We start from the raw sequence: 288358 nt of genomic DNA, 5'->3' as shown, positions 1-288358 counted from the left end.
ACTAAAAGCTGCCACTGCAGCTTCAATCAGGGCTTCCTGCCAAACCCTGGGACACAGCTCGTGGAAACTCCTTTCTCATTAACTGCTCTTCCCGTGGGAAAGGAAGAAAACTTCCATTTTAAATTGGAAACGGCTTCAGGAGATTGTAAGGTTGTTCCTGTTCTTGGAACGTGTTATAAACAAAACTCCTGTCTTGAAAATAAGAAGTGGTAAACGTTTTAGGCAGGAAGAACAAAGAAAATGTTGATTGTGAGGACTCTGTCTCGTCAGCAGATGGGAAATTCCCAATACTGTAAACAGAAATGATTGGGTTTCCTCAGGTAATTTTCCGACTGACTTACTGTCGGCCAGAGTGACTGGAAATCACTTGGTATGAAATTATTCGGGTTGAATCTTAAATGCCGGGACAAGTGTTAAATAGATTGTAATGTTTTGAAGAAATAACAAAAGTGAAAGATGTGAATTATGTTCTTTGTGATTGGGAGGAATGAGCTGGAACTTTGCAAATTGCTGTGCCAGGTGAATTGTGCTCAGAATGAAATAGCAAACTAATTCGTCGTGTGCCAAGCCTGGATATCTCAGTTCGATTAAATGTGAGGTGTTTAATCAGAGAGTCGTGCATCCAAACCCCATAATAGTCGTTTTCACTGTTTAATAGAGTTCCAGCTTTTCGTTCCACATGCAGAATTGCAAACCAACGCTGGTGGAGCATTCTTGTTGCTTTCGTTGACACATATGTCCTCCTGCTTTGATCATATGCCGGATTCTGAGTGAAAACTGTCTGCACTTCACTGGAAGCGCCAGAGACAACTTTATCAGTGCACCTGAAAATACTATGAATGATGCCCATTTCAAAACGTGAGATTCCACTACATACGTGCACCAACCAAAGTGTTCAAAGACACAGAACGCGAATGGCCATTTGTTAGTGGTCTGACAGAGACGGCTTAATGTCTCATGGGTCCTGAACAACAATTAACTGATTCAGAATGTGCTGATGGAACTGAACGGAGCTCTCCCTGAACGTTTTGCAATTGTTCTTGTTGTGTGCTCATATAAGTTTATGTAATGAACAGTTTATTGCCAGTAACGAGGGTTGGGGTAGGGAAGGATTCTGAGGTTTCAGTGTGGGACAAACGTGATCTGATCGAACGGGTAAGTCAAATATTCCTAGAACGTGGGAGAGCTGATTGGTCCAGGATCACTCCCATCTTCTGTTTCAGAATCAACAAATAAAATTTCTGGAAATTCTCAGCAGGTCCGGTCGCATCTTGAAAATGAAAACCGAATGAGATTTCGGGACTGGTGACACTTCTTCTTCCATCTCCATGTCCCTCTGCCTTTCTACAAACTTCCTCTTTATTGAATTTGTCCTGACTTCAAACTTCATATTCAGCTTCACATTTATTGCTTCTCTCCAAACATTTTCCCAGTCTCTAAAATTGTATCATGCTTGTTCTATCTCTCACTTTGCCCAGGACTTCCAACTGAACAAATAACTCTGTTTCTATTTCCTTGGATACCAGATTGCCAGAGATTGGAAGACACAGGAGGGTGGTTAGCGCTTTCCGAATATCTAGTCTGCTCCACCATTCGACCTTGGCTAATATCGTTCTTAACCCCATTCTCCAGTCCTCTCCCTGAACACTTAATCCCCAGTCTTAGGATCCAGTCTTTTTCCCAGAGTGGGTCCTAATCCGTCCCCAAACCCTCCACATGTGTTGGCAGCTGTTACACCGTGTCTACGTGTCATCAATCTCAGTTTCAGTGATTCTCGGCAAAGACGAACTGTTCTGAGCAGCTCGATCGTGTCTCTGGCCCCACTGTGATCCTGTGGTAGAGTAGTAATCATCTTCATCTCCTACGGAAAGGATCGGCGCTTCAAAAAAAAACGGACAGAAAGAAAGATAGGCTTGTGAGTCAAGATATGTGGAGGTAATTGCTTTCTGACCTGGTCAGTAAACCTTACTCTGTATATCCCCGCACATTCTAGCTGTTGTGGTGAAAGGGAATACAAGTCCAATTAATTGCCATCTACGCTTTTATTCGATATGTATTCTTCCTTGTTCTGAATATGCAGGGATGTTTCCAGCACTGATGGTCACCATTTCTAAGAGTGCATGCCGCGAGCCCTGATATTTTCTGGAGAGTAGCCGTATCAGTTTGTGCGAAAGTGACCCAGTACAAAGCTTAGAAGAAACATTGTTGTTCCCTCTTTACGGAAAACAGTCTTTCATATCATGATCGATGGGGCTTTATTGCATACTCATCAGCAAGCCTTGTTTTGAATTTACTCGCTCAATACTACTGTAGCGGTGGAATGAATATAATTCCGAATACCTGCTGCGTGAATTTCATTCTCAAAGTTCTATTCGCAGTGGTCCTTCATATGTGGCCATGTTTATATCACTGCTGGCCATCCTGTTTAAGAGTGCAGTTACATATGTTCCTCTGTCTTGGCGCTGCAGGGAAAATTGTCTGCGCCTTTTCAGCCAATATTTCCTGGATATTTCAACATGGTATTCTTTATTTTTTCATTCATGTCCATGGACACAGTTACCGGGCACTGATCCTTTCTGTAACAACAGTACCGCATTTACTTTACATGCGAATTTGGCCTGGATCAGTAACAAGGAGAGTATTCATTTTCTTCTGTCACAGCGAACACTGGATTCATGATGTTAGTCTCTGTCAAATGCATCCGAAAATGTGCTCTGAAAGCTTCATTTGAACGCTGTCTGGCGTTTCTCAACGTGTGTCAAACAAAACCAGAAATCCTCAATCATAGTTTGGAGCAGTTCACATATTCGATTTTCGAAGCAGCAGACACGGATACAGTTCATTCAGAATGAAAAGATTTACAGGCACAGATGAACTATCGACTCTTGTTATCTTACTGTTACTAATATTACCGTGTGGCCTGAAGTCTAAGCCATGTTGTAACTGAAAATGAGGAAATCACAGACAGGCTGCCGAATGACAGTATGTATTTTGTTTTCTTGTTCTCACAGAGTTCCAGGAAAGTATGACAGCGAGGCAGAGGAATGCAAGTCACGTGCAGCTCTTGTGAAACACCTTCAGTCTGATTCAGTCATCAACAAGAAACGTGAATGTGACTAAAGCGGGAAACCTTTTCACAATCGAACAAAGCGCAATCACGAACAGCGACCACATCTTTGACATCTCAGATCGCCTTTGACCTTCCCTGAATAGGTATAGGAACTAATTTTTGCACACCTCAAAGTGAGAACTGTTTGATATACTGACAATAAGTGAGTCACATGTCCTTGATTCCCACATAGGTTTCCAACTCAGCTTGCAGCCAGGTGGCAGTTGCTCATGGCTCTGCAGGATAATGCACTATTATGGAGTAATAACATGAAAGTTGGAACTCTTATTGGCTCTGGGTTTCGAATACTCTTGCTACGTGTTCTGCCATTCTCGGATTCCAGTGCTAAACCAGTTTTTCAGTTCATCTGAGCAGCAGGAGAGTCGGCGTTTCTGGCAGGAGCAGAATTCATCATCTCCAGTGATCACTTTATCTGAGGGGAGAAAATGAGTAAAGTTTTATACAGCGAGTAATCGGAATTGCATTCCGTTTCAGCATGGCAGCAGATATGGGCTAGCAAATTCAACACCATATGTTCTGATAAGAACAACAAGCACGACCGCTCAGATAGAGCAATTCCTCCCCACCACTTATTGTGCAGACCTGGTGCAGTTGTGTGAGTATGCTGCAGGGTATCATCAGGTACATGCTCTTGGGTTTCTGGTTTTGGCCTGTGTGCTCGCGTGGCTGAGCAACCTGAGACTCTGATTTCAGATTCCACTTCTTAACAAGGCTTGTGTTTGTATCCCTGCGCGGTCACGTGTGCTAATGGATTAATCTGGCAACGTTTTGCAGGGATGAGTTTTGTTAAAGTTGAACAGAAAAAGTAGTCATTTCTTCTAACCCGGCTGTGATGTGGCACAGCAGAAAACAACCAACATGTCAGTGCCCACGCTGGCTTCCCCTTCTGCTGTAGTTGTCACGTTCCACTCCAGCTCGAAAGGCCACCAGCATAATATGCAACTCAAAAACAGGCTGCGCCAATCTTTCGTATTCCAGACAATTTGCATTTTTCACAGTTTCTCTGAAAGTGAATGCAGATATTTATTTCCCTGTTGATGTGAAATTAGGTTCTACTTTGAGTCTGCTCGAAGTTTTCTGTTGTTGTTGCGAAAAGGAGGGAAATTGCGATAAAAAAAACTTGGTTACTTTTCCCTAATTTCCTTAATTTCTGTCCTGATGAGAGAGGCTGGTGATTGGTCTTCTCGATCCGGTGGAGATATCAGCCCAATTGGTAACCTCATCAAATCGAGACTGTAATTGATAATCTTCACTTTTCATGGTTCATTGTTAGTCAGATCTGATTCATGTTACTTGAGCACTTTCCAGGAAGTATTGGTGCTCTAAGGCACCAGTACGTTGAAAGCAACATTTGGAATTGCCTCGCTGCAATTTGTGTGAGCAGCTCATGACCCAGACGACTCGCTCTGCCTCACAGACAGCATTCATGAGTCCGTGTGTCTGAAAATATGTTCTCTTTGTCAGTTCTCCTTCTGTTCATGAGTTGTCAGTTCTTGGTTTCGCTGGAGACACACCCACACAGACAAAAACCCACATGCACACATATTTTGTGTGGTGAATTTTTTTGGAACTTTCAGAGTTACATTGAACTTTGCTCAGAAACTGCTGACATTCATGTAGAACTCTGAGCTCAAAAACTGCATGAAATTCTGTAAAACTCTGTTATCTCACTTTTTAGATTGGAATCAATCTAAACATCAGGTCAGAGACAGAGAACTCAGGGGGCTTACACCTTCAACATATTGTCTAGCTATTACCATTGTTAACAGCTAACCCGAGAATGCAACTTTTTAAAAAACGGGTTTTGTGATTTACACATAGAATACAGTGATAGTTTCACTTCTTGCAACAGATGAAAGGTTTAACAGACAATCAATTCTTCAGTGTGTAATTTCAGTTACATCTCACTGCAAATTTTTGCTATAAATTCTGTGTTACTATCGAGCCCTCCACAAACACCTGATGAAGGAGTATCGCTCCGAAAGCTAGTGTGCTCCCAATTAAACCTGTTGGACGATAACCTGGTGTTGTGTGATTTTTGACTTGGTACACTCCAGTCCAACACCAGCATCTCCAAATCACAACTTATTCCTGACAACTTGCAAGTGTTCCCTTAGAAACTGCAGCTTTTTGGAAACATATTACTGGGACAAAGTCATTGCTCAATGTTGTGGGATGCACCGTCAATCCCTCATTACCCGAGAGATTGAGATTTTGAGTTACTCCGCAGAACCCTGGATGTCCTCAGTCGCGGGGTACAGGCATGATGCCATGACGCAAGGATTTAGATGTAGTGACATTGAAGGAACAGCGAGATATTTTCAACTGGGACACGCGAGAACCTTGGAGGGGTAATTGCGGTGATTGCTTTCGCTTGTATTTGCTGCCATTGTCCTTCCAGACAGATGCTGATCGATCATGAATTATTCTGGCAGGATCCGTGTGCGTGTTCTGGGTGCAACCAGGATTTAGTTTTCATTCGGATAATTCACAAGAAGAGAATTAAATCTTCATTTCCTGATTGGGAATGAAAGCCTGTTCTGGGCAATGCAATCTCAGACTCGTATGGAGGGATGTCCATTGATACTGCAGGAGCCTTTGGGACCTGAACAAACTCTAGTGCCTCCTCTTCACGTCATAATCGTCTTCGTCAGCAGTGTTTCTCTCTCCAAGTTTCCAAGTCGGTTCATATTATCACCCTTGGTTTCAATGTGAAGAAGGCAATGCTGTGATAATCTGATGTTGTTCAGCAGATATACTGCAGCAAGTTGAGTAAAGACTGATGCTAACACGAGCTCGTTTTGAGCTGCGCTGATGTGTTGGCAGCAAGAAAGGCACCGTTCAACTCGCCTCATTCCGGATGACGGGCTCGAAATGACCAGTGGGTTCTCGCTGAATTAGTTCAGGCTCTGGAATGTAAAAAACTTCAAGTATGAAAGTACAGTGAAAGGAAATGTTTCACAGAGTGGGGAATTCCAAGTGAAACAGTGACGGTGATAATGTTTGCTGATTTTTCACCTTGTGAATGCTGTTTCCCTGATGTGGACGTTTACATTACCTATCGACAAACTGTCACAGTCAGACCTGGTCTTTGGGTCAGTGACAGAATTGGTAACACGCCTGATGTCGAATTAGGGGATTGTCGGTTCGCATTTAAAATCACGAGGAAGCAGCGTGCTCGTCCATTCCTGTTGTCTGTCAGGAACGGAACGGTTTGGGTTTTCGAATTTACAGTTTCTTTCGTCCAATTCAAATTCTAGCTCAGATCAACGTCTCTCATTGTCTGTAGAACTGGCTTTGGTTTAACCAAAAGCTGCCTTTTGGAGGTTGAACTTGCATGTTGGAGCGGACATCTGAAGTGAAGCACAAGGTGCTGGTCAAATCCTGAGAACTCTGCCACTCTCGGGGAATGTGTCTGTGTGTCTCTTTCTGTGGGAGACACAACGTGGGGAATAACACAGTGAGACTATGTCAAACTTCAACCCCATTGTTGTGTCATCTAAGATCAAAGCGAGAACCTCACTGCTATTTGCACTGGAAACATCAGAACACATAAGGTTATGGACTAAATCTGGAAACTGGGAATAGAATCGATGAATGTCTTTAAACCAGACTGCGCCATGAGCCAAATGTGATTTTCCATTCTGCAAAACTTGAAGACGAGTAGAAACCAATCTGCAGTGAAACTGGTCAGAAATGAAATGGCAAATCCATTTCATTGAGAATAAGTGCAAGAGCGTCTGTCTTCATTCCGGGTAATCTCGTAGTTAGGATTTGGAACTCTAACCGCAATAGTGTTGGTTCTATTCTCGGACAGGGAAAGCATGTTTTATTGTGCAAATATTTCGTGGTACCAGTATTTATTACCACTGGTCCGAACCTGGTAATGCTTGGTTTGGTGCCAGGTTATCAAAAATTAAAAAGATACAGGTTTTGGAAATATGAACTAAAAACGAGAATTGATAGAGGAACCCGCTTCAACTGGCAACATCTGTGGAGAGAAACAGGCTTTGTTTCTTAAGATGGACAGGAAACAGGTTAGTTATAGATTTCTAGATTATACTTTTGGGAAAATGATAATCTTGCCTGTCGAATCAGGATATTTATCAAAATCACTCTTGATCTTACAAACATCGAATTTACAATCTTAAAAGGACTTAATCAGCTGTCATGCTACTTTCATTTTCTTGAGCTGGTGGAAGGCTATTTTTTAATGGCTACATTTCCTTTTAGCTTCCGTTATTTAGCAGTCACGCCGAATGGAGAATTGTTTCTTTCAGTGTCTGCTTCAATATGGGTCTTTGTTTTTTCTATATTTGTCTCTGTATCCTCCTGGGCCTTTTTCACATCCTCCGACTGTCTGGCTGTCGATATCCCTTATTTCCCATTTCTGCTCTTGAAAAGCCTGACATTCAGAAACAGTTTGAGATTCGAACTGCTGAGAGGCTTTCTGATGCCTGGCTGGAGTCGGACGAAGTAGTCTCACATTCTCTGGAGTATTCTCTGGATACGTCGACCTGAGGCAAGAGACATTTCTTCCTCAAAATCTAAAGACCCTTTCGAAGTTAAAGTTGATTTCCTTATCCAAAAGAAAAAGAAAGTAATTACATGATAGCTGAAGAAGAACAACGATGCATTTACTGTTGGTGTACAACGAATGAATGGTGACAGCAGAGAATGAGGGTGATCATGTCGTGGTGTCAGTGCCATTACCACAACATTTCCCGGGAATGCTGCAGTGTCTCCTGCCTCATCACTTAATTTCCACAAAACAGGGAATGAAGGAATGAGAATAAGAGGATGGGAAGCAGAAGTGCTTGTGGAACTGCGGGAAGAATCTCCAGGTTAAAATAGTAGTTAAAAAGAGCAACCTACACTACTGGATTTAAACCAGGAAAATGAAGCCGGAACGCGAAATCAGAATGTACAGCAATTCAAACAGGACACTGAGTTCCTCGATCAGCAACACAATACTTGAGAGAAATAATGAGCTTTCAATACAATGAGCAGGCACCAGTGTGATGGGAGCTGCTTTCACCAGCTAAGCCATGGCGCCACGTTAAAAGCCAGATTTCTCGTCCATATGTGCAATGCCTGAACCACTTGATCACAGGAATTCGAAAACGCGTTTTCTGTATTAATGTTGCTCAGTATGAATGGCAATCAAACTCTGCTTGTGCAAAAACAGACGTTTCAATGCTGAGTATGCCCACTAAAAAGGCACAGAAAAAGACAGTATCCTCTTTCATTGGCATCCAACAGATATTTTCGTCTGTTTAAACTGACAGAATAAAGAGGATGTACTCATCTCCTCTCACGTCCCATTAACCACGTTAATACACACGCAGGGATTTTCAAACCAAGACGAACAGGCTCATTGTTGTGAATTGACAGCAGTGGTGTGTGAGTCATTGTGAACAGCGAGCAATAAATGCTGAACCAATAGCACTGACACTGAGCCTTGCACTATCAGCTCCACACTCACATCTTGTGTTATGTCTCTTGGCATCAGTGTATTTGACTTTAATTATTCTACCCTGCACCTCTCCTCAAGTTATTCCCGACCACTTGCAGTGTCGACTTAGAACATGCAATTATTAGAAATGCATTTCTTGGACACAGTTGTATTTCAATGAGATAAGATTCACTGCCCATCCCTAATTATCCCAAAGATGTAGGGGACGAGTTACTTTTGTTAACTCCTCAAATCCTTAGTATGGAGGTCCTGACAAGAAACCGCTAGAGATGGAGTTCTTGGATTGCGGAAAGCAGACCGACCCGAAACTGCTAACGTAACTCACCCAGGGAAGAGCAGATGGACCCCACTCTGTCAATATAACTCAACCAGGGGACAGAAGTCTGACATCACACGATCAATGCAACTCAACGAGGAAATTATGGCCTGACCGCACACTGTTAATGTAACTCACCCAGGGAAGAGTAGACTGACGCCACTCTGTCAATGTTAGTCATCCAGGGAAGAGCAGACTGACCCAACACTTAAAAAGTAACTCACCCAGCAAATGGCAGACTGATACCACTCAGTCAGAAAAATTTACCCAAGAAAGAGCAGACTGATGCCACTCTGTCAACGTAACTCACTCAGAGTAGAGCAGGCTGTACCCATTCTGTCTCTGTGACTCATCCAGGAAAGAGCCGGCGGATCTGAATCTGTCAATGAAACACAAGCAGGGAGACGAGCCTGACCCCACTCTGTCAAATAACTCACTCAGAGAAGAGAAGACTTATTCCATTCCGTCTATGTGAATCATCCAGCAAAGACAGTAATGAAACCATACTTGCTGTTAAACTCAGACAGAGAAGAGCAGACTGTCACGACTCTGAGAAAGTAACACGCCCGTGGAGGAACAGACTGACACCAATCTCTTAACGTAGCTCACCCAGGCAAGAGCAGACTGAGTGCACTATATGATATTACTCACTCAGAAAGGAGCAGACTGACCCCATTCTGTTAATATGACTCTCCCAGGGAAGAGCAGATGAAACCCAATCTGTCAATGAGACTCAATCAGGGAAGAGCACTCTGACCTCACGCGATCACTTTAAAACAACTAGGAAATTGCAGACTGACCCCATTCTGTCAATGCAACTCACCAAAGAAAGAGCAGACTGACGCCACTCTTTCAATGCAACTCATCCAGGGAAGAGCAGACTGATCCCACACTGTCCAAATAACTCACTCCGTGAAAAGCAGACTGACGCCACTCTTTCAACGTAACTCGCACAGGAAAGAGTAGACTGATGCCACTCTGTCAATGTAACTCACTGAGGGAAGAGCAAACTGACGCCACTCAGTCAGTGTTACTCACCGAGGGAAGGGCAGACTGACCCCACACTCTCAGTGTAACTCAGCAGACTGATCCCACACGGTCAATATAAGTCATTCACTGAAGATTAGTCTGACCCCACTCTATAAATGTAATTCACTCAGGGAAAAGCAGACTGATCCCATTCTGTCTATGGCACTCACCCAATGAATGAACACTAACCCCACTCTACCAATGTAACTCGCCAGAGAAGAGCAGACGGAAGCCAGACTGTCAACATAAATTATCGAGGGAAGAGAATACTGACCCCGCTCTTTCTGTTTAACTCAGGCAGGGAAGAGCAGACTGTCACCACTCTGAGAAAGAAATTCGCCCAGCGAAGGACAGACTGACCCTACTGTATCTGCGTGACTGACACAGGTAAGAGCAACTAATCCAACTCTGTCAATGTATCTCCCTCAGGGAAGAATACCCTGAGCCCTCTCTGTCCATGTAGCTTACCCAGGAAACAGCAGACTAACCCCACTCTGTCTATTTAAGTTCACAAAAATCCTCTGAAGTACGTCCTATCCAGACACTCTCCACATCCCTGTCTCTGTAACCGTGTGCGTTCAATGGCGAATCCGAATAACCTGCAAATGTTTAGAATGTGGTAGCAAACCAGAGCTACCACACAGAAATTGGGCGAATGTGCAAACTTCCATCAGGCAGTCACCTAAGCCTGGAATGGAAACCAAACCCTACAGCAGTCGTGATTATAAAATAGCAGAACAGAAACCCAGCAAAAAGAATTGCGTCCCTGTGTGTTGCAACGATTCTGAGTATTCATTAAGCCCCCCTCAATGTAGTTAATTTCCATTTTCATCACTGCCAACCTTCTTCAAAGCAAAGCACGCACTTGCTTTTTTCAGACTTCTGATATCCTGCTTTCAGCCCGCTTTTTATCTAATCATATTTCTCACTTTACAAACTACGTCATAACAGGTTGACAACTGCAGAATGAGCTTTGTTCCGTTCTCCACTGATGTTGAGAGTAGTAATGCAGCATATTCGAGTAGGACTTGATGCGCTTGCGGGTGGTGTATTCGCGGCATTATGGCTTTTTTTTCGTTTTCGGTCTACTATTTCGAGTTCATTGCGCAGACTTCTGAAGAAGACTTTTTGGAGTCGAAATGGTAACTCTATAATTCGACGAAGAATCATTCCCACAACTTCAGCTGTGTCAGAATTTAGTTTGCGGTGAAAGCCTGTCAATCTGCTAAGGTAACATTCGTCTGGGTTTCTGCAAAGGATTTGGCGAAATCTTTGGGTCTTGATAATTTCTTCTTTAAACAAATTACGTATTTCTTGAATTCAGTTCTTTTACTATGAAAATGGGCACTTGGGATGCAGCTGTGATGGCCGAGAGGTGAAGGCATTGGATTTGAAATCCAGTGGGGTCTTCCTGCGCACAGCGTTGACTCGGAAATGGTAACTGTCTCGGAAGACAGACGTAGCTTTATTTCTGTTCTCTTATAAATTGATCTTCTTCTGATCTTTGCAAGTGAAATAGTGTGCATTACTATTGCTCGGTTTTAGTTTCAAAATCAAGAGAAACATGAAGGAGACAATATCAATGAACACAAAGTTCTGAGTTGTGAAGATAATTTTTGCAGCAACGGTGGACATGAAGGTCAAATTAAGATAACGGTTCAAGAACATTTAGTCTGGGAGTGGTACGTGACTGTAGTTCCAAATATATGTTTCCGTTCTTCCAATACAGCTTTTTGACTCCCAGAAAACATTGATTGTTTTCTGTATTCACTTTGTTTCGCGATATCTGTCTTCTGGTCGACCAGGGACAACTTTAATTTGCGTCTGCATTGAATAAGATTTCGCTCTTTCTTTCGAGAAGCAAACCTATGCATAATGTAACATTTATCATGCTGATGGCTAAGAAGTTCAAAATGAATTACGGTTTATGGATCGTGAGCAAGAATGAAGTGATCCACTTGCGAACAGATGTCACCACGCCCTATTCCTACATCGGGCCTGAACGCCCATTGGCAGAGTCTGCAGAAAGGAAATATCTAAGTGAACTTGACCATTTTTCAGTTTGGTTCGATACCAATGGTAGTGCTGTTTTGGTGCAGAAATGTGTCAACATCTCTGATGTTGGAGTCAAAATTTAAGTCGCATCTACTTCATGGAGTATCTTCTCATATCGGAACATGCTGACATGAAAACATCTAGCACTGATAGCAAAGGTTTTTTCATTAAACTGGGAGTCTGTTTAACTGAGCAACTCAGACAGCCAAGATGAATAATTGGCACTTGGTTCTTCAAGCTGAGCTCTCCACACCAACTGCTCCAACGGAGGTCGTGGATAAGATCCCAATCGATTATTTTGGTCAATTTTAGTCTCAGCAACAACCTATTCTTCTGAACAATGCTACCCCACAAGCAGAGGGCTAAGTCTGATTTTCATCGTTAATTTTCAATTTCAGTTCTTAATGCACAGTTTCTTACGAATGTGGACAGCAGAAGACTGTTAACATTCCATTTCTCATATTTCCAGAAAATTCTACTCCGCTGATATCGCCTTGCCTTATCACGCCTCAAGCCAGGAACCTGGACCAGTCGAGTTCCTTTCCACACATGGAGTTGTTTTTTCTCATTCATTGACTGCTAATATAATAGATAATTGGCCTTGAGAGTCAGCTGTAAATTAGGTTGAACTTTCTCAGCTTGACTTTCAACTGATCCTAAAAAAATCTCATCACCTGCAGGTAAATGTATTGCATTGCTCCTTGTTTTGCTTAATTCCACCTACACCCCCCCCCCCCCCCCCCGCCGCCTCACTCCCGAACATCCAAATTTCACAATAGTTCGACAAATGTTTGGAAACTGATTCGTGTTGGAAGTTGGTGGCTTTTTGTTTCTTGACATATAATTTATTCAATTAGACGTCTTGAAATGACTTCAGATTCTTCACAGTTGAAAATTTCCTTTCGATTGAATGCAAAGCTCAAGCTCCATGAAATCCAAATTCTGCAAAGGAATTAATGACTTTTAAAAGAATCAACGCTGTGAGCGGGATTCGAACGTGTGCAGGAAGAGCCCATTGGATTTCAAATCCAACGTCTTCACCTCTCGGCCATCACAGCTGCATCGTGATTGCCCATTTTCATAGTAAAAGAACTGAATTCATGAAATACGTAATTTGTTTAAAGAAAAAATTGTCAAAACCCAAAGATTTCGCCAAATCCTTTGCAGATAACCAGACGAACGTTACCTTAGCAGATTGACAGGCTTTCACCGCAAACTAGATTCTGACACAGCTGAAGTTGTGGGAATGATTCTTCGTCGAATTTTAGAGTCACGGATGTACATCACACGAAGAGAGGATCATTGTCTCACTGCGTCCGATCGATTTTGACTCAATTGCTCATCATCTGGTGCCAAAGTAGATATGCTGTTGTGTTTTAATATTCATCAGAATATGGTATTTGAAATATTGATGCCAAGTCCATAAACACTAGCTACATTCGTAAAAAAAAAATTCGGAATTAGAAAGAATGCAGAACCAATTTACAGAAATGGATCCAGCAACTAATCCGTAAGTTCTGACATCAGGTAATGAACTTGTGAGCACAAGAGAGGAAGATTGACCCAAGATTTGGAACTTGAAATCGTCTTGACGGAATTATTTGCAAAGTTTTTGCGGTTGTTCTAGAGTCATCAAGTCCTTGAACAATACAACACGGAAAGTGGCCCTTCTTTCCAACTTGACCATGGTGGACAGTTATCCTAAATTAATAGGTCCCATTTGCCAACATTTGGCCCACATCCCTCTAAACCTTGTTACTCATATTTCCATCCAGATGCCATTAAATGTTACAGTTGTACCAGTCTCCAACAATTTCTCTGGCAGCTCATTCTGGACACGACTGAAAAAGTTGCCTCTGACGTCCCTTTTAAATCCTTACCCACTAATTTTAAAACAAATTTTGACTTCCTCACCAGCAGGGAAACACCTTGATGAGTCAACCTATCCATGTCCCTCATGATTTAATAAATAGCAACGATTTGACTTTATCACACTTATCAGGAGGGAAATGTGTGGAGATTATTATCTAAGGTTTGAAGTAGAAAGTCTGATGTACAGATTTTTTAGAATTGCATCTTGGAGAAGTTTTTAATAAGTCATTGAAGTCTAGTAGCAGTTGTAGAAGTCTGTTGTGAAAGCTGCAGAAGGATTTCAGGGCACGAGAACAAAGCATTATTTCCAATGCATTGTGGCTCAGTTCGACCGCACTTGGACTACAGTATGAGGAATTATAATCTTCAATTTAGGAAAGATACTAATGCCATACGAGGAATACCACGAATACTGATTAGTCTTGATGTCATGGATGAACGTTTCTCCTGTGAATTGAAATTGGGCAAGTTCGTTCTTTTTTTTAACAGTTTCAAAACAAGAGAGGCAATCTCATTGAGAGTTGCAAAATATTTGAAGAGATAAACAGGGTAGTGAAATTAAATTTTGTTCCCTCATTGGTGAATCTAGAAGCAGGAGAGGACAATTTTAAAATGAAGCATAGTGATTTATGAGCAGGATGAGAACTATTAATTTTTGTTTTAGCCTTGAGAAGTCTCGCTATTCAGCACTACAGTGAGCCTTGGATATTTGGTCTTTGAATGCATCACTATCAGCCTGACCCGCCGACACTTACTGCATCACTACAGACCTGACCCCTCACACTTACCCCCTTAATATCAGCGTAAACCCCTCAAACTTACTGCATCACTATCCATCTAGTGCCCTCATATTTACTGCGCCACTTTCACTTCGAGACCCTCATTTTGACTGCGTCATTATCAGCCTGACTGCCAAACACTTACTTTGTCACTATCAGTCACGCCCTTACACTTCCTATGTTACTATTAACCTTACTCCTTACACTTACTGTGTCACTATCAGCCTGCCTCCATCACACTTATTAGGAAAGTCCCAGACTGACGCCTCACACTTACCGTGTCACGACAACACTGCTTCCTCAAACTTACTATGTCACTATCACCTTGACCCTCTCACATTTACTGCGCCACAATCACACTGACCACCTCACACCTACTGATTCACTCGGAGCTTCAACACTCACACTGACAGAGTCACTAACAGCCTGACCCCCTCATGCTTACTGCATTGGTATCTCTCTGATCGCCTCAGAATTACTGTGTCGCAATCACTCTGACCCCCTCATACTTCCTGCATCACTCACACCCTGATACATGTGCACCTACTGCATCCCTATCAGCCAAACCCCACTCACTAACGGCGTCACTCTCTCACTAACCTGCTCACACCTAATGCATCACCATCACCTTGACACTCTCTCACTTAGTGCATCAATATCAGCCTGACCCCCTCATGCTTACTGCATCAATACCAGCCTGATCCCTTCAAATGTACTGTGTAACTATCAGACTGACCCACTCATACTTACAGCATCACTATCACCTTGACCCCCCAAACTTAGTGAGTCCAGATCACACTGAACCTTTCACTCTTCTTGCATCACCTTCAGCCAGACCCTGCACACTATCACTCTGACCTCCTCATACTTGCTGCATCACTACAACTCTATCCCACTCACACCGTGTGTCACTATCACCCTGACAATTCATACTCACTGCACCACTATTATCCTGACTCCATCACAATTAGTATATCATTATCAGCCTGACCTCTTACACTTACTGTGTCACTCTCAACCTGTCCCCTCACATTTCCTGTGTCACTCTCAATCTGACACCCTCAAAGTGTCTGCGTCACTATCACCCGAACACGTCACACTTACTGCATGGGTGTCTACCTGAAACCTCACGCTTATTGCGTCACTATCATCCTGAGTGGTTCACACTTACTGCGTCACTAGCACACCAACACTCTTACATTTAATGCGTCACTATCGGCCTAACACCTCACACGTACTGCCTCACTATTAGCCTGACCCGCTCACACGTTTTGCGTCACTACTACCCTGACCCCCTCACAATTGCTGTGTCGCTATTAGCCTGAGCCCCTCACTATCACGCTGATCAAGCTCACAATTACAGCATCACTATCAACCTGAACCCCTCACAGTTTCTCTGTCATTATCACCCTGACCCTCTCACACGTAATGCGTCACTGTCACACTGAGGCACTCACATTTTCTGCGTCGTTGTCAGTCGGACCCGCCAGCACACAGCGTAACTATCAACCCGGCCCCTCACACTTGCATGCCTCAATATCAGCGTGAACCCCTCACACTTACTGCATCATTGTCCATCTGCCATCCTCACACTTACTGCACCAGTTTCACCTTGACATCCTCATTTTTACTGCGTGACTATCAGCCTGACAGCCACACACATATTGCATCATTATCAGTGACACCCTCACACTTCCTATGTTAATATCACCCTCACTCCTAAAACCTACTGCGTCACTATCAGCCTGACTCCATCACACTTTTTGTGTCAGCATCAGACTGACGCCTCATGCTTACCATGTTACTAAAACTCTGCCCCATCACACTGATTGCGTCACTATCAGCCTGACCCCTCAGACGTACTGCGTCAATATCACCCTGACCCACTCACTTTTTGTATCACTTTCAGTCTGACGCCTCTCACTTACTATATGACTAAAACTCTCCCCCTCACACTAACTGTCACTCTCAGCCTGACCCCTTCATACTTACTGCGTCAATATCAGTCTGACCCCTCAGACTTACTGTGTCACTCTCACTCTGATCGTCTCTCTCATTTACTGCGTCACTCTCACCCTGACCTCCTCACATTTACTGCGTCGCTATCACCCTGACCCACTCACACAGTCTTTGCCATTTCCACCTAGCCGGCCTTATTTTTATTGTGTCCCCATCAGCCTCACCGCCACACACTTATTGCGTCACTTTCAGTCATGCCCTCACACTTCCCATGTTACTTTCACCCTGAATCCTTACACTTATTGTGTCACTATCAGGATGACCCCTCACACTTACTGTGTCACTATCAGCCTGACTCCATCACATTTATTGTGTCAGTATCAGACTGATGCCTCACACATATCTTGTCACTAAAACACTGCCCCGTCACATTGACTGTGTCATTATCAGCCTGACGCCCTCACACTTACTGCTTCACTATCGCAATGCCCCTCTCTCACTTACGACGTCATTTACACCGTGACACCCCACACTTGCTGTGGCACTATCACACTGAGGGCCGTACACTTAGTGTCACTGTCATCTTGACCCCTTACACTTACTGCATCACTATCACACTGATATCTCACATCCACTGTGTCACGATCATCCTGAGCCGCTTACACCTATTGTGTCACTATCACTTTGACCCCAACACACTAACTGCATCAATATCAGGCTGACCATTTCACACATACTGCACCACTACCAGGCTGACTCCCTCACATATACTGCATCACGATCAGGCTTACCCATCATGCTTACTGCGTCACTATTCCCTGACTCCCCACTCTTACTGCGGCAAGATCATTGTGCCGCCATACACTTACAGCGTAACTATCATCCTGACAACGTCACACTTACTGTGTCAAGATCAGCCTGATCCCTCAAACTTAATGCATCACTATCAGCTTTAACCCTCACATTTACTGCGTCACTTCTAGCACTACCCCTGCACACTTGCTGCAACCCTAACCACCTTACCCCCACGCATTTACTTCATCACTATCAGCCTGTGACACTCACACTTACAGCTTTATTACAACCTGGCCCTGTGAGTGCATCCTCATCAATGTCACCCTGACCCCTTGCCCATACTGCGTCACTTTGAACCGAGCACCTCAAATGTTCTGCGTCACTATCAGACTGACATCTCACACTCACTGCGTCACTATCACACTGACCCCGCACAATTACTGCATCACTACAACCTGACCCCCTGAAAGCATCTGCGTCACTGTCACCCTGACCCCATCACACTTGCCATGTCACCATCACAATGACACATTCACACAGTCTGCTTCACTGTCATCCTGACACTTCACACTCACTGGATCACTACCATCCTCCCCCTCATACTGACCTGTCACTATCATCCAAAGCCGCTCACACTTATTGCGGTCCTATCACTCTGCTCCCAACACACTTACTGTGTCACTATCAGCCTGACACTCGCACACTTCCCGCATCACTATCAGCCTGACCCCTCACAATTTCACCGTGTCTATCAGTCTGACTCCTCACATTTCCTGCATCACTATCACCCTGTTAGTTAACACTTACTGGCCAGTATTAGCCTGACGCCCTTTACATACTGCGTCAAGATCAGCCTGATCCCTCAAACTTAATGCGTCACTATCAGCTTTAACCCTCACATTTACTGCGTCACTTCTAGCACTACCCCTGCACACTTGCTGCAACCCTAACCACCTTACCCCCACGCATTTACTTCATCACTATCAGCCTGTGACACTCACACTTACAGCTTTATTACAACCTGGCCCTGTGAGTGCATCCTCATCAATGTCACCCTGACCCCTTGCCCATACTGCGTCACTTTGAACCGAGCACCTCAAATGTTCTGCGTCACTATCAGACTGACATCTCACACTCACTGCGTCACTATCACACTGACCCCGCACAATTACTGCATCACTACAACCTGACCCCCTGAAAGCATCTGCGTCACTGTCACCCTGACCCCATCACACTTGCCATGTCACCATCACAATGACACATTCACACAGTCTGCTTCACTGTCATCCTGACACTTCACACTCACTGGATCACTACCATCCTCCCCTCATACTGACCTGTCACTATCATCCAAAGCCGCTCACACTTATTGCGGTCCTATCACTCTGCTCCCAACACACTTACTGTGTTACTATCAGCCTGACACTCGCACACTTCCCGCATCACTATCAGCCTGACCCCTCACAATTTCACCGTGCCTATCAGTCTGACTCCTCACATTTCCTGCATCACTATCACCCTGTTAGTTAACACTTACTGGCCAGTATTAGCCTGACGCCCTTTACATACTGCATCAATATCAGCCTGAACACTCACACTGACTCTGTCACCATCACGCTGGCACCCTCACACTCACTGCGTCACTACCACCCTGTCTCCTCTCACTTCCTGCATTAGGATCACTCTGACTCACAGACCCTTACTTCACCACTATCAGCCTGACCCCTCACAAATACTGTGACACTATCAGCCTGACCACACCACACTTGCTGCGTCTCTATCAGCATGACTCCCTCACACTTACTGCTTCACTATCAAACTGACCCCTCACACTTACCGCATCACTAACAGCCTGACCCGTCACACTTACTGCGTCACTATTCCCCTAACACCTCACTTTTATTGGCCACTATCAGCCTGACGCCCTCAACTTACTGTGTCACTACCAGCCTGAACGCACACACTTCCTCCCTCACTATCACCCTGACTGTCTCACACTCACTGCGTCAGTCTCTGCCTGACCCCATCACACTTACTACGTCACTATCACCCTGTCCCCTCACACTTTATGCGTCAGGATCAGCCTGACACAGGAACACTTACTGCATCACAATCAGCCTGATCTCCTTCCAATTACTGCGTCACTATCAGCCTGACCACTCACTCTTACTGCGTCAGTGTCACACTGACCCCTCACATGAAGTGCTTCCCTATCACCCTGACCACCTCACATTTACTGCGTCACTATTGATCTGATCCCTCAGACTTACTGCATCACTATTACTCTGACCCCCCTCACTGCGTAACTATCGGCCTGATCCACTCACACAGTCTGCGTCACTACCACGCTGACACCTCGCCCTCATTTTGTCACTATCATCCTCACTCCATCACACTTATTGAGTCACTGTCAGCCTGATCCCCTGTAATGGAAAATTATCATTTTTTGTGAAATCTGTGAAAGCATGGTTGAAACAAAGAAGTATGGACCTAACTTTGCAAAAAGACAGAAAAAATGTAAAATTCAACCTAATTTTCAGCTGACTCTCAAGGCCAATAATCTATTATATCAGCAGTCAATGAATTAGAAAAAGCAACTCCATGTGTGGAAAGGAACTCGACTGATCCAGGTTCCTGGCTTGAGGTGTGATGAGGCAAGATGATATATAGTATAAAGGGAATATGTGAAAACCGTCAGGCGTCCATTTTATGAGGCGTCTTGAAAATGTGTCGGGTCCATTCTGCAAATTTCAAAAATAAACTTTTTCTTTGCTCTTGGTAGCATTTGCGTTGAGTCGATTGAAATTCCACGTCAGTAAACTCGGGGGCTCGCCTGGGACCCTGAGACTGGGTAAGATTTTGAAGATTCCCAGGAGGTGTACGCGCCACTGCCTTGAAGGTCTTTCACTTCATCTCGAGCGCTGAATTGGCCCCTTTGAGTGAGAGGACTGGGGATAAGTGGATCGCCCCAGAGTCGCATTCCGAATCGAATAGGGTCAGGGTAAGAGTTGTGGCTAAAGTAATCTGACATAGAGACTCGTTCGAAGAGAATAGACGAACCAGGAAGAGGGGCCAGTAAACTCTCGTGCGGTATTCGAATAAAACTCAAGGGAAAGGATTGCCGTCTCTAGAGAGTTTAAGAGACAGCAAGATTAACGGTGGTTTGAGACTTGGAGCCACCATGGGCAGCGTTGGATGCGCCAAAGCTGAACTGGTTACGTGGGTACTTGGTTTGTGAAAATCAAGGCAATGAGGCGGTCGCGCCCAATGAGAGGGGACCTCCGGAGGTAAAAGCAAGTTATATTGGCAAAGAGAAGATTATGGTATCATGAGAGAGAGAGAGAGAGATAGACAGATAGACAGACAGAGAAAGAGACAGAGAGAGATGAACACTTTTCCAATATCCATGAAAATCGGTTCCAGCAAGAGCAAACAAAAAGAGGGTCGACAGACAACTCGGTATGGTCAAGAAAAAATACAATATATGCTAAATAATTATGGCCCAGTTTCTGTAAAGCAGTTAAAAATATAAATCAAGGAATGTGTTTTTTTGGAGGAAGGAAGTTTTAGTAATATTCAGTTGCAAATACTGAGGTAACCGTTGGAGGAGAGAGAGAAAAGGAGAAACGGAAGGGTAAAATAGAACCTGTGAATTGGAGTGCTTATCACATGTTGAAGGCTGAGCCTGATTTCAGGGAAAGATAATCTCGAAATAAAGATAGATCAAGTACACGTACAAACACCAGCGCACATGCACACACACACACGGAAAACAACCTAATGAAGCTGGACAGTGTCTTAAGACTGGATCAGATCCTGACCTTAATGGGTGTCCTCGAAGAGCTACAGCCCCCCTACGAGATTCACTTCACGAAGATTCCAAGTCAACGGTCGCTGCCTCAGGGTCTGCTGAATCACCAATAGCATATCGTACCCACAATCAATTGAAGCAAGAATCCCTAAAGAAGTCGAGACAATGTCCCAGTACCTTTAGCGCCTCATGAAAGTCGATAACGTCTATTGTGGCCTGATACCACCCAAGGACATAACGACGGCAGAGATCACACCGTCTGAGGCACACCTGAGGAGCAGCTTCATCAATGGAATGAAGTACGAAACAACAAAATAGGTAATAATATACATGTGTTACCTGGGACACGGGAAAGTTGAATTAGATAGAACAATACGTGATACATGCTGAAAAACTACTGGCTCAAGAGAACCATAACCGGAAATTAAAGATGGAACAGCAATCACATGAACCTCAGCTTATTATGATGCAAATGGTCGTTCAGCCATTGGAAGGAGGGACTGCGGGAAAAGAGAGAGGCACAGGTGGAGTTCACAAAAGAGGAAGGGATCGCAAAAGTGCGCTTGCAGAGATAGATCTGGCTGGTGCTTTTTTTGCGGAGCAATGGACCACTGGTCAAGACAGTGCCCGCACAGACAGCCTCAATCGGTCCTGGAGGCTGGACAGCATGGTGACTGACAGGGGACGACTGAGGTTGAGGTGGGCAGGCCACAAGTTACAGGTAAACCTCTTTCCTTTATACTTGGCAACGAAGAATCCCTAATGCTTATCACTTCCACTAACCTAACGGGCACTGAGATGTATCCCAACTCTATATTGAACATTGAGATTGCGAAGTGTGGACAATATGTTCAATAAAACAATGATGCGTATATGTTGATGCCTACCTCTATGTTATATGTGGAAGGGACACCAGTTACCTTTTTGGTAGATACATGGCCAGCATATTGACTCCTCAAATCAAGACAGTTCAGAGAGTTGACGCCAATAAAGATGAGTAGAATGTTCCTGAACTCAATGGAGGCATCAGGCGTCGTGATATGAGAGAATTTTACCGCACCCATATTGTGTGAAATCAGTAATGTGTATCCATTCTAATTCTCAATTCTGTTAGCGGAATTCTGTCCTTTACATTTGATGGCTCGGGATCTCATAGAGAGACTGGGGTTGTATTTGCTCAGTACTCTGACGGGCTTTCAGGTAATTCAAAGGGAGAATTCACAAGTGTAAACTGTAAAATACAACCCAAGACCCCTGGTGTATGTCTATGAGTGGCGATTAAGCCAGAGAGCAATGAGTTCAGTGAGCAATTCACTTGCCCTGGAAGGAAGTAACCATGTTAATCCTATTAACACCGATTTTTTTTGCGGAAATATGCTGTACTGCACAGCACACATACACCACGATAGCCCTGAGGAACCATAAGAGAAGTGTTGGTTCAGGAGATTGGCTGAACCAGGTCAGTTGTTATTGTGCGAATTTTATTGAAGAGATGACAGATGTGTAGTCAGTGTGAACTTATGTAAAGTACCTGCGACTGCAAGTAAACTCTATATTTTTGATGTGGAAGGTTATGCTCCTGGCGTGTCACTGGCAAAGGTGTCCAGTGACTGGTGGCAAGATTTGGGGCCATGGGTACTACAGGCATAAAGAACGAAATGTTGGCTGTTCTGGGACGATGTGGGTATGTGGTTCAATGCATATAGGAAGAAATTAATTTGTCTAACTCAGGCAATAGAACAGTCGAGGTAACACCCTCTAGCCCTGAAGATCCGAGAAGGCTGGCCTGGCGTTTCCCTAAGATAAACTTCTCAGACCCAAGATTAATAACGGTCCCTACTGAACTATGGGTAAAAGGCAAACATGATGTGGGGCATATACAAGGTTGTGAACCAATACGAGTGACCACGAAGTCGGAGTATTGTCCTTGCAGAGCACAATACTCGTTAAAACCCGAGGCCATGGATGTAATTACTCCAGTCTTTCAATCCTTCCCAAAGGCTAGAAAGATAATCCCCTGTGTAAACTCACCAGTGAGAACTCTCATTTTTCGGATCAAAAAGGCAAAAATTCCAAGTGAACCGGAGGAATGGAGGTTTGTTCAAGACCTGCAGGCAGTCAATAACAGTGTTGTCCCGCGCGCATCAAATGTTCCCAACCCCTGTACTGTATTAGTTCAATTTCCACCGGACAGTAAATGGTTACCTGCTGTGGATTAACCAAAGACATTCTTCAGTGTAATGGTGCATCCAGATAGTAAATTCTGGTTCGCTTTTTCATTCAAAGGGAAATCTTACGAGTTCACACGACTTTGTCAATGTTACTGTGAGTCACCCACCATATATAATGAGGCCCTATGCAGGAGTCTGGAGACTCTTGTTTTAACCCCTGGGTCTGAGCTTCTGCAATCTGTAGACGATTGCTTAATAGTAGCACTGACAGAGGAACAATGTGAGAAGGATTCCCTTGCATTGCACGAGGGAAGGGCACAAAGCCAGTCTCGCAAAGCTTCGGTTTATGCAACAACAGGTGAAGTTCTTCGGTCACTTAATATCTGAAAAAGGGAAGACCATTGGTCAAGACAGAGTGCAAGTAATTCAGCAAATTCCAAGGCCTCATATGAGGAAACAATTGCTATCCTTTCTGGGCATACGCTCCTACTGAAGAACATTTATCCCACATTACACAAATCTTGAGGTGCCCTGAAGTGACATGGCCCGTTGAAAAGGGTCGCAGGAACAAGGTCCGTTGCAATGGATCCCAGCGGCCGAGTTGAATTGAAAAAGACGTTTCAAAGTACACCTACACTGGGGATTCCGAATCCAAACAAGCCTTCTGTCAAATGGTAGATGAAAAACATGACTGCATGACATCTGTGTTGTTGCAGGATCATGGGGGATAATTCCGGCGGGCAGCTTATTTTTCGGCTAAGCTTGACCTCGTAGCGGCAGGATTGCGTAAATGCCTGCGAGCTGTGGTTGCGAGATAATCGGCTATGGCGACTTAACCAAACTGATCGCACATGCAGTATCCTTACTGCTTTCCGAGCAAAAGACAGCACATACGTCGACAGCACGTTGACTCAGATACAATACTGTGTTCTTGGAGAAGCCTAACATTGCAATAAAAAGATGTAACATCCTTAGTACTGCTAATCCCCTCATTAGAGAAGGAGACGGAGACCCACATGATTGTATCGCTGTAATTAATGAATTGTGCTGCCTAGACAAGACTTGCAGAATTCACCACTTCAGAATCCAAATATGGCGGTATTTTTTGTGGATGAGTCAGCATTCAGGAGCAAGGAGATAGGCCAGAATTGTATTGGGGATGCTGTAGTAACTACCCATGAGGTATTCAAAGCGGGATCACTCCCTTCTCAACTGTCAGCGCAAGCAGCGGAGCTGGTTGCCTTGACTGAGTCATGTAAATTGGCTAATGGAAAGACAGCGAATATTTAACCGATTTCAGATACGCATTCAGAGTTCCACATGGTGTTGGAACCCTGTTGAAATACAGGGACTTCTTGACCTTCACCCGAAAGCCCATCACACACCGTGATCAGATTTCTGACCTCTTGGAAGCGGTCCTATTGCCTAAATCAATCTCTGTGTGTACATATGCCCACACGAAAAATAACGATTATGTTTCTCAAGGAAATGCAAGGGCAGACTCAGCGGCAAGGACGGCAGGCCAGCAGCCGGTAAATTATCAGTTTGACATGGGAATGACAAAAATCCTTACCCCAACAGCAGACGTACGGGAGTCACAGTCGAAGTCCAGGCTTGAAGACACGTTTGAGTAGGAAAAAACAGAGTGCAGTTTGAGGTAAGGGGTATGGTGTGGCCCCAATGTTAAACCTTTTCTATCACGATCATTATTTCCATTCTATGCCAAACTGACACACGGTAAGGTACATGTGTCAAAAGAGGGGAGATATGACAGCATTTCAGCACAGTGGTACACTGAGGGATTTACTCATTACTTCCAGAAATATTGTGAATGATGCGTTATCTGTGCCACAATAATGTGGGGAGGCGAATACAGATGAGTTATGTAGCACTTCCGAAACCCCCCCAAAAATTTGAACATTTGCAACTGGATTTTACCGAACTAACACCATGTGAAGGAAAAAGGTATTGTCTGGTAATAGTTGATATGTTTTCCAAATGGGTGCAAGCATTCCCCATGGCAAAACAGAATGCCAGTGCCATAACCAAAGCTTTCCTAACTGAAATAATTCCGAGATGGAGAATCCATGAGAGGCTTGGTAGTCCCAAGTTTTGTGAAGGTTTATAGCTCCGTTTGAGGTTTAGGGTGTAGGCTTGCTCGCTGAGCTGTCGGTTTGAAATCCAGACGTTTCACTACCTGGCTACGTAACATCATCAGTGGCGATCTCCAAGTGAAGTGAAGTGAAGATGTTGTCTCCTGCTTTCTATTTATATGTTTGTTATGGATGTGGTTCCTGGGGTTTGTGGTGATATCATTTCCTATTCATTTTGTGAGGGGTTAACAGATGGTCAATCGATCTATGTGTTTGTTTATGGCGTTGTGATTGGAGTGCGAGGCCTCTCGGAATTCTCTGGTGTGTCTGCATTTACAGCAAACCGACAAACACTGACCAAATACTTAACTATACCAGCAACCATCCCAACACGCAAAAAGGAAGCTGTATCAGAACACTATTCCAACGAACCACCACACATTTCAGCTCAGACGAACTTCGGAAAACAGAGGAGAACCACCTATAAAACATATTCAAGAAGAACGGATACTTAAAAAATACAGTCCACAGATTCCTCAGGAACAAACCACGACAAGTAGACCTAACACAGCCAGAAACCCTATCTGCCTTTTCATACATCAATGAAGTCTCAGAAGTGGCAGCCAGACTATTAAGACCCCTCGGAATCCCACCAACAGTCTCAAACAAAACTAACTAATTTAAAAGACCCAGTACAACCCATGGACAAAACCAACGTCATACACAAAATTCCATGCAAGGACTGCCACAAACAATACGTAGGACAAACAGGAAGAAAGTTAGCCAGCAGGATACAGAACACTAGCTAGCCACAAAAAGACATGACCCTCTCTCCCTCGCAGCCCTTCACGCGGATGAAATTAAAGCACCATTTCGACTGGGACAACACATCTATCCTGGGACAGGCTAAGCAAAGTCATGCCAGAGAATTGCTTGAGGCCTAGCACTCCAACCACACCGCCATAAAAAAAGACATATATCTAGATAGCATCTATAAACCCCTCAGAAAACGAACAGGAAATGGCATCACCACAAACCCCAGGAACCTCATACTGGTCAAACATATAACTAGAATGCAGGAGACAACAGTTTCTCTTCACTTGGCGTTCGTCACTGATGATGTTACGTGGGAACATAGAACATAGAAAAATACAGCGCAGTACAGGCCCTTTGGCCCTCGATGTTGCGCCGATCCAAGCCCACTTAACCTACACTAGCCCACTAACCTCCATATGCCAGCTAATGAAACGTCTAGATATCAAACCTACAGCTCAGCAAGCAAACCTACACGCTAGGCTTAGTAGTTACAGTGGGACACCATTTGTCCATAATGCCCTACAGCAGATTAGTGAGTATTTGGAAATAAACATGGGATAACACTGTGCCTACCACCAAACGAGCGGTAGGGCAGCGGAAAGAGAAAATTCTACCTGAAAAAATATATTGAGAAAATGCTGTGAGAAACTAGGGATGACATGGTCAAAGGCACTTCCAATTGTGCTAATGTGTATGAGATCTAGGAGGAGAGGGAGAGCTAACCTTAGCCCGTTTGAAATTTTGTTTGGTAGGCCGCCAAACACAGGAATTGTCCCGAGACGTAAGGGAAGATAGATAACAGGCTACTGTGAGGATGAGATGTTGTGTTACTGCATGAAACTTTCTACACTTCTGTCCCAAATACAGAATCAATTGAAGACAGCACTACCCCAGTCAGCAGAAGGGAAGATGTACGATCTATAACCTGGAGCCTGAATAATGGCAAAAGACTTCAGGAGGGAAAACAGGATAGCGAAGAGGTGGCTGGGACCGTTTCAAGTACGCCTTGCAGCACAGATAGCTGTTAAGGTCGCCGGAACAGCCACGTGGATACACGCCCGCCATTACAAACTTGCAGCTGGGACTGAGGAGACATCGCACAACACCAAAACCAATTTAGAGCAAGTATTTAGTAGAAGACTTCAGCAAGTGTGGGGCTGCCCCAGTTCACACTGTTGGCAAGCGCCCTGATAGGACTATTCATAAGGGCAGTGGCGTCTGGAATGCAGCAGCTGACGGTAATCTTAACTGATAGGACGAAGTGGATCTTTACATGCGGCCCACAGCCGTTCAGTAACAAGGACGACTATAAATTGGATAATTAAGATTTATGCAGGGATCCATGCCGCGCCGGTGACTGGCATTTAGTCGTAGCCACCACGACAAAAGGGGCACCTGACATGGGAAATAGATATTCTATGATCAAAGTAAGACTCAGAAGAGCAATGAGGGAGTCTCGTGGTGTGGAATAGATAGATCCTTCTCTGACATCTGTAGACAGGTGAATATAGTGGTGCAGTCGCCCCACCCCCGCCCTCTGAGATGCAGTGCAAAATGAACTGCAGACGATAGGAGCAGTGGGGCATGGCAACCAATCAAACCAGATCATGCACCTAACTCCAAGCCGGGCAAAGGGCATTAATGACACACCCGAACGAAGGGAGACGGCCGTGACGAGAAAGTGAATTTAAAGCAGGAGGGGAAGCGGCCTGCTGGATATAAATGGCATAAATGTGACGCCAGTAGGTTGGGAGCTGCGAAGGGCCATTGCTAGATGTGAAGGGAACAGAGCATGTGCTTTGGTCATAAGACAAAACGAGAGATTAGACGTTGGCTACACTTGTTGGATATATTTGCACACAGCCCAAAGGTAGACTGCCCAGCAAATTACTGAGAGCCTGGCGAGAAATGCCAGCTGTCTGCTTCCACGGGAGGCGACTAGCCTGACCATGATAGTGGGGGGCAATTTGGGCAGATCTCGTGTCACATCCGAACTCAAAGCTAACTACAGCCCCAAGCCTGACACGCTACCGTCCACAGCATTCCAGATAGTGGAATGCAGGAGAGAAACGTGTATTTGCACCAATCGGGGGAGACTACTTTTGGGTATCTCCCAGTGTACCTTGATGCTGTACTTGAACAATGACTCTTGTACAGCAACATACACAAATGATACGACCATAAACATTGCTTGTTCCTTTATCAATGGTCAGACCATGAGCGGCATGGTGGCACAGTGGTTAGCATTGCTGCCTCACAGCGCCAGAGACCCCGGTTTAATTCCCGCCTCAGGCGACTGACAGCATGTGGATTGTACATTCTCCCTGTGTCTGCGTGAGTTTCCTCCCACAGTCACCAGATGTGCAGGTCGATTGAATGGGCCATGGTAAAATGCCCGTAGTGTTAGGGGTTAGCTAAATGTATGGGTGGGTTGCACTTCGGCTGGTGTGTGTGGACTTGTTGGGCGGAAAAGCCTGTTTCCACACTGTAAGTAATCTAATCTAATCAGGATGGCAGGCATAATATGGGCAGGTGGCGAGAAAGGGTACCACCACTCACCCGGGGAGAAAGGGGTGCTGCTACACCGCGATACTGTCCACCAACACAACAGTGTTCGCCCTAAAAGGCAGCAATTGCCGAACTCGAAGGGGCTTCCCTCTGCATTGGAATGGGTATACAGTCGCAGAACATCCTCGCATATGGTGTATTCGCAAATGAGACGGAGGAAGGCCTAGCACTCATTAACACTGAGTTAATGGCGGTTAGGAAGCAGTGACACAAAATCGATTAGTACTAGACATCCTGACAGCCAAGAGAGGGGGCGTCTGCAAAACGTCGTGCTGTATTAATGTTCCTGTTGAGTCCCAAAATTTTACTGGTTTAATAAATGGTATGAAGGCCGCTAAATGACCGCCTCCACGAGCAGATGACTCCTCCTCCCGATGGCTCTCGTCCCTTATGGAGGATGGGGGTAATGGACCCTTATCGTTCCACTAGTTGTAGGACTGGTCTTACTCATACTGCTTTGAATAAGACCCTAGTTGTGTACCAGCCTACACCACTTGCTTATGAATGCAGTAGGATCCGAAATGTTAAACTATCAGTGGCCCCAAAGAAGGAAGATCCGATTGCTTGTCCACACCCTACAGCGACGTTGACGAATGTGATGTGTGAAGATGGGCTGTGTATCGGCCAAACCAGGGAAATGGAAAAACCACCACAAAGCTTTGATAGAGTTAGTTGGTGTCTGAGGAAATGCCTGGTTTTTATAAAGTATGTTTGATATATAGCTATCTGGCTTTTTATTTGGTTGTTGTCCTTGTTGTAAAATGACAAAAATTTGTAAAATGTAATGTAAAATTAACAAAGTTAACATTTACTGTGAAATCTGTCAGAGAATGTTTTGCAAAGTTTAATACTTCGCTGAAATATGCAAATACTTTGCTGAATTCTGCGTCGAGGAGTCAGCTTGTCTTTGTGGAACTTTGCAAACATTTCACCTGGCCTTGCAAGCAGCTGAGTTCAGAAAAAAAGCTTCGGAAAACATAAAGACAATTATGTCCAAGTCATGGGAATGAGAAAATATGAGCTCGAATGTTTCCCAACACCTGTCCTTGAGCATGTCATAAGAATAGTAGAACACGAATATGTGAATTTTGTTCACAGCCCTTACATAAGGCACTTTTGCCAAGTGTATTGGCCGCTCTTCATACAGGGATTGAAAAATTAAGCCTTTCCTTTGCTCTTGCTAGCAGTTGATTCGAGTCGATTAAATTTCCACGACAGGTGTCAGGGTGTCAGGCAGTGGGAGAATTCTTGGGTATCAGTAAATGGGAGAATTGATGCACAGTGCCATTACATTGGAAAATTAGTACAAATTGCCTATTCATTAAAGAATTTTAGCAGAACACCTCTAAATGGAAGAATAGCGGCAGGGAATCATTGAGAAGGAACAATTTTGAAAGCAACAGTAAGGTCGAGATTCGAGTCCGCACATCAAGAATTGAAAAAAAAACTTTGGAGCAGGGAAGCCAATACGTGGAGGAAGTGTATCAGGAAACAACGCAATGGGACAATTGACGCAGGGCATCAATAATGGGAGAGTTGGTGCCGATGTCATGAATGTAGAGAATTGGTGGAAGACGTGGGAGAACTGGTGCTGAATAATATTAAATGTGGTGGAGGTGCAGTTTCTGATGAAAAGAAGATTCTTGCAGGACTCGAAAATGGGAGAATGGTGCACGGAAGTGAAGCTGTATTTGGGACAATTGTTGCACGAACCACAAAATGGAAAAATTGCACAGTGGAAATTTAACAGCGAATTGGGGGTATGACACCACTATCTCAGAGAGTCAGAGTGGTGTTCCCCACTATGGGAGAAGTTGGTTTGGTCATCAATGAACATGAGAATTGTTTCAGGGCAATATTGAATTCGAGAATTGGTGTGGGGTGCTTAAAGCATGCAGAGTTGGAACAGAGCATAGTTAAATGGGAGAACACGGGCAGGAATCAGTAAGTCGGAGAAATGTTGTAAAGTGCAGGAAAGTGGCCATTCGATGCAGGGCGCCAATAATGAAATAAACTTTGAGCAGTGCACCATTATGTGGAAGATGTTTGCCAGGAAACAGCAAAACAGGAGAGTTGGGGCAAGGCAATACTCAGTGGGAGAGTTTCTTCAGTTCATGACGAAAGGGTGGATTAGTGCAGAATTGGCAATTTGAGAATTTGATGCAGTAAACGCCTAAATTGGAGAATTACAGCAGTGGACCACGACATGGGAGAATCATTGCAGCTACATAGTTAATGGAAGAAGTGGTGCAGAGTGGACCTCAATGAGATATTTGGTTCAAGTCACCATTAAAATGTAGAATTCGAGTAGGGCACTCCTAAATGCGAGATTTCAACTTGGGCATCAGAAAATGAGACAATCATACAGGGATATGAGGAAATGGCAGAATTAGTATCGTTATATGAAAAAGCAGGAGAATTCAGTGTCGGAGTATGAGGAAATGGGAGAATAAGTATAGGGGTATGAGTAAATGGAGCTGCAACAAGATCTCACGGCTCTTAAACTCAATCCCCCTGTTCATGAAAGCCAATAACACCATAGGCTTTCTTAACAACCCTGTCCACCTGCGTGGAAATTTTAAGGGATCTATGTACCTGCACACCAAGATCCCGCTGTTCCTCCCCATGGCCAAGAATGCTGCCTTTGGTGCTCTACTCAACTTTCAAGTTCGATCTTCCAAAATGCATCACCTCGCATTTATCCAGTTTGAATTCCATCGACAACCTCTCAGCCCATCTCTGCATCTGGCAATGTCGTGCTGCAGCCTGCAACAGTCCTGTATACTGTCAATGATACCTACAATCTTTGTGTCCTCTGCAAACCTGCTAATCCATCCTTCAATCTCCTCATCCAAGTCATAAATAAAAATTACAACGAGCAGAGGGCCAAGAACAGAGCCCGTGGAACACAATTCACCACTGACTTCCAGGCAGAATATTTTCCTTCCACAACCATTCGCTGTCTTCTGTCGACCAGCCAATTCTATATCCAGACAGCTAAATTTCCCTGTATCCCATTCCTCCTGACATTCTGAACGAGCCTACCATGGGGAATCTTATCAAATGCCTTGCTGAAGTCCAGATACACAACATCCACTGCTCGACCCTCATCAACTTTTGTAGTATCATCCTCAAAGAACTCAATAAGATTCGTGATGCATGACCTGCCCCTCACAAAGCCGTGCTGACTACATTTAATCAAGCCACACTCTTCCAGATGGTCATAAATCCTATCCCGCAGAATCCTTTCTAACACCTTGCAGATGACAGACGTGAGACTGACTGGTCTGTAATTTCCGGGGATTTCCGTATTTCCTTTCTTGAAGAGAGGAATTACATTTGCCTCCCTCCAGTCCTCAAGTACGAATCCGGTGGAGAGCGAGGATGCAAAGATCTTCGCAAGCTGCGAAGCAATCACATTTCTCGCTTCCCATAGCAGCCGAGGACAAATCTGGTCTGGCCCTGGCGACTTGTTAATATTAATGTTTGACAAAATTTTCAACACATCAGCTTCCTCAATCTATCTGTTGCAGCAGGATTACCTGCTCCTCAATGGTTTCAGTCACTACAAAGTCCTTTTCTTTTGTAAAGACAGAAGCAAAAAAATCATTTAGGACTTCCCCTACCTCCTCAGACTCTATCCACCAGTTCCCTATGCTTTCCCTGATCGGCCATACTCGTTCTTTGATCATTCTCTTATTCCTCATATATGTGCAAAATGCCTTTAGATTCTCCCGAATCATTCCTGCCGAGCCTTTTTCCTGCTCCCTCCTGGCTCTCCTCAGAGCATTTTTGAGCTCCTTCCTCGCCTGCCTGTAATCCTCTCGAGCTGAGCAAGACCCTTGCTTCCTTCACCTTACATAAGTTGCCTTCTTTCTTTTGAAAAGAAGCTTCTCCGCTCTCATCACCCAAGGTTCCTTTATCTTACCCCTTCTTGCCTGTCTCAGAGGAACACATTTATGCATCACTCGCAACAACTGTTCCTTAAACAGTCTCCACATGTCTATAGTGCCCTTTCCATGGAACAATTGCCCCCAGTCCATGCTTCGCAACACAGTATGATAGTATCATAGTTTCATTTTCCCCAACAATATATCCTTCCATTGTGCCTGCTTCTCTCCTTCTCCATGGCTATGTAGAAGATGAGGCATTTGTGGTCACTATCACCAAAATGCTCTCCCACCGCAAGATCTGACACCTGCCCCAGCTCATTGCCGAGCACTAAATCCAAAATGGTCTCTCCCCTCATCGGCCTGTCAACGTACTGATTTAGGAAACCCTCCTGAACGCACCTTACAAAAACAGCTCCTTCCAAACCATCTGCTGGAAGGAGGTTCCAATCAATATTGGGAAAGTTAGTCACCCATTACAACTACCCTATTCCATTCACACTTTTCCAAAATCTGCCGACTTATGCTTTCTTCAATCTCCCTGCTTCTATTGGGGGACCTGTATTTAACCCCTACTGAGGTGATTGCTGCCTTACTGTTCCTAATTTCCACCCATACTGACAGAGTAGGCAGACCTTCCTCGATAATGTTAACTTCTGTAGCTGTGATGCCCTCTCTGATTAGCAGTGCTACACCCCTTCCTCTTTTTACCTTCTCCCTATTCTTTTTAATTGTTCTAAACGCTGGAACATCCAGCAACCATTCCTGCCCTGAGAAACCCGTGTCTCTGTTATGGCCACAACATCATAGCTCTAAGCTCATCACTTTTATTTACATTTCCCCAGTATTACCAAGGACAGTGACTCCGTTTTGGGGGAGAGGGCGGGGATGGGGAATTGTGTCTCAGTGGTTAGCATGGTTGTTTCACAGTACCTGGGGTCCGGATTGGGGGACAGGAGGAGGGGGAGGGTGCATGGTGTCACAATGGTTAGAACGACTGCCTCTCAGTACAAGGGACGCAGTTTGTGGGGGAGGGGGAGGGGGGCATGGTGTTTCAGTGTTTAGCACGGCTGTCTCACAGTACCTGGGACCCGGAGTGGGGGAGAGGGGGAGGGTGTAATGGTGTCTCAGCGGTTAACACGGCTGTCTCACAGTATCAGGGACCTGGTTTGGGGGGAGGGGGAAGGGGGCTTTGTGTCTCAGTGCATAGCACGGCTGTCTCACAATACCAGGGACCTGGTTTATGGGGGATGGGGAGGGGCCATGTTGTCTCAGTGGTTAGCATGGCTGTCTCACAGTACCTGGGACCCGGAGTGGGGGAGAGGTGGAGGGTGTCATGGTGTCTCAGCGGTTAACACGGCTGTCTCACAGTACCAGGGAACCGTTTTGGGCGGATGGGGAGGGGGGCATGGTGTCTCAGTGGCTAGCACGGCTGTCTCACAGTACCAGGGACCCGGTTTGGGGGAGCGGGAGGAGGACATGGTGTCTCAGTGGTTAGCATAGCTGCCTCACAGTACCAGGGACCTGGTTTTGGGGGGGAGGGGAGAGGGACATGATATTTCAGTGGTAAGCACTGCTGTCTCACTGTACCTGGGACCCGGTTTGAGGGGAGAGGGAGGGGGGCTGCTGTCTTACTGCCTTTGACATCTTCCAAAACCTTTCTCCAAACACCTTAAAATTATGCTCACCTCGTGACAATCATTCGTGGGAGGAAGTCTCTGGCTATTTACTCTGTTTGTAACTCTCACTATCTTGTTCAGCTCTATCAAGTTGCCTCTCATCCTTCTTTACTCCAATGAGAAAAGCCATAGCTCCCTCAACCTTTCTTCATAAGACAAGCCTTCTAGTCCAGGCAGCATTCTAGTAAATCTCCTCTGCACCTGCTTTAAAGCTTCCATATCCTTTCTTGACTGAGGTGACCAGAACATTTCAAATGTGGTCTCACCAGAACTTTATAGACCTGCAGCATAATCTTGCGGCTCTTCAACTCAGTCCACCTGCTAATGAAAACCAACACATCATATGCCTTCTTAACAACCCTATCAACTTAGGTGGCAACTGAGACACCTACAGACATGGAGCCCAAGATCCGTTTGTTCCTCCACACTGCTACGAATCCTACATTTGACCCAGTTATCTGCATTCAAATTCGACTTCCAAAATGAATCCCTTTACAAAATAGGAAATTGGAACAGAATTAGTTCATTTAGCCCCTTGGATCTGCTGTGCCGTTTGATCACGGTTAATATGTTTCTCAGCCACATTCTCCTGCCTTAAACAACTGACCATTGATTCCCTCATTCATGAAAAACATACTTATCTCTATCTTAAAGAAAACACGTTGTCTGTGTGCGGGCGTGTGCATGTGTTTGTGTGTAAGTGTCCATATCGGTATGTATGTGTTGTGTGTTTAATGTGTCTATGTATGTTTGTGTGCATCTCTGTGAAATGAAGGCTCCGTGATTTTGGGGGTAAGTCCATTGAAATTCAGACAAACCCTAACTGCCCTCTTCCACCTCTACGTCTGTCCCTGTTAAATTTATAGTCATACAATGCCACCTTCTGCTGGTCTCCCCATGCCACTGCACAAGTGTCAGTTTTTTTTCTATCAGAGGACATCAAATACTGTGAATCTCTCACATTGCACGGCTGTTTGGTTTTGCAAATATCTTTGGATGCACAGAACAATTTTGTCTGATACCTAGATATATTAACATCACCACTGGGTCAGTTCCAGGACTTTTCAAACATTTCTCACTTACACCTTGTTGAGGTGAATTATAAAATATTTCAATTTAAAGAACGGAATAAATTCATCACATCACCTTACATATGACTTGGTCAGAGTTGCTTGAATGCAGTTGCAGTGGATAAATTCTTTAAGGTGTACACTCTGTGCAACGAATAATCTTCAACGACAAATCACTTTCACATTGCAGAGACAGCACAGATATTACTCAGGAACATTCGCCACACTGAGTGTCCTCAGTACAAATATGATCCTCCCTTTTCCCAAATGTGTGTGTGTGCGCAAGTGCAGATGCTGCAGTCAGTTTGGATGGTGCTATGATCTACCTCCCCCTCCCAACTTCCTAGACTGAATCTCTTATGGTTTTCTCCCTCCACTGCCATCAATGCAGTAGAGTGTGAAGGCCAGCAGAGGCGGACATTGCATAACTTTAAAAACCACAGAGGCTGGCAGATCCACTGTGCACACGGATATGCACAGAGACACGCAGATACAGAAACATATGCATATAGTTACACAGGCACACATAGAGACTGGTGCAGTCACACAAATACTAAAGCACACAGAGAGAAATGCCAATACACTGATTCACATGCACATGCAGATAGACAGACATCAGTAGAGACACACCACAAACACTGACACACTGACGTTTATACAGACATGCAGAATCTGCCAGTATTTATTTTTCGCGTGGTGATTTCCTCAATATTTCACTCGATCATGTGGTGTGTGCCAATATTTCTCTTGATCCCTAGGGATTCCTCTGCACCCTCACTATAGCTTCTACATCTTTCCTATAACAAGGCGTCCAGAACTGAACACAATGTTCTACGTGTGCTGTTACGACACAGCAATGAACCCGTTTGTGAATTAAACCAAACACCCAGAAAAGCTTACCTTGCCTTAAAATCTGTTAAAGCACCCATCCTCCTCCTCGAACCAAAAACAAAGCACCTCGCCACAGCTTGGAAAGTTGACTAGTTTTTTTATTCCTTATTTTTTTTCAACAACTCTTTGGGAATTAGACTAGTGGGAATGGAGGTTAGGACAGTTGAATGTTCCTCCTTCAGAATGTGGGAGGTAAGGGTCACCACCAGTGTCCCTGCTGACTACATCTGCTGGAAGTGCACCTGACTGCAGCTCGTTGAAAACCGTGTTAGGGAATTGGAGCTGGAGCTGCGAGAACTTCGGATCATTCGGGAGGCAGAGCGGGTTATTGAGAGGTGTTACAGGGAGGTAGTCACTCCTCAGGTACTAGAAAAAGGTTAATGAGTTACAATCAGGGGTCAGAAAGGGAACCGGCAGGAAGTGCAGGGATTCGCTGTTGCCATTCAACTCAACAATAAATATACCATTTTGGATAATATGGGGGGGGACTTACCAGGGGAAAGCAGTGGGGTAGAGGGCTCTGGCACAGCGTCTGTCCCTACTGCTCAGAAGGGAAAGGGGGAGAGGAGCAGATCAGTAGTCATTGGGGACTCCATAGTTTGGGGGACAGATTGGAGGTTCTGTGGGGACGAGAGAGACTCACGGTTGGTGTGTTGCCTCCCAGGTACCAGAGTTGGTGATGTCACTGATCGTGTTTTTGGGATCCTTAAGGGGGAGAGGGAGCAGCCCCAAGTCGTGGTCCACATAGACAACAATGACATCGGTAGGAAGAGAGATGGGGATTAAAGGCAGAAATTCAGGGAGCTAGGATGGAAGCTTAGAGCGAGGACGAACAGAGTTGTTGGCTTTGTCTTCTTGCCCGTGCCACGTGCTAGTGAGGCAAGGAATAGGGAGAGAGAGAAGGTGAACACGTGGCTGCAGGGATGGGGCAGGAGGGAGGGTTTTGTATTCTTGGATAAATTGGGCTCTTTCTGGGGTACGTGGGACCTCTACAAGCAGGATGGGCTTCATCTGAACTAGAGGGGTACCAATCTCCTGGGGGGAGGGGGGGGTGGAATTTGCTAAGGCTGTTGGGGTGGGTTTAAACTAATCCAGCAGGGGGATGGGAACCAAAATTGTGGTTCAAGTATAGAAAGGGTTGAGAGTGGGGAGGTCTAAAATTATGTTTCAGGGATGCAAGATGGCACCAGCAAGCAATAGGTTGTTTTGAAGTGTTTCTACCTCAACGCCAAGAGCATCCGGAATAAGGTGGGTGAACTTGCAGCATGTGTTCGTACCTGGGACTTCAATGTTGTGGCCATTTTGGAGACATGGTTCGAGCAGTGACAGGAATATTTGTTGCAGGTTCCAGGATTTAGATGTTTCAGTGAGAACAGAGAAGATGCTAAAAGAGGGGTGGTGTTACATTGTTGGTCAAGGACAGTATTGCAGTTGCAGAAAGAATATTTGAGGACTCGTCAACTAAGGTGGTATGGGCTGAAGTTAGAAACTGGAAAGGAGAGGTCACCCTGTTGGGAGTTTTCTATAGGCCTCCGAATAGTTCCAGAGATGTAGAGGAAAGGATAGCAAAGATGATTCTCCATAGGAGTGACAGCAACAGGGTAGATGTAATGGGGAACTTCAAATTTTGAAATATTGAACGGGAACACTATAGCACGAGTACTATAGAGTTGTCAGATTTTGTCCAGTGTGTGCAGGAGGACTTCCTGACACAGTATATAGACAGGCCACATTAGTTTTGATATTGGGAAATGAGCCCGGCCAGGTGTTAGACTTGGAAGTAGTTGAGCACTTTGGTGATAGCAATCACAATTCTGTTACGTTTACTTTAGTGATAGAAAGGGATAGGTTTATACCACTGGGTAAGAGTTACAGATGGGGGAAAGGCAATTACAGTGCCATTAGGCAAGATTTAGGAAGCATATGATGGGGAAGGATACTGTTGGGGATGGGCACATTAGAATTGTGGAGCTCATTCAAGGAAATGCTACTGTGTGTCCTTGATATGTATATACCTGTCAGGCAGGGAGGAAGCTGTAGAGCGCGGGAACCGTGGTTTACGAATGAAGTGGAATCTCTGGTCAAGAGGAAGACGGTGACTTATGTTAGGATGGGATGTGAAGGCTCATTTAGGGCACTTGAGGGTTACAAGATAGCCAGGAAAGACCTATAAAGAGAGGGCGTTGGAATGCTTTGCCTGCAACAGTAGTATTTTCGCCAACTTTAAGCACATTTAAGTCGTCATTGGACAATGTTATGGACGTACATGGAATAGTGTAAGTTAGATAGGCTTCAGATTGGTATGACAGGTTGGCACAACATCGAGGGCCGAAGGGCCTGTACTGCGCTGTAGTGTTCTATGTTCTATGTTCCCCTATCTCCTCCGACTCCTGGCGCAAGTTCCCTCCACTATCCTGATGAGCCCTACCCTCACTAAAGTAATCATCTTGTTCCTCACAAAAGTATAGAACATCTTAAGTTTTACTTTAATCCTATTCAACAAGTCTTTTTCATGCCCGCTTCTCGCTGTTCTGAGATTGTTCTTCACTTCCTTCCTGACTACCTTGTAACCCTCTAGAGCCTTGTCTGATCCTTGCCTACTTAACCCTAAGTCCCATTTTCCTCCTTCCTCTTGAGATATTCTACATCCATTGATACAATGGAGATATGGAGCTGCAAATGGATTGGAGCTGCACATCCTGTCACTTCCAACATGGGCTGCAGGGTTCCCCACGCTGGGCAGTGATCTAACACAGTGTTACTGAACAATGCACTGGGGCAGTGTACACAGCTCTACATGCTGGTAGGGTAACTATTCCTGGTTTACAGGTTCATGCCCTGGGGTGGCGTACACTGCTCTACATGCTGGGAGGGTAAATGCTCCTGGTTTACATAACAATTCACTGCTGTTCAATGCACAGCTCCCAGTGCTGGAGAGGCAGTTCATGGACTGGTGTGGTCTGCACAGATTGCTGGGTTGTATTGAGCAGTACACTAGCCTGGTCTGAACACTGCTACATGCTGCACAGATATATCATCTGGATTATGGTGTCTGATTCTGTGATGAGGATTTCAGCTGACTTGTCACCACATTTACTTTATATTCTTATTTTTGTTATTGGACCTGAGAAAGTACTATTCATCCAGTTAATCCCATTTGTCTGAGAAGAGCCACGTTGTCGATCTTGCCGATCAAGTAATCATCCAATTATCACATGAATATCCGTCCTTCTGTACCTTAACCTGGCCGTTGGTGCTCATATACCTGGAATACCGGGGAAATCATTATGAAGCTCAGAAACAATATGCAAAACGTATGGCTCGTGGTCTCCTGTACGTCCCGGCTGTGGGTCCCATTTGGATCCCCAGTGTATCGAGACCTGGCATTGCAAAACTCTGAAACAATGAAATGGTATGTGTCAGACTGCTGTTCACTACACAATGTGTTCCATGTGGTGCTCCATAGACAGGGGTGTGTGTGCTGGGCTGTTGTTCACTTCCAGGTGTGTTCCATGTGGTAGTCCATAGACAGGGAGGTGAGTGCTGGGCTGTTGTTCACTTCGTGGTGTATCTCATGTGGTACAGCATGGACAGGGGTGTGTGTTTCACTGTGGCTCACTTCACGGTGTGTCACATGTCATACTCCATAGACAGGGAGGTGTGTGCTGGGCTGTTGTTCACTTCCCGGTGTACCCCATGTGGTGATCCATGGACAGTGTTGTGTGTGTCCTGGGCTATTGTTCACTTCCCGGTGTGCCCCATGTTGTGATCCATGGACAGTTGTGTGTGTGTGTGTGTGCTAGTCTATTGATCACTTCCCGGTGTGCCCCATGTGGTGATCCATGGACAGTTGTGTGTGTGTGTGTGTGCTAGTCTATTGATCACTTCCCGGTGTGCCCCATGTGGTGATCCATGGACAGGGATGTGCGTGTCCTGTGTTATTGTTCACTTCCCAGTGTACCCCATGTGGTGATCCATGGACAGGGAGGTGTCTGTGTTTTGTGTTATTGCTCACTTCCCAATGTGCCCCATGTGGTGATCCATGGACAGGGAGGGGTGTGTGTGCTGGGTTATTGTTCACTTTCCAGTGTGTCCCATGTGGTGATCCAAGGACAGTGGTGCGTGTGTGCTGGGTTAGTGTTCATTTCCCGGTGTTCCCCATGTGGTGATCCATGGACAGGGAAGTGTGTGGTGGATTATTGTTCACTTCCCGGTGTGCCCCATGTGGTGATCCATGGACAGGGGTGTGTGTGGTGGATTATTGTTCACTTCCCGGTGTGCCCCATGTGGTGATCAAGAACTGGGGTGTGTGCTGGGCTATTGTTCACTTCCCGGTGTGCTCCATGTGGTGATCCATGGACAGGGGTGCGTGTGTGCTGGGTTATTGTTCACTTCCCGGTGTGCCCCATGTGGAGATCCATGAACAGGGGTGTGTGCTGGGCTATTGTTCACTTCCCAGTGTGCCCTATCTGGTGATCTATGGACAGGGGTGTGTGTGTGCTGGGCTATTGTTCACTTCCCGGTGTGTCCCATGTGTTGATCCAGGGACAGGGAAGTTTGTGCTGGGTATTGTTAACTTCCCGGTGCGCCCCATGTGGTGATCCATGGACAGGGAAGTGTGTGCTGGATTATTGTTCACTTCCCGGTGTGCCCCATGTGGTGATCCATGGACAGGGAGGTGTGTGTGTGCTGGGCTATAGCTCACTTCCCGGTGTGCCCAATGTGGTGGTCCATGGACAGTTTTGTGGTGTGTATGCTGGTCTATTGTTCACTTCCCGTTGTGTCCCATGTGGTGATCTAGGGACAGGGATGTGTGTGTGTGCTGGGCTATTGTTCACTTCCCGGTGTGCCCCATGTGGTGATCCACGGACAGAGTGGTGTGTGTGTGCTGTGTTATTGTTCACTTCCCGGTGTGCCCCATGTGGTGATCCATGGACAGGGAGGTGTGTGCGTGATGGGCTGTTGTTCACTTCCCGGTGTGTCCCATGTTGTGATCCGTGGACAGGGGTGTTTGTGTGCTGTGTTATAGTTCACTTTCCGGTGTGTCCCATATGGTGATCCTTGGACAGTGGTGTGTCTGTGCTGGGCTGTTGTTCACTTCCCGGTATGCCCCATGTTTTGATACATGGACAGGGGTGTGTGTGTGCTGGGCTATTGCTCACTTCCCGTTGTATCCAATGTTTTGATCCATGGACAGGGGCGTGTGTGTGCTGGTGTATTGTTCAATTCCCGGTGTGTCTCATGTGGTGATCCATGGGCAGTGATGTGTGTGTGCTGGGCTGCTGTTCACTTCCCGGAGTGCCCAATCTGGTGATCCATTCACAGGGAGTTATGTGTGTGCAGGGCTATTGTTCACTTGCCAGTGTGCCCCATGTGCTGATTCATGGACAGGGTTATCTGTGCTGTGTTATTGTTCACTTCCCGGTGTGCCCCATGTGGTGATCCATGGACAGGGAGGTGTTTGTGCTGGACTATTGTTCACTTCCCGGTGTGCCCCATGTGGTGATCCATGGACAGAAGTGTGTGTGTGCTGGGCTATTGTTCACTTCTCGGCGTGCCCCATATGGTCATCCATGGACAGTGGTGTGTCTGTGCTGGGCTGTTGTTCACTTGCCGGTGTGTCCGATGTGGTGATCCATGGACAGGGGTGAGTGTGAGCTGGATTATTGTTCACTTCCCGGTGTGCCCCATGTGGTGATCCATGGACAGGGGTGTGTCTGTGCTGTGTTATTGTTCACTTCCCGGTGTGCCTCATATGGTGATCCATGGACAGTGGTGTGTCTGTGCTGTGTTATTGTTCACTTCCCGGTCTGCCCCATGTGGAGATCCATGAACAGGGGTGTGTGTCTGCTGTGCTATTGTTCACTTCCCGATGTGCCCCATGTGGTGATCCATGGACAGGGAGGTGTGTGCTAAGCTATAGCTCACTTCCCGAAGTGCCCCATGTGATGATCCATGGACAGTGTTGTGTGTGTGCTGGTCTATTGTTCACTTCCCAGTGTGTCCCATGTGGTGATCCATGGACAGAGTGGTGTGTGTGCTGTGTTATTGTTCACTTCCCGCTGTGCCCCATGTGGTGATCCATGGACAGGGAGGTGTGTGCGTGCTGGGCTGTTGTTCGCTTCCCGGTGTGTCGCATGTTGTGATCCATGGACAGGGAGGTTGTGTGTGTGCTGGGCTGTTGTTCACTTCCTGGTGTGCCCCATGTGGTGATCCATGGACAGGGAGGTGTCTGTGTGTTGTGTTATTGCTCACTCCCCAATGTGCCCCATGTGGTGATCCATGGACAGGGAGGGGTGTGTGTGCTTGGCTATTGTTCACTTCCCAGTTTGTCCCATGTGGTGATCCAAAGACAGTGGTGCGTGTGTGCTGGGTTACTGTTCATTTCCCGGTTTGCCCCAGGTGGTGATCCATGGACAGGGAAGTGTGTGGTGGATTATTGTTCACTTCCCGGTGTGCCCCATGTGGTGATCAAGAACAGGGGTGTGTGCTGGGCTATTGTTCACTTCCCGGTGTGCTCCATGTGGTGATCCATGGACAGGGGTGCGTGTGTGCTGGATTATTGTTCACTTCCCGGTGTGCCCCATGTGGAGATCCATGAACAGGGGTGTGTGTGTGCTGGGCTATTGTTCACTTGCCATTGTGCCCTATCTGGTGATTCATGGACAGGGTTATCTGTGCTGTGTTATTGTTCACTTCCCGGTGTGCCCCATGTGGTGATCCATGGACAGGGAGGTGTTTGTGCTGGGCTATTGTTCACTTCCCGGTGTGCCCCATGTGGTGATCCATGGACAGAAGTGTGTGTGTGTGCTGGACTATTTTTCACTTCCCGGCTGCCCCATATGGTCATCCATGGACAGCGGTGAGTCTGTGCTAGGCTGTTGTTCACTTCCCGGTGTGCCCCATATGGTGATCCATGGACAATGGTGTGTCTGTTCTGGGCTGTTGTTCACTTGCAGGTGTGTCTCATGTGGTGGTCCATGGACAGGGTGTCTGTGCTGTGTTATTGTTCACTTCCCGGTGTGCCCCATGTGGTGATCCACGGACAGGGAGGTGTTTGTGCTGGGCTATTGTTCACTTCCCAGTGTGCGCCATTTGGAAATCCATGGACAGAAGTGTGTGTGTGCTGGGCTATTGTTCACTTCCTGGTGTGCCCCGTATGGTCTTCCATGGACAGTGGTGAGTCTGTGCTGGGCTGTTGTTCACTTCCTGGTGTGCCCAACATGGTGATCCATGGACAGGGGTGTGTGCGTGCTGGGTTATTGTTCACTTCCCGGTGTGCCCCATTTGGTTATTCATGGACAGTGGTATCTGTGCTGTGTTATTGTTCACTGCCCGGTGTGCCCCATGTGGTGATCCATGGACAGGGAGGTGTGTGCTAAGCTATAGCTCACTTCCCGAAGTGCCCCTTGTGATGATCCATGGACAGTGTTGTGTATGTGCTGGTCTATTGTTCACTTCCCAGTGTGTCCCATGTGGTAATCCATGGGCAGGGGTGTCTGTGCTGTGTTATCGTTCACTTCCCGGTGTGCCCCATGTGATGATCCATGGACAGAGTGGTGTGTGTGCTGTGTTATTGTTCACTTCCCCCTGTGCCCCATGTGTTGATCCATGGACAGGGAGGTGTGTGCGTGCTGGGCTGTTGTTCGCTTCCCGGTGTGTCCCATGTTGTGATCCATGGACAGGGAGTTTGTGTGTGTGCTGGGCTGTTGTTCACTTCCTGGTGTGCCCCATGTGGTGATCCATGGACAGGGAGGTGTCCGTGCTGAGCTATTGTTCACTTCCCGGTGTGTCCCATATGGTGATCCTTGGACAGTGGTGTGTCTGTGCTGGGCTGTTGTTCACTTCCCGGTGTGTCCCATGTTGTGATTCATGGACAGTGGCGTGTGTGTGCTGGGCTGCTGTTCCCTTCCTGGTATGCCCCATGTTTTGATACATGGACAGGGGTGTGTGTGTGCTGGGCTATTGTTCACTTGCCAGTGTGCCCTATGTGGTGATTCATGGACAGGGTTAACTGTGCTGTGTTATGTTCACTTCCCGTTGTGCCCCATGTGGTGATCCATGGACAGGGAGGTGATTGTGCTGGACTATTGTTCACTTCCCGGTGTTCCCCATATGGTGATCCATGGACAGAAGTGTGTGTGTGCTGGGCTATTGTTCACTTCCCGGTGTGCCCCATATGGTGATCCATGGACAGGGAGGTATGTGTGTGCAGGGCTATTGTTAACTTCCCGGTGTGCCCCATGTGGTGATTCATGGACAGGGCTATCTGTGCTGTGTTATTGTTCACTTCCCGGTGTGCCCCATGTGGTGGTCCATGGACAGGGAGGTGGTTGTGCTGGGCTATTGTTCACTTCCCGGTGTGCCGCATGTGGTGATCCATGGACAGAGGTGTGTGTGTGCTGGGCTATTGTTCACTTCCTGGTGTGCCCCATATGGTCATCCATGGACAGTAGTGAGTCTGTGCTGGGCTGTCGTTGACTTCCCGGTGTGCCCCATATGGTGATCCATTGACAGTGGTGTGTCTGTGCTGGTCTGCTGTTCACTCGCCGATGTGTCCCATGTTGTGATCCATGGACAGGGGTATCTGTGCTGTGTTATTGTTCACTTCCCGGTGTGCCCCATGTGGTGATCCACGGACAGGGAGGTGTTTGTGCTGGACTATTGTTCACTTCCCGGTGTGCCCCATATGGTGATCCATGGACAGTGTTGTGTGTGTGCTGGTCTATTGTTCACTTCCCGGGGTGCCCCATATGGTCATCCATGGACAGGGATATGTGTGTGTGCTGGTCTATTGTTCACTTCCCGTTGTGTCCCATGTGGTGATCTAGGGACAGGGAAGTGTGTGTGTGCTGTGTTATTGTTCACTTCCCGGTGTGCCCCATGTGGTGATCCATGGGCAGGGTTGTTTGTGCTGTGTTATTGTTCACTACCTGGTGTGCCCCATGTGGTGATCCATGGACAGGGAGGCGTGTGTGTGCTGGGCTGTTGTTCACTTCCTGGTGTGCCCCATGTGGTGATCCATGGACAGGGAGGTATCCGTGCTGAGCTATTGTTCACTTCCCGGTGTGTCCCATGTTGTGATCCATGGACAGTGGTGTGTGTGTGCTGTGTTATTGTTCACTTCGTGGTGTGTCCCATGTTGTGCTCCATGGACAGGGGTGTTTGTGTGCTGGGCTATTGTTCACTTCCCGGTGTGCCCCATATGGTGACCAATGGACAGTGGTGAGTCTGTAATGGGCTGTTGGTCACTTCCCGGTGTGCCCCATATGGTGATCCTTGGACAGTGGTGTGTCTGTGCTGGGCTGTTGTTCACTTCCTGGTGTGTCCCATGTTGTGATCCATGGACAGGGGCGTGTGTGTGCTGGGCTGCTGTTCACTTCCCGGTATGCCCCATGTTTTGATACATGGACAGGGGTGTGTGTGTACTGGGCTATTGTTCACTTCCCGGTGTGCCCCATGTGGTGATTCATGGACAGGGTTATCTGTGCTGGTTTATTGTTCACTTCCCGGTGTGCCCCATGTGGTGTTCCATGGACAGAAGTGTTTGTGTGCTGTTTTATTGTTCACTTCCCGGTGTGCCCCATGTGGTGTTCCATGGACAGAAGTGTGTGTGTGCTGGGCTATTGTTCACTTCCCGGTGTGCCCCATATGGTCATCCATGGACAGTGGTGAGTCTGTGCTGTGCTGTTGTTCACTTGCCGGTGTGTCCCATGTTGTGATCCATGGACAGGTGTATCTGTGCTGTGTTATTGTTCACTTCCCGGTGTGCCTCATGTGGTGATCCATGGACAGTGGTGAGTCTGTGCTGGGCTGTTGTTCACTTCCCGGTGTGCCCCATATGGTGATCCGTGGACAGGGGTGCGTGTGTGCTGGGTTATTGTTCACTTCCCGGTGTGCCCCATGTGGTGATCCGTGGACCGGGGTGTTTGTGTGCTGGGTTATTGTTTACTTCCCGGTGTGCCCCATTTAGTGATTCATGGACAGGGGTATCTGTGCTGTGTTGTTGTTCACTTCCCGGTGTGCCCCGTGTGGTGATCCATGGACAGGGAGGTGCGTGTGCTGGGCTATTGTTCACTTCCCGGTGTGTCCCATGTGGTGAACCATGGGCAGGGGTGTGTGTGTGCAGGGCTATTGCTTACTTCCTGGTGTGCCCCATTTGGTGATTCATGGACAGGGGTATCTGTGTTGTGTTATTTTTCACTTCCCAGTGTGCCCCTTGTGGTGATCCATGGACAGAGGTAACTGTGCTGTGTTATGGTTCACTTCCCGGTGTGCCCCTTCTGGTGATCCATGGACAGATTGGTGTGTGTGTGCTGTGTTATTGTTCATTCCCGGTGTGCCCCATGTGGTGATCCATGGACAGGGAGGTGTGTGCGTGCTGGGCTGTTGTTCGCTTCCCGGTGTGTCCCATGTTGTGATCCATGGACAGGGGCGTGTGTGTGCTGGATATTTTTCACTACCCGGTGTGTCACATGTGGTGATCCATGGACAGTGGTGTGTGTGTGCTGTGTTATTGTTCACTTCCCGGTGTGCCCAATGTGGTGATCCATGGACAGGGAGGTATGTGTGTGCTGTGCTATTGTTCACTTCCCGGTGTGCTCCGTGTGGTGACCCATGGACAGGGGTGTCTGTGCTGTTTTTGTTCACGTCCCGGTGTGCCCCATGTGGTGATCCATGGACAGGGAGGTGTGTGTGCTGGGCTATTGTTCACTTCCCGGTGTGCCCCATGTGGTGATCCATGGACACGGGTGTGTGTGTGCTGGGCTATTGTTCACTTCCCGTTGTGTCCCATATGGTGATCATTGGACAGTGGTGTGTGTGTGCTGGGCTGTTGTTCACTTCCCTGTCTGTCCCTTGTGGTGATCCATGGACAGAGGTGTCTGTGTGCTGGATTATTGTTCACTTCCCGGTGTGCCCCATGTGGTGATCCATGGACAGAGGTGTCTGTGTGCTGGGTTATTGTTCACCTCCCGGTATGCCCCATGTGGTGATGTATTGACAGGGAGTTTTGTGCTGGTGTATTGTTAACTTCCTGGTGTGCCCCATGTGGAGATTCTTGAATTGGGATATGTGTGTGCTGGGCTATTGTTCACTTCCCGGTATGCCCAATGTGGTGATCCATTGACAGGGAGTTGTGTGCTGGGGTATTGTTAACTTCCTGGTGTGCCCCATGTGGATATCCTTGGAATGGGATATGTGTGTGCTGGGCTATAGTTCACTTCCCGGACTGCCCCATGTGATGACCCATGGAGAGGGGATGTGTGTCCTGTGTTATTGTTCACTTCCCAGTTTGCCCCACGGCGGCACGGTGGCACAGTGGTCAGCACAGGGTTCAATTCCCGCCTCAGGCGACTCTCTGTGTGCAGTTTGCACATTCTCCCCGTGTCGGCGTGGGTTTCCTCCGGGTGCTCCAGTTTCCCGGTGTGCCGCATGTGGTGATCCATGGACAGAGGTGTGTGTGTGCTGGGCTGTTGTACACTTCCCAGTGTGCCCCATGTGGTGATCCATGGACAGGGGTGTCTGTGCTGGGTTATTGCTCACTTCCCAGTGTGCCCCATGTGGTGATCCATGGACAGGGAGGGGTGTGCTGGATTATTGTTCACTTCCCGGTGTGCCCCATTTGGTGAACCATGGACAGGGTGGTGTGTGTGTGCTGGGCTATTGTTCACTTCCCGGTGTGCCCCATGTGGTGATCCATGGACGGAGTGGTTTGTGTGTGCTGCGCTATTGTTCACTTCCCGATGTGCCCCATGTGGTGATCCATGGACAGGGATGTGTGTGTGCTGATCTATTGTTCACTTCCCGGTGAGCCCTATGTGGTGATCCATGGACAGGTGTGTGTGTGTGCTGGGCTATTGTTCACTTCCCGGTATGCCCTATGTGGTGATCCATGGACGGAGTGGTTTGTGTGTGCTGCGCTATTGTTCACTTCCCGATGTGCCCCATGTGGTGATCCATGGACAGGGATGTGTGTGTGTGCTGCGCTATTGTTCACTTCCCGATGTGCCCCATGTGGTGATCCATGGACAGGGATGTGTGTGTGCTGATCTATTGTTCACTTCCCGGTGAGCCCTATGTGGTGATCCATGGACAGGTGTGTGTGTGTGCTGGTTTATTGTTCACTTCCCGGTGTGCCCCATGTGATGATCCATGGAGAGGCATGTGTCTGTCCTGTGTTATTGTTCACTTCCCAGTGTGCCCCATGTGGTGATCCATGGACAGGGAGGTGTGTGTGTGCTGGGCTATTGTTCACTTCCCGGTGTGTCCCATTAGGAGATCCATGGACACGGCTGTGTGTGTGCAGGGCTATTGTTCACTTCCCGGTGTGCCCCATGTGGTGATCCATGGGCAGGGCTGTGTGTGTGCTGGGCTGCTGTTCATTTCCCGGTGTGCCCCATGTGATGATCCATGGAGAGGCGTGTGAGTGTCCTGTGTTATTGTTCACTTCCCAGTGATCCATGGACAGGGAGGTATGTGTGTTATGGGCTATTGTTCACTTCTCGGTGTGTCCCATGTGGTGATCCATGGACAGGAGTGTCTGTGCTGTTTTATTGTTAACTTCCCGGTGTGCCCCATGTGGTGATCCATGGACAGGGAGTTTTGTATGCTGGGCTAGTTTTCACTTCCCGGTGTTCCCCATGTGGTGATCCACGGACAGGGGTGTCTGAGCTGTGTTATTTTTCACTTCCCGGTTTGCCCCATGTGGTGATCCATGGACAGGGGCGTGTGTATCCTGTGTTATTGTTTACTTTCTGGTTTGCCCCATGTGGTGATCCATGGACAGGGAGATGTGTGTGTGCGGGGCTATTGTTCACTTCCCGGTGTGCCCCATGTAGTGATCCAGTATGCCGACGTCAACATCACCATTTGGAGATGGAGTATATATATGGTGGTTGAGAGCAATGGGGTCCCTGGGAACATCAGGAAGATGGAGAAACACTTCCCGTGTCTGATCGGGCCAGATGAACCCTCCATGCATCACTAAGTCCTGTAGTATTTTTCCGTTTCAGTAACATACCACCTACCATTCTTCTGAAAGAAAATGACAGATTATATATTATCTTTAATCCCCTTTGCTAAACTTTTATCCATTGACTTTACCAGTCCATATCCAATTGCAGACTCTCCACCTTCCCTTGATAATTTAGTTTCCTGTTTATCTTAGTTTAATCGGCATACATAGTTACAGTACATTTGTTGCACTCCTCTTGATCATTCATACAGATTGTCAAGAGCTGTGGACCCTGCACTGGTCACTGTGTGACTCCACTCGTGACGTTCTGTCAAACTGACTAAGGTTGATTTTTCTAGAGTGCCTGCTTCCTGTCTGATAACCAGTCCTCCCCCATTTATGTGTAACACATTCGAAGCGCTGAATAAGGACGAGGAGCATCAGTTCGGCAATCCAGCCCCTCAGGCCTCTTCCGACATTGAATACAATCATTGCTGATGTCATTGCGGCTTCAGTTCCACGTTCCTGTCCGATCTCCATATTCCTTCACTTACTCAATATCCCAGCACCTACTGCACTCTGGGGCAGTGAATTACACTGATTCCCAAAGTATGTTCTCCTCACCCCTGTTTCACTTCTCCCCCACCTCATCCTAAAACTATGGTTTTAGGATCGTTCGAGATTGTCCCACATGAGGAAATATCCACTTCACATCTACATTGTCAATCACCTTTAACATCGTCCAGACCTCTGACATCTCCTCTCATTTTTCTATACTCCAGGCAGTATTGGCCTGAACTGCTCAGTCTTTCTTCAGAGGACAAACTCCACATCTCTGGAGTAAATCGAGTAAACTACTTCTGAACTGCCTCCATGGCAAATACACCCCTCCTACAGTCAGGACACCAAGACTGCACACAGTACTCAGTTGCGATCTCACACTTCCCTCCCTTTATAATCCACGTTTTTAGAAATAAATGCCAAAGTTGCACTTGCCATTCTCATTATCTGCTGTACCTACATCGGAGTATTCTGTAGTATGGACGCGGACAGCCAGATCCCTCTGTACCTAATCACTTAGAAGTCTCTCTCCATTTGGATAATAATTTGCCTTTCTGCGACACTGATCCAAATGAATACACTCACACTTTTTGTTGTTCAGTTTCTTCTGTCAAGTGTTGCCCCAACCTATCCATATACATTTTCTAACTTCTTACATCTTCGTTGCAATTTCACACCTGAGTTAGTGTCATCTGCTAATTGGTTATAACATGTTCTATCTTCTCAACTACTTAAAACTATAGATTGTAAATAGTTGGGGCATGGGGACCAAGACATATGGTTTCCTAAAAGTTGAATTTTGCCAACACAAAATGACCCATATTTTTTCCAGCTCACTGCATTTTGTAGCTTCACTAAGCCTGTACCAAGTTGATAAATTACTTTTACCCATAAACGATCTTATTCTGCAGATTAATCATTTGTGCAGAGCTATTCAATGCCTTCTGGAAGTCCAAATATTTCATCTCTCAGATCCTCATGATCGAAATCATGTTGATTCTGATGGATTGTGGTTGGACTTTGCAAATTTCTTGCCATTAATTCCTGAATAATGGACCTTACCAATATTTCTTAAATTTGAACAGTTTTCTCACTACTATATTCCATCGTGAAGGTGATAATTCTAAATTCTTACTGCTCTATAATCTCTTTGTTTGCTCTAATCCTGTGTAATTGGCACATGGCGTGAAATGACCTGCTCTGATTGCTCTGTAAGAGGTCGGAGTCGCTGAATGGACTCATTCTCTTCCTTGTGCACAAACCCGGTGGGCTGATGTCTTTCTGGTGTTCCACATCACAGACTCGATGGTCTGCCTTTCCTCCTCCTGTTGATGCGTAAGAGCCGTGAGGGCCTATGCAACCTTCTTGTTGCTGTGTCACAGTTTGAGGGGCTGAAAACACCTTATCATATTCCTCCAACACAGGCTGGAGAGACTGAATGGTCTCTCCTGCATCCCTGATATAGGACTGAGGGAATTATTGGACTTCTTCTGTTCCCATACACGAGACATGTGAGGTAAGCTTCTTTCTCCTTTCCCATAAGAAATCTTATAGATTGCATCCTTCTCCAATTCCCGTGCAACAGGCTCGATGGGACTGAATATCCTCCTGGTATCCCAGTGCACCAATCACCAGTCCCTCTTCCAGTTCCTATGTTACATACTTGAGGAGGCTGAATAGACTGATCCTATTGCTGCATAACAGGGTTCTGGTGCTGCATGGCCGACTCTGGGCCCAGTGTTATCGACTCGAGGAGCTGACTGGCCTCCTCCCGTAACTGTATATCAGGCTCCAGGGTCTGAATAGCCTCTTCCTGTGCTGTTGTAACAGGGTCAATGTCCTTTGAGACACTACCTCCTAATAAATGGCAGAAGACGCTGAACGAGAGAGTGCCCGTACTCTGAAGCACTCTCGTCTCCATATCTGACTTACAGAGACAAACCATTAATATAGACTTTTTTCTGTATCAAGTCCTGAAGCTGAAAGTAGCAAAAGAGGTCCCTCCCAGATATCTCATATTCCTGGCTCAGCTGCTCAAAATTCATCATGACCTCCCTGTCAAAAAATGTTCCCAAACAGGAAACTCATCTGGACTCCCAGAGCCTAAAGCCAAAATCCATAAATCTCGCTGGAATCCTACCAATCCTACAATGGGAGTGAAAGCCGAAGTTTTTGTTTTGTAAAGTGCCTTCAACTTGTCCCACCATTCTCCATGCTTTCACTGTGTTAGGGACAATCGGTTTCTGCAATTCTCCACAACAGTCCTCATCTTGTCCATGAACAACAGATTAATGAGGGGACAATTTGCCTAGAAGGCCTCGATGTCCAGCTAAAGTGACCATGGGTCCTGACAAGTACAATCAGCCACATCGGAAAGCAAGGAACTTGGTTGGTATTTCTTTAACTATGGAAAATCGACCCGCCCCCATTCACTGCGGAAGCTGCAATTTGTCCAGGTTAATAGGAGGCCATCTGTGACGCCAGATGACAGATCAAAGCCAACTGTTAATCATCCGTAGCGCCTGCCTAGGCAGCGTCAAAGGGAGAATTGGCATGGGGTATCATAAACAAGGAAGGACATTCATTTTAACCAGAGCTAACCCAAACAGAATATTGGATGATTCTGTCTTATATTCTCTAGCAACTGCACGAAGTTAGCTTTATATAATTAATCGAAGGCTTGGATGATAAAAAATACCCAAACCTCCTTGTGACCATCTGAACGGGAATCAGATTCCACCACAAGGTCGGGTACTCCAATAAGACCCCCAACAGGGATGGCCTCCGATTTCATAAAATTGATGTTGTACCCTGAGAAAGATCCAAATAAATTAATCATTCGTATTAAACAGAACACAGATATCATTGGGTTAGTTATAAAGAGAGGAACGCCATCTGCTCTTATTCCTTCCTGGTCCTCCCTCCTTGCGAGCGGTATTGGCGTCCCCCGGGATGCCAACGGCTCAATCATTAATGTAATTGATAACAGTGAAAGGGGGCAACTTTGCTGGCTGCCACTGTCAATACTAAAATTGTCAGATCTTATACCATTCGTGAAATCCGCTGCTTTCAGCGGATATAACACTGCCACCCACCTGGCGAAGACCCCTCCAAGACCAAACCATTCAAGGACATAAAAGATGCACATCTACTCCATCCGGTCAAATGCTTTCTCTGCATCCAGGGAGATTACTGAACCTGGAATCAAATCTTGCTGGCAGACTGGAACCATATTTAGCACTCTTCTAATATTATCAGAGGACCTATGGCTCCTAATAAAAATGGTCCTCTTTCACAATGGACCTTCAAAGCCAGCATTTTCAACAAAGTTTTGAAGTACACGTTTACTAATGATTAGCCACATACAAAGTGCAATCCTCTGTGACTTTCCCTCTCTTGAGAAGAAGATGAATATTTCCTTCTCGAAAAGAGGATGGGAGGCAGTCCTGACTGTATGAATAATTGTACATATCCAACACTGGCCCAGCCAGCATGTCAATGAACTCCTTCTAAATCTCACTCTGAAAGTCCATCTGGGCCGGGGGCTTTACCACTCTGGAGCTGCCTCATTGTCTCCTGTATCTCTCTGATTATGAGAGGGGCATTCTAAAGAGATGCCTGCTTTGAACTTACACCTGGGAGGTCCAAGGTCTTAATAAAGGACTCCATCGTCGCCAATCTGTCCTCCCAGCCCGCTGAATGGAACAACCCAGAGTAGAGCTTCCTGAATGCTGCATTAATCGTTTTGGGATCGCGGGTGATAATAGCAGCAATCTTCTTTCTGGCCAAGTACGCCTCATATCTACCTGGTTATCACCATGCTCAAATAACTTCTGTTTCGCAAAGGAAATCTCTCTCTTTGCTCTCTGGGCGAATGCAGCATTCAGAGTAGTCCGGACGGCTGTAACCTGCTGCAATTCAGTTATAGACGGTCTGACAAAATATGGTGTGTCAGCTCTCTTCAGCCGAGCCTCAAACATACGCTACTGTTCTCCCTCCTGCCGCTTCTGAGTCAGCAAGTAACAAGTAATCAAATCCCTTGTATAGGCTTTGGCAGTCTCCCAGAGCACAGTCGGATTACTGGTCGTGCACAAGTTCATGTAACAAAACAAATTAAATTTCCCCAAAAAATACTCAATGAATTTGCTATCCTTCAGGAGGAAAGGATCCCCGTGCCAGTGCCGTGAGCCTGTCCCATCGCCACCATCCTTGACCTCCATGTACACTGCCACATGATCAGAAATCGTTCCCAATTCTAAAGGACAACATCGAATTTCTAAAGACCAATGGGCAAAAAAACATGCCAATCCTAGTATAGCATTTATGTGGGTTAGAAAAAAAGGTGAAGTTCCTATCGTCAGGGTGAAGACATCTCACACATCCACCAACCCAGCTACCTGTTCAGGTCCACCAGCTGCCTGGGTGGCGGGGACAAACCTCCGATAACCCTCGACATCCTATCCACCTCGGGGTCCATACGTCAGTTAAATTCTCCCCTTAATTATACGACGTGCCCCACGGCTCAAGGAGTTTCCAGCACCTGTTGTTCTCTATCGTGCTGGAGTTGCACAAAGACCGGACAGGGATACTGGTCCGATCCGGGCCTGCACACTGCGACCAGGTGGGCCTGCTCAACGCTCACCCAGTCTGCCCTGACTTCTAGTTTCAAAACTTGTGTGAGCCATTGTTCCAAGAAGCTGACGAGCTGGCATGCTTGTTCCCGTTCCAGCAGCCTGACCAAGCTGATGTTCTTCTGACAGCTCCAATTTTCGAGGTCCTCGACCTTCTCTACTAAGGCCTGGATCTACCATTCTAGGGCTTCGACCCGAACAACTGAGGATTCCGCCATGGTTTCCTAAGCCGCATTCCACTCTTACACCTCCACGACATGTGGCCCGAGGTGCTGGATCTCCTGGTCATGCTTCTCCAGCTTGGCTGAGATCAATTCCAGCATGTTTCAGGTCTCCTCCATAACCAGGGTAAAATTCGGATCCATTTCGAAACCAAGGGGATAATCAGTATGTGAAACTGGGGATCATTGATAGACTGTAACACGAGAGCTTCACATCTGTTTTAGTTGGGATAAGGAAGATGCAGGTACAGAATTCAAGAAGATGGACTGGGAAACTCTCGAACAGTTTGATATAAGATGCAAGTTGGGATTGATGGTTTTGGATAATATAAAGCCCAGATGAGTTGTATCGCAGGATGCTGTTGGAGACAGGAGTGGAAATGCCCTGACCTAAATGTTTTAGTCGAATCTGATCACACAAGGGAGATGCTAGAGGACTAGAGAACAGCTATGTGGTCCCAAGTTGCTGGAAAGGTGGTAGAGATAGACCAGTGTCTGGTGGTGTACCACAGCGAGCAGTGCAGGGTATCAAATTATTTGTGGTATTCATAAATGATATAAATGTGAATTTGGAGGGGGTGGTGGGGGGTGGGGGCTAAGCATAATAAGTAATTTTGTGTTTGACACAAAGATTGGCCGGGTGGTTGGCAGTGAGGAGGAAGGCCTTATGTTAAAGGAAAATACAGGTGGAATGGTCAGATGGTCAGGTCAATGACAGATGGAATGGAACTCTGATAAATATGAGGTGATGCACTTTGTAAGAAGTAACCAGACAGGGAAGAATTCAATGAATAGCAGAACACTAGGGACGTAAGAGGGTGTTTCTCCACACATCCTTGAACGTGACCGGACAGTATAATAGCCAGTTAAGAAATCACACGGGACTATAGGCATAGTGTTTATTCATCGAGGCGACAAAATATGAGTTAAACATGCCATTGGTTAGGCCATAGACAGAATACTGTGTGCAGTTCTGGCAGCCACATTACAGGAAGTGTTTTGGTTTCTCAGTAACACCAGAAACTATTGAGGTCTCCACAGAGTTGGAAGCTTCAGTGGAAGTCTCCTGGCTGCAACATTCTCTAAATTTTCACTTCATTTGTTTTCCCTCCTCGATTGGAGAACTGCATCTGAGAACCTGTGTCTGATCTTTCCTTTTTGTCAAGTACATGTATCAGAACACTTAATTATTAATAGAGACGAGGCCAACGCCTTCAAATATTTTTGAGGAGCTCTGCTGTCGTCCATAACACGTGACTCCTTCACTTCCTGTCGAATTTGTTGGAAGCACTAAGTAGGCTATCTCTACACTTCTCCAATAATTTCATTGAGCTGAAAGACTTCCTCATATTCCTGTGAAGCTAGCGTAAGGAGCTGTATAATCTCCTCATTTTATCTGTGGAAATGTGCAGTGTCCAACAGAACTGATGCATGAATGTTACCGATACTTCCAACAGCACACGCCTGAATGTTGTCCAGGTCTTGCTGCATATGGACACAGCCTAGTTCAGGAGCTGAAGAGGGACATTTTTTTCCCGAATATTGTGTGATCTTCTGTGAACACTCCCACTTCTAATCTTATGGTGGGGGCAAGACAGTTATAAAGCAGCTGAAGATGTTTGTGCTGAGGAAGCTACCTTGAGGAACGTTTGCAGATTTGTCCAGGACTGTATGGATTTTTGTACCCAAACCACAATCGTTGTGCGTTATGCTTAAAATCACTCTAACCAGGGAATTTTGCAACTCATTCCCATTAAGTGCAATCCTGGTCAGGCTCTTTGAGACCGTCCTTAGTTAAATGATGCCTTGATGTCAGGGCTGGTCACTCTTCCCTGAGCCCTTGTGTTCACGTCTTTTGCTCATATCAACAGGTCACAGTGTGAGGGCAGGGAATGCTTTTTCACCAATCAGAGTTGAGGGCTCAGACACGAATTGGACACGAAAGAGGATATTAGACCTTATGATCTTATTGTGGGAGAAGATCTGCTTGTGGGTTGGGGGGGGAGGCGAGGGGGGTGGGTGGCCCGTGGATGAATGACATATCCCTGTTTGTGGCCTTCTCACTTTCTATTATTGGAAAGTAGAGGCTGTTATTTTCCTGGAAGTTCTGTTATTGAATGCTGTCAGACTGTCTGGGCCATCTCTGGGTGAGGAATGGGGGCTGTATTCACAGTGAAACTGGATCTACAACTTGACCAACAAACGAAACACAGGTTGCAGAAAGGGGAAGCTCAGTTAGGAGTGATGAGGACCCTCTTTCATAGCCCTGCCTGCGTTTTCCTACTACATTTTAAAACCAGACCAAACTGGGTTTGACAGTTTTGAGGGGCTGAGTGGACTCCTCTGTTTCTGTGAAAGGAGTAAATAGCCTCTAATTGCTCCTGTCTAGCAGGTTTGATGGGCTGAATGGAACACGGAAACATGGCACTGAGGAGCAGGAGTGGGTCATTGGACACTTCGAGCCTTCTCTATCAGGGACTAAGATTGTGGCTGATCAAGTTGTGGTCTCAGCTCCACTTTCCTGTCTGTATGCTATTATCCAAGAATCACTTCTCTGTCCAATATTTAACTAACTCAGCATTGAATAAATATAAACAAAGAGGCATCTCAAACTTGTGGGGAAGAGAATTCCCACTTGAAATGCCTGATAAGAATTTCTGCTCATTCCTCTGATACAGTCATAAAGCATGTAAATGTATAAGTGCTGACCAGATATCCCATTATGATCGAGTCTGATTTGAGAGTATTTTGCTCATATTCATGTCAACCTCCTTGTACAGATATGCATCAAGATGCCAGACTCCAACACTTCCTCTGGGAGATAATTCCATATTGACACCTCTCTCTGTATGAAAACATTGTATCTAAGTTCACTCTAAATTATTTCCGCTCGGACCTTAAAACAGGCCTCCAGTCTGAAACGCAATCCTCTACCAACCTCTGTCTCCTCCCTTCAATCTAATTTTGTATTCAATTGGCTTTGTTGCGCTGGTTCCCATGTGACCTAATCTTACTAACTTACGTAATATGCAGAATCTTTTTTAAAAAATTGTTCCAATCTGTATGGAAAACATCTTCAACACTGCCTTTATCAATCTGCTTTGTCAGCTCTTTAACAAACTCAGTCAAATTCGTACAACGCGATTTCTCATGCAAAAAGCCATGGTGACTATCCCCAATCAATCCTTGCCTTTGAAAATGCATGCAATTGGCTATCCCTCAGAATCCCCTCCAACAACTCACCCACCACTGATGTCGGGCTCACTGGTCCAGGGTTCCTTGGGTTGTTGGGTAGCTGTTTTATTTTCTACTGCCACTGCTCCATTGGTCACAGCAAATTATCAGTGCAACCATTTTAATGATATGGCCAATGTTATAGGTCTCACGTTGGATCAGGGTCATCCTCAGAAGAGGTCAGGTTGAATTTCTTCATTTGTTAAAACAACAAATTCATGACGAAAACAAAGTTCCTCAAACTATGATGGCAAGGTGAATGTCAAACAGAATAGAAAATTTTTAAAATGTACATTGACATTTCCATTTCTGAAAATACAGAGGAGCACAAATATACACAGACACACACACAGATACATACACAGAGAAGCACACTCAGACACACATACAGATATGCATACACAGCCACACTCAAACACACAAAAACACAGTCACTCACTCAGACACACGCACATACAAGTATGCGCACAAACACAGACAAATGCATGTACTGTAGACCATAAATAATTAGAGCAGAATAAAAGCCCATTGGCCCATATCGTCTACTGAGCTATTGATCATGGCTGACATGCATTTCAAGCCAATTCTCCTGCCTTCTCACAACAAGCCTTGATCCCATCATTAAGCATAACCTATCTAGTTATATCTTAAAGACGCTAATGTGTCTGTGTGTCCGTGTGGGTCTGTGTGTATGTGTTGTCTCTGTGTGTGTCCCAGTGTCCTGCACTGTGCTCCATGTTGGAGAGTGGGGTTTTAGCAGTTTTAAGGCACATCTTTGTAACTTGCTCTGTGCCTATCATTGAACGCCTGTGTTTATCATTCTCTGCTGCTCATGTGCTCAGTAACATGAGGAATCCCCACAACTGTTAGTGATTCAGACCTGGCTTCTCACTTGCATTTCACTGACATTTGACTTAACTCTAATTTTTGTATATTCGTTGAAGTGCTGGGGATGGTTTCCGGGACTCTATGTTTTAAACTGCTGTGGAAATTCAGGAAGACCAGAGGCTTTGGTGACCCAACTCTGGATGAAACATGGTGACTGTAGTTATGGTATCTGGATCTGCAACATGACCAACAAATGGAGCAGAGACTGCAGAGAGGGGAATCTCTGTAAAGTGGAATGAGGGAATTGCAATCAGATCAGTCATGGTTTTGAAGAATGTTGGAGCAGGATTGACTGGGTCGCTCATGCAACTTTTTCAGATTTTTCTGTTAGTAACAAGCCGATTTCCCTTTTCTCCCAGTGTCCCAGACTGGTGGGTAGTGAGTCACCGCCTCCTGTTCCTGGCGAACAGAAATCTGGGGCCTCACTAGCCTCCATGTTTCGCTGTATCCCAGTCGCGAGCAGTTGAGTGACTGCCTCCTGTTCCTGTGTCCCAGTATTGAGCAGTTGAGTGACTAACTCCTGTTTTCCTGTGTCCCAATCTCGAACAGTTGAAAGACTGTCTCCTGTCCCTATGTCCCAGAATCGAGCAGTTGAGTGTTACCTCCTGTTTCTCCCTATTCCTGAGCAGCAGTTTGAATGCTCTGAATGATGTCACTAGCTTAAGAAAGGACTTGATAACAGGGAATTTCAAACTTGGAGCAGCATTAGACAAAGGTATCTAGAAACTTCTCCACCAAACATTTTATGCATCCCGTCTGTTATTTTATTCCTGCCTCCTTTTTGTAATGAGGGTGAAACATATGCAACAGTGCAGTGTTCCGACAATACTCACATATAGAGGGAAGACAGATTAAAAAGATTAAAAGATTTATAGTCTCTCCCTCAGTAACCCTCATCCATTCCATCCAAACCGAGGCTGCATAAATCTTTAAACCGTATATTGTAATGAATTAGTGCAGTAAATGTCACACTTTAACACTACAGTCATTGACGACAGCCCTGCACCTTTCACCAAGATCTTCTTCAGAAAGTGGGCGACTGACTGACCACGTGATGCCGATGCGGAATTCAAGCTCTCTCCAAGATATCCCCTCCCGGTTTGAAATTAATTTCCTTCTAAATGTAGACTACAAATCCCATATCCAGGCTCAGTTTCAAGGTTTGCAGAACGGATTACATTCCTGCTTTAGCTGAGTACACTGAGGGTGCATTTGGCAGACAGAGGGATCCTGAGGCTGGGATTTACAGTTCAGCTGGAGCCAGAGACGGAACACCCATAACAGTGAACGGGAGCTCGCTTTAAACAGAAAGGGGCCCAATTCACTAATTGTGTTGCAGGGAAATTGTGTTTAATAAACACACCTTTATTGGATAACTGCCGGTATATTAAATAGAGGATCAAAATTGATGGAGCAAAGTGAATACAGCAGTTCCTATTTTATATGTTCCGATGTTTAAACATACTAAAGGATATGAACACTGTTTGGGGGAAACTGAATTGAGGAGATTTTCACCATGCCGAAGAGCCTGTTCTGTGCTGTATTGTTCTATGTTCTATGTTCTATGGAGTCACGTTTAGGCCAGACCAGGAAAGCACGGGAGATTCACTTCATGAAAGTACATTGAGGAACGAAATTGGTGTTTACAATCGACATTGGTTGTTAATGAGTCCAGGTTTTACATCTCAATATTTTACTAATTATAACGTCCACAAGCTGCCACAGCATTAGCGTGGTCTGGATTAGTAATCCAGTGACTTTTCCACAACAGCACCATCTCCACATGGGGACCTATCTGAAACCACACTGAGCTGGTTATTTCTGTGCTGCTTGACAGCTCTGTCATAAAGAACTCCCACAAATGTGACTATCGCGATGGGACTCAGGGCATCGTAAATAGTTAGACTGTAGTTATTCCCTTGTTATGGGATTGGACATAGCTGAGCAAATTTCGACATTGCAAGAGTGATGTCAGAGTTGGAGCTGGAATGAAACAGCTTCCCCAGGGAGACAGCTTGTTGTGCAGCACAAGTATTCAGTCCCATTGCAGGAATGGGATCAGGGCCCATTGCCTTTGTCGTATTTACTGTGTTCAGGTGTTTTTTCATGTCACATACAGCAAATCAGATCGATTAAAGACTGGAATCTGCTATTCTGCGGGCAGCATGGTGAGGGTGAGGTGGATTATATACTCAGCACTTCTGGCTGAGGACTATGCAGATAATACAACCATGCCTTTTACACTGATGTACAGGGCTGTCCCGTTATTTAAGTTGGCGATATTTATGGAGTCCTCTCCTCCAGTGAGTTGTTTAATAGTCCATCAACATTTATGTCTGGATGTGGCAGCACTGCAGAACTTCAATCTGATCTGTTAGTGTTGGGATCATTTCGCCCTCTGTATCAGATGTTAGTCCTGCTGTTGCGAATATAAACAGTCAAGTGCGGTAGCTTTAATGGATTGTCATCAGGGTTAGGTACACATGGTTCCGACCATATCATGTTCACCCACACTCGTCACTGAACCATAGATCAGCTTGATGGTAATGGTAGGCTAAGGGATTAACCTGGGGAAAATGTTACAGATTGCAGTTGAATACAATTCTGCTGCTGCTGTGATTCTACCGCACCACATTAATGCCCACTTTGAGCTCCAAGATGTTCAATTCAATTCTACTGACTGTCCCCCAGTTCACACCAAAACCACTTCATCCATCAGCCATGTACTCAGTGACTTAAACTAGTTTCTGATGTGGTAACACTTCCATTTTCCTATTCTCATTCTGCTCTCCCTGGTGTCACGCCTCCAATTTGTTATTTTACTCAAACCCCTTCACATACTCATCTGAATCTCTTCCATTACCCCCAATGCCATCTCCTGTGTTTTATGAGAATGTGTTCCCCTCTGTTTCTCACCCTGAGCATGATGAAGTGCTCTGCAGGGTCAGCGATGCCAGCCTTATGTAGTTTCAGATCAAGAAATTTGTGCACCTTGCATTATTGGTCACTTCCCAGTACACGGTGTTCCGTGTTAGGCAAGACGTTTGAGCAGCTTTAACACATGTCTGTGGAACTTGTTCAAAAACAGAAATTGCTGACGAAACTCAGCAGGTCTGGCAGCATCTCGCGCAGTGAAAGCAGAGTTAATCTTTCAGTGCCAGTGAACCTTCTACAAAGCTCCCATTTTCTCCAGCAATTTTTGCATTTTCATTTCCAGTATACATAGTTATTGTTTAACTGAAAATTTGTTCTGAGCCTATTCATTTCTAGAGATGCTCAACAGGTCTCGTATCAGCTGCAGAGACAGAGAAACAGAGTTAGCGTTTCAAGTCCAGTATGACACTTCTTCAGAACTGAGAAGGATTGGAATATGAGCTTTATAATCCATTGACAGATGTGGGGAGTGGGTTGACGGGTAAAACAGGGTGTGGCAAAAGTCAAACATGCTTTTAGTAGTGAAGAACGAGAAGATCATGTGAAATAGCCTAATAATTAAAATGTGAATGGGGAAAAGGGGTTCTCTCTATTGAGTGAACGATAAAGAAGTTACAACCACACAAGGTCATAGGGAGGCCAGGAGGGAGAATGTACGGAAACTGCAGAACAGTTATAATGGGGTCAGACTGTAAAGTTGTGAAATTGTACATTAACTCCTACAGGATGTAACGTACGAAAGTGTAAAGGGAGTTGTTACTCGAGCTTGGGCTGTGCTTCCTTGGAACATTGCAGCAGCCCAGGGCCGAAATATTAGCATGAGGTTATTGAAATGGGAAGCAATGAGATGGTGAATGTTATTTCCATAGACAGAGTGGGACTGTTCCTCAAAGCAATTTCTGTTTGGTCTCGCCGATATAGAGTGACTGCATTGTGAGCAGCAATGATAGGAGACCAGATTGAAAGGTTACAAATGAAATGCTGCTTCACCTGGAAGGTACGTTTGGTTCCTTGGACAGTGAGGAAGGAAGAGGTGAATAAGCAAGTGTTGCAGCTTCTGCAATTGCATGGAAGGTGCCATCTGGGAGTTTGGAAGTGTTCGGTGTAATGGAGGGGACTGAGAGAGAACGGTTCCTGCGAAATACTGACAGTGGACGGGAGGGGAAGATGTATTTGATGGTACTGTCCTGTTGGAGATAGTATAAATGGCGTAAGATGATTATGTGAATGTGGATTCTAATGCAGGAGGAAGTGTGGACAAGGAGGAATCTATCATTGTTCTGGGATAGAGGGGACGGATTGAGGGCAACACCGTGGGGGATGGGACAGTGACAGATGAAGGCCCTGTCCACCAGATTTAGGGGATTTCTGGTTTGAAGGAATATGAGGTCACGTTAGATGCAGCTCACAGGAATGTGGCATCATCAAACAGAAATGAAGAAACTTGGAGGATGGAGTCAGCCTCCACTGATCATGTGTTCAGCCACATGCAGAAGTTCCTCCTGAATGATTGAAAAGAACCAGGCATCTAAATTGAGCATTTCTGCCTCAGATCTCGTCTGAAGCGGAATGTGAAAGTAGACCCAGAGGAAGGTCAGTGACTATACGTGAGTAGACATTCAAGCAGATATCCCAAACCGCTCAGTAATTATTGTTTCTGTTCAAAACGAAGAACTCGGGAAGCAGATGAACCACCCATGGTTGACAAAAGCTCTCAAGGATACTATTGATGAGCATGAGTGGAGGTCCAGATTTATAATGTTTATTTCAGGGACCATAAGCTGATGTTAGGCATGAATTTCAGCTGTGCTTCCTGATTTACCTGGCAGAAAACACTGCCATTGCTGTACCATCCTCTTCCCTGTTCCTCTCCCCTTCCTGATTCCAGGTTCTTTCTCTCAAATTACAGAATACATTCTCTCACATTATGGTCCCTAACCACTTCACCTGAAACTCTTTAATCAAGTCTACCTAATCTGTTGTAGCATCAAAATGCGTTTTGTGCTGACACTTTGCCTCTGGTCTCAATGTGGCTCGGCCTCTCCATTCATGCTGTTTTACACCCTCCCACTCACATCTCACTCTGGAAAGTTTCCATCTTGGAGTGAACCTTAATGAAAACACCTCTCCCCCTTTGCACTGAATTCACACTGTGATCCAAATTTGAAAACGTATACTCAGCCTTCATCTCACTCTGATAAAGGTCGACGCTGACCGTGTGGTACAAGAATTCTCCTTCTTATATGGTTCAGGCCAGAGATGCGCTTTTTCTGTAGAGATCATCACACGATTTGGACAAAGCAATTCAGGTGTTTGACCTCTTATTGGTACTCGTAAGAGTTTCCTGCTGCCTTAGTTACTGTAAAATGGAGAAAAACAAATCACAGTAGGAAGCTTGGGCTGAATGTTATTTACCTGTCATTTGAATACTGTATCAAATTTGCAGTACTTATCTTTAAATGCTTGTTCGTGAAGTTAGTGTCAGACAGCGTGTAGGATTTTGAGGGATAACATTGCAGAAGTTTATTCAATCATTAGAGGTTTGAATAGAGTGAATCGCCAAGGTCTTTTCCACGGATTGGGGGAGTTCAACCATAGAAGGCATTGGTTTAAGGTGAAAGAGGGAAGATTTGAAATGGACGAAGGCTCAATATTTTCACACAGAGGTTGATGTGTGTATATGGAATGAGCTGTTAGAGGAAGAGTGGGAGGTGCAGGTACAGCTACAACATTTGAAACTCATTAGGACAAACATATGAATGGGAAAAGCTTAGAGGCATATGGACAAAATGCAATCAGATGGGACTAGTTTAGTTTGGAAAACCTGGTCAGCATGGACAAGTTGGTCCAAAGGGTCTGTTTGTGCGCGATATGACTGTATGAATCTAGAAAGCGAGGAAAAGGGGAGAAAAGACATGATGCAACAAATTGGCAAGAAATACAAAAACAAGCAGCATGAGCTTTTCCGAGCATATAAAAAAAGTCTAAGATGAGTGTATGACCTTAGGTGAAACTAAGTAGGAAAGTATACTGAGGATAATTGGAGGGTGTGACTGAAGAATTAGCTACATGGAACAGACAGATAATTTACACCCATGTTTTACATCTTTCCTCACAGGGAAAGGCACAGTAAGTATTTCAATGATATAAACCTAATGATAATAGGAGGGAAGTTCTTGAAACGTCTCGAACAAAAGGAACAAGTATTTTTCTAACAGATAAGACTAAGAGTAGGCAGGTTAGCAGTAATTCATAGCTGGTTTTAAAAGAAATGGTCACAGTCTTGGGATCATGGTGTCCTCTCTAACAGATGTTAGTTCTGCTGTTTGTTAATGTAAGCAGTAAGTGCGGTAGCTTGAATGGGTTGTCATCAGGTTTGGATACACATGGTTCTGACCGTGGCATGTTCACCCACACTCATCACTGAACCGGAGATCAGCTTTATGGTAATGGTAGACTGAGTGATTATATTGTGGTTGAATACAATTCTACTGCTGCTGATGCTACTTCAGCTGCTATGATTTGCAGCATCACATGAATGCCCAGTTTGAGCTGCAATATCTGCAATACAATTCTGCTGCCTGTCCTCATTCGCACGGGGACCCAGTCACCCTTCTCCCCTGTACACAGTACCCTATCCCGGTTTCTGATGTGGGAACGCTTCCATTTTTAAAAATTATCATCCTTTTGGGGCATCTTCATGATGCCATGCCTCCAATTTGTCGCATTCCTCAAAAGCATTTAACATTTTCACCTGAATCTCTTCCCCACTGGTAATGCCATCTTCTGTTTAAAGTGAATGTGTTTCCTTCTGTTTCTCTCCATGACCATGATTAAGAGCTCTGTTGTGTCGGTGATGACAGCTGTATGTAGTTTCAGAACAAATGAATTTGTCTACCTTGCATTATCATTCACTTCCTGGTGTATGGCGCTCCATGTTGGGCAGGACGTGTGAGCAGATTTGACACACGTTTGAAACTTGTTCAAAAACAGAAAGTGCTGAAGACACTGACAAATCTGGACAGCATCTGTGGAGTGAAAGCAGCGTTAATATTTCGGGTCCTGTGACTGTTCCTCAAAGCACCCAGTCAGTCCAACAATTTTTGTTTTTGTTTCAGATTTCCTGTATCCAATGATCTTTGCTGTATTGAAAATATATTCTGTAACTTTTCATTTTTAAAGGAACTCAGGGGTCTGGCAACATCTGCAGAGAAAGAGAAACATATTTAATGTTTCAAGTCCAGTGTAAATCTTCTTCAGAAGTGTAAAGGATGGGAAAGTGAGCGCTTTAGTATCTTTGCAGAGGTTGGAAAGAGTGTTTGGAGGCCGAGTGTGAAAGACAAATGGGCTTGAAATTGTGGTGAAAGAGGCACAGATATATAATGGGTGTAAATTAATGTGCAAATATTAGAAATCGATTTTCTCTGTTGAATGCAACATAAACAAGACACGAACTTAGGGAGCCCAGGAGGGAGAGTGTACGGAAAGTGGAGAACAACCACAATGGGTTCAGGCTGTGAATTTATGGAATTGAGTATTGACTCCTACAGACTGTAACGAACCAATGTGTAAAGTGAGGTGTTACTTGAGCTTAGTTGTGCTTCATTGGAACATTGCAGCAACCTGCATTTTCTTAGAATCCCTACAGTGTGAAAACAGGTCCTTTAGCCCAACAGGTTTATACTGACCCTCCAAAGAGTATGCGAACCTATCCCATTCTCTACCATAATACTATACATAGACCCTTGACTATTGCACCTAACATCAACTTCGGCAATTCAACATGGCCAGTTCAACTAACCTGCACAACTTTGAACTGTGGCAGGAAACTAGAACACCCAGAGGAAATCGAACCCAGTTCCCTGATGCTATGAGGCACCAGTGCAAACCACTGAGCCACCGTGCCATCCTGGACCGAAATATTATAAGGTCACAACTCTATACGAGCAGAAATGAAGCCATTCGGACCATCACGTCTGCTCCGCCATTCGATCACGACTGTCAGATTTTCAACCCCATTTTCCTGCTTCCTCTCAGTAATCTTTGATCCCCTTGACAATCAAAACTTATCTGTGTCTGTTTTAAATATACTAAATAGAACATAGAACAGTACAGCACAGAATAGGCCTCTTGGGCCACGATGTTGTCCCAAGACTTTATCCAAATATAAAAAATAGTAATTTAACCTACACACCCCTCAACTCACTGCTATCCATGTGCATGTTCAACAGTCGCTTAAATTTCCCCAATGACTCTGCTTCCACCAACAGAGCTGGCAATGCATTCCATGCTTTCACAACTCTCTGCGTAAAGAACCTACCTCTGACGTCTCCCTTTTACCTTCCTCCTAATATCTTCAAACTATGATTTCCCAGACTAGTCAATCCTGCCCTGGGGAAATGTCTCTGGGTATTGACACTATCTATTCCTCTCATTATTTTGTACACCTTGATCAGCTCTCCTCTCTCCTCCTTGTCTCCAGAGAGAAAGATCTAAGCTCGCTCAACCTTTCTTCATAAAGCAAGCCCTCCAATCCAGGCAGCATCCTGGTAAACTTTCTTTGCACCCTCTCCAAAGCCTCTGAGCTTTCCAATAGTAGGAAAGCTGGACACAATAACTGGACACAATATTACAAGTGTGGTCTCACCAGGACTTGTAGTTCTGCAGCAAAACCTCACGGCTCTTAAACTCGATCCCCCTATTAATGAAAGCCAAAATACCATATGCTTTCTTGACATCCTATCCACTTGGGTGGCAACTTTGAGGGATCTATGCACTTGCGCACTCAGGTCCCTCTGTTCCTCCACACTGCCAAGAATCCTGTCTTTAATGTCATATTCAGGATTCGAATTTGACCTTCCAAAATGCATTACTTTGCTTTTATCTAGGTTGAACTCCATCTGCCATTTCTCAGCCCAGCTCTGCATCCTGTCTATGTCGCGCTGCAGCCTACAGTAGCTCTCTATACTACCGACGTCACCTCCAACCTTTGTGTCATCAGCAATGTTACTAACCCACACCATAACCTCCTCGTCCGAGTCATTTATAAAAACTACAAAGAGCAGAGGCCCAAGAACACAGCCCTGTGTGATCCCTCTCAACACTGTCCTCCAAGCAGAATACTTTCCATCTAAAACCACTGTCTGCCTTCTGCCAACCAGCCAATTCTGAATCCAGATAACCAAATCTCTCTGTATCCCATACTTCCTGACTTTATGAATGAGCCTTCCATGGGGAACCCTATCAAATGCCTTGCTGAAGTCCACATGCACCACATCCACTGCTCGACTGTCATCGACCTGTCTTGTCACCTCCTCAAAGAAATCAATAAGATTTGTGAGGCATTACCTGCCCCTCATGAAGACATGCTGACTGCCTTTAATCACACAATGCTTTGCCAAATAGTCATAAATCCTATACCTCAGAAGTTTTTCCAAACTTTGCTGCCCGCAGACGTAAGACTGACTGGTCTCTAATTGCCAGGGATTTCCTTATTAACTTTCTTGAAATAAGGAACAACATTTGCGTCCTTTGAATCCTCTTGTCCGACTCCTGTGAAGAGTGAGGAGGGAAATATCCTCACCAGCGGCTTAGCAACCTCCTTTCTTGCTTCCTGGAGCAGTCTATGATAAATCTGCTCTGGCCCTGGGGACATATCTATCTTAATGTTTTCCAAAATAGCGAGCACATCAACTTCATCAATCTTTATCTGGTCAAGACTGATCTGGCCCAGCTCCTCTACGTTTCATTTACAAGTTCACTTTCCTTGGTGAAAATCGAAGCAATAAACTCATTTAGGGCTACCCGTATCTGCTCAGACTCCACGCATAAGTTCCTACGCAATCCCTGATCGGCCCTACCTTCTCTCTGATTAATCTCTTTAATCCTCACATATGAGAAACATGCCTTTGGATTCTCCCTAATCCTTCTTGCCAAGCCTTTTTCGTGCCCCATCATGGCTTGCCTCAGTCCTTTTCTGATCTCCTTTCTAGCAAGCCTGCAATCCTATAAAGCTGTGCTAGATCCATCTTACGTTAGCTGCCTGCTACCTTTTTACGAGACGTTCCTCTGTTCTTGTCATCCAAGGTTCCTTAATCTTACCCCTTCTTACATGTCTCAGAGGAGCAATTTGTGTATTACCCGCAACAACTGCTCCCTAAATAGTCTCCACATATCTGCTGTGCCCTTTCTGTGGAACAATTGCTCCCAGTCTGTACTTCCCAACTCCTGTCTGATTGCAGCATAATTTCCTTTTCCACAATTAAATATCTTCCCTGGGAAACTGCTCCTTTCACTCTCACAGGCTATGCTACATGTGAGGCAGTTGTGATCACTTTCACCAAAATGGTCTCCCACCGTGAGTTCCGACACTTGTCCTGGCTCGTTGCCGAACACCAAATCCAAAATAGCCTCTCCCCTTGTTGGTCTGTCTCCATACTGAGCAAGGAAACCCGCTTGAACACACCCGACAAAACCGGCTTCATCCACACCATCTGCACTTAGAAGGTTCCAGTCGATATTGAAAAAATTGAAATCACCCATAACAATAACCCTGCTATGTTTGCATTTTTCCAGAATCTGCCCGCCTATGGGATCTTCAGTCTCTCTACTGTTATTAGGTTGTCTGTCGAAAATCCCCAAATGCGGTGACTGTTCTTGCTGTACCTAACTTCCACCCATGCTGACTCAGTAGACAAACCTTCCTCAACAACCTTCATTTCTGTCACTGTGATGCACTCTCTGATTAGCAATTCTACATCCCCTTCTCATTTTCCAACCACCCTATTCTTTTTTAGATTAGATTAGATTAATTACAGTGTGGCCCAACAAGTCCACACCAACACTCCATAGAGCAACCCACCCAAAACCATTCCCCTACATTTACCCCTTCAACTAACACTACGGGCAATTTAGAATGGCCAGTTCACCTAATCTGCACATCTTTGGATCATGGGAGGAAACCGGAGCACCCGGAGGAAATCCACATGGAAAGTTTGCAAAATCCATACTGACAGTTCCCTGACGTGGGAATTGAACCCGGGTCTCTGGCGCTGTGAGGCAGCAGTGCTAGCCAATGTACCACCGTGCTGCCCCAAAACATTTTTAAACTTTCTAAACACTGGAAAATCAAGCAGCCATCCCGGTCCCTGTGAAACCTACGTCTCCGTTATGGCTACAACATCATTGCTCCAAGTACTGATCCATGCTTTAAGTTCGTCACTCTTATTTTAGACATTCCTTGCATTAAAGCAGATGCACTTTAGCCGATCCCTTTGTTCCATCGCGTGAGAAACCTTCCTGATAGATTCAATATACTCTGTCACTGTCCCGTCTGTACCTAACCCCCTCTCAGGCATGTGGTCTTATTCCTACCCCCCTGCCAAACTAGTTTAAACCCGCCAGAATCACACGAGCAAACCTCCCAAACAGGCCATTTGTGCCCCTCCAGTTTAGGTGCAACCCGTCCTTCATTTACAGGTCCCACCTTACCCAGAAAGTAGCCCGATGGTCTAGTTATCTGAAGCCCTCCCTCCTGCACCAGCCTCGCAGCCACGTGTAAAGCTGCATTCGCTGAATGTTCCTCATCCCACTAGCTCGTGGCACTGGTAGCAAACCTGAGATCACTACTCTACTCGTCCTTCTCTTCAGCTTCCAAACTAACTCTCTGTAGTCAATTTTCAGATCCTCGGTCTCTTTCCTGGGTATATCGTTGGTACCAAATGATCTGGTTTCCACAGACTTCTGTGGTAAGGAATTCCACAATTTCACCACTCTCTGGATAAAGACGTTTCACCTTATCTCCGTTCTAATGGGTTTTCCCATTGCTCGAAGCCTGTGTCCTCCTGCCAGTGCAAACGTCCTCCCAGTTTTGTCTGTATCCAGGTCATTCAGTATTCTGTAAGTTTCAATTGGATCACCCCTGATCCTTCTAATCTCTATCGAGTATAAACCCAGGGTCCTCCAACGTTCCTCATGTGTTAAGTTTTTCAATTCTCGTGAACCTTCTCTTGACACACACCAAGGCTAATACATCCTTCCTGATGTATGAGGCACAAAATACTGGAAATGTGGTCTGACCAGAGCCTTAGAAAGCCTCAGAATCCCCACCAGTATATCCTACTCCTCTCGAGATGAATGACAACATTGTATCTGCCTTCTTAACTACTGACTCAACCTGCATGTTTATCGAAGGTGAATCCGGCACTTGGAATCCCAGTCACTTTGTTACTCAGATTTATGATTTTTTCCCCATTTAGTAAATAGCCCACGCCTGTATTCTTCATACCAAAGTGCATGACCTCACACTCTCCCACATGGTATTCCATCTGCTACTCTTTCTTTTATTCTGCTAAACTGTCGAAATATTTCTGCAGGCTCCCTGCCTCCTCAATGCTATGTGCCCTTCCAACTATCTTTGCATCATCTGCAAATGTAGTCAGAGTGCCTTCTGTCCCACCAATCAGAGCATTAACCGAGAAACTGTAATGTTGTGGTTACAACACTGACTCTTGTGGAACACTGCTAATCACCGGCTGCTATCCTGAGAGGGACAATTTTATCCTCACTATGCCTCCTGCCGAAAGCCAACCCTTTATCCATGCTAGTACTTGGCCTCTGACACCATGGGTCCTTGTCGTACTCTGCAGACTGCTGTGCGATACCATATCAGAGGCCTTTTGGAAGTTCAGATAGATAACTTTCTCTGGTTCAACTCGTCGTTACCTGCTAAAAAAATTCTCATTACCCTGACAGCAATGTAGGTTATTGAAATGGGGAGCAATCAGAAGGAAAGGGTCATAGAACATAGAACATAGAACAATACAGCACAGAACAGGCCCTTCGGCCCACGATGTTGTGCCAAACTTCTATCCTAGATTAAGCACCTATCCATGTACCTATCCAAATGCCGCTTAAAGGTCGCCAATGATTCTGACTCTACCACTCCCACGGGCAGCCCATTCCATGCCCCCACCACTCTCTGTGTAAAGAACCCACCCCTGACATCTCCCCTATACCTTCCACCCTTAACGTAAAATTTATGTCCCCTTGTAACACTCTGTTGTACCCGTGGAAAAAGTTTCTGACTGTCTGCTCTATCTATTCCCCTGATCATCTTATAAACCTCTATCAAGTCACCCCTCATCCTTCGCCGTTCCAATGAGAAAAGGCCGAGAACTCTCAACCTATCCTCGTACGACCTACTCTCCATTCCAGGCAACATCCTGGTAAATCTTCTCTGCACCCTCTCCAAAGCTTCCACATCTTTCCTAAAGTGAGGCGACCAGAACTGCACACAGTACTCCAACTGTGGCCTAACCAAAGTCCTGTACAGCTGCAACATCACTTCATGACTCTTGAATTCAATCCCTCTGCTAATGAATGCAAATACACCATAGGCCTTCTTACAAACTCTATCCACCTGAGTGGCAACCTTCAAAGATCTATGTACATAGACCCCAAGATCCCTCTGTTCCTCAACCTGACTAAGAACCCTACCATTAACCCTGTATTCTGCATTCTGATTTGTTCTTCCAAAATGGACAGCCTCACGCTTGGCAGGGTTGAACTCCATCTGCCACTCCTCAGCCCAGCTCTGCATCATATCTAAGTCCCTCTGCAGCCGACAACAGCCCTCCTCACTGTCCACAACTCCACCTATCTTCGTATCATCTTCAAATTTACTGAACCACCATTCGACTCCCTCATCCAAGTCATTAATAGAAATTACAAACAGCAGAGGACCCAGAACTGATCCCTGCGGAACTCCACTTGTAACTGGGCTCCAGGCTGTATATTTATCATCTACCACCACTCTCTGACTTCGACCGGTTAGCCATTTTTCTATCCAATTGGCCAAATTACCCTCTATCCCATGCCTCCTGACTTTCCGCATAAGCCTACCATGGGGAACATTATCAAATGCCTTACTATAATCCATGTACACTACATCCACTGCTCTACCCTCATCCACATGCTTGGTCACCTCCTCGAAGAATTCAATAAGACTTGTAAGGCAAGACCTTCCCTTCACAAATCTATGCTGGCTGTCCCTAATCAAGCAGTGTCTTTCCAGATACTCATAAATCCTATCCCTCAGTACCCTTTCCATTTCTTTGCCTACTACAGAAGTAAGACTAACTGGCCTGTAATTCCCGGGGTTATCCCTATTCCCTTTTTTGAACAGGGGCACAACATTCGCTACTCTCCAGTCCCCTGGTACCACCCCCGTTGACAGTGAAGACGAGAAGATCATTGTCAACGGTACTGCAATTTCCTCTCTTTCTTCCCTCATAATCCTAGGATATATCCCGTCAGGCCCGGGGGACTTGTCTATCCTCAAGTTGTTCAAAATGTCCAACACATCTTCCTTCCTAACAAGTATCTCTTCTAGCTTACCAGTCCGTTTCACACTCTCCTCTTCAACAATACGGTCCCTCTCGTTCGTAAATATTGAAGAGAAGTACTTGTTCAAGACCTCTCCTATCTCTTCCGACTCAATACACAATCTCCCACTTCTGTCCTTGATCGGACCTACCCTCGTTCTCGTCATTCTCATGTTCCCACATACGCATAAAATGCCTTGGGTTTATCCTTGATCCTATCCGCCAAAGATTTTTCATGCCCTCTCTTAGCTCTCCTAATCCCTTTCTTCAGGTCATCCCTACAGACAAAGTGGAGATGTTCCTCAAAGCACTTTCTGTTTGGCTCACTAATGTAAAGGAGACTGCACTGTGAGCAACAATGGCAGGAGACTGGATTGAAAGTGTGCAAGTGAAATGCTGCTTTACCTGGAAGGTGTGTTTAGGCCCTTGGACAGTGAGGAGGGAAGAGGTGAAGGGGCAAATGTTGCAGCTTCTGCATTTACATGGGAAGGTGCCATGGGGTTGTGGGGAAACGTTCAGGGTGATGGAGCGTGACACAGAAGGAATAGTCCCTGTGAAATACAGACAGTGGATGGGAGGGGAAGATGTGTTTGATGGAGCTGTCCTGCAGGAGGTAGTGGGAGTGGCGGAGGATGATTTTGTGAATGTGGATTATAGTGCAGTAGTTAATTAGGGAAAGGGGGTTTATCATTGTTCTGGGAAGGAGGGGATGGCGTGAGGGCTGAATTGAGGGTGATGGGACAGTCACACCTGACGGCTCAGTACATCAGAGTGAGGGGATTTCTCGTTTGAGAGAAAAGGATATCATGGAGGGAGCTCCCCACTGGAATGTGGTATCATTGAACAGAAATCACAGAGACAGAAAAACTGAGAGAATGAGTCACTCTCCATGTGTTCAGCCACATATGTAGGTTCCCCCTGAATGAATGAAAGGAATCAGGTATTTCAAATGCAGATTTATGTAATATATCTGGTCAAATACTGAGTGTGAAAATAGACACAGGTGAAGGTCAGCAGATGTGTGGGGGGTGCGGGGCACATTTAAGCAGGTACCGCTTAATAATGTTCAGCTATTATTGACTCTGGTCAAAAAGAAGATGATATAAAGATGTGAAGATGAACCACCCATGATACACAAAGGCTGTGAAGGATACTAATCAATCACAAACTAAAGAATTCAAATTGGTGAATTCTAGCGTCGGCCACATTTGGGAAGTTTACTTTTGGAACAAGAAGCAGATTGTATAAAACAAAATACAAAGAAAAATATTCCAAAATTGGCAAGAAATATTTTTAAAAAACTAACCACAAGAGTTTTCCCATATCGAATAAATAACGTTCATGATGTATGTGTGACCCTTGGAAGAAAGGCAGGAATGAATATGTGGGACACCTGGAGGATGTGACTGGAGAACTGGTTTCAGGGAACATGCAGAGAATTTAAAACAGTATTTTACATCTTTTCTCTCAGGGGAAGGCACAAAGAGTTTAAATATTGTAAACAAATTTGTCGTCAGATGAAAGTTTTGCATTGTCTCTAACAAAACGAACAAGACTTTTCTCAAACAGAAAAGACCAAGCGTTTACAGCTCATCAGCAATTCATAGCTTGTTTTTATAGAAGTGCTTACAGAGTGACTGGTGGCACTGCGTGAAATATTAGATAACTCTCAGGATTACAGGAGTGTTCCAGTGAAACTGGCGGAACACCAAACTGGCGCCTGTCTTCAAGAAGAGAGTGAGTCTTCATGTGTTTAGGTTCTCCCTTTGTCTGAATAGTGGAGCATATGTGAGAGGATGAATGGCCTCATGATGCACTATCATCCTGAGTGAAAAGTTAAAAATCTGCTACTTCCTCTGACGCGTTACATGCTGGGGGATGAACATTTTGCTAAAGTTGAATTAGTTTGAAAATTATGTGGAACATTGTACAAACGACATCATCCAGAGAATTCTAGAAACTGTACTCATAAGAACGGTTTATAACCATGTGGTGGTATTGCGTAGGTGAGAGAGAGAGAGAGAGAGAGAGAGAGAGAGAGAGAGAGAATGTGCTGCATTGCAGTGGTGAGAGTGATGGAGCCTTATTCTGGGGAAGGCTCTAACAGATATACAGTGAGTGTGAGAGAGTAGAAACAATACGGTGACTCTTATCCTGACAGAGCAGGGAAGGTGCTTTTCCGGTATTACTAGATTTTTTGGTCTGCAGATACTCCACTGAGCTGGGTGGTGTGCTCTGACCATGCTCGGTGCTTCTGGTTGTGCGTCTCTCTCTGGGAAGAGAATGGTCCCTCTCTGTACTGGACTATTCACCAGGACTTCCGTACCCCTGTCAACAAGCTGTGGTGTAATTTTCCCTTATCTGCCATGCTCGGTAAACTATGCAGGGCAGCTCCAAATTGAGAAAGCTCAGCCGCGTGCCCATTGGCCTTTAAATGATGTCAGCAGTACCAGGAATCACTGAATATCCAGGGGCATCCGGGACATGGTGTGTTCCTCCAGCCATGACGCGTGGGAGAATCGGGCTGGTATTGAATGAGAGAGACACCATGGAGTGAGGTAGATAGTTAATGAGGTGAGTTCGATAAGATAACACCAGGAAACTAGCTCAGCCTCGTGCAGACAATGACTACGTCACACTCAAGGAAAATGGCACTGAGACAAATTATTGTTCGATTCACGCCAATGAGTCGAAGACTCTTCTGACCCTACTCCCAGTTACAAAGTTGCAGGACAAATGCTTATCCAAAACTCTCCATCATCTTAAGTTATACCAATATCCTGCTCACCCATCATTCCTGGAAACAGTGGCCTATATTGCAAGATGCTATCGAAATGTTTTCATTTCACAATTTTTAAACCTACCATCAGATCTTTCTCTGAAATTCTCTCTCAATCTCCCCCTCTCTTTTAACCAACCTCCGCCCATTTGTTGGTACTTAAACTGATTCCCCCGCCATCTCTCTCTGGCAGTGTCTTGCCACAATGGAGATATGGAACAGTAAATGGATGGGAGCTACACATCCTGTCACTTCCAGCATGAGCTGCAAGTTTCTCCACGCTGAGCAGTGATCTAACACAGTATTACTCAGCAATGCAGTGATTGGTGTACACTGCTGTGTATGCTGGGAAGGTAACTGCTCCAGATTAATGGATAAATTCACTGCTATTCACTGCATAGCTTCCCCATACTGCACAGATATCCAGTCCGTGTGTATAGAACAATGCCTTTGTTTGTTTTGCACAGCGCACTGTTTATAGATCAGTGCACTGTTGGACACATAAGTAGTGAATTGGTGAGCTCTAAACAGTGTTCGACCCTGGATGGATTGGTGAGCAGTACACTAGCCTGGTCTACGCAGTACTTCATGCTGAGCAGGTATCTCATCTGGGCTTATACGTGTCCGGGCTGGATCTGAGAGGTGGATTGAGTATCCGATATAATTCCTGACATGATTATCACTCCTCCAGGTCGGCCAATTCCGCTGGTAAATGTGAGGTGATGTGTTTGAGATAGAATTTACTTTGTCAAAATATTCGACATAAAGCAAAACACAATTTATTCGAAGACTGTCGACAAAAGACAACAAAAGGAAGAGGAACTTGAAATAATTTAATTCTGTTGGAAAACTTAGCAGAATAATAGTTTATTTAACTACTATACAGTAACTGTTCCAATATGGTATCATCGAATAAGCAGACAAATGTCAAAAAACAAATGCAGGAAACAGATTGTCTGACATGCAGTTCTCCAATCCAGGAGGAAAGAACATCAAAAGACAGTTCCGAGAGAAATCACAGAGACAATGTGTAGCACCTGGGAGAGATTTCCTACCTTCCAATCCTGCTGAGACACCAGCAATAACTGGTGAAAGGTAAAACTAAGAATCCTGGTTCTGCAAGAATTTGACTGTCACTCCATATGACCAGGCCGTGGCTGCAAGAATACACGGAATGGACTGTATTTACATCGTCTATGGCTCTCAAAAATGTCTAAACCCACCTAAACCGTATAATGCTGAACAGACAAAAGTCAAAGTTAAACATAAATAAATAAAGCAAAAAGATGCAGCAGGCCTGGTGATCAGACACAGACGGCGTCGGGAGCCCAGCAATTCCTATTCTGCCAAAACACAGCATAAGCATCGAGCTTGTGAAGAGAAAGAATTATGTCTCTCCCTCACCTCGATGTTTACAACTGGAGATGTGCAATTAGACCAATAATCATCGATATAAAAATCCCACACACACCAAGTATTATTGTGATATATTTCAGAGTTGCTGTGAAATGGGTTAACTGGAGCTGTTGGTTCAGTGACTGTGATTAATATCAGTCTTTCTGGACCTAACTGGGTCACTGGAGGATTTCCCTCTTCCATAATTAGTACCTTCTTTCAACTTGTTTTGCCATAGTATTCGGCGCCGAGTCAACCTCAACAAGATTGGGATCAGCCGCTGCAGAGAAAGAGAGAGAGATCAGATTCTGAGAACATTAGAATGGCCCAACAATGGATTTTAATTTGAGAATATTAGACAGGAATGTTCCAACAATGGATCCGAATCTGAGAACATTAGACTTGAACGTTATAACAGTGGACAGGAGTTTATCCTTGGGTCTTTACTATCTTTCTCGGGATTGGGCATGGTTCGAGTTGCGGATACAAGCAGTACTGATGATAATTCAAGCTGGGTACTATCCCATCCTCGCTATTATTGGTGTTCCTGGTAAGTCTATCTCTATCAATTCTATGAATGATGCTGAATGTTATTGCTATTCTGGCTGATTATATTTAACATATACATAATCTTTCAGTCACAAACGCTACTTCATTCTCATGAATTTCCAAACTACTTACTCATAAACATCTGAGAAGGTAAAAGACTGTTCGGAACCTTCGAGTCCACTTACCGTGAACTGTTTTATGTATCCATATTCTCTCTGTCATCAAACATGCCGACGCCCACCTTTATAATATCCCCAATCTCCAGATTTGCCTGCGTTCTGTTGCTGACTTCTCCATCACCTCCCCCTTCGGTAACGACAGATTTTATGGCTCCAGTTCTCTTCTGACCTCTCCTCCAATCAAAAATAGTTTGACCACAAACTTGTTCTTGTCTCTACAGTTACTTCACAACAGGGACTCTTAAACAGAGTAATAATGTCACTGACTGTGTAATTCAGAGGCACAGGTTATGACTCTAAACGCATTGTCTGAAATCCTATCACAGCCGATGACTAAATTTAAATTCCAATATCAAAAATAGGAATGAAGCCTAATTTCACTCATGGCAAGCATAAACCATCAGGATATTTTTTCTTCGTTTTTTAATAACCTTTGGAAAAGAAACCTACCATGTTTCCCCTGTCTGAACTATGTGTCACCTCAGATCCACAACAGTATGGTTGCCTCCATATTGCCTTGACAAATGGCTGCGTGGTTAAGGGCAGTTGGGATGGACAACAAATGCTGTCCTTGCCAGTGATGCTGGCATCCCGCGAAACAACAACATTAAAGGTGACATAACCAAGAAAATGCGGATGCTGGCGATCTGAAATAAAATTCTCCACCGTCTGAAAGAACGTTGGGGAATCTAAGCAGGTATGGCAGTATGTCGGGAAAAAAAACACAAATAGTGTTTCGAGTTCAGTGAACCTATCAAAACTGAATGCAACTGAGAAATAATATCATTATATCAGGGATGGTTGGAAGGGTGAGCGGGAGGTTTGTGTTGAGTGGATGATATCCAGCAAGAGAGAGAAAGTGAGAGTGTAAGAGAGACAGATGGAGAGAGAGAGAAAGGAAAAACAAGCAAAAGGATTGCTGATGATGGACTGGAAGGAAAACAGAATGGGAAGTTATTCTACCATTTCCCCTTTTCACATATTCCTGAGTATCATATTTATTATGGGATGTCTTTGCTTACCATGAGTTATGTTCCCTCTATATCTCGTCTCTGAGTGTGGTGATCAATTCCATTAGCAATAATTATAGTCGCTGAGATATAGAGAAACGTAATGTTCAATTGTCAACTGCTTATTTGGAGAGAGGAACTGTTACTGTGCGACTGTGTGGAGATATAAGAGCTTTCTCAGCCAGGAAAAGAAATTGAGGAGCTGAAAAATGTATTGCTGGAAAAGCACAGCAGGTCAGGCAGCATCCAAAGATCAGGAGAATCGTCGTTTCGGGCATGAGCCCTTCTTCTGGAATGAGGGAAGTGTGCCAAGCAGGCTAAGGTAAAAGGTAGGGAGGAGGGACTTGGGGGAGGGGCATTGGAAATACGATAGGTGGAAAGAAGTTAAAGTGAGGCTGACAGGCTGTAGAGAGGGTGGGGCGGAGAGGTCAGGAAGAAGATTGCAGGTTAGGAAGGCGGTGCTGATTTCGAGGGTTGGGATTGAGACAAGGTACGGGGGAGGGGAAATGAGGAAGCTGGAGAAATCTGAATTCATCCCTTGTGGTTGGAAGGTTCCCAGGCGGAAGATGAGGCACTCTTTCGCTCATGCCTGAAACGTCGATTCTCCTGATCTTTGGATGCTGCCTGACCTGCTGTGCTTTTTCAGCAACACATTTCTCAGCTCTGATCTCCAGCGTCTGCAGTCCCCACTGTCTCCTAGAGAAACTGAGGAGACCGAGGCATTTTCAGTACTGAATGGATGCATTGTAGGTGTGGGGAATTCACTTGCTGCTGCCATCTGGAAAGTCAGTGGAGGCTCTGTGGATGGTGTTCTCAGGATTGTGATGTTAGCTACTGGGTTCATTCAGGGAGCCCCGGTGGTCTGGGGACCCCACTCTGAATACTGCATTTACAGTGTGTCTGGGTCCATGATAAACAAATGGAGCTGAGAGTACAAAGAAGGGAAGCTGTACAAACAGGGAGGAGTGAGGCACTATATTTTCCTCTCTGGGATTTCCAGGAACATTTGTCTAAGCTGCACCCATTCAGGTGTAAGGTGTAAAACCAGCTTGTCTCAAAACTGAGGTGGTCACTGAGCTGTATTCCCTCCTTCAGTATAACCTGTGTTCTCACACCAGTAGCAGGACTGCGCTGACACTCACGATAAATTAAACTGGATTGATTCTGGAACTTTTCAGGCAGCAGTGGGTAATATATCCACCATCTCTGAAGTGCAGTCCTCCAATGTATTCATGAGTTGACTGAAACCGTCTGCCTGCTGAGAGGAATGCATTGGTTCAATCTCCGCAGGGGAAGGTACAGAAACTACTTTCCACAAATATTAGGGAACAGAGGGACTGGTAAAAATTGGAAACTGCAGGAAATCAGAATTAGTGAAGTGGATGTTACTGAAAATCTAATTGAATTGAAGTTTCATAAGTTGCTGCATCTGATGAGTTACATCTCAGAGTTATTGAGATGAGAACAATGCTTGTGAAATAATTACTGATTATTCTTCAAAGCTAGATAGATTCTGGAAAGGATCCTGCAGACTGGACAGCAGCTATTGTCAACCTAAATATTTCAAACAGGATGGAGAGGGAAAACAGAAAACTAAATCATTTGATGTCAGCTTTGAGAGTAAAAATATATTGGAACCTTTTATAAGGAACGTGACGACTAGACACTTGGAGAATAATGATATGATTTGGTACATTCGACCTAGATTCAGGAAAGGGAAATGATCTTTGATAAACCTGTTTGTGGAGATTGTCCGTTGTGACATCGACAGTTGAGAACCAATGGGATTGGAGTATTTGTATTTTTAGAAGACGCTTGACATGTCTGAATACAGGTGAATGGGGAATGTTAGAGTCCATGGGTAGATGGGGGTGGAATCTACACCACATGGATTAATATTTGAGAAACGGAGATACGACAAGCGTAGTGTTTTTCTCTGGACTAAAGGATTGATGGGTGGCAGCAGGATCAGTGTTTGAGCAATAGCTGTTCACAAGGTATAACAATTATTCGGATGTGAACAACAAATGTACATTTATATTTATTAAATGGTAGAGAGGTTGGCGAGTGCTTTTGTTGAAAAGGACCTGGATGTCCTTGGTAATAAGTCACTGACAGAATTCATATAGGGGCAGGAAGTAAATGATATGTGGCTCTTCAGACAAAATGATTGAAGTACAAAAGTTAGAATATCTTTCCCACTGATCGTGTTTTGTTGAGATAGTATTTGGTGCTTTGTGTAAAGGTTTGGTCTGCTTTATAATCAATGATCTCTTTGTCACCGAGACAGTGCAAAGGAGTTTGACCAGACTAAACACTAGCATGATGTTACCATGAGGAGAGAGTGCAGTAACGATGTGCTTAATCTGTAGCGCTGTGAGAGAATAAAAAGTTGAAGCTTGATGGGTATGGACAGCAACTCATTATGTCCCAAACAGCTGAATGGGGTGACAATGTCATACTTTTCATTGAATGTTTAATTCACGACAGTTTACATGTATCTGCTGAACCATCATGTCAATTGACAGCGAGGTGCAGGCTCTGAATGAACTCTGAGCACTTTAATGTGTTACTGTGTGACACTGCATTGAGTGTCATTTTGTACACAATCCTGTCAGCAGCCAAAATAGCATCATTCTGAAACAGTTAGTTATTGCCCGCCGGTTTCCGACCTCCACGGAGACTCTTGGACTGCCTTCTTGGAGATGGAAGATAACTTGGAGAATGGCGAAAAAATGTTGGCTTCATTCCGACTGCCAGAAAACCCATGTTAAAGTAACACATATGTACCATGAGTAATTAAGCAATGTGGATCAATTTGGAACAGTCTGTCTGTGCAGCCCCTGCTCCATTTGTTTGTGATGTTGGAGCATCTCTGACACTTTCCTGTTCCTGTGTTAGTGGCTTGACAAGCTGAATAGCCTCTTCCTGATACTGTGTAAGTGCCTCCAGGTGTGAAATGGTTCTTTCTGATCCCATGTACGTGACATGTGGGAGAGAGCAGATTCGCACCTTGCTGTGCAACAGGCAGGAGGAACTGAAAGGGCTATCCTTCTTTTGCCCAGTAGGTTTGATGGGATGAATGACCTCCCCACATTCTCGTGAAACCAGATTGAGCTGCTGAATGAACCTGTCCTTTTACCAGGAAATGTACTGTGATGTTACATATATGTTACCCAGACTTAACAACACGGTCATGAAAGTTGTCCGAGTCTTGCTATACATGGTCACAGATTGTTTCAAGAGCTGAAGAGGAACAACCTGTCCTGAAAATTTTGTAGTCTTCAGTGAATGCCCCCTCTTCTGCTGGCACAGTGAAGCAGTAGCTAACACTGCTGCCTCATAGCACAAGAGTCCCAGGTTCGATTCCAGCCTTGGGCAACTGTCTGTGTGGAGTTTGCACATTCCCCACTTGTCTGCAGGAGTTTCCTTCGGGTGCTCCGGTTTCCTCTCACAGTCCGAAGATGTGCACGCAGGGTGAATTGGCCATACAAAATTGTCCATCATGTTAGGTGCATTAGTCAGACGGAAATGTGTTTTGGTGGGTTACTCTTTGGAGGGTCGGTGTGGACTGGTTGGGCCGAAGTGCCTGTTTCCAGATTGTAGGGAATCTAATCTGCTCAGTTTGGACTCAATGGGCTAAATAGCCTTCTTCCACACTGTAGGGATTCTATGATGACAAACTGGAGATGCCTGGGCTGAGGAAGCTACGCTGAGGATCTCCTGCAGATGTGCCCCACGGCTGAGATGATTGATGCCCACCAATGATAATCATCTTCCCTTGTGCCGTGAATGACACCAAGTGGTGTAGAGGTCATAATTAATTCTCAGTAAGTGTGATTTTGTTCAGGTTCCTTGATGTCATCCTCAGTCAAATACTGCCTTGAATTCAGGGTCAGTCTCTCTTACCTGAGCCCCTGCGTTACCTCTTTTGTTCATATCAATAGGTCATGGTGCAGAAGCAGAGAAGGTCTTCTTCAAACAGAGGGTACTGAATGTCAGGAATTCTCTTACACAGAGAGTTAGGGGAGCTAGATCACTGAAAGGGACCAGTGGTGTCCCGCTGGGATCAGTTCAGTGACCTCTGCTCTCTGTTATTTTCAAAAATGACTTGGATGTGGGTGTTGAAGAGTTGACTAGTAAGTTTGCCAATGACAGAAAGGTGGTTGGAGTGGTACAGAATGTGGAGGGCTATTGTAGGTTGCAATGGGACATCGACAGGATGCAGAGCTGGGCTGAGAAATGCCACATGGAGTTCAAACTGAAGTAATTCACTTTGCAAGCTGGAATGTGAACACAGAATACATGGTTAAAGGCAGGATTCTTGGCAGTGTGGAGAAACAGAGGGATCCTGGCGTCCGTGTCCACAGATCCCTCAAAGCTGCCACCCAAGTTGATCGGGTTGTTAAGAAGGCGTATGGTATGTTGGCTTTCAGTTGCAGAGGGATTGAGTTTAAGAGCCGCGAGATTTTGCTACAGCTCGATAGAGCCCTGCTCAGACCTCACCGGGAATATTGTGTTCAGTTCTGGTCTCCTCATTATAGGAAGGATAATGAAGCTTTTGAGAGTGTAAAGAGGAGATTTACCAGGATGCTGCCTGGACTAGAAGTCTTACAAAGAAACCGTGAGGGAGTGAGGGCTTTTCTCATTGGAGGAAATATTTCGATGAGAGGTGACTTGATAGAGGTGTGCAAGATGATGAGAGGCAGATAGAGAGTGAATAGCCAGAGACATTTCCCCATGGCAGAAATGTCTATCACTATCTGCCATAATTTTAAGGTAATTGGAGGACGTTTTAGGGGAGATGCCAGAGGTAGATACTTTACACAGAGAGTTTTGGGTGTGTTGAATGCACGACCATTGGTGGTAGGAGAGTCAAATACGTGAGGGAAACTTAAGAGACTCTTGGATAGGCACATGGAACAAAGTGAACAGAAGCATGTAGGTTAGAGTAGGACAAACAACACAATGTCGAGGGCTGAAGGTCCTAACTGCATGCATTCATGTTGAACCTTGAGCTCAAAATCTGCATGAATTCATGTAAAACTCCGTTATCTCACTTTTTAGCTTAGAATCAATCTAAATATCATGGCATAGTCAGAGAACACAGGGGGCCAACACCTTGTTATCACCATTGTTCACAGCTCATCTGAGAATGCAACATTTTTGTTAAAAATGGTTTTGTGATTTACACATGAAAGAAGTGAAACTGTCACGGTATTCTAACAGATGAAAGGCTTAATAGACAATCAATTTTTCAATGTATAATTTCAGTTACATCACACTGTAAATTTTTACTATAAATTCTGTGTTACGATCAAGCTGTCCACTATCACCTGATGAAGGAGCGTCGCTCCGAAAGCTAGTGAGCTTTCAATTAAACCTGTTGGACTATAACCTGGTGCTATGTGATTTCTAACTTTGTACACCCCAGTCGAACACCGACATCTCCAAATCAGTACTGTTCTTTGTTCTGTGTTCTATGGAAGTGCTCAAGAAGACTTGGACATTAAGACGATTTGAGACTTGGAGCAGGTCAGCCTTGATCTTAAAGAAGGGCAAGGCAGGCTTGGAATGTGAATGACCTGCCCCTGTTTCTGATGCTCTCCCATTCTGTTATTGGAAAGTTCATATGTGTTATTTTCCTGGAAGGTCTTTTATGGAATATTGCAATCAGGGAGACCCGTGGATTTTGTGAGCCATCACTGGGTGAGATTTGGGGGCTGTATTCACAGTGAATCTGGGTCTACAACATGATCAACAAATGAAGCACAAGATACAGAGAAGGGAGGTTTTGTAAAGAGAAATGAGCAACATCTTCCATATCCAGCCTGGTTCTTCCAATTACATTTTCCAAATCTCCCAAACCGAGTGGGACAGTCTCGAGGGACCGAACTGTTTCCTCTATTTCTGTGCACCATACTATAACAATAAGTGGACTCTAACTGCTCCTGTCTAGCAGGTTAGAGGGGTTGAATGGAACACAGAAACATGGGAGTGAGGAGCAGGAGTGGGTCATTAGAGAATTTGAGCCTTCTCCACCAGGCATTAAGATTGCGGCTGATCAGATTGGGGTCTCAGCCTCATCGTCCTGTCTGTGTCCCATTATCCGTGACTCACTTCTCTGTCAAATCTTTAACTAACTCAGCTGTAAATACTTGTAATCAGAGAGGCACCACAAACTTCCGGGGAAGAGAATTCCCATTCGAATGGCCCTTTTAGAATTCTTCCTTATCCCGCTGTGAGAATAAGAGAATCATATAGCGTGGAAAAAGATCCTTTTGTCCAATTTGTCCATGCCGATCAGGCATCTTAATCAGATCTCGTCCCACTTGGCAGCATTTGGCCCACATCACATGATCCATTCCCATTTATGTACCTGTCCAGTTACATTTTAAACGTGCAATTGTACCCGCTTTCACTACTTTCTCTGGCAGTACACCCACCAGCCTCTGTTTGAAAAGGGTTCCCCTCAGGTCCCTTCTAAGACATTTCCCTGTCACCTTCACCCTATGCCGTCTAGTTCTGGACGCCCCTACTCTGGGAAAAAGATCTTGTCCAATCAGACTATTCATGTCCTTCAGGACTTTTTTAAACCTCTGTCATGTTACCATTCAGTCTCTGACAGTCCAGGGGAAAAAGCCTCATTCTGTTCATCAACTCCCTGTAGCTCAAACCCTCAGGTTCCAGAAAATCTTTTCAAATCTTTTCTGCACCCTTTCAAGCTTAACAACATCCATCCTTTAAAAGAGTCAACTGATATGTACGCAGTTTTATTAAAGTGGCCTCACCTCCGTCCTGTCCAAGCCCCTCACGCTACACCTACTCCAATTCTCAATGTTCTGACCGATTAAAACAAGCATGTCAACCACGTTCCTCACTACTCTACCGACCGAAACTCCACTTTCAAGGAACTATGAATCTTCACCCATAGTTCTCTTTGTTAAGCAACATTTCCAAGGGCACTACCCCGCTTTAACTTATCGAAATGTCAAACCTCACCAATATCAAAATTAAACTCCATCTGCCAGTCCTTGGCTCATTGTTGGTCAAGGATCCCGCTATATTCTGAGATAATCTTCTTCACTGTCCACTGAACCAATTTGGTGATGTTATCTGTAAACTTACTAACCATGCCTCTGATAATCACATCAAAGTTGTTGATAGCCATGATAAAAAGCAGTGAGCTCAGCACTGTTTCTTTCAGAACACCGCTGGCCACAGGTCTTCAGTTTGGAAAACAATCCATTATCTTCAATCCAAATTTGTATCCAATTGGTTAGCTTTTACTAGATTACATATAATCTAATTTTAGTAATCTGTCTACGATGGGAAACCTTATTATATGCCTTGCTGAAGTTTGTGTAAAAATTGTACACCACAGTGTATTCTTCAATCTTCTTTGTCATCTCTTCATAATACTCAATCACATTAATTAGACATGATTTCACAAATCCATATTGACTATCCCAAATCATTCCTTGTCTTTCTAAATAAATGCAAATTCTATCCCTCAGAATCCCCTCCAAGGAACTCCTCGTCTCTGACCTTGGCTGATTGAGTCGATAACTCCCTGTGTTGTTTTGGCTCCCTTCTCCCTTTTCTAGCCCCACTCCTCCACTGCCCACAAAAAATAATTATAACTATGTTGGTGATATGGCCAATGATATAGTTCTCAGAGTGTGTCAGGGTCAGTGTTCGGAACAAGTCAGGCAGATTTCTTTAATCTACTAAAACAACATGTCTATGACCAAAACAAACTATGATGGAAAGTGGAATGACGAGAGGATATTGCAAATATGTACAGTGATATTTCCCGTTGAAAAATACTGAGAAACACACACACACACACACACACACACACACAAAGACACACACGCACACACATACACACACACACACATACACACACACACACACACACACACACACACACACACACACACACACACACACACACACACATATTGTCGATAACAAAACTGAAAAGCAAAATATCTGCAAAGTTAACTTGAAAGAACATTGTCCAAATATGATTCGAACTTATGACCTTAGGAAAAATGAGAGTTTGACCCAAATACTGTTCTATGTGTAGAGTCATCAAGTCCTAGAGCATGGAGAGAGGCAGAGAGGCCCTTTGGCCCAAACTCGTCCAAGCTGACCCAAATATCCAACCACACTAACCTCATTTCCCAGCACTTGGCCCATAGCATTCTCGTCCTTTCCTGTCCATGTACTTGCCCAAATGCCATTTACGTATCCTTAATATAAATGCTTCAACCACTTCTGTTGGCAGCTCATTCCCTTTGTGTACCATTCTCTGTGTAAAACAGTTTCCATCAGTTTCCCTTTTATTGTTTCCCCTCTCACCTTAAACTGATGCTCTCCCCTCCTTGATTCCCCAACTCTAGGAAAAAAAGGTTGGGTCCATTCACCCTATCCATGTAAACTTCTATAGACACCTCTCCTGTGCTCTAAAGAAAAAAAGTCCTCGCTTGTCCAACCTCTCCCATTAATTCATACTGTTGAGTCCTGGCAACATTTTTGTAAATTCCGTCTGCATACATTCCAAATTAAAAACATTCTTCCGATCGCAATGTGACTAAAACTGAACACAGCACTACAAGTGCAGCCTCACCAACATCCTGTATAACTACAACATAACTTCCCAACTGCTCTCCTCCATGTCCTGACCGATGCTTGCTAGTGTGGCAAAAGCCTACTTCACTACCATATCTAACTATGACCCCACTTTCAGAGAACGGTGGACCTAAACTCCATGGTCCCTCTGCTCAACTACACTCCTTAAGGTCCTACCAATCAACATGAAACTCCTACCTTGATCTAACGTTGCCAAAATATTCCTCGGCCCACTTCTCCAGTTTGATCAAGGTCCTGCTGCAATTTCTGATATATTTCCTCATTGTCCACGATACCACCTATCTTAGTGTCATCTTCAAGTTTCCTAGCCATGCCTTGTACATTCGCAAGAATATCATTGATACAGATAACAAACAGCAATGGGCCAAGCAGCGACCCCTGAGGCACTTCATTTGTCACAGGCCTCCAGTCCGAGAGAACCCTTCCACTATTACCCTCTGCTTCCTACCATGAAGCCAATTGTGTATCTAATTTGCCAGGTCCCTCTGGATTCCTTGCGATTCTAACCTTCCAGACCAGCCTATCAATGGTAACCTTGTCAAAGGCCTTACTGAAAACCACACACTCTACCGCCCTACCCTCATCAACATTCCTGGTCACTTCATGAATGAACTCAAACAAATTTGAGAGGCATGATCTCCCACTCACAAAGCCATGTGATCTTTCCAGTATAAAAACAACTATTAATAATAATTATTAAAATTAATAACATCAAACTAATAAGATATAAAACTAATATCAAACTAATAATAAGATGACACTTTCAGTGGAGAATAAATTAACCATGGTATGTGATATTGGAACGTGCATCATAGGTGAAGGGAAGAATAGATTTTGTACCTGTGTCATTGAACTGTGTTGAAAAAAAGCAAGGGTGACATGGTAGTTCAGTGGCTAGTACTGCTGCCTCATAATGTCATGGATCCGGGTTTGGTTCCAGCTCGGGTGACGCTCTGTATGGAGTTTGCACATTCTCACTGTGTTTGTGTGTGTTTCCTCTGGGTGCTCCATTTTCCTTCCACAATCCAAAGATCTATAGGTCAGGTGAATTGGCCATGCTAAGTTACCTATAGTGTTATGTGCACTCGTCAGGGGTAAATATAGGGTAGAGGAATGGAACTGGGTGGGTGACTGTTTGGAGGGTCAGTGTGGTCTTGTTGTGCCAGACGGCCTGTTTCCATACTGTCGGGAATCTGTCAAAAAAATTATTTCTAAACAAACCTTATATTTCCAAATGCATGCATATCGCACCCCTCAGAGTCTTCTCAAACAACCTACGTACCACAGATATTAGACTTCCTGGTCTATCGATCCCAGATTGTTCTTTGCTTCTCTTTTTGAATAATTGCACAACATTTGCTAATCTCCAATATTCTGGAACCTAACCTGTTGCTAACGATGATGCAAAAATATCAACCAGGGTTCCCGTAGTTTCTTCTGTAGCCTCTTGCAGTGTTCTTGGATGCATCTGTTTACAACCAGGAGATTAATCCACCTTCATACAGTCTAATGCATCTAACACACCTTCTCCTGTGATATTGACTCACCCCAAGATAACACTACGACCTTTGTCAGCCTCCCAAGGTTCATGTATTACTCCACGGTAAAGACAGAGGAGAAATATTCATTGAGAATCTCGCAAATCTTCAGGACATGCACGTCCATTTTGGACTTTGAGGGGTCATATTCTCATTTAGCTATTCTTTTGACTTTAATATACTTAATGAACCTATTTGGATTCACCCTAATCTTCTCAGCCAAAGCTATCTTGTGCCCCCTTTTCACCCTCCTGATTTCCTTCTTCAGTAAACTCCTGTATCCCCTGTATACCTCCAGGTGTTCCCTCGATCCCAGCTGCCTGGACCTGAGCCACGCCTCCTTTTTGCTGGTCAAAGCCTCAATATCTCCTGACATCCGAGGTTCCCTCTTCCTACCAACCTTGCCTTTTACCCTCACAGTAACATATAGACCTTGAACTGTCGACATTTCACTTTTAAAGTCCTCCCACTTGCAGGAGGTCCCTTCGCCTGCAAACAAACTCCTCCAACCAACCCCTACAACCTCCTGTCTCATTCCATCAAAATTCGCCTTGCCCCAAGTTTGAACTTGAACATGTGGACCAATTTTATCCTTCTGCATAACTATTTAAAAATTAATAGAACTATTTTCGCGGGTCCCAGAGGGCTCCCCCACTATCACCTCAGACACCTGTCCTGCCCTAGATCTTAGAGTAGGTCACGCTTCGTCCCTTCCCGATTTGCACTCTCTACTTACTGCTTGAGGAAACTATTCTGAACACACTTAATAAATTCACCCCATCTCAGTCCTTAATTCTATGTCATTCCCAGTCTATGTTAGGAAAATTAAAATCTCCTACTAATGCAATCGTCTCCCCAGTCTGTCTACATATTTTTGTTCCACTAATTCCTCGTTTATTATTTGGGGGCCTATAGTACAATCTAAATCCTATCACCATTCCCTTCTTATTTATTAGCTCCCCAGACAAATCCTCACAGGATGATCCATCAGTTATTTTATCTCTGTTTACTGCTGTGTTACTCGCCTTAATCAAAAATGAAACTCCCCGTCCCCTCTTTCCACCATCTCTGTCCCGCATAAAGCACCTGTACCCTGGTACTTTAAGCTGCCGGTGCTGTCCCTCCCTTATCCATGTTTCAGTAATGGCTATAATATCCCAGTCCCACGCAGCGATCCATGTCCACAGTTCATCAGTCTTACCTGTCAGCCATCTTGCATTGAAACAGTTACGATTTAATCCAACAGACATTCCTTGCTGCCTGTCGTTGTCTAGCCTGACCTGTCTCTTCATTTTACTGTTTCTGATTACTGTATCTCCTTCCAGCCTCACACTTGCCTTCCTGCTGTTGAGGATCTCACCACTCCCCAACCCCAGCCAATCTCGTTGAAACCCTCCCTTGCAGCAGTTGCAAACCTGCCTGCTTGGATACTGGTCCCCTTCCAGCTCAGGTACAACTTGTCCTTCCTGAACACGCCACCTTGCCCCACAAAAGATCCCAGTGATCCAAAAATCTTTGCCCCCTGCACCAATTCTTTAGCCACTCCTTCATCTGCCATATCCTCCTATTCTTACCCTCACTAGCATGGAGAACTGGAAGTAAACTGGATGTTACTGTGCATTTTATCCTTTTCCGTAGCTCTCCACAATCACTCTGTAGGATGTCATCACTATTTCTACCTGTGTCATTCTGTCCTTTGTACCAATGTGCACAATGACTTCTGGCTGCTTCCCGCTCCCACCACCCTCCCCCTACTCCCGGTGAGAACGTTCTGCAGCCACTCTGAGACATCCTGGACCCTGGGCATGTGGGAGGCTACACACCATTCCGGATTCCCATTTGCTGCCACAGAATCTCCTGTCTGTTCACTATCGAGTCGAATAATTACTTCTGTTGTTATTCTACTTGCACAGCCTTCTGACAATGGGAAATCTTCATGAAACAGTTGAATTTGGCTGAATTGTTTTGCTTCAGGTAATGGGGAGATTCCAATGAATCCTCATCAGGACTCCTCCATTGGTGGGAAAGACGACTGGGCTTTTTTTCACTCCCACACATTGCTGTGATGAGCGATTGGGAAGCAGAAAGGGAGCAATAGAATGTTTCTCCACAGATAGGCTATATTTTCCATCTGTAAGTTAAATCAGTAACGTTTCCAGTCCCACACTGGACTCTGTGAGCTCTTCTTGAACATTGTCCGAACTATATGACTCCATAACATTCTCGACTCCAGGTCAGTGTGTTATTGCAGAATCAATTCATTCACAATAAATGGTCCTACTTGTTTTGAAGATGTATTACTATGTGCTTGTATAATGTAAAAATAAGCGTTTCATGTCTTCACAAAGTCTGAGTTAAAATGAATATTCTTAAACATGTACAGTAATTGCTGGAAAAGCTCAGCTTGTCTGTCAGAATATGTGGGAAGAGAATTAACAGTTCAATTTTACTGTCTAATGACCTTTCCTTTGAAACTGACTTATTCTTAAATTATTTCCCCAGTTTTATTCTCCCACACCCTAAGAAATATCCATCCAGTATTCACCAACTACACTCTTCTCCAGATCTTATATGGTCAATAAACCATCCCTCATTCTCAGGCCTAACTGTTAATTCTTCACAACGTAATGTCTTCATCCCAAGAATGCATAAAGAGAAACATCTTTGAGACATTGCGAAAGCAATTTTTTTTTCAGTTTAGGCAGTTATAACTACACATAATACAACAGATGTAATCTCAGCAATGCCCTGTACTGATGCAAAAAACATCACTAAGATCATACCCAACACCCCTTGCACGAAACAGGATCATGACATTTACCTTCCAAATCACTTGCTACATCTTCAGGTTAATTTGATATGATTCATGTACTACGACCCACAAATCTCTCTGTACCACTGAGTTCTGCATTCTCCTTGCATTTAAATAAATTTCTGCTGTTTCGTCTTTTCCACAAAACAGAAAATTTCCATCACATATATATTGTACTGTTTTTGTTTTCTGCTGAAGCTTTGCTCACAGCCATCCTCTGTCTTTATGCCATTGCTTGTTCTGCCTTCCCCTGTCCATATCCCATTGCAGATGCTCGGCCCTCCCCCTGTCTGTATCCCATTGCAGATGCTCTGCCTCCCCCCGTCTGTATCCCATTGCAGATGCTCTGCCCTCCCCCTGTCTGTATCCCATTGCAGATGCTCTGCCTCCCCCCGTCTGTATCCCATTGCAGATGCTCTGCCCTCCCCTGTCTGTATCCCATTGCTGATGCTCTGCCTCCCCCCGTCTGTATCCCATTGCTGATGCTTTGCCCTCCCCCTGTCTGTATCCCATTGCAGACGCTCGGCCCTCCCCCTGTCAGTATCACATTGCAGATGCTCTGCCCTCCCCCTGTCTGTATCCCATTGCAGACGATCTACCCTTCCCCGTCTGTATCCCATTACAGACGCACTGCCTTCAGCTGTCTGTATCGCATTGTAGATGCTGTCCCCTCCCCTGTCTGTATCCCATTGTAGACACTCTGCTCTTCCCCTATCTGGATCCCAATGCAGGTGCTCTGCCCACCCCATCTGTATCCCACTGCAGACGTTATGCCACCCCTGCCTATATCCCACTGCAGAAGCTCTGACCTCACCCATCAGTATCCCATTACAGGCACTCTTCCCTCCCCCTGTCTGTATCCCATTGCAGACGCTCTTCCCTCCCCCGACTGTATCCCATTTCAGACGCTCTGCCCCTGCCCTGTCTCTATCCCATTGCAGACGGTCCGACCTCCCCTGTCTGTATCCCATTGCAGACGCTCTCCCCTCCCCCTGTCTGTATCCCATTGCAGACGCTCTCCCCTCCCCTGTCTGTATCCCATTGCAGACACTCTACCCTTCCCCTGTCTGTATCCCACTGCAGACGCTCTCCCCTCCCCCTGTCTGTATCCCATTGCAGACGCTCTTCCCTCCCCTGTCTGTATCCCATTGCAGACACTCTACCCTTCCCCTGTCTGTATCCCATTGCAGACGGTCCGACCTCCCCTGTCTGTATCCCATTGCAGACGCTCTCCTTTCCCCTGTCTGTCTCCCATCGCAGACACTCTACCCTTCCCCTGTCTGTATCCCATTGCAGACGCTCTCCCTTCCCCTGTCTGTATCCCATTGCAGACGCTCTACCCTTCCCCAGTCTGTCTCCCATCGCACACGCTCTTCCCTCCCCCTGTCTGTATCCCATTGCAGAGGTGCATCCCTCCCCCAGTCCGTCTCCCATTGCAGACACACTGCCCTTCCTTGTCTGTATCCCATTGTAGACGCACTGCCCTCACTCTGCCCTCCGCTGTCTGTATCCCATTGCAGACAATCTTCCCTCCACTGTCTGTATCCCATTGCAGACGCTCTGCCCTCTCCCCGTCTGTCTCCAATTGCAGGTGATCTGTCCTTCCACTGTCTGCATTCCCTTGCAGACGCTCTACCCTCCCCCTGTCTGTATCCCATTGCAGACGCTCTGTCTCCATTTGACATCTTATTGAATGACTAGCCTGGTGCATGAGCAAATTGAGCTCCATCTCCTTCATCCGGTTCATTAGAATAGATTGTAATTTGTTGATGACCTCACACAGATCCCTGAAGAATTCCACTCGTTACAGCTTTCCAAACACAAAATGAGTAATGATCTATACTCTGCATTTCCTGACAGCTACCTAGGGCTCACCCTCTTCTGCATAACAGCCTGGGATGGTTATAGGGCGTCACCCTGTGCGGTAATTTACTGAATACTTCATTCTGTTTGGTGGGGTCTGTTTGGTGCAGCCCATTTTGCCGCAGACGCATTTAGGCACAGAACTATTTCAGCGCAGCTCATATTTATTCCTTTTCAGGCTTAGGTAAAAGCATTAATCAAAGCAATAAAAATAAAAATAATGTTTATTGCCTTTAGTAAAAATGTTAAAGAGACACCTGAGTAAGTATAACACTGACTCAGAGTTTTATTTCAGAGCAAAAATGATAATCGGTCTTGCATTTATTCACATTGAAAACATTCATGAAGCGATTGAACATTTGACTGATGCGCTTCCAGATGAACTGCAACCGCTGCTGGACTGGTTCGAGGATAACTATGGAGGTAGAAGATTACGCAGTAGAAATGGTCGGCGTTCACCGCTTTTTCCAGTTGGAATGTGGAATTTATATGAAAGAACTTTAAACAATGACGACAAAACAGACAATAATGCAAAAGCTGCCCCACAGGAGATGACAATGCGAACTTGATGTGGAACATCCAGTTATTTGGAAATATATTGACAGTTTACCAAAGGTTCAGAGAGGAAGGGACCTTTACTATTAGCATCTGATAGCAGGGCACGATAGTCCGTTGAAATTAAAGAAGCAGATGCTAGAATACAAACACTCGTAAGAAGATTTAGTGAGAGAAATGATGTCGAGTATTTACGAGGATTGCCCATAATTTTGAATGAACGTCATGTTTTAGATTTTTCGTAATGAACTTATATCATTTACTTTTTTTCTTTTTAACATTTTTACTGAAGAGAAGAAACATTATTTTTATTTTTAGTCTTTCATTAATGCTGTTAACTAAGCCTGAAAAGTGAGAGAGATTAGATTGGAACTGCCAGCGAGTTTCAATTGAGAATTGCTCTTTACTGAACATTGATACTTACTTGGTTGGTGGGACGTCGATGTTTCAGAATCTCCACACAAGGTGTCCTGGTCCTCTCTGGCTTTTTGAAGGATCCTCCCCATATGTCGAGGCAGACAGTGAGGGAACGGATATCGGGCACTCAACTTCGTTACAGCATCTGTAAGCCGCCCTCTCTCTCTCTCTCGCCTCCCTATCCCTCTCTTTCACCCCTCCCTCTCTCTCTCACCCACTCTCTCTCTCGCCCCCTTCACTCTCTCGTCCCCCTCCCTCTCTCTCTCGTCCCCCTCCCTCTCTCACTCGTCCCCCTCCCTCTCTCTCTCGTCACCTCCCTCTCTCTCTTCCGCCCCCTCCCTCTCTCTCTCCCGCCCCCTCCCTCTCTCGTTCCCGCCCCCTCTCTCTCCCGCCCCCTCCCTCTCTCTCTCGCCCCCTCCCTCTCTCTCTCGCTCCTCCCTCTCTCTCTCGCCACCTCCCGCTCTCTCTCGCCCTCTCACACTCTCTCTCGCACCCTCCCTCTCTCCCCCCTCCCTATCTCTTTTTTCCCCTTCCTCTCTCTCTCTTTCCCTTCACTCTTTCTCTCACCCCCACCCTCTCTCTCTCACCCCCTCCCTCTCTCTCTCTTGCCCCCCCTCTCTCTCGTCCCTCTCTCTCTCTTGCCACCTTCCAACTCTCTCTCGACCACCTTTCTAACTCGCCGCCCTCTCTTTCTCTCGCCCCCCCTCTTTCGCCCACGCCCTCTCTCTCTCTCGCCCGCCGCCCCTCTCACACCCCCTTCCTCTCTCTCTCTCGCCCCCTTCCCTCTCTCTCTCGCCCCGTCTCTCACTTGCCCCCTCCCTCCCTCTCTCGCTCCCCTCCCTCTTTCTCGCCCCCCTCTCTCTCTCGCCCCCTCCCTCTCTCTCTCACCCCATCCCTCTCTCTCACACCCTCTCCCTCTCTCTCACCCCCCTCTCCCCCTCCCTCTCTCTCCCGCCCACCTCTCTCTCTCGCCCCCTGCCTCTCTCTGTATCACCCCACCCTCTCTCGTCCCGCACCCCCCTCTCTCTCGCCGCTCCCTCTCTCTCTACCCACACACCTGTCTCTCATGCCCGCCGCCTCTCTCTCTCACCCTTCTCCCTTTCTCTCTCGCACGTCCCTCTCTACCTCGCTCCCCTCCCTCTCTCTTACCTCCTCCTTCTCTCGCTCCCCCCTCTCTGTCGCCCACCCTCCCTCTCGCTCTCGCTGCTCCCTTTCTCTCTCAACCACCCACCTCTCTCTCTCTTGCCCATCCCCTCTCTCTCTCTCTCTCATGCCTCTTGCTTTCTCTCTCGCCCCTCTCTCTCACCTCCACTTAGTCGAGCTGCTGGGGATGGTTTGCAGAAGGTTGTGCTGTGAGCTGCCTCAGATATTCCGGAAAACCTGATGATTTGGTGACGCAACTCTGAATGGAACATGGGGACTGTAGTTACAGCATCTGGGTCTGCAACATGAACAACAAATGGAGCAGAGGCTCCAGAGAGGGGAAGCTCTGAAACCACAGACTGAGTATATGTGGGGAAAGGGACATGCCGTATTTGACTGTGCCTTAGTCTGGACAAGTACACATTCTCACTCTCCCCGTTACATTCACTGGTGCACACTCTCCCTATCTGCCCCTCACACAAATTCACACTGCCCCTCTCTCACGATCCACACATGCACTCCACTCTGTCACACACACGGATGAACACAGACCCTCTCTCTCTCTCCCTCCCGCACACACACGCACAATCCACCTCACTCTCTCTCACATACAGAATGGGTGTCTCTCACTCCCCTTCACGCAGACACGCCCTCTCTCTCACACATACACATGCGCGCTACTCCTACTTTGTAAATAAAACCAGTCTGACTCCAGGGCAAGACACAGACAGAGTCCAAACAAGGCCTCAAGCTTAGAATACATTATCTGACCGCAACTGTTACTTCATTTACATCGATAGTACCTGAAGGTGTCTCCAGGCAGTGACTTGAAATAAATTCTGTGATTTGCATTTTAATCAATCAAACCCGCCTCTCCATTCTGACTGATTAAGTACTTAAGAGCCATCTTAGGTGTGTACAATTCATGTGCATGACTTGTACAACCCTTTGATCTTGGATAAAGATGGCTGGAAGTGAAGACTTTACGGTGGAACCGTTGATGAAGAACAGTGGAAGGCTTTCAAAACAATTTTTCAACGTTCCCAGCAACAGCATATAATGGTGAAATGGAAGGACTGTAGGAAAAGGGTAATCTACCATGAACGACCCAGGTAATAAGGGAGGCTATCAAATTAAAATAAATGGCATAAATAATGGCAACGACCAGTGGGAAAGTAGAAGATTGCGAAAACTTTAAATGTCAAAAAAATGTCAAAACCGTTAACTTTTTTGTTGCTTTATTTTGACATTTATCAAGACACATCCGATAGGTTACAAGAGTAAACTACCTCAGAATATAAAGACAGATAGCAAAATATTCTATAAATATACAAAACGAAATGAATGGCTAAGGTAAGCAATTGTCCTTTAGAATGTGAGAAGTCGGATCCAGTAATGAGATATGAGGAAATGGACAAGGAATTGAAGAGTTATTTAGTTGGTCTACACAATCAAGAACACTAATAACATGTCAGTAATTGTCAAAGGCAGGAAGGTATGTGAGTACCTGGAAACAACCACTCCCAAGAGAGAGATAGTGTTGGGCAAGCTCATGGAGCCAAAGGTAGATAAGTCTCCTGGCCCTGATGGAATGTATCCCAAGGTACTAACAGAGGTGATGAGAGAAATAACAAATGCACTTTTGGAAATTTTTCTGATTTCACTGGACTCTGATACAATTCCAGCAAATTGGAAAACAGGAGTACAGACACCACTGTTTAAAAAGGGAGATAGACAACATGAGGGGAATTATAGAGTGGTTAGCCGAACATCTGTAGGAGAAAATATTTCAATCTGTAATCAAGGAATAAATGGCAATGCATCTTGATAGAAATTGTCCCGTTGGGGAGACACAGTGTTGGTTAATGAAAGGCAGGCCACGTGTAACTAACCTACTGGAATTCTATGAAGACATTACAACTACAGAAGCCCAGTAGGTGTGGTGTACTGAGATTTCCAAAAGACATTCAATATAGTGACGCCAAAAAGGTTGCTGCGTAAGGTGTGGCATTACGGGCAATGTATTAACATGGATAGAGGCTTGGTTAACTAACATGAAGCAACGAATGGGAATACATGATTGTTTTTCTGGTTGATGATCAGTGACTAGTGGAGTGCCTCAGGGATCGGTGCTGGGACTGCAATTATTCACAGCTTACATAGATAATTTGGTGTAGGGGAGCACGTGTAGTGTCTCAAAGGTTGCAGATGATACTAACATGACTGGCAGAGTAAAATGTGGAGAAGATGGTTAAACTTTACAAAGGGACATAAAGAGTTGAAGTGAGTGGGTCAAGGTCTGGCAGATGGAGTACAATTATAATAAATGTTAAATCATCCATTTTGGTAGGACAAATACTAAAGAGGACTCTTATTTGATTTGTTTAAAAAATGCAGCATGCTCTTGTGCAGAGGGACCTGGGTGTCCTTGTGCATGAATCACAGAAGCTGGTCTGTAGGGGCAACAGGTAATTAACAAGGCAAATTGAATTTTGCGAAAGGGATTGAGTGTAAAAGTAGGGAGTTATGTTGCAGATTTAAAGGGTACTGAGGAGACCACACCTGTAGTATGTGCAGTTTTGGTCTCCCCGTCTGAGAAAGGAAATACTAGCACTACAATGTATGCAGAGGAGGCTCGTTAGGTTGGTTTCAGAGGAGAGGGGTTTGGTTATGAGGAGAGACTGAATACATTGGAATTATACATTGATTGGAATTTGAAAGAATGAGGGAGGAAGGAATAGAAACATTTATAATTGTGAAGGGAGTAGGTACGATAGAAATATAAAGGATTATTCCAGAAGCATGTGAAATTAGATAACAGGGCAAAGCCTCAAAACTATATGGAGCAGATTTAGGACTGAATTGAGAAGGAACGTCTTGACCAAGAAGCTTGTGAACCTGAAGAATTCTTGAGGATTTGTCATTGAATGTGTTTGAACTCTTATAGATAATTGTTTGAAGATTAAAGGAATGATGGATTATGGTGAGTGGGCGGTTAAGTGGAGCTGAGGCTATGAAATGATCAGCCATTATCTTATTGAATGGTGGCGCAGGCTTGAAGGGCCCGATGGCCTACTCCTGCTCCTAGTTTGTACGTTCTTATGTCATGGGTCAACATGAAATGGGAATTATATTTGACAAACTGACTGGTCGATGCATCCAGAAAAGAAATTGATGCAATGCATTTAGATTTTCAGAAAGATCTTGATAAAGACTATGGCTGAGTGTGCAAATTCAAATGTTACGGCATTGGGACTAAAATATGAACATGATTTTAGAATAGGACAACTGACACGAAACAGTGAACAGGAATAATACAATCTGTTTTGAAGTTGAAGGATCATGGCGTGTCGTAGGGATTAGTGATTGTGACACAGCTATTCTCAATGCATACCATCATTTAGATGAGGGAATCAAATGCAATATTTCTCAGTCTGCTGACAGCACTAAATGATGTCGGATTGTTAGTGGGTGAGGAGGATTTTTTAAAAAAAGCTCCAAAGTGATTGAGACAAGTGGAGTGAATGGGCAAATATGTGGCAGATGAAGATCAATGGGGGTGGATGTGATGGTGTGTACTTTGATCGGTACAATAGAACAGCAAACTATCATTTCAAAAGGGATTGTATGAAACATGTTGGGCTTTGAAGGGATTTATGTTCTTTCTTTTTTTTCCTGTTGCGCAGCCCTCCGAAGTCAGTGCAGGGCAGTGAGTTCTGAACCCAGAAGTCAATAGTGGGAATGGTATTGACACGCTGACCAGTGTACGTAAACCCACCAAGTGGGGAGCTGTAACATTTTAAAGGATCTGTATTTCCTTGTACACCAGTCACTGAAAGCAATATTGCAAGAGCAGAAAGCAGGCAGGAAGATAAATGGTGTGTTGACCTTAATTTCTAGGGGATTGACTGACAGAAGTAAGGGTGTCTTACTGCAGCTGTACAGGGCCTCGGTGAGAGCCCATCTCGAACATTGTGCAGTATGGTGTGCAGTACTGGTCTCCTTACCTAATAAGTGACAAACCTGACATTGAGGGAGTGCAGTGAAGGATGACCAGACTGATCTCTGGAATGACAGGCTTGTTGTGAGAGCAGAGTTTGGGGCGTTTAGGCCTGTGTTCAATGGGCTTCAGGAAAATGAGTGGAGATCTCAGTGAAACATATAAAACTATAACAGTGTGAGACATATTGGAAGATGATAATTCCCCGGCCTGGGACGTCTAGAACAAGAGGCCACCGTATTAGGTACAGACAGGCCACTCTGCATTGAGATGAGAATAAATGTCTGCACTCAGTGACTGGTGACTCTGGGAATTTCTCTCCCACATAAGCAGTGGAACACAAGGCACTGAATATGAGTAAGGATTTCTCGACACGAAAGGGAGCGGGAGGCATCTGGAGTATGGCGGTCACAAGCTCTCAGACGTTAGGAAGGAGGCCTCTGCAGGGTCAACAGAAATGTGTTTCCCATTCCCTTTTCCGATACTGAGGCTGGTGCCGGGAATTCTGTCAGTTTTATCCTTACAAACTTCAGAGCAGTTTGATACAATTTTGTTTCCTACTTTGCCGTTTTCGAGACCATTGAAAAGTTTATCACATGCATGTGTGTACAGAGTATCGTTTAGGCCAGACCAGGAATGCATGGAATTCACCAGGCCAGAATTCACTTCCTGAATGTACATTGATGAAGCAAATTGGAGTTTACAATCGGCATTGATTTCAGCATCATCATTACTGATACCAGATTTTAGATCTCGATATGTTGTTAATTGCTTTTCAATTCCATCAGCTATCCAGGGCATTAGCCTGGACCGGATTAGTAACCCAGTGATATTTCCACAACTGCACCATCTCCACGTAGGGACCTATTGGAAACCACACTGAGCTGGTTATTTCTGTGCGGATTGACAGATCTGTCCAAAAGAATTTCTACCAGTTTAACTATCGTGATGGGACTGAGGGGGTGGCAAATGGTCAGATTGTAATTATTCTCCGCTTCGCGGACTGGACATAGTTGAGTAATTTTCCACATTGCCAAGAAGATGTCAGAGTTGGAGCTGGAATGAAACAGCTTCTCCCAGGGACACGGTTGTTGTGCAGCACAAGACTTCAGTCCTGTTGCAGGAATCGTGTCAGGGGCCTTTGCCCTTGTCGTATCTACTCTGTTCAGCTGTTTCTTCATTTCACTTGAAGCAAATCGAATTGATTGAAGACTGGCATCTGTGATTCTGTGGGCATCATGGCGAGGGTGAGGTGGATCATCCACTCAACACGTCTGGCGGAGTATCTTGCCAAAAATACATCATTATCTTTTACACTGATGTACAGGACTGTTCCATTATTTAGGATGGGGATAATAGTGAGCCCTCTCCTCCATGAAATTGTTTAACCGTCCATCACCATTTATGGCTGGATGTGACAGAACTGTTGGTTTGTTGGTGTTGTGATCATTACACCCTCTCTATCACATGTTATTGCTGCAGTTTGGAATGCAGACAGTTAGTTATGGTAGCTTTAACGGGTTGTCATCAGGTTTAGGTATACACGATTGGGACACTGGCACGTTCACCTATACATCACTGAACCATAGATCAACTTGGTTGGCATGGTAGACTGAGGGATTATCCCAGGAAAAACGTTAATTTAAACAGAATTTAATTCTGTTTCTGCTGCTGCTGTGGTCTGCAGAACCACATCAATATCAGGAATTCTCTATTTCAGAAGGTTTGGAGAGTTAGATCATTTAAAATATCTACAGATGAGCTTTGACCTGGAAATGAATTGAATGCAATTAAAGACTAGTGATGAAGGAGGCGTGAAAAAGTCATAGACTCTTAGAATAATACAATATTCAAACAGACATTTTGGCTCAACTCGTCCATACTCACCTGGTTTCCTAAACTGAATGATTACTATTTTTCTTCTTTAGACGCACACCCCTCCAAACCTTTGGTATTCATGTACACATCCAATTGTCTTTCAAATGTTGTAACTGTACTACCCAATGCTACTTCCTCTGAAAGCTCGCTACATATACACGCCACCCTCTGTGAGAAACAACTGTCCCTTAGATCTCTTTTAAATGTCTTCACTCTCACCTTAAACCTATCCTGTCTGGTTCTGGACACACCCACCTGGAGGAAATGATCTTGTCTATTTATCCTATCCATGCATCTCATGATATAATAAAGGTCACCTCTAAGCCTCCAACGCAAAAGGAACAAAATCCCAGCCTATCCTTATATCTTAAAACTTCCCGTCTCTGTCACATAATTTTAAATACTTTTGTCCCCTTCTCAGTTTATAACATTCTTCCAATAACAGGACAACAAGAATTGCTTCAAATGTGGCCTTACCATTCTCTTGTAGAGCCACAACATGATGTGCCAATTCCTATAATCAATCCTCTGACCATTGGAAGTCAGCTTGCCTTACACCTTATTCACTGTCCTGTCAATCTGCGACTCAACTTTCACGGAACTATGTACCTGGACCCGAGGTTTCCCTGTTTGGCAACACTCCCCCCAGCGCGCTACCATTTTCTGAATAAATCCTACACACTTTTGTCTAACAAAATGCAAAATCTCGCATTTATCTGCATGAAGATCCATCAACCAATCCTCAGCCCACTTGTCAAGTAGATCAAGATATCTTTGTTCTCTAAGACAGCCTTCTTCACTGTCCAACATAACTCCAATTTTGGGGGTTTCACCTCCAAATTCCTATCCACCGTTCCAATATGCTCATCCAAACCATTTACAAAAACCATGAACAACAGCAGCCTGGTCCTTGTGGCACAACGCTGGACACAGGCCTCCAATTGGAACAGCAGATCTCTCCCAGCACCCTCTGTCTACTACAGTCAAGTCTGTTTGTATCTAAGTGGATCGCTCTCCCTGATCTCCTGCGATCTAACCTTATTAAACAAACTACCATGTGGAACCTTGTTGGGCCTTAATAAGGTCCACATAGACAACGTATGTTGCTTTACCTTCATCTATCTTCCTGATCACTTCTTCAAAAACTCCAATCTAGTTTGTGAGACATGGATTCCCAGACAAAAAGACGTGCTGAATATCCCTAATCAGTCCTTGCCTTTCCAAATGCATGTAAATCCTGCCTCCCAGAATCTCCTACAAACAATTATTCACCCTTGACATCAAACTCACTGGTCTGTAGTTCCCTGGGTTTTCTTTGCAGCCAAATTACAAATAATGTAACAACATTAGCTGTCTTCCTGTCCTCCAGGACCTCAACCGTGGCTGTCAATGATACACATAAGAAAGTCAAGAGAACTTCAAATTTCGTAAACCAGAAACTAAGACAGAAATGTGCTGGAAAAGCTCTGCAGGTCTGGCAGCATCTGTGCAGAGAAATCCGATTTAATATGTTACAACACGGGGGAAACCTTCCCCCCCTCCCACCATCTCCACCACGCCACGCTAATTTAAACTTGCAACACAGAAAAGATTTAACCCATGCTGTAATTTGTAAAAATTCGGAAGGCCAATAACCATCCGAAAGGTCACTATTTAAAGCAAGAATTAACATTTTTTTTAAAAATGTCTAACAGGGAATAATTACCTAACAACTTTTTGCAACTCCTTTCTCTGACCAATCTTTTACTTACTCTTCTATAATACTGGTCCGATAATCCCCCCACCCCACCCCTCCCCCAATTAAATATACCAAAACATTCAAATTTCAGAACCAGCCAGCTGTCGAATCTTCTCTTTGTATCGTCCTCTGTCTTCGCTTCTTCTCCTTAGAGCTTCTGTTTCACAGGTCATTGATAAATAATGGTACATTTTGGTGACCTATTCTCCGGTCAGTCTGCCGATGTTGGTGCCGTGGCAGTTCTCCCCGAACTGGTCAAATTCCTTTTCAGCTTTCTATCCCAAATCATCGGGTAATTTCCATTTTTTTATAATATTGCCAAATGCCAAATGTAAACTCGATTGTAGTTTAGCTTCTTGGGACATAATTTAAATGAATTGATCAAATTTGATTTTATTTTTTGTCTCATAGTAACCCAGGTACTGCAAGCTGCTGGACCACATGTTACATTGTAAATTTTCCAGAACTCACTGTGCTTGGAAATCCTTCAACTCTCTTAAAGGTACAATACCCTTTACACATTCATAACCCCTTCTCTCTCAAAAAAGAACAATCATAATGAAAACACGGTCTCATTTGTTTTTCTATTCTTTCAACACATTACCATAACACACCGATAACCTAAATCTAAGTTCACCTTAACTTCTTCCCCTTATCCTATATGTAACATTGGATAATTTCAAATCTCGTCTAATCTTTATCAGTTAAATCTGTGAGAACGCATCTGAGATTACATACTTACGACACGCTACGTGTACGATTTTTAAATTAAAAGTCTGTAACATAAGACTCCAATGAAATAGCCTTTAAAGCGTTCAAAAAATGTCAGCAGATTGGGGTCCGTGTACACAACCATCTCCAACACTCTGTTTGTGAGTACACATTAAAATGTTATAACTGTAATACCAAACTCAACAGTCCTTTCTCAACCGTGGAATATTTTCTCTGGTGAATGTTGAGCTTCTTTGAAAAGGACGATCCCATCTCATCACAGTGCAGCTCCAACTCCTATGCCACTCACATTGACGGCAACTTTGAAATGTTTTCAAGCATTTGGTGTTGCTGAAACTGATTTGGTGCTCAATATTTCTTTTTAATGGTCGATAGTCTCCTGGCATTGTTCTGTCATCCAATACTTTGTGTTTTTCTTCAGCAAGTCGGTTAACGGTGCTACTACACTGCTGACATTTGGAACAAACTTCCGATAGAATCCGCTGACGCCGAAGGAGCGAAGCACCTTTTTTCTTCGAGGTTGGCCGTGGAAATTCCTCGGTTGCTTTTGTCTTTGCGTTCCATGGTATCAACCTTCCATGACAGATATTTTGTCCCTAGAACATCATGTCTGCTTTCACAAATTGTGTTTTGTTTAATTTTATCAGCAGTTTTGTTTCTCGTATTCGTTCAAAAAGCTCTGCCAACTGTACCAAGTGATCTTTCCAGGACTTAGTGAAGATCACGACATCGCCTAAACGGACTGCACAGTTTATTAATCAGGCTACAACTCTGTTCATGAGTCTTTGGAATGTGTTGGGTGTGTTTGTCATTCCAAAGGGCATCACTTTGAATTGATACAGACCATTTGCTGTTACAATTCAGAAATTTATTTCACTGTCTCTGATAAAGGTACCTGCCAGAAACCACGCATTTAATCCAACTTCGTGATGTAACTGACTTGTCCAACTTTCTCGATACAGTCCTCCAATGTCGGTATTGGATGTCAGTCTGATTTTGTAACAGTCTTGATCTTCCAATAATCCAAGCAAAATCATTGAGTCCCATCCAGTTTGGGAACTAAGATGATCGGCGAGCTCCACTCGCTCGGGCTTGGTTCGATGATGTCCTCATTGAGCATAACCTCCACCTCCTTCTGGACCTGTCTGGCTTTGAGGGATAAAGCCGATATGGATTGTTTTATCGGAACAGTACTCTCTACAACAACTTCATATACAATAGTGCCCACCATATGATTCTAACATATGTCCTCATATTGCAATAACAAACCTTTCAACTGTGTTCTATGCTCCTGAGACAGATAGTTTACTAATCTACCCCACTGCTCAAGGACTTCTACGTTTTTGACATATTTTGAGGCACATCAAAATCCACGACATTTGGAATTGATTCTTCACTCTGTGGGGGAGTAAATAACACCTGTTTCTCCAATTCTTTCTCTCCTCTACTTTTCAGGAGGGGACCTGCACATTCATTTATAAGTCACATGAAGTGGTCTTCAAATGTGGGAATTGGCAACAGAGGTGCTAGTTTCATTACTGTCCGTGTCCTACCTACCATCTGGCATGAATGACATGTATGCAAAACGTTAACCACATCTTTGTGCATTTCAGGTCAATAAAAATATTTTTGTCCCTTAGCCTGAGTCTTTCGTACCCCTCAGTGACCTCCTTCAGGTAGTTCATATCCTACCTGTAAAACCTCCTGTCTCTATGCTATCAGCAACACAATCTGCTGTTCCTCAGCACATTTCTCCTCTGCACTAACCTGATGTGGTCTCTATTTCTGTCTTAAGGTCTATCTTTCAGATAATAACCCTCATGAATATCCTCTGCCTCCTTTTCAGAGTACACATCCACATATATATCTTTTATCGTCTTGTCTGTCTGTTTCAAGTCCTTTAGCCTTTCAGGACAAAACACCTCTGTCTGACCCACTGCCTGTTCAGGTTTTCCCTGCACCATTACGGCAAACAGGGTGTCCGTTAACTGAATCTCAACTCCTTCATCTTTGTCTATAGTTTGTCCTTCGTGCTGTGACTTATAATAGTGGAATATGGTTACTGCACAGCCTGGGAAAATACCAGGATATTTCCGATTTAACACTTCCGTTTCTTTGTCTTCCTTGGGCTTCTCCACAACAAGCGATGTCACTCCCAACATGGACCCTGCTAAACCGTTCCCAAGAACAAACTGCATTCCTGGATGTGACAGTCTGTCAAACTTTCCCGCTATAACTTCCCCAGTCTTGATTAGGCACTCCAACCTGATCTTACATTGGGAAATGCTAAATTTCTGTCCATCCTTCCCATAAATTAATGCATTCCCGGGTAACAGATCAGAAAGTCTGCAAATTCATTCATCTCTTCCTATTATCGTCTGGTTAGATCATGTATCTCTCAAAATGGTAACTTCTTGCTCTTCTACCCCCGTTAGTTCTGAGTAAACTTTACTCACAGACGCAAATTCTTTATAGAGATCAGGTACCAACTCCATACCCAGCCCCTGCCGAGGCTGTGCACTTTCCTGCAGCTCTTCGGTCTTGTTGGGGTTTCCTTGAAATCTTTCACTAATGCCACTGGCTTAGCTTCTTTTACCACATCTTTTCCCACAGTCCTTTTCTTAACAATCAGCACTGTGACCATACATTAACCTCCTTATGTCGGTGAAAACACCTTTTCCCAATGCCCTTAGGAAACCACCGGCACTGTAATTTTCTGTGTTCCACTCCATTACAGTGAAAACACCTGAGGCCTTTCACCTCCTTTTCACTCTCTTGGGCAGCTTCTTTAACCTGTGGTAAACTCATATGTTCTACTCTTTCTTTTATAGTGTAGCATCTCCCCTTCTCCTAAACTCTATCCCTCACAGGACAAAATTCTGGCTGGAAGCTTGTCTTATGCAGCAGCATGTATTCATCTATTAATTCTCCTGCCCTTCTCAATTTCTGAACTTTCTTTTCCTCCACATGAATTATTATCATCTCTGGAAGTGAGGTTTTAAACTCCTCCAGCAGAATAATCTCCCTTAGAGCTTCATAGGTCTTATTTTTAGATTAGATTAGATTACTTACAGTGTGGAAACAGGCCCTTCGGCCCAACAAGTACACACCGCCCCGCCGAAGCGCAACCCACCCATACCCCTACATTTACCCCTTATCTAACACTACGGGCAATTTAGCATGGCCAATTCACCTGACCTGCACATTTTTGGACTGTGGGAGGAAACCGGAGCACCCGGAGAAAACCCACGCAGACACGGGGAGAACGTGCAAACTCCACACAGTTAGTCGCCTGAGGCGGGATTTGAACCAGGATCTCAACATAAGGCTGATCTTGTTCCTTCTTTATGTTTCTGAATTGCTATCTGTATGCTTCCAGTACCAATTCGTAAGCACATAAAATACCTTGTTTCACGTCTTCATAATCTCTTGACCCCTCAACTGGCAGGGCAGCAAATACCTCACTAACTGTGCCGACCAGCTTAGCCTGAACTACCATTACCCATACATCCTCTCACCACTCTACCTGCCTAGCCATTTTTAAAAAAGAAATAAAGAAGGCTTCAACATCTTTCTCATCAAAATGTGGCAGAATTTTGACATAGTTGTATACATCACTAATGTCCCTTTTACTCTCCAGCCTGTTCACTTGACTTTGCTTACTAAATCACAACTTATCAAGTTTAAATTCACTCTCCCTTTGCTCAGCTGAGAACCTTCTCCTCTCTTTTTAATCCCCTATCTCAAAAGCTTCTGACCTCCATGCAGAAGACTAGACTGTCTTCTCAGAGATGGAAGATGCCTCCTTGAGACATGGCACAAAACATCCGCTGTGCCTCCTTACCATCAGCAAACCACGTTAATGCAACACGCATGAAACATTAGCAATGGAGCCAGAAGGCACAGCATGGAACAGTCTGTTTGTGCATTCTCTGCTTCATTGGTTTGTAAGGTTACAGCATCGATGACAACCTCCTATTTCCGTGGAACAGTTTGGAGGGGCTGAATGGCCTCTTCTGTTCGTGTGTCAGTGTCTCGGGTGGCTGAATGTCCTCTTCCTCGTTCCAGGGAAGAGGCTTATTATTGGGTGACCCGTGGTAGCTGCTTACCTGCGTGCTGTGCTGACTAGATTCCTTATATTCCTGTGTAACATTAGACAAACAGGAGGTTGGAAGAAACAGCAAGTCAGGTAGCATCAGGAGGTGAAGAAGTCAACAGTTCAAGTATACCCATTCTTCAGGATTGCAGGTGGGGGTAGGGGGAACTGCAGATAAAGAGGGAAAGGAGTGGTTGGGGTGTGGAGAGCAGAAGGATGGTGAGGTAGGGGATAGGTGGATACAAGTGGTGGGTGCAACGTGGTTGGTCGATGGGACGGATGAATACAGTTAGGAACTAGAAGGTGGGGTCATTTGGTGGAATGGAAGGGAGGAGGCGGGGCTGGAATGGTTATTTAAAATTGGAGAACTCAATGTGGAGTCCTCCAGGCTGTAGGCTAACCATGCAGAAGGTAAGATGTTGTTCGTCCAATTTGCGGTCTGACTCACTGTGGCAACAGAGGAAGCCAAGGAGGTCATGTTGGAAAGGAATTGGGAAGGGGAATTGAAATGGGTGGTGACTGGGAGCTCAGGCCAGCCCCTTTGGACCGGGCTGTGATGCTCGGTGAAATGTGCACTTAGTTTACGTTGCTCTCCCCGATGTAGACAAGACCACATCAGGAGAACCTACTGCAGTAAACTACGTTGAAGGAGAGGCAGGTGAACCTCTGTTTCACCTGGAAGGACTGTTTGGGGCGCTGGATAGAGGTGAGGGAGGTGTGTGCCAGCAGGTGATGTATTTTATTTTTCATCTGCAAGTGTCAGTTGCCCATGGGGATTGACAGGTTTGGTGGGGAGTATGGCACGAAACAAAATTTGTGAAGGGATCAGTCCTTGTGGAAGATGTGCCAGGTAATGGGATCCAACCTAGTTTACTGTGTCTGCCATTCCTGATGTGGTCTTTTCTATATCGGGGAGACCAAATGCAAACTAAGAGGAATGGTTTGCTGATCATCTCAGCTGGGCCTGTAAGGGCTGACCTGACCTCCCAGTCACTGCCTATTTCAATTACACCTACCAATCCCATTCCGACATGACATCATTGACCTCATCCATTGCCACAAAGAACCAAAGCACAAATTGGAGGAACAACGATTCATATTCCACCTGTGTAGCCTACAGCCGGGGGTCTCAACACTGAGTTCTCCAATTTCTAGTAACTCCCTTCCAATCCCCAGATCTCCTGCTTAGCCCCTCCCCTTTCCATTCCTCTGATCAACCCATCTTCCAACTGTCAACTGGATTCATTCTTCCCATTGGCCAACCCGGTGGTACCCTTTACCTGTGTTCGCCACCACAACACGCCGTCTCCTCCTATTTCCCCACCTCGCCTCATTATCAGTACACACCCTTGCCCCCACCCCCAGACATGAAGGAAGGTTATACCCAAGATGTGGACTTTTTCTCCTGATGCTGCCTGGCTTGTTGTGGTCTTCCAGTTTCCTGAATTCCAACATTTGTAGTTTTTTTAAAAAAATCTCTTCTTGTGTAATAGGTAAGAGAGAGTGAATGCGCTGTGCCTCTACTTATCCAATAGCTTCTATGGGCTGAATGGCATTCTCATGTTTCTGTGAAACCAGCTTGAGATGCTGAATGAGCTCCTCATTTTTAGTCCTGTGGAAATGTTCAGGGTCCAGCAGTGCTGTTACATGAATGTTGCCTACACAGTAACAGCATGAGCTTGAATGTTGTCCAGGTTTTGCTGTTTTATGCGATCTTTTCTGAGCATCCTCACTTTTGATCGAATGACGGAGAGTAAGACGTTGCTGAAGCAGCTGAAGATGTTTGTGCCGAGGAAGCTACCCTGAGGACCGCCAACAGAGATATCCAGGGACTGAGAGGATTGATCTCCATCAGCCACATGGTGCTCCAAATGGCCCAACAGCTTGGGATATTTACAACTGATTCCAATTAGGTGCAATTTTATTCAGCCTCCTTGACATCTTGTTCAGTCATGTCTTTTCAGGGCCAGTCATTCTGACGCTGTGTTCATATCTTTTGATTTGAAGATGGGTGTTGGACTGGGGTGTACAAAATTAAATATCATGGTATTCAAACAGATGAAAGACTCAACAGACTATCAATTTTTCAATGTTATAATTTCATTTACATCACACTAAAGTTTTGCTCTAAATTCTGTGTGTTACGATTGAGCCCTCCACCATCAACTAATGAAGGAGCGATGCTCCGAAAGCTAGTGTGCTTCCAATTAACCCTGTTGGACTATAACCTGGTGTTGTGAGATTTTTAACTTCATAGCTTTTGTTCATGTCAACGGCCAAGGTAAATGTGTGGGGACTGTTTCCTTCTCTCAGAGGGTAGTGACTGTTGGGACCTCTCTATCCCAGACAACTACAGCTCTGAATGTTTGAGGGAGCAGGGTGGTGTTAATGAATGTTGACACATCAGGGAGTTAAGGCTACAAAGAATTGGGCATGAAAGAGAAATTGCGGCCAAGAGAGATCAGCCCTGACCTTACTGAAGGAAGGACAGGCTTGACGGGCTATATAGCCTGGTATTATTACAATAAACCCTATAGCCCAGTCACTTTATTGCCTCTTCCATATCCTGTGGTACTTCAAGTAGCTGAATAGGTTGACATTGTTGCTGCATGATCTAAACTGGGTCTAGTTCTATAGATTGGAGGGGCTGATTGGTCTCTTCCTGTAAATGTATATCATGGTCCAGGGGCTGAGAAGCCACATCCTGTTCTGGTGTAACTGAAATCCATATACACCAGATCGACCACCCTTGGAGAATGTCATCACTGCAGATGCCGGTGATCAGAATTGAGAAGTGTGGCGCTGGAAAAGCTCAGCTGGTCAGCCAGCATCCGAGAACCAGGAATATCGATGTCTTGAACATTCCTGATGATAGAGTTGTGCCCAAAACGTCGATTCTCTGGCCCCTCGAATGCTACCTGACCTGCTGTGCTTTTCCACCACCACACGTTTAGATGTCAACCGGCCCGCCCTACTCAACCTTCCTGGTCACATCATCAAAGAACAGGCATGAACTTCCACTGACAAAGCCATTCTTACTATTACTAATGAAACCCTGTTTTCCCAATGCATATACATTTTATCCCTCAGAATCTTCTCAATTAATTTACCTAACACAGGTATTAAGCTTACTGGTCTATATTTCCCAGACTTTATTTTTCAGTCCTTCTTGCTTTCCTCCAGTCTTCTGGGATCTCACTTGTGGTAACTGATGATCAAAATTATCAGCCAGGGCCCCCGTAAGTTCTTCTCTAGCCCCTGCTCTGAGAAATATTTGTTGAGGACATCGCTCATCTCTTATGGTTCCCAGCATACATATCCATTGAGGGGTCCTATTCTCTCTCTAGCTACTGCTTTTCCTTTAATATACTTAAAGCATCTCTTTGGATTCACCCTGATCTTCTCAGGCAAAGTTATCTCATACGCCCTTTTCTCCCTTCTGTTTTCCTTCTTCAGTAAACTCCTGTATCCCCTGTACACCTTCAGGGATTCGCTTGATCCCAGCTGCCTCTACCTGAGCCACGCCTCCACATATCTTTTGGTAAAAGCCTAAACATCTCTTGTAATTCAGGGTACCTCATTCCTGTAAACTTTACATTCACACTCACAGGAACATATAGATCGTAAGCTCCCACTTGCTGGAGGTCCCTTTGCTTGCAAACATACTACTCCAATCAACCCCTGCAAACTCCTGCCTGAGTCCATCAAAATTAACCTTGCCCCGATTTAGAACTAGAATCTGTGGACCAATTTCTTCCCTCTCCATAACTATTTTAAAATTAATAGATCTATGGTCACTGGTCCCAAAGTGCACATCTACTGTCACCTCACTCACCTGTCCTGACCTATTTCTTAAGAGTAGGACAAATATTGCTCCTTCCCGATTAGGACCCTCGACATTCTGCTTGGGGAAATTTTCCTGACGCACTTAATTGATTCCATCCCATCAAATCCCTTAATGCTCTGGCAGTGCAAGTCTGTGTTATAAAAAATATTAAAGCCCCCATTATGACAACCAAAATATTCCTGAAAGTCTCCGCAATATCTCTACATATTTTTGTTCCTGCAATTTCTGTTTACAATTTGGGGGCCTACCGTACAACCCCAATAATGTCACCATCCCCTTCTTATTTCTTAGTTCCACCCACAAAGCCTCATTGGATGATCCATCAGTTATTTTATCTCTGATCACTGCTGCGATACACCCTTTATTCAGAAATGCAACTCACCTCCTCCCGTTCCACAATCTCTGTTCCTTCGAATGCATTTGACCCTGGTACATTAAACTGTCAGTCCTATCCATCCCTCAGCCATGTTTCTGTAATAGCTAAACTATCGAGCACCTATAACCTATCCACACCCTGAATTCATCGGCCTTAACTGTCAGCTCTTTTGCTCTGAAATAAACACAATTTAATCCATGGGCATTTCTTGTTCCCTATCGTGGTCCAGCCTGATATGGCTCCTCAACGTACTATGTTTGATTACTGTATCTCCATCCAGCCTCTCACTTGCCTCCCTGCTGCTGAGGATTCCACCTCCTGCCAATCTTGTTTAAACACTCCCCTGTTGTACTAGCAAAACTGACTGCGAAGATATTGATTCCCCCTCAAGTGGATCTGTCACCAGTCCCTCTTGAACAGGTCAACTCTGTCACAGAAAAGCTCCTAATGGTCTAAAAATATGAATCCCTCCCACCAATTCTTTAGTCATATATTTATCTTGATATCCTCCTATTCTTACCTTCACTAGCTCATGACACTGGAAGTAATCTGGAAATTATCACTACCGAGGTCCTGGTTTTTAACTTTTCTCCTAGTTCTCAGTTAATCATTCTATAGAAACACATTCCTATATCTAACCGTGTCATTTGTACCATCGTGCACAATGACTTCTGGCTGCTCACCCGCCCTCTTGAGAACATTCAGCAGCCACTCAGAAACATCCTGGATCCTGAAATCTGAGAGCCAACACAACATCCTAGTTTCCCGTTTGAGGCCACAGAATCTCCGATCTGTGCCCCCTAACAATCAAATCTCCTATCTCTAAGACCCTGTTTACCTTTATCCTTTCCTGCTGCCCCCCAGATCCAGCGCATCCATCTTGGCTACTGCTGCTTTCCCCTGAACAGTCATTCCCTGACACCTATCTCCCATCTCCCAACATACACAAAATCAGTATCCAGAATGGTATACTTGGTTTCGAGAGGAATAGCCACAGGGGATTCCTGCACTTTCTGCCTACTCCCTTCGCCATTCCTGGTGGTCGCCCAGATACTCTCTGCTTGGAACACGACAGGAAGCAAGGAAAGCCTGTTGGATTAAATTGCTTTTAATTAAATGGAACTGGGCTGACAGGTAACGCAGATGAACTCAGGGCGTGGATCTTTACATGAGACTGGAATATTATAGTCCTTACAGAAACATGGCTAAGGGAGGGACTTGGGTGTGATCACCTCACTAAAGCTTTTATCTATGAAGTGTTCCATATCTCGGATGATCCAGAATGCTCCTGAACACGGTCTCCCAGGAGCTGCAGCAGGGTGCACTGCCCACACGTGTAGTCATTGGGGATAATGGAAATCTCCCTGAGCTCCCACAAACCGCAGGAGGAACATACAACTGCCCTAACTGCCATCTCCACTGCTGTCAGACTAGCGTTAAAAAAGAGTTTATCTGAGCTTACCTTTACCTTTTGCTGAACTGCTGCTCACCGATTTCTCTGGAACCAAAGCATTACTACCTATTCTTCCACTCACAGTACGTTAATAGACCACTCCACATTTAGGTTTGGTTAGGGTAGGATGGAGACACTACAGTGATGTATTGTTTGGGCCTTAAGCACTCCTAAACACCAGGCCCATGCTTGGACATGGGGGGTGGGGGTGGGGTTGTCTTGCTGAGGTCTTCCTCCTAGTCGTGGTGACTGCGCTGATGCAAATATTCACCCTGACAGCCCATCCGCGTTGGCGCAGACCTCTGTTTTTTTCGGTCTCCTAGTACTGCATTTATGAATTCCTTGTAACTACTGATTGTATTCGAAACTGTGTCTCACTCCGGAGTGAGAGATGTTGATATTCCAGTAAGTACAGCCTATTAAAAAAGGTTTGCCAATGGACATACGAGCGACAGTATGTCCATCCGCTCTCTAACTCTGCGTTTACTTTCAATTAGGGTACATTTATTCTGATAACATTCCATTCCATTTTCCTGCGTTTCCCCTGTAACCCTTTTTTAAAAATCTGTGGATCTCAGCCTTGAAGATATTTAGTGATCATTTCTTAACAGCCTTCACAATTTTCTGCAATTGTTTCCCTCCCACTGATGTGAGACATAGTGGTCTTTCATCCCATGGCTTTCTTTTTTCTAGCACTCTGTGTGGAAGTTGAACCTACATTAGATGTTGTTCTGATTGATCACACCACCTCGCTGGCCAAAGGCAAAACAAAATAAAGCACAAAATGTAAGAGCCTGTAATCTCCTCCCTCATCTTCCACATCAGTCTAAGAGACAGTTCATCCAGATCTAGAGATTTTCCCACTTTTTATCCTGCATCAACTTCCAATTATTCCTCAGCTTCTATCAGGAACTGCTTCTCCAAAGTGAAGACCAATATGCAGTACGTGTTTGACATTCTCAGGTTCTATGCACAGTTTGCCTCCTCGGTCCCTAATACTCCCTATTCTTTCTCTTGTTACCCTCTTACCCTTAATAAACCGATAGAATGTCTTTGAATTCTTGATAATATTGCCCATTAATGTTTTTATCACCCCGCTTTTTGCTCTTCTACTTACTTCCTTGAATTTAGCCCAACACGTTCTCTACTCTTCTGGGACCTCCATTGACCTGCTCACTTTATGCGTGCTTTAAGCTTCTCTTTCATTTTTAATTCTGTTCTGAATATTTGTAGACATTCCATACTCTCTGGGCTTGTTTTCCTCATTTTTATCTTTATTGTAACATGTTGTGGTGACACCTTCATCAATTCCATTTTGAGCATGTGATCCCCACCACACCCACGCTGTTCTGCTAAAGTTTCACCCAGAAGTAATTATACGGTGGCCAGATCCTGTCTTTCTTTTGATAAGATCTGCCTCTATCATCCAAATTATTTTTATTTTTCAAGCCTTTTTTCTTTTGGTCTTTTCCTTAATAAGCTAAAAATGCTTGAGTCATGATCACTGATCCTGAAATGCTCAGCCAATCCTGCCTGCAACACCTGACTGGCTTCATTCCACAGTGAGGCTCGGCATAGCCCCACCCATTGTTGTATCTGCTACATATTTATATGAGGAGCTCTCTGGAATAAATGTCAAGACATTTTTGCCCTCTTAAAAATAATTATCGCTGCCCTAATCAATGTTTGTAATTGAAATGCCTGAATATAATGATCCTATTATTGCATTGACACACCTCAGTGAATTGGTTATGAACCTGCCCCTGTATTTTATTTTATCTGGGGGCCTATTATATGTGCCCAGTAGTGTGTCTGTCATTGATGTGAACCAAATTCCAACCCACAAACCGTCATTTGAATGCCCTTCCAAGATATCATCCGTCCTTACTGCAGTCTTTGACTCCATAATTAATAAGGCAACACCACCTTGTCTTTTACCCCTCTCCTCTGCTGCCCATAGTTCTTGTAACACAGAATATTGAGTTGTCAGCTCTGACCTCCCTCAAATGCATCTATGTGATGGCAAAAATATCCACTTCCCCATGTCACCTCGTTCCCTTATCAAATCTGAAGATCTGATAATATTACCAGCATTATGGCAAAGGACATCCAGCCTGGAAAATAGCACCTGGAATACTCTGTATCTCGGAGTTCTTCAGCCAATTACTTTTTGTAATCAAGCTGCCCTTCCATGAACTAAAACTGTAACTCTGGGACTGTATGAATAATCGTTGAATTGTAATTTATTTTTAATACTGAACAGTCAGCTTCAAATACAATGAATTCCTGCTGATTAATTCCCTGCTCAGTGTGCAGCGGGATCAGCCCTTAGTAATGGAGAAAGTGAGGACTGCAGATGCTGGAGATCAGAGTCGAAAAGTGTGGTGCTGGTAAAACACAACGAGTCAAGATGTAGCCAAGGAGCAGGAGAGTGAAAGCTTTGGGCATAAGCCCTTCATCAGGATGGCATTGGTATGTTCAATTTTTTTCCATTCCATGATTCATAGAATATTTGGAATTTAACTTGCTCAGGAGGGGAGCACTGTATATAGCCCTGAAATGGAAAGCAGTCAATCAGTTGGTTGGACAGGGAGCAGATAAAGTGAGGTGAAGTACAGAATGAGTGAAGTCCAAACAGAAGGATAGATAAGTCCCCTGGGCCATACAGGAAGCAATAGAGGTTGTCAGTGGAACTGAGGGAAGAGATTGCTGCGCCTTTGGCGATGATCTTTGTGTCCGCACTGTCTAGTGAAATACTGCCTGATGATTGGAGGGTGACAAAAGTTATTCTCTTATTCAGGAAAGGCAATAGGAATAATCCTGTGAAATACAGGCCAGTCAGTCTAACTTCTGTATTGGGCAAAGTATTGGAAAGGATTCTGAGAGACAGAATTTATGATTACTTGGAAAATCATAGTTTGATTAGAGATAGTCAGCATGGCTTTTTGAGGGACAAGTCATGCCTCACACAACTTATTGAATTCTTTCAGGATGGGATCAAGCACATTGAAGGTAGAGCAGTGGATGTGATGGAAATGAATTTTAGCCATATGGTTGATAAGTTACCATAAGGTCGGCTCATTCTGAAAGTAAGGAGGCATGGGATGCAGGGAAACCGGGAAATCTGTCTGTATGGATACAAAATTGTCTGGCCTGTCGAAGACTGATGGTGGTAGAACATGGACAGTATTCAGCCTGGAGCTTGGTGACCAGTGGCGTTCTTCAGGAATCAGTTATGGGACTGCTGTTGTTTGTGATTTTTACAAATGACTTGGATGATAAAGTGAATTGTAATTTAGTAAGTTTTATGATGTAACAAAGATGTTGGAGTTATGGATCGGGCGGAGGGCTGTTGTAGGTTGCAATTGGACATTGACAGGATGCAGAACTGGGCTGGTAAATGACAGATGGAGTTCACCCCTAATAAGTGTGAAGTGATTCATTTTGGAAGGTTGAATGTGAATGCAGAATACAGGGTTAAAGGCAGGATTATTGGCAGTGTGGAGGACCATAGGGATCGTGTGTTCCATATCATAGGACGATCAAAGGTGTGACCAAGTTGATAAGATTATTAAGATGTAATATGTTTTCATTAGTCTGGGATTACGTTTAAGAGCCACAAGGTTATGTTGCAGCGCCAAAAGGCTCTGGTGAGACTACACTTAGAATATTGTGTTCAGTTCTACTTGCCTCATTACTGGAAAGACATTGAGGCTTCGGAGAGGGTGCTGGGGAGATTTACCGGGATGCTGCCTGGACTGGAGGGCATATCTTACATAGAAAAGTTGAGGGAGCTAGAGCTTTTCACCTTGGAGCAATGAAGGATGGGAGGTGACTTGATAGAGGTGTATAAGATGATGAGAGGCATAGGTAGAATGGGTAGCCAGAGTCGTTCTCACAGAGTGGCTATCGCGAGCGGGCATAATTTTAAGGTGATTACAAGAAGATTTCAGGAGATGTCAGAGGTAGGATCTTTACACAGAGAGTGGTGGGTGCTTGGAATGCACTGCCAGCAGCGTTGGTAGAGTCAGCTGCATTAGGGATATATAAGTGACTATTGGATAGGCACATGAAGGATATGTCAGTTAGTCTGACCTTCGAGTAGGATAAAGGTTCGGCAGGATGTCAAGGGTCTAAGGGTCTATATTGTGGTGTACTGTTCTGTGTTTTATGTTTCACGCAGCCTGTCGTCTCTTATCAATTGTTGAATGTGTGCGGGAGAGATGTGTATGAAATTAGGAAGTTGGGGAGGGGCGTTAGCCCAAAACATCCAGTTATGTTGTTCATTGTTACATTCACCTGAATGCCATTAGAGTATGTTTGGTGTTCTACATCACGCACGTTCCGCCAATTTCACTTATTAACGCGATTCTTGACTTGTCATTTGCTGCTGCTTTCTTCAGATACAATCAGTTGGGTGACCCATGTATTAATCAGATGTTTGCTATGTTTCGTGAATTAGGCAAAAATAAGATGCCAGCTATGATTATTCGACTGAACTATAATCTCTGAAAAGCATTATGTTGATTCTATATTTATGGAACAAAAACATAAACTCCTGTCAAGATTTTCTAACACAGAAATAAAGAATGTACATTTGATTTTCTATCGAACAAACAACATGGATGTAACTCTTTTGGCGATCAGAATTACACATACAATGTCAGGATTCAAAACAATGCATTGTCACTCCAACATTTTGAAAGTGGTTGGCTTCTGAATGATTGCATGTTCAGGGTGAGCAAACGATCGAACAATCAAATAGAATTAGCGTTCTTATATATGTATATATAAACAATCAGTTTAATTTCTCACCGACATGTACAAGCTTCAGTTATTTGCCAGCGAATTAGAAACAGCTATACTTCAACGTGGACTGCGAATATTCAACTAAAAAAATGATTTGTGCTCTCAAATTTTAGAATATTGCTATCAAATTTTAGTGAACAATAATTTGAAATCTTTTAATTTTTAGAAAGAATCTTGTTTAATATGAAATGTGGACAGTGAACAAAAACGATGCACATATTATGAACATATTATCGTGTGAGTGAAAAGTCAGACCTTTTCAAAGAGATTTGAGCCAAAGCAATGACAGATTTGTTTGAGTAATTGGAATACAAGCAATTAGTTCACATATTTGTTTGTTATGCTCAAGTAAGAATAAGCCTTGCAAGAACTGTTACAAGCACTACATCGGAAAAAGAGTCAGAAAACTAGCCACCTGGATACATGAACAACTGGCCAGAAAAAAAGACATGACCCACTATCACTAGTATCCTTACATACAGATGAGGAAGTACACGATTTAGACTGTGTCTGAATATCCATCTCGGACAAGCCAAACAGAGACACGCACGATAATTACTGGAAAAATAGCATTCCAACCTGAACTCTATCAACAAACACATCGATTTTGATCCCATCGAACACTCTCTGACAAAAAGAACTGGACATAAGATCACGAATACTGGAAATTACATCACTGACTCAAGGAAACCTAAACACATAAATAGCAAGTGGGACATAACACCAGCACTTCACCAGACGCTCACTGATAATGTTCCCTAGTACAGTGATGAACCATCTGAAAATGAACTCTCCAACTCAGCGAGCAAACTGACATCCAGAAGAAGCACAATTTCTCTCATCTTCCCTTAAACTAAATACTTCATTCCACTTATAATGCCGGTTATTTTAAGGTTATTTGTATTCTTCTGCAAAGTAATATAGTTTCTTTCTGCGTGTGTTTGAATGTGTGTGTGTGTATGTGTGTGAGAGAGAGAGAGAGAATAATCCTCTGTAATCTCTGGATTACTCCCCGTGCCATGTGGAAAAGAGGGAAGGATGAGGAAGACAGTAGAGCTTAACATGTTGTTAAAAATCTAGTTCAGGGATGAGAGTTCCAGATTGTTGTATCATTGGGATCTCTTCCAGGACAGGTAGGGACCTGTACAAAAAAGACAGATTGTATCTTAACTGGACGAGCACCAACATCCTTCTGGGGAGGTTTGCTAGTGCAAGTCAGATGGATTTGAATAAACCAGTAGAGTGAGAACCAAAGCAGAAGATCAGGAACTGAGCAGAAGGTAGAGGTGAATAGGACATCAGGCACGGCCAGTCTAATGACTATGACGAGAGATGGAATCAAAATAGTGAGTTGGGAGTTGGTCTAAATTATAGAGATGAGGTGCAGGTTTTTCAGAGATTAACAAGTAAGGATAGAGAGTGTGGGGGATGTGAGGGAGTGAGGTGTGTGAGATCAGGGAGACAGTGCACAAGAAAATGTTAAAGGGGAAAGATTTTGGGGTGGGGAATTCCGTGATAAACAACTAGTAGAAAAACACTGGAAAACTTGCTGCTTGTCAAAGTGAATTCCTGGGAAAGAATTTATTATGCTTCAGATAAATAACACCCTTATTGCTAGAGGTCTGTATTATAATGGAGGAAAAGCTGTCTTCATATTATGGCTGTAGCTTTAATAATTTTTGCAAACAACTAGAATAGTGTCAGTGTTGTTGTTGGACAGCATCCACTGAGCATATGAATTACACTGGATGGTCCCAGAGATGGCTGGGCTGCCTTTGATGGAGTGAGTGCTGAAGTTGCATGAGATGATGCTGGTTTGTAATATAGCCACTTACTGAGTACAGTCAAAGGAACAAAGCAGCAATTGCCATTGTTTATTGTTTCAGGATACACCAGAATATTCATGGCTGCCACTGCAAAGAATCATGCAATGAAAAACAGGCCTCTCACGTCTGTGCCAACAAGTGCATATCCAAAGACATTTTAAACGTTTGTGAGGTTACTTGCCTCAACCACTCATCGAGACAAAGCATTCCAGATTCATACCATCCTCTCAGTTCGAAACACATTCCACAAATCCTCTCTCAATCCCCTGACATTCACTTTAAAAGTGTGTCTCTTTGTTTTTGATCATTTGAAGAAGGAACACAGCTGCTGTCTGTTCATCCCCTCAATACCCCATTTGCTCTTGTAAACCTGTACCATATTCCCTCCTCAACTTTCCCTGCTGCAAAGAAAAAAGGAGCAAATTTAGTCCTCCTCTTTCATACTCACTATTGAGTACTCACTTGTCTTGTTACTTCTGACTTGCATCTTCCCAAATTATCGGTGTTAAATTTCATCAGACCATTGACTATCTGAATAATCTGTTTCTATCCTTCTGTAGCCTAACACTTTCCTCCTGACTGTGATCCACCCCGCCCATCTTTGTGTCATTCACAACATTGGTCATCATTCCACTGCGCCCCACCTTCCACATTCTCACAATCGTCATTTCTGAATATCACAAACAAACCAAGTTTTCCTTCCTGTTCTCCAGATGTTATTCAGAGGATGAGTTGACATTTACAGTCTCTTGCTTTTCCTATTTTGGTGAATTTATGAGTGATGTAGTTAACACATTTTATAAGTGAGCCACAAATAGCATTTTCGACACAGAGTTGAATTCATCTTTTACACTCTGCCCCTCTGCATGTTTTATTTATAAATATTTTAAATGATTTAGGATAAACAAGGGTTTGGAACATTAGCATTTTGTATGGCACTGTTCTTTGTAACATTCCCTGCAATAGCCAGAGCTGAAGAAATTTTTCATCTGCAGGATGGACATGGACTCATTCAGTGTTTTTTAAAATCAGTGAGTGTGATGGGGATAAATATTCAAATAAATTCTATATTATGGGCAAACTGCAGAAGATCAAATCATATTCTCATATCCAACTTGAATTGGAAGCAAATACATACTGTAAAAAAATCAAAAATGTTGAAACACCACGTAGGGGAGAAAGAAACATGTCGTCTGCACTTTATGGCGATATAGAAATATATAGCACATGTACGACTTGAACAAGAATCAAGTGATAGAAGCGACAGTACAAGAAATCCTTTCTACATTTTTAATGGAATCCAGATCCCGATTTTCTTGTACAGTGACTTTTTTTCATCCAATTTCACTTCCTCATAAACAAGCTTTTCCCTGTCACTAAAACTTCATCTGCCATTCTTCCTGTTCCGTCCTACTCTTTTCTTACACTCTTACTCCCCTTGCACTACCCCTTGTACTGCTACATACTCTTCCACTGATGATCCATTACTCAAACCCTATTGTTAGCTCCTAACAGTCTCCATTAAGATCTATCCAGTCTCTTCTGCATATAAACCAACATTTTCCGTGTTACTATCAGTTTTGCGAAAGGGGAACTGGACCTGAAACGTTAACTCTGATTTCTTTGCACAGATGCTGCTAGACCTGCTGAGCATTTACAACAATTTCTGTTTTGTTTCCACATTTTCATCGCAAGTTCTCACAATGCAATACGTCATTGATATTTAGAGCCCTGTCAAACAGAGGAACTTTGTAATTTCTTATTTAATAACCATAACAAATTACTCGAGATTCAACTGAGGTAGCAGCTTTAACGCTACCATTCAGATCAGACACTTTGTCACAGTTCAGAAAGAAGAAAGAAATCAAAAGAGCTGGACCGAAACTCAGTAGATCTGGCAACATCTGAGCAGAGATGCAAAAACTTAACCTTTGATTCTAATAGGACTTTTCCGAACAGTGTCACATCATATGACGTATGTTAATTATGTTGCTTTCTGCAGACACTTCCTCACCTTTTTCGTTTCTCCCGCATTTTCTGTTTGTATTTCATGTTTGCATTATCACTATATTTCATATTGCTTGACAGGTCAACATGTTGACCTTGGTAATATTTGGACAATGTGGTCCTTTCTTGTTTCTGTGACACCTGAATTACAGCCGAAATCTGTTTCTTCTTTAAGATAGAAAGTTAAAAAAAATCTAGACATCTTCTAAATCTCAGGAAATCTATTTTGATTGAAAATACAATCTAGAGGCAGTTGAACTTCATGAAATAATAGGGATAGATTATTGATGATGGAACACTCTGTGTCCTTCATTGAACAAGCTTGTCTCCCCAATCTCCAAAAGCTTTCAATGCATAACATAGAATTATTACAGCAAAGATGGTGAAAACTCAACCCATTGTCTCTTCCAGTTTGGAATGAGCGATATTTCTACTTTTATTTTCCTGTATTGACCCCATATCCCTGTACATTTTGTTAATAGCATCTGCTTTTATTTATAAGCATCCTGCCAGATTTGAACAATATGATCAATCTCAAACAAAAACAGACGTTGGTGGGAAAGCTCACAGGTCTGGCTGTATCTGTGAAGAGACATCAAAGTTAATGCTTCAGGTGCGGTGACCCTATTCAATGGTGTGTATATAAAATATAGTTCACTTTATCACATTTAAAATTATCCGGTTCAGTTCACATTGTCATTGAGCATTACATATCCCAAACGTTGGCTCGTTCCTTGTTGTGAACTATATTTAATTCTATCTGACGTTAAGAGTGATGATGACTGGGGAATATCATTGTACTCCCCATGCAGTCTCCACAGCCACTATCCCCATTCCGCCCTATCCACTAGCTAAAACTGACTCATTAATTCACAAGTCATAATGAATAAGTTCACTTTTGGTTTTGGGCTGAGGGGACAAAAGTGTAAACATTACTGTTTTACAGCAAATAAAACTGCGTTAAGATGTTTGTCAATTTGCATAAATTAATTACTGATACATATTACATATGGAAGGTCCAACATTTCTTTATTAGAGCAGTGAGAGGACCATTCAGAGAAGTCCACACTTCCTGTCTATGTTCAAGGCAATTGTGCCCAGTGGCGTTTGTTCCCGTGGAGGAGAGATCAGCACAGTAACAACATCCTGATTGTGTTCCTTTTTTTGTGGAGGGGCGGAGATTCGGGATAAGATGGTGACAGCATTGCAAACGTACAACAGGGCAGAGTCATCGAGGCTGCGATAAGAAAACATCCATCATTCTCCCTCACAATTGACTTCACTAGAGCAATTAGTGATGGGAGATGTGACCAATAGCCAGCGATGTGAGCATCCAGTCCAGTCCAGATATATTGTGAACTGAATGTGCTGTATTGAAAGCTAGACCTGTTTGCTCAGTGACTGTGATTGATGTCAGTCTCCATGCATTGTAACTGTGTCCTATTGGTGAGGGGCTTCACTCAGTGTGCTATCCCAGTGCAGGTGCAGATGCATCAGCTCCAACAGTAACAGAGATCAGCAGCTGCACAGACGTGGAGAGGACAGATATGAATCTGAGAACAATGGACTGGATAATTACTCAAATGGAGAGGTAACTTTCCTTGGGTCTTTTCAACATTTTCCTCTGTTGGAAATTTCTACCATATCGGATATTTGTGGTGCTGATTATTATTTTGGGCTGGGTGGAGGGTATGTGTTACTAACCAATGGTGGAGGTGTGACTCTCCGAAAGCGAGCGTGCTTCCAATTAAACCTGTTGGACTATAACCTGCTGCTGTGTGATTTTTAAATTTGTACACCCCGATCCAACACCGGCATCTCTAAATCATTACCTATTCTCGCTATTGTTGGTGTTCTCTACTTCTGTCCATTCATTAATCCCATAAACAATTTTGAATTCATTGCAATTTCTGTTATCTATAGTTGCCAATGAAAGAATCTTTTATCTTCAATTTCAATTGTAGTCTCCATTCATCTGAATTGCAGACCACTCCCTTACAAACATCTAAGAACAAATCTGTGCACAACGTCGATACCGCTTTTTGCCCTGAACTGATTTATATCTCTTGTTCTCTATGTCACCAACCCTGTCCACTTCCAGCTCACAATATCTCCATTCTCCATCTCTGCGTCAGTGCTGTGGCTGAACAATCCATTGTCTGCACGTTGGTAAAATTCAGACCTTACATTTCAAGCTCTCTTCTGGCCACATTTCCAGTTACATGTATTTCAATCACAAAATTGTTCATGTCTCGGACATTACTTCTTGATTAGGACAATGTATCAGAGTAGGAATGTCGCTGGATGTAATTCAGGAGCAAAGCTTATTAAACGAAAGACATGGTTTCAAGTGATTTGTTTCAAGTCCTACTACAGCTGATGGTGTAACTTAAATAAAAATGATAAGAATTGGAATAAAAGTGAATTTCACGAAAAACAACCATAAAACCCACATTTTGTCTGAAAACCTTCCTGTTTCACTGATGACCTTCGGTAAAGAAGTCCAATACTACTACCCGGTCTGGGTTATGTGTGACTTCAGACCAATATCATTGAGCTTGACTTTATATTGGCTTGTGGAATGGCGTTAGAGTCAGGGCAATTAGTGATGATTAGCAAATGCTGCCGTTGGCAGAGATGCCGACTTCCCATGGGATAACAAATTTGAAGGATAAACCAAATAAAGATAGATGCTGGAGATCCGAAATTGCATAAAAAATGCAAAGAAAAGATCAGAAAGTGCTGGGGAGTTTTTCTGAACTGAAAGCAGCTGGAAAATAGTGTGAACAATGCTGGTAACAGGGAAGTCTGCTTTGAAGGGCAGGAGGAGTGAGTTGAATCGATAGAGAAAGAGAGAGATAGAAGACAAAGAGCAAACAAAGGGAATGATGATCAGCTGGGGTGGAAATAAAATGTGAGATCCACCTCATTTCTTTTAACTTTTCCCATCTTCCTGAATATCTTGCCCATGTCGGTACATGTATACCCCGCTTTTCAAAAATTCGCGTTTTGCCACTTCCCTTTCCGAAAATCCTCCATTACGTCCTGTTTTCACTAACCATAACAAATCCGAAGAGGATTTTCACTTTTAACAAGGAAGGTAAATTTTTCGCGCATAAATTAATGCTTCTTCGCTTTATGCTGAATCAGTTTATGAAAGGCTTTGTAGGAACGCTCTACTTTCAGATACCGAGGGAAAATCTCTATCTATCTAAGATCATGTTTAAAGCGATTTGATCCCAACTGTGTTCCCTGAGTGTCGTCGTGTTCTTATATTTATTAATGGGATATAGGAATCGCTGGGTGGGCCAGCATTAGTTCACTTTGTTGATTGCCCTTGAGAAGACCTTGAGCCTCACAGGGCACTTAGACAGGGGGAGTGAGGCACACAAGGTGACAGCTGCACAGGAGGTGTGCAAAGCAAGATCGTCTTTCACAAGATTAATGTTATTTGAAAAGTTAGAGACTTCAATTCGTCAGTCTAATTACAGTAGGGAAGAAGGTGTTCCTGAGCATGTAGGCCCATGTTTCCATGCCTCTGTATCTCCTCCCTTTTGGAAGAGGTTGTAGGAGATAATGACAGGTTTTGGAGAGATATTTGATGTTGCCAGCCTTTCGCTGACAACGAGAAGTATAAATGGTTGGAAGGTTGTCTTCCATGATAGTCTGGTCTGTGCACACAACCGTCTGTAATTTCTTATGGTCCTGGGAAGAGCAGTTACTGTCACACTATTATGCACATGAACAGAATGCTTTCAGTTGTCAGAATGCAGAGCACTGGGAGAAGACAGTTCCAAAATATTTAGATGCAACCAATGGTTGTTAAATGGATATCGATGTTCTGCTTGCTGTTTTGACAACAATTGAAATTTAACCAATAAATTTAAATTATGTCCAAGATACCAAAACACAATTGAGTTTATTGAATTGCCAACATCTAACCAAAGAGCCATCACATGCTTCAAAATTTTAGAGAAGCCATCACCATCACAACGAGGGAAAAAGAGACAGACACGTATAAGGAGAGAGAGAACACAGCGAGGGAAACAGAAGGACAGAGAGTTAAACTGAGAAAGGAAACAAAACAAGAATCAAACAGTCATATGGACAGGGAGAAGGGGAGATAGTAAGTTCAGGGAAAGAAACAGAAGACAGAGAAAAAGAAAACACAGGGAACCAGACAGTGTGAGAGAAACAGTGAGAGACAAAGCACACAGGGAGCTGGGGATGGGGTCACAATGAGCTGGGGGATGGGGAATGGGAGAAGCTGGGGGTGACGACCGGAGAGACCTTGGAGCGAGCACTGGAGGGAGCTGGGGGAAGGGAGGTGAGAATTTACATTGGCATGTACCAAGTTGTACAGGCAACTCATATTAAGCAAGGATGTACAGAACAATGGTTGTAAAACATGTCTGAGAGGCATGCAGGTTACGCTGCACAGGGCGTGCGCGAGGCGAGATTAACACGAACAAGATCAGCGTTATCTGAGATAAGAGAGTACATTCATCAGTCTCATAACAGCCGGGAATAAGCTGTTGCTGAACCAGCTGCTCTGTGTTTTCAAGCTTCTGTATCTGTTAGCCTGATCGAAGAGGTCAGGCTAACAGATACAGGTATCTGTTAGGAATAACATATCTATAGGTATGTTAGGAATAAAAGAATGACTAGGGTAGGAATAGGTCCAATCAAGGATAGTAATGGGAAGTTGCGTGTGGAGGCTGAAGAGATTGGGGAGGCACTGAATGAATACTTTTCGTCAGTATTCACTCAGGAACAGGACATTGTTGTCGATATGAATACTGAGGCACGAATAAGTAGAATGGATGGCTTTGAGATATGTAGAGAAGAGGTGTTGGAAATTCTGGCAAGGGTGAAAATAGATAAGTCCCCTGGGCCTGATGGCATTTATCCTAGGATTCTCTGGGAAGCAAGGGAGGAGATTGCAGAGCCATTGGCCTTGATTTTTGTGTCCTCTTTGTCGACAGGAGTAATGCCAGAGGACTGGAGGCTAGCAAACGTGGTTCCCTTGTTCAAGAAGGGGAGTAGGGATAATCCTAGTAACTATAGGCCAGTGAGTCTCACTTCTGTTGTGGGCAAAGTCTTAGAGAGAATTGTAAGGGATAGGATTTATGCACATCTGGATAAGAATGATGTGATCAAGGATAGTCAGCATGGTTTTGTGAAGGGCAGGTCGTGCCTCACAAACCTTATTGAATTCTTTGAGAAGGTGACTAAGGAGGTAGATGAGGGGAAAGTGGTAGATGTGGTATATATGGATTTTAGTAAGGCGTTTGATAAGGTCCCCTATGGTAGGCTACTGCAGAAAATACAGAGATATGGCATTGAGGGTGAGTTGGAGGTTTGGATTAGGAATTGGCTGGCTGGAAGAAGACAGAGGGTAGTAGTTGATGGCAAAGGTTCATCTTGGAGTGTCGTCACTAGCGGTGTTCCGCAAGGATCTGTTTTGGGGCCATTGCTGTTTGTCATTTTTATAAATGACCTGGAGGAAGGGTTAGAAGGTTGGGTGAGCAAGTTTGCGGATGATACGAAAGTCGGAGGAGTTGTAGACAGTGAGGAAGGATGTGGCAGGTTACAGCGGGATATAGAGAAGCTGCAGAGCTGGGCAGAAAGGTGGCAAATGGAGTTCAATGTAGCTAAGTGTGAGGTGATTCACTTTGGTAAGAGTAACAAAAAGATGGGGTACTGGGCTAATGGTCGGATACTTGGTAGTGTGGAAGAGCAGAGGGATCTTGGTGTCCATGTACACAGATCTCTGAAAGTTGCCACCCAGGTAAATAGTGCAGTGAAGAAGGCATATGGCGTACTGGCTTTTATTGGTAGAGGAATTGAGTTCCGGAGTCCTGAGGTCATGCTGCAGTTGTATAAGACTCTGGTGCGGCCGCATCTGGAATATTGTGTGCAGTTTTGGTCGCCATACTATCGGAAGGATGTGGAGGCACTGGAACGGGTGCAGAGGAAGTTTACCAGGATGTTGCCTGGTATGGTAGAAAGATCCTATGAGGAAAGGCTGAGGCACTTGGGGTTGTTTTCATTGGAGAAAAGAAGGTTTAGGGGTGACTTGATAGAGGTGTACAAGATGATTAGGGGGTTAGATAGGGTTGACAGTGAGAACCTTTTTCCATGTATGGAGTCAGCTCTTACAAGGGGGCATAGCTTTAAATTAAGGGGGGGGGGGTAGATATAGGACTGATGTTAGGGGTAGGTTCTTCACTCAGCGAGTCGTAAGTTCATGAAATGCCCTGCCAGTAGCAGTGGTGGACTCTCCCTCTTTATGGGTATTTAAGCGGGCATTGGATAGGTATATGGAGGATAGTGGGTTAGTGTAGGTTAGGTGGGCTTTGATCGGCGCAACATCGAAGGCCGAAGGGCCTGTACTGCGCTGTGTTCTTCTATGTTCTATGTTCTATGTTCTAAGAGGTGTGGGAGACCATTACTGGGGTGTGATGGTTCTTTGATAATGTTAGAACAAAACATTCCAGCACAGAAACAGGCCATTCTGTGGTCCAAGCCTGTGCCGATCTCCAGCCCTCCGGGACCTCAGCCGTGTTCAAGGATGCTACAAAGATATCTATTAATGCCCCAGCTCTTTCCTCTCTCCCTTCCCTCAGTAATCTGGTGTAGATGTTGGCTGCCTTTCTGCGGCAACGAGCCATGTAAATGGAATCAATGGTTGGGATGTTAGAGTCCGTGTTGGTCAGAGCTGTGCACCCAACCTTCTGTAGTGTCTCACGGTCCTGAGTCGAGCAGTTGCCGTACCTGGCTGTTATGCACCTGGACAGTACGCCCTCACTGGTGCATCTGTAGAAGTAGCGCATGCTGAATTTCCTGAACCAACTGAGGAAGGAGAGGCATTGTTGAACCTTCCCGACTGTCGGACCTATGTGAGAAGTTCAGGACAGGTTGTCAGTTATCATCAATCCGAGGGACTTGATGCTCTGCACTCCCTCAAACGGTTGATGTAGATGGAGTGTGTTCCCTTTCTTTCTTCCTAAAGTCAATGATCACTCCTTTACGTTTACAGGATTAGAGAGAGGTCATTATCAATATACCATGCTACCAAGCCCTATATCTCCTTTCTACATTCTGACGCGTTGTTTGATATCCGTACTGCTATAGTGATGTCATCAGCGAACTTGTAGCTGGCGTTGTTTGGAATTTGGAAATTCAGCCGTGGGTGTACAGGGAGGACATTAGTGGGCTGAGGACACAACCTTGGGAGTACAGGGAAAACTGTAGGGGGCTGCAGAAACAACCGTGTGTGTGCATGGAGGACAGTGGGGGCTGAGGACACAACTGTGGGTGTTCAGGGAGTTCAGTAGTTGGCCTGGGCACAGCCTTGAGTGTATAGGGAGTACACTAAGGGGCTGAGGGCACAGCCGTGGGTGTACAGGGAGGACATTAGGGGGCTGAGGAAACAACCGTGGGTGTACAGGGAATACAGTAGGGGGCTGAGGACACAGCTGTGGGTGTACAGGGAGGGAGTACGTTAAGTGGCTGAGGGCACTGCCATGGGTGTATAGGTAGTACAGTCGGGAGCTGAGGGTACTGCCGTGGGTTTACTGGGAGTATTGTCGAGTGTTGCGAACATATCCTTCAGCAGCTTGAGTGTTGAATGTTATTGTGGAGGAAGTGATTTTACCGATCTTCATGATTGTGGTCTGTGGGTCAGAAACCTGAGGATCCAGTTGCAGAGAGTCGAACCGAGACCAAAGTCGCGGAGTTTTGTGATTAGTCTGTCAGGGAAAATGATTTTGAAGGTGGAGCTTTTGTCAATGAGCAGGAGCCTGGTGTAGGTGTCCTTGATGTCCAAATATTCCAGGGATGCGTGCAGGGCTCGGGTATAATATCCGTTGAGAACCCGTTATATTAGTCGGGCAGCAGGTCAGGCTGGGAGACTGGAGTGGGTGTAGGCAAGGACCAGCCTCTCAAAGCACTTTATGATTATTGAGGTGGGAGCCACAGGGTGGCAGTCTATAAGGGCACGGTCCATGTGTTTTCTCATTTACCAGGATAATGTTGACCTTCTTGAATCAGGTTGGGACCTCGGCTTCAGAAGGAAGGGTTTTACTAGGTTTGCAGATGATACAATGATGATTGGATGGGCAGGTGATATTGTGGAAGTGGGGAGGCTGCAGAAAGGCTTGGACAGGTTAGGACACTGGGAAAACACATGGCTGATGGAACACAACATGGGAACGTATGAGATTATGCACTTCAGTAGGCGGAATACAGGCAGACACTATGTTCTAAAAGGCTTCATGAAATCTGAAGCACAAACAAAGTTTGGAGTCCTCGTCCTCTCTTACGGTTAATGTGCAGGTTCAGTTGGCAGATCAGAAAACAAATATAATGTTAACATTCATTTCAAGAGATTGAGAATACCAGAGCGGAGACATTCTGCTGAGAATGCAATGGGCTATGATCAGACGGCTTTTGGATTATTATGAGCTGTTCTGGGGAAGGATCTACGGGTGTTGGACATGATCTATCCTGGGAATGATGCCTTGTTATATGAGCGGCAGTTGAGGGCTCTGTGTCTGTACTCAATGGAAATTAGAAGAATGGGGGGGGGGCGCATCTGATTGAAATTGATCAATTACCGCAAAAATTGATACAGTTAGAGTACAGAAGATTTTTCCACTAATCTTAGAGACTATGACAAAATGGCACAGTTTCAGAGTGAAGAGATAGGCATAATGGCCCAACAAATTGATATATCTCATGCCCTTATGGTCATACAGTATATTATTCAATGCAGAATTGTAAGTCTCTGACGTGCTCTTGTAACCCTTGTATCTGTACGTTGATTTGACTTCTGGTCAGTGGTAACCCCTGTAAAATGGACGGTGGTAGGATACAGTGTTAACCAGTAGCGCAGTAATATGTTGAATATAAGCGGCTATCTGTGAGTCTCATCTACCGGGAGTACATTGTCTCTACGATTATTGTTATTTTCAGTCTGGCACTTTTGAAGGATCGATCCTGTTACGCTAATATTGTTGCATTTAACAGAACAGGTGCAATTTATCACAGCACTCAGCAACAATATGTCATTGAAGACTGAACACCTATCTAATAACAGAAAGGTCTAAAATGTTAGTATCAGAAACACTGCTTTCCTGTTCGTGTTCAAATCAGACAACCTGTCCCATCGAGGTGCCCCACTTGGAACTTTTTAAACTTATTTTTTGGTTATGAGAATCACTGGATGGGCCCATAATTTCTTGTCCGTCCCTAGTTGCCCCCTTGAGAAGGTGGTGCTGAGTTGCCTTCTTGTACCGCTGCAGTTCATCTGCTGTGCGTTGAACCACAATGCTATAAGGTATGGAATTCCAGCGTTTTGACCCAGCAACAGTGAAAAAAATGGTGATATATTTTCAAATCAGGATGTTGACTGGTTTGGAGCGGAGCTTGAAGGTGGTGGCGTTCACAAAAGCCTGCTGCATTATCATTCTACATGGAAGTGCTCGAAGGAGTGGAAGGTGCTTTCTGAGGATCTTTGGAGAATTTGTGCAGCGCATCTTGTCGATAGTATACACTGCTCCGACTGACCGTTGCTGGTGAGTGGAGTGAAAGCTTGTGGAAGTGGTGCCAAGCAATTGGACTGATTTGTCCTTGATGGTGTCAAGCTTCTTCAGTGTCGTTGTGGCTTCACTCATTCAGGCAATTGGGGAGTATTCCATCTCACTCCTGACTTGTGCCTTGCAAATGGTGAACATGCTTTGGGAAGACAGGAGGTGAGTTACTTGCGCAGTATTCCTAGCCTCTGATATGCTCTTATGTTTACGTGGCGATTCCAGCTAAGTTTCTGGTCAATGGTAACCCCAAGTGGATTGATGGGGGGGGCGGGAGTTTAATGACAAATATGCTGCTGAATACCAAGTGGTTATCTTGCTTCTTACCGGTGATGGTAATTGTCAGGCATCTGTGTGGTGCGAGTGTTGCTTGTCACTTGTCAGCCCAAGCCTGGATATTGTCCAAATCTTGTTGCATTTTGGCAAGGACTGCTTCCATACCTGAGCATTTGCGAATGGTGATGAACATTGTGCAGTCATTGTCGGATATTCCCACTTCTGAACTTATGATGGAGAGATGGCCATTGATGAAGAAGCAGAATATGTTTGGACCATCCGGAGGGCCACTGAAGATTTTAAATAATATGGTGAGGAAACGTCTGAAAATGAACATTCCAGTTCATGGAGCAAACCTTTATTCGCATTATCCTGAGGGACTACTGCAGAGATATTCTGAAACTGAGATGACTGACCTCCAACAACAATGACCTTTTTCCGATGTGTCAGGTATGACTCCAGTAATGAAGTACTTGCTCGCAATATCCTTTTTGCTTGGGTTCCTTGATGCGAAATTTAAAAGTATGCAGCCTTGATTTCAAGTGCTGGAATTCAGTTCATTTTTCTATGTTTGAACAAAAGCTGTGCTGAGGTCAGGAGCTGAGTGGCCCCGGTGGAACCCAAAATGGGCGTCACTGAGCAGGTTATTGCTGAGCAGGTGCTGCTAGATAGCACTGTTGATGAGTCCTTCCATCACTTTATTGATGATGGAGATTAGAATGATGAGGCGGTATTTCTGGGTTGAATTGCCCTGTGTTTTATGTACAGAACATATTTGAGCAGTTTTTTTTCCCATTGTTGCACTCTCTTTTGCACCAGGGTTAATCCTCTGGCTTGATGGGATTTTTGAGTGGTTTATATGCTGGGCCATGACATTACAGATTTTGCTGGAGTATAGTTCTTCTGCTATTGATGATCACAGCATCTTATGGATGCTCAGTCTTGAGTTGCTAGATCTGTTGGAAGTCTGTGCCATTTAGCATGGGAATAGTGCCACACAACACAATAGAGTTTATTCTCAATGTGACCGTGAGACTTTGCCTGCTCAACAACAGTGCGGTGGTCAGTTTTACCGATGCTGTCATGGACAGATGCACCTGCAGTTGGTAGGTCAGGTATGTTTTTTCCCTCTCGTTCATTCCCTCACGAACTTCTGCAGGCCCAATCTAGTAGGACCCGACCAGCGTGATCAGTAGTACTCCTGCCAAACCATTCTTGGTGGTTGACTTTGAAATTCCTCAGCCAGAATACACTTTGTGCCCCTTTTCACAGTGAGTGCTTTCTCCAAGTTCTGTTCAACGTGGAAGAGTACTGATTCAACTGAGGAATGACGTTACATGATAATCAGTAAGGCTGCTTTGCCCACGTTTAATTTAAAGTCATGGGGCTTCTTTGGGTCCGGAGTTAATTTTGGGGACTCGCAGAGCAACTACCTCCAGAATGTATCGCACTGAGCTGCTCTTTCTGATGGATCGGTCTTCACCTTGGGCCAGAACATATCCAGTGATGGTGATGGTGGTGTCTGGAGTATTTCTGAAAGGTATAATTTCGTGAGCATGACTATGTCAGGCTGTTGCTTGACTAATCTGTAAGCCGGTTATCGCAATATTGGCACTAAGCCCTCAGATGTAAGAACATAGAACATAGAACTGTACAACACAGAACTGGCCCTTCAGCCCACGATGTTGTGCCGACCATTGATCCTCATGTGAGGTAAACCTAATGTACGAACCCTCAAATGTCTGTGACCACATGCATGTCCAGCAGTCTCTTAAATGTCCCCAATGACCCTGCTTCCACAACTGCTGCTGGCAATGCATTCCATGCTCTCTCAACTCTCCGTGTAAAGAACCCGCCTCTGACATCCACTCTATAATTTCCGCCAAGCGGCTTTAAACTGTGACCCCTTGTCTTAGCCATTTCTACCCTGGGAAAAAGTCTCTGGCTATTGACTCTATCTATGCCTCTCATTATCTTGTTCACATCAATTAGGCCCCCTCTCTTCCTTCTTTTTTTCGAAAGAAAAGTGTCCAAGCTCAGTCAACATCTCTTCATTAGATAAGCGCTCCATTCCAGGCAGCATCCTAGTAAACCTCCACTGAACCCTCTCCAAAGCATCCACATTTTTCCTATAATAGGGCGACCAGAACTGTATACAGTATTCCAAGTGCGGTCTAACCAAAGTTTTATAGAGCTGCAACAAGCTCTCACGGCTTTTAAACTCAACCCCCCTGTTAATGAAAGCCAAAACACCATATGCTTTCTTAACAACTCTGTCCACTTGGGCGGCAATTTTAAGGTATCTATGTACCTGCACACCAAGATCTCGCTGTTCATCCACACTACCAAGAATCCTGTCTTTAATCCTGTACTGAACTTTCATGTTCGACCTTCCAAAATGCATCACTTCGCATTTATCCAGGTTGAACTCCATCTGCCACCTCTCAGCCCATCTCTGCATCCTGTCAATATCATGCTGCAGCCTACAACAGCCCTCTATACTGTCAACGACACCTCCAACCTTTGTGTCGTCTGCAAACTTGCTAAGCCATCCTTCAATCTCCTCATACAAGTTATTATTAAAAATTACAAATGGTAGAGTCCCAAGAACAGAGCCCTGTGGAACACCACTCAACACTGACTTCCAGGAAGAATACTTTATTTCCGCTACCACTCGCTGTCTTCTGTCGACCAGCTAATTCTGTATCCAGACAGCTAAATTCCCCTTTATCGCATTCCTCCTGACTTTCTGAACGAGCCTACCATGTGGAATCTTATCAAATGCCTTGCTGAAGTCCACATACAACAAATCCACCGCTCGAACCTCATCAACTTGTCTAGTAACATCCTCAAAGAACTCAATAAGAATTGTGAGGCATGACCTGCCCCTCACAAAGCTGTGTTGACTGCATTTAATCAAGCCATGCTCTTCCAGATGGTCATAAATCCTATCCCTCAGAATCCTTTCTAACACCTTGCAGACGACAGATGTGAGACTTACTGGTCTGTAATTGCCGGGGACTTCCCTATTTCCTTTCTTGAAGAGAGGAATTACATTTGCCTCCCTCCAGTCCTCAGGTACGGATCCAGTGGAGAGCGAGGATGGAAAGATCTTTGCAAGCGGCGAAGCAATCACATTTCTCGCTTCCCAAAGCAGCCGGGGCCAAATCTTGTCTGGCCCTGGCGACTTGTCAATCTTAATGGTTGTCAAACTTTTCAGCACATCAGCTTCCTCAACCTCTATCCGTTCCAGCATGTTTACCTGCTCCTCAATGGTTTCATTCACTACAAGGTCCTTTTCTTTAGTTAAACAGAAGCAAACAACTCATTTATGGCTTCCCCTACCTCCTCAGACTCTTTACACAAGTTCCCTATGATTTCCCTGATCAGCCCTACTGTTTGTTTGATTATTCTCTAATTCCTCACATACGTGTAAAACGCTTTTAGATTCTCCCTAATCCTTCCTGCCAAGCCTTTTTCCTTCCCCCTCCTGGCTCTCCTCAGGCCATTTTTGATCTCCTTCCTCGCCTGCCTGTAATCCTCTTGAGCTGAGCAAGACCCTTGCTTCCTCCACTTTACGTAAGCTGCCTTCTTTCTTTTGACGAGAAGCTCCTCCGCTCTCATCATTCAAGGTTCCTTTATCTTACCCTTTCTTGCCTGTCTCAGAGGAACACATTTATGCATCACTCGCAACAACTGTTCCTTAAACAGTCTCCACATGTCTATAGTGCCCTTTCCATGGAACAATTGCTCCCAGTCCAAGCTTCCCAACTCACGTCTGAAAGCATCATGTTAGTAAGGAGGACTTTGCAATTTCGACAGTGATGTTTCCAAATGACTTTTTCGGTGGTCAGATCGATACCTGTTGGTCCACCCGGTTTTATTTCTTTGAGATTTTGAATAGATTGATATAACTGAATGATACGCTGGACCATTTCAGAGGGCGAGTGAGAGTCATCACATTACTTTGTGTCTGGAGTGAGGATAAACGATTACTTTATTGGAGGATATTAGTGAACCAAATGGATTTTTTTTCTGACAATCGGCAATGATTTCATTCTCATCAGTGTATTCTTAATTCCAGCTTTATAAAAATTATTGAACTGAAGTTCCACCATCTGCAGTGGCGGGATTCGAACCTGGGTCCAGAGAATAAGAGCTGAATTTCTGGATTGATAATCTAGCGATTATACCATGAGGCCTATTTGGAACCAAATGTAGTACTCAGCTGCTATTTCTTGTGTTGCCCTGTTTTTCTTTCATTGCTTGTGTTTATCTGGATCCTCAACCTTCATTAAATCCTGATTGAAATCCACCGTCATGAATGTCTTCTGGACTGCTCGAATTTCATTCAGTCTATTTTGTTTGCAAGACATTTCAAGGCAGCTGCACATCAGAGAAGAAAAGGAAGAGATAGTGGGTGATTGTGCACTGTACCTGTCACCGCACCAGCTTATCTGACCAGGCACCTAAAGTATTTATTGTGGATCAGAGAACTGCCGAATTATTATAACACCGATGGAGGTCTGTCAACCCATTGTGGGGTCACAAGCACTTCAACTGCACAATTGGAGATACAATATATGGAGATAGCTGGTGTGAGAGAGAAATCAACAGATGTGGTGATTCTGTTCGCCGAGCTGGGAATTTATGTTGCAGACGTTGCGTCCCCTGTCTAGGTGACATCCTCAGTGCGTGGGAGCGTCCTGTGAAGCGCTTCTGTGATGTTTCCTCAGGCATTTATAGTGATTTGTCTCTGCCGCTTCCGGTTGTCAGTTCCAGCTGTCCGCTGCAGTGGCTGGTATATTGGATCAATGTGTGCTTATTGATTGAATCTGTGGATGAGTGACAAGCATCTAAGAATTCCCTGGCTGTTCTCACAAATCTTCTCACAAACTTTGAAGAAATAAACAGAGAAAAAGAAAGTGAAGTGAGATAAACTGAGAGAGGATAGAAAGGGGAGCGATTGACTGAGTGGGAGAGGAAGAGGTGTTAGATGAGGGTGAAGTCAGATAAATCAGAAGACAGCATGAGTGTAGATAAATACGGACAGAAAGAAGTTGGAAGTTTTACTTAGAGATTCCTCTGAACTGCAAGCCCTTTGTCTGGGTTCCATACTCTGTGACCGCTGGCTGTCATCCCAGATCATTTCTTTCCAATAATATCACAGAGCTGGGTTACTGACATCTAAGCAGAACCCAATAGATCAGTAGATTAGTTCCATGGCGAAGGTGGATTTTTTAAATAAACCATGCCATGAGCAGCAGGAAATGATAACCGCACCCAAAACTCCCACCCCATCTCCAGATACTGTGTGAGAGACTGGGCCCGAGAATCTAGTGAGGGGTATCACTGACAGAGAGGAAATCAGCAGCTCCGCTGTGGATCAAATAATGATTGATAAAGTTTACACACCACTATCCTAGTTTTCTAATCCACATTTCAGTTTATATATCTCAATATCAGGAGTGCATTTTAACAATCTTATCTCTTTGTACTTTGCATATTTTGGTCTGTATAGAAAATCATTTTGTCCCTGTATTTTGTATTGCATAAATACATTTCATTAATATTGTCTCTGCTAATTTCTCATTGTAGACGTATCCTTGACTCTGTTTTCATATGAGTTATAAAGAGTAACGTTCCAATAGTGAAAACTGGGGAACATCAATGTACCTCTTCCCATTTTGAACAGCCATGTCCCCCAGTCCACTCCATCTTCTGTCTTTTCCCCAATGTCAAAATTACAATGTAATTGAAGTCAGTAGATGATACTTCATCACAGTTCCTTAACATTGATAACGTCAACATCCACGCTTGCCCTCTCTGATACTTGAATAACAATCTGAATTTTATTTGTCACGTACAATTCTCTGTTAACATATGCATGCCGTTTGATTGTTATAAACATATTGCCATCAGATCATGGACAGATGTTCTCTCAATGTTTTAGTGATTTTGCGATGACTGATCAGTAATTATAGGATTTATTTCCCCATTTATGAGCAGTGAAACATATTTATGTTCAGTTAAACCTCTGGAATTACCTCTATATCCAAGGCAGACTGAATGATTACACACAATCAATCTGCCACCTCCGACATTCCTTCCTTCAGTCACACTCACATATCACATCCTGAATGTATCAATGTTCAAAGTTATTTTGAATTTTAGTAAAACATTATCAAATTGAAAAGGGTTAGCTGGAGCTATTTGTTCAGCGATTGTGATTATATGAGTCTCCATGGATCCTATGGGTCCGCAGAGAGTTTCCCTCTTCTATCAATAAGGGAACGCGTTCCATGTGTTATCCCATATTCTGAGCGGGAGCATCACCCACACCAGTAACAGGGATCAGCAGCTTCAGAGAGAGAAGGAGGAGAGATCAAAATCTGGAAACATTAGACTGGATGTTTCAACAATGGATCAGGATCTGAGAACATTCGAATGGAAATTTCCAGCAATGGACAGGAGTTTATCCTGGGGTCTTTTCTGGCTTTTCCAGCCTTGGATATCATTAACATCGCGTGTTGAAGATGCACTGATGGTTATTCAAGCTGGTTACTATCCTATCCTTGCTATAGTTGGTGTTCCTGGTATGTCACTCAATCTGTCTAGTGAAACGGTCTGAACTGAATTGATGGTTATGATATGGAAATTTTGGAAAGGTGCAAGTCAATGTTTTCAGTTCCAATCAAAGAGTCCATTCTTTACAAATTATAACTAGCAAATGGTTATTTAAATATTATGCACCAATATGCGGGGATGAAACAGACTGTTCTCCATGATTCATTTTCTCCTGCACAAGTTTACATTTCCATATCCACCCACTCACCAATCCAGTTCAGTCCCGCCACCATGACATCCCAGTCTCCTCCTCAGCCGGAGTACAACTCCTGAATAAACCATTGTTTGTGCCTTTGTTAATCTCCGTAAATAGCTGTTTCAAGTCCCTTCTTACCACGTGTCCATTGCAAAATAATTGCACTTGAGATGTTTACGTTGTTCCCTGCACAGAATTAGAAAGATGGAAAGACAGTGTATGGTGGTTACTTCACTGGCTCATAATCTAGAGCCACAAAATTATAATCTGTTGATATCGGCTTGCCTCATGCCCATTAGAGAAGGCAATGGGTCATTCTTCTCTGGTCAGGTCTCTGTGTGACTGCAAACCCACAGCACTGTGTTTTACTCTTTACTGTCCTGTGGAACAGCTGAACCAGCCACTGAGTTCAAGGCTGGCATAACATGCTGGCCTGACCAGGGCTGCACACATCCCGTGAGGGAAGACCAAAATGAAAGATAACTCCCTTCCTCTGCCTGTACCCCACATTCCTGCAGGTGAATTCCATTCAGGTAGGTGGCCATTCACTATTTTATATGTATTCTTTGTGATTGGGTCTCTCCCCAAGAGTGATGTCCATCTCTATAGGCATCTCTGGTGCTGGCTTTATTGATGTTGACCTACAGATGTAAGGATGTTTTAAATTCCAACTCAGTGACAGTGCATCGTAAATGAATGGCTTCCTGTGTCACATGAAGGAAATGGAGCCAGCTAAGTGAGGGACAGGAATTATTGTGTTCAACTCTGAGAGTGTTGTTGAGGCAGTGTTTGGGGTATTGTGGACAGATTTTATCTCCTTTATAAGGAGTGATCTCCTTATCACAGAAAGAATAAACAGGAGTTCCACCGGATTAATCCCTGGGATGATGGCACCATGAGGAGTGAGTGAAGGTTGATCTGTCACGCTGTGAGATAATAAGAGGTGATTGCAGTGAACCTTGAGAGGAATGGACAATCACTCCTTCTATTCTAAACAGACAATGGGAAGGTGATAAATTCCATCACTTTTGTTTCACTCAGGATGCATGAATCTGGATAGTTTAAGTGCCTCTGAGGACGTTACGCCTACCCACCACAACCCCCAATCCCCACAGTGATTGAGAGAGACAGAGAGGTTCATGTTTTGAATAAACTCTCCCCACATTTATACAGTACAGTTGGTGTGTGATCCTGCACTGAATGTCATATTATCCACCACCCCGACAGCAGCCACAATACTGTCATTCTAAAACAGTTCACTATTCCCACCAGCTACTGACATTCATGAAGGACATTAATCCATATTCTCAGAGATGCAAGGTGCCTCCTTAAGGTTTAGACCATAAGACTATAAGATATAGGAGCAGAAATTAGGCCAGTTTGCTGATCAAGTCTACGCCACCATTCAATCATCACTGCTACGTTTCTCAAGCCCATTCTCCGACGTTCTCCCCATAACTCTTGATGCCCTGGATAATGAAAAAACTATCACCACCTCAAATATACTCAATGACATGGCCCCACAGCCTTCTCTGGCAATAAATTGCAAAGAATCACCATTCCCTGGTTAAAGAAGTCTCCTTATCAACGTTCTAGAAGGTATTCGTTTTAAACTAAGGCTGTGTCCTTGGTTCCTAGTCTCTCCTACCAATGGAAACATCGTGTGAACATCCACACTGTTCAGGTCATTCAGTATTCTGTGTGTTTCAATTACATTTCCCCTCTTCCTTCTAAACTATATCAAGTATAGACTCAAACATTCCTCACACAATAAACTTTTCACTCCTACGACTGTTCCCCTGAAAATCTTCTGAACACGCTCCAGGGACAATACATCCTTCCTGAGATATGGGGCTCAACAGTGCGCGCAACACTCCAAATGTAGTCTGACCAAAGCTGTATACTGCCTGTTCTTATATTCAATTTCTCTCGTAATAAATGCCATCAATAATAACTGAAACTGCCCTCCTAACTACTACCTCAATCTACAAGCTAACCTTAAGAGAACCCTGCACCTTAACTCCCAAGTCCCTTTGCACTTCAGATTTCTGAATCTTCTCCCCATTGAGGAAATAGACCATTTCCAACGTCACACTTTCCGACATTGGAATGCATCTGCCAACCCCTTTAACTGGCCAACTCCTTCTTCAGCCCCTCCGCCTCCACTCTCCGACCTGACTCTCGACTTATCTTTGTTTCGTCTGCAAACTTAGCCAGAGTGCCCTCAGTCCATCATCTAGACTGTTAACGAATAAGGTAAAAAGTTATGGTCCCAACACTGTGCCTTGCAGACCACCACTTGTCACCTGCTGCCATCCTGAGAAGGACCATTTTATCCCCACTCTCTGCTTTCTGTCGGACAGACAAGCTTCTGTTCATGCCTCTAACTTGCCTCTAACACCACGGAACCTTATCATACTCAATCATCTCCTTTGTGACACCTTGTCAAAGGCCTTCTTGACGTCCAGGTGGATAACATCCATTGGCTGTACTTTATCGAGCCTGTTCATTTCTTCTTCAAAGATTTCCAACAAATTTGATGGAAATCATGCTGACTTATCCTTGATGGAAATCATGCTGACTTATCCTTGATGGAATCATGCTGACTTTGCCCTATTTTACCAAACTCTTCCATGTATTCATTCTTTCATTCTTCACAATGGATTCCAGGATCTTACCCATGTCAAAAGTTAAGCGTTTTATTTTCTCTTTTCTTCCTTACTCCCTGGGTAAAAACAGATGTCACGTTAGTGGGTTTCCAATGCTCTGGGATCGTTCCTTTCTCGAGTGATTCCTGAAAAATCGCCATCATCACGTCAACGAACTCTTCAGCTATCTCCCTTATAACACAGGGATTTAATCCCTCTGGTTCAGGTTATTTAACCAACTTTAAGCCATTCAGCTTTTTTCTAGCATGTTCTCAATGGTGGTGGTGGCCACCATACTAAGCTCTAGCCCCTCACTCTCCTGAATGTTTGAGACATTATTCGTGTCTTCCACCATGAAACTGATGCAAAGTAATTATTCAATTCCTCGGCCATTTTCTTGGCCCCCACTACTATCTCTCAAGTGTCATTTTCTATCAATCCAATGCCCTCTTTTGCCTTTCTGTTATATTTTATATATCGAAAGAAACTCTTACAGACTTCTTTATCTTACTGACTAGCTTACCCCCATATTTAATAATCTCCCTCTATATTTTACTTTGTTTGCCCTCTGTTTTGTATTTGGAAGTTTCCCAACTTTCTGGTTTCCCACTGCACTTTGCCACATTATATCCTTTCTCTTTTGCTTTTATGCTATACATGACTTCCTTCGTCAGACATACTTACCTCATTCTCCATGTACCATGCCACTTTTTCCTCGGGGTATATCTCTGCTGCATCATGAATAACACCAAAAATCTCCTGCCATTGCTGCTTCACTGTCTTTCCTGCTGGGCCCTTCTATCAGTCAATTCTACCCAACTCCTCTCTCATGCCTCTATCATTGCCTTTATTCAGCTTTAATACCGTTACCTCTGATTCTAAATTCTCCATCTGAAATTGCAGAGTAAATTAAATCATATTATGATTCACTGCCTCCTATGATTTCCTTCACCTTAAGCTCCCTCATCTAGTCTGCCTGCACAAGCTGCTCCAAAAAGCTATCTCATAGACATTCTACAAATTCCTTTTCATCCAAACCACCATCAACCTGAATTCCCAGCCCACCTCCGTAATGAAAACCCACATGATTACTATAACTTTGTATTTCCTACACATCTTTCTAGCTCCTGTGTATCTTGCACCCCAGCTCCTGACTACTGTTTGGTGGCCTGAACTGAACTCTAACTACTTTTTTTTAACCATTGTGATTTCTCAATTCTACCGACACAAACTCTATAACATTTGACCTTACTTCATTTCTTATTATTGATTTAATTTCATTTCTTAATAATAAGTCAAACCCATCCCCTCTGTCCAACTCCCTATCTTTTTGATAGGATGCATATCCTTGAATATTCAGCTCTCAGTCCTGATCCTCTTGCAGCGACGTCTCCCATGATGGCGACCTGCCAATTTGTGTATGAGTCACAAGTTTATTTACCTTATTCGTTATACTGCATGCTTTCCGATATAACAGTTCAGCCCTGTATTAGCCTTTCCTCTTCTCATTGTTATTTGTTTTTCCTGTGTGTTTGAAGTTTGATTACTAACACTTTCCATGCTCTCTGCGTCTCTGTCGGAGATTTGAATAACTTAGTGTCATAGAGTCATAGAGATTTACAGCATGGAAACAGACTCTTCGGTCCAGCCCGTCCATGCCGAACAGATATCTCAACCCAATCTAGTCCCACCTGCCAGCACCCGGCCCATATCCCTCCAAACCCTTCCTATTCATATACCCACCCATATGTCTCTTAAATGTTGTAATTGTACCAGCCTCCACCACTTCCTCTGGCAGCTCATTCCATACACGTACCACACTGTGTGAAAATGTTGCCCCTTACGTCTCTTTTATTTCTTTCCCCTCTCACCCTAAAACTATGCCTTCTAGTTCTGGACTCCCCGACCCCAGGGAAAAGACTTTGTCTATTTGTCCTATCCATGCCCAACATAATTTTGTAAACCTCTATAAGGTCACCCCTCAGCCTCCGACGCTCCAGGGAAAGCAGCCCCAGCCTGTTCAGCCTCTCCCTGTAGCTCAAATCCTCCAACCCTGGCAACATCCTTGTGAATCTTTTCTGAACCCTTTCAAGTTTCACAACATCTTTCCGATAGGAAGGAGACCAGAATTGCATGCAATATTCCAACAGTGGCCTAACCAATGTCCTGTATAGCCGCAACATGACCTCCCAACACCTGTACTCAATGCTCTGACCAATAAAGGAAAACATGCAAAACGCCTTCTTTTTGAGTTCTGCAGTCTTACCCCTCCTTTAATTCGGTTTTTCTAATTTTCCCTAAACTGACACCACCCCACCCCCATTTAACTTAAAGTCCAGTCTGCAGCCCTAGTTATGCGGTTTGCTCGGACTCTAGTCCCAACACGGTTAAGATGAAGACCGTCGGATCGGAACAGTGCCCTCCTTCCCCAGTACTGGTGTCAATGTGCCATGATACAAATTCATTTCTCTCACATCAAACTTTGAGCCACGCATTTTCCTGCGGACCCTGTGCTAATTAGCTCATGGCTCAGGCCGTAATCCAGAGATGATTTCCTTTTTGATTCAGTTTTCTAATTTAGCTCCGAGCTCTTCGTATCCCTTAGCAGAACCTCTGCCCTAGTTTTATCTCTTTCGTTAGTACCTACAAAGACCACGACCAATGGATCTTTACCCTCCCACTCCAAGTTCCTCTGCAGCCCAGATGAGGTATCCCTTACCCAAACACCAGTAGGTAATGCAACTTTCAGGACTCTCAATCCCGATCACAGAGAACAGTCACTATGCCGCTAACTATACTATCCCCAATTACAATTACATTTCTCTTCGCTTGCCCCACTTGAAAGCTTCCCTCAACTCGGTGTGTGGCCAATATGCTCATCCTCCCTGCAGTCCCTATTTCTATCCACACAGGGAAGAAAACTCTTGAACCTGTTAGACACGGACAGGGGCTGAGGTTTCCTGCAACTCTACCTCCTGGATCCCTCTATCTGCCTCACTCACAGCCAAACCCTACGTTTTCTAACCACTGGCTGAATTTGAGTCAGTTGATCTAAGGAGTGTAACTCTCCTGAATCACAGCATCGCGGGAACTCTCCCCCTCCCTGATGCCTCGCAATGTTTGAAGCTCAAACTCTAGCTCATCAACTCAGAGCCAGAGTTCTTCTAGCTTGCAACGTTTACTCCAGACATGGTCACTGGGATCCACAGTAGGGTCCACCACTCCGACATCATAGAGAAACAACACATCACCCGACCCTCCATCCTTATTTTAATTAACCAGTATTGAATTGTTCCTTTACAATTTTTAATTGTTTTTGTACATCTGCTTATGCAAGTTGTAACCAATAAATTAACATGATTCAATTTAACACAGATTCAAATTTAACCCACTCCCTATTAGCAAATCGGATCACATTCTCCCTTTTGTCAAACCTGCTCATTATCTTCTGAAAGAATTCTGACAGACTTGTCAGTGGGACCACTCCTTGATGAAGCCATGCTGACTCAGCCCTATTTTACCATGCACCTCCAGGTACTCTGCAATCTCATTACTAGCAATGCACTCTAAATCCCGATTAACGACCGATGCCAGGCTAAACTGACCTATTATTTACTGTATTTTGCCTTTCTTCCTTCTTACACAGAGATTTTACATTATCCATTTTCCAGTTCTCTGGGACTCTGTCTGATGATAGTTTTTCCTGAACAGTCATGACCAATGGTTTCACAATCTCCTGCGCTAATTCCTTCAAAACTTTGGTTGTTATCTGTCCAGTCTGTGTGATTTATCAATTTTCAAACATTGCAGCTTCCCAGTACCTTCTACTCAGCGCCGATCATTACATCCATCCCTCACCCTTGACTCGCTTGAAGTTCTGGAATGTTCGTAGTGTCCACCATTGTGAGGATTGATGGAAAGTACCTTTTCAGTTCATTCTCCAATTCTTTGTTCTCCATTTCTCTGCAGTCAGCTTCAATTTCTGGTTGCCCAATGTTCACTCTCCCCTTTTATATATCTTAACAAAACTCATGCAATCTCCTTTTCTTAAGCGAGCTAGTTTACATGTTTCTTGTTCACCGCTTTCTTGCTTCTTAAATTGTAATCTGCTGCTGTATAAAGGCTTCCCAATCTTAGACAGGCTGAGTGAGAGCATTCCAGTTAACTGACTGTTGAAAATATATTAATGGAACTAGACTAATCCTCTTGCCCATCATTGTATAGCGTGGTGGCACAACACTGCTGCCTCACAGGGTCAGGGACTCGGGTTCAATTCCAATCTCTGGACCCTTTCTTTGTGGAGTTTTTGCAATCTCCCCGTGTCTGCATTGGGAGGATTAACTACTTTCTCTCTTCACAATATGTTTCTGTGTTTGTTTCAGGTTTCTGCCATCTACAGTATATTTGCTTGTGTTTGATAGAGAATTGCTGCAAGTATGACGGCTTTATTGTAAAAGTGGCTCTGGTGCTCGGGCTCCCCGAGTGCTTGGGAATCTTGCCCACCTACTTAGGTGAGTGCATGTCCCTGATTACCTACTCTGTCTCTCTCAATCCCTGAGTCCATCCGTCACTGCATGCAGCCTTTCATCAAGCCACCCCTAGATTCCCCACACTCCATCGCCTGGCACTGGATGCTCCCTATGCAGGGAGCGCACAAAGACACTGGCCACTTTCTGAACTGCTAGGGATGCGGGGTAAAGACCCTGACATTTAAAAGAACAGAATAGCTAAAATCAGGGTACACCTGATTCCCATTAAGCTCAAATAAGTAGGTGGTCCTGATGCCATCCTCATTCAAATACTGCCTTGTTATCAAGGCCATTCACTCTTTCCTGAGCCCCTGTGTTCACCTCTTGTTCATATCAATAGACAACAGAGTATGTGTAGGGAGTATTTTCCTCTCATAGAGGGTAATCAATGCCAGGAATTATCTGGGCTATATAGTGAGGTGAGTTACATCACGGAAAGTATTCAAAGAGGTGGTACATGAATTTTTTGACCTGTCAGAGAGCTAAGGTGTGTGAAGAATTGGATATTAAAGATGAGTTAATGCCAACAGTAGATTAGCCATGATGGTATACAATGGCTTGATCGTCCGAGTTACCTAATCTTGCGCCTTATGTTCGCATGTTCTCTAATTAAAAAGTTAATGATTGTAATTTTCCTGAACGTTCTGTTATTGAATGTTGCAGTCAGAGAGAGTAAAGTATTTTGTGAATCATCTCTGGGTGAGGTATGGGGGCTGTATTCACAGTGAATCTGGGTCTCCAACATGACCAACAAATGAAGCACAAGTTGCAGAGAGGAGACACTCTGTAAAGAGACCAGAGGTGTCTTTCGAAACCAACCTGGTTTTCCAAATAACATTTTCCAACCCACAAAAAACCGTGTGTGACAGTCTTGAGTGATTGAATGATATCCTGTGTTACTGTGGAACCGGCATTTGGAGCATGTGGCCTCCATCTGGTACTTTAAGGAGCTGTGAGGAGCTGAATGGAACATAGGAACATCGGAATGAGCAGCAGGAGTGGGCTATTAGACACTTTGTCACCGCTCCACCACTCAAAAAGTGATGTGATTGTGGTCTCAGCACCACTTTTCTGCCTGTACACCATTTTCCTACATTCACGTGTTTGTCAAATGTTTGAATACAACACAACTTTGAATAAATGTAATCATCCAGGCACCACAAACTTCTGGGGAAGGGAATTTCCATTTGAACAATCCTTTGAGAATTTCTCATTTGTGCTCCAATCAATGTTGGAGGCTCATTGTTTCCTTATCCAGAGCCACTACCCCACTGGTTACAACAAATTTTAAATGCAACCAGTTTAGTTAGGTGGCCAATGACATAGACATCAGGGTAGCTCATTTTCTAGAAAAAAAAGTGAGACACAGTACTTTGAACTCATAGCAAATGGTAAATTGGCAGAGTGTCCTAAACGTTATTCTGCCTTTGAAGTTATTTTGCTCACACAAGATGCTGGTAATGGGATTTCTTTCTGCAATAGTTGGATTTAGCTGAAATCCGTTTGTATCAGGCAGTGGAGAGATTCCCATGAATCCTCACCAGGAATCCTTCACAACTGGCAAAGATAACTCAGGGATTTTATGGTCTCACGCTTTGCTATTGGGCGGAACAAAGTAAGAGAGAGGGATCAATCGGCTGCTGCTTCTCAGGCAGGGAACATTTTTCTCCATCTCTGTGTTGGCACATACAATAACATCAACTGATCACCAAACTGGACCATGTGCGATCTCGTGGAACATTCTCTTGAAAGCCTGATTATGGACCATATGCAGGTGAATCATTGCTTTTGTTGTACACAGCGTCTTCCGATCGCAAACAAATGTTCCCACTTTATGAATTATTGACATGCTTTCATGTATCTGTGTAATTTGTAAATATTGGTAGGTGTCTTCATAGCACATATGTCCATATCAATACACCTTTTTCTTAAAATGCATTCCCTAGCTTTAGTCTCCCTGACAAGAGAAAATATGTGTCAAGCTGATGCATTTTTCAGAAAGTCATGGATGGTTCAATAATATTTCCCAGGGAAGTTCGAAACTGATAACTCCCCCATAATAACAGGCCCTCATTCCAGGAATGAGTAATGGAAAACCTCTGTGAAAATCTTCGAAAAGAATTATATCCTGTTTTTAGTTTCTGGGATCAAAAACGCATGCAGTGTATCAGATATGGTTTCAGCAATGCCCTGTACAGATGCAGTAAAGCATTCCTGATATTAAACCTGATACCCTTTGTTGATAACTGTATCATTGCACTTACTTCCAAATCACTTGCAGCATCTGCAGACTGACTTCATGTGATTCATGTCCCAGGAACATGGAAACCTTCCGAATCAGAGTTCTGCAATCGCTCTCCATTTAAATTGTTTACCATTGTTTTATCCTTCATGTCAAAATAGACAATTCACCCAATGTTCTTGGCGCTGCAGGTTAGCTCACTAACAAGTTACAGCTTTGCAACCTGAAAATAAACATTTATTTCTTTTCTCTATTTCCTGTTAACAACAGCTTCCCTATTCCTGTGTAGCAGTTCGGGCAGGTTGATTGGCCTCCTCCTGGGCTGTGTAATGTACTGAATGAGCTGAATTACTTCATTCTATATTCCTGTGTAGATCCTTCTAATGGCAGAATGGTCTCCTTATGTTTCACTGTAACGATTCTGTTTGACAGAATGGGGTGGTCCCCTACCCTGTAATGGCATCAAGGGTTGGATTGAGAGAACAGCACATGGAGTAGGGGCAGCAGTATATCACTGTAACAACCTCGAAGGGTGGATTGAGAGAGCAAAACATGGGGTGGGGGAGTAGTGTATCTCTGTATATCTCTGTATCAGCCTCGAGAGGTGGATTGACGGAGCAACAAATGGGCTAGGGGCAGCAGTATGTCACTGTAATAGCTTTGCTGTCCTATTCCAGGCTGCTTCTCCTGCATTGGGAGAAAGGGAGGGAGGGTGGAGGGTGAGTGGCAGAGGGTGACCCTGCTCTCTGTGCCCGTGTAGGTGGGGGGAATTGTGAGGTATCTGGGAGGAGTCAGTCGACAGTTTGAACCAATATAGTATTATTAGTGTGGAGCTACTGAGTAGGCGACAGAGAAAGAGAGGAAGAAAGTTGCTGAGTTCAATAGTGAGGGTGGTCGTGCCTGAGCCTTATTTGGAGATAGGGTGTGAACCTTGTTCGGGGGTAGGTTCTATAACAGATGGACAGTGAGTGTGAGGGAGCAAATCGATGCGGTTGCATTTATCCAGACAGAGCGTGGAGCATATTGTTGCTTGTCTTGAATTGATAGACATTTTTTCAGATCATCTCAGAGTCGAGGTGAGCCTCCCCAAATATCTTGTTCAAGTCTATCACTGATAACGCCACTGACCCTGTTCCTCAGATTCCACAGAATCAGTTCAAGTGGAGCTTACAAATAGCAAGGAGAAGCAAATATTGGTGTGTCATATATCTAAACCAAAACAGTTGTGAAAAATCTGAGTATCATATGCTCTGGAAATTAGATATGCAATTATTGTGGATACTGCAGTCTTATTGGATGGTTTCAAGTTGCATCTAAACTGTATTAACTAAGTGACTGCTCATGTTCAAAAATAATTGTATATGAGGTGGGTTGAAGAGTATGTTGTGAAGCAAACTGGAGAGCAGGTTATTTGGGATTTGGTGTCATGTGGTCAGGCGAGCTAATTTATAACCTTGCTCTGAAGCAGCATTTAAGGAATAGTGGCATTAATAAGGTGGACTTTACACGGTGCCTGTATACAATATACATTCTGGTTATACCTCATGGAAGACTGGAAGCTAGAGGGTCAAGTTAGCTTCAGTGAATTGGGAAAATACAACATAACATTCAGTGGGAGACAAGCAATGATTGTTAGAGTCATAGAGTCCTACAGCAAGGAGACAGGCCCTTCGGCTCAAACTAGTCTATTCTGACCAAAAAGTCCATCCACGCTAACCCCATTTCCCTGTCATTGCTCCATATCCTTCTAATCCTTCCCTAACCGTGTTTTGTCCAAATGCCTTTTAAATGTTGTTAATGTTCACGCCTCTACCACTTCCGCTGGCAGCTCATTCCATATGTGTCCCAGCCTGTGTGTAAAACAGTTGTTCCTCAGGCTCTCTTATAGTCTTTCCCCTCTTTCCCCTCTGTCCTTAAACTGATGCACTCTAGTCTGTGATTGCCCAACCCTGGGAAAAAAAGACTGAGTACATTCATTCGGTCCATGCCTGTCATGATCTTATACACTTCTGTCAGATCCCCCTCAACCTCATACAGGCTAAAGTAAAATATCCCAGCTTGTCCAAACTCTCCCTATAACTCAGATCATTGAGACGGTAACATCCTTGTAAATGTCTTCAGCAGTCTTTCCAATTTAATAACACACTTACTATAGCAAATTGAAAAAGAAAACTGAACATTACGCTACCAGTATGGCCTCACCAGCATCCAATTAACTGCAACGTAATTCCCTGATTTCGATACTCAGTGATATACACTCATGAAGGCCAGTGTGTCAAAAGCTTTCGTCATTGTCCTGTCTACCTGTGAATCAACTTTCGGAGAGCCATGCACTTGAATTCCAAGATCCCTCTGTTCGACGACACTCCTTAGGACCCAACCATTCACCATGAAACTCCAAACTTGATTTGACTTTCTAAAATGCAGTAACTTATATTGATCTATATTAAAATCCATTTGCCATTTCTCAGCCAACTTCTCCAGCTGATCAAGATACAACTGTAATTTCTGAAATTTCTGATATTCTTCCTCACTCTCCGTGATGCCGCCTGTTTTAGTGCCGTCTTCAAACTTACAAATCATGCCTGTACATTCTCATCTAAATCATAGATATATGTAATATGTAATGGTCCCAGTACCAACGTCTGAGGCATTTCCACTAGTCACAGGCCTCCAGTCTGACCAGCATTTTTAGAGTATTACACTCTGCTACCTACCATCAAGGTAATTTTGTACCTAATTTGCCAGTTCCCCTTCAATTCCATGCGATCTAACCTTCCAGAGCAGGGTACCATGTGGAACCTTATTGAAGGCTTTACTGGAGTCCACCTAGATTACGTATACCACTCGGACCTCCTCAATGTTGCTGGTCACTTCATTAAAGAACTCCAACAAAATTGTGAATCATGATCTCCCTAGCACAAACTCCCGTGCTGAATTTGATGAAGGGCTTTTGCCCGAAACATCAATTTTGATGCTCCTCGTATACTGCCTGACCTGCTCTGCTTTTCCAGCACCATTCTAATCTTACTCCGAACCACACCGTCTTTCCAAATGCATATATATCCAATCTCTCTGAATCTTCTCAAGTAACATATCCATTAGATTACTCGGTTCACTCGGTTCACTGGTCTTTAGTTCCCAGGTTTATCTTTGTAGCCTTTCTTGAATACAGCTCAGTATTCGCTACCCTCCAGTCGTCCAGGACCTCACTCGTCCGTCAGCAATGATAGAAAAGAGCCAACCAGTGCTCCCGAAATTTCTTCTCTATCCTCCTATCCTCCTGTGGTGTTCCTGAATATAACTGGTCAGGACCAGGAGTTTTTAGAAATGCTGCAAAGTCTGAAAAATACATCTATTTATTTCAGGTACAAACACCAAAGAGTGAGAAAGTGACTCAATGATGGTTAAAATAACAGATTAGAAAATATGTTAATCATAGGAAGTGACTTCAGAAGAATTCCAGATATTGTGGAAACCTGAGAATTCTCAGAAATTAACGATCCAAAAAAGGAAAGCCATGAAACTGATAAGGAAATCAAAAACCGAACATACATGCTAGCACACAGGAACACAAAGACTGCATCAATCTGCGATCTATATTTCAAAGGAACAAAATGAAAGCAAGGTCAAATGTGGAAATTTGGAATCGGGAGAGGAGAGGTCATTGTGGGGAACAGGGAAATGGCCAAGAAAACAACCAATTTCATTGCATCTGTCTTCATGGAGGAATATCCAGAAAATCCCCCAGTAATACCAAGTGATCATATCGGACTCCTGGAGCTAAAGACATAAAGTCAATTCAAATCAGGAACAAGGTAGTGCAGCTGGAAAGAGCATTGCTAAGTCAGATGTACTTCCTATCAAAATGTCAGAAATAAATCACCAATAGAAGTATAAATTGCACTGTCAATGACTGTGTTTTATTTTCCTGTATATTCTGCACAGGGCAGAAACTATTGTAGATAAATTGAAGTTAGTAAATGCGATCCAAGCACAATAGATGAATGGAAGCGATCTAAACAGCTGCAAAGGGAAAAAGAGAAAGTGGGGAGAACTGCAGACCAATTAACTTGACATCTGTAGGGAAACATTTGAAATCTATTACACAGGCTGAGATTTTTGATATTTAGAAATTTACAGCAACAATGGAGAGAATCAGCATGCATTTCTGATAGAGAAATCATATTTGATAAACTTCGGAATTGTTTGAAATTGTTTCTTATAGCAGAGATAATGGGGAACCACGAGAAGTGGCATATGTTGGATTTTCGGAAGGATTTCTATAAGAACTCAAATAATGAGTTCGTAAATGCAATGAATGTGAAGGGGATTTGGAGGAATATATGAAAGTGGAAAGTTAAAGTTTGGTTTGCCTTCATTTAAGAGAGTCAGAACATTAATGTTAACACATGTTGAAGCAGTTTCACAGCGTGTTGATGGGACTGTACCTGGAGTATTGTGTACAGTTTTGCTGAACGAATCTCAGAAAGAATATACTGACAACAGAGGATGTGCAATGGGCATTTTCCAGATTAATCCCTCAGATAGCGAGATTGCCTGATGAGGAAACTCGGCCTATTTTCTCCAGCGCTTCAAAGAATGAGAGCTGGCTCACCGTGAAATGTAGAACATTCACAAAACCTGTGACAAGTTGGAAATTAACAGAATACTTCCCTGGCTCTCTAATCCACATTCAAGGCAAATAATGTCATGAGCTGGGACAGACCAGTTACGACTGCAATAAGGAGGACGTTCTTCTCTTGGAGGGGACTAACAAACACAGGGGCATTGAAACCTGCTGCTGGCAGGGCAAGATTAGGGAGTATCCCCAGATAATCTGCAAGTGTGTCAAGCGAAACAGAATATCCAGGTAGCAGTTAGGACACGTTAGGACTTGCCAAGTTGCATCCAAATCAACTTCAGTTGGAGGAGACAGGAGGTAGAGGTAAAAGGCTGTTTGTGTGACTGAAGGCCAGTGTCAAATGGTGTACCCCGGGGATCAGTGCTGTGCCCCTTAATATTTGTGATTCGGAGGTGTTGGTGTTGGACTGGACTGGAAAATTCTAAACATCGCATAACACCATCTACATTCTAACAGGTTTATTCAGATGCACGAGTATTCAAAGCACTGCTTCTTCATCAAAATGCACAAACACCTGATGAAGAAACCTCGCTTCGAATGCTCGTGCCTCTGAATAAACCTGTTAGACTATAAGCCGATGTTGTGTGATTTTTAACCTTATTACTTGTGGTAATCATAAATGATGCAGCTGCGAATATGGACGAGGGGTGGGGCGGGGTGATAAGTAAGTTTGTGTTTCATCCAATGATTGTTCGGGTGGTTGGCAGTGAGAACGAAAGTCTTATATTTCAGCGAGATACAGATGGAATGGTCAGATGGGTGGATCAATGGCAGATGGAATGTAACCCTGATAAATATGAGGTGATATACTTTGGAAGAAGGAACCAGACGGGGGAGGACTCAATGAATGGCAGCACACTAGGAAGGTCAGAGGGTGCTTCTCCACACATCCCTGAATGTGATGCACAAGTTAATACACAATTTGAGAAAACATAGTGGACCGTTAACACAGCCTTTATTCATCAAAGCATAGATTATCAGAGCTATGCGGAAATTTGTTTTGGCCAAGATGGGATACGGTGTGTAGTTCTGGGAACCACATTACAGGATGGATGTGATTGCACTCGAGGGGGTACAGAGGGGACTCAACAGGATGTTCCTTGGGATGGGTCATATCAGCAATGGAGAGAGGCTGGATAAGCTCGGGTTTGTTTAGTTTGGAGCAAAGAAGGCTGAGGGGGCCGTGTTTCAGAAGGAGAAGATTACGAGGGGCATGGACAGGGTGGATAAACAGCAGCTGTTCCTTTTAGTCAAAGGCCCACAATTTTAAAGTGAAAGGTTTGAGGTTTCGTGCGGATTTGATGACTGTTTTTCACACAGAGTTGTTGGGGTCTGGAATGCGCTTCTTGAGATGGGGGTTGTTATGATAACTTCACAACCATTAGAAAATACACGGTTGTGCACTTGAAATGTCATAAGACTCACGGCTAAACGCCTTGTGTCGGAAAGTAGGGCTAATCTAGACCGTGCTGTATTTCTGATGGTACAGAGTCTGTGCTTGTGTGATTGTATGGTTGTGGAAGGTCAATCATTGCGTAGTTTAAGATATGAATTGATGGGTTTCTGAAGAATATCTTATCAAACCTTATATGAGTGAACTTCTAATATATTCTGAAAATATATCATTGGCAAAATTAAAAGAAAAAGGTGCAGCTTTCTTACAGTCTGTTACCGGATAATTGAGGACAGGGAAATAGCAGAACAATGAAAAAAAACTTCAGTTATGCCTTCGCAGAAGAAAGCAAAACAAAAACAAAACTTCCGAGCAATACTATGGAACTTTAGTCTGGTGAGAAAAAGGGAATAGAATGAAATTAGCAACTAACAGTTTTAGAGAAAGTATTGGATTGAAAGTAATGGGTATAGACAAAGTGAACAGAGATTTATGAAATGGGCATCATATTTGAGAAAGTGGCTTTTAGCAAAAGGTACCTCTTATGGAGAAGGTATCAATGCAATACGAGTGGAATCTCAGAAAGATTTTTGATAAAGCCCCAAGCCTTTCGTGCAAATTCGAATCCTGTGGGACTGGGGCTAATATGTGGTCATGGTTTTAGATTGGGAGAGCTGGCAGGAAACACTGATAAGGAACAAAACCATGATTTTTGAACGGAATGCGTGGATGATATAACAAGGATCAGGATTTGGAATCCAGCTATTCCCAGTACAAATCATATCTTTGGTTGAGGGGCTCAAATGCAATATTCCTAAGTCCACTGACAGCACTAAATGGTGTCAGCTTGTGAGTTGGTGAGGAAGATGTAAATAAAGCTCCAAGGTGATTGAGACAAGTGGAGTGACTGGCAAATACCTGGCAGATGGAGATCATTGGGAGAGATGTGATGTTGTGTACATTGATGGGAAAAATAGACTGGCAGCCTATCATTTGAAAAGAGATTGTTTGAAAAAGTGTTGCTCTATAAAGGAAATTAAGCTGCATTTTTATTTATTTCTGTGCAGCCCTCTGAGTCCATGTAGGACAGTCAGTTCTGAACACGGAAGTCAATACTGGGAATGGCTTTGGCACGATGACCAGTGCATATAGACCCAGCAAGTGGGGAGCTGTAAAATTGAACATAAACTTGATCTTCCTGTAGGCCAGTCAATGAAAGCAATGTTGCAGGAGCAGCAAGCAGTTAGGAAAATAAATAATGTATTGACATTCATTTCAGGGAGATTTGGATGCAGGAGTAAGGGTCATTTACTGCAGCTGTACAGGGCCTTGGTGAGACCTCACCTCGAACATTGTGCAGTATTGTGTGCAGTTTTCGTCTCCTTACCTAATAAAGGACAAAACTGACATTGAGGGAGTGCAGTGAAACACGACCAGACTGATCTCTGGGATGACGGGTTTGTTGTAGGAGCAGGGTTTGGGGCAACTGTGCCTGTATTCCATGGGTTTTAGGAAAATGAGTGGAGATCTCAGTGAGATATATAAAACTCTGACAGGGCGAGACAGATTGGAAGCAGGGATGACAGTTCTCCGGGCTAGCATGCCTAAAACATGGGGGCACAGCCATATTTAATAAATGCGTGTTATCGGAGAACTGCCTGTATATTGAATGGTGCCACAAAATTGATGGACCGAAGGGATTACAGCAGTTCCAACTTTATATTTCACAATGTTTAAACATATTCAGTGAAATGAACAGTGTTTGGGGAAAACTCCATTGAGGAGACCTTTGGTCATGCATTAGCATGGGGAAAGCTCAATATGTTGAATGACCTCCTCCTTTCCCAATGTTTCTGTGCAATCCGTGGGAAAGCTCTGTAAATGTTGTCACAAGCTCTCAGATGTTAGGAAGGAGGCCTCTGCAGGGTCAACAGAACTGTTTTTCCCATTCCCTTTTCCGATACTGAGGCTGGGGCCGGGTGTTCTGTCCGATTATATCCTTTCAGACCTTGGAGCAGTTTCATACAATAGTGTGTCTTGCTTAGCAGATTTAGAGACCATTGAAAAAGTGATCACATGTCTGTGTGGCTGGAGCCAATTTTAGGCCACACCAGGAAAGCAAGGGAGATTCACTTCCTGGAAGTATATTGGTGAAGATCAATGTTTACAATCAACATTGGACACAAGATCACGATTACTGACACCAGATTTTAATTAATTTTATTAATTACTTTTAACTTCCACCAGCTGCCAGGCCATTAGCCTGGTCTTGATTAGTAATCTATTGACATTTCCACAACAGCACCATCTGCACATGGGGACTGTCTGAAACCACACTGGCCTGGTTAGTTTTGTGCTGCTTAAAAGCTCTGTCAAAAAGAATTCCCACTAATTTGACTTTCGTGATGGGACTAAAGGGGAGGTAAATGGTCAGATTGTAGTTATTCCCCTCTTAGGGGAGTGGACATAGTTGAGTAATGTTCCAGTTTGCCAGGGAGATGTCAGAGTTGGAGCTGGAATGAAACAGCTTCCCCAGGGACACGGCTTGTTGTTCAGCACAAGTCTTCAGTCTTATTGCAGGAATGGTGTCAGGGCCCATTGTCTTTGTCATATCTACTGTGTTCAGCTGTTTCTTCATGTCATGTGCTGCGAAGCGAATTGATTGAAAACTGGCATTTGTGATTCTGTGGTATCATGATGAGGTTGAGGGGTTTCATCCACTCAACAACGTTTCATCCGCAATGCCATCTTCTGTGTTCGAAGTGAATATGCTTCCCTCTGTTTTTCGCCCTGACCATGATTAAGATGTCCGTTGTGTCAATGATGTCAGTCTTATGCAGTTTCAGAATCAAGGAACTTGTCACCATGCATTATCGTTCAGTCTCCATGGTACAGCGCTCCAATTTGGATGGAATGTTTGAGCATCTTTGACATACTTCTTTGGAAATTGTTCAAAAACAGAAATTGCTGAAGAAACTGCAGACGATGTTGCAGCATCTTCTGGAGTGAATGCAGAGTGAAACTTTCAGGTCCAGTGACCCTCTACAAAGCTGTCAGTTTCTCCAGCAATTTTTGTACTTTTATTTGCAGTATCCATAGTTATTTGTTTAATTGAAAATTTATTCTGTAACTATTCATTTCTGGAGAAACTCAGCAGATCTGTCTGCATCTGCAGAGACAGAAACAGAGTGAGCATTTCATGCCCAGTGTGACACTTCTTCAGAACTGAAAAGGATTGGAAACTGGGATTTTTAATCGCTTGCCAGAGGTGGGGGATGGGTGACAGTGAAAAGAGGGTGTGGCAAAGATAAGCAGGCTTTTAACAGTGGTGAGCAAGAAGATAACGAACGGGTTGAAATTAAGACTTGGCTGGGGAAAGGGATTCTCTCTACTGAGTGCAAGATAAATAAGACACAATCACACAAGGGAGGCCAGGAGGGAGAATGTTGACAATGTGACATTATATAGATATGGCCATAATTACGTTTTCACTGTCAGGATCATCACCCCATTTAATTTAACACGATATTATACATGGCAATAAAACAATACTCAGCCCAAACTTCATATTGTTATTTGTTTTTCTCCATATTACAAAATACTAAGAAAGCAAGAAACGTTTACTAGTGACAATAAGAAGTCAAACATATGAATTCATGTGTTTGACTTCTTATTGTCACGAGTAAACGTTTCTTGCTGTCTTAGTATTTTGTAATATGGAGAAAAACAAATAACAATATGAAGTTTGGGCTGTGTATTGTTTTACTGCCATATTTAATATTGTGTCAAATTTGCAGTGCGTATCTTTAAATGTTTGTTCTTGAAGTTAGTACTGGAATATAGAAGGTTGAGGGGTGACATTGTAGAAGTTTATAAAATCATGAGAGGTATGGATAGGGTGAATAGCCACGGTCTTTTCAACGGGATGGGGGAGTTCAAACATACAAGGCACAGCTTAAGGTGAAAGACGGAAGATTTAAAAGGAACTAAGGAGCAACAGTTTTACACAGTGGGTGGTGTGTGTATGGAATGAGCTGCCAGAGGAAGTGTGGTAAATGCATGTACAGCTGCAACATTTGAAACTCATTTGGACAAACATATGAATGGGAAACAGTTCGAGGCATATGGGCCAAATGAAAGCAGATGGGCTGAGCTTAATTTGGAAGACCTGGCCAGCAAGGACATTTAGAAAAGCTTCACACAGGGTCAGTGTAGTTTTGTGAAAGGGAAATTATACTTTGCCCTGTAAAATCATGCAAAGTACTTCTGGAGATGCCAGAGAATGTAACAAGCGGACTTGATAAAGTGGATCTGGTAAAAACCAGGCTTTCCAGAGCTTTTCCATAAAGTATTACAAAATAAAAGTTCTTACACAAAACTGAAGTTCGTAGGATGACGGCGAATGTGGTAACATGGGATGATGATTGGTTAACACATAGAAATCGGACAGTCAGGATTAATGGATCTTCATGCTCAAGGTCTTTCTGCTGGAGTATCACAAATATCAGTCGAATGGCATCAGTTATTTACAAGGTAAAAACAATGACTGCAGATGCTGGAAAGCAGATTCTGGATTAGTGGTGATGGAAGAGCACAGCAGTTCAGGCAGCATAAGGAACAGCGAAATTGACGTTTCGGGCAAAAGCCCTTCATGAAGGACTTTTGCCTGAAATGTCGATTTTGCTGCTCCTTGGATGCTACCTGATCTAAAGTGCTCTTCCAGCACCACTAATCCAGAATCAGTTATTTACATTCTATATTGATCGCCTGATGGCGGAAGCTAAATGCAATGCACATTCAAGGTTGTGGATGACTCTGAGAATCAAAAGGCCGGTTGTTATTTAATGGAGGGGACTTCCAGAAAAGGAGTGTCCCTATGTATGAAACATAAAGTCAGCATGTTGGTGCAGCAAGTAACTAGGTTGGTTCATTCGGCAACTTCCTGGGCTGAAAGGGTTGAGTTGTTGAGAATCTCTAAAATGGTGAGGCGATTATTCATTGGGGTTTAAATGAATGAGGAGTGATACCGCTGAAAAATAGAAGACACAGAAGGGGCTTGAGAAGGTAGGTATTGGCAAGTTGTTTCCACTCCTGGGTGGAGTCTCAAACTCGAGAATATAGATACCGAATATGGAACATCGATTTCAATCTGAGACACAGAGTGATGTCTTCTCTCAGAAGGTAGTAAATGTCCAGAACTCCATAACCCAGAGAGGTATAGAGGGATACACGGAGTAGGCAAGAAAGTGGAGTTGAGCCCAGGAGTAGATCAGCCATGTTCGTATTAAATGACAGGGCAAATCTGAGGGGCCGAATAGCCTACTCTATTTATTCATTTCACATGTTATGCTCTTGGAAAGTAACTGGTTGTTTTCCTGGAAGTTGTGTTGTGAAATGTTGCATTCAGGGAGAGCAGAGGATTTGCTTGGATTAACCCGGGTGGGGTATGTGGGCTGTATCCCAGCGTATCTGGTTCTGTAACATGACGCAAATTTGGAAACAGGGATTGGCGGTGGGGTCGCTTCCCAACCCAGCCTGCATTTTCCAAATACCTTTCCAAAACTACACCTAACCATCCGAGTGACCTCGATCTGTCCCTATATAGCAGGTCTGAAGGGCTGAATGGAACATCAGAACACAGGGCTGAGGGACACAAATGGGCCATTCGGCCCTTTGAAACTACTCCACTAGTAAATAAAAGAGGAAATGCTGGAAAATCTCAGCAGGTCTGGTAGCATCCGTAAGGAGAGAAAGCTAAAAATAAAGGGGAGAAATATCGAGGCATTTTTCCTCATATAAATACCTCTTTATAACTCCCTTTCTATTAGGTTTGACAAAGGGTCAGTTAGATTCGAAACGTCAGCTCTTTTCTCTCCTTACAGATGCTTCCAGACCTACTCAGATTTTCCAGCATTTTCTCTTTTGGTTTCAGATTCCAGAATCCACAGTAATTTGTTTTTTTTTCCACCACTAAATAAGGTCGTGGCTCATCTCATTGTGGTCCCAGCTACACTTTTATCTCCATGTACTATTATCCCTGATTCACCGTCTATGGACAACCAGACGAAACTAGCCTCAATATAAAATAAAGAGTCATATATCACAAAGAGAATTCCCACTTGAATGAATTTTCCTAATTTCTATTCTGACTGAGGTTGGAGGGTGTCACTGTTTCCTTTTCTAGTCCCACTCCTCCACTGCTCACAACAAATTTTAAATGTAACCAGGTTCGTGATATGGCCAATGATAAAGGTCTCAGACTGGATCAGGTTCAGTGATAGGAACAAGTCAGGCAGATTTCTTTAGTCAGCCACAAGTAATTAATAGGACTAATGGATGTGCATGGTGGATCTGTGGTTAGCACTGCTGCCTCCCGTTACCAAGAAGCTGGGTTAACTACCAACCTTGGGCTATGCTCTGCGTGGAATTTGAGTATTCTCTGTGCAGGAATCTGTGTGGGTTTCCTCACGATACTCCAATTCCCTCCCACAGTCCAAAGATATGCAGCTTAGAGTGGATTGGCCATGCTAAATTGTCCATAGTGCCCAGGCATGTGTAGGTTAGGTAGGTTAGTAATGGAAAATGCAAGGTTACATGGATAGAGAAGGGGTGGGGAAGGTTCGGGGGGATGCTGTTCAGAGGTTCACTGTGGACTTGATGGATGGGATGGCCTGCTTCCACACTGTAGAGATTCTACAAAAATTACAAGAAATTTGGACTATACCCAGTGGGTATATATCTGATCCACTCTCCTCTCGGTCCTGTATGTTTCAATAAGATCGCCTCTCATTCCACGTGTAACCTGTTAAAGCCTTCATAATATAAGGCCCTCATCCCTGGAATCCAAGAAGTGAAACATCTACGAACTGCTTCCAATGTAATTATATCCTTTCTCAGATAAGGAGACAAAGAAAAACTAATCTCAAACTCAGGTCTTGCGGTTTATGTTTTGTTCTTTCAGCATTGTAGGTCTTTCGAACACTCTTCCCCGCAGAGCAATGGAGGCAGAGATATTGAATATTTTTGAGGCACAGACAGAAGTTTCATAAGTAACAACGGAGTCGAGGATTATCGGGGATTGGCAAGAATGTGCAGTGTGGCGGGAAATGTAGACAATGGTACCAAATGACACAGCTCCAGAAAATTCATTAATAAAGTGCAAAACGAATTTAAAATGTTGATAAAATTTTAAGGGGGAGTCCAAGATGGCCACGATCCAAAAGGTCCACTTTGCTGGGCTTTGCATCACAGAACGGGCAAAGTGGTACTCTAACCCACTCCATCCCAGCCATTTACTTAAAATTCAACAATAAAAGAGCTATAGAATCTTTATTAATCCCGTTTTGTCGAGTGGAAATGATAAAACACGGGAAAGAATCGAGTAAGTCCCAACACACGGTGCACCCGTCAGGAGCATCGAGCAGGCCTGAGGCTGTAGCTGCAACCCACTCTGCTCGTTCCATGGACCCAGTTACTCACCAGGCCTTGGTTACTGAGTTCACCAACTTATGTGAAATGATTGAAGGCATGACTGAACAGAAGTCCAGCTGTGGCTAGAACCGCTGTCAGACTTTGTCCAAAAACATGAGCAGCAACTCGACAGCCTTGGAAACAGAACATACAATGTCAAGTGACGAACTGCATTGACAGAGACTGTGATCAATTCCTCTCGGGAAAGGATCCTTCCCCTTGAAATACAGGTCCCGACCTTAACTGAACAAGATGACCACCTCGAGAACAGGGACAGGACGATGAATGTTTACATCGTCGATCTGCTGGGCCAGACGGCAGGTGGTCAGCTTTGATCTGGCTGCTGTGATTCCTTCACTTCGAAGCCGAAGTTCATTGGGTTACGGCACGGTGGTTATACTCAGACCAACACCTTTGCCCTGTCCTTGTGTGGTTACATAGTTACAGGGATAAACAAAGACTGATGGAAGCTCAGTGTGGTTTCCGATGGTTTTAATTCACGAGAGATCCAGCATTATGTTCTTTTATGACTTTTCAGCATCGGTGATTCAGGAAATAAAATCTTTTGATGATATCAAGAGAAGAGTAAGGGAACTCAGGATTCAGTATTCCTTAAGGTTCCCAGCAGTGCTCTGTATTGCTTTGAATGGATCAATGAACTCGTCTGATTCTCCAGAGAAAGCGAAAACTTTGTGGATATTTTAAGGAAAGCTGGATGTTTAGATAATCATGTTTCTCCCTTAAAGAAATTTTGTTGGATTTTCTGGTATTAACCAGTGTTAAATTATAGTCGGGGATGGGTAGAGTTCACACTTTTAACTTCTTCATTAGTATTACTACTCGTTTTCTCTTTCTTTGCTTGTGTCGGAGGTGTGGCTCAAGCTGGAGGGAGTTACAAAGGTAGTTGTGATGACAGACTGCCGACCTAAGGACAGTTGAAGCCTGTTTTTTGTTATTAATTGCCCTGAATGCCATATTGGTAGCGGGCAGAAGATAAAACTTTGGGATATGTTGGCGCCCCCAATGGGCGGGGTAAATTTCCATATAAAATGTCATTGGCACTTGGGATTTTGTTTCGTTCGTTGTTTTTTTTTAATGTGTTTAGCTTTGGAAAGTTTTGCGAGCTGGTTAGTTGTAGTAGTAATAGTTTGTATCGTTTTTAGGGTCGCTGAGTGTTTTATCATTAATGCTCAGCGATGTGTAATTCGATGTGAAACTCTCTCGAATTCAAATGTTGCTGCAATGTGTCATGGATTATTATGTGGTTAAATGGTGTACCTGAAACATTAAGGGTAGTGATCTGCCAGTCAAGAGGAAAAATGTAATTGCTCGTCTTAAAATCAAAGAGGGTGGATGTTGCTCTATTGCAGGAGATGCACCGTGATGAAAAGGAACATTTGATGTTACAGCAGGGCGGCTACGATCGGGTTTATTTCGCGTCTTTTAATACTAGGAGTAGGGGAAAGGTCAGAATGGATAGTAAGAATCTTCCATTTAAATTACTAGATTGTATTAAACACTCATGGAAGGATCATGATCCTCAAAGTCTTGAACTGTGGGAATTAATACAGTATTTTGAATTGCCACCCAGTGCACCCGCTTAAAATCCTGGTACATGCATTTCCCAAATTAAGTTATCTTGCATCATGGCACATTATTGTAGAGGATATTTCAACTCTCTTATGCACCCCACGGTGGACAGAATGTCCAAAGGTCCCAATACCCTCGTCATAATGTACGCAGTTAGTGGATTTGTGTGCAGAACCAGAGCTGGTGGATGTCTGGAGGCAGTTCTACTTCACAAGTAGAGATTTTATTTTCTTCTTGAACTCGCATAAATAGCACAAGAGGGTTGATCTCTTCCCCATCCCTGAAACAATCTTAGGTTCGCTGGCACCCTGCACAACTGGGAATATTACCCCAACATACCTGCCCCAGAAATGGGATAGAAGTCACGTAAGATTATGTTGTTGGTAGATGAAGGTCTTATATTTTTGTCAAATCCCGCAATTTCGGCAGCTCACGTGATGCAATGCATTAATTCGTTCATCGCCTTTTTGGGCTTTAAGATTAATTTTACAAAGTTGGAGGCCATGCCTATGGGAGGCCTTAGGAAAATACCAGATTTTGAGGGTAAATCCTCTTTTTCTTTTAAATGGATGGGGGTGGGTGGGGGGGTGGGGAGGTTTCTCTATTTCAGTATATTCATTGCATCCATTTTTGATCATTTATTTAACGTGAACTATGTCTATTTGTTTGAAAAATTAAACAAGACCTTCAAAGAAGGGAGGCACCTCCAATATCCTGGATAGGTCGGATAGCTGTTCTTAAAATGAATGTCCTTCCTCATTTACTATAACCCGTGTGAAAGCTTCTTTTGATGTTTCCCAGACAGACATTTAGGAAATTTTATGGCTGGTTAACTCTTTCATTTGGCACCATAAGCGACTCTCTATCAAGCTAACCAAATTTTAACTACCCCACATTGTGGGGAGTAGATCTCCCAGATTAAAAGCTATGAATTCAGGTCTTTTTTATCCTATGTTAGTGCCTGGGCCGCTGAGGACTCGGCGTCAATAGGATTAGATATTGAACCCTCTCAGACAAAGTGAACCCTTATTGGTCTGCTGGTCTTAGACAAAATGAGAACATTTATGGAGTATTGTCATAACCCAATAATTATCAATACTGTTAAAGCATGAATGACAATGCTTCAGATTGAGGGCAATACCATAGTTTCTTACTCCTATAATTGGTATACCGGGTTGTCATCCTGGGATAATGGATTCCAGGTTTAAACTGTGGGCAGCAAGGGGTGTGTCTTACTTGAGTGATTTAGAATTAGTAGAATCCTTACAGTGTCAATAAAAGCCCTTGGGCCCAGCAAGTCCACTTTGACCCTTTGAAGAGTAGCCCACCCAGACCCATTACCGTACCATCCTATATTTCCCCTGACTAATGACCCAACCTACTCATCACTGAACACTATGGGTGATTTATCAATAATCAATTCATCTAACCAACATATCTTTGGACTGTGGGAGGAAACCCACACAGACAGGCCTCGAATATGTTAACTCCACACAGCCAGGCACCCAATGCCGGAACCAAATTCGGAACCCTGGTGCTGTGAGGCAGCAATGCTCACTACTGAGGCACCTCGTGCTATTTGAGGGAGAAACAATGATGTCATTTGATCAAATAACTCATATGTATGGACTGGCTAGTCGAGACCTCTTCTCTTTCTTTTCCAGATCAGAGATTTGATTGAAAAAAACATTTCTACCAGACTCTTACAGATCCGATAGAGAGAAGAGGCTGCTTATTGCTTAGAATACACTCTCCCACAGTACCCTTTATCATTAGTTGGAGAGTGTCCTCTTAGACAAGACTGTGCAGCTTTGTGATGTCTGCGAGAGAGAGTTGGGGGTTCAGAACACTTCGGAGCCGTGGGAGGATATTTGTGAAAATGCTCGAAGAATTTCATCTGTAATAGAACCCTTTCCATGCAGTTGGAAATTCTTCATATGGCCTATCTGACACTAGATTATCTCCCAACATTCAAAATGGGATTATCTTCAGCATGTCCGAAATGCAGAATGACTACAGGCACTCTTACTCATTGCATGTGGTCCTGCTGCAGGCTTCATATATATTGGAGCACTGTATCAGGTGTGATAGAGTGAGTCGAGGGGACTGAATTGGAGATGGACCTGGTTTCTCTTTTCCTGGGCCTGCCCAGGGTACTTTACACAGATGCACAAGTGAAAAAATATCCTTAGTTTCTGTGCTTGGAAAAGCATTCTGTTGTGTCTGAATCACCACCCCCCCCCAAAAAAAAACCCAACACCCTCCCCCACCCCCCGCCCGGGTCTGTTGGGTCGTCGTAAGCTCTTCATGGAGAATATCCATTTGGCCATTCTCACCAGCATGGTGCACCAAAAACAGAGATTTATATAAGACCATGGCAGACCTTTTTGAATTACCGTGATACACGCTTATCTGCCACTCTCGGAAGGGCTTTTATACAGCCATGACGATATTATCTAATGAATCTTATATCCAAAGAGGAAGAATAATGAACATAAAAAGGGATATCAGCTAATGCTCTTGAAGAACGAGAGCTATCATTTTGTTACAATGAGCAGTATTATTTATTAATTATTTACTCTTAATTTTTGTTTTTCTTCTGTCCGTTTCGTGTTTTTAACTTGTTTTGTATGAACATGCACATGGGTGCAATTTTGATCAGTTAATTGAGTTGTGTTGTTATTGGTTTATTATAATATTAAAATTCTCTTTTTCAATAAAGATATTTTTAAAAGTATTAAAATGCTAGCATTGATAGAATAGAGTCCCAAAGAACTCTCATTAGACAGTCCACTCATGGTGGTTTATCCTGAGGGTCACCACATCTCGGGTGATGGGGTGAGGTTGAGACAGCGTCCCCTTCTTGGTAACCTCTGTCAGTGTGAGGAACTGAACCTGCGCTGTTGAACTCCCTCTACATCACAAACATGCCGTCCAGGCAACTGAGTGGGAGACTGTGTAACTGTTACACACAGAAACAGTCACAGACAAAGGGCAAGAGAAACACTCATAACAAGGAAAGTGGTACAGTTCAGATAACGGATATAACATTTATGGAGTATTGTCATAACCCAATAATTATCAATACTGTTAAAGCATGAATGACAATGCGTCACATTGAGGGCAATACAGTCAAAACCATGTTTCTTACCCGTATAATTGGCATACTGGGTTGTCATCCTGGGATAATGGATTCCAGGTTTAAACTGTGGGCAGCAAGGGGTGTGTCTTACTTGAGTGATTTAGAATTAGTAGAATCCTTACAGTGTGGAAAAAAGCCCTTGGGCCCAGCAAGGGTAAAAACATTCTCTGCTCGAAATTGTATTTTATAACAAGACGTATTTCGAAGTTGTTTTTGGTTTAATATCATTATGGTGAGTCAACTGAAATAACCAGAATTACACAGTGTGATTGGATATCTATAACCATAAAATGAAAGTATATTTTTGTTTGGTCTGTGTAAAGCATGCTGACTGTTGCATGAAAGTATACAGTTGATGGAATATACTGTTAGGAGAGTGCGTTCCATCGGAAATGCCCTCAAACAGGCGCTTGAACAAAATTGGGGTAAAAGTGCCTGAGTGCCGTCTGGACAGTGACAGGAATGCAGAGGGTTGAATGACTGAAAGCTCCAGTATCTGAGAAAAGCACCAGATCAGCTGGGAACTTATTAAATGCTAGAGCACATTTGAAGGGCTGAATGGCCTCAACATGGTTTGAAATATGTGTGATTTGGAAAAGTGCATCTCTACTCCTTCCTCTTATGTGGTTATACACTGGGGCACTGCCATTTTCCTGAAAGTGGGCATTATTTGGAACACTATCTGGAACATTCCATATTCGGTGTTCTCCAGAATATTCTCTAACTGTGTTGGGGGGTATTGCAAAGGCGAGAGAGAGAGAGAGCGAAGCTGTTGCATGCGGCAGTGAGAGTGGTGGAGCATGAGCCTTGGTCATGCTATAACAGATATGCAGTGAGTGTGAGGGAGCAGAGAGAATACAGTGACCAATTACCCTGACAGACTGGGGAAGGTTATTGATGCTTGTCCTGTTTTGCTGGACATTTCTTCAGGCCGCAGATGCTACACTGAATTTGGTGGTGAGCACAGACCATGCTCGGTGGGTCTGGTGGTATGGCCTCCTCTGGGCAGGCAATGGCCCCGCTCTGCACTAGCCCATCCACTATGCACACCATGCACCGTCAACAAACTATCTGCCATGCTCGGGGTAAACTGTACAGGGCAGCTCCAAACTGAGAAAGCTCAGCCGTATGCCCCTTGGCCTTTTAAAGATGGCACCAGTGACAAGGAACACGGAAAATCTCGGGAAACCCTGGCGACTATGAGTACCTCCAATCATGATGGATGGGAGAATCGAGCTGGCATTCAATGAGAGCTGGGTGGGGTGGGTGGTATTTAATGAGGTGAGTTCGATAAGATAGCACCAGGAAACTAGCTCAGCTTCGCACAGACAATCCCTCTGTCACACTCAATGAAAATGACACTGAGACAAATTCCTGTTTTATACAGTTCAATGAGCCGAAGACTCTGCTGTCCTCACTCCCAATTACAAAGTTGCAGAACAAATGCTCATTCAAAACTCCCCATCGCCTGAACTCACAGCATTATTCCATTCACTCATAATTCTTCATAAGACTGACCCGTGTTGCATGATACTATCGAAATGTCTTCATATCAGCATTCTAAAACCTGTGAACATATCTTTCCATGACACTTTTTCTCAGTCTGTCCCTCTCTGTCTCTATCCTGAATCACACGTAATTACAGTCATACATTTCTACTGCATGGAAACAGGCCCTTCGGCCCAGCTGGTAGATGCCGACCAAAATGTGCATCCACACTCACCCCATTTCCCTGCCCTTGCTCCTTTCCTATCCATGTATTTATCCAAATACCTTTTTAATGTTGTTATTTTACCCATCTCAAACACTTCCACTGGCAGCTCATACCAAAGGCTAAACACAGTCTATGTAAAAACGTTGACCCTCAGGTTCCTTTTTATTTTTGTCCTCTCCAAACATTAACAGATGTCCTCTAGTCCTTGGTTTCCAACCTTGCAAAAAAAAATTGAAATATTCACCCTATGCATGGTTCTCATGATTTGATAAGAGGTACACTTCTATATAATCCCCCTCAGTTTTCTACGCTGGAAAGAAATATGTTCTAACCTGTCCAACTTCTCCCTATAACGCAGACCCTTTAGCCCAGGAAACATCTTTGTAAATTTCTTGTACATTCTTTCTCGTTAATAATATCCTTTCTAGGTCAAGGAGAACAAACCTGAACACAATACTCCAACTGCAGCCTCACCAACATCCTGTACAACTGCAATATAATGTCCCAACTTCTATATTCAATGCCCTGATGTAGGCCAGTGTGCCAACAGCCTTCTTCACTGTCCTGTATATCTGCGACTCAAATTCAGACAACCATGCACCTGATTTCCAACATCCTTTTGTTCCACTACACTCCTTAAGGCCCTCTCATTCACCATTAAACTCCCACCTGAATTTGACTTTCCAAGATGAAACATGTTGCATTTATCTATATTAAACTCCATTTGCTATTTCTCAGCCCACTTCCCCAGCTGATCAAGGTAGTGCTGCAATTTCTGATAATGTTCCTCACTGTAAATAATACCTCCTATTTTAGTGCCATCTGCAAACTTACTAACCTGCATTGTGCACTCTCGTCTAAATCATTGATCTAGATAACACACAGCAATGGAGACAGTACCGACCCCTGAGGCACTCCACTTGTCACAGGCCTCCAATCCGACAAGCATACCTCCACCATAGCCATTTGCTTTATAATGTCAAACCAACTGCGTCACCAAGTTGCCAGCTTACCTGAGAGTCTGTGCAATCTAACCTTCTAGAGCGGCCTTTCATGTGGAATCTTACGAAAGGCCTTACTGAAATCCATATAGATTATGTTGACCGCCCTGCCCTCGACAATTTTCCTGGTCACTTCCTCAAAAAACCCTAATAAAATTTGTAAGGCATGATCTTCCACGCACAAAGCTATGCTGACTGCTCCAAGTCAAATTCTGTCTTTCCAAATGCATGCATATCTTGTACCTCAGAACCTTCTCAAGTAGTTTACTGCAAACAGATGTGAAGCTTACTGGTCTGTATTTCCCAGGCAATTATTTGCAGCCCTTCTTGAAGAAGGGCACTATATTTGTTACCGCCCAGTCTTCCGGGACCTTGGCCCCTGTCTTCTCTCACCTCTTGCAGTCCTCTTGGATATATCTGTTCAGGACCGAGAGATTTATCTGACTTTGTGCATTCTAATATGTCCAGCAGCACCTCTACTGTGATTTCGACAGTACCAAGATATGACAATTAACCTCCCAAAGGTCACAGGACTTCATGTCTTTCTTCATGGTAAACACAGAGGGGAAATTGAGGACCTCAACCATCTCTTGTAGTTTTACACATGCGTGCCTATTTTGGTTTTTAAGGCGTCCTATTCTGTCTCTAGTTGTTCTTTTTCTTTACTATAGTGAATTTGGGTTCACTCTAATCGTCTCAGCCAAGGCTATCTCATACTCCCTTTTCGCCTTCCTGATTTCCTTCTTCAGTAAACTCCTGTATCCCCTGTGTACCTCCAGGGATGCCCTTGATCCCAGCTGCCTGTACCTGAACCACGCCTCCTTTTTGCTGGCTAGAGCCTGAATATCTCTTGTCATCCAGGGTTTTCTCTTCAAGCCTCACTTTCTCTTCACCCTCACAGGAATATATAAACCTTGAACTCGAGCTATCTCACTTTTACAGCCCTCCCTCGTGCCCGACATCCTTTTACCTGAAAACAAACTACTCCAATTAACACTGCAATCCTCTGTCTAATTCCAACAAAATATGCCTTGCCCCAATTTAGAACTTGAATCTGTGGACCAATTTTGTCCCTCCCATAACTATTTTAAAATTAATACAACGCCAGTCACTTTTCCCAAAATACTCCCCCACTTTACCACCGTCACCTATTTCCCAACAGTAGGTCGAGTGTGTCCCTTCCCTTGTCGGACCCTTTATATACTGTTTGGGAAACTTTCTTGAACAAACTTAAGAAATTACGTTCCATCGAAGTTCTTAACTATCTGGATGTCCCAGTCTATGTTAGGAAAATTTAAATCACCTATTATGACAATCCTAATACTCCTGCTACTCTCACCAGTTTCCCTGCATATTTGTTCCTCTAATTCCCATTGATGATTTGGAGGCAACTAACCCCCTCTTCCTTCCTTGTACCATTCACAGAACCTCATCGGATAATATCTCAGTTATTTCATCTTTAAATACTTGTGGGATACTCGCCTTAATCAGAACTATTGGTGTTTCAACTGTTTTCATTTACATCTCTCCCTTACAATGATGTTCACATCAAAACTTTTCAAGGTACAGTGGTGATCTGGCGCTGTAACTGGATGGGAGCTGCACATCCTGTCACTTCCAGCAAGTTTCCCCACACTGGGCAGTGATCTAACACAGTGTTACCGAAAACTAGAACAACCTGTGTTTATATATGAATAAACCAGTGGGGTCTGCACATCTCCCCACGCTGGACATTTATCCCAGGAATATAGATCAAGTATTGGTGTGGGCTGCACAGAGTTCCATTCTGGATATTGTTGGGTTGCATTCAGCAGTACACGAGCCATATCTACACAGTGCTCCATCCCTAATGTATTATGGATGGGCTGTTTATGTGAGTTTGATTGCGAATGTGAGAGAACTAAACATCTGACTATACCTTTATTTTATGTTTTCATTCTTGTTATTGGACCCTTCAAATCCTGACTCATCCTTAGAATGAGTGATGGTGACTATTGTTAAAGCATCTGGGTCTGCAACATGACCAACAAATAGAGCAGAGGCTGCAGAGAGTACAGTCTCCGTAAAATGGAATGAGGAAATCACAGTCTGATCAGCCGTGGTCTTAGTGAATGGTGGGGCAGGATTAAATGGACCACTAATGCAACTTGTTCATGTATTTATGTTTGTTCCAAGCAAACTCCTCTTCTCTCCAAATGTCCCATACTAGTGGGAAGTGAGGCACCTCCTTCTGTTCCTGTGTAACAGGATCCTGGGGCCTCACTAGCCTACAGATTTCCCTGTGGCCCAGTTTCGAACAGTTGAGTGACGGCCTCCTGTTCCTTTTCCTGTTCCCCTGTCCCAGTCTCAAGCAGTTGAGTGACTCCCTCCTGTTCCCATGTCCCAGTCTCGAGCAGTTGAGTGACTCCCTCCTGTTCCTGTGTCCCAGCCTCGAGCAGTTGAATGACTGCCTCCTGTTCCTGTGTCCCAGTCTCAAGCAGTTGAATGACTGCTTCCTGATCCCAAGTCTGTGAAAATGGATGTCCTCCTCCTGTTCCTGTGTAACATGCTCCAATAGCTCTGTGCTCACCTCCTGCTCCTGTGGAATGGAACTGCGGGACTGAATAGCCTCTTCACATTCCTTACAGCTTCTGTTGACTAAAAGCCATTCTCCTGATTCTGTAAATCACCATCAAAATCTGAATGATGTATTTTTATATTTTGCTCTCAGTAATTGAGCAAACAATCTGACTGACAGAATTCAGAAGCTGAGTAGCCTCCTCCTGTTCCTGTGTTATACACTCAAAAGGCAATAGAGTCTCAGAGATGTACAGTACAGAAAATGATCCTTCAGTCCGGTCGTCTATGCCAAACCAAATATCCTAAATAAATCTCGTTCCCCTTGCCAGCACTTGGCCCATTTCCGTCTGAACATCTCTCCTGCATGTATCCATCCAAATGCCTTTTAAATGGTGAAACTGTACCTGCCTCCACCACTTCTTTTGGCTGTTCAATCCATACACGCAGCAGTCTCTGTGTGAAAATGTTGCCCCTCATGTCCCTACTTAAATCTTTCCCCTCTCACCTTAAACCTTTGTCTTCTAATTTTGGACTCGCCTATCTGGGAAAAGACATTGACTGTTTACCTTATCTTTGCCCCTCATGATTTTATAAACCCCTTTAAGGATCCCCCCCAGCCTCAACACTTGAAAATAGCCCCAGCCTATCCAAACGCTCCCTGTAACTCTAACCCTCCAACACCTGCAACATTCTTTTAAATCTCTTCTGTACCCTTTCAAGTTTGACAACATCTTTCCGACGGCAGGGAAACTGGAATTAAAGGCAATATTACACAAGTGGCCAAACCAATGTCCTGTACAGATGCAACGCGTCGTGAAAATGTTTAGACACAAAGCACGGACCAATAAAGGGAAGATCACCAAGTGCCTTCTTCACTACACTGTTTACCTGTGACAGCACTTTCAAGGAACGGAGAACCTGAACCACAAGGTGACACAGTAGCTCAGTGACTAGCATTGCTGCTTCAGAGCACAACGATCTGGGTTTAACTCCATCCTTGAATGACTGCCAGTGTGGAGTTTGCACATTCTCCCCGTCTCTGAACGAGTTTCCTCCGGATGTTATGTTTTCCTCCGACAATATAAAGATATACAGATAAGGGTAGATCGGCCATGCTAAATTGAGTAAAGTACCCAAGGATGTGCAGGCGAGGTGGATTAGCTATGGAAAATGCAGGCTCAGAGGGATAGGGTAGGGGTTTGTCTAGAGGGATACTGTTTAGAGGGTCGGTGTGGCCTCGATGGGCCGAAAAGCCAGTTTCCTCACTGTAGGGATTCGATAACTTCTATGGAATTCTCCTTGATTGGCAGCTTTCGACAGGACCCTACCTACATGTCTTGCCTTGATATTTTTTGCCAAAATGCTACACCTCACATTTAACTAAAATAAACTCTATCTGCCACTCCTTGGTTCACCTAAACAAAGTCCCATTATAGTCTGAGAGATCGTTCATCACTGTCAACGACACCAACAAATTTGTTATTATCTACAACCTTACTGACCATACTTCATATACTCAAATGTAAATGATTTGTATAAGTGACAAAAGGCAGTGGACCCACTATTGATCTTTGCGGCACGCCACTGGTCACAGGTCTCCAAGTTTAATGAACAAATGTCACTGTCAAGCCCTGTCTCCAATATTCAAGAAAAGTTTGGACCTAAATGGCGAGTTCTCCCTGGATCCGAGGAAGTCTAACCTTGCTAACCAGTCTACCATGTAGACCATTTTGGTTTTCTTACTGAATTCCATAAAGACAACATCCACTGTCCTGTCTTCATCAATCATCTTCATCACTTCCTCAAAAGATTACACCGAGTCAGTGAGACGTGATCTCCAATGTACAAAGCCCTCTTCAGTCCTTGTCTTTCCAAATACATATCGATCTTTTTCCTCGAAATCCCCTCCAACAATTTAATCACCATTGACGTCATGCTCACCGATCTATAGTTACCTGTTTTTTTCTTTACTTTCTTAAATAATTGCACTATGTTAGCAGCCCTCCAGTCTTTTGACACCTCACCTGTGAAAATCAATGTTACAAATATATCAGCAAAATGCATAAGCAATCTATTTCCTAGCTTCCCGCAAACATCTGGGATACAACTGATCAGGTCCCAGGGATTAGTTCACCTTTATGTGTTTTAAAATGTCTAACACCTCCTTGTAATATAGACACTTTTCAAGGTATCATTGCATATTTCTTCATTCTCTCGCTCTTGTAACCTCCTCCACATTAAATACTGAGGAGAAATACTTGTTTTGTATCCCTCAAATTTGTTGTGGTTCCATAAATAGGTAGCCTTACTGATCTTTAAGGGGCCCTATTGTCTCCCTAGTTAATCTTTTGCCATTGAAGGATTGGTAGAATTTGTTCAATGCCTCATTAACCCAATTTCTAAAGCAATCTCTTGTCCACATTTTCCTGGCCCGATTTCCCGATTGATGATACACTTGCTGCCCTTATACACCTCTCGGGATTCACTTGATCTCAGCTCTGTTTACCTGACATATACCTCCTTCCTTACCTTGACCATAACATCAATATATCTAGCCATCCAGCACTCCCTGCACCCACCAGCCTTGCCCCTCTCACTAATAGGAACACGTTTGCTCTGGACTCTCTGAAACCAAGTTTTGATGAACTTGCATTTTCCAACCATCCCTTAACCTGTGAATAGGATATCCCAATCTACCTTTCACAGGGCTCACCTAACACTTTCAAAATTGGCCTTGTTCAAAGTTAGAACTTTAATGTTGACATCAGGTATTTCCGATTCCATAATTAATTTAAAACTAATATTTATGCATAACAAACTTGAAAGTTAAATAAACACTTCCTGTGCCTCTATAACGTGCTCGAGAGACTGAATAGGCTCCTCCTGTCCCTCTGTATTACAGTGGAAATGCTGTCCCTCTGTAATAGACCCAAGAGGCTTAATGGCCTCCTCCAGTTCTTCTAAACACACTCGAGAGGCTGCACGGCCTCCTCCTATCCCTGTGTAACAGATCCGAGACACAGCAACCTGTGGATTACGAGCAGCCGGTAAACTGTATCTAATGGAGACCCATTCCTTTTCAGTTACAGAATCACAAAGTACTCCAGGTGCCCTCTCAGTGATACCTCATACAGCTGCAGTGACAAATCTCTTTGTTTTGAATGATTCTGTTGGCAAAATGTGCCAATATTCCAACTTTCCACCTCTTCAAGTAGCAACAGGTTAATATGGGCTGAATGGCCTTCTCCTATCCCTCTGTAAGGGGCCCATAGGGACAGAATTGCTTTGGCCTGTTACGGAGCAGCAGTCTCAATGGTCTGACTCAAGGTTATGAAAGGATTTGAAAACAGGGCATTAAAACCAGGAGTAGCCTCACACTGGTCAATAAGTACCGTACTTTGTTTCAGGTATCTAGAAACTTGCCCACCTGACATTTTTTTTTCTGCAGCAGATCTGTCATTTTATAACTGCCTATTTTCATAAACAGAGTGGAACATATATCGACCGCTGCAGTGTTCTGTTAATACTCTCATATACAAGGGGAAAAAACATTAAAAATATTGAAAGATTTATGGTCCATCCCTCAGCAACCTTATCCATTCCATCCAAAACCAGTAAATGAAAAGTGATGTCTTGAATTGGTTAACTGGGCCTGTTTGTTCAGTGACTGTGATTAATGCCAATCTCCATGGATTCTAATTATCTCAGTGGAAGCTTTCCATCTTTTAATGATAAATGGGCTCCGTTCAATGTGTCAACCCATAACATGAGCGGGAGCATCACTGACAGCACTGACAGGGATCAGCAGATCCAGAGAGAGGGGAGGAGAGATCAGAATCTGAGAACATTAGACTGGAATGTTCCAACAATGGATCAGAATCAGAGAACATTAGACTGAAATATTCCAACAATGGATCAGAATCTGAGAACATTAGACAGGAATATTCCAACAATGGATCAGAATCTGAGAACATTAGACAGGAATATTCCAACAATGGATCAGAATCTGAGAACATTAGACAGGAATATTCCAACAATATACAGGAGCTTCTCCGATTATGTTTGTTTTCTTTCTGAATTTGATTGGATGTCATTATCATTGCGGATCTATTTCGCTCTTTTCATTATTCAATACTTTTATTATCCATTCCTGGCTATCGTTGGTGTTCCTGGTGAGTGTCACTATCCAGATTTTGTTTTCTATCAACAAGTTATGAGTGCATTATTGTTATTTCATATTGTCTACACTTCCTGCCACTGTTATTGTTCCTGTTGAATCTCACAATCCAGATATTCACTCTACAGACCACTACTAACTGCATCAATGAAGGTGTTCAATTACTGTCTCGCTCTCTGCTCTGGCAGTGTTACTCACGGGTCTCTATGTTGAACTATTCAGTTTCAGGGGAGAACCACAATGCATTGTCTCATTGCCTTTACTGTTAAGAGCATGGAGGTCACTTTCTACTCTTCTGGTTACAAACTCCACTTCCTTCCACTGTCTCCATCCCATTCCTGGCCAATATCTGCAGGTCACAACTGTGGGAGATCCTTTTGACAATGAGCTGATTCTTGACACCATACCCTGAACATTTCGAACTTGAAATACTCACCACTCCAGAATATATCTCACTGGTTTAGTCCATCTGCTGTTTGAACCTTGAGCTATGAAATACAATCTTAATGAAGCCAATAATCTGCTGCTGACACTCCCGGCTTCAAACCTGCCGAAGCAAATCTGATTCGAACTCACACCAAACTCCCATCCATCTGTCATTCATGTGCACGCCGATGTATATTGCTGTTGTGTCTGGCAATGCCTTTATTTTAACATTCTCAAACACTTTATCTCATCTGTCCATGAAACTTCCCTCGTTCTCTCTATTGATAAACAAAAAGCCTGTTGTTCGTATTTAAAATTTTTTTCTCCATGTGCGTTCCTTCTCAAACAATGAGTTTCGCATTCAAACACGCCTATCGCGCACACTCTCTCAGTCTCTGATGAACACACAGAGAGAGCAAACCTTCCAATTATCGGCAGTTATCTGTTGCGAGGATCGTTAGCATATCTTAGTAAAGTTTGCAATACTCTCTATGCTGTGCAGATAGTGCAGTTTACTGAGCAACACACGAGCATGCTCTGCACAGCTCTCCATGCTGGGCTGTCATCTTGTCCCAGTTTATGTTGTTTGTGGTGTTCTGTGAAGCAGATTGAGAACTTGATGTAACAAACCATTTCAGCTAATCTGACAATGTCTTTATTCAATGTTCTCATTCTTGTAATTTTACTCTCGAAGATCTCACTTCGCCAGTTAGTCCCACTGCCCTGACGTTTTCCCCATATTTCCACAACATCTTTTCAGTTAATTAACTGTCTGTTTCTGTCTTTAATGTGAATCTCTTGTCCCTTTCTTTCTTTCCCTGGCCTTGGGTTTTGGCCTCCCTATTGAATCGAGTGCTGGCATTGTGTAGCTCAGAAATAATGAAATGGGGTGTGTCAGGCTGTTGTTCACTTCCTGGTATGTCCCATGTGATGGTCCATTGACAGGCGTGTTTCAGAAGTTATGAGAAACATCTGTGTAACTTGGTCTGTACCTGTGGCTATCGCTCTCAGGTGACCATGCGATCAGTAACAAAAGGAAGCCCACTGAGTAAAGGACCACGCATATAAATTGCCTGACAATGCTGCCACTTTTTAAATAAAAGGTTATTTTCTCCTTTTTTTAGTAAGAGGGCTTAAAGGCAAAACTTCCTACTGAAAACGGCTCAAGTAAATAACTTTTGGGGCTTTTAGAGTTTTCAAATAAATAGCAGTAACAATGGCCAGCTGGCACAGACCAGGATTTCTGGTTTTTTTATATATTGTAGCTATAACAATCACCAGGTGCTTGGGGTCCCAGAAGGGTTGTAAGTTTCAGTAAATTATCCACAGCTGCTATTCTCTCTGGAACCTCACTTGATGGTGTTTCCTCCTGGATTGGAGAACTGTATGCAAGAATGCATGTCTGAAAGTTCCTTTTTGCCAAGGGATGTGTTTATGGGATGTTGATATATTGGAACAGTTCATTAGTAGAAGGTACTGTATCCATTACTCGGTTAAGATTGCCAATAGAAAAATTATTCTAAATTCATCTTCATTTCTAATTGGATTTTCATTAGAGTGTTTACATATATTGTATTTTGCTTAATGGTGAGTGGTTTGAATAGTTAGACATCTGGAACACCCAACTCACATCTACCTTTAAAATAAGGAAAGGTTGGCATCCAACCTACCTTCTTTAAACAGTTTGAGACAGTCTGGTTCGACGATAGCAAACTGTGGACTCTTGTCCGGTTCTAAATCGATAATACCAAATTGGGTTTAGAATTTGCAAACAGGCCATTCTCCCCAACAAATCCATACCGATCCTCCGAGGAGTAACCTACCCAGACCCATTCCTCTATCCTATTATTACACATTTACCCCGACGAAGGCAACTAACCCACACATCCCTGAAAAATATGAACAATTTATCATGGCCAATGCACCTGACATGCACATCTTTGGATTATGGGAGGAAACCAAATCATCCAGAATAAGCTCATGCAGACATTGGAGAGTATGCACCAGGAGGCTATTGGGTTCAAAGGTCGCGTATGGTAGTTGATAGTCTCTTTTTTCTGGATGTTGATTTCGGTTGGTTTAAACAGTATTTTGTATCTAAAGATTCAGTCATTAAGAGTTCTCTGGGTGTTGAAAAGTGAAGTTGGCGGTTTTACAAAAGGGAATGACGGTAAAGCTTTAGGAATTGACCAACAACCTGGAGTTGGGGTTGCGATTATCTGTGAGAAAATGAGAGATAATTACAGCTATAGATCGGCAATTACGTTTCGTGGAACCGCCATCAAACTCTTTGGAAATGATGGTCTTTGAACCTGAGAAGGAATTGAAAGAGGTTGAATTATGATGAAAAGTAGAAATAAAAGAAAAGGAAACGAAGAAGAAAGAAAGAAAAGGACAGAAGAAAAGCAGAGAGTTTCAACTTAAAGAGTTAGCAATTAGAGGGGAAAGTTGATACAGAAGGCGGAGATGAAGGTAGAATGTCGGTGGGATGAGGAGGATAGTGCGGTTGAGCAACCCTATTGTAACCAATGGCCTAAAGAGGTTCTGTTTAAATGCATCCAGGCATTCTCTAAATTTGATGAGAAGGATGGGGAAGCCTTTTGAATTTCATTTGAGAAAGTGGCTAAACAAATGCAGACACCAGTGACCATGTGGATTGATTTGATCCAAAGCTGATAGGTATTTGCATCCCTAATGGAGGAGGTATCTGGCCAGTATGGAGTGGTAAAGAAAGCCATCTGAAGTGCATATGAGCTTAGGCCAGACATTGACAGACAGCGTTACAGGAATCTAAAAGAGGGTCCCTGGTTAAACGCACATTGAGTTTGAAAAGATCAAACAAAGTAATTTTGAAAGGTGGTAAGGGTATTAAAAACAGAACAAACCTATGACACTCTTAGAAAGATTCTTATTTTGGAGAAGTTCAACAATTCACTTCCTGCAGCCGTGAAAACTCGTGTGGAAGAGCAGAGTTAAAACAGCAAGATTAGAAGCTGAAATGGCTGATGATGATTGAGTTCAGAAATCAAAGTTTGGTTTCTGTGAGAGATGGAGAAGAATGTGCGAGGACTTGTAAAGGTTTACTGGCATAGGCCAGGAGAAGCAGGTAAAGAGGTTAGAGCATTAAGAGATACAGAAGCATGTAATTCTTTTATGCTGAGACATTAGGAGCTGTGTCATTCAAAAGGACGATTGGAAAGATTAGAAGCACTCCATTATGTAACGTGTGATTGGCGTGTCCAGTGGAAACATCAACAGATTTATTCCACAATGGGGAAGGAGGCCTTGAGCTTGGAGTTGGCGTTGCAACATTTCAGATTTACATTGCCAATAACATACCTGAGACAAATCTTTATCACTGATCATAACCCCTTAAAATTTTTGGTGAAGTTTAGGGAGAAAAATACCAGTCTGTTTCGATTGAGCTTATTATTGCAGCCATTCAGTTTGCAACTATACAGGCGACAGGGCGATAAAACCTAAGTGTGGAGACTTGGATGAAGAAAGACAAAGGCATTCTGTGGCAGGAGTAAAATGACTGAAATCGAAATAGATGTGAATATTTGTATGCTCAGAGTCAATGTAATATAAATGCATTTCAGTCTACTAATAGAGGAAGATTAGGAGGTCGAAAATGAATCCACCTTTGTGTATTGATGGATTATTTTATTAAAGATGGAGTTGTGAGGATACTATCACTGTAAAAAGGTTATTTCTCTTGGGTTTTATTTTGAAGAGAGGTGTTAAAGGCAGAGGTGCAGAACTGCTGTCTGAAAACAGTTTAAATAAATAACTGAGATTTTAGGTTTCATTAAAACTTTGGTAACAATGGAAGGACAGTGGCCAGCTCTCCCAGACTAGATTTCCTCATTTTACTTTTAGCTGCAGCATCCAGAAGCTGCTGGGGATCCCAGAAGGGTTGGAAGTTTCAATACATGATCCCCAGCTGCTTTTCTCTCTGAGAGCTCTGTTGATGTTGTTTCCCCCTGGATTGGAAAACTGCTGTTAGGATCTGTATTTGAATATATCTTTGTGCCAAGCGGTGTAAACCAAGAAGGTAAAGTATCTATTGTTTGTGTAAGTGTTCCAACATATAAGCTATCCCAAAACATTATTTCCTTTGATTGTATTTTAACTAAAGCATTTGAATAGATTATATTTTGCTCAATGTCAAGTGGTTTGACTAGTCACAACATAACTGGAACACGCACTTCACATCTATATTTAAAGTAAGGGAAGGTTTGGGTCTAAACGACCTTCTGGAAATATTTTGAGGGAATCTGGTCTTGTCCAAAACACTTGTAGCGAGGGGCTTCTGACTGGCTTCTGCAAATGAAAATTTAGTGGAAGGGCAGGGGGTGCTTTGCTGGAGGTTGTGCTGTAAGTTGCCTCAGACATTCAGTGAGATCTGAGGATTTGGTGACCCAACTCTGGATGGAGTATGGGGACTGTGGATACAGCATCTGAGCCTGCAAAATGAACAACAAATGGAGCAGAGGCTGCAGAGAGGGGAAGCTCTGAAACCACAGAGTGAGTGTGTGTGGGAAGAGGGTCTGCTGTATCCACCCCGGATTTTCCAGGAACAATTTCCCAAACTCCACTTAACCTAGGATCAAAGTGTGAGGGGACCATGACTGAACAAGGAGCTGGTCACAGAGCGGTGTCACCTCCTTCAACACGACCTGCAGCTTCACACTAGGGGGAGGACAGTGCTGCCAGGGGCTGTTAGGGTCACAGTTTCATTCAGTTTCTATGATCCAGAACTTTCCACGCAGGACTAGGTGACATATCCATCATTTCCCAGTATCTCAACAACAATGTCATCATTCGGTGATGGAGGATATATATGGTGGATGAGGTAAATAGATTGTTTCTCCCTCAGCAGAGAGCTGCCGGTTGTATCCAGTTTGGTAGGATTCCCGATGGTGTCCATGGCATCTGCAGAGTATCCATGTCAATGCGGAGAGGTAGAGGAACTGAAGGAGCTCTCTCTCTCTCCCTATTAATGTTACAGTATGCCCATGCACACTACATCATGTTGATGAATACCCACTGTCCTAGCAGAAGTCATGGTCTCTTCATTCAGAAGCAGTCAGCCATTCCCATCGTCATCGGGTCTCCACGTAGAAAGAAATGAATATATCTTGGATAAAGGCCGTTCCCTTGATGCACGTTTCAAAACACCATCCCCACCACCAATCAACCAGATCAAAGTATTCCATGTGTATGGAGAGCAAGCGGGTCACTTTGAGTGTCTGGGAGCAGACGATCAGGGATGGAGCAAAACCTCCCATGTCTGAACGGGGCTGAGTGAACCCCCCAGTACACAGTATCATTAAGTCCTGTAATCCCTCTCCATTTCAGTAACATATTGCTTTCCGTTATTCCTGGAAATGAAATGACAGGTTAAATCATGTTAAATTCCACCTGCTAAACTATTATCTATTGCCTTTATCTCTCTGAATCTATTTGCAGACTCTTCACCCTCTCTTGATAATTTAATCTCTTGCTTACCACATCGACATCACCAAACTCAGCATCTGTATATCTGTTCCATCCTCCTGATCATTGATATCGATTGTAAATAGTTGAGAACCCAGCACTGGTTTACTGTGTGACCCTACTGGTTACGTTCTGTCTAACTGATTGAGACGGATTTATCCTGAGTACCTGCTTTGTGTATGATACCCAGTCCTCCCCCATTCCAGTGAAACACTGTCGAAGGGTTGAAGAAGAACAAGGAGCATCTGTGAGGAATCCAACCCCTCGATGACGCTGATGTCAATACGACCTCTGTTCCACTTTCCTGCCATCCCTTCATCCTAAAACTCTAGTCTCTTGTTGTAGATTGCGCCACATGAAAAAACATCCACTCCATATCTACACATTCAATTACTTTTGGAATGTTACAGACCTCAATGAGATCTCCTTTCATTCTTATAAACTCGAGAGTATATGCCTAAACTGCTCAATTACTCTTCATAAGACAAACACTTCAAATATGGAATCAATCTAATGAAGCTCTTCTGAATTGCCTCCAATGGAAATACCTCATTCTGCAGGACACCCAAACTGTACTCCAGTTGCAACCTCACTAATGCCTTGCATAGCTACACGAACACTCCCTACATTTCTACTCTATCCTTTTACAAATAAACACTGAAATTATGCTTGCGTTTCTCATTACTTGAAGTACCCACAGGTAAGTTTTCTGTGATATGCAAGCAGACACCCAGATCCCTCTGCACCTAAACACTTTGAACTTGCTCTCCGCTTAGATAATAATTTGTCTTTCTATTATACTGGCCAACTTGAATAGCCCCATATTTATTCCCTTTAATTTTCCTTGCTAAATGTTGGCCTATTCACGCAACCTATCCATATAGTTTTAAAATCTCTTGCATCATCTTTCCGAAGTAATTTCCCACCGATGTGAGAGTCATCTGAAAATGTGGCATTGTATTTTCTCTCCCGTCAATCGAGTACAGTAATACCATCAATGCAACTGGTTGAAGCATGCGTACTGAAATCAATGGCACCCCACAAATTGCATTTGCCAAAATAAAATGACACATTTAATCCATCTGACTCCATTTTGTTGGTTAACCAATCCTCCATCCAAGCTAATAAATTACTCCTAAACCCATGTTGTCTGATCTTACCACTTACTCTTTGGAGAAGCGACACATCCAATGCCTTCAGGAAGACCAGATATGTTCCATCTCCCACGATCCAACTTTTTTGTGACATCTTCAAATAAGTCAAGCAAACACTTCAAACTTGATTGTCCTTTGTAAAACCATGTTGACTATGCTGGATTGTGGTTTAACTTTGCAAATGTCCTGAACAATGGACTCTAACAATTAGCCTTAAATTATAATGGTTTATTGTTACACTTTAGTCCCGAATGTATACCATTATTATAAGTTCCTCCCTTTCGACACCCTTTACGTTTTCTTTGAATTCCTATTTAATGGGCAAACGTTTTTAAGAGATCTGCTCCAGTTGCTGTGTAAGGGCCATGTGTGGCTGAATGGACTCACCATCCTGTTGGTGTACAAACTCGATGGGCTGACGTCTTTCTGGTGTTCCCATGTTGTCGTCTCCAAGGCCAGAATGACCTCCTCCTATTGATCCTTTAGAGGATTGGGAGATTATGGAATCTTACTGTTGCTCTCTAACATTTTGATGGGCTGATGGGTCTTCTCATACTTCTCCATCGAAATATTGAACGGTCTCCTCATGTATCCGGGAGATGGTTCCGAGGGATTGATTGGTCTTCTCTTGTTCCCATACAACAGACACCTGTCGAAATTACTTGAACTTTCTCATTAAAGAAGTCTCAGATAGTTTTTATCCTTATCCAATTCCCTTGCAATAGGCTCGGTGGGTCTGAATGGCCTCCTGTTATCTCAGTGTAACAATCTCCAGTCACTGTGTGACCTCTTCCAGTTCCTATGTTACAGACTTGAGGAGGCTGAATGGACTGATCCTGTTGCTGTTTAACAGGATACTGGTGCAGCATGTCCTACTGTTATAGGCTCAAGTGGCTAATTGGCCTCCTTCTGTAAATGTATATCAGGCTCCAGGGGCTGAATAGCCTCATCCTGTTTTGGTGTAACAGGGTCGAAGGCTTGAATATCCTCCTGTTGTTCCTGTGTAACACACTGGAGAACGGAATGGTTCCTCCACTATCTGTGTAATTCGCTTCACTCGTTGAATACATCTGTCATCGATGTTGAAGTAAGTTCATCTTTATTTTTTGTAAACTCCAATGGCTACTGGGTCAACGTGATCATCCTTTCGTTATAAGCTAGCACCTTCATTGCAGGAATCAGTTGAGGGAACCATCTCTGAGCTGCTTCCAATATAACAACATCATTTCTTCACTGAAGAGATTAAATCTGTACACACTACTCCAGATCTCACTAAGACCCTGTACAGCAGCAGCAACATTTTACCAGCCTGTTGTAAGGATCCCACCCAGGTTAGAGTTGTCTCAGCTCTCTGGGGGAATATAGAGCATTGTTGGAAAATCATTGTCCTTCTCTCCTCCATCAGCATAACGGGAGATCTGGAGAAATTAAAGTTTGAGAAGTTCATAAATGATGTGGCGAAATGATCTCTACCATTAATCTCTCCAGAGCCCACATCGCTCAGAATCCACAGAATCAAGTAAGATGGAGCAAACATTGATGGGAGTTATATATCAAAGTGAAAGCTGCAATACAAATGCTGGACATGTTATAAAACAGGAAATGAGATATACACATTTGTGGGTACTGCGGTAATAATATACTGCTTACATTATATCTAAACTGTGTTAACCCAACTGAATGCTAATGCTGGGAAAATGGATCTCATGACCACGTGTGAGATGGTTTACATGAACATTATGTCAAGCACTGAGCTCGAGATCAGGTTATTGAGGAATTGGTGTTGAGTGATCAGAAGAGCTAATTGAAAATTTTGCTGGAAAGGACATTTTGGGAACAGTGACCACAATGTATTGGTTTTCTTTTATGCTGTTTGAGTACACGACAGTTTTTGTTGTATTTGAAGTAACCATTTGAAATCTGAGTCATGCAGACCATGAAGGTGTGAGGAGAAAGTGGAGATGACAGATGCTGAAGATCAGAGTCGAAGAGTGTGGTGCTGGAAAAGCACAGTCAGGCAGCATACTAAGAGTAGATAAATCGATGTTTCAGGCATAATCCTTTCATCAGGAATGAAGCTTATGGGCCTAGGGGGCTGAGAGATAAATGACAAGAGGGTGCGGCAGGAGGGAGGTAGCTGGGATTACGATAGGTAGATGAAGGTGGGGTTGAAAGTGAAAGGTAATGAAGGGAGACAGAACGCCTCATCTACTGCATCCATTAAAGACAATGTGGTCTTCTCTACATTGGTGAGGCAGGAGGTCAACTTGTAGATCATTTCAGGGAACATCTCTGGGACAACCACATTGAACAACACCATCGCCTAGTGGCTGAGCACTTTAACTCCCCTCCCACTCTGCCAAGGACCTGAGAGTCCTGGGCCTGCTCCATCGCCAAACCCGAGCCACCAGAAGCCTGGAGGAAGAAAACCTCATCTTCTGCCTTTGGACCCTCCAACCACAGGGGATCATAGTGGATTTCCCCATTTCCCCATTTCCACTAATCCCACCTTATCCTCCTCCAACCTTCTAAGTCAGCACCGCCCTTTTGAATGTTCCTATATGTCCATAGTCCTTCCTATGAATCTGGTCCACCCTCCTCTTCGACTATCACTTTCAACCCCACCTTCATCTACCTATTAGATGAAAGGAGGCAGCTTAGAAAAATGCCAAGTGTTGCAGTAAGCCAGTGGATTCAGAGAGATGTAGGACCCAGCAAAGGATGACCAAGAAACTGAGAAGAAAATCAAAAAGAGAAAAAGCGTGCAAACGAAAGAAAAACATAAAGACTGCTAAAAAGCGTCTATCAATGTATCAAAAAATAAAAACAAGGCCAAATGTGGAACAGTTGGTGTGCAGACAGGGTAATTTATTGCAGAGAACAGAGAAATCGCAGGGAAAAGAAACAGTTTCTTTGTGTCTATCTTCATTGAAGAATGTCCAGAAATTCTCCCAGAAATACTAAGTGACCATGGGACTTGTGTAAGTAAAGTCTAAGATCATTCTTATCAGTGTTGAGGTCATCTTTGAAAATAAAGGTGGATTGAGTATTGATAAATCTGACAGACTAGATGTACTTCATACAAAAATTTCAGAGGAAGCAGCAACAGACATGTTGATTGCATCGTGGATTTTCACTTTATTTTCCGACACATTCCCGAAAGGCATTTATCCAATCTGGATAAGGTAAAGGTTATAAATATTATCCAACAGTTTAAGAAAGGATGAATTTGGAGAATGGTAAACTACAGAGCAGTTCACCTGTCATCCGCAGTCAGGTATCTCTTGGACTCGATTACAAAGAACATGCTACGAGATATTTAGAAGGTAAAAACATAACTGGGGAGTGTGAGAATGCACCGATGAATGGAAAACCAGAAGTGGCAAACATTTTTTTGGAATGGTTTGAAGATGATTCTTGTGGACATAGGCAATGAACAACAAATGGATAATGTATAGTTGGATATTCATGAGCTTTTTAAAAGAACTCACACACTGAGCTCATAAGAAAAGTTAAACTGAGCGGTATTAGGAAGAACATATGCAAATGGGAAAGAAAAATTAGGTTTACATTCATGTGAATGTAATTGGAAGATAGAGGATGTCGTACACCAGTTGCATCGAGTGTTAATGAGACTACACTTCGAATATTGTGTATCGCTCGGATTCCCAATCTAAGAAAGAATATACTGACTACAGAGGAACTGCAAAAGCTATTCTCCACATTAACCCCGAAGTTGGCAAGGTTGTCTGACGGGGTAACTCAGCCTGTAATCTGAAGATTCGAAACATGAGAGGTGATCGTAGTGAATCTTAGAAACATCGAAAGGACTGAATAACAGAGGGACATGAGGAAGTACAAGTAGGCGAGATCTGGGAGAATCCCACGATATTCTACACGGACAAGTCAAACAGAATAATCAGCAAAGAGTCAGTGTCCATTAGAAACCAAAGGGGCAATCTGTGTGTCAAGCGGGAGAATATTGATGGATTGCAACATGAGACCTTCACATCTATTTTACTTGGGAGAAGGAGGATGCAGGTACAGAATTCAAGAAGATGGACTGGACAACTCTTGAACAGATTGATGTAAAATACGAGTAGGGATTTGAGGCTTTGTTCTGTACAAATTTGGACCAATATCCATGTCTGAAAGAGTTGTATCACAGGCGGCTGTTGGGGTCAAGGGAGGAATGACCCTGATTGAATATTTTAATTAGAATCTGATCATAGGGGAGGTGCCAGAGAACTGGAGGACTGCTAATACGATTACACTTCACCGTAAGAGTGGGAGAGATAGACCAGGGAACTATAGACGAGTGAGTATTAGATCACTGTTAAGGAAACTACAGGATAAAATAGGGAAGGAGAAAATCGAACTCCAATCAGAGTCACAAGGTTTGATCAGAGATAATCATCGTGACTTTATCAGAAGGAAGTTGCATCTAATGGATTTGATTGAATTAGTTTGAGGAGGTCGATTGTTTAGTTTTGTAAGAAGGTCTCTGACAAATTTCCAGCCGGGATACTGAGAAATAATGTAAAATCTCACAATATGAAGGATACCTTGACAGGTTACAAGGAGAAATGTCTTAATGGCAGCAGGCAGAGGGTGGTGGGAGAAGGCTGTTTGTGTGACTGGAGACCAGTGTCCCCTGGTGTACCACAGAGATCAGTGCTATGTCCCTTATTGTTTGTGTTATTCATAAAAAAAGATGTGAATGTGGAGAGGGCTAGGTGGAGAGTGGGGGAGATGTGATAAGTAACTGTATGTTTGACATTAAGATTGACCGGATGGTTCGCAGTGAGGAGGAAGGCCTTAAGTTACAGGAAGATGCAGATGATTGGTCAGATGGGCAAATCAATGGCAGATGGAATGTAACCCTGATAAATATGAGGTGATGCACTTTGCGAGAAGGAACCAGGCAGGGGAGGACTCAATGAAAGGTAGCACACTGGGAAGGTCAGAGGGTGCTTCTCCACACATCCCTGAATGTGACTGGACAGGTTAATGGACTAGGTAAGAATTGGACCTTGGGTGTTGTGTTTCATAATCAGGGTGTAGATTAGAAGAGCAATACAGGGCTTTGGAGTACTGTATGTAGCTTTGGGAGCAACATTCCAGGAAAGATGTGATTGTACTGGAGAGGGTGCAGAGGTGATTCACCAGGATGTTCCCTGGGATGGAGCATATCAGCTATGGAGATATGCTGGATAAGCTCGGGTTGTTTTCTTTGGAGCAGAGAAAGCTGAGGGGTCAGGGATTCAGAAGGATAAGATTATGAGGGACATGGACAGGGTGGAAAGACAGCAGCTGTTCCTTTTAGTCAGAGGGTCAAGAACAAATGAGCACACTTTTAAAGTGAAAAGTTTGAGGTTCAGAGAGGATTTAAATATTTTTTTCACCTTGAGGATGTGGGGTTCTGGGATTACTTCCTGAGAAGGGGGATTATCACGGGTAACCTCACAATCATTAAAAAGTATTTGGACGAGCACGTGGAAGTGTCATAACATTCCAGGCTATGGGCCTGGTGTAGGAAAGTGGGACTAATATAGATTGTGCTGTATTTCTGTTGGCACAGAGTCTGTGCTCCTGTGAGTGTATGGTGTGTAAGGTCAATTATTGAGCAGTCTAAGGCAGGAATTGATGGCTTTCTGAAGAGTATATTCACAAGGGTTAAAAGAGTGAACTGTAATAGCTGGTTAAATTATGTCAATGTGAGAAATATGAGAAAACAAGTACAGTTTCCTTACAGTTTGAAACCAGAGAATAGAGAATTGGAAACAGGGAAATGGCAGAACTATGAAGCCACTACTTCAGTTCTGTCTTCACAGAACTTTCAAACAATACAAGGAAAACCGAGTCTGGTGGAGGAAAATGATAGAGTACATTGAACATAGAACATAGTAAGTAAATGGTTTAGGAGAAATTATTGTGGCTGAAAGTAATGGTCATAGGCAACACTAACGTAGATTTATGAAATGGGAATTATGTTTGAGAAACAGAATGGGAGACAAATGAAAGAGAAACAATGGATGTAAAACATGTGGATTTTTAGAAAGATTTTGGTAAAGCTCCAAGCCCAATTTGCGAAATCAAATCTGAGTGGATTGGGGGCTAATATATTGCTATGTTTCTAGAATGGGACAGCTGGCAGGAAACGGTGAGTAGAAATAAACAGACTCGTCAATCAACAGCCTGACATTGTCTGTAAGGTATGATTCTGTGAGTATGACTATATCGCAGACACCCCATTACCTACCCCGAATATCTCCTGTCTTATCAACAGGACGGACACAGCAGAAGTGGTGGCACAGTGGGATACAGTTTGAAGGGAATTGCTCTTGGAGTCCTCAACAGTGACTCCGTATCCCATGAAGTTTCATGGCATTTCTTTGCACATGGGAAAGGAAACCTCCTGCTGATTACCATGTACCAGCCTCTCTGAACTGATGAATCAGTACTCCTCCATGCTGACCAACACTTGGAGGAAGCACTGAGGGTAGCACGGACGCAAGATCTACTCTGGGTGGGGGATTTCAATGTTCACCAACAAGAGTATCTCAGCGACAGCATTACAGCGAGCTGGCCAGGCCCCAAAGGATAGAACTGCTCGACTGGTTCTGCAGCAGGTGGGGAAAGAACCAACATGAGGAAAATACAAACTTGAACACAGCCTTACTAATCTGCCAATTACAGAAGTATCTGTCCATGATATTATCGGTAAGAGAGACCACCACATAGTCATTGTGGAGACAAAATCACACCTTCACATTGAGAATAACCTCCACCATTTTGGGTGGTACTATCACGTTGCTAAACAGGGCAGACTTCGAACAGATCTAGCAGCTCAAATCTGGATGTCCATAAGGTGTCGTGAGTCATCAATAGCAGCCAAGTTGTACTCCTGCATAACCTCATGGCCTCCCGCATATCCCCCTCACAATTGCCATCAATCTAGAGAATCAATATTGGTTCAGTGGAGTGTGCAGGATGGCAGGAACTGCACCAGGCATACCTGATAATGGGGTGTCAGCCTGGTGAAGCCACCAATCAGGACTACTTATGCGCCAAACAGCATAAGCAGTAAGTGATAGACAGAGCTAAGTGATCCCACAAGCAAAGGAACAGGTCTAAGCTCTGCAGTTGTTCCACATCTAGTCGAGAAACGTTGGGGACAATGAAACAATTCACTGGAGGAAGAGATTCCACAAATAACCCCTTCCTCTATGATGGAAGAGCCCAGCCCTTCAGTTTATAATATAAGGCTGATTCATTCGCAACAATCTTCAGTCAGAAATGCGGAGTGGATGATCCATCTCAGCCCCCTCCAGTGGTCCTCAGCAATTCAGTTACCAGTCATCAACCAATTTGGTTCAGTCCACACGATATCCAGAAACGATTGGAGATACTGGATACTCCATAGGGTCCATAATCCGACAACATTCTGGCAATAGTACTGACAACTTGTGCTCATAACTTGCCACTCCCCTAGCCAAACTATTTCAATACTGTTACAACAATGGCTTTTCCTGATTACGTGGAAAATTTCCCCAAGTAATCATTGCTCCTGTATGTAAAACGCAGAACAAATCCAATCCGCCCAATTACCACCCCATCAGTCTCCTCTCGATCATCAGTAAAGTGGTGGAAGGTCTCAGTGTTTTTAAGTAGCACTTGCTCAGTAATGCCCTGGTCAATGACGCCCAGTTTGGGCTCCACCAGGGCCACTCAGCTCCTGATCTCATTACCGTGATTCAAACATGGACAAAAGAGCTGAATTCCAGAGGTGGGGTGAGAGCGATAGCCCTTTAAATCAAGGCTGCATTCGACTATGTGTGGTATCAAGGGGCCTTAGCAACACAGGAATCAATGGGTATCAGGGGCAAACTCCCCGCTGGTTAGAATCATACCTGACACGTAGGAAGGTGGTCATGGTTGATAAAGGTCAGTCAACTCAGCTCCAAGTCTGTAGGAGTCCCTCGAGCAGTGACCGAAAACTTCTTCAGGGCTACTTCATCAATGACCTTCCCTCCATTTTAAGGTCAGCAGTGGGGATGTTCGCCAATGATTGTACAATGTTCTGCAACATTTGTGGCTCCTCAGATACTGAAGCAGTCTATGTTCAAACACGACAAGATCTGGAGAGTATCCAGGTTGACAAGTGGCAAGTAATATTCAGGCCACACGAATGCCAGGCCATGACCATCACCAGTAAAGTACAATCTAACCTGCACCTTGGCATTCAATGGTGTTACTATCACTGAATCACCCAGTGTCAAATTCCTGGTGGGTAATCATTGCTCAGAAACTCACTGGTCTCGCCACATGAACACAGTAACTATAAGGGCAGGTCCGAAGCTAGGAATACTGCGGCGAGTAACTCACATCCTGACTTCCAAACGTCTGTCCATCATCTACAATGCATAAGTCAGAGGTGTGATAGGAGACTCCCAATTTGCCTGGATGAGTGGAGTTCCAACAACACTCGAGAAGCTTTATACCATCCAGGACAAAGCAGCCAGTTTGACTGTCCCTTCATCCACAATGCTCCACCATCAACGCTCAGCAGCAGCAGCAGTGTTTTACTATCTACATGCTCCAATAAAATGATCCACCAAAGATCCTCAGAGACCATCTTCACAACTCCCATGTCTATCTAGAAGGACAAGGGCTACAGATGTATGGGAATACCATCATCTTCAGGTTCCCTCCAAGCCAGTCACCATCCTGACTTGGAATTTTATCACCGCTCCTTCACAGTCACTGGGTCAGAATCCTGGGATTCCCTCCCTAATGGCATTTGAGGTCAACCAAGCAGGTGGACTGCAGCGTTCAACAAGGCAGCTCACCACCACCTTCTCGAGGGCAACTAGGGACGGGCAATAAATGCTGGCCCAGCCAGTGACACCCAGATTCACGAAATAAATAAATAGAAATTAACAGAGGACGGTTGCTGAGGTGTCGCAGGGATCGGTGCTTGGGGCCCAGCTGTTCACAATGCCCTTTAAACATTTGGTTACTGGAATCAGATACAATATATCCCAGCCTGCTGACAGCACTAACGGATGTGGGATTGTGGATGGGTGAGGAGGTTATAAAAAAGCACCGAGAAGACAATTGGAGTGAATGGGTAAATACGTGACAGATGGAGAAAAATGTGGATAGAGGAGACGGTGTGCTCTTTGGTGGAAACGATAAATTGGCAGCCTACCATTTGAAAGGCATTGGTTGAAACATGTTGATCTACAAAGGGACGTATGCTCCTGTTTGTTGTTTCCTTCTGCATAAACCTCTGAGGCCCCTGCAGTGCAGTGAGTTCTGTAACCAGAAGTCAATACTGGGCATGGCATTGGCACGCTGCCCAGTGTACACAGACCCACCAAGTGGGGAGCTGTAACACTGAAAAGGATCTGCATCTCCCTGTACACCAGTCGCTGAAAGTAATATTGCCGAAACAGAAAGCAGTGAGGAAGATAAATGGTGTGTGGATCTTCATTTCATGGGATGTGAGTCCAGGAGAAAAGGTGTCTTACTGCAGCTGTACAGGGCCTTGGTGAGATATCATCTTGAACATTGTGCACTATTGTGGGGAGTTTTGGTCTCCTTACCTAATAAAGGACAAACCTGACATTGAGGGAGAGCAGTGAAGGATGACCGGACTGGTCTCTAGGATGACGGGCTTGTTATGGGAGCAGAGTATGGGAGACTGGGCAAGTATTCCATGGGGTTTAGGAAAATGAGTGGAGATCTCAGTGAGATATATAAAACTCTGACAGGGTGAGACAGATTGGAAGCAGGGATGATAATTCCCCTGGCTGGGACTTGTAAAACAAGGGGCCACAGTATTAGATACAGGCAGTCACTCTGCATTGAGATGATAATAAATGTCTGCTCTCAATGACTCGGGAACCTGGGGAATTCTCTCGCACCTGGAAACCGAGACACTGATTATAAATAAGGATTTAGAGACAGTAAAGGGATAGTGGGAGAGCAGGAGTACGGTGTGGAAATGAAGGGCCAACCATCATTATATTGAATTGGTTAGCAAACTCGATGGACCAAACGTACTACTGCACCGCCTATTTTATAGCTTCCCAAGGTTACTCACATTAATGGATATGTATATCATGTGGGGTAAGTGCATTGAGGAGAGTTTTTCCATGAACTAGAATGGGGAGGCTCAATGTGTTTTCCATTCCCAATGTTTCTGTGAAGTCTGTGGGAAAGCTCTGTAAATGCTGTCACAAGCTCTCAGATGTTAGGAAGGAGGTTTCTGCAGGGTCGACAGGACTGTGTTCCCATTCCCTTTTCCGACATTGATGCTGAGGCTGGGTTTTCTGTCCGGTTTCATACTTTCAGACCTCGGAGTAGTCTGCTTCGAACAGATCTGTTGGTCAAGTCTGGTAGCTTTAATGAGTTAGCATCAGGTAAAGTTCACGTGATTCTGACCCTGACATCTTCACCCACCCTCGTCACTGAGCCATAGATGGTGTTGATGCCAATGACAGACTGAGGTGTTACCCTGGCAAAAAGTTACAGGTTGTGTTTGAATGCAGATCTGCTTCTCCTGCTTCTGTGATCTACAGCACTACGTGAATACACAGTTTCGAGCTGCAATATCTGCAATGCAATTTTGCTGTCTGTTCCCCAATTCTCACTAAGACCCATTCACCCATCAGCCCTGCACTCAGTGACCTAACCTGGTTTCTGATGTGGAAATACTTCCATTTTCAAACTCTCATCCTGCTGAGGGTCTCTCTCCCCGGGTCTTGCTTCCAATCTGACACATTCCGCAAAAGCATTTAACTGATCTTAATTCAAATATTTAATTCACCTAAATATTTTTCATTGAGAAATACCAATCTGCTGTGTTTAAAGTGAATGTGTTTCCCCTGTTTCTTTACCTGACCATGATTAAGAGCTCTGTAGTGTCAGTAATGCCAGCCTTATGTAGTTTCAGAGCCAATGAATTCTCTGGAGTCCCAATCATCTTCAGCACATTGTATATTTTCTCTTTTGGTTTGATGCCTTATCACTCATGGCTGCCTTGTTCTCCCTTGAGTATGTTTCAAGTTCTTTGGGTTGCATTTCTGGTATTATCTTCCGAATTTATCCCCAGAACCTCCTCCCATTGCTGCTCCATGGTGTTTCCTGCTCAGCTCCCCTTCCAATTAACTCTGGCCAGCTACGCCCGCATGTCTTTGTAGTTACATTGCTCAATTATAACCACATTACATCTTGAAAGAGCATTACATATAAAGCGAAAGGAGGAGTTTTGGGAGACGGGACACGAAGAATAATTGGTGGATTTCTTAACTAGTTACAAAGGGAGAAGGAGAGAGTGGATAGAGATCTGGAGATCTGGAAAATGAGAAAGCTACATTATCGAAAGAAGTAGATGAACATCCCCCAATGTTTTGGCAATGACTGTGTGCTGTGGTCCTTGGTACAGTGCATGTACAACAGAGTAATATGTTCAAATGCTGAGTCTGATGCCAGAATATTTATCTCCAATAATATGACAGACACTAGCTTTGGAAAGAACCCACCAGGCCAACATATTGAAGTCCCGGTAGAAAGGGGATTAACTGAAATAAATTGGGACACCAGAATCAAGAATTTGGAGCACACATCCTGGTAAGAATGAGAGATTAGAGTTGGGAATCCCAGAAAAGGAGGGTTCGTTGAGAGGATCAAATCATGTTTTAATGTTTTATCAATTTTATACATCATATGCATCATTTTTCGTTAACTGTGTCTCTGTTGTTTATTTACAATGTGTTGCGCACATATGAAAAATGCGACTTATCTGCACACACACATTGATTAAACAGTGTATATAAAATCATTGTTCCACCATTGAAACTGTCCTGTTGTTGTGTTACGAGGATAGATTAGATTAGATTAGATTACTTAGTGTGGAAACAGGCCCTTCGGCCCAACAAGTCCACACCGCCCCGCCTCAGGCAACTGAATGTGTGGAGTTTGCACGTTCTCCCCGTGTCTGCGTGGGTTTCCTCCGGGTGCTCCGGTTTCCTCCCACAGTCCAAAGATGTGCAGGTCAGGTGAATTGACCATCCTAAATTGCCCGTAGTGTAGGTAAGGGGTAGATGTTAGGGGTATGGGTGGGTTGCGCTTCGGCGGGGCGGTGTGGACTTGTTGGGCCGAAGGGCCTGTTTCCACACTAAGTAATCTAATCTAATCTAATCTATCCTCGTAACACAATAACAGGACAGTTTCAATGGTGGAAAAATGATTTTATATACACTGTTTAATCAATGTGTGTGTGCAGATAAGTCGCATTTTTCATATGTGCACAACACATTGTAAATAAACAACAGAACACCAACTAGCCACCAAAAGACATGATCCACTATCACTACGTTCCGTACATACAGACAAAGAAGGGCACCACTTTGACTGGGACAAAGCACACACACATACTAAGACACGCAAGGACCTTCTTAGAGGAATCGTATTATAACCAGAAGTCCATCAATAAACGCATCAATTTAGATCCTGTCTACATTCTCTTGTTAAAATAACCGGAAATGACATCACCCACTTTAAGAAACCAAGACCTATAAATAGAGAGGTGGGATATCCCACCAGCACTTCAGCAGATACTCCCACTGATGATGTCACCTCGTCATGGTGACGAAACTTCTGAAAACATACCTTCAAGCTCAGCGAGCTTACTTGCACAGATATAAATTGTTGTTTGTTGTTTATTAGTGGAATTTAGGAGTTCTCTATCGCTCACGTTTTGACAGATTATGATGTGAGGTGAGCTTTTCTAGGTGTGTGATTTTAATTAACAGAGGGGTTCGACATTGATGTCATAACAGTTTGGGGCCTTGCCGTGTGGCACTTGGACCGATCTGAACAGATTTGAGATACAACAGGTCGCAGCAAATTCCAACTCATTGCAATTAGTGACTTTGATCTTCAAATAAAACCAGTGGGAAAATTCGTTTAATTTTGTTACTTGTGGTTGGTTAAATGAAAAGTGAGGGAAATGGCTGTTCACATTACTAAAGAGGTTCCCAAATTTTCCAAGGAAGTTTAGAAAGACAGAAGGAGGACATTTGTTAGAATTAGCAAATAGGTTGGAATTGGGTTCAACCAGGGAGAAAAGGGAAGCTGAAATTGTAATGGAGTTGGTTAAGCACTTTGATGTATCAGAGAAACAGGCAACTGCAGTAGAGTTATAAAAACTTAAATTGCAATTGTGGCAACTGGAGTTAGAAGATAAATAAAGGGATGGAAACAGAGAGAGACGAAAGAGAAAGAGAGGAAAAAGAAAGAGAGAGGGGATTTGAAATTCAGAAGTTGGGAATTAGACAAGAAATTTAAATTAACAGGATGGAGATGAAGGGAGAACGTAGGGATGTATACAACTAGGTTAGTAACTTGCCATATTTCGTTGAGAAAATTGTCAAACCCTTTTTCATTTCATTTGAAAAAATGGCTAGGCAGATGACGTGTCCAGTGAACTTGTGGGTAATGCTAGTTCAGACTAAGCTGGTGGGCACAGCTGGTGAGGTATGTGCAGCGCTGTCAGATGAGGGATCAAGAGATTATCAAGATGTTAAATTGGTTATTTTGATTGGTTATGAATTGGTACTAGAAGCATATAGACAGAAGTTCAGAAAAATAGAGACGGAACCAGGTCAGACTTATATTGAGTTTGAAAGAATTAACAACAGTCATTTTGACAAGTGGGTGCTGGCCTTAAAAATGGATAAGACCTGTGAGGCCTGAAGGGAGATTAATCTGCTGGAGAAGTTAAAAGACTCACTTCCAGAGATAGTAAAAATTCATGTGAATGAATAGAAAGTTCAAGAAGTGAGCAGCGCCGCAGAAATGGCAGGTAAATATGCATTGTGCAATGTGATGAAATTTAGCTTCTGGCAGGAATTTCATCCCGTGAGGGATAGTAATTGGGAGAAGGGACGATCACACATTACAAAGCGAACAGTAGTTCACAATATTTTACCACAGGTGAAGAAAGAAGCCCAAGGGGGTTGAAAGGTGGTGAAAGGCCTCAGGTGCTCTCACTATAAGGGAGTGGAACACATAAAATTACAGTGCTGGTGGTTTAGGAAGAGCACAGTGGAAAAGTTGTTTTCACTGCAGTAAACTGGGACACACCGTGCTGGGCGTTAAAGGAAGACACTTTGGGGAAAGATGTGGTAGAAGAGGCTCAGCCCAGTGGCAGTAGTGAAACTGGTAAAGGAGACCCCAAGTGGAGCCGAGGAGCTGCAGGAAATTGCACAGCCTAGGCAAGGGCTGGGTATGGAGGTAGTGCCTGATCTCTCAAAAGAATTCACCTCTGTGGATAAAGTTTACTCAGAAAGAACAGGGGGAGAACGACAAGAAGTTATAATTATGTGAGATGTGGGATCTGCTCAGTCTGTAATAGTTGAGAAGTGAGGCGCCAGAAAAGCACAACAGATCAGGCAGCGTCCAAACAGCAGGACAATCGAATATCAGGCAGAAACCCATCGTCAGGAACATGGTGGGGGGACAATGGGGCTGAAAGATAAATACGAGGGTAGTAGCTGAGCTGGTGGAAGGGTCATTGGGAAGGCAATAAGATGATGTAGGTGGGAGTGATAGTGATATGTCGGAGGATAGGGTGAAGTCGATAGGTGGGAAGGAAGAGGTCTAGTTAGGGCAGTCCAAGAGGGCAGTGCTAGGTTGTACGGTTGGATCTGGGAGAGGTTGGTGAAGGGGAGATTTGAAATTTGGTGAAGTCAACATTGATGCGGAACAGTTTGAGGGTTCCAGCTGTCCTACCACTGATAGGAGTCCTATCACCCTCCTCACCGACCTATCACCATCACACCCCACTTGCATCTACCTATCGCCTTCCAAGCTCCCTTCCACCCAGCTCCATCCCCACCCTCCCATTTATTTCTCAACCTCCTTCCCCCTCCCTTACCTCCCATTTTCCTGATGAAGGATTTATGCCTGAAACGTCAACGCCCCAGCCCCTCGGATGCTGCCGACGTGCTGTGCTTTTCCAGCCCCACACTTTTCAACTCTCATCTCCAGCATCTGCAGCCCTCACTCTCTCACCCTCTAATAGGAAGAGATGAAAGGTTTTTTCACTCTTTCTGGCATGTTCATCAAGAGTGTATTAATTTGTGGAATGGGGACATAAATTAAGCATTCCCTTGTGTAACATCAGGATGGAATGCCAAATCAAGATTAGGGAAGTAACAGTGACAGTGAGTAACAGAGTGTCAGGTCCAGGAATACAGTTTGTTCTTGGGAACGATTTAGCAGGAGGTGAGGAGGGATAGGCACTCCTTGTGGTGGAGAAGCCAAAGGAAGACTAGGGAATTGGTGAGTTAAAAGAAAATTACCCAGGAATTTTTCCAGACTGTGTAGTAACAAGATCCCACTGTCATAAGTTACAGCAGGAAGTAAAACCGAACGAAAAAGACAAATGGGTTGATGCTCAGTGAACTGACCCCCTGTTTGATGTAACGGTGCAGGATAAACCTGAACAGGCAGAGGATCAGGCAGAGGGGTTTAGTCCAGAAAGGCTAATGGACTTACAACAGATATATACACACACATTCACACACACATACACATGCACACACACAGAAAAGGAATCAGAATATATTGTTGAACGTTATTAACTTAAAGATAGAATCATAAAATTAAAATGGAGACCCCGATAGGTTACTGCAGAAGGGAAATGGTCCGACGTGCACCAGATTGTGTTAGCACTAACGTACAGTGTTATGGGTAGCTCATAAACTAACTGCAGGCGGTCACTTAGGTGTATAGAAGACTCAGGCTAAGGTACAGAAGCATTTCCACTGTCCTGGAATGCACAAGGACGCTGTTAATTTTTGTTGTACGTGACATACATCCCAAATGGTAGGTAAGTAACAGGCAGTAACAAAACCAGCACTTTTCTTGCCAATTCCTGCATTCGAAGAACTTGCATGTGTGTTATGATAAATTGTGTTGCTCCCCTTTCTAAAGTAAAAGTGGAAACCAATATTTGCTTACTTTCTTGGATGTGTCTACCAGATTTCCAGAGGCAATTCCATTATTGGAGTGCCAAGGCAAAAAGGGAGGTGGCGGAGTTGGTAGCTTTCTTTACACGCTGTGGGCTGCCCAGAGAGATTCAGTCAGACCAAGGGTCTCATTTTACCGCTCAGCTGTTTAAGGAAGTCATGGATGGCTTAGGCATACAACACTTCAAATCAAGTGCATCCCATCCTGAATCCCAGGGCGCCTTGTAAAGTTAGCATCAGATGCTGAAGACTATGTTAACAGCTACTGTCAGGGTTGGCCAAATGATTGTGATAAAGGTGTCCCATTGAAGTGTTTGCCATTAGTGATGTCCCAAATAAATCTACTCACTTTACTTCCTTTGAGTTAATATTCGTACATGAAGTGAGAGCTCCTCTGAAATTAATTAAATATAAATTGACAGGACCGAAGTCGGAAATCTCACACCTGGATTCTGTGTGTGAGGTGAAGGAGAGAGTAGATGGAGTAGGTGAGTTTGCTAAACAGTATCTGAAGAGCACAGCATAGAGTGAAGGAGGTGGCAGATACAAACTCTGAAACTTTGAAGGTTTCCCGTGGGGATGACGTATTAGTATTGCCACCAGTGGTAAGAAATCTCTTCAAAGCCAGGTTTCGTGGCCCCTTTCAAATAAAAAAAAAAATGTGGAGTCAGTTTAACTACCCAGTAAAGATACCAGAGATGACAAAATAACCTTTATCGAATATTTCATATGGATGAATAATGCACAAGCCACATTTAAGACTCAGAAACAGAGTTGTGGCCATATGAACAAATTTTGCAGCTTATCTTTATGATGTAGTGATCTTTAGCAAGTGATTGAAAGCTCACATGTTACAGTTGACCGATAATGTTGAATGATTACAAGAAGCAAACTCAGTAATAAACTTAAAGAAAACAGAATTCACGAAAGCAGTGGTAACATTCTTGGGATATTGCATTGGACATGGAAGGTTGACCCCATGGAACACAAATACGAAGGGCTTTGAGGAAATTCCATGACCATCCTCGAAGAAAGAGGTGCTTCGATTTTTGGAACTGAATGGATTCTATCGGAAGTTTGTCCCAAACTTCAGCAGCGTATTGGCATCTCTAATGGACTTATTAAAGAAGAACATTGAATTGTGGTGGATAGAACAATTCCAGGAGGCATTTGAGAATTTTAAAGCAGAATTAATCACCACATCAGTTTTAGCTACACCAAATATTCTGAAACCCTTTGAAAATTGTGTTTGATGCTTGGGATATAGGGGTCGGAGATGTATTGATACAGAAAGAGGATGACGGAATTGTATGGCTAATTGGCTACTTGTTGAAAAAACTCAATATCCACCAGAAAAAAAAATACAAAATCTTCATTATTGAAAAAGAATGATTAATTTTCATACTGGCCTGACAATATTTTAATGTTTATATGACAAACAAATTGTCGGAGATGGTTGTGGACAACGACAAATCTCTCACATTTTTTGAAATATTTAAAGACCAGAATATGAGACTATTTAATTGGAGTCTTACCTTACCGACTTTAAACTCACAAACTGTACAGGCTGTGGCCCCTACAATGTGATAGCAGATGGGTTTTCGCGGATTTAAAGGAAAGCAGTGTAGATAAGATTAGACTTATTCCAGTGTTGTATTGGTGTGCAGAATTAATATGAATGATTTAACTGAGATTACTACTTTTGTATTTCATATAATTGGGATTAAGAATTAGAGGAAAACGAATGATGCCATCTTTTCATTCTGCTGGTTCATTTTATTTTCTGAAGCAGGAAGATGTTATGAAGCCAAAAGCATGTATGGGCACTTTAAGACAGATCGGGTTTTGTTGAATAGAAATTAAAGCCACAGATGCCAGCTAAAGGTCACACTGTTCCACATGTCACCATTAGCTGAGAAATGGATACCTGAGTTTTGGTTGCTGTTTTGACAGCCATCCAAATGCAACCAAAGAGTTTAAATAACGCTCAGGATACCAGAAATCAACAGAATTTGAATATTATTGTTTGGGCACCTGGACAGCAATAAAATTATGAGAATTATTATTTCATGGCGAGTATATAAATCCAGCATTTTGAACACTGGAGGGAGAGCTGCTGCCATCCAAAAATAGAGCAACTTTTGTAGAGCAGGAGTGCTAAGTGACCATCTCAAACACTCTATATCAAAGACACATTTTCATGTAAACCTACTTGCAATAAAAAAACATGACCCAGGGAGATCAGCAGCTGAAAGAGTGAACACAGCGGGAAAGATAGAGACTGTATGGTCTTGAGATTTTAATGTTTCATATGTGGATTGTTGGAACAGCATATTTTTACAGAGTTGGAGTCAGATAGTAAGTAGCTAAGAAAAGAGGGGCTTGTATTTGCGAATAGTTGTTGTTTAGTGTTCACTATTAAAGTTAAGAAACTAACTTGATAATTTTTGTTTTAATAGTGGAATGTAGGAGATCTCTGTCGCTCATATTTTAACAGATTACAAGGTGAGGCGAGCTTTTCTGGGTGTTTGGGTTTAATTAACAGAGAGGTTCGAGTCCACCTTATAAATATCCATCCACGCTAACCCCATTTCCCTGCAGTTGGCCCATATGCTTCCAGTCCTTTCCTATCCACATATTTATCCAAATGTTTTTGAAATGGGTTGTTAATTGGTTGTTCGTGGGTGGCACGGTGGCATAGTGGTTAGCACTGCTGCCTCTCAGCGCCAGAGACCCGAGTTCAATTCCTGCCTCAGGCGACTGACTGTGTGGAGTTTGCACGTTCTCCCCGTGTCTGCGTGGGTTTCCTCCGGGTGCTCCGGTTTCCTCCCACAGTCCAAAGATGTGCAGGTCAGGTGGATTGGCCATGCTAAATTGCCCGTAGTGTTAGGTAAGGGGTAGATGTAGGGGTATGGGTCGGTTGCGCTTCGGCGGGGCGGTGTGGACTTGTTGGGCCGAAGGGCCTGTTTCCACACTGTAAGTAATCTAATCTAATCTAATGTACCCCCCCTTAACCATATCTGCTGGGAACTCATCCCTGTACCAGCCCTCTGTATAAAGAAGTGGCCCCTCAGGTTCCCTTTTATTCCTTCCCCTTTAACCTTAAACTGATCCCCTCTAATCCTCGATTCTGTACACCTTGGAAAAAGACTGAGAGCATTAACCCTATCCATACTCCTCGTGATTTTACACAGCTCTATAAGGACTCCCTCAGTCTCTTACACGCTAAAGAAAAGGTCCTAGCTTGTCCAACCTCTCCCTATAACTCAGACCATTGGGTCCTGGCAACGTCTTTGTAAATTTCTTCTGCACTCTTTCTAATTTAATAACATCGTCCCCATAACAAGGTGACAAACACTGAACACAATACTCCAAGTGCGGCCTTACCAAATTCCTGTGTAACTGTAACATTACTTCCCAACTTTTATACTCAATATCCTGCCTGATGAATGCCAATGTGCCAAAAGCCTTCTTCACTGCCCTGCCGACCTGTGACTCCACTCTTAGAGAACCGTGCACCTGAACACCAAGGTCCCTCTGCCCACTGCACCCCTTAAGACCATTTACAATGAAACTCCTCCCTTGATTTCAGTTTCCAAAATGCAAGACCTCACACTTCTATATTAAATTCCATTTGTCATTGCTCGGCCCATTTCCCCACCTGGTTAAGGTCCTGCTGCAACTTTTGATAAACATTCTCACTGATCACGCTCCCAATTACTTTAGTGTCATCTGCAAACTTACTAATCATACCTTCCATATTCTCAACCAAATCATAGATAACAAACAGCAATGGACCAAGCCTCCGGTCTGACAAACATCCTTCCACTCAACCCTCTGCTTTCTACCATCAAGCCAACTGTGTATCCAGTTGGCCAGTTCCCCCCGCATTCTACGAGATGTAACCTTCCTGAGCAGCCTGCCATGTGGAACCTAATCAAAGGCCTTACTGAAATCCATAGAGACTACATCTATCACTCTGCCCTCATCAAACGTCCTGGTAACTTCATCAAAGGACTCTAAGAAATTTGGGAAGCATAATCTCCCACTCACAAGTCTATGCTGACTGCTCTGAATCAAACCCTGTGTAAGTAATGGGTGCAGTCAATGGTATGCTGTCCTTCATTGTAAGATGATTCGAGTACATAAGTAAAGCCGTCTTCCTGCTGTTGTAGAGCCTTGCTGAGAGAGCTTTTGGGGCACTCTCTACAGATTTGGGCACTCTCTACAGATTTGATGCTCTTTATAAGGAATGATCTCCTTACCACAGACACGGGTGATGGTAACATGAGGATAGAGTGAATAAGCTGAGTGTTTAATCTGTAGAGCTGTGAGAGACGAAGAAATGGTGACGCTGAAACACGAGGAGTGGCAGCGATCACTTATTTGCAAAAGAGACATTGACAGGGAGAGAAATTCCATACTTTACTCAGGATTGATTGGTTTGATTGATTGCCACGTGTACCTCAGTACAGGGAAACACTTTGTTTTTGAGCAGTGGAGGATGATCATAGTAAGCATGGCCAGACAGATCATAGGGTGGAAATAGACCTGGACAGAGTAAGGCATACAGGTTACACTGAACAGGACATGCACTCGACAAGGTCAACATGAACAAGATCACCATTAACTGAACTTAGAGAGTCCATTCATCAGTCGAACGTGACTTTCCGAATAGTTTATTTGCCTAAATTAACTCTCGCTCCGTTATTGTGCAGTCGGTGAGTGAACCCTACTGAACCGTCATGTTGCTCACAATTCCCAATAGCAGCCACAATACCTTCCATCTGAAACAGGTAGCCATTCCAACCAGCTTCCGCCCTACATAGAGAACACCAGGCTGTCTTCTTGGAGATGGAAGATGCCTTCTTGAGACTTTACACAAGACATATGGCTTCCCTGCTCACCACTAGAAAACCATGTTAAAGTCCCACGTGTGTATCATAAACAACGGAGCCAAGAGGAACAACGTGGAACAGACAGTCTGTGCAGCCTCTGCCCCACTTGTTCATCATGTTAGAGCATCAATTAGGAGACAGTGAGGACTGCCAATGCTGGAGATCAGATTAGAGCATCAATTGCTGGAAAAGCACAGTGAGTCAAGCAGCATCCGAGGACCAGGAGAATCGACGCTTTGGGCATAAGACATTCATCAGGATTCAGCAAATATTACCTCATTCTGCCCCCGTGTAAGTGCATTGAGGTGGGAATGGCCTCCTGCTGTTCCTGTGTAAGTGACTCAGGGGAGTGATTGGCTTCAATCTCGTCTGATTGGACAGGGCCAAGGGCCTGACTGGTTAACCCTGGTTCTGTTTGACAGCTCATTGTACTGACAATGTTGCAGCTTTAAGATGTTATTTTGTCCTGGTTTATTTTATGATAGAGATTGAACGATTGTTCCCAAGCTTGCCAGTTAAGACCACTTGAGTAACAGCTAGGGAGGCCTTCGGTTAATTTTATTTCAGCCTGAATGGGTGTGGCCAACTCTCACAGATTAGGATCTCTGGGTTTTGGTTTCTCAGTAACATCAGAAACTATTGGGGTCTCCACAGAGTTGGAAGCTTCAGTGGATGTCTCCTGGCTGCTACTCTCTCTGAAATTTCTCTTGATGCTGTTTTTAATTCTTGGATTGGAGAAATGTTTGTGACAATCTGGGTCTGAATATTCCTTTTTGCCAAGGGCTGTGTTTATGGGATTTCCCTATATTGGAACAGTTCATTAGTAATAGTTCCTAGATCTATTATTCTGTTAACTTGTCCAATAAAATTACGTTATTCTAAATTCCTCTTTCTTTGGTTTCATTTTCTCTTTCATGTTTAAGAAGATGGTGTTTAGCTTCACACCGAGGAGTTTGACCAGTCACATTGCATCTGGAACAGACACTTTACATTTCCTTTAAAATAAGAAAACATTAGAATCTAGGCTACCGCCTTCAAATATTTTCGAGGGGCTCTGGTGTGGCCCATCACACTAGACTCCTTCTCTTCCTGAGTAATAGGCTGGAGGCACTAAATGGGCTGTCCCTGTTCTTCTCCAATAGTGTCAATGGGCTGAATGACTTCCTCATATTCCTGTGAATCCAGCGTGAGGTGCTGAATGAATTCTTGTTTTACTGTGGCAATGTGCAGTGCCCACCAGTGCTGTTACATGAATGTTACGGACACTTTAACAGCACAAGTCTCAATGGAATCTGAATCCTGCTACACACGGACAAAGACCAGTTCAGGAGGTGACGGGGGACAAAATGTTCTGAACATTGTTGAATCTTCAGTGACCATCCCGACTTCTGATCTTATGGTGGGGAGGGTGGGGGCGGGGAGACATTGATGAAGCAGCTGAAGGTGTTTGTGAAGAGGAAGCTACCCTGAGGATCTCCCACAGAGGTGACCCAGGACTGAGATGATGAACATCTTCCTTTGTGCCATGTTTGACCCCAAACACTGGAGAGGTTACTCTGATTCCCATTAAGTTCAGTTTTGTTAAGCTCCTTTATGTCAACAGAAGTCAACCACTGCCTTGATATCGGGGCCAGTCATTTTTATCTGAACGCTTGACGCAACCTCTTTTGTTCACGTCAATAGGCCATGATGTAGGAGCAGCAAGTGTTTTCTTCAAACAGGTGATATTGAATGTCAGGATCACTCTTCTCAAGAGTGTTCGGGAAGCTAGATGACGGAACGTATTTGAAGAGGAGATAGATGGAAATTGACCTGTCAGAGAGTTGAGGGCGATGAAGAATTGGATAGGAAAGAAGATTTGAGACCAGGAGCAGATCAGTCATGATCTTAAAGAAGGGCAAGGCAGGCTTGGGGAGTGAACAACATGCCCCTGTTTCTGATGTTCTCCCATTCTGTTATTGGAAAGTTAGTGGGTGTTACTTTCATGGATGTTCTGTTGTTGAATGTTGCAGACAGGGAGACCAGAGGATTTTGTGAGCAATCTCTGGGTGAGGTATGGGGCTGTATTCACATTGAATCTGGGTGTTCAACATGACCAACAAATGAAGCACAAGTTGCAGAGAGGGGAAGCTCTGTGAAGAGAGATGAGGGGCCTCTTTCGTACCCAGCCTGGGTTTTCCAATTACATTTCCCAATTCACTTCAAACCGTGTGGGACAGTACTGAGGGGCTGAATGGTCTCCTGTGTTTCTGTGCAACAGGTTATAGGAGTAAGTAACCTCCAACTGCTCCTGTCTAGCAGGTTTAATGGGCTGAATGGAACACGGGAACATGGGACTGAGGAGCAGGAGTGGGTCATTAGATACTTTGAGCCTTCTCCACCAGGGACTAAAATTATATACAGGTTGTGGTCTCAGCCCCACTTTCCTGTCTGTGTCCCATTGTGCACTTCTTTATCAGATATTTAACTAACGCAGCTTTCAATCAATGTGAACATAGAGACACGATAATCTTCCACTGAAGAGAATTCCGACTTGAAAGATCCATTCAGAATTATTCGTCATCCCTCTTATAGAATCAGAGAGTCATGCAGAATGGAAACAGACCCATTAGTCCAATCTGTTCACTCCGATCAGATATCAAATCTGATTTAGTCCCATTTCCCAGCATTTGGCCAATATTCCTCCTGTGATTGTACCCGCCTTGACCACTTCCTCTGACTGCACTTTCTGTCCACACACCACTCTCTGTGTGAAATATTAACCTTCAGGTCCCTTCTAAATCATTCGCCCTCTCCCCTCCAACCTCTGCCCTCTTGTTCTGGACTCCCCTATCCTTTGGAGCAGAACATGGCTGTTCAGAATATCCATGCCCCTGATGATTTTATAAACCTCTATAATGCTGCCTCTCAACCTCTGACACTCCAGGGGGAAACACCTCAACGTAAGCAGCCTCTCCCAATAGCTCAAGCCTCCAGTCCTGGAACATACGTGTAAGACATTTCGGCAGAAAACCGAGTTGTACACAGTATTCTTAAAGTGGCCTCACCAACATCCTGTACAGATGCACCATACCACCACAACTCCTGTACTCAATGCTCTGACTGATTAAGGCAAATGTGTCAAATGTGTTCAGCACCACTCTGTCTACCTGCGACTCACTGCTACAGGTAATCATGTATGTTAACATCAGAAAGTTAACATGATGGGAGTGCCAGCAGATAGGAGGACCAGTGATACATTAATCATTATTGAGATTAGATTGTGTTGGAAACATGAGCTTAACATGTCAGGAAGGGAAATCAAATCAATGGGTTCAGGATGGTTAATATCCAGAATACCAGATACCCCGGAGTGAGTTACAATCTGGAATCTAATTGAGGGGTTCATGGTGCTTTATATACGAATAACAGATACCCCGGAGTGAGTTACAGCCTAGCCTAGCATCTAATCGAGGGTTTCAGGGTGGTTTATATACAGAATAACAGATAGCCCAGAGTGAGTTACAGCCTGGAATCTAATTGAGGGGTTCAGGGTGGTTTATATAGAGAATAACAGATATCCCGGAGTGAGTTACAATCTGGAATCTAATTGCGGGGTTTATGGTGCTTTATATACGATTAACAGATACCCCGGAGTGAGTTACAGCCTAGCCTAGCATCTAATCGAGGGTTTCAGGGTGGTTTATATACAGATTAACAGATAGCCCAGAGTGAGTTACAGCCTGGGATCTAATTGAGGGGTTCAGGGTGATTTATTTACAGAATAACAGATAGTCTGGAGTGTGTTGCAGATTGGAAACTAATCGGGGGATTTAAGATGGTTTATGTACAAAATAACAGATACCCTGGAGTTAGTTAACAGCCTGGAATCTAATCGAGGGGTCCAGGGAGTTTTAGATACAGAATAACAGATAGCCCGGAGGGAGTTACAGCCTGGAATCTAATCGAGGGATATGTTAACCTTTTTATGTGAAATAACTTGTAACTGGGAGTGAGTCACAAAGTGTACTATTGGCCAAGTGGTTTCAAATCTTGACTCACATAAACATAATACAGTCACAAACTACACAACTTTACTGACTCCCAACTTTCCTTGTTTGAGGACTATCCTCCTCTGTTTTCCCCTTTCACTGAAATTATTAATATACCTTTTATACTGCACTGCCATTCTGGTTAGAGTGCAACCTATCTCTCACATTTATGTTCAATCCTGTTGAAAGATACTTAAACCAACAGATGCACAAAGTTCCAGAAAGAGCTTTGTTCAATTGCAGGTGCATTATTTTCTTTTATTTGTAGACAACACGCACTTTGAACCCACAGAAGGTCAGTGTGGGATTTGAGAAACCCTTCAATTTGGGATGAGACCTAACCAGGCAAAATTCTGATCCAACGCTGCAAATCTACAATTCAGTGGCTGAGCTCTATCAGGTTTTGCATATTATGTTTCTCTCATATATTAGGAGCTTGGAAAGTAAGGCAGACCTTACTGGAATGTCACATTGTCTCTCCGCATTCACTGTAAACAAGTTCTGGGATTTGCATTTTAAGCACCTTCAAAGAGCTGTCTCCATTTCCTATCTCTGCTAGCATCAATGAATGGAAATGGCTTTTGACACATTGCCCCCTCTCCCTTGCTGAAAGTATTCTTGACACAAATCAGTCAGGCAGACATTTTAGATTTGTCCACAGCCACCATTTTATATCAGCAAAACGATGACATTGAGTTTATAAATAAGGAAAAGCAAGAGAGACTGGCAACATCAATACAGTTTGAAAATATATAAAACATTGAACATGCACACAGAATCACAGACACTCTGAATCACACACACAGGGATACAGATACCTTCCTGAAGCTGTCTCCATTTCCTATCTTGCAAGAGAATTCATGTTATGATGATGCATTCGTGCAGGACAGTAAACAGCTTTTGAGACTTTCCCCATTGTAACAGAAATTCAGCCCCAATCTGAAACTTGGAGATATGTAACCGGATAGAAATGAACCAGCAGCTTTCTGTGTTCCTGCTTCCAATGTAACATTTGACCATTTAGTTTATCTTGTCTTCGGTCTAACATCCAACAAGGATCACTACACAGATCCAATAACAGATCCCCAGGAGTGAGTTCCAGACTGGAATCTAAGAGAGGGGTTTAGGGTTTACATACAGCATAAGAGATACCCAGGAGTGAGGGACAGAGTGGAATCTAATCGAGAGGTTTGAGTGGTTTACATACAGAATAACAGATAACAAGTAGTGAGTCACAAAATCACGGAGTCATACAGTCATAGAGATGTACAGCATGGAAACAGACCCTTTGGTGCAACCCGTCTATGCCGACCAGATATCCTAACCTACCCTAGACTCTTTTTCAAACACTTGGCCCATCTCCCTACAAATCTTCCCATTCATATACCCATCGAGCTGCATTTTAAATGTTGCAATTGTACCAGCTTCCGCCACTTCCTCTGACAGTTCATTCCATTCATGTACCACCCTCTGAGTGAACAAGTTGCCCCTTAGGTCTCTTTCATATTACCTCTCACACTAAACCTATGCCCTCTAGTTCTGGACTCCCCACCCCAAGGAAAAGGCTTTGTCTATTTTTCCTATCCATGCCCGTCATGATTTTATAAAACTCTATAAGGTCACCCCTCAGCCTCTGATGCTCCAGGGAAAACAGTCCCAGCCTATTCAGCCTCTCCCTGTAGCTCAAATCCTCTAACCCTGACAACCTCCTTGTAAATCTTTTCTGAACCCTTCCAAGTTTCACAACATCCTTCCGATAGGAAGGAGACCAGAATTGCACGCCATATTCCAACAGTGGCCTAACCCATGTCCAGTCCAGCCACAACATGACCTCTCAATGTCTATACTCATAACTCTGACCAATAAAGGAAAGCATACCAAACGCTGCCTTCATTATCTTATCCACCTGCCACTCTACTCTCACGGAGCTACGAACCTGCACTTCAAAGTCTCTTTGTTCAGCAACTCTCCCTCGGACCTGACCATTAAGTGTATAAGTCCTGCTCAAATTTGCTTTCCCAAAAGGCAGCGCCTCGTGTTTATCGAAGTGGAATATAATTGAAGGTTTTGGGGTGTTTTTGAAACATGCCAGTCACACATACATGGAAGTGAGTTACACGTTGGAATCTAATCGAGAGGGTTACGGGTGATTCATATAATCCCGACCGTGGGGAAACAAGCCCTTCAGCCCAACAAGACCACACTGACCCACAGAAGGATAACCCATCCAGACCCATTTCCCCACATATACCCCTGATTAATGCACCTCACCTACACTTCCCTGAACACTATAGGCAATTTTAACAGGGTTTGGACTGGATGATTAGTATACAAACTAACAGATACCCAGGAGTGTGATACAGACTGGAATCTAATCAAACGATTGAAGTGGCTAATGTACAGAGTCACTTCAAATTGGAAGTCAGTTACAGATTGGAATTTTATCAAGGGGATTCGGGATGATTTTGTGTACAATAACAGATACCCCAGAGTGTGTTACAGACTGGAATCTAATCGAGGGTTTCAGTGTGGTTTCTATACAGATTAACAGGTAGTCAGAGTGAGTTACAGAGTTACAGAATCATCGAGATATACAGCATGGAAACAGACCCTTTGGTCCAACCTGACAATGCCAACCAGATATCCTAACCCAATCTAGTCCCACCTTCCAGCACCCGGCCCATATCCCTCCAAACCCTTCCTATTCATATACTCATCCAAATTCCTCTTAAAAGTTGTAATTGTACCAGCCTCCACCCCACTTCCTCTGGCAGCTCACTCTATACACGTACCACCTCCTGCGTGAAAAAGTTGTCCCTTAGATCTCTTTCATATCTTTCCCCTCTCAAACTAAACCTATGCCCTCTAGTTCTGCACTCCCTTATCCCAGGGTAAACCCCGATAATGTCACCCCTCAGCGTCCGACACTCCTGGGAAAACAGTCCCAGCCTGTTCAGCCTCTCCCTGTAGCTCAAATCCTCCAACCCTGGCAACATCCTTGTAAATGTTTTCTGAACCCTTTCAAGTTTCACAACATCTTTCCAATAGGAAGGAGACCAGAATTGCATGCAATATTCCAAGAGTGACCTAACCAATGTCCTGTATAGCCACAACATGACCTCCCAACCCCTGTACTCGGTACTCTGACCAATAAAGGAAAGCATACCAAACGCCTTCTTCACTATCCTATCTACCTGCGACTCCACTTTCAAGGAACTATGAACCTGCACTCCAAGGTCTCTTTGTTCAGCAACACACCCTAGGACCTTACCATTAAATGTAGAAGTCCTGGTAAGATTTGGTTTCCCAAAATGCAGCCCCTCACATTTATCTGAATTAAACTCCATCTGCCACTTCTCAGCCCATTGGCCCATCTGGTCCAGATCCTCTTGGAAACTGAGGAAACCCTCTTTGCTGTCCACTACACCTGCAATTTTGGTGTCATCTGCAAACTTATTAACTGTACCTCTTATGCTCGCATCCAAATCATTTATATATATGACAAAAAGTAGAGGGCCCAACACTGATCCTTGTGGCACTCCACTGGTCACAGGCCTCCAGTCTGAAAAACAACTCTCCACCACCACCCTCTGTCTTCTACCTTTGAGTCAGTTCTGTATCGAAATGGCTACTTCTCCCTGTATTCCAAGAGATCTAACCTTGCTAATCAGTCTCCCATGGGGAACCTTGTCGAACGCCTTACTGAAATTCATATGGATCACATCTGCTGCACTGCCCTCATCAATCTTCTTTGTTACTTCTTCAAAACACTCAATCAAGTTTGTGAGACATGATTTCCCACGCACAAAGCCATGTTGACTATCCCGAATCAGTCCTTGCATTTCCAAATTCATGTACATCCTGTCCCTCAGGATTCCCTCCAACAACTTGCCTACCACCGAGGTCAGGCTGACCGGTCTATAGTTCCCTGGCTTGTCTTTACCGCCCTTCTTAAACAGTGGCACCACGTTTGCCAACTTCCAGTCTTCCAGCATCTCACCTGTGACTATCGATGATACAAATATCTCAGCAAGAGGCCCAGCAATCACTTCTCTAGCTTCCCACAGAGTTCTCGGGTACACCTGATCAGGTCCTGGGGATTTATCCACCTTTAACCATTTCAAGAAATCCAGCACTTCCTCCTCTGTTTCTCTGGACATTTTGCAAGATGTCACCATCGATTTCCCTACAGTCTATATCTTCCATATCCTTTTCCACAGTAAATACTGATGCAAAATATTCATTTAAAATCTCCCCCATTTTCTGTGGCTCCACACAAAGGCCGCCTTACTGATCTTAGAGGGGCCCTATTCTCTCCCTAGTTACCCTTTGTCCTTAATATATTTGTAAAAACACTTTGGAATCTCCTTAATTCTATTTGCCAAAGCAATCTCATGTCCGCGTTTTGCCCTCCTGAGTTCCCTCTTAAGTGTACTCCAACTTCCTTTATATTCTTCTAAGGATTCACTCGATCGATCCTGTCTATACCTGACATATGCTTGCTTCTTTTTCTGAATCAAACCCTCAATTTCTTTAGTCAGCCAGCATTCCCAATAACTACCAGCCTTCCCTTTCAACCCTGACAGGAGATTGCTGCCTGGAATCTAATCGCGGGGTTCAGGGTGGTTTATGTACAGAATAACAGATAGCCCAGAGTGAGTTACAGCCTGGAATCGAATCGAGGTGTTCATGGTGGTTTATATACAGAATAACTGATAGCCCGGAGTGAGTTACAGCCTCTAATCTAATCGCGGGGTTCAGGGTGGGTTATATACAGAATAACAGATAGCAAGCAGTGAGGTACAGCCTGGAATCGAATAGAGGTGTTCAGGGTGGGTTATATCCAGAATAACAGATAGCCCGAAGTGAGTTACAGCCTGGAATCTAATCGTGGGGTTCAGGGTGGGTTATATACAGAACAGCAGACACCCCGGAGTGATTTACAGCCTGCTATCTAATCGCGGGGTTCAGGGTGGTTTATATACAGAATAACAGATATTCTGGGGTGTGTTACAGCCTGGAATATAATTGAGGGGTTCAGGGTGATTTATATGCAGAATAACAGATACGCCGGAGTGAGTTACAGTCTGGAACCGAATCGAGGTGTTCAGCGTGGATTATATACAGAATAACAGATAGCACAGAGTGAGTTACGGCCTGGAATCTAATCGAGCGGTTCAAGGAGGTTATTATACAGAATAACAGATAGCCCGGAGTGTGTTACTGCCTGGAAGCTAATCAATGTCTGTTCACTTTAAGATAGGACGGGTTTTGCTGAATCGAAAGTACAGCCACAGATGCCAGCTAAAGGTCAGACTGTTCCAAATGTAACAATTAGCTGGGAAATGGAAGCCTGAATTTTGGTTGCTGTTTTGACAGCCAATCAAATGCAATCAAAGACTTTAAATAATGCTCTGAATATCCGAAGCCAATGGAATTTGAATATTATTGTTCGTACACCTGGAAATCAATCAAATTATGAGAATTATTGTATCATGGGAAGTAAATAAACCCAGCATTTGAACACTAGAGGGAGAGCTGCTGCCATCCGACAGCAGAGTAACTGCTGTAGAGCAGGAGTGCTAACTGGCCATCTCAAACACTCTCTATCAAAGACACATGTTCATGTAAACCGATTTGCAGTTAAAAAAAATGACCCGGGAGATCAGTAGCTGAAAGAGTGAACACAGCGGGGAAGATAGAGACTGTATGGTCTTGAGATTGTAACGTTTAATATGTGGGCTGTTGGAACAGCATATTTTTTACAGAGTTGGAGTCAGATAGTAAGTAGCTAAGAAAAGAGGGGCTTGTATTTGCGAATAGTTTTTGTTTAGTGTTCACTATTAAAGTTAAGAAACTAACTTGCTAATTTTTGTTTAAATAGTGGAATGCAGGAGATCTCTATCACTCATATGTTAACAGATTACGAGGTGAGGCGAGCTTTTCTGGGTGTTTGGGTTTAATTAACAAAGTGGTTCCACTCCACCTTGTCAATGTCCATCCACTCTAACCCCATTTCCCTGCAGTTGGCCCATATCCTTCTCGTCCTTTCCTATCCACATATTTATCCAAATTCTTTTGAAACATTGTTAATACATCCCCCTCAGCCACATCTTCTGGCAGCTCATCCAAGTACCAGCCATTTATGCAAATAAATTGTCCCTCAGGTTCCCTTTTATTCCTTTCCCTTTAACCTGAAACTGATCCCCTTTCCTCCTCGATTCTCTAAACTTTGGAAAAGACTGAGAGCATTCACCCTATCCATATCCTTCATGATCTTATACAGCTCTATAAGGACTCCCTCAGTCTCCTACACTCTAAAGAAAAGGTCATAGCTTGTCCAACCTCTCCCTATAACTTGGACCATTGGGTCCTGGCAATGTCCTTGTAAATTTCTTCTGCACTCTTTCTAATTACATTTTATCCTCCCTATAACAAGTTGACAAAACTGAACACAATCCTCCAACTGCGGCCATACCAAAGTCCTGTGTAACTGCAACATAAATTCCCAACTTCTATACTCAATGTCCTGCCTGACGAAGGCCAGTGTGTCAAAAGCCTTCTTCACTGCCCTGTCTACCTGTGACTCCACTCTCATGGAACCGTGCACCTGAATTCCAAGGTCTCTCTGCCCACTACACCCCTTAAGGCCCGCCCATTCACTGTGAAACTCCTACCTTGATTTGAGATTCCAAACTGCAAGACCTCACACTTCTATATTAAATTCCATTTGCTATTTCTCAGCCCACTTCCCCACCTGATTAAGGTCTTGCTGCAATTTCTGATAAACGTCCTCACTGATCATGCTGCCATTTATTTTAGTGTCTTACTAATCATGCCTTGTATATTCTCATCCAAATCATAGATAACAAAAAGCTATGGACCCAACCTCCAGTCTAACAAGCTTCCTACCATCAACCCAACTGTGTATCCAATTGGCCAGTTCCCCCAGTATTCTACGTGATTGAACCTTCCTGAGCAGCCTGCCATGTGGAAACTTATCATAGGCCATACTGAAATCCAAAGAGACTACGTCTATCACTCTGCCCTCATTAACCTTCTTGGTCACTTCACCAAACGACTCTAAGAAATTTGGGAAGCATGATCTCCCACTCACAAGTCTATGCTGACTGCTCCGAATCAAACCCTGTGTAAGTAATGGGTGCAGTCAATGGTATGCTGTCCTTCATTGTAAGATGATTCGAGTACATAAGTAAAGCCATCTTCCTGCTGTTGTTGAGCCTTGCTGAGAGAGCATTTGGGGCACTCTCTACAGATTTGATCTCCTTTGTAAGGAATGATCTCCTTACCACAGACACAGGTGATGGTAACATGAGGATAGAGTGAATAAGCTGAATGTTTAATCTGTAGAGCTGTGAGAGACAAAGAAATGGTGACGCTGAAACACGAGGAGTGGCAGCGATCACTTATTTCCAAAACAGACATTGATAGGGTGAGAAATTCCATACTTTACCCAGGATTGATTGTTTTGATTTATTGTCACGTGTATCTCAGTACAGGGAAACACTTTATTTATGAGCAGTGGAGGAAGGTCATAGTAAGCATGGCCAGACAGATCATAGGGTGGAAATAGACTTGGACAGAGTAAGGCACACGGGATACACTAAACAGGACATGCACTAGACAAGGTCAACATGAACAAGATCACCATTATTTAAACTTAGAGAGTCCATTCATCAGTCTAACGTGACTTTCCTCATAGTTTATTTGCCTAAATTAACTCTCCCCATGTTATTGTGCAGTCGGCGTGTGAACCCTGGACTGAACGTCAGGTTGCTCACAATCCCCAACAGCAGCCACAATACCTCCGTCTGAAACAGGTAGCCATTCCCACCAGCTTCCGCCCTACATACAGAACACCAGACTGTCTTCGTGGAGATGAAAGATGCCTTCTTGAGACTTTGCACTAGACATATGGCTTCCCTGCTCACCACTAGAAAACCATGTTAAAGTCCCACATGTTTATCATGAGCAACGGAGCCAGGAGGAACAAGGTGGAACAGTCTGTCTGTGCAGCCTCTGATCCACTTGTTCATCATGTTAGACCATCAATCTGGAGACACGTAAGACTGCTGATGCTGGAGATCAGAGTAGAGAGTCGATTGCTGGAAAAGCACAGCGGGTCAGACAGCATCCTTGAAGCAGGAGAATCGACGTATTGGGCATAAGGCATTCATCAGGAATCAGCAAAAATTACCTCATTCTGCCCCCGTGTAAGTGCATTGAGGTGGGAGTGGCCTCCTGCTGTTCCTGTGTAAGTGACTCAAGGGACTGACTGGCTTCTTCCTCGTCCAATTGGACAGGGCCAAAGGCCTGACTGGGTTATCCCTGGTTTCTGTTTGACAGCTCATTGTACTGACAAGTGTGATGGTGCTGCAGCTTTAAGTGGTTATTTTGTCCGCGTTTCTTTTATGAGAGAGATTGAACGATCGTTACTAAGCTGGTTAGTTAAGACCACTTAAGTAACAGCTAGGGAGGCCTTGGGTTTATTTTAATGCAGCGTGAATGGGTGTGGCCAGCTGTCACAGATTAGGATCTCTGGGTTTTGGTTTCTCAGTAACATCAGAAACTATGGGGTCTCCACAGAGTTGGAAGCTACAGTGAATGTCTCCTGGCTGCTACTCTATCTGAATTTTCTCTTGATGCTGTTTTTAATTCCTGGATTGGAGAAATGTTTGTGACATTCTGTGTCTGAATATTTCTTTTTGCCAAGGGCTGTGTTTATGGGATTTCCCTATATTGGAACAGTTCATTAGTAATAGTTCCTAGATCTATTATTCTGTTAAGCTGTCCAATAGAATTACGTTATTCTAAATTCCTCTTTCTGTGGTGTTTTTTCTTCTTTCATGTTGAAATAGATGGTATTTAGCTTCACACCGAGGAGTTTGACCAGTCACATTGCATCTGGAACAGACACTTTACATTTCCTTTAAAATAAGAAAACATAAAGGTCTAGGATGTTGCCGTCAAATATTTTCGAGGAGCTCTGGTGAGGTCCATCACACTAGACTCCTTCTCTTCCTGAGTAATAGGCTGGAGGCACTGAATGGGCTGTCCCTGTTCATCTCCAATAATGTCAATGGGCTGAATGACTTCCTCATATTCCTGTGAAACCAGTGTTAGGTACTGAATGAACCCTTGTTTTGCTGTGGCAATGTGCAGTGTCAGGCAGTGCTGTTACATGAATGTTACTGATACTTTAACAGCACAAGTCTCAATGGAGCCTGGGTCTTGCTGCACATGGACACAGACCAGTTCAGGAACTGACGGGGGACAAAATGTTCTGAACATTGTTGAATCTTCAGTGACCATCCCGACTTCTGATCTTATGGTGGGGCGGGTGAGGGTGGGGAGACATTGATGAAGCAGCTAAAGATGTTTGTGAAGAGGAAACTACCCAGAGGATTTCGCACAGAGGTGACCCAGGACAGAGATGATGACCATCTTCCTTTGTGCCATGTTTGAGCCCAAACACTGGAGAGGTTACTCTGATTCCCATTAAGTCCAGTTTTGTTAATCTCCTTGATGTCAGCAGACGTCAACCACTGCCTTGATATCGGGGCCAGTCATTTTTACCGGGAACCTTGTCTCAACCTCTTTTGGTCACATCAATAAACCATGATATAGGAGCAGCACGTGTTTTCTTCAAACAGGTGGGATTGAATGTCAGGATTTCTCTTCTCAAGAGTGTTCGGGGAGCGAGATGACTGAAAGTATTTGAAGAGGAGGTCGATGGATATTGATCTGTCAGAGAGGTGAGGGCTATGAAGAATTGGGTATGAAAGAGGATTTGAGGCCAGAAGCAGATCAGCCATGATCTTCGTGAAGGGCAAGGCAGGTTTGGGGAGTGAACGACATTCCCCTGTTTCTGATGTTCTCACATTCTGTTATTGGCAAGTTAGTGGGTGTTATTTTTATGAATGTTCTGGTATTGCATATTGCAGTCAGGGAGACCAGATGGTTTGGTGAGCCATCTCTGGGTGAGGTATGTGGGCTGTTTTCACAGTGAATCTGGGTCTACAACATGATCAACAAATGGAGCACAAGCTGCAGAGAGGGGAAGCTTTCTAAAGAAAGATGAGGGGCCTCTTTCATACCCAGCCTGGATTTTCCAATTACATTTCCCAAATCATCTCAAAGCATGTGGGACAGTCTTGAGGGACTGAATGGTCTCTTCTGGTTCTGTGCACCAGGTTATAGGAGCAAGTGGCCTCCAACTGTTCCTGTCTAGCAGGTATGAGGGGCTGAATGGCACACAGGAACATGGGACTGAGGAGCAGGAGTGGGTCATTAGATACTTTGAGCCTTCTCCAACAGGCAGTAAGATTGTGGCTGATCAGGTTGGGGTCTCAGCCCCACTTACCTGTCTATATCCCATTATCCGTGACTCACTTCTTTGTCAAATATTTAACTAATGCAGCTTTCAATCAATGTGAACCTAGAGTCACGATAAACTTCCAGAGAAGAGAAGTACGACTTGAAAGGACCTTACAGAATTTTTCATCATCCTTCTTATAGAATCAGAGAGTCATACAGAACGAAAGCAGACCCGTTAGTCCAATCTGTTCACTCCGATCAGATATCAAATCTGATCTAGTCCCATTTGCCAGCATTTGGTAAATATCTCTCCTCTTTCAGATACTTTTTAAATGTTCGATTGTAACCGCCTTTAGCCCTTCCTCTGACAGCACTTTCTGTACACACATTTGTGAAACATTTATCTTCAGGTCCCTTCTAAATCAATCCCCCTCCCCTCCAACCTCTGCCCTCTTGTTCTGGACTCCCCTATCCTGGGGAGCAGAACGTGGCTGTTCAGAATATCCATGCCCCTGATGGTTTTATAAACCTCTATAATGTCACCCTTCAGCCTCTGACACTCCAGGGGGAAACACCTCAACCTAATCAATCTCTCCCTATAGCTCAAACCTCCAGTCCTGGAACATTTCTGCAGAAAACCGAGTTGTACACAGTATTCTTAAAGTGGCCTCACCAACGTCCTGTATAGATACAACATACCACCACAACTCCTGTACTCAGTGCTCTGACTGATTAAGGAAGATGTGCCAAATGTGTTCTGCACCACTCTGTCTACCTGCGACTCCACTTTCAAGGAACAATGCACCTGCACCCCTATGTCCCTTTGTTTCACAACACGCCCCAGGACCTGACCATGAAGTATATAATGTCTGCCCTGATTTTCCTTCCCAAAATGCAAAGCTTCATATTTATCTAAATTAAACCTCATCTGTCCATCCTTGCCCCATTGTTCCATCTAATTGTGGTCTTGTTGTACTCTGAGATAATCTACTACACCACCTTTCTGATGTCATCTGTAACCTTACTAACTATTGACCCAATATTCACATCTAAATCCTTTACATTAATGATGAAATGCAGTGAACTCAGTACTGATTCTTACAGCACACTGCTGCTCACAAGCCTCCAGTCTGAAAAATATCTCTCTTCCTTCACGCCATTTGTGACTAGCTTCCTCTGTATCCCATGTGACTGAAACTTACTAATCTGTCTACCAATCAGAATGAAATACTAGCTATGAAGGCCCGGCTGAGTAGGTTAGGTTTATTTTCACTAGAAAAAAAGAGATTGAGGGGGGACATGATTAACGTTTGCAAAATCATGAAGGTATGGCCAGGGTGGATAGAGACCAGCTTTTTCCCAGGTTGAGGGATTCAATAACGAGAGGTCGTGCTTTCAAAGTGAGAGGTGGAAAGTTTAAGGGGGATACACGCGGTAAGTACTTCACACAGAGAGTGGTGGGCATTTGGAACGCGTTGCTCGCAGAGGTGGTGGAGGCAGGGACGGTAGATTCATTTAAGATGCATCTGGACAGATGCATGAGTAGGTGGGGAGCAGAGGGATACAGATGCTTAGGAATTGACCGACAGATTTCGACAGTACATTTGGATCGGCTCAGGCTTGGAGGGCGAAGGGCCTGTTCCTGGGCTGTAAATTTTCTTTGCTCTTTGTTGTTTAAAAGAACACCTTGCTGAAGTCCATACAGACAATGTCTACCAAACTGTCTTCATCAATCTTCTTTGTCACCTCTTCAAAAACTCAACCAAATTAATGAGACATGATTTCTCATACAGAAAGACACGTTGTCTACTCTGATCAGCCCTTGCCTTCCCAAATGTATGTAAATGCTATCCCTCAGAATCCCCTCCAACAACTTACCCACCACTGACATCAGGCTCACCCGTCTATAGTTCCCCGGCTTTTTGGGTCACTGTTTCCTTTTCCTGTCCCACTACTCCACTGCTCACAACAAATGTTAAATGTAACCAGGTTGGTGATATGGCCAATGATATCGGTCTCAGACTGGGTCAGGGTCAGTTTTCGGAACAAGTCAGGCTAGTTTCTTTAATCTGCTAAAACAACACGTTTATGATCCAGAGCAATGTTACTCAAACTATGATGGAAGGATGAATGGCAAACTGTTTGGGTATTGCAATTATATAATCAATATTTCCCTTTCTAAAAATGCTGACACACACACACACACACACAAACACACACACACACACACACACACGCACATGTACACACACACACACACACACAGACACACACATGCACATATACACACACACACACACACATACACACACTGACACACACACTGACACACACACAGACACACACACATACACACACACACTGACACACACACGCACATACACACACACACTGACACACACACATACACACACACAGACACACACACACACACACTGACACACACACACACACGCACTGACACACACACGCACATATACACACACACACTGACACACACACACACACACACACACACACACAGACACACACACTGACAAACACAATTTTAACTTGAAAGAACTTGGTCCAAATATTATTGGAACTCATGACAAAGAAAAATTGTGAGATTGTCCAAAGCATTATTCTGCTTCTGAAGATATTGTACTCACACAAGCTACTAGCAATGGGATTTCATCCTGGGAGAGTTTGGATTGGGCTGAACTCCCTTTGCTTTAGGCAGTGAATAGATTCCAGTGAATTCTGGTTCGGGATCATCCAAAGGGTAGCACGGTGGTTAGCACTGCTGCCTCACAGCACCAGGGACTTGGGGTCGATTCCAGACTTGGGTGACTGTCTGTGTGGAGTTTGCACATTCTCCCCTTATCGATGTGAGCTTCTAATGGGTGATCCAGTTTCCTCCCACAAACTGTGTAGGTTCGGTGGATTGGTCATGCTAAATTGTCTGTAGTGTTCAGGGATTTCTAGGTTATGTGAATTAGTCAGGGGTAAATATAGGGGGAAGGTTGGTATGGACTTGTTGGGTCGAACGGCATGTTTCCACACTGCAGGGATTCCATAAAAATAAGAAAGGTAACGATGACTGTAGAGGTTTTTTTTTTAGCTCACACACATTGCTGTGATGAGGAACAATGAAGGAGAGAGAGTGCAATAGGCCGTCCCTCTCGGGCAGATTACATTTTCTCCCTCTCTGAGCTGAATCACACAGTAATGTCATCCTTTCCCCAACTGGACCATGTGAGGTCTCCTTGTACATTGTCCAAACTATGTCTCCATCACATTCCCTGTTGCATGTCGGTGCATCATTGCTGCTGTCACACACAGAGCAATACCCTGAGCAGAAAAATGGTCTCGGCCGATTTGAAATATGTTTACATGGCCCTGCGTCATTAAAAAAATAAAATATTTAATGTATTTAGAATATCTGTGTTAAAATGCATGTATTTTTAAATACAGCAATTGCTGGAAAAGCTCGCCAGGTCTCTCAGTACCTAGATGCTGTAGTTGTACCAGCCTCCACCACTTCCTCTGGCAGCTCATTCCATACACACACCACCCTCTGTGTGAAAAGGTGCTCTTTAGGCCTCATCAAAACCTTTCCCCTCTCACTTTCCACCAATGCCTCTAGTTTTGGACACCCCTAACCTGGGGAAAAACCCCTGACTATTCACCCTATCAATGACCATTCTGATTTTATAAACCTTTACTGCTGCGAAATGTGACCCCAATCAACACGAATGGATGTACTTTCAGTCATCCTGGGCCTAAATTCTGAAATTCAATACTGACACCTCTTCCTTCTCCATCAAGTCACAATTCTAAATCCATTTTAATCAGTTTGTTCAGATGTATCCTGAGACACTTCTGTGGGATTTACGCCTGGATCTTTGTGCCCGGAGGCAGGGACACTAGCATCAATCAGCAATACCCATAAAGCTGGAACATTATTCTCCTGTGTGTTTGTTCATCAGCCTGTCCTGACATGCTGGGACATACCTCTGCAACAGGCAGGACTTGAATCCAGGCCTTCTAGCCCAGAGCTAGGAACACTACCACACAAGCACAGGAATTGGAATCAAATCCAGAGCTCTGGCTCAGAGACAGGGACACTACCCACAACACTACCATATCCAGATTTTGGGTCATATTTTAGTGCCCACTTTTAGCTTAGTGTAGATTTATTATAATCAGGTTACCATTACTGAACCATACAAAACACTTTGTATTGTTAAACAAATGCAAGATATTTGTCTCAACTGTAGGATATTGAGGGTACGTGCCGTGCCATTGAAATTAACTATGACCATCTTCAATTGCTATTATCTGTAGTCTACAATATTAGGGAAAGAAATCCTGCAGACACACTCTGTCCAATGAAGGGTCTCAAATAGATATTTATTACTGAACACCAGAGACGAAGGAAGAGCTTAATTTCTGACCCCAAAACACCGATCACTCTTACCCAACTCTCACGTGCGACTCCCCTTTTCCTGAAACCATGAAATGACACCAGGCTGCTGATTACTGTCCAGCCTCTCCTCCCCACTGACTGTGTCTGCAATCTGTCTCTCCTCCCCCTAACCACACAAGGCAACCCAAGCTCAGGGTCTTTGTGAAACTCAAGGCTGGTGTGTGCAGGCACTCTGGAGAGGGGGATGAGCATTTTAAAATTGAAGGGGGAGGGTGAGGTGACAGTAATATCACTCACTGGGCTGAGGGGTGGCGGATGGAGTTTAGTTTGGATTAATGCGAGGTATTGGATTTGGTAAATCAAACAAGAGCAGGGCCTATACAATTAAAAGAAGAGCCTTTGGCAGTGCTGTAGTACAGAAACCTAGGCCGTCAGGTTTAATTCTTTAAAATTTGCATCTCATATAGATAGTGTGGTTAAGAAGGTGTTTATCACACATGTCTTCATAGGACAGAACTTTGAGTATCAGAGTGGGGATGTCATGTTGTGGTTGTACAGGACATTGGTGAGACCTCTTCTGGAATATTGTGTCTAGTCTAGTCACCCTGCCGGCTCATTCCACAGGCACACCACCCTCTGGGTGAAAAAGCTGCCCCTTAGGTCACTTTTAAATGTTTCCCCTCTCACCTTAAGCCTATGTCCTCTAGTTTTGGACTCCCCGTACCCTTAGAAAATACCTTGACTATTCACTTTGATATTACTGACGTTGATATTATTAAGCTGGAGAGGATTGAGAATAGATTAACCTGGATGTTGCTGAGAGAGGAGGGTGTGAGCTATAAGGAGAGGCTGGATGGGCTGGGACTTTTTTCACTGAAGAATATGAGATTAAGCAGTAACTTTACAGAGGTTTATAAAATATTGAGGGTTACAGAGAAGTTGAAGGGCTGATATTTTTTCCCTAGAGTTGGGGATTCAAAACTGAGGGATATTTTAAGGTGCGAGGAAAAAGATTTACGAAAGTCATTAGAGGTAATTATGTTCGACAGAATCTGGCTTGTGTGTGGAATGAACTTCCAGAGGAAGTGGTGAAAGCAGGGACAGTTACAACGTTTAAAGGACATTTAGATCAGTCCATGGATAAGACATCAGTTTGGATGGTGCTGTGAGCAGCTGCCCTTTCCCTCCCCATCTCTGAATCCCTGTTGGTTTTCACCCACTGTCAATGCCTGTGCAGTGGCGTGTGGAGGCCAGCAGAGGGTGGCATTGCATCACTTTAAGCACCACAGAGACTGCCAGACCTGCCCCACACAGAGACACACAGATACACACACGGGGATGGTTAGGACACAGCGTGAAGCTCATCTGGTAACTTAAACTAAACATTAAAAAATGCTCAATTCGCCTCGTAAACTGTTAAAATATGAGGGACAGAGAACTCCCAAATTCCACTGTTTAAATAAAATCATCAATTTATTTTTCACTCTGAAAGTGAACATTTTACATGAACTATTCACAACTCTGGGACCCTCTTTCTCTTAACTGCTTATTACCCGACTCCAGCTCTACAGCAATATATTGTTTCTGGGTCTGCCATCCTCTCATATCACAGGAGCTTGTAAGCTCTCAGTTCAGAACAGCATTCCCTCTCTCTTAAAGGTACAGTACACCCTTTCAACTCCATCACACTGTACCCTGATGAATATCGATAAGTGGGACCTAACCGGATTTCTCTTGCTCTGTGGTTTGTCAATATTTCATTCGCTCCGTCTGGTGTGTGTCAGGACTTTTGTTGCTCCATTGACAGCATGTCATTATTAGACTCTGTCCATATGAATATATCAGTATTTCACTTGCTCAGACTCGTAAGTTTGGGTCAGGATTTCAGTTGTTTCATGGGGACTGTGACGCTATAACAATCTCAATGTTTGTAGGTGGCACCGAACCTGGAAGAACTCTGAAGTCTATGGAGGAGAGTGTGGAACTCTAACAGGACAATCACACGTTGCTGCAGTGTTCATGTTTCTGGCAGATGGGGATCAGTGCAGAGCAGTGTGAGGTGATGCACTTTGGTCGGAAAGACAATGAAAGACAATTTAAAACAGACTGTGCCATTATAAAGGGGGTGCAGGAGCAGAGGGCTCTGGGTGTATATGAGCACAGATTGTTGAAGGTATCAGGACAAGTGGGGAGAGCACTAACTATCACAGACTAGTTTCAGTATCTGAGCTGTTTACAGGGGGAGGTATAGGAGGGAGTCTCCGTGCTCCCTTCCTAGGAGGTGGTGGTGATGATGTGATGTGAGCCCACCCTCCTGCCCACCGAGACCGTGGGGATTCCATTTGTACCAGCTCGACACAAAAGGGAGATGTCATCAGGGCCACGGCTTCTAAGTTGTGCCGGGGGGAAATGGAGCTGCCAGTGGGTTTAAAGTGAGAATTGCCCTTCGCTGACCATTGCTCCTGACTCGGTCGGTGGGACGTGGATGTTTCAGAATCTCCACACGAGGTGTCCCCGTCCTCTCCGGCTTCTACCAGGGTCCTCCCCACATGGCGGGGGGGGGGGGGGGGGTGAGGGAACGGATATCGGGCACTCCACCACTCGGATCGGCCCTTTCTGTCCTATTCCAGGCTGTTTCTCCTGGAATGGGAGGAAGAGAGGGAGGGAGGGAGTGGGTGTGGTCCTACTGTTAGTGTGGGTGTAGGTGGGGAGGGGGTCATGGTGAGGTGTCTGGAGGGAGTCAGTCCACAGTGTTGTATCCATGCAGTGTTTTAATGTGGGGGTGAAGTGGAGGGAGGAGGGGAGAGAGAGACAGAGAGACAGAGACAGAGAGAGAAGGTGCAGCATACGACAGTGAGAGTGGTTGACCATGAGCCTTGTTCGGGGGTCGGTGCTATAACAGATATACAGTGAGTGTGAGGGAGCTGAGAGAATACGGTGACCCTTATCCTGACAGAGTGGGGAAGATTATTGATGCTTGTCCTGTTTTGCTGGACATTTCTTCAGACCCCAGATACTGCATTGAGCTGGGTGGGGAGCTCAGACCATGCGCGATGGGTCTGGTGGTTTGGCCTCCTCTGGGAAGAGAATGGTCCCCCTCTGTACTAGCCCATCCACCAGGACCTCCGTGCCCTGTTGACAAACCGTGGAGGATTTGTCCCTTATCTGCCATGCTCAGGTAAACTGTGCAGGGCAGCTCCAACCTGAGAAAGATTAATCATGTGCCCATTGGCCTTTTAAAGATGGCCCCAGTGTCAGGGATCACGGAATATCCAGGGGCATCTGGGTGATGGTGAGTACCTCCAGCCATGAAGGACACCATTTACAAAGCTGGAGAACAAATGCTCATCCAAAACTCTCCATCATCTGACCTCACACCAATATCCCATTTTCCCATCTTTCCTGGGAAGACAGGCTCTTGTTACAGGATGCTATCGAAGTGTCCACATTTCAGCATTCTGCAACCTGGGAACACATCCTTCCATGACACAGTCTCTCAGTCTCCCCCTCCCTGTCTATACCCCAAACCCCTCCCATGTGGTGATATTTAAACTGATTCCCCTGCCTGGTCTCTCTGGCAGTGATGTTCACACTCACAGCACCCCCTTGTCAGGGCACAATGGAGACATGGAGCTGTAAATGGGTGGGAGCTGTACATCCTGTTACTTCCAGAACGGGCTGCAAGTTTCCCCACACTGGGCAGGGATCGAACACAGTGTTACTGAGCAATGTACTGGGGTGGGGTACACAGTCCTACATGCTGGGAGGGTAACTGCTCCTGGGTTACAGATCAATGTACTGGGGTGGTGTACACAGTCCTACATGCTGGGAGGGTAACTGCTCCTGGGTTACAGATCAATGTACTGGGGTGGTGTACACAGTCCTACATGCTGGGAGGGTAACTGCTCCTGGGTTACAGATCAATGCACTGGTGTGGGGTACACAGCCCTACATGCTGGGAGGGTAACTGCTCCTGGGATACAGATCAATGTACTGGGGTGGGGTACACAATCCTACATACTGGGAGGGTAACTGCTCCTGGGTTACAGATCAATGTACTGGGGTGATGTACACAGTCCTACATGCTGGGAGGGTAACTGCTCCTGGATTACAGATCAATGCACTGGGGTGATGTACACAGTCCTACATGCTGGGAGGGTAACTGCTCCTGGGTTACAGATCAATGCACTGGGGTGGGGTACACAATCCTACATGCTGGGAGGGTAACTGCTCCTGGATTACAGATCAATGCACTGGGGTGATGTACACAGTCCTACATGCTGGGAGGGTAACTGCTCCTGGATTACAGATCAATGCACTGGGGTGATGTACACAGTCCTACATGCTGGGAGGGTAACTGCTCCTGGGTTACAGATCAATGCACTGGGGTGGGGTACACAGTCCTACATGCTGGGAGGGTAACTGCTCCTGGGTTACAGATCAATGTACTGGGGTGGGGTACACAGTCCTACATACTGGGAGGGTAACTGCTCCTGGGTTACAGATCAATGTACTGGGGTGGGGTACACAGTCCTACATACTGGGAGGGTGACTGCTCCTGGGTTACAGATTAATTCCCGGGTGATCACTGCACATCCTGCTGTGTTGGTCAGACTATCTGCGGTTTATAGATAATGCAATGATGTGGTCAGTGCAGCTCCCCACGCTGGATGGATATGTGGCCTTTGCACAGTACACCATGTTGGTGGGGTGGATAGGGGGAAAGGTCATGGACAGGTCAAGGAATTCCTCGGAACGTCCTGTCCTCAACATTCTATAACTGCCATTCCTCGGAACGTTCTGTCCCCAACATTCTATAACTGACATTCCCCGGAACGTTCTGTCCTCAACATTCTATAACTGCCATTCCTCGGAACGTTCTGTCCCCAACATTCTATAACTGCCATTCCCCGGAACGTTCTGTCCCCAACATTCTATAACTGACATTCCCCGGAACGTTCTGTCCCTGACATTCTATAACTGACATTCCCCGGAACGTTCTGTCCCTGACATTCTATAACTGACATTCCCCGGAACGTTCTGTCCCTGACATTCTATAACTGACATTCCCCGGAACGTTCTATCCCTGACATTGTTTGTGAACGGCTGGACGTCAGTGAATTGAACAAACGATAAGATCCCGAGGGAAGAGATCCCGTTCCAGGGAGAAGGAGACACTGTTCCGAAGGCCCCTCGGGCAGTTAAAGGGGGGAATACGTTTTCCATGTGTTTACATTTCTTCACGACACAGGATCGACCACAATTTAGACCAAAATACAGGAATTCCCAAACTCCGTTTGTCTTCAGGAAACTGGGAGAGAATCCTTCAGGACAGCAACGTTCCCACCCTCCGTATTAGGAACTGGGAAGGAGTGACCTGTGTCTGCTCTCGAGTGATCGAGTGTGTGGGAATGTTCTGGAAACCATCTGTCCTTATGGATGTGTCTCTGTGTGTTTGGGGAGGGAGGGTTTCTTGTGGTTTATGTCACATTTTTGTCAGTAATTCCGACCTTCCCATTTGTTATTCCAGCTCCAATTATTTTAATAAATCCCTGAATACAGGGACACATTTGTAAATCTCACTGGGTCCCCGATCAAACGGGTCCCTTTGCCTCCAGGCTGATGGATAATGGGTTTGTTTTCCTTCCTCACAGTTAACGTAGTGACCATCTACGTCCTGCTTTATAAAGATTGTGGATTGTCTCCATGTGTCAGACGTTACCTGGGGGCCATGGCAGCGGCGGATCTCCTGGTCATTATCCTCGACCTGATCCTGAGACACATTCCCATTGTTTATCGGGAACAGTTTTATTTCCTGAAGGACTCCGTCCCCGTGTGTAATATCCACGCCGTCCTGCTTTATGCAGCCACTGACTGCTCTGTCTGGTTCACCGTCACTTTCACCTTTGATCGGTTTGTGGCCATTTGTTGCCAGAAGCTGAAAAGTAAATATTGCAGTGAGAAAACGGCGGCTGTGGTTCTGGGAGCAGTGACTGTGCTGAGCTGCTTAAAGAACATTTCCTGGTATTTTATGCTCGAGGCTCGGTATTTGCTGGTGAACCGCCCCTGGTTTTGTTCTGTAACAGTCGCTGTTCTATGGTCCAGTGTCTGGGTCACAATCGAGTTCCTCCACCACATTCTAACCCCGTGTGTCCCATTTCTCCTGATTCTGCTGCTCAATGTTCTCACCGTCAAACACATTTTAGTGACCAGCAGAGCCCGCAGGAGACTCCGCGCTCACACCAATGGGGACGCTCAGTCTGACACTGAAATGAGAAACCGAAAAAAATCCATCATTTTACTGTTTGTGATCTCGGCCAATTTCATCCTGTTATGGTCAACGTTAATGCTGTTTTCTATATGGTACCGGATGTGGTGGATTGTGTATACCCCTCTGTATCTCCATGAGTTTGTGCAGGAATTGGGCTTCATGCTGCAGCTCCTCAGTTGCTGCACAAACACCGCGATTTATGCCGTGACCCAGACTAAGTTCAGGCAGCAGCTGAAGAATGTGCTGAAATATCCCTTCACCCAAATCCATCCATCCATCAAATTCCCTCATTAATCAATCCATCTGGGATTTTCTCATTTCAGTTCAGTGTTTCAGCGATGGAGCAGCCTGTCGCTATGGTAACAGACTGAGGGTAGCGCTGGTTTGTCCATCCTTATCCCACAGGGGGGTTACAGTGAAACATTTCAATGTTTCTCACAACTCAGGGGCCAGTGAGAAAAGGCACCATCCCACTGACTGTATCCATCACTTCCATTTGTAACCAATAACAATGTTGATTAAAGCGTGCCGAGCAGCAGAGTGACCGATGTTGTTGTGTGTCTTTGTGTTGGAGAAGCTCAGCTGGAGAGAGACAGACTCAGCCCCAAGTCCTGGTCCTCAGGGAAGGGGAGGGCACCGCGCCCTGAGCTCAGGAGCTGGGTTTAACTGCCTCTAACCCCCCCCCCATTCCAACCTGGCATCCCCAATTGCTCACCCCCACTTTTCCTCCTCAATTCTCTCCATCTCTCCCTTCCTGCACAATCTCTCTTTCTCACCACCTCTCCCTTTCACTCTCTCTGGTCCGTCTCAGAGCCCCCAACCCCAGTTTCTCCACCTGCCTCCACTATTCTTTCTGCCTCACTCTCCCCCTCTCTCTCTCTCACACCCCCAACATGAGTTTATCCACCTGCCTCCATTCTTCTCTCTCCCCCTCACCCTCACTCTCTCTCTCTCTCTCCTGCCGTCTCTATCTCCTTCTCACAATTCTGGCTCTACCCCATTTTCCCCACCTCCCACTTCCCACATCTCTCGATCATCTCACACCCACACGCCGCCCCCCCCCCCCCCCCCCACCTCAAGCAGACTCACCACCAACCTGCAGTCTCTGGGTCAGAGGGAGAGGGAAGGACCAGGGAGACAGAGTGTGTCAGAGAGAGAGAGTAAGGGCGGGACAGAAGGGAGAGAGATTCAGTTAGAGAGAAACGGAGGGTGGTGGGAAAAGAGAGACCAAGATAGGGAGATCGAGAGTGAGAGAAGATGGAGAGAGAGCGAAGGAGCAGGGAAAGACAGAGAGAGAGGGAAGGGAGAAATAAGGTGAGGGAGGGGGAGAGAGAGAAATAGGGGAGGACATAATGAGAGAGGGGTCAGAGAGAGAGGGGACAGAGAGAGAGGGTGACAGAGAGAGAGGGACACAGAGAGCGAGGGAGACAAAGAGAGAGGGGAACAGAGAGAGGGGACAGAGAAAGTGGGGGACAGAGAGAGGGGGACAGAGAGGGTGGGGGACAGAGAGAGAGGGGGATAGGAAGAGAGGGACAGAGAGAGGGGGGAAGAGAGAGGCAGACAGAGTGGGGGTGAGAAGGGGCGACAAAGAGAGGGGGGACAGAGAGAGAGTGGGACAAAAGAGAGGGACAGAGAGAGGGGGGCAGAGAGAGGATGACAGAGAGAGGGGGGGACAGAGAGAGAGGGGGAGAGAGAGAGGGTAAAGAGAGCGAGGGGGCAGAGAGAGGGGGACAGAGAGAGAGGGGAACACAGACAGAGGGGGGCAGAGAGAGGGGCGGAACAGAGAGAGGGGGACAGAGAGAGAGGGAGGCTGAGAGAGACGGGGCAGAGAGAGGGGGGCAGAGACAGAGGGGGGGGCAGAGAGAGAGGCGGGACAGAGAGACGGGGGGGGACAGAGAGACGGGGGCGGGGGGGAAAGAGAGAGGGGGGACAGAGAATGGGGGGACAGAGAGAGAGGGACACACAGAGAAGGGGTCAGAGAGAGGGAAGGATAGAGAGAGAGGGGGACAGAGAGAGGCGGGGGACAGAGAGAGGGAGGACAGAGAGAGAGGGGGACAGAGAGAGAGGGGACAGAGAGTGGGGACAGAGAGGGGGGGCAGAGGGGGTCGACAGAGGGGGGGGTACAGGGAGGGGGGAAAGAGAGGGGGACAGAGAGAGGGGTACAGAGAGAGAAGTGGACAGAGAGAGGGCAGGACAGAGAGAGATGGGAGAGAGAGCGAGGAGTCAGAGAGAAGGTGACGGGGGGGGAAGTGAGAGAGAGGGTGGACAGAGAGAGGGGGACAAAGAGAGAGGTGACAGAGAGAGAAGGGGATAGAGAGAGAAGGGGACAGAGAGATGGCGACAGAGAGAGGATGACAGAGAGGGGGGGACAGAGAGAGGGGGGACAGAGAGAGAGGGGTTGAGTGAGAGAGAGAGGGGGAGTGGGGGGGAAGAGAGAGGGGGGCAGAGAGAGAAGGGGACAGAGAAAGAGGGGGACAGAGAGAGAGGGGGAAAGAGAGAGGGGAACAGAGAGACGGGGACAGAGAGAGAGGGGACAGAGAGAGAGGGGGGTAGAGAGAGAGGGGGTCAGAGAGAGAGAGGGGCAGAGAGAGGGCGAGAGAGAGAGGGAGGCAGAGAGGGAGGGGGACAGAGAGAGAGGGGGCAGAAAGAGAGGGAGACAGAGAGAGGGGAACAGAGGGAATGGGGGACAGAGAGAGGGGGGAGCAGAGAGAGGGGGCAGAGAGAGAAGGGGCAGAGACAGCGAGAGATAAAGAGGGGGCAGAGAGAGAGGGGGGACAGAGAGAGAGAGGGAGACAGAGAGAGAGGGGAACAGAGAGAGAGAGGGGTAAGAGAGAGAGGGGCAGAGAGAGAGGGGGCAGAGAGAGGGGGCAGAGAGAGAGGGGACAGAGAGAGAGGGGAACAGAGAGAGAGGGGGTCAGAGAGAGGGGGACAGAGAGAGAGGGGCAGAGAGAGTGTGGAGCAGAGAGAGGCGCAGACAAGGGAGGGCAGAGAGAGGGGAGGCAGAGAGAGGGGAGCAGAGAGAGAGAGGACAGAGAGAGAGGGGACAGAGAGAGAGGGGGACAGAGAGAGAGGGGGACAGAGAGAGAGGAACAGAGGGAGTGGGGGACAGAGAGAGAGGGGCAGAGAGAGGGGGGCAAAAAGAGAGGGGGAAAGAGAGCGGGAGACAGAGGGGGGGCAGAGGGGGCGGACAGAGTGGGGTACAGAGAGGGGGGACAGAGAGAGAAAGGGGACAGAGAGAGAGAGAGGGACGGGGGGGACAGAGAGAGGCGGGAGACAGAGAGACGGGCACAGAGAGAGGGGGCAGAGAGAGAGGGAAACAAAGAGAGAGGGAGACAGAGAGAGAGGGGGACAGAGAGGGGGGACAGAGAGAGGGGTGGACAGAGAGGGGGAGGCAGAGAGGGAAGGAGAGAGAGAGAGAAGTGGACAGAGAGAGGGCAGGACAGAGAGAGAGGGGACAGAGAGAGATGGGTCAGAGAGAAGGCGACAGAGGGGAGGGACAGTGAGAGAGAGGGTGGACAGAGAGAGGGGGGACAGAGTGGGGGGTTACAGAGAGAGAATGGGATAGAAAGAGAAGGGGACAGAGATATGGCGACAGAGAGAGGATGACAGAGAGAGAGGGGGACAGAGAGAGAGGGGGACAGAGAGTGGGGGGAAAGAGAGAGAGAGGACAGAGAGAGGAGGACAGAGAGGGGGGACAGAGAGAGGAGGATAGAGACAGAGGGCGTAGAGAGAGCGGGGACAGAGAGAGAGGGAGACTGAGAGAGAGGGGGCAGAGAGAGAGGGGGAAAGAGAGGGTTGGGGGGAAGAGAGAGGGGGGACAGTGAGGGGGGGGACAGAGAGAGAGGGACAGCGAGAGGGGGGACAGAGAGAGGGGAAAGATAGAGGTGGGTGGGAGGGAGAGGGGGACAGGGAGAGGGCGACAGAGAGAGGGGCACAGAGAGTGGGGGAGATAGAAGGGGACAGAGAAGGAACAGAGAGAGAGGGGCAGAGAGAGTGGGACAGAGAGAGGGGTCAAAGAGAGAGGGGGTCAGAGAGAGAAGGGGTCAGAGAGAGAAGGGGACAGAGGGAGGGGGGACAGAGAGATGGTGACAGAGAGGGCGTAGAGAGAGGGCGACAAAGTTAGAGAAAGGGGGATCAGAGAGAGGGGGGAGAGAGAGGGGGGGAGATAGAGAGGGGGAGAGAGAGGGAGAGAGAGAGAGGGGGACAGAGAGAGGGAGGCAGAGAGCGCGGGTGAGAGAGAGAGGCAGACAGAGAGAGGGGACAGCGAGTGGGGGAGATGGAGGGGATCAGAGAGAGGGGGACAAAGAGAGAGGGGACATATAGAGGCGGGACAGAGAGGGGGGACAGAGAGAGGAGGGCAGAGAGAGCATGACAGAAAGAGACGACAGAGAGTGGGCGAGATAGAGGTGGTCAGATAGAGAGGGACAGAGAGAGAGGGACAGAGAGAGAGGGTGACAGAGAGAGTGGGGGACAGAGAGAGAGGATCAGAGAAAGAGGAGACAGAGAGAAAGGGGGACAGAGAGATGGGGTCAGAGAGAGAGGGGGCAGAGAGAAAGGGGGGCAGGGAGAGTGGGACAGAGAGACAGGGTAAGAGAGAGAGGGGGACAGAGAGAGGTGGGCAGAGAGGGCGGCATAGAGAGGGGGGCAGAGAGAGAGGGGAACGGAGAGAGGGAGAAAGAGAGAGGCAGGTAGGAGGGAGGGGAGCAGAGAGAGAGGGGCAGAGTAAATTGGATAGAGTGAGGGGGAGAGACAGAGGGGGACAGAGAGAGAGGGGAACAGAGAGAGAGGGGGACAGAGAGAGGGGGACAGAGAGAGAGGGGGGACAGAGAGAGGGGGGACAGAGAGAGAGGGAAGTAGAGGGGGTGAGAGAGAGGGGGACAGAGGGAGGGGCACAGAGAGTGCGGGAGGTTGAGGGGATCAGAGAGGGGGGACAGAGAGAGGAGCACAGAGAGTGGGGGAGGTAGAGAGGGACAGAGAGAGAGAGGACAGAGGTAGAGGGGCAGAGAGAGGGGGGCAGAAAGAGAGGGAGACAGAGAGAGGGGAACAGAGGGAATGGGGGACAGAGAGAGGGGGGAGCAGAGAGAGGGGGCAGAGAGAGAAGGGGCAGAGACAGCGAGAGATAAAGAGGGGGCAGAGAGAGAGGGGGACAGAGAGAGAGAGGGAGACAGAGAGAGAGGGGAACAGAGAGAGAGAGGGGTAAGAGAGAGAGGGGCAGAGAGAGAGGGGGCAGAGAGAGGGGGCAGAGAGAGAGGGGACAGAGAGAGAGGGGAACAGAGAGAGAGGGGGTCAGAGAGAGGGGGACAGAGAGAGAGGGGCAGAGAGAGTGTGGAGCAGAGAGAGGCGCAGACAAGGGAGGGCAGAGAGAGGGGAGGCAGAGAGAGGGGAGCAGAGAGAGAGAGGACAGAGAGAGAGGGGACAGAGAGAGAGGGGGACAGAGAGAGAGGGGGACAGAGAGAGAGGAACAGAGGGAGTGGGGGACAGAGAGAGAGGGGCAGAGAGAGGGGGGCAAAAAGAGAGGGGGAAAGAGAGCGGGAGACAGAGGGGGGGCAGAGGGGGCGGACAGAGTGGGGTACAGAGAGGGGGGACAGAGAGAGAAAGGGGACAGAGAGAGAGAGAGGGACGGGGGGGACAGAGAGAGGCGGGAGACAGAGAGACGGGCACAGAGAGAGGGGGCAGAGAGAGAGGGAAACAAAGAGAGAGGGAGACAGAGAGAGAGGGGGACAGAGAGGGGGGACAGAGAGAGGGGTGGACAGAGAGGGGGAGGCAGAGAGGGAAGGAGAGAGAGAGAGAAGTGGACAGAGAGAGGGCAGGACAGAGAGAGAGGGGACAGAGAGAGATGGGTCAGAGAGAAGGCGACAGAGGGGAGGGACAGTGAGAGAGAGGGTGGACAGAGAGAGGGGGGACAGAGTGGGGGGTTACAGAGAGAGAATGGGATAGAAAGAGAAGGGGACAGAGATATGGCGACAGAGAGAGGATGACAGAGAGAGAGGGGGACAGAGAGAGAGGGGGACAGAGAGTGGGGGGAAAGAGAGAGAGAGGACAGAGAGAGGAGGACAGAGAGGGGGGACAGAGAGAGGAGGATAGAGACAGAGGGCGTAGAGAGAGCGGGGACAGAGAGAGAGGGAGACTGAGAGAGAGGGGTCAGAGAGAGAGGGGGCAGAGAGAAAGGGGGGCAGGGAGAGTGGGACAGAGAGACAGGGTAAGAGAGAGAGGGGGACAGAGAGAGGTGGGCAGAGAGGGCGGCATAGAGAGGGGGGCAGAGAGAGAGGGGAACGGAGAGAGGGAGAAAGAGAGAGGCAGGTAGGAGGGAGGGGAGCAGAGAGAGAGGGGCAGAGTAAATTGGATAGAGTGAGGGGGAGAGACAGAGGGGGACAGAGAGAGAGGGGAACAGAGAGAGAGGGGGACAGAGAGAGGGGGACAGAGAGAGAGGGGGGACAGAGAGAGGGGGGACAGAGAGAGGGGGAAGTAGAGGGGGTGAGAGAGAGGGGGACAGAGGGAGGGGCACAGAGAGTGCGGGAGGTTGAGGGGATCAGAGAGGGGGGACAGAGAGAGGGGCACAGAGAGTGGGGGAGGTAGAGAGGGACAGAGAGAGAGAGGACAGAGGTAGAGGGGCAGAGAGAGGGGGCAGAGAGAGGGGGGAAGAGAGAGAGGGGGAAGAGAGAGCTGTACAGGGAGTGGGAGTGATAGAGTGGTTCAGAGATGGGGGAAAGAGAGATGGGCACAGAGAGTGGGGGACAGAGAGATGGGCACAGAGACTGGGGGACAGAGAGAGAGAGTGGGGAAAGAGAGAGAGATCGGGGCAGAGATAGTGCAACAGAGTGAGGGTTTCAGAGAGAGAGAGGGGGGAAGAGAGAGAGGGGGAAGAGAGAGCTGTACAGGGAGTGGGAGTGATAGAGTGGGTCAGAGATGGGGGAAAGAGAGATGGGCACAGAGAGTGGGGGACAGAGAGATGGGCACAGAGACTGGGGGACAGAGAGAGAGAGTGGGGAAAGAGAGAGAGATCGGGGCAGAGATAGTGGAACAGAGTGAGGGTTTCAGAGAGAGAGAGGGGGACAGAGAGAGGGGGGGACAGAGAGAGGGGGTCAGAGAGCGGGGGGACAGAGAGGGGCACAGAGAAAGGCGCACAGAGAAAGGGGAGCAGAGAGAGGGCGTGAGAGAGAGTGTGACGGAAAAGGCAGAGGTAGAGGGGGTCACAGAGAGGGGGGATAGGGGGGATAGAGGGTGGGTGACAGAGAATGGGGATCAGAGGAAGGGGTACAGAGTGGGGGTGAGAGAGGGGGTCAGAGAGTGGGGGGATGGAGGGGGAACAGAGAGAAAGCGAACAGAGAAAGTGGGGGACAGAGAGAGAGGGGGACAGAGAGGCTGGGTGACAGAGAGAGCAGGGGACAGAAAGAGAGGGACAGAGAGAGGGGGGCAGAGAGAGGCAGACAGAGTGGGGGTGAGAAGGGGGACAGAGAGAGGCGGGACAGAGAGAGAGGGGGAGAGAGAGAGAGGGGGCGAGCGGGGGGGAAGAGAGAGGGGGGCAGAGAGAGAGAGGGGGGACAGAGAGACGGGGGGTGGAAGGAGAGAGTCGGGACAGAGAATGGGGGGAAAGAGAGAGAGGGACACACAGAGAGGGGATCAGAGAGAGGGAAGGATAGAGAGAGAGGGGGACAGAGAGAGAGGGGGACAAGGCGGGACAGAGAGAGGCGGGGGACAGAGGGAGGGAGGACAGAGAGAGAGGGGGACAGAGAGAGAGGGGACAGAGAGAGGGGTGGACAGAGAGGGGAAGGCAGAGAGAGGGGGGGACAGAGAGGGGGGACAGAGAGGGTGGCAGAGGGGGTCGACAGAGGGGTTAGAGGGAGGGGGGACAGAGAGGGGGGGACTGAGAAAGAGGTACAGAGAGGGAAGTGGACAGAGAGAGGGCAGGACAGAGAGAGATGGGACAGAGAGAGAGTGGTCAGAGAGAAGGCGATGGGGGTGGGCACAGTGAGAGAGAGGGTGGACAGAGAGAGGGGGGACAGAGAGAGGGTCGACAGAGAGAGAAGGGGATAGAGAGAGAAGGGGACAGAGAGATGGCGACAGAGAGAGGATGACAGAGAGGCGGGACAGAGAGAGAGGGGACAGAGAGAGAGGGGATGAGTGAGAGAGAGAGGGGGAGGGGGGGGATGAGAGAGGGGGCAGGGAGAGAAGGGGACAGAGAAAGAGGGGGACAGAGAGAGAGGGGACAGAGAGAGGGGAACAGAGAGACGGGGACAGAGAGAGAGGGGACAGAGTGAGAGGGGGGCAGAGAGAGAGGGGGACAGAGAGAGAGGGAGGCAGAGAGAGGGCGAGAGAGAGAGGGGGGCAGAGAGAGAGGGACAGAGAGAGAAGGGGAAAGAGAGATGGGGGACAGAGAGGAAGGGGGACAGAGAGAGAGGGCGCAGAAAGAGAGGGAGATTGAGAGAGGGGAACAGATGGAATGGGGGACAGAGGGAGATGGGGGCAGAGAGAGAGGGGGCAGAGAGAGAAGGGGCAGAGAGGGCGAGAGATAAAGAGGGGGCAGAGAGAGAGGGGGACAGAGAGAGAGAGGGAGACAGAGAGAGAGGGGAACAGAGAGAGAGAGGGGTAAGAGAGAGAGGGGCAGAGAGAGGGGGACAGAGAGGGTGGGTGACAGAGAGAGCGGGGGACAGAAAGAGAGGGACAGAGAGAGGGGGGCAGAGAGAGGCAGACAGAGTGGGGGTGAGAAGGGGGACAGAGAAAGGCGGGACAGAGAGAGAGGGGGAGAGAGAGAGAGGGGGCGAGCGGGGGGGAAGAGAGAGGGGGGCAGAGAGAGAGGGGAGGGACAGAGAGACGGGGGGTGGAAGGAGAGAGTCGGGACAGAGAATGGGGGGAAAGAGAGAGAGGGACACACAGAGAGGGGATCAGAGAGAGGGAAGGATAGAGAGAGAGGGGGACAGAGAGAGAGGGGGACAAGGCGGGACAGAGAGAGGCGGGGGACAGAGGGAGGGAGGACAGAGAGAGAGGGGGACAGAGAGAGAGGGGACAGAGAGAGGGGTGGACAGAGAGGGGAAGGCAGAGAGAGGGGGGGACAGAGAGGGGGGACAGAGAGGGTGGCAGAGGGGGTCGACAGAGGGGTTAGAGGGAGGGGGGACAGAGAGGGGGGGACTGAGAAAGAGGTACAGAGAGGGAAGTGGACAGAGAGAGGGCAGGACAGAGAGAGATGGGACAGAGAGAGAGTGGTCAGAGAGAAGGCGATGGGGGTGGGCACAGTGAGAGAGAGGGTGGACAGAGAGAGGGGGGACAGAGAGAGGGTCGACAGAGAGAGAAGGGGATAGAGAGAGAAGGGGACAGAGAGATGGCGACAGAGAGAGGATGACAGAGAGGCGGGACAGAGAGAGAGGGGACAGAGAGAGAGGGGATGAGTGAGAGAGAGAGGGGGAGGGGGGGGATGAGAGAGGGGGCAGGGAGAGAAGGGGACAGAGAAAGAGGGGGACAGAGAGAGAGGGGACAGAGAGAGGGGAACAGAGAGACGGGGACAGAGAGAGAGGGGACAGAGTGAGAGGGGGGCAGAGAGAGAGAGGGGGACAGAGAGAGAGGGAGGCAGAGAGAGGGCGAGAGAGAGAGGGGGGCAGAGAGAGAGGGACAGAGAGAGAAGGGGAAAGAGAGAGGGGGGACAGAGAGGAAGGGGGACAGAGAGAGAGGGCGCAGAAAGAGAGGGAGATTGAGAGAGGGGAACAGATGGAATGGGGGACAGAGGGAGATGGGGGCAGAGAGAGAGGGGGCAGAGAAAGAAGGGGCAGAGAGGGCGAGAGATAAAGAGGGGGCAGAGAGAGAGGGTGACAGAGAGAGAGAGGGAGACAGAGAGAGAGGGGAACAGAGAGAGAGAGGGGTAAGAGAGAGAGGGGCAGAGAGAGAGGGGCAGAGACAGGGGGCAGAGAGAGAGGGGGCAGAGAGAGGGGGGAACAGAGAGAGAGGGGGTCAGAGAGAGGGGGACAGAGAGAGAGGGGCAGAGAGAGTGTGGAGCAGAGAGAGGGGCAGACAAGGGGGGGCAGAGAGAGGGGAGGCAGAGAGGGGAGCAGAGAGAGAGAGGACAGATGAGAGGGGACAGTGAGAGAGGGGGACAGAGTGAGGGGGGACAGAGAGAGAGGAACAGAGGGAGTGAGGGACAGAGAGATAGAGGGGCAGAGAGAGGGGGGCAGAGAGAGAGGGGGAATGAGAGCGGGGGACAGAGAGGGGGGACAGAGAGAGAAAGGGGACAGAGAGAGAGAGGGACGGGGGCGGACAGAGAGAGGTGGGAGACAGAGAGACGGGGACAGTGAGAGGGGGGGCAGAGAAAGAGGGAAACAGAGAGAGAGGGAGACAGAGAGAGAGGGGGACAGAGAGGGGGGACAGAGAGAGGGGTGGACAGAGAGGGGGAGGCAGAGAGGGAAGGAGAGAGAGAAGTGGACAGAGAGAGAGGGCAGGACAGAGAGAGAGGGGACAGAGAGAGAGGGGTCAGAGAGAAGGCGACAGAGGAGAGGGACAGTGAGAGAAAGGGTGGACAGAGAGAGAGGGGACAGAGACGGAGGTGACAGAGAGAGAAGGGGATAGAAAGAGAGGGGGACAGAGATATGGCGACAGAGAGAGGATGACAGAGAGAGAGGGGGACAGAGAGAGAGGGGGACAGAGAGTGGGGGGACAGAGAGAGAGGGGACAGAGAGAGAGGGACAGAGAGAGGGGGACAGAGAGAGGAGGAGAGAGAGTGGAGGACAGAGAGGGGGGACTGAGAGAGAGGGGATAGAGACAGAGGGCGTAGAGAGAGAGGGGACAGAGAGAAAGGGGGGCAGGGAGAGTGGGACAGAGAGACAGGGTAAGAGAGAGAGGGGGACAGAGAGAGGTGGGCAGATAGGGGGGCATAGAGAGGGGGGCAGAGAGAGGGGGGAACAGAGAGAGGGAGAAAGAGAGAGGCAGGTAGGAGGGAGGGGAGCAGAGAGAGAGGGGCAGAGAGAATTGGATAGAGTGAGGGGGAGAGACAGGGGGGGCAGAGAGAGAGGGGAACAGAGAGAGAGGGAGACAGAGAGAGGGGGGACAGAGAGAGAGAGGGGGACATAGAGGTGGGGGACAGAGAGGGGGGACAGAGAGAGGGGGGACAGAGAGAGGGTGGACAGAGAGATCGGGGGGACAGAGAGAGGGGGTGACAGAGAGGGGGGGACAGAGAGAGGGGGGAGAGAGAGAGGGGGGACAGAGAAATGGGGGCAGAGAGAGGGGCGCAGAGAGAAGGGGAGATAGAGGGGGTCAGAGAGAGTGTGACGGAAAAGGCTGAGGTTGAGGGGGTCAGAGAGAGGGTGATAGAGGGGGACTGAGGGTGGGGGACAGAGAATGGGGGTCAGAGAAAGGGGTACAGAGTGGGGGTGAGCGAGGGGGTCAGAGAGTGGGGGGATGGAGGGGGGGACAGAGAGAGGGGACAGAGAAAGTGGGGGACAGAGAGAGGGGGACAGAGAGGGTGTGGGAACAGAGAGGGGGGGGACAGAAAGAGAGGGACAGAGAGAGGGGGGCAGAGAGCGGGGGGCAGAGAGAGGCGGACAGAGTGGGGGTGAGAGAGGGGGGACAGAGAGATGGGGGACAGAGAGAGAGGGAGACAGAGAGGGACAGAGTGATGGGGGGAAAGAGAGGGGGGGACAGAGAGAGATGGACAGAGAGTGGAGGGACAGAGAGAGGTGGACAGAGAGAGGAGGACAGAGAGAGGTGGACAGAGAGAGGAGGACAGAGAGAGAGGGACAGGGAGGGCTGTCAGAGAGAGAGGGGATAGAGAGAGAGGGCGTAGAGAGAGGGGGGACAGAGAGAGAGGGGGACAGAGAGAGAGGGGACAGTGAGAAAGAGGGGGAAGAGAGGGTTGGGGGGAAGAGAGAGGGGAGACAGAGAGAGGGGGACAGAGAGAGAGGGAGGCAGAGAGAGGGCGAGAGAGAGAGGGGGGCAGAGAGAGAGGGACAGAGAGAGAAGGGGAAAGAGAGAGGGGGGGACAGAGAGGAAGGGGGACAGAGAGAGAGGGCGCAGAAAGAGAGGGAGATTGAGAGAGGGGAACAGATGGAATGGGGGACAGAAGGAGATGGGGGCAGAGAGAGAGGGGGCAGAGAGAGAGAAGGGGCAGAGAGGGCGAGAGATAAAGAGGGGGCAGAGAGAGAGGGGGACAGAGAATTGGATAGAGTGAGGGGGAGAGACAGGGGGGGCAGAGAGAGAGGGGGACAGAGAGAGAGGGGGACAGAGAGTGGGGGGACAGAGAGAGAGGGGACAGAGAGAGAGGGACAGAGAGAGGGGGACAGAGAGAGGAGGAGAGAGAGTGGAGGACAGAGAGGGGGGACTGAGAGAGAGGGGATAGAGACAGAGGGCGTAGAGAGAGAGGGGACAGAGAGAAAGGGGGGCAGGGAGAGTGGGACAGAGAGACAGGGTAAGAGAGAGAGGGGGACAGAGAGAGGTGGGCAGATAGGGGGGCATAGAGAGGGGGGCAGAGAGAGGGGGGAACAGAGAGAGGGAGAAAGAGAGAGGCAGGTAGGAGGGAGGGGAGCAGAGAGAGAGGGGCAGAGAGAATTGGATAGAGTGAGGGGGAGAGACAGGGGGGGCAGAGAGAGAGGGGAACAGAGAGAGAGGGAGACAGAGAGAGGGGGGACAGAGAGAGAGAGGGGGACATAGAGGTGGGGGACAGAGAGGGGGGACAGAGAGAGGGGGGACAGAGAGAGGGTGGACAGAGAGATCGGGGGGACAGAGAGAGGGGGTGACAGAGAGGGGGGACAGAGAGAGGGGGGAGAGAGAGAGGGGGGACAGAGAAATGGGGGCAGAGAGAGGGGCGCAGAGAGAAGGGGAGATAGAGGGGGTCAGAGAGAGTGTGACGGAAAAGGCGGAGGTTGAGGGGGTCAGAGAGAGGGTGATAGAGGGGGACTGAGGGTGGGGGACAGAGAATGGGGGTCAGAGAAAGGGGTACAGAGTGGGGGTGAGCGAGGGGGTCAGAGAGTGGGGGGATGGAGGGGGGGACAGAGAGAGGGGACAGAGAAAGTGGGGGACAGAGAGAGGGGGACAGAGAGGGTGTGGGAACAGAGAGGGGGGGGACAGAAAGAGAGGGACAGAGAGAGGGGGGCAGAGAGCGGGGGGCAGAGAGAGGCGGACAGAGTGGGGGTGAGAGAGGGGGGACAGAGAGATGGGGGACAGAGAGAGAGGGAGACAGAGAGGGACAGAGTGATGGGGGGAAAGAGAGGGGGGGACAGAGAGAGATGGACAGAGAGTGGAGGGACAGAGAGAGGTGGACAGAGAGAGGAGGACAGAGAGAGGTGGACAGAGAGAGGAGGACAGAGAGAGGGGGACAGGGAGGGGTGTCAGAGAGAGAGGGGATAGAGAGAGAGGGCGTAGAGAGAGGGGGGACAGAGAGAGAGGGGGACAGAGAGAGAGGGGACAGTGAGAAAGAGGGGGAAGAGAGGGTTGGGGGGAAGAGAGAGGGGAGACAGAGAGAGGGGGACAGAGAGAGAGGGAGGCAGAGAGAGGGCGAGAGAGAGAGGGGGGCAGAGAGAGAGGGACAGAGAGAGAAGGGGAAAGAGAGAGGGGGGGACAGAGAGGAAGGGGGACAGAGAGAGAGGGCGCAGAAAGAGAGGGAGATTGAGAGAGGGGAACAGATGGAATGGGGGACAGAAGGAGATGGGGGCAGAGAGAGAGGGGGCAGAGAGAGAGAAGGGGCAGAGAGGGCGAGAGATAAAGAGGGGGCAGAGAGAGAGGGGGACAGAGAGAGAGAGGGAGACAGAGAGAGAGGGGAACAGAGAGAGAGAGGAGTAAGAGAGAGAGGGGCAGAGAGAGAGGGGGGCAGAGACAGGTGGCAGAGAGAGAGGGGGCAGAGAGAGAGGGGAACAGAGAGAGAGAGGGGGTCAGAGAGAGGGGGACAGAGAGAGAGGGGCAGAGAGAGTGTGGAGCAGAGAGAGGGGCCGACAAGGGGGGCAGAGAGAGGGGAGGCAGAGAGAGGGGAGCAGAGAGAGAGAGGACAGATGAGAGGAGACAGTGAGAGAGGGGGACAGAGTGAGAGGGGGACAGAGAGAGAGGAACAGAAGGAGTGAGGGACAGAGAGATAGAGGGGCAGAGAGAGGGGGGCAGAGAGAGAGGGGGAAAGAGAGCGGGGGACAGAGAGGGGTGACAGAGAGAGAAAGGGGACAGAGAGAGAGAGGGACGGGGGGGACAGAGAGGTGGCAGACAGAGAGACGCGGAGAGTGAGAGGGGGGGCAGAGAGAGAGGGAAACAGAGAGAGAGGGAGACAGAGAGAGAGGGGGACAGAGAGGGGGTGACAGAGAGAGGGGTGGACAGAGAGGGGGAGGCAGAGAGGGAAGGAGAGAGAGAGAAGTGGACAGAGAGAGGGCAGGACAGAGAGAGAGGGGACAGAGAGAGAGAGGGGTCAGAGAGAAGGCGACAGAGGGGAGGGACAGTGAGAGAAAGGGTGGACAGAGAGAGAGGGGACAGAGAGGGAGGTGACAGAGAGAGAAGGGGATAGAAAGAGAGGGGGACAGAGATTTGGCGACAGAGAGAGGATGACAGAGAGAGGGGGGGACAGAGAGAGAGGGGGACAGAGAGTGGGGGGACAGGGAGAGAGGGGACAGAGAGAGAGGGACAGAGAGAGAGGGACAGAGAGAGGAGGAGAGAGAGTGGAGGACAGAGAGGAGGGACTGAGAGAGAGGGGATAGAGACAGAGGGCGTAGAGAGAGAGGGGACAGAGAGAAAGGGGGGCAGGGAGAGTGGGACAGAGAGACAGGGTAAGAGAGAGAGGGGGACAGAGAGAGGTGGGCAGATAGGGGGGCATAGAGAGGGGGGGCAGAGAGAGGGGGTAACAGAGAGAGGGAGAAAGAGAGAGGCAGGTAGGAGGGAGGGGAGCAGAGAGAGAGGGGCAGAGAGAATTGGATAGAGTGAGGGGGACAGACAGAGGGGGACAGAGAGAGAGGGGAGCAGAGAGAGAGGGAGACAGAGAGAGGGGGGACAGAGAGAGAGAGGGGGACATAGAGGTGGGGGACAGAGAGAGGGGGGACAGAGAGAGGGGGTCAGAGAGAGGGTGGACAGAGAGAGGGGGGACAGAGAGAGGGTGGACAGAGAGAGCCGGGGGACAGAGAGAGGGGGTGACAGAGAGGGGGGGACAGAGAGAGAGAGGGGGACATAGAGGTGGGGGACAGAGAGGGGGGACAGAGAGAGGGGGGACAGAGAGAGGGTGGACAGAGAGAGCGGGGGGACAGAGAGAGGGGGTGACAGAGAGGGGGGGACAGAGAGAGGGGGGACAGAGAGAGGGGGGACAGAGAAATGGGGGCAGAGAGAGGGGCGCAGAGAGAAGGGGAGATAGAGGGGGTCAGAGAGAGTGTGACGGAAAAGGCGGAGGTTGAGGGGGTCAGAGAGAGGGTGATAGAGGGGGACAGAGGGTGGGGGACAGAGAATGGGGATCAGAGAAAGGGGTACAGAGTGGGGGTGAGAGAGGGGGTCAGAGAGTGGGGGGATGGAGGGGGGGACAGAGAGAGGGGACAGAGAAAGTGGGGGACAGAGAGAGGGGGACAGAGAAGGTTTGGGAACAGAGAGAGCGGGGGACAGAAAGAGAGGGACAGAGAGAGGGGGGCAGAGAAAGGGGGGCAGAGAGAGGCGGACAGAGTGGGGGTGAGAGAGGGGGTGACAGAGAGATGGGGGACAGAGAGAGAGGGAGACAGAGAGCGACAGAGTGATGGGGGGGAAAGAGAGGGGGGGACAGAGAGAGATGGACAGAGAGTGGAGGGACAGAGAGAGGTGGACAGAGAGAGGAGGACAGAGAGAGGTGGACAGAGAGAGGAGGACAGAGAGAGGGGGACAGGGAGGGGGTGTCAGAGAGAGAGGGGATAGAGAGAGAGGGCGTAGAGAGAGGGGGGACAGAGAGAGAGGGGGACAGAGAGAGAGGGGACAGTGAGAAAGATGGGGAAGAGAGGATTGGGGGGGAAGAGAGAGGGGAGACAGAGAGAGGGGGACAGAGAGAGAGAGGGACAGCGAGAGGGGGCAGAGAGAGGGGATGCAGAGAGAGGGGGGAGACAGAGAAAGGGGGTGACAGAGAGAGAGGGGGGACAGAGAGAGGGGGACGGGGGACAGAGAGTGGGGAACAGAGAGAGGGGTGATAGAGAGAGGAGGACAGAGAGAGCAAGGTGTGTCAGAGAGAGGGGGCAGAGAGGGTGGATATATAGAGGCAGGACAGAGGGGGGGGACAGAGAGAGGAGGGCAGAGAGAAGGTGACAGAGACAGAGGACAGAGAGTGGGGGAGATTGAGGTGGTGAGAGAGAGGGGTACAGAGAGAGCGGGACAGAGAGAGAGGGGGACAGAGAGGGGGGGCAGAGAGAGAGGGGGCAGAGAGGAGGGGACAGAGAGAGACGGGAACAGAGAGAGAGGAGACAAAGAGAGAGGGGACAGAGAGAGCGGGTCAGAGAGAGGGCAACAGAGAGAGGGGGACAGGGAGTGGGGAGATACGGGGGACAGAGAGAGGGGTAGAGAGAGTTGGAGAGAGTGAGGGGACAGAGAGCCGGCGACAGAGAGAGGGCGACCGAGAAAGGGGGACAGAGAGTGAGAGGGGAACAGAGAGAGAGAGGGGACAGAGAGAGGGTGACAGAGAGGGGGGACAGAGAGAGGGGGAGGTAGAGGGCGTCACAGAGAGGGGGACAGAAAATGTCGGAGGTAGAGGGGGTTAGAGAGAGGGGTGATAGAGGGGGACAGAGAGTGGGGGACAGAGAGGGGACAGAGAGTGACGAACAGAGAGAGGGGTAAAGAGTGGGGGTGAGAGAGGAGGTCAGAGAGTGGGGGGATGGAGAGAGTTGGGGATAGAGAGAGAGGGGGACAGAGAAAGAGGGGGACAGACAGTGGGGATAGAGGGAGGGGGACAGAGAGAGAGGTGGACAGAGAGATTGGGGGACAGACAGTGGGGATAGAGGGAGGGGGACAGAGAGAGAGGGGGACAGAGAGAGGGGGCAGAGGGAGGGCGACAGAGGGAGGGGGGCAGAGAGAGGGGGACAGAGAGAGAGGGACAGAGAGGGGCGCGTGGGGGACAGAGAGTCGGTCTGACAGAGGGGATCAGAGAGAGGGGGACAGAGAGAGGGGGACAGAGAGAGCATGACAGAGAGAGAGCGTGACAGAGAGAGAGGGGGACAGAGGGAGGGGGACAGAGAGACAGTGACAGAGAGGGCGTAGAGAGAGGGCGACAGAGTTAGAGGGACAGAGAAAGGGGGGTCAGAGAGCGGGGGAGAGAGAGAGGGGGAGATAGAGAGGGGGAGAGAGAGGGGGAGGGGGGGGGACAGAGAGAGGGGGACAGAGGGAGGGGGGACAGAGAAGGGGCAGAGAGAGGGTGACAGAGAGAGGGAGACAGAGAGAGGAAGGCAGAGAGAGGGGGTGAGAGAGAGAGGCAGACAGAAAGAGGGGACAGCGAGTGGGGGAGATGGAGGGGATCAGAGAGAGGGGGACAGAGAGAGAAGGGACATATAGAGGCAGGACAGAGAGGGGGAACATAGAGAGGAGGGCAGAGAGAGGGTGACAGAAAAAGAGGACAGAGAGTGGGGGAGATAGAGGTGGTCAGAGAGAGGGGGGCAGAGAGAGAGGGACAGAGTGAGAGGGGGACAGAGAGAGTGGGGGACAGAGAGGGGGGTCAGAAAGAGTAGGGACAGAGAGAAAGGGGGGCAGGGAGAGTGGGACAGAGTGAGAGGGTAAGAGAGAGAGGGGGACAGAGAGAGGTGGGCAGAGAGGGGGGCAAAGAGAGGGGGGCAGAGAGAGGGAGGAACAGAGAGAGGGAGAAAGAGAGAGGCAGGTGGAAGGGAGGGGAGCTGAGCGAGAGGGGCAGAGAGAATTGGTAGAGTGAGGGGGACAGACAGAGGGGGACAGAGAGAGAGGGGAACAGAGAGAGAGGGTGACAGAGAGAGAGGGGGACAGCGAGAGGGGGGGCAGAGAGAGGGGGTGACAGAGAGAGAGGGGGACAGAGAGAGAGGGGGACAGAGCGGGGGGGGCAGAGAGAGAGGGGGACAGAGAGAGGGGGACAGAGAGAGGGGGGGCAGAGAGAGGGGGAAGTAGAGGGGGTGAGAGAGAGGGGGACAGAAAGAGGGGGAGGTAGAGGGGGTCAGAGAGAGGGGGACAGAGGGAGGGGCACAGAGAGTGCGGGAGGTAGAGGGGATCAGATTGGGGGACAGAGAGAGGGGCACAGAGAGTGGGGGAGGTAGAGAGGGACAGAGAGAGAGTGGAGAGAGCTAGAGGGGCAGAGAGAGGGGGCAGTGAGAGGGGGAAGAGAGAGAGGGGGAAGACAGAGAGGGGCACAGGGAGTGGGGGAGATAGACGGGGTCAGAGAGGGGGACAGAAAAAGTGGGAGGTAGAGGGGGTCAGAGAGAGGGGGACAGAGAGTTGGGCACAGAGAGAGGGGCACAGAGAGTGGGGGAGATAGAGGGGGACAGAGAGAGAGGGGCAGAGAGATCGGGGCAGAGAGAGTGGGACAGAGTGAGTGGGTCAGAGAGAGAGAGGGGCCGGGGTGTAGAGAGAGGGGGGACAAAGAGAGGGGGACAGAGAGAGGGGGACAGAGAGAGGGGTACAAAGAAAGGCGCACAGAGAAAGGGGGGCAGAGAGAGTGGCGCAGAAAGAAGGGGAGATAGAGGGGGTCAGAGAGAGGGGGACGGAAAAGGCAGAGGTAGAGGGGGTCAGAGAGCGGGGGGATAGAGGGGGACAGAGAGTGGGGGACAGAGAATGGGGGTCAGAGAAAGGGGTACAAAGTGGGGGTGAGAGAGGGGTTCAGAGAGTGGGGGTATGGAGGGGGGACAGAGAGAGAGGGGACAGAGAAAGTGGGGGACAGAGAGAGGGGGACAGAGAGGGTGGGGGACAGAGAGAGGGGGGACAGAGAGAGGGGGACAGAGAGAGAGGGACAGAGAGAGAGGGGGACAGAGAGAGAGGGGTACAGAGAGAGGGGGTCAGAGAGAGAGGGGACAGAGAGAAAGGGGGGCAGGGAGAGTGGGACAGAGTGAGAGGGTAAGAGAGAGGGGGACAGAGAGAGGTGGGCAGAGAGGGGGGCATAGAGAGGGGGGGCAGAGAGAGGGGGCAGAGAGAATTGGATAGAGTGAGGGGAACAGACAGAGGTGGACAGAGAGAGAGGGGAACAGAGAGAGATGTGGACAGAGAGAGAGGGGGACAGAGAGAGAGGGGGACAGAGAGAGAGGGGTGACAGAGAGGGGGGGGACAGAGAGAGGGGGCGACAGAGAGAGAGGGGGACAGAGAGAGGGGGGACAGAGAGAGAGGGGGACAGAGAGAGGGGGGAAAGAGGGAGGGGCACAGAGAGTGCGGGAGGTAGAGGGGATCAGAGAGGGGGACAGAGCTAGAGGGGCAGAGAGAGGGGGAAGAGAGAGAGAGGGGCACAGGGAGTGGGGGAGATAGAGGGGGTCAGAGATTGGGTCAGAAAAAGTGGGAGGTAGAGGGGGTCAGAGAGAGGGGGACAGAGAGATGGGCACAGAGAGAGGGGGAGATAGAAGGGGACAGAGAGAGAGGGGCAGAGATATCGGGGCAGAGAGAGTGCGACAGAGTGAGTGGGTCAGAGAGAGAGAGAGGGGACAGGGGGGGACAGAGAGAGGGGGGACAGAGAGAGGGGGACAGAGAGAGGGGGACAGAGGGAGGGGGGACAGAGAGACAGTGACAGAGAGGGCGTAGAGAGAGGGCGACAGAGTTAGAGGGACAGAGAAAGGGGGGTCAGAGAGCGGGGGAGAGAGAGGGGGGAATAGAGAGGGGGAGAGAGAGGGGGAGGGGGGGGGACAGAGAGAGGGGGACAGAGGGAGGGGGGACAGAGAAGGGGCAGAGAGAGGGTGACAGAGAGAGGGAGACAGAGAGAGGAAGGCAGAGAGAGGGGGTGAGAGAGAGAGGCAGACAGAAAGAGGGGACAGCGAGTGGGGGAGATGGAGGGGATCAGAGAGAGGGGGACAGAGAGAGAAGGGACATATAGAGGCAGGACAGAGAGGGGGAACATAGAGAGGAGGGCAGAGAGAGGGTGACAGAAAAAGAGGACAGAGAGTGGGGGAGATAGAGGTGGTCAGAGAGAGGGGGACAGAGAGAGAGGGACAGAGTGAGAGGGGGACAGAGAGAGTGGGGGACAGAGAGGGGGGTCAGAAAGAGTAGGGACAGAGAGAAAGGGGGGCAGGGAGAGTGGGACAGAGTGAGAGGGTAAGAGAGAGAGGGGGACAGAGAGAGGTGGGCAGAGAGGGGGGCAAAGAGAGGGGGGCAGAGAGAGGGAGGAACAGAGAGAGGGAGAAAGAGAGAGGCAGGTGGGAGGGAGGGGAGCTGAGCGAGAGGGGCAGAGAGAATTGGTAGAGTGAGGGGGACAGACAGAGGGGGACAGAGAGAGAGGGGAACAGAGAGAGAGGGTGACAGAGAGAGAGGGGGACAGCGAGAGGGGGGGCAGAGAGAGGGGGTGACAGAGAGAGAGGGGGACAGAGAGAGAGGGGGACAGAGCGGGGGGGGCAGAGAGAGAGGGGGACAGAGAGAGGGGGACAGAGAGAGGGGGGGCAGAGAGAGGGGGAAGTAGAGGGGGTGAGAGAGAGGGGGACAGAAAGAGGGGGAGGTAGAGGGGGTCAGAGAGAGGGGGACAGAGGGAGGGGCACAGAGAGTGCGGGAGGTAGAGGGGATCAGATTGGGGGACAGAGAGAGGGGCACAGAGAGTGGGGGAGGTAGAGAGGGACAGAGAGAGAGTGGAGAGAGCTAGAGGGGCAGAGAGAGGGGGCAGTAAGAGGGGGAAGAGAGAGAGGGGGAAGACAGAGAGGGGCACAGGGAGTGGGGGAGATAGACGGGGTCAGAGAGGGGGACAGAAAAAGTGGGAGGTAGAGGGGGTCAGAGAGAGGGGGACAGAGAGTTGGGCACAGAGAGAGGGGCACAGAGAGTGGGGGAGATAGAGGGGGACAGAGAGAGAGGGGCAGAGAGATCGGGGCAGAGAGAGTGGGACAGAGTGAGTGGGTCAGAGAGAGAGAGGGGCCGGGGTGTAGAGAGAGGGGGGACAAAGAGAGGGGGACAGAGAGAGGGGGACAGAGAGAGGGGTACAAAGAAAGGCGCACAGAGAAAGGGGGGCAGAGAGAGTGGCGCAGAAAGAAGGGGAGATAGAGGGGGTCAGAGAGAGGGGGACGGAAAAGGCAGAGGTAGAGGGGGTCAGAGAGCGGGGGGATAGAGGGGGACAGAGAGTGGGGGACAGAGAATGGGGGTCAGAGAAAGGGGTACAAAGTGGGGGTGAGAGAGGGGTTCAGAGAGTGGGGGTATGGAGGGGGGACAGAGAGAGAGGGGACAGAGAAAGTGGGGGACAGAGAGAGGGGGACAGAGAGGGTGGGGGACAGAGAGAGGGGGGACAGAGAGAGGGGGACAGAGAGAGAGGGACAGAGAGAGAGGGGGACAGAGAGAGAGGGGTACAGAGAGAGGGGGTCAGAGAGAGAGGGGACAGAGAGAAAGGGGGGCAGGGAGAGTGGGACAGAGTGAGAGGGTAAGAGAGAGGGGGACAGAGAGAGGTGGGCAGAGAGGGGGGCATAGAGAGGGGGGGCAGAGAGAGGGGGCAGAGAGAATTGGATAGAGTGAGGGGGTCAGACAGAGGTGGACAGAGAATGGGGGTCAGTGAAAGGGGTACAGAGTGGGGGTGAGAGAGGGGGTCAGAGAGTGGTGGTATGGAGGGGGGTACAGAGAGAGAGGGGACAGAGAAAGTGGGGGACAGAGAGAGGGGGACAGAGAGTTTGGGTGACAGAGAGAGGGGGGACAGAGAGAGGGGGACAGAGAGAGAGGGGCAGAGGGAGGGAGGCAGAGAGAGTGGGACAGAGAGAGGGGGGCAGAGAGAGGGGGAAAGAGAGGGAGGGGGACAGAGAGAGGGGGACAGAGAGAGGGGGCAGAGAGTGGGGGAAAGAGAGGAGGGGTACAGAGTGGGGGTTAGAGAGGAGTTCAGAGAGTGAGGGGATGGAGAGAGTGGGGGCAGAGAGAGAGGGGACAGAGAGAGAGGGGGAAAGAGAGAGAGGGGCGGGGGGGCAGAGAGAGGGGGACAGAGAGAGGAGGACAGAGAGAGGGCGAGATAGACGGGGACAGAGAGAGTGGATCAGAGAGAGGCGGGTGGGAGAGAGCGCGGGACAGAGAGAGAGAGGCGGGGACAGAGAGATGGGGACAGAGAGATAGGCGGGTGGGAGAGTGCGTGGGACAGAGCGAGGGGGGACAGAGAGAGAGGGGACAAAGGGGGGGACAGAGAGAGAGGAGACAGAGGGGGGGATAGAGAGAGGGGGATAGAGAGAGGGGGATAGAGAGAGGGGGGACAGAGCTAGAAGGGCAGGGAGAGGGGGAAGAGAGAGAGGGGCACAGGGAGTGGGGGAGATAGATGGGGTCAGAGAGTGGGGACAGAAAAAGTGGGAGGTAGAGGGGGTCAGAGAGAGGGGGACAGAGAGATGGGCACAGAGAGAGGGGCACAGAGAGTGGGGGAGATAGAGGTGGACAGAGAGAGAGGGGCAGAGATATCGGGGCAGAGAGAGTGCGACAGAGTGAGTGGGTCAGAGAGAGAGAGGGGACCGGGGGGGACAGAGAGAGGGGGGACAAAGAGAGGGGGGACAGAGAGAGGGGGACAGAGAGAGGGGCACAAAGAAATGCGCACAGACAAAGGGGGGCAGAGAGAGGGGCGCAGAGAGAAGGGGAGATAGAGGGGGTCAGAGAGAGGGTGACAGAAAAGGCGGAGGTAGAGGGGGTCAGAGAGAGGGGGGATAGAGGGGGACAGAGAGTGGGGGACAGAGAATGGGGGTCAGAGAAAGGGGTACAGAGTGGGGGTGAGAGAGGGGGTCAGAGAGTGGGGGTATGGACGGAGGGACAGAGAGAGAGGGGACAGAGAAAGTGGGGGACAGAGAGAGGGGGACAGAGAGGTTGGGTGACAGAGAGAGGGGGGACAGAGAGAGGGGGGACAGAGAGTGAGGGGCAGAGGGAGGGAGGCAGAGAGAGTGGGACAGAGAGAGGGGGGCAGAGAGAGGGGGACAGAGAGAGGGGGCAGAGAGTGGGAGAAAGAGAGGAGGGGTACAGAGTGGGGTGAGAGAGGGGGTCAGAGAGTGGGGGGATGGAGGGGGGGACAGAGAGAGAGGGGACAGAGAAAGTGGGGTACAGAGAGAGGCGGAAAGAGAGGGTGGGGGACAGAGAGAGGGGACAGAGAGAGGGGGCAGAGAGTGGGGGAAAGAGAGGAGGGGTACAGAGTGGGGGTTAGAGAGGAGTTCAGAGAGTGAGGGGATGGAGAGAGTGGGGGCAGAGAGAAAGGGGACAGAGAGAGAGGGGGAACGAGAGAGAGGGGCAGGGGGGGCAGAGAGAGGGGGACAGAGAGAGGAGGACAGAGAGAGGGCGAGATAGAGGGGGACAGAGAGAGTGGATCAGAGAGAGGCGGGTGGGAGAGAGCGCGGGACAGAGAGAGAGAGGGGGGGACAGAGAGATGGGGACAGAGAGAGAGGCGGGTGGGAGAGTGCGTGGGACAGAGCGAGGGGAGACAGAGAGAGAGGGGACAAAGGGGGGGACAGAGAGAGGGGCGACAGAGGGGGGATAGAGAGAGGGGGATAGAGAGAGGGGGATAGAGAGAGGGGGACAGAAAACGTCGGAGGTTGAGGGGGTCAGAGAGAGGGGAAGATAGAGGGTGACAGAGTGAGAAGGAAAGAGAGAGGGCAACAGAGAGTGGGGGACAGAGAGTGGGGGACAGAGAGAGGGGTATAAAGTGGAGGTGAGAGAGGGGGGTCAGAGATTGGGGGGATGGAGAGTGTTGGGGACAGAGAGAGAGGTGACAGAGAGAGTGGGGAACAGAGAGAGAGGGGGACAGAGAGAGAGGGGGACAGAGAGAGAGAGGGGGACAGACGGGGGGATAGAGGGAGGGGGACAGCGAGAGAGGGGGACAGAGAGAGGGTGCAGAGAGAGTACGACAGAGAGAGGGGGACAGAGAGAGGAGGACAGAGAGAGTGGGACAGAGAGAAGCGGGTGGGGGACAGAGAGTGGGTCAGACAGAGGGGGTCAGAGAGAGGGGGACAGTGAGAGGGGGCAGAGGGAGGGCGACAGAGAGAGGGGGACAGAGAGAGGCGGACAGAGAGAGAGGCGTGTGCGAGAGAGAGGGGGTCAGAGAGAGGCGGGTGGGAGGGAGTGTGGGACAGAGATAGAGGGGGAGAGTGAGGGGGGGACAAAGAGGGGTGATAGAGGGAGGCGGGTGGGAGAGAGAGGGGGCAGAGAGAGGGGGACAGAGAGAGGGCGACAGATGGGGGGAGAAGAGAGCGGGGGTGAGAGAGAGGCGAGTGGGAGAGGGAGGGTCAGAGAGAGAGGGCGACGGAGAGAGTGGGACAGAGAGTGTTTAAGATAGAGGGGGTCAGAGAGAGGTGTACAGAGAGAGGGGGACAGAGAGAGAGGGACAGAGAGAGGCGGGTGGGGGACAGAGAGTGGGTCAGACAGAGGGGGTCAGACAGAGGGGGTCAGAGAGAGGGGGACAGAGTGAGGGGCAGAGGGAGGGCGACAGAGAGAGTGGGACAGAGAGAGAGGCGTGTGCGAGAGAGAGGGGGTCAGAGAGAGGAGGGTGTGAGGGAGGGCGGGACAGAGATAGAGGGGAAGAGAGAGAGGGAGACAAAGATGGGGATAGTGGGTGGCGGGTGGGAGAGAGAGGGGGCAGAGAGAGGGGGACAGAGAGAGGGCGACAGACGGGGGGAGAAGAGAGCGGGGGTGCGAGAGAGGAGGGTGGGAGAGGGAGGGTCAGAGAGAGAGGGCGACAGAGAGAGTGGGACAGAGTGTGGGTCAGATAGAGGGGTCAGAGAGAGGGGGTCAGAGAGAGGGGGACAGAGAGAGAGGGACAGAGAGAGATGGACAGAGAGAGGCGGGTGGGGGACAGACAGTGGGACAGACAGAGGGGGTCTGAGAGAGGGGGACAGAGAGAGGGGGACAGAGAGAGTGGGACAGAGAGATGGTTACAGAGTGGGGGTGAGAGGGGGGGTCAGAGAGTGGGGGGATGGAGAGAGTGGGGCACAGAGATAGAGGGGACAGAGAGGGTGGGGGGCAGAGAGGGAGGGGGCAGAGAGAGGGCGAAGAGAGGGGGGACAGAGAGCGGGGGAGAGTGAGGGGGACAGAGAGAGTGGGACAGAGAGAGGGGGACAGAGAGAGGGGGACAGAGAGACGGGGACAGAGAGACGGGGACAGAGAGACGGGGAGATAGAGGGGGTCAGAGAGAGGGCGTCAGAGAGAGAGAGGGACAGAGAGAGAGGGGGACAAAGAGGGGGGATAGAGGGAGACGGGTGGGAGAGAGAGGGGGACAGAGTGGGTCAGACAGAGGAGGTCTGAGTGAGTGGGACAGGGAGAGGGCTTCAGAGAGAGTGGGACAGAGAGAGGGCGACAGAGAGAGGGCGAAAGAGAGAGGGGGACAGAGAGAGGAGGATAGAGAGTGGGTCAGACAGAGGGGGTCTGAGTGAGTGGGACAGAGAGAGATCGTCAGACAGAGTGGGACAGAGAGAGGGGGACAGAGAGAGAGGTGGACAGAGAGAGAGGGGGTCAGAGAGACGGGGGACAGAGAGAGGGGGACAGAGAGAGGGGGATAGAGAGAGGGGGATAGAGAGAGGAGACAGAGAGAGGAGGGTAGAGAGAGAGGTGGGTGTGAGACGGAGGAGTCAGAGAGAGGCGGGTGGGAGGGAGAGCGGGACAGAGAGAGAGGTAAAAGAGAGAGAGTAGAACAAAGAGGGGGGATAGAGGGAGGCGGGTGGGAGAGAGAGGGGGCAGAGAGAGTGGGGACAGAGAGTGGGCGACAGAGAGAGTGGGTCAGATAGAGGGGGGACAGAGAGAGAGGGGGACAGAGAGAGAGGGGGACAGAGAGAGGGGGGACAGAGAGACGGGGACAAAGAGAGGAGGGACAGAGAGATGGGGACAGAGAGATGGGGGACAGAGAGAGAGGGGGGACAGACAGAGGGGGGACAGAGAGAGAGTGGGTCAGATAGAGGGGGGACAGAGAGAGGGGGGAACAGAGAGACGGGGGACAGAGAGATGGGGGACAGAGACAGAGGGGGACAGAGAAGGACAGAGAGAGCGGGTCAGAGAGAGAGCGACAGAGAGAGTGGGACAGAGAGTGGGTCAGATAGAGGGGGTCAGAGAGAGGTGTACAGAGAGAGGGGATAAATATAGAGGGGGCATAGAGAGGGCGACAGAGAAAGGGCGACTGAGAGTGAGGGGGTCAGAGAGAGGCAGTGTCAGAGAGGGGGACAGATAGGAGGGACAGAGAGAGGTGTTCAGAGAGAGAGAGGGGAACAGAGAGAGAGAGGGGACAGAGAGAGGGGGGGACAGAGAGAGAGCGGACAGAGGGAGGGGACAGAGAGGGGGGACAGAGATTGGGGCCAGAGAGTGGGAGACAGAGAGAGGCGTACAGAGTGGGGGTGAGAGAGGGGGTCAGAGGGTGGTGGGATGTAGAGAGTGGGGGACAGAGAGAGGGGGGTACAGAGAGAGTGGGGAACAGAGAGAGGGGAACAGAGGGGGGAGGACAGAGAGAGAGGGGCAGAGGGGGGGCAGAGATAGGGGGACAGAGAGAGGGGGACAGAGAGAGTGCGAGATAGAGGGGGACAGAGAGAGGTGGTCAGAGAGAGCGGGACAGAGTGAGGGGACAGAGAGAGAGAGGGGGACAGAGTGAGGGGGTCAGAGAGAGTCGGGTGGGAGAGAGCGCGGGACAGAGAGAGAGAGGGGGGACAGAGAGAGGGACAGAGAATGAGGCAGGTGGGAGAGAGTGGGGGTCAGAGAGAGGCGGGTGGGAGAGTGCGTGGGACAGAGCGAGAGGGGAACAGAGAGAGAGGGGGACAAAGAGGGGGGATAGAGGGAGACAGGTGGGAGAGAGAGAGGGGGACAGAGAGTGGGGGATGGAGGGAGTTGGGGACAGAGAGAGAGGTGACAGAGAGAGTGGGGGACAGAGAGAGAGGGGGACAGAGAGAGAGGGGGACAGACAAAGGGGGACAGAGAAAGGGCAACAGAGACGGGTGATCGAGGGAGGGGGACAGAGAGAGACGGGGGCAAAGGGGGGGATAGAGGGAGATGGGTGGGAGAGAGAGCGGGGGACAAAGAGTGGGTCAGACAGAGGGGGTCAGAGAGAGGGGGACAGAGAGAGGGGGCAGAGGGAGGGTGACAGAGAGAGGGGGACAGAGAGAGGGGGACAGAGAGAGAGGCAGGTGCGAGAGAGGGGGGTCAGAGAGAGGCGGGTGGGAGGGAGAGCGGGACAGAGAGAGAGGGGGACAGAGAGAGAAGGGGATAAAGAGGGGGGATAGAGGGAGGTGGGCGGGAGAGAGGGGCAACAGAAAGAGTGGGACAGACTTTGGGACAGATAGAGGGGGTCAGAGAGAGGGGGACAGAGAGAGAGGGAGTCAGAGAGAGGGGGACAGAGAGAGGCGGGTGGGAGAGAGCGCGGGACAGAGAGAGAGAGAGAGGGGGGAGAACAGAGAGAGGAGGACAGAGAGAGAGAGGCGGGTGGGAGAGAGGGGGCAGGGAGAGTAGGACAGGGAGAGGGCGACAGACGGGGGGGAGAGAGCGGGGGAAAGAGGAGAGGGGACAGACAGAGAGAGAGACGGGGGACAGAGTGAGGGGGCAGAGAGAGAGAGAGTCAGAGAGAAAGGGGGACAGAGAGAGAAGGAGATAGAGAGAGAGAGAGGAGACAGAGAGGGGGAGGGACAGAGAGAGGGGGGTCAGAGAGAGGGGGCACAGAGAGAGAGGGGCACAGAGAGAGAGGAGGGCAGAGAGAGAGAGGGTCAGAGAGAGAGGGGGACAGAGAGAGAAGGAGATAGAGAGAGAGAGAGGAGACAGAGAGGGGGAGGGACAGAGAGAGGGGGGTCAGAGAGAGGGGGCACAGAGAGAGAGGGGCACAGAGAGAGAGAGGAGGGCAGAGAGGGGGAGGGACGGAGAGAGGGGAGACAGGGGGGGGGACAGGCGGGGACAGAGGGTGGGGGGAGAGAGAAGGGGGGACAGAAAAGCGGGGGACAGAGAAGGGGGGACAGAGAAGGGGGAAACAGAGAGGGGGGAACAGGGGGGCAGAGAGAGGGGGGACAGAGAGAGAGGTGGGACAGGGAGAGAGAGAGAGAGCGGGACAGGGAGAGAGTTGGACAGAGAGAGAGAGAGGGGCAGAGAGAGATGGGGGCAGACGGAGGGGGACAGAGTGAGAGGGGCAGAGAGAGACGGGGCAGAGAGACAGGGGAAAGAGAGTGGGGAAGAGAGAGGTGGGGGGACAGAGAGAGGGAGTAACAGAGAGAGGGGGGACAGAGAGAGGGTGACAGAGAGAGAGAGAGAGAGCAGGACAGAGAGAGCAGGACAGAGAAAGAGGGGCAGAGAGAGAGGGGAAAGAGGAGAGGGGACAGACAGAGAGAGAGAGGGGGACAGAGAGAGAAGGATACAGAGAGAGAGAGGGGACAGAGAGGGGGAGGGACAGAGCGAGGGGGGTCAGAGAGAGGGGGGACAGAGAGAGAGGGGCACAGAGAGAGGGGAGACAGAGAGGGGGGTACAGGGGGGGACAGAGGGTGGGGGGACAGAGAAAGGGGGACAGAAAAGCGGGGAACAGAGAAGGGGGGGACAGAGAAGGGGGGAGAGAGGGGGTACAGGGGGACAGAGAGGGGGGTACAGAGAGACGGGGACAGCAAGCGGGGGACAGAGAAAGGGGGACGGGGGGGACAGAGAGAGGAGGGACAGAGAGAGGGGGGACAGATAGAGGGGGTGGAAGGGAGAGGGGGCAGAGAGAGGGCGACAGAGAGAGGGGCACAGAGAGTTGGGGAGATAGAGGTGGTCAGAGAGAGGGCGATGTAGAGGGGACAGAGTGAGGGGGACAGAGAGGGGGGACAGGGAGAGGAGGGATAGAGAGGGAGGACAGAAAGTGATGGGGACAGAGAGCATAGGGACAGATAGAGAGAGGGAACAGAGAGAGTGTGGACAGAGAGATGGGGAAACAGGGAGAGGCGACAGAGAGGGGGCAAGAGAGAGCGCGACAGAGAGAGGGGCACAGAGAGAGGGAGGGATAGAAAGACGCGGGTGGGAGAGAGAGGGGGGACAGAGAGAGAGGGGACAGAGAGAGAGGGGGACAGAGAGAGAGGGGGGACAGAGAGAGGAGGGGACAGGGAGAGGGGGGACAGAGAGAGGGGGGCAGAGAGAGGGGGACGGAGAGATGGGGTCAAAGGGAGTGGGGACAGAGAGAGGGGTACAAAGTGGGGGAAAGAGAGAGGGTCAGAGAGAGGGGGACAGAGAGAAGGGGACAGAAAGAAGGGGACGAGAGAAGGGGGATGGAGAGAGTGGGGAACAGAGGGTGGGCGGGGGGGACGGAGAGGGAGAGGACAGAGAGAGGAGGGACAGAGGGGGAACATTAAGAGATGGGGACAGAGAGAGCACGGGGACAGAGAGATGGGGACGGGGAGAACAGAGGGAGTGGTGAGAGAGAGGGGGCAGATAGAGGGCAACAGAGAGAGGGGTACAGAGAGAAGGGGACAGAGAATGCGGGGATGGAGAGAGTGGGGGACAGAGTGTGGGGGACAGAAAGAGGGGTACAGAATGGAGGAGATGGAGGGGGTCAGATGGAGGGGGGACAGAGAGTGGGGGACAGAGAGAGGGGTACAGAGAGGGGGTCAGAAAGAGGGGGAACAGTGAGAGCAGGACAGAGAGAGAGAGAGGGGACAAAGAGGGGGGATAGAGAGAGGCAAGGGGACAGAGAGAGGGGGACAGAGCGAGGGGGGACAGAGAGAGGGGGACGGGGGGACAGAGAGGGAGGAAAAGAGAGGGGGGGACAGAGAGGGGGGACAGAGTGGGGAAGAGAGAAGGGGTCAGAGAGAGCGGGACAGAGAATGGGGGGATGCAGAGAGTGGGGGACAGAGGGGGACGGGGGGACGGGAGGGAGAGGATAGAGAGATGAGGCACAGAGAGTGCGGACAGAAAGAGAGGAGGAACAGAAAAGAGCCGGGACAGAGGGGGGACAGAGGGGAGGGGCAGAGTAGGAAGGGACAAAGAGGGGGGCACAGAGAGACGGGTGCAGAGAGGGGTACAGAGAGGGGGTGACAGAGAGGGGGGACAGAGAGAGAGGAGGACAGAGAGAGGGGAGGACAGAGAGAGGGGGCGACAGAGAAGGGGGCGACAGAGAGAGGGGCGACAGAGAGAGGGGGGACAGAGAGAGGGGGAGGACAGAGAGAGGGGAGGACAGGGGGGCAGACAGGGGGGGAAAGAGAGAGGGGGGACAGAGAGAGGGGGGACAGAGAGGGGAGGGGACAGAGAGAGGGGGGCGGAGGGGGGGACAGAGAGAGGGGGGACAGAGAGAGGGGAAGGACAGAGAGAGGGGGAGGACAGAGGGGTGACAGAGGGGGGGACAGAGAGAGGGGGGACAGATAGAGAGGGGTACAGAGAGAGAGGGGGACAGAGAGAGGAGGGGACAGAGAGGGGGGACAGAGAGAGGGGAGGACAGAGAGAGGGGAGGACAGAGAGTGGGGGGACAGAGAGACGGGGGGACAAAGAGAGAGGGGGGACGGAGGGGGCGACAGAGAGAGGGGGGTACAGAGAGAGGGGGAGGACAGAGAGAGAGGGGGAGGACGGGGGGACAGAGAGTGGGGGACAGAGAGAGGGGGGACAGAGAGGGGTGACAGAGAGAGAGGGGGAGGACAGAGAGAGGGGGGACAGAGAGTGGGGGGACAGAGGGGGAGAGAGAGAGTGGGGGGGACAGAGAGATGGGGGGACAGAGAGGGGGTGGAGAGAGGGGGGGCAGAGAGAGGGGGACAGAGAGAGGGGGAGACAGAGAGAGAGGAAGCAGAGAGAGAGGGGGCAGAGAGAGAGGGGGGCAGAGCGAGAGGGGGAGCAGAGAGAGAGGGGGACAGAGAGAGAGGAAGCAGAGAGAGAGGGGGCAGAGTTAGAGGGGGCAGAGAGAGAGGGGGGCAGAGAGAGAGGGGGAGCAGAGAGAGACAGAGGGCAGAGAGAGAGGGGGGCAGAGAGAGAGGGGGACAGATAGAGAAGGGGCAGAGAGAGATGGGGGCAGAGAGAGAAGCGTCAGAGAGGGGTTGGGCAGTGAGAAAAGGCACCATCCCACTGACTGTATCCATCACTTCTATTTGTAACCAATAAAAATGTTGATTAAATCGTGCCGAGCAGCAGAGTGACCGATGTTGTTGTGTGAGGGGGAGAGAGAGGGGGTGGGGGTAAGAAGGGGTTGAGTGAGAAGGGGTCATTGAGAGAGAAAGTGGAGGGTAGGAGAGAGAGTGGCGTGAGGAGGAGAGGGTGTGAGAGAGAGAGTGGGTGAGAGAGAGGGGTGAGCGAGAGGGGGAGGGGTTAGAGAGAGCGAGGGGTAAGACAGAACGGGTGTGAGAGAGGGAGGGGGGTGAGGTGGTGAGGGGGGTGCGAGGGGGTGAGAGAGAGAGAGGGGTGAGAGACAGTGGGTGATTGAGAGAGAGAAAGTGGGGAGGGAGTTAGAGAGAGAGTGGAGTGAGAAGGAGAGGGTGTGATTGAGAGTGTGTGAGAGAGAGGGGTGAAAGAGAGGGGTGGGGGCGAGGGGTTAGAGAGAGAGCGTGGGTAAGAGCGAAAGGGTGTGAGAGGGCATGAGAGAGAGGGGTGAGAGAGGTTGGTGAGAGAGATAGGGGGTTTGAGAAAGAGAGAGGGCGTGAGCGATTGAAGGCGTGAGAGAGTGAGGGGATGAGAGAGTGAGGGGATGAGAGAGTGAGGGGATGAGAGAATGAGGGGGTTTGAGAGAGGGGGTGGTGACAGAGAGAGTGTGGTGAGAGAGAGGTGGGTGAGAGAGAGGAAGTGAGAGAGAGGGGTTGAGAGAGTGAGGGTGGGAGAGAGTGAGGAGATGAAAGAATGAGGGGGTTTGAGAGAGGGGGTGGTGAGAGAGAGAGGGAGTGAGAGGAGAGAGGGAGTGAGAGAGAGGGAGTGTGGCAGAGAGGGGTGAGAGAGCGAGGGGTGAGAGAGGGGGTTGAGAGAGCGAAGGGGGTGAGAGAGATAGACGGTTCAGAGAGAGGGAGGTGGGAGAGAGAGAGGGCTGAGAGAGAGGGCTGAGAGAGTGAGAGGATGGAAGAGAGGGGGTGGGAGAGAGGGGGGGTGAGAGAGAAAGAGGAGGTGAGAGAGAGGGAGAGAGATGGTGGGAGAGAGGGAGGGGTGAGAGAGCGAGAGTGTGTGAGAGTGTGTGCGAGAGAGGGGGATGTGAAAGAGATTGGGGTGGGAGAGAGAGGGGTGACGGAGAGAGAGGAGAGAGATACAGGGGAGTGAGAGAGAGGGGTTGAGAGAGAGTGGGGTGAGAGACTGAGGGGGTAGGAGAGTGAGGGGGATGAGAGATTTAGGTGTGTTGAGAGAGGGGGTGGTGAGAGGGGGCGGTGAGAAAGAGATGGAGTGAGAGAGAAAGAGGGGTGAGAGAGAGGGGTTGACAGGTAAGAGAGGTCTGAGAGAGACAGGGGTGAGAGAGAGAGTGGTGAGAGAGACAGGGTTTGAGAGAGGAAGAGAGGGGTGAGAGAGAGACGGGAAGAGAGGGGGGTGAGCGAGAGGGGTGAGAGGGTGAGGGGTTAGAGAGAGAGAGCGCACGGTAAGGAAGAAAGGGAGAGGGGTGAGGGGGTAAGAGAGGGAGGAGGGGTGAGAGGGGGTGACAGAGAGAGGGGTGAGAGAGAGGGGATGAGACAGTGAGGGGGGTTGATAGCGGTGGTGGTGAGAGAGGGGTGGTGAGAGACACAGGGAGTAAGAGAGAGGTATGCAAGAGAGGGGGTGAGAGAGCGAGCGGTGAGAAAGAGGGGTTGAGAGAGAGGGGGGTGAGAGAGAGAGGGGAGTTGAGAGTGAGAGGGGTGGGGGTGAGAAGGAGAGGGTTTGGGGGGTGAGAGAGAGAGGGGGGTGAGAGAGTGAGAGGGTGGAAGAGAGGGGGGTGCGGGAGAGAGAGGGTGTGAGAGAGAGACCTGGGTGAGAGGGCGGTGAGAGGGAGGGGTGGGAGTGAGTGACAGAGAAGGGGTGGGAGAGAGAGGGGTGAGAGTTAGCGGGGGTGAGAGAGAGGGAGTGAGAAGGAGAGAAAGGGGATGAGAAAGAGGCAGAGAGATGGTGGGAGAGAGGGAGGGGGGTGAGAGTGCGAGGGTGTGTGAGAGTGTGTGAGAGAGAGGGGGATGTGAAAGAGATTGGGGTGGGAGAGAGAGGGGTGACAGAGAGAGGGGGTGAGAATAGTGAATGTGAGAGAGAGCGAGGGGTTAAGAGAGAGGGGGTGAGAGACTGAGGGGGTGAGAGAGTGAGGGGGGTTGAGAGAGGGGGTGGTGAGAGAGAGGGGGAGTGAGAGAGAGGGGGTGAGAGAGAGGGGGTGAGAGACTGAGGGGGTGAGAGAGTGTGGGGGATTGAGAGAGGGGGGTGGTGAGAGAAGGGAGGTGAGAGAGAGGGGGGTGAGAGAGAGGGCGGTAAAGAGAGGGGGGTTGAGAGTGTGAGGGTGTGAGAGAGTGAGGGTGCGAGAGAGTGAGGGGATGTGATAGTGAGGGGATGAGAGAGAGAGAGCTGTGTTGAGAGAGAGAGGGGTTGGAGGGTGAGAGAGAGAAGGGTAAGAGAGAGAGAGAGAGAGGGGTGAGAGGGGTGGGTGGGAGAGAGAGGGGGTGAGAGAGAGAGCTGGGTGAGAGGGCGGTGAGAGGGAGAGGTGGGAGTGAGTGACAGAGAAGGGGTGGGAGAGAAGGGGTGAGAGAGAGCGAGGGTGAGAGAGAGGGAGTGAGAAGGAGAGAAAGGGGATGAGAAAGAGGCAAAGAGATGGTGGGGGAGAGTGAGGGGGTGAGAGTGTGTGTGAGAGAGGGGGGGTTGTGAAAGAGATTGGGGTGGGAGAGAGGGGTGAGGAAGAGAGAGGGGAGAGAGAGGGGGGTTGAGAGAGAGGGGTGAGAGAGAGTTGGATGTGAGAGAGAGCGAGGGATTGAGAGAGAGGGGGGTGAGAGACTGAGGGGCGTGAGAGAGTGAGGGGATGGGAGATTGAGGGGTGTCGAGAGAAGGGGTGGTGAGGGGGGGTGAGAGAGAGAGGGAGTGAGAGTGAGGGGTGAGAGAGTGACAGACAGAGAGAACGATAAAGCAAGAGTGAGAGCGAAGAGGTGAGAGAGATAGGGTGGACTGAGAGAGAGGGAGAGAGAGAGTGAGAGTGACAGACAGAGAGAGCATGAGCGACAGAGAGAGAACACGAGCGAGAGAGAGCGAACGAGAGAGAGCGTGAGATAAGAGAGCGAGAGGCAAGAGAGTGGGATAGAGGCAAGGAGAGAGAGAGAGCGTGAGAAGCGGGTGAGAAAGTGAGAGAGAGACCGCAAGAGGAAGAGAGCGAGTGGACGAGTGAGACAGAGAGAGAGAATGTGAGAGAGAGGGGGGTGAGAGAGGGGTACGAGAGAGAGGGGTGAGAGAGAGGAGGTGAGATAGAGGGGGAGAGAGAGAGAGAGCTGGGTGAGAGGGCGGTCAGAGGGAGAGGTGGGAGTGAGTGACAGATAGGAGGTGGGAGAGAGAGTAGGTGAGAGAGAGGGAGCGAGAAGGAGAGAGAGGGGATGAGAAAGAGGCAGAGAGATGGTGGGAGAGAGGGAGGGGGTGAGAGAGTGAGGGTGTGTGAGAGTGTGTGTGTGTGAGAGAGGGGGGGATGTGAAAGAGATTGGGGTGGGAGAGAGAGGGGTGATGGAGAGAGAGGGGAGAGAGAGAGGGGTGTGAGAGGGAGATAGATGTGAGAGAGAGAGAGGGGGGCCTTGAGAGAGAGAGAGGTGAGAGACTGAGGGGGTGAGAGAGTGAGGGGATGAGAGATTGAAGGGTGTTGAGAGAGGGAGTGTTGAGAGGGGGACGGTGAAAGAGAGAGGGAGTGAGAGAGAGGGTTGAGAGAGAGTGGGGTGAGAGAGAGGGTGTGAGAGAGAAGGTGAGAGAGAGGGGTGAGAGAGAGGGGTGAGAGAGAGGGGGTTGAGAGAGAAAGAGAGGGGTGAGAGAGAGAGGGGAAGAGAGAGAAAGAGAGGTCTGAGAGAGAGAGAGGGGAAGAGGGAGAAATAGAGGGGTGAGAGAGAGGAAGAGAGAGAGGGGTCAGTGAGGGGGTGAGAGAGTGAGGGGATGAGAGAGTGAGGGGGTGTTGAGCGATGGGTTGGTGATCGGGGGTGAGAGAGAGAGGGGGTGAGAGAGAGGGGTGAGAGAGCGGGGTTGAGATAGAGAGGGGTTGAGAGAGAGAAGGGGGTGAGAGAACGAAGGGGGTGAGAGAGAGGGTTTGAGGGGGGGAGAGAGAGTTAGTAGGGTGTGAGAGAGAGGGTGTAATAGAAAGGTCGAGAGAGAGTGGAATGAGAGAGGGGGTGAGAGAGGGGGGCTGAGAGACGGGGGTGCAAGAGAGGGTGGGTGAGAGTGGGAGGGGATGAGAGAGAGATGGGCTGAGAGAGAGAGGGGATGAGATAGGGAGAGTGTAAGAGAGGAGGGATGAGAGTGGGGGGAATGAGGGACGGGATGAGAGACGGAGGGTGAGAGAGAGAGTGGTGTGAGAGAGAAGGGGTGAGAGAGAGGAGTGAGAGTGGGGGAGAGGGGTGAGAGAGGGGGAGAGGGAGAGAGAGGAGGGAGAGAGGGAGGGTGTGAGAGTGGGAGGGTGTGAGAGAGGGACGGGATGAGAGAGGGAGGGCGTGAGAGAGGGGTGTGTGTGTGAGAGAGAGAGAGGTGAGAGAGAGGATGAGAGAGAGAAGTGAGAGAGGAGGGAGAGAGAGGGGGAGAGAAGGTAAGAGAGTTAGAGTGGTGAGAGAAAGATACGGGTGACAAAGAGAGGGGTTTGAGAGAGAGGGGGGTGTGAGAGGGGTGTGAGGAGGGTGAGAGGGCTAGGTGGGTGAGGGGGTGTGTGGGGATGGGGGTGGGAGAGGGGGTGGGAGGAGGGTGAGGGAGGTGGGGGGAGATAGACGGGGTGTGGGGGGGTGGGAGAGAGAGAGGTGGGTGAGAGAGACAGAGTGAAGGTGAGATAGAGTTTGGTGAGAGATGGGGAATGAGAGAGACGGGAGGGTGAGAGAGAGGGGGGGGTTGAGAGAGAGAGCGACGGGAGTGAGAGAGAGAGGGTGGGAGAGAGGGGAAGAGAGAGAGAGGGTGAGAATGAGGGGTGAGAGAGCAATTGAGAGAGGGGGGTTGAGAGGGGGAGAGAGAGGTTGAGAGAGAGGGGGTGAGAGAGGTTTTGAGAGAGAGAGAGGTTAAGAGAGAGACTGGGGAAAGAGGGGGTGAGAGAGAGAGAGGTTTAGAGAGAGACGGGAGAGAGAGGGGTTGAGAAAGATGGGTTGCAAGAGAAAGGAGGTGAGGGGGAGGACTGAGAGAGAGAGATGGAGAGAGAGAGAGTGACAGACAGAGAGAGCATGAGCGACAGAGAGAGAGAGAGCACGAGCAAGAGAGAGCGAACGAGAGAGACCGTGAGATAAGAGAGAGCGGGAGGCAAGAGAGAGGGAGAGAGGCAGGGAGAGAGAGAGAGCGCGTGAGAAGAGGGTGAGAGAGTGAGAGAGAGACCGCAAGAGGAAGAGAGCGAGCGGAAGAGTGAGACAGAGAGAGAGAATGTGAGAGAGAGGGGGGGTGAGAGAGGGGTGCGAGACAGAGGGGCGAGAGAGGAGGGGAGAGTGGACGAGAGAGAGGGGGCGAGGGAGGGGGAGGGAGGGGGAGAGGGAGAGAGGGTGGGATTGGGGGCAGAGAGAGGGCACAGAGAGGGGTAGAGAGATGGCGGAGAGAGGGGGAGAGAGTGGAGGAGAGCGGGAGAGAGGGGGTGAGAGAGCGGGGGAGAGAGGGGGGATAGAGGGGGGAGAGAGGCGGGAGAGAGGGGTATGAGGGGGGTGAGAGAGAGAGGGTGAGAGAGAGGGGTTGAGAGAGAGGGGGTAAGAGAGAAAGGGGTGAGAGAGCGAGGGGTGAGAAAGGGAGAGAGGTCTGAGAAAAGGAGAGAGGGGGAGAAGGAGATAGGGGGAAGAGAGAGAGAGAGAGAGAAGGTCAGAGAAACAGTGAATGTGAGGGGGTGAGAGAGAGGAGGTGGGAGAGAGAGTGGGAGAGAGAGGTGGTGAGAGAGAGGGATTGAGAGAAAGGAGGAGAGATAGAGAAAGGGTGAGAGAGAAAGGGGGACAGCGAGATAAAGAGGGAAGAGAGAGATGGGACGCGAGAGAGAGAGAGTTAACGATGTGAGAGAGAGGGTGAGATAGACAGTGAATGATGGGTTGAGAGAGAGAGAGAAACAGAGAGAGAGAGCGAGTGAACAGATGAGACAGTTAGAGGGGTGTGAGGGAGATGGGATGAGAGAGTGGGCGCTAGAGAGAGACAGAGCAAGAGCAAGGAGGAGGGAGGAAGAAAGGGGTCAAAAGAGATAGAGAAATGGTGTGAACGAGAGAAAGAGGGTGCGAGAGAGGTGGTATACAGAGAGAAAAGAGCGGGAGTGTGAGACAGCGCGAGAGGGAAGGGGAAAGAGAGAGAGAAAAAGGGAGCAAGAGACAGGAGGGGACGAGAGAGAGGGCGGGGGAGAGAGAGGGTGTAAAGGGGAGAGAGGGTGAGGGATGACAGAGGGAGGGGTGAGAGTGAGAGAGCAGGGTGAAGAGAGAGGGGTGAGAGAGAGTGAGGGAGAGAGACATAACAAGGTGAGAGAGAAAGGGGGTGTGAGAGAGAGAGGCAGTGAGAGAGAAGGGGTGAGAGAGATAGGGGGTGCAAGAGAGCGTGGGTGAGAGCAGGAGGGGCTGTGAGAGAGGGGTGAGATAGGGAGAGTGTGAGATAGGAGGGATGAGAGTGGGAGGAGGAAAGAGAGACGGGATGAGAGAGGGAGGGTGAGAGAGAGGGGTCTGAGAGAGAGAGGGGTGAGAGAGAAGGTTGAGAAAGGGAGTCTTTAGAAAGGGTCACAGCATTTGGGTTTTAAGTCCACCCTAAGAGAGTCCTACCTCTCAGATCCTGGGGATTGACAAACTTTAACCCCTGGCTTCAAACCTGTTTTAAAAATGACAGGGCCACAATCTGACAGGAGCCAGTTACCCAGAAGCCCCTAAAACCCAGGGTCCTCCACAGGAGATTAAACCTCGGGGTAAATAAACACACAACTCACTGTGGGCCCCCATGGGGTGCAGCCTGTCGACCAGGCCTCAGGCCTCAGGCCCGTGCTCCCCCTCTGGAGGTTGTTCTTTCCTGACCTCGAACATTTTGGATCTTCACGTTGCAGTTTTCCAAACAAATGTTCTTCAGGATAAAAGAGGGAAAAGATTAGTTGCAAGGGGGAGCAAGAGCATTTTGGAGGCAAGTTACACAGCAAGATCCCAGGTTTAAAAGCACCTCTCCCCAGCTGCAATGTATTAATGTATGTAACACAGTCAGCAGTTGGGATGGAACATGGTGTGGGAGCAGGTCTTCCCAGGGATTGGAGGGGGATAGTGAGGGAAAGGCATCAGATTCTTACCCTCTGCAGTGACCTGGGATCAATTGCCTTTTACTAAAAACAGTTCCCAACTTGTATGTGCCTGTAGCTCCCTCCAGTCTGAAACCCTCATTACCCTCTCTCCTGTCTCCTGTCTCTGAGCCAATGGTGTCTTCATTCTGCTACTGACCCTTCAGTCCCACTGGGATCATTTTTTCTCACCTTCTCTCATCCACGTGAAGGAATTGGACCCTGACAATTCCATTTACACTGTCTCCCATCAATCTTCATAGGATCCATATCACAGAGGTTAGACAGTGTTCCCAGCAAACACTCCCAGGGCAGAGGGAGCACAGGGTTCCAGACAACGTAAAGCTCCCATTAAACTGTCTCCATTTAAATCCCCAGGGCAGGTAGAGAATGGGGTCAGATACAGAGTAAATCTCCCTCTGCACTGCAGCATTTCAAATTCCCAGGCCATTTTGAGCTCGGCGTGAGGTACTGATTAAATCTCCCACTTCCCCCATCCTGTTCACATCAAACTCAATCAGGAGAGCTCCATCACTGGGTTAGATACAGAGGATGTGTATGTTTGGATTTCAGCCCCAATCCAGTTGGTGATAATCACGGCCTTGTTAAGTGTGTTTGGGAATGGGGAGGGAGCTGCAAGCAGGGTGATGGTGGGACAGTGGGGAGCAGAGCTGCCTTCCAAACAGTTGACCTGGGATCGATTCCCAGTCATCACAGTGTCGCGATTGGTAAATAGCCTTTAAAAGGAAAAGCACTGGAATGAAACGAGGCAATAAATCTTGCATCCTCCGGTAAAACAGATCTCTCACGTTACTCCTTGCTTTTCCTGGCGATGGTTCCTGTGAATTGCAGTGTGGAACCGGGCAGCATATCACGGCATCTCGGAAGCTTTCCCCTCTGCTGCTTTCCATTTCTGATTGAAATATTAGTTGCAGCACAAGGATGGGTTTGTTTTGTTCGAAAAGTGAGAGACTGCTCCCGTCAGGAACCTGAAATAATTACAGAAGCCGCTGGAAACACTGAACAGTTCCAACAGCTTGTGTAGTGGTGGGGAGGGAGGATTAATGTGTCAAATCTATATAAGGATAAAATAAACTCCAGCCACAAAACAATCAGAAATCCTGAATGTGCAAACATTCATGTAAATCAGGAAAAGGGGTCGAGACCATTTTTCTAAGGCAGAGGAGTTTGGTCTGGTTCATAACATCCTCAATGTCATCAATCCATGTCCCTCCAGCCCTGAGCAATGATGTTTACAGATTAATGGAGGATACACAGACACATTCATCGGTATTATCTTGGACAGGAGTCATTTGGGGATGATATTCCTCAGACCATCAACTCTCAGCTCAGCCATGGATCAAGGCTAGGAATCCAGCACAATTGGGAAACAGCCCATTTCCCGGGAGACTGAGAGGTCACTAACAGAGCGGGAGCTGGAGAGTCAGGAACAGAATAACAGGGACAGTCCGCTCTGTTCACTGACCCGTCACCCCTTAGTGAATCCAGTGCCAGGAATGACTGCAATTAGTCAGACTGACAGAATGTGATCAGATGCACACACTGTCCTTCCACATGATCAATATCGCCCAGCTCCCACCCTGTCTCAGCTCATCTGCCCCTCTGCCATCTTCAATATTTTAATCGGGGCAGCATTAAGTGCTGTGCTTTGAGCTGAGCTGTCTTACCTTCTGTACTCTCTCTCTAAACGGCTCCAATTCCCCCCGATCCGTCTCCGGTTTAAGATGCTCCTTGACATCTGCCCCAATGAATGAGGTAGACCCTCACCTGACCCACCCAGGAAAGACAAGACCGACCCCACTCTGTCAATGTAACACACCCAGGGTAGAGCAGTCTGACTCCACTCTGTCAATGTAACACACCCAAGGAAGAGCAGACTGACCCCACTCTGTCAATGTAACACACCCAGGGAAGAGCAGACTGACCCCACTGTGTCAATGTAACACACCCAAGGAAGAGCAGACTGACCCCACTCTGTCAATGTAACTCACCCAGGGAAGAGCAGACTGACCTCATTCGGTCAATGGAACCCACAGAGTGAAGAGCAGACTGACCCCACTCTGTCAATGTAACACACTGAGGGAAGAGCAGACTGACACAACTCCGTCAATATAAACCACCCAGGGAAGAGCTGACTGACCCCAGTCTGTCAATACAGCCCACCTAGGGAACAGCAGAGAGACCCCAACCCTTTCAATGTAACATACCCAGGGAAGATCAGACTGACTCCAATCTGTCAATGAAACACACCCCGGGAAGAGCAGACTGACCCCACTCTGTCAATGTAACACACCGAGGAAAGAGCAGACTGACCCCACTCTGTCAATGTAACACACCGAGGAAAGAGCAGACTGACCGCACTCTTAAAATGTAACCCACCCAGGGAAGAGCAGACTGACCTCACTCTGTCAATGTGACACAGCCAGGGAAGCGCAGACTGACCCAATTCTGTCAATGTAACAAACCTCGGGAAGAACAGACTGACCCCACTCTGTCAATCTAACACACCCAGGAAAGAGCAGACTGACCCCACTCTGTCAATGTAAGACACCCAGGGAAGAGCAGACTGACCCCACTCTGTCAATGTAACACACCCAGGGAAGAGCAGACTGACCCCAATCTGTCAATGTAACACACCCAGGGAAGAGCAGACTGACCCCAATCTGTCAATGTAACACAACCAGGGAAAGAGCAGACTGATCCCACTCGGTCAGTTTAACCTACCCAGGGAAGAGCAGACTGACCCCACTCTGTCAATGTAACCCACCCAGGGAAGAGCTGACTGAACCCACTCTGTCAATATAGCCCACCCAGGGAAGAGCAGAGTGACCCCAACCCTTTCAATGTAACATACCCAGGGAAGATCAGACTTACCCCAATCTGTAAATGAAACACACCCAGGAAGGGGCAAACTGACGCCACTCTGTCAATGTAACAAACCCAGGGCAGAGCAGACTGACCCCACACAGTCAATGTAACACACCCAGGGAAGAGCAGACTGACCCCACTCTGTCAACGTAACCCACCCAGGGAAAAGCAGACTAACCCCACTCTGTCAATATAACACACCCAGGGAAGAGCTGACTGACAACAATATGTCAATGTAACACACCCAGGGAAGAGGAGACTGACAGATCTCTGACAATGTAACACACCGAGGGAAGAGCAGACTGACCCCACTCTGTAAATGTAACACACCGGGGAAGAGCAGACTGACCCCACTCTGTCAATGTAACACACTCAGGGAAGAGCAGACTGACGCCACTCTGTCAATGTAACAAACCCAGGGCAGAGCAGACTAACCCCACACAGTCAATGTAACACACCCAGGGAAGAGCAGACTGACCCCATTCTGTCAATTTAACACACCGAGGACAAGAGCAGACTGACCCCACTCTGGCAATGTAGCACACCCAGGGAAGAGCAGACTGACCCAACTTTGTCAATATAACACACCCAGGGAAGAGCAGACTGACCCCACTCTGTCAATGTAAAACACCCAGGGAAGATCAGACAGACCCCACTCTGTCAATGTACAACACCCAGGGAAGATCAGACAGACCCCACTGGTCAATGTAAAACACCCAGGGAAGAACAGACTGTCCCCACTCTGTCAAAATGTAACACACCCAGGGAAGAGCAGACTCACCACACTCTGTCAATGTCACACATCCAGAGAAGAGCAGACTGACCCCATTCCGTCAATATAACACAGCCAGGGAAGAGCAGACTGACACCACTTAGTCAACGTAACATACTCAGGGAAGAGCAGACTGACCCCACACTGTCAATGAAACACACCCAGGGGGAGCAGACTGACCCCACTCTGTCAATGTAACACACCCAAGGAAGTGCAGACTCACCCCACTCTTTCAAAGAAACCCACCGAGGAAAGAGCAGATTGACTCCACTCTGTCAATGTAACACATCCAGGGAAGACCAGACTGAACCCACTCTGTCAATGTAACAGACCCAGGGAAGAGCAGACGGACCTCACTCTGACAAACTGACTCACACAGTCAGAAGCAGAATGACCCCACTCTGTCAATATAACACACCGAGCGAAGAGCAGACTGACCCCACTCTGTCAATGTAACACACCCAAGGAAGAGCAGACTGACCACACTCTGTCATTGGAACACACCCAGGAGAGAGCAGACTGACCCCACTATGTCAATATAACACACCCAGGGAATAGCAGACTCACCCCACTCTGTCAATGTAACACATCCAGGGAAGAGCTGACTGACACCACTCTGTCATTGTAAAACACCCAGTGAAGAGCAGACTGACAAAACTCTGTCAATGTAACACACCCAGGGAAGAGCAGAGTGACCCCAACCCTTTCAATGTAACATACCCAGGGAAGATCAGACTTACCCCATCTGTCAATGAAACACACCCAGGAAGGGGCAAACTGACCCCACTCTGTAAATGTAACACACCCCGGGAAGAGCAGACTGACCCCACTCTGTGAATGTAACACACCCAGGAAAGAGCAGACTGACCCCACTCTGTCAATGTAACACACCCAGGGAAGAGCAGACTGACCACACTCTGTCAATGTAACACACCCAGGGAAGAGGAGACTGACAGATCTCTGACAATGTAACACCCCGAGGGAAGAGCAGACTGACCCCACTCTTAAAATGTAACCCACCCAGGTAAGAGCAGACTGACCCCACTCTGTCAATGTAACACACCCAGGAAAGAGCAGACTGACCACACTCTGTCAATGTAACACACCGAGGACAGAGCAGACTGACCCCACTCTGTCAATGTAGCACACCCAGGGAAGAGCAGACTGACCCAACTTTGTCAATATAACACACCCAGGGAAGAGCAAACTGACCCCAATCTGTCAAAGTAAAACACCCAGGGAAGATCAGACAGACCCCACTCTGTCAATGTAAAACACCCAGGGAAGAACAGACTGTCCCCACTCTGTCAATGTAACACACCCAGGGAAGAGAAGACTCACCACACTCTGTCAATGTCACACATCCAGGGAAGAGCAGACTGACCCCATTCTGTCAATATAACACAGCCAGGGAAGAGCAGACTGACACCACTCAGTCAACGTAACATACTCAGGGAAGAGCAGACTGACCCCACACTGTCAATGAAACACACCCAGGGGGAGCAGACTGACCCCACTCTGTCAATGTAACACACCCAAGGAAGAGCAGACTGACCTCACTCTGTCAAAGTAACACAACCAGGGAGGAGCAGACTGACCCCACTCTGTCAATGTAACACACCCAGGGAAGAGCAGAGTGAACCCAACCCTTTCAATGTGACATACCCAGGGAAGATCAGACTGACCCCAATCTGTCAATGAAACACACCCAGGGAGGGGCAAACTGACCCCACTCTGTCAATTTAACACAGCCAGGGAAGAGCAGACTGACCCGACTCTGTCGATGTAACACACCCAGGGAAGATCAGTGAGACCCCACTCTGTCAATGTAACACACCCAGGGAAGATCAGACTTACCCTACTCAGTCAAAATATAACACACCCAGGGAAGAGCAGTCTGACACCACTCTGTCAAAGTAACACTCCCAGGGAAGAGCAGACTGACGCCACTCTGTCAATGTAACCCAACAAGGAAGAGCAGACTGACCCCACTCTGTCAATGTAACACACCCAGGGCAGAACAGACTAACCCCACTCTGTCAATGTAACACACCCAGGGAAGATCAGACTGACCGCAATCTGTCAAATTAACACACCAAGGGAAGAGCAGACTGACCCCAAACTGTCAATGTAACAGACCCAGGGAAGAGCAGACTGACCCCACTCGGTCAATGTAACACACCCAGGGAAGATCAGACTGACCCCACTCTGTCAATGTAACACACCCAGGGAAGAGCAGACTGACCCCACTCTATCAATGTAACATGCCCAGGGAAGTTCCGACGGACCCCACTCTGTCAATGTAACACACCCAGGGAAGAGCAGACTGACCCCATTCTGTCAATGTAACACACCCAGGGAAGAGTAGACTGACACCACTCTGTCAATATAACACACCCAGGGAAGAGCAGACTGACCCCAATCTGAAAATGTAACACACCCAGTGAAGAGCAGACTGAAACCACACTGTCAAGGTAACACACCCTGGGAAGATCAGACTGAACCCACTCTGTTAATGTAACCCACCTAGGGCAGAGCAGACGGACCCCAATCTGGCAATGTAACACACCCAGGGAAGAGCAGACTGACCCCACTCTGTCAATGTAACCCAACAAGGAAGAGCAGACTGACCCCACTCTGTCAATGTAAAACACCCAGGGAAGAGCAAACTGACCCCACTCAGTCAATGTAGCATACCCAGGGAAGAGCAGACTGACCCCATTCAGTCAAAGTAAAGCACCCAGGGAAGAGCAGACTGACCCCAATCTGTCAATGTAACACACCCAGGGAAGAGCAGATTGAACCCACTCTGCCAATGTAACACACCCAGTGAAGAGCAGACTGACCCCACACTGTCAATGTAACAAACCCTGGCAAGATTAGACTGAATCCACTCTGTCAATGTAACCCACCTAGGGCAGAGCAGGCTGACCCCAATCTGACAATGTAACACACCCAGGGAAGAGCAGATTGACTCCACTCTGTCAATGTAACCCAACAAGGAAGAGCAGACTGACCCCACTCTGTCAATGTAACACTTCCAGGGAAGAGCAGACTGACCCAAACTCTACCAATGTAACACACCCAGGGAAGAGCAGATTGACCCACTCTGCCAATGTAACACACCCAGGGAAGAGCAGCCTAATCCTACTCTGTCAATGTAACACACACAGGAAGAGCAGGGGGACCCCACTCTGTCAATGTTACCCACCCTGGGAAGGACAGACTGACTACACTCTGTGAATGTAACACTCCCAGGGAAGAGCAGACAGACCCCACTCTGTCAATGTAACAAACCCAGGAAAGGGCAGGCTGACCCCACTCTGTCAATGTAACACATTCAGGGAAGAGCAGACTGACACCATCTGTCAAAATAACACACGCAGGGAAGAGCTGAGTGACACCACTCTGTTAATGTAACACACCTGGGGAAGAGCAGAGAGACCCCATTCTGTCAATGTAAACCACCCAGGGAAGAGCAGACTGACCCCACTCTTAAAATGTACCCCACCCAGGGAAGAGCAGACTGACCCCACTCTGTCAATGTTACACACTCAGGAAAGAGCAGACTGACCCCACTCTGTCAATGTAACACACCGAGGACAGAGCAGACTGACCCCACTCTGGCAATGTAGCACACCCAGGGAAGAGCAGACTGACCCAACTTTGTCAATATAACACACCCAGGGAAGAGCAGACTGACCCCACTCCGTCAATGTAAATCACCCAGGGAAGATCAGACAGACCCCACTCTGTCAATGTACAACACCCAGGGAAGATCAGACAGTCCCCACTGGGTCAATGTAAAACACCCAGGGAAGAACAGACTGTCCCCACTCTGTCAAAATGTAACACACCCAGGGAAGAGCAGACTCACCACACTCTGTCAATGTCACACATCCAGAGAAGAGCAGACTGACCCCATTCCGTCAATATAACACAGCCAGGAAAGAGCAGACTGACACCACTCAGTCAATGTAACATACTCAGGGAAGAGCAGACTGACCCCACACTGTCAATGTAACACACCCAGGGGGAGCAGACTGACCCCACTCTGTCAATGTAACACACCCAAGGAAGTGCAGACTCACCCCACTCTTTCAAAGAAACCCACCGAGGAAAGAGCAGACTGACCCCACTCTGTCAATGTAACACATCCAGGGAAGACCAGACTGAACCCACTCTGTCAATGTAACAGACCCAGGGAAGAGCAGACAGACCTCACTCTGACAAACTGACTCACACAGTCAGAAGCAGAATGACCCCACTCTGTCAATATAACACACCGAGCGAAGAGCAGACTGACCCCACTCTGTCAATGTAACACACCCAAGGAAGAGCAGACTGACCACACTTTGTCATTGGAACACACCCAGGAGAGAGCAGACTGACCCCACTCTGTCAATATAACACACCCAGGGAATAGCAGACTCACCCCACTCTGTCAATGTAACACACCCAGGGAAGAGCTGACTGACACCACTCTGTCATTGTAACACACCCAGGGAAGAGCAGACTGACCCCACTCTGTCATTGGAACACACCCAGGGAAGAGCAGACTGACCCCACACTGTCAATGTAACACACCCTGGCAAGATCAGACTGAATCCACTCTGTCAATGTAACCCACCTAGGGCAGAGCAGACTGACCCCAATCTGACAATGTAACCCACCTAGGACAGAGCAGACTGACCCCAATCTGACAATGTAACACACCCAGGGAAGAGCAGATTGACCCCACTCTGTCAATGTAACCCAATAAGGAAGAGCAGACTGACCCCACTCTGTCAATGTAACACACCCAGGGAAGAGCAGATTGACCCCACTCTGCCAATGTAACGCACCCAGGGAAGAGCAGCCTGACCCTACTCTGTCAATGTAACACACCCGGGGAAGAGCAGACAGACCCCATTCTGTCAATGTAACACATTCAGGGTAGAGCAGATTGACCCAACTCTGTCACTGTAACAGACCCAGGGAAGAACAGACTGACCCCACTCTGTCAATGTAACACACCCAGGGAAAAGCAGACTGACACAACTCTGTCAAAATAACACACCCAGGGAAGAACAGTCTAAAACCACTCTGTCAAACTAACACACACAGGGAAGAGCATACTGACCCCAGTCTGTCAATGTAACACGTTCAGGGAAGAGCGGACTGACACCATCTGTCAAAATAACACACACAGGGAAGGGCAGTCTGAAATCACTCTGTCAAAGTAACACACCCAGGGAAGAGCAGACTGAACCCACTCTGTCAATGTAACTCACCCAGGGAAGAGCAGACAGACCCCACTCTGTCAATGTAACACACCCAGGGAACGGCAGACTGACGCCACTCTATCCCTGTAACATACCGAGGGAAGATCAGACTGACCCCACTCTGTCAATGTAACACACACAGGGAAGAGCAGACTGACACCATTCTGTCAATGTAACACACACAGGGAAGAGCATACTGACCCCACTCTGTCAATATAACACACCCAGGGAAGAGCAGACTGACCCCACTCTGTCAATGTGACACATTCAGGGTAGAGCAGATTGACCCCACTCTGTCAATGTAACAAACCCAGGGAAGAGCAGACTGACACAACTCTGTCAAAATAACACACCCAGGGAAGAACATTCTGAAACCACTCTGTCAAAGTAACACACACAGGGAAGAGCATACTGACCCCACTCTGTCAATGTAACACACCCTGGGAAGGACAGACTGACCCCACTCTGTGAATGTAACACACCCAGGAAAGAGCAGACTGCCCCCACTCTGTCACTGTAACACACCCAGGGAAGAGCAGACTGACCCCATTCAGTCAATGTAACGGACCCAGGGAAGAGCTGACTGAACCCACTCTTTCAATGTAACAGACCCAGGAAAGAGCATACTGACCCGACTCTGTCAATCTAACACACCCAGGGAAGAGCAGACTGACCCCAATCTGAAAATGTAACACACCCAGTGATGAGCAGACTGAACCAACTCTGTCAAAGTAACACACCCTGGGAAGTGCAGACTGGCCCCACTCTTTCAATGTAACACACCCAGGGAAGAGCAGACTGACCCCAAACTGTCAATATAACACATCCAGGGAAGAGCAGACTGACCCCACTCTGTCAACGTAATACACCAAGGGAAGATCAGACTGACACCAATCTGTCAATGTAACACACCCAGGGAAGAGCAGACTGACACCACTCTATCAATGTAACATGCCGAGGGAAGTTCAGACTGACGCCACTCTCTCAATGTAACACACCCTGGGAAGAGCAGACTGACCCCATTCTGTCAATGTGACACACCCAGGGAAGAGTAGACTGACACCACTCTGTCAATGTAACACATTCAGGGAAGAGCAGACTGACCCAACCCTGTCAATGTAATACAATCAGGGAAGAACAGACTGACACCACTCTGTCAAAATAACACACCCAGGGAAGTGCAATCTGAAACCACTCTGTCAAATTAACACACCCAGGGAAGAGCGGACTGACCCCACTTTGTCACTGTAACACACGCAGGGAAGAACAGACGGACCCCACACTGCCAATGTAACACACCCAGGGAAGAGCAGACTGACCCCATTCTGCCAATGTAAACCAGCCAGGCAAGAGCAGACTGACCCCACTCTGTCAATGTAACGCACCCAGGGAAGAGCAGACTGAACCCACTCTGTCAATGTAACACACCCAGGGAAGAGCAGACTGACCCCACTGTGTCAATGTAACACACCCAGGGAAGATCAGACTGACCCCACTCTGTCAATGTAACCCACCCAGGGAAGGGCAGACTGACACCATTCTGTCAATGTAACGCACACAGGGAAGAGCAGACTGACCCCACTCTGTCAATGTAACACACCCTGGGAAGAGCAGACTGACCCCATTCTGTCAATGTAACACATTCAGGGAAGAGCAGACTGACCCAACCCTGTCAATGTAACACAATCAGGGAAGAACAGACTGACACCACTCTGTCAAAATAACACACCCAGGGAAGTGCAGTCTGAAACCACTCTGTCAAATTAACACACCCAGGGAAGAGCGGACTGACCCCACTTTGTCACTGTAACACACGCAGGGAAGAACAGACGGACCCCACACTGTCAATGTAACACACCCAGGGAAGAGCAGACTGACCCCATTCTGCCAATGTAAACCAGCCAGGCAAGAGCAGACTGACCCCACTCTGTCAATGTAACGCACCCAGGGAAGAGCAGACTGAACCCACTCTGCCAATGTAACACACCCAGGGAAGAGCAGACTGACCCCACTGTGTCAATGTAACACACCCAGGGAAGATCAGACTGACCCCACTCTGTCAATGTAACCCACCCAGGGAAGGGCAGACTGACACCATTCTGTCAATGTAACACACACAGGGAAGAGCAGACTGACCCCACTCTGTCAATGTAACACACCCAGAGAAGATCAGACTGACCCCACTCTGTCAATGTAACCCACGCAGGGAAGGGCAGACTGACACCATTCTATCAATGTAACACACACAGGGAAGAGCATACAGACCTCACACTGTCAATGTAACATACCGAGGGAAGATCAGATTGACCCTACTCTGTCAATGTAACACTCACAGGGAAGAGCAGACTGACACCATTCTGTCAATGTAAAACACACAGGGAAGAGCACACTGACCCCAAGCTGTCAATGTAACACACGCAGGGAAGAGCAGACTAACCCCACTCTGTCAATGTAACTCACACTTGGAAGAGCAGACTGACACCATTTTGTCAATGTACAACACCCAGGGAAGAGCAGACTGACCCCAAACTGTCAATGTAACACACCCAGGGAAGAGTAGACTGACACCACTCTGTCAATATAACACACCCAGGGAGAGCAGACTGAACCCAATCTGAAAATGTAAAACACCCAGTGAAGTGCAGACTGACCCCACACTGTCAATGTAACACACGCAGGGAAGAGCAGACGGACCCCACTCTATCAAAGTAACATGCCGAGGGAAGATCAGACTGACCCAACACTGTCAATGTAACACACCCCGGGAAGAGCAGACTCACGGCACTCTGTCAATGTAACACATTCAGGGAAGAGCAGATTGACCCAACTCTGTCAATGTAACAGACGCAGGGAAGAACAGTCTAAAACCACTCTGTCAATGTAACACACCCAGGAAAGAGCAGACTGACCCCACACTGTCACTGTAACACACCCAGGGAAGAGCAGACTGACCCCATTCAATCAATGTAACGCACCCAGGGAAGAGCAGACTGAACCCACTCTGTCAATGTAACACACCCAGGGAAGAGCATATTGACCACACTCTGTCAATCTAACACACCCAGGAAAGAGCAGACTGACCCCACTCTGAAAATGTAACACACCCAGGGAAGAGCAGACTGACCCCACTCTGTCAATGAAACACACCCAGGGAAGAGCAGACTGACCCCACTCTGAAAATGTAACACACCCAGGGAAGAGCAGACTGACCCCACTCTGAAAATGTAACACACCCAGTGAAGAGCAGACTGACCTCACTCTGTCAATGAAACACACCCAGGGAAGAGCAGACTGACCCCAATCTGTCAATGTAACACACCCAGGGAAGATCAAACTGACACCACTCTGTCAATGAAACACACTCAGGGAAGAGCAGACTGACCCCACTCTGTCAATGTAACACATTCAGGGAAGAGCAGACTGACCCAACCCTGTCAATGTTACACACCCAGGGAAGAACAGAATGACCCCTCTCCGTCAATGTAACACACCCAGTGAAGAGCAGACTGTCACCACTCTGTCAAAATAACACACCCAGGGAAGAGCAGTCTGAAACCACTCTGTCAAAGTAACACACCAAGAGAAGAGCAGACTGACCCCACTCTGACACTGTAACACACCCAGGCAAGAGCCGACTGACCCCACTCTGTCAATGTAACCCACCCAGGGAAGGGTAGACTGACGGCACTCTATCAATGTAAAATACCGAGGGAATATCAGACTGACCCCATTCTGTCAATGTAACACACACAGTGAAGAGCAGACTGACACCATTCTGTCAATGTAACACACCCAGTGAAGAGCAGACTGACGCCACTCTATCAGTGTAACACACCCGGGGAAGAGCAGACTGACCCCGCTCTGTCAATGTAACCCACCCAGGGAAGGTCAGACTGACGCCCCTCTATCAATGTAACGTACCGAGGGAAGATCAGACTGACCCCACTCTGTCAATCTAACACACCCAGGAAAGAGCAGGCTGACCCCACTCTGAAAATGTAACACACCCAGTGAAGAGCAGACTGACCCCACTCTGTCAATGAAACACACCCAGGGAAAAGCACACTGAACCAACTCTGTCAAAGTAACACACCATGGAAATAGCAGACGGGACCCAATCTGACAATGTAACACACCCAGGGAAGAGCAGACTGACCCCACTCTGTCAATGTAACAAACCGAGGGAAGGGCAGACTGACCCCACTCCGTCAATGTAACACATTCAGGGAAGAGCAGACTGACCCAACCCTGTCAATGTTACACACCCAGGGAAGAACAGAATGACCCCTCTCTGTCAATGTAACACACCCAGGGAAGAGCAGACTGACCCCACGCTGTCAATGCAAAACACCCAAGGAAGAGCAGACTGACACCATTCTGTCAATGTAACGCACCCAGGGAAGAGCACACTGACCCCACGCTGTCAATGCAAAACACCCAAGGAAGAGCAGACTTACACCACTCTGTCAATGTAACACACCCAAAGAAGAGTAGACTGACCCCATTCAGTCAATTTAACACACCCAGGGAAGAGCAGACGGACACCAATCTGTCAATGATACACACCCAGAGAAGGGCAAACTGACCCCACTCTGTCAAAGTAACACACCCAGGGAAGAGCAGACTGACCCCATTCAGTCAATGTAACGCACCCAGGGAAGAGCAGACTGAACCCACTCTGTCAATGTAACACACCCAGGGAAGAGCATATTGACCCCACTCTGTCAATCGAACACACCCAGGAAAGAGCAGACTGACCCTACTCTGAAAATGTAACACACCCAGTGAAGAGCAGACTGACCCCACTCTATCAATGAAACACACCCAGGGAAGAGCAGACTGACCCCACTCTGAAAATGTAACACACCCAGGGAAGAGCAGACTGAACCAACTCTGTCAAAGTAACACACCCTGGCAATAGCAGGCTGGACCAAATCTGACAATATAACACACCCAGGGAAGAGCAGACTGACACCACTCTGTCAAAATAACACACCCAGGGAAGAGCAGTCTGAAACCACTCTGTCAAAGTAACACACCAAGGGAAGAGCAGACTGACCCCACTCTGACACTGTAACACACCCAGGGAAGAGCAGACTGACCCCATTCTGTCAATGTAAACCACCCAGGTAAGAGCAGACTGACCCCACTCTGTCAATATAACCCACCCAGGGAAGGGCAGACTGACCCCATTCTGTCAATGTAACATACCGAGGGAAGATCAGACTGACCCCACTCTGTCAATGTAACACACACAGGGAGGAGCAGACTGACACCATTCTTTCAATGTAACACACCCAGGGAAGAGCATACTGACGCCACTCAATCAATGTAACACACCCAGGGAAGAGCAGACTGACCCCACTCTGTCAATGTAACCCACCCAGGGAAGGTCAGACTGACGCCTCTCTATCAATGTAACATACCGAGGGAAGATCAACTTACCCCACTCGGTCAATGTAACACACACAGGGAAGAGCAGACTGACACCGTTCTGTCAATGTAACGCACCCAGGGAAGAGCGCACTGACCCCACACTGTCGATGCAAACCACCCAAGGAAGAGCAGACTTACACCACTCTGTCAATGTAACACACCCAAAGAAGAGTAGACTAAACCCATTCAGTCAATGAAACACACCCAGGGAAGAGCAGACGGACACCAATCTGTCAACGATACACACCCAGAGAAGGGCAAACTGACCCCACTCTGTCAATGTAACAAAGCCAGGAAGAGCAGACTGACCCAACACTGTCAATGTAACATACCCCGGGAAGAGCAGACTAACCCCACTCTGACAATGTAACAAACCCAGGGAAGAGCAGACTGACACCATCTGTCAATGTAAAACACCCAGGGAAGAGCAGACGGACCCCACTCAGTCAAAGTAAAACACACATGGAAGAGCAGACTGACACCATTCTGTCAATGTAACACACCCAGGGAAGAGCATACTGACCCCACTCTGTCAATGTAACACACCCACGGAAGAGCAGACTGACCTCACTCTGTCAAGGTTACACACCCTGGGAAGGACAGACTGACCCCACTCTGTGAATGTAACACACCCAGGGAAGAGCAGACTGACCCCACTCTGTCAATGTAACAAACCCAGGGAAGGGCAGACTGACGCCACTCTGTCAATGTAACACATTCAGGGAAGAGCAGTCTGAAACCACTCTGTCAAAGTAACACACCAAGGGAAGAGCAGACTGACCCCACTCTGACACTGTAACACACCCAGGGAAGAGCAGACTGACCCCATTCTGTCAATGTAAACCACCCAGGTAAGAGCAGACTGACCCCACTCTGTCAATATAACCCACCCAGGGAAGGGCAGACTGACCCCATTCTGTCAATGTAACATACCGAGAGAAGATCAGACTGACCCCACTCTGTCAATGTAACACACACAGGGAGGAGCAGACTGACACCATTCTGTCAATGTAACACACCCAGGGAAGAGCAGACTGACGCCACTCAATCAATGTAACACACCCAGGGAAGAGCAGACTGACCCCACTCTGTCAATGTAACCCACCCAGGGAAGGTCAGACTGACGCCTCTCTATCAATGTAACATACCGAGGGAAGATCAACTGACCCCACTCGGTCAATGTAACACACACAGGGAAGAGCAGATTGACACCGTTCTGTCAATGTAACGCTTCCAGGGAAGAGCACACTGACCCCACACTGTCAATGCAAACCACCCAAGGAAGAGCAGACTTACACCACTCGGTCAATGTAACACACCCAAAGAAGAGTAGACTGACCCCATTCAGTCAATGTAACACACCCAGGGAAGAGCAGACGGACACCAATCTGTCAACGATACACACCCAGAGAAGGGCAAACTGACCCCACTCTGTCAATGTAACAAAGCCAGGGAAGAGCAGACTGACCCAACACTGTCAATGTAACATACCCCGGGCAGAGCAGACTGACCCCACTCTGACAATGTAACAAACCCAGGGAAGAGCAGACTGACAACATCTGTCAATGTAAAACACCCAGGGAAGAGCAGACGGACCCCACTCAGTCAAAGTAAAACACACATGGAAGAGCAGACTGACACCAATCTGTCAATGTAACACACCCAGGGAAGAGCATACTGACACCACTCTGTCAATGTAACACACCCACGGAAGAGCAGACTGACCTCACTCTGTCAAGGTTACACACCCTGGGAAGGACAGACTGACCCCACTCTGTGAATGTAACACACCCAGGGAAGAGCAGACTGACCCCACTCTGTCAATGTAACAAACCCAGGGAAGGGCAGACTGACGCCACTCTGTCAATGTAACACATTCAGGGAAGAGCAGATTGACCCAACTCTGTCAATGTAACACACACAGTGAAGAAGAGACCCAGGGAAGAACAGACTGACACCACTCATGTCAAAATAACACACCCAGGGAAGAACAGTCTGAAACCACTCTGTCAAATTAACACACCCAGGAAAGAGCAGACTGACCCCACTCTGTCACTGTAACACACCCAGGGAAGAGCATACTGACCCCATTCAGTCAATGTAACGCACCCAGGGAAGAGCAGACTGAACCCACTCTGTGAATGTAACACACCCAGGGAAGAGCAGACTGACCCCACTCTGAAAATGTAACACACCCAGTAAAGAGCAGACTGACCTCACTCTGTCAATGAAACACACCCAGGGAAGAGCAGACTGAACCAACTCTGTCAAAGTAACACACCCTGGCAATAGCAGACTGGACCAAACCTGATAATGTAACACACCCAGGGAAGAGCAGACTGACCCCACTCTGTCAATGTAACACACCCAGGGAAGATCAGACTGACCCCAATCTGTCAATGGAACACACCCAGGGAAGAGCAGACTGACCCCACTCTGTCAATGTAACACATTCAGGGAAGAGCAGACTGACCCAACCCTGTCAATGTTACACACCCAGGGTAGAACAGAATGACCCCTCTCTGTCAATGTAACACACCCAGGGAAGAGCAGACTGACACCACTCTGTCAAAATAACACACCCAGGGAAGAGCAGTCTGAAACCACTCTGTCAATTTAACACACCAAGGGAAGAGCAGACTGACCCCACTCTGACACTGTAACACACCCAGGGAAGAGCAGACTGACCCCATTGTGTCAATGTAAACCACCCAGGCAAGAGCAGACTGACCCCACTCTGTCAATGTAACCCACCCAGGGAAGGGCAGAATGACGGCACTCTATCAATGTAACATACCGAGGGAAGATCAGACTGACCCCACTCTGTCAATGTAACACACACAGTGAAGAGCAGACTGACACCATTCTGTCAATGTAACACACCCAGGGAAGAGCAGACTGACGCCACTCTATCAATGTAACACACCCAGGGAAGAGCAGACTGACCCCGCTCTGGAAATGTATCCCACCCAGGGAAGGTCGTACTGACGCCACTCTATCAATGTAACATACCGAGGGAAGATCAGACTGACCCCGCTCTGTCAATGGAACACACACAGGGAAGAGCAGACTGACACCATTCTGTCAATGTAACGCACCCAGGGAAGAGCACACTGACCCCACACTGTCAATGCAAAACACCCAAGGAAGAGCAGACTTACACCACTCTGTCAATGTAACACACCCAAAGAAGAGTAGACTGACCCCATTCAGTCAATGTAACACACCCAGGGAAGAGCAGACGGACACCAATCTGTCAATGATACACATCAAGAGAAGGGCAAACTGACCCCACTCTGTCAATGTAACAAAGCCAGGGAAGAGCAGACTGACCCAACACTGTCAATGTAACACACTCTGGGAAGAGCAGACTGACCCCACTCTGTCAATGTAACAAACCCAGGGAAGAGAAGACTAACACCATCTGTCAATGTAAAACACCCAGGGAAGAGCAGACGGAACCCACTCAGTCAAAGTAACCCACCACGGGAGAAGCAGTCTGACCTCACTCTGTCAATGTAACACGCACAGGGAAGAGCATACTGACCCCACTCTGTCAATGTATTACACCCAGGGAAGATCAGACTAACCTCAATCTGTCAATGTACCACACCTAGGGAAGAGCAGACTGACCCCAAATTGTCAATGTAACAGACCCAGGGACGAGCAGACTGACCCAAACGCTGTCAATGTAACACACCCAGGGAAGAGCAGATTGACCCCACTCTGCCAATTTAACACACCCAGGGAAGAGCAGACTGACCCCACTCTTTCAATGTAACACACACAGGAAGAGCAAGGTGACCCCACTCTGTCAATGTTACCCACCCTGGGAAGGACAGATTGACCCCACTCAAAAATGTAACACACCCAGGTAAGAGCAGACAGACCCCACTCTGTCAATGTAACAAACCCAGGGAAGCGCAGACTGACCCCACTCTGTCAATGTAACACTCAGGGAAGAACAGAATGACCCCACTCTGTCAATGTAACACACCCAGGGAAGAGCAGACTGACACCACTCTGTCAAAGTAACACACCCAGGGAAGTGCAGTCTGAAACCACTCTGTCAAATTAACACACCCAGGGAAGAGCAGACTGACCCCACTCTGTCACTGTAACACACGCAGGGAAGAGCAGACTGACCCCACACTGTCAATGTAACACACCCAGGGAAGAGCAGACTGACCCCATTCTGTCAATGTAAACCAGCCAGGCAAGAGCAGACTGACACCATTCTGTCAATGTAACACACACAGGGAAGAGCAGACTGACCCCATTCTGTCAATGTAACACACCCAGGGAAGATCAGACTGACCCCACTCTGTCAATGTAACCCACCAAGGGAAGGGCAGACTGACACCATTCTATCAATGTAACACACACAGGGAAGAGCATACTGACCCCACACTGTCAATGTAACATACTGAGGGAAGATCAGACTGACCCTACTCTGTCAATGTAACACACACAGGGAGGAGCAGACTGACACCATTCTGTCAATGTAACTCAGCCAGGGATGATCATACTGACCCCACACTGTCAATGTAACACACGCAGGGAAGAGCAGACTAACCCCACTCTGTCAATGTAACTCACACTGGGAAGAGCAGACTGACACCATTCTGTCAATATAACACACACAGGGAAGAGCATACTGACCCCACACTGTCAAAATAACACACCCAGGGAAGAACAGTCTGAAACCACTCTGTCAAAGTAACACACCCAGGAAAGAGCAGACTGACCCCACTCTGTCACTGTAACACACCCAGGGAAGAGCAAACTGACCCCATTCAGTCAATGTAACGCACCCAGGGAAGAGCAGACTGAACCCACTCTGTCAATGTAACACACCCACGGAAGAGCATATTGACCCCACTCTGTCAATCTATCACACCGAGGAAAGAGCAGACTGCCCCCACTCTGAATATGTAACACACCCAGTGAAGAGCAGACTGACCCCACTCTGTCAATAAAACACACCCAGTGAAGAGCAGACTGACCTCACTCTGTCAATGAAACACACCCAGGGAAGAGCAGACTGAACCAACTCTGTCAAAGTAACACACCCTGGCAATAGCAGACTGGACCAAATCTGATAATGTAACACACCCAGGGAAGAGCAGACTGACCCCACTCTGTCAATGTAACACACCCAGGGAAGATCAGACTGACCCCACTCTGTCAATGGAACACACCCAGGGAAGAGCCGACTTACCCCAAACTGTCAATGTAACAGACCCAGGGACGAGCAGACTGAACCCACTCTGTCAATGGAACACACCCAGGGAAGAGCAGACTGACCCCACTCTGTCAATGTAACACACCCAGGGAAGAGCAGACTGACGGCACTCTGTCAATATAACACATTCAGGGAAGAGCAGACTGACCCAATCCGGTCAATGTTACACACGCAGGGATAAACAGAATGACCCCTCTCTGTCAATGTAACACACCCAGGGAAGAGCAGACTGACACCACTCTGTCAAAATAACACACCCAGGGAAGAGCAGTCTGAAACCACTCTGTCAATTTAACACACCAAGGGAAGAGCAGACTGACCCCACTCTGACACTGTAACACACCCAGGGAAGAGCAGACTGACTCCATTGTGTCAATGTAAACCACCCAGGCAAGAGCAGACTGACCCCACTCTGTCAATGTAACCCACCCAGGGAAGGTCAGACTGACGCCACTCTATCAATGTAACATACTGAGGGAAGATCAGACTGACCCCACTCTGTCAATGGAACACACACAGGGAAGAGCAGACTGACACCATTTCGTCAATGTAACGCACCCAGGGAAGAGCACACTGTCCCAACACTGTCAATGCAAAACACCCAAGTAAGAGCAGTCTTACACCACTCTGTCAATGTAACACACCCAAAGAAGAGTAGACTGACCCCATTCAGTCAATGTAACACACCCAGGGAAGAGCAGACGGACACCAATCTGTCAATGTCACGCACTCAGGGAAGAGCACA

The sequence above is a fragment of the Chiloscyllium punctatum genome, unplaced genomic scaffold, assembly GCF_047496795.1.
Source record: "Chiloscyllium punctatum isolate Juve2018m unplaced genomic scaffold, sChiPun1.3 scaffold_93, whole genome shotgun sequence".
NCBI classification, from domain to species: Eukaryota; Metazoa; Chordata; class Chondrichthyes; order Orectolobiformes; family Hemiscylliidae; genus Chiloscyllium; species Chiloscyllium punctatum.
The sequence above is the reverse complement of the archived record's forward strand: the minus strand, read 5'-3'. Positions refer to the sequence as shown.